This window comes from Ranitomeya imitator, chromosome 9 (genome assembly GCF_032444005.1).
Source record: "Ranitomeya imitator isolate aRanImi1 chromosome 9, aRanImi1.pri, whole genome shotgun sequence".
NCBI classification, from domain to species: domain Eukaryota; kingdom Metazoa; phylum Chordata; class Amphibia; order Anura; family Dendrobatidae; genus Ranitomeya; species Ranitomeya imitator.
Genome location: NC_091290.1, coordinates 8,390,945 through 8,614,548, shown reverse-complemented (window position 1 = coordinate 8,614,548; position 223,604 = coordinate 8,390,945). Strand labels below are relative to the sequence as shown.

General features: G+C 49.2%; 3 protein-coding genes across 6 annotated transcripts; 2 read left to right on the top strand and 1 right to left on the bottom strand.

The window, feature by feature from the left end:
• Positions 1 to 11,120: 11,120 nt before the first annotated feature.
• CSTPP1 (centriolar satellite-associated tubulin polyglutamylase complex regulator 1) lies at positions 11,121 to 180,079 on the top strand. 3 transcript variants are annotated; one of them, XM_069738592.1, is made up of 9 exons: positions 11,121 to 11,310; positions 56,839 to 56,941; positions 102,977 to 103,107; positions 132,254 to 132,338; positions 135,478 to 135,563; positions 135,780 to 135,975; positions 176,484 to 176,596; positions 178,754 to 178,817; positions 179,001 to 180,079. In XM_069738592.1, exons 1-9 carry the CDS (start codon positions 11,268 to 11,270, stop codon positions 179,176 to 179,178), a joined length of 999 nt encoding a protein of 332 aa, XP_069594693.1. In that variant the 5' UTR covers positions 11,121 to 11,267; the 3' UTR covers positions 179,179 to 180,079. The 3 variants fall into 3 exon arrangements, with proteins under 3 accessions (XP_069594693.1, XP_069594694.1, XP_069594695.1); XM_069738593.1 differs by lacking the exon at positions 179,001 to 180,079 and having other exon boundaries at positions 11,182 to 11,310; positions 178,754 to 178,821; XM_069738594.1 differs by lacking the exon at positions 102,977 to 103,107 and having other exon boundaries at positions 11,229 to 11,310; positions 179,001 to 180,077.
• Positions 174,361 to 176,402, bottom strand: LOC138649473 (dentin sialophosphoprotein-like). Its single transcript, XM_069739949.1, has 2 exons — positions 176,340 to 176,402; positions 174,361 to 176,124 (listed from the first exon to the last, which is right to left on the bottom strand). The coding sequence occupies exons 1-2, from the start codon at positions 176,400 to 176,402 to the stop codon at positions 174,361 to 174,363; spliced, it is 1,827 nt and encodes a 608-aa protein (XP_069596050.1).
• Positions 180,080 to 184,400: 4,321 nt separating the features above from the next.
• LOC138649457 (para-nitrobenzyl esterase-like) lies at positions 184,401 to 221,523 on the top strand. Of its 2 annotated transcripts, XM_069739916.1 has the most exons (10): positions 184,446 to 184,550; positions 207,705 to 207,809; positions 208,790 to 209,487; positions 209,615 to 209,722; positions 210,753 to 210,949; positions 211,698 to 211,900; positions 212,272 to 212,330; positions 212,405 to 212,572; positions 219,913 to 220,134; positions 220,212 to 221,235. In XM_069739916.1, exons 1-10 carry the CDS (start codon positions 184,537 to 184,539, stop codon positions 220,352 to 220,354), a joined length of 1,917 nt encoding a protein of 638 aa, XP_069596017.1. In that variant the 5' UTR covers positions 184,446 to 184,536; the 3' UTR covers positions 220,355 to 221,235. The 2 variants fall into 2 exon arrangements, with proteins under 2 accessions (XP_069596018.1, XP_069596017.1); XM_069739917.1 differs by lacking the exon at positions 207,705 to 207,809 and having other exon boundaries at positions 184,401 to 184,550; positions 220,212 to 221,523.
• Positions 221,524 to 223,604: the final 2,081 nt, after the last annotated feature.

Sequence of the window (223,604 nt, the reverse complement as noted above, 5' to 3'; positions counted from 1 at the left end):
AGGTCTCTCCATTCTTTATAGGAGGGAAAACTTGCAAAATCGGCAGTGTATCAAATACTTATTTTCCCCACTGTATATACCCACAAGCACACACAGATATACACACACGGTGATTATGTTCCAGTGGGGGCCGAGCAGCACTTACAGGATACATATATATGCCATATGCGGCCTACGTACACAATATGGGGGGACTGATACCCGCAGCGGGCCGCGCTCCTGGGGGGAATATCCTATCATTCTTTTTCAGCTACTGTGTCTGGCGCCAGTGAGACAAAAAAACATTCATTATTAGAACCGCAGGAAGAAAGTCCAAAAACAGCAGGTTTTAGCCTTAATTCTTAAGAAAATATGATTTCCATGCCAGGGGGCGAAGAAACCCCAGACATTTATCAGGCCGAAATGAGGAGAAGCTGGACTGAGGCTGATAGGATTTTCCGGAGAAGGGGCAGAAGGTAACACAGCTGGAGAGAGGAGCGACGGATTAAATCCTCGCCCTGACATCACCGCTGCTGGGAACGAGGCTGTTTTAACAATTTTACTAATTTAATCACAGACGAGTGTCTTTTACATAGCAGGGGTCTATGGAGAGCAGCTCGGACATTAACACTTTACAGGGAAGGTATTGCTTATAAAAAGATGGGTGGGAATAGAAAATAAAATAGCTTTTTTTCCTTTTTCTAAGAACAGCGCCACTGTTGTACATGGGTTGAGTCTGGTATTGCGGATGAGCTCCATACATGAGAGCGACGCTCTTATGTATTGCTGTCTCCTCCAATTCCATCCCAAACAGGCAGCGGAAAAGAGAACATATATTCATGTTTTTCTTGAAATTTCATTGGAACATATGTGGACATTGTGTCCGGATATCACGATCTGTACTCAGAGCCTGAATGTTGGGGGTGAGATACCGGCCTAAAGTTCTCCTATGCATGTTCTCATATGTTTACGCTGCGGGAAAACCTAATTGAAAAGCTCAGGCTCAGGACTCAATCATCAGAATTATTATTTATCCTTTTTATAAGCTGTCTGCAGCTTGCATCTGCCTGCTATCAATTTTTGGGCCTAAAAAAATGTGGTTTACAAAGTTTATTTTATGTTAAAAAAAATCCCAGAGAGGAGACACAAAGTGCTCTGGTTGCTGTTTTCTTTTAAAGATTAAATGACTCAGATCAGTTGTTCCTTCATTCTGCTGCTCGTTTTTCAGGTCCCTTTTTAAGAATTGTACGTTACCAAAATATTAGACGTGAGTGACAGAGACAGCGCTAGTAAGCCGGATCCCTGCAAGACAAAACGGATACAAGGAGAAACTAATGTATCCGTTCAAAATGGAAACTTTGCTCTTTGAGCACTTTTTTTGTTCTTTTATAATAATAATAATAATAATAATTTTATTTATATAGCGCCAACATATTCCGCAGCGCTTTACAAATTATAGAGGGGACTTGTACAGACAATAGACATTACAGCATAACAGAAATACAGTTCAAAACAGATACCAGGAGGAGTGAGGGCCCTGCTCGCAAGCTTACAAACTATGAGGAAAAGGGGAGACACGAGAGGTGGATGGTAACAATTGCTTTAGTTATTCGGACCGGCCATAGTGTAAGGCTCGGGTGTTCATGTAAAGCTGCATGAACCAGTTACCTGCCTAAGTATGTAGCAGTACAGACACAGAGGGCTAATAACTGCATAAAGTGTATGAGAACATGATGCGAGGAACCTTTTTTTTTATTTTTTTTTTTTATTATAAATAGGCCACACAGGGATCGTTAGGTTAATGCATTGAGGCGGTAGGCCAGTCTGAACAAATGAGTTTTTAGGGCACGCTTAAAACTGTGGGGATTGGGGATTAATCGTATTAACCTAGGTAGTGCATTCCAAAGAATCGGCGCAGCACGTGTAAAGTCTTGGAGACGGGAGTGGGAGGTTCTGATTATTGAGGATGCTAACCTGAGGTCATTAGCGGAGCGGAGGGCACGGGTAGGGTGGTAGACTGATACCAGGGAGGAGATGTAGGGTGGTGCTGAGCCATGGAGTGCTTTGTGGATGAGGGTAGTAGTTTTGTACTGGATTCTGGAGTGGATGGGTAGCCAGTGTAATGACTGGCACAGGGTAGAGGCATCGGTGTAACGGTTGTTTTCTTATCCATATACAGGTGGAGACATATCTTTGGTACAGACTGTGGGGGCCCCAAAGGATAAGCGGACCACTACAACATGTGGGGGGCCACTGCCACCCCAGAGCAGCCAGCAGCTTGTCATAGCAGAATTATTGGACTGCAAATGGCCCAGATACTGTTCTTATGCACAGGCCCCTTCTCTCTGTGTCCCCCTCTGTTCTTGCACAGGGCCCCTTCTTTCTGTGTCCCCCTGTTCTTGTGCACAGGGCCCCTTCTTTCTGTGTCCCCCTGTTCTTGTGCACAGGGCCCCTTCTCTCTGTGTCCCTCTCTGTTCTTGCACAGGGCCCCTTCTCTCTGTGTCCCCCACTGTTCTTGCACAGGGCCCCTTCTCTCTGTGTCCCCCTCTGTTCTTGCACAGGCCCCTTTTCTCTGTGTCCCCCACTGTTCTTGCACAGGGCCCCTTCTCTCTGTGTCCCCCTCTGTTCTTGCACAGGCCCCTTTTCTCTGTGTCCCCCACTGTTCTTGCACAGGCCCCTTCTCTCTGTGTCCCCCTCTGTTCTTGCACAGGGCCCCTCTTCTCTGTGTCCCCCTCTGTTCTTGCACATGGCCCCTCCTCTCTGTGTCCCCCTCTGTTCTTGCACAGGCCCCTTCTCTCTGTGTCCTCCACTGTTCTTGCACAGGCCCCTTCTCTCTGTGTCCCCCTCTGTTCTTGCACAGGGCCCCTCCTCTCTGTGTCCCCCTCTGTTCTTGCACAGGCCCCTTCTCTCTGTGTCCCCCACTGTTCTTGCACAGGCCCCTTCTCTCTGTGTCCCCCTCTGTTCTTGCACAGGGCCCCTCCTCTCTGTGTCCCCCTCTGTTCTTGCACAGGGCCCTTCTCTCTGTGTCCCCCACTGTTCTTACACAGGGCCCCTTCTCTCTGTGTCCCCCTCTGTTCTTGCACAGGGCCCCTCCTCTCTGTGTCCCCCTCTGTTCTTGCACAGGCCCCTTCTCTCTGTGTCCTCCACTGTTCTTGCACAGGCCCCTTCTCTCTGTGTCCCCCTCTGTTCTTGCACAGGGCCCCTTCTCTCTGTGTCCCCCTCTGTTCTTGCACAGGCCCCTTCTCTCTGTGTCCCCCACTGTTCTTGCACAGGCCCCTTCTCTCTGTGTCCCCCACTGTTCTTGCACAGGGCCCCTTCTCTCTGTGTCTCCCACTGTTCTTGCACAGGGCCCCTTCTCTCTGTGTCCCCCTCTGTTCTTGCACAGGCCCCTTCTCTCTGTGTCCCCCTCTGTTCTTGCACAGGGCCCCTTCTCTCTGTGTCCCTCTCTGTTCTTGCACAGGGCCCCTTCTCTCTGTGTCCCCCTCTGTTCTTGCACAGGCCCCTTCTCTCTGTGTCCCCCTCTGTTCTTGCACAGGCCCCTTCTCTCTGTGTCCCCCACTGTTCTTGCACAGGCCCCTTCTCTCTGTGTCCCCCTCTGTTCTTGCACAGGCCCCTTCTCTCTGTGTCCCCCACTGTTCTTGCACAGGGCCCTTCTCTCTGTGTCCCCCACTGTTCTTGCACAGGCCCCTTCTCTCTGTGTCCCCCACTGTTCTTGCACAGGGCCCCTTCTCTCTGTGTCCCCCTCTGTTCTTGCACAGGCCCCTTCTCTCTGTGTCCCCCTCTGTTCTTGCACAGGCCCCTTCTCTCTGTGTCCCCCTCTGTTCTTGCACAGGCCCCTTCTCTCTGTGTCCCCCTCTGTTCTTGCACAGGGCCCCTTCTCTCTGTGTCCCCCTCTGTTCTTGCACAGGCCCCTTCTCTCTGTGTCCCCCACTGTTCTTGCACAGGCCCCTTCTCTCTGTGTCCCCCACTGTTCTTGCACAGGCCCCTTCTCTCTGTGTCCCCCTCTGTTCTTGCACAGGCCCCTTCTCTCTGTGTCCCCCTCTGTTCTTGCACAGGGCCCCTTCTCTCTGTGTCCCCCTCTGTTCTTGCACAGGCCCCTTCTCTCTGTGTCCCCCACTGTTCTTGCACAGGCCCCTTCTCTCTGTGTCCCCCACTGTTCTTGCACAGGGCCCCTTCTCTCTGTGTCCCCCACTGTTCTTGCACAGGGCCCCTTCTCTCTGTGTCCCCCTCTGTTCTTGCACAGGGCCCCTTCTCTCTGTGTCCCCCACTGTTCTTGCACAGGCCCCTTCTCTCTGTGTCCCCCTCTGTTCTTGCACAGGCCCCTTCTCTCTGTGTCCCCCACTGTTCTTGCACAGGCCCCTTCTCTCTGTGTCCCCCTCTGTTCTTGCACAGGGCCCCTTCTCTCTGTGTCCCCCACTGTTCTTGCACAGGCCCCTTCTCTCTGTGTCCCCCTCTGTTCTTGCACAGGCCCCTTCTCTCTGTGTTCCCCACTGTTCTTACACAGGGCCCCTTCTCTCTGTGTCCCCCACTGTTCTTACACAGGGCCCCTTCTCTCTGTGTCCCCCTCTGTTCTTGCACAGGCCCCTTCTCTCTGTGTCCCCCACTGTTCTTGCACAGGCCCCTTCTCTCTGTGTCCCCCACTGTTCTTGCACAGGGCCCCTTCTCTCTGTGTCCCCCTCTGTTCTTGCACAGGCCCCTTCTCTCTGTGTCCCACACTGTTCTTGCACAGGGCCCCTTCTCTCTGTGTCCCCCTCTGTTCTTGCACAGGGCCCCTTCTCTCTGTGTCCCCCTCTGTTCTTACACAGGGCCCCTTCTCTCTGTGTCCCCCTCTGTTCTTGCACAGGCCCCTTCTCTCTGTGTCCCCCACTGTTCTTGCACAGGGCCCCTTCTCTCTGTGTCCCCCTCTGTTCTTGCACAGGGCCCCTTCTCTCTGTGTCCCCCACTGGTCTTACACAGGGCCCCTTCTCTCTGTGTCCCCCACTGTTCTTGCACAGGGGCCCCTTTTTTACGTAATATACTATATACAGTTAGGGCCAGAAATATTTGGACAGTGACACAAGTTTTGTTATTTTAGCTGTTTACAAAAACATGTTCAGAAATACAATTATATATATAATATGGGCTGAAAGTGCACACTCCCAGCTGCAATATGATAGTTTCCACATCCAAATCGGAGAAAGGGTTTAGGAATCATAGCTCTGTAATGCATAGCGTCCTCTTTTTCAAGGGACCAAAAGTAATTGGACAATGGACTCTAAGGGCTGCAATTAACTCTGAAGGCGTCTCCCTCGTTAACCTGTAATCAATGAAGTAGTTAAAAGGTCAGGGGTGGATTCCAGGTGTGTGGTTTTGCATTTGGAAGCTGTTGCTGTGAGCAGACAACATGCGGTCAAAGGAACTCTCAATTGAGGTGAAGCAGAACATCTTGAGGCTGAAAAAAAAGAAAAAATCCATCAGAGAGATAGCAGACATGCTTGGAGTAGCAAAATCAACAGTTGGGTACATTCTGAGAAAAAAGGAATTGACTGGTGAGCTTGGGAACTCAAAAAGGCCTGGGCGTCCACGGATGACAACAGTGGTGGATGATCGCCGCATACTTAATTTGGTGAAGAAGAACCCGTTCACAACATCAACTGAAGTCCAGAACACTCTCAGTGAAGTAGGTGTATCTGTCTCTAAGTCAACAGTAAAGAGAAGACTCCATGACAGTAAATACAAAGGGTTCACATCTAGATGCAAAACATTCATCAATACCAAAAATAGACAGAAAAACACCTCAAGAAGCCAGCTCAGTTCTGGAAAAGTATTCTATGGACAGATGAGACAAAGATCAACCTGTACCAGAATGATGGGAAGAAAAAAGTTTGGAGAAGAAAGGGAACGGCACATGATCCAAGGCACATCACATCCTCTGTAAAACATGGTGGAGGCAACGTGATGGCATGGGCATGCATGGCTTTCAATGGCACTGGGTCACTTGTGTTTATTGATGACATAAGAGCAGACAAGAGTAGCCGGATGAATTCTGAAGTGGACCGGGATATACTTTCAGCCCAGATTCAGCCAAATGCTGCAAAGTTGATTGGACGGCGCTTCATAGTACAGATGGACAATGACCCCAAGCATACAGCCAAAGCTACCCAGGAGTTCATGAGTGCCAAAAAGTGGCACATTCTGCAATGGCCAAGTCAATCTCCAGATCTAAACCCAATTGAGCATGCATTTCACTTGCTCAAATCCAGACTTAAGACGGAAAGACCCACAAACAAGCAAGACCTGAAGGCTGCGGCTGTAAAGGCCTGGCAAAGCATTAAGAAGGAGGAAACCCAGCGTTTGGTGATGTCCATGGGTTCCAGACTTAAGGCAGTGATTGCCTCCAAAGGATTTGCAACAAAATATTGAAAATAAAAATATTTTGTTTGGGTTATGTTTATTTGTCCAATTACTTTTGACCTCCTAAAATGTGGAGTGTTTGTAAAGAAATGTGTACAATTCCTACATTTTCTATCAGATATTTTTGTTCAACCCTTCAAATTAAACGTTACAATCTGCACTTGAATTCTGTTGTAGAGGTTTCATTTCAAATCCAATGTGGTGGCATGCAGAGCCCAACTCGCGAAAATTGTGTCACTGTCCAAATATTTCTGGCCCTAACTGTATATATATATATATATATATATTTTTAATTCTTATTTCCAGCTGTTTTGTTTTACCATTGCGCCCTGAAAACTGCGATCTTTGTCAGGCACAGAACTGACACTGAGACAGATTGCTGAAGTGCAGTGAAATCCAGCCCATGGGGGTCAGGAAAACAAGCTGACAGCAGGCAGCCTCCATAACTTGTGCCAGACCCCTCTACCGCCTCATAGGTGACATGGAGGCTGCCAGACAGAACCTGTCAGAACAGCGGCTGGACACATTCCACTCCTTAGAGATAAATCCTCATCACAGCATTTTTGTGTGGAGGTGTTTGCTTCATTTTTAACATTTCCATACAGTATTTCCTTTTCTTTTACAGAAGCTTAGGAAGGTTTTCCAGCACTGACTAAAGATTCTATGTGGTTCTTCCAGGTGAAGTTTAAAGGGTCGGCACCTTGGGGTCAATTAATTGTTTGCAACTGGGCTTCATTACAAATGTTGCAGTGATTTGCTTTGTTTCCCAGTACATGAAAGAAATATATCTTGGCACCGTGTTAGCCAGTAGATAGAAAAATATTTAGAATTGAGCGTCCTCAGTGGTTGATTATTATTATTATTATACATTTTTATAGCGCCATTTATTCCATGGCGCTTTACATGTGAATACGGGGCAAATATAGACAAATACATTAAACATGAGCAGATAACAAGGCACACGAGTACATAAGGAGGGAGGACCCTGCCCGCGAGGGCTCACAGTCTGCAGGGGGTGGGTGAGGATACACTAGGAGAGGGAAGAGCTGGCTGTACGGCTGTTCAGTAGGTTGAGGATCACTGCAGGCTGTAGGCTTGTCGGAAGAGATGAGTCTTCAGGTTCTTTTTGAAGGTTTCTATGGTAGGCGCAAGTCTGATGTGTTGGGGTAGAGAGTTCCAGAGTATGGGGGAAGCACGGGAGAAGTCTTGGATGCGGTTATGGGAAGAAGAGATGAGAGGGGAGTAGAGAAGGAGGTCTTGGGAGGATCGGAGGTCGCGTGTAGGTAGGTACCGGGAGACCATGTCACAGATGTATGGAGGAGACAGGTTGTGGATGGCTTTGTATGTCAGTGTGAGGGTTTTGAACTGGAGTCTCTGGGCGATAGGAAGCCAGTGAAGGGCTTGACACAGGGGAGAGGCTGGGGAATAGCGGGGGGACAGGTGGATTAGTCGGGCAGCAGAGTGTAGGATGGATTGGAGTGGTGCCAGAGTGCTAGAGGGGAGTCCAGAGAGTAGGAGGTTGCAGTAGTCGAGGCGGGAGATGATAAGGGCATGCACTAGCGTTTTTGCAGTGTTGCGGTCAAGGAAAGCACGGATCCGGGAAATATTTTTGAGTTTGAGACGACAGGAGGAGTCAAGGGCTTGGATATGTGGCTTGAAAGAGAGGGCAGAGTCGAGGATCACCCCGAGGCACCGGGCGTGTGGGACTGGGGATAGTGAGCAGCCATTGACATTGATGGATAGGTCTGGTGGAGGGGTAGAGTGAGATGGGGGAAAGATGATGAATTCTGTTTTGTCCATGTTCAGTTGTAGAAAGCGAGCAGAAAAGAAGGCTGAAATGGCAGACAGACAGTGCGGGATTTTGGTAAGCAAGGAGGAGAGGTCAGGTCCGGAGAGGTAGATCTGCGTGTCGTCAGCGTAGAGATGGTACTGCATACCGTGGGATTCTATGAGCTGTCCCAGGCCGAAAGTGTAGATGGAGAAGAGTAGGGGTCCTAGAACAGAGCCTTGAGTTGATACCTTTTAATGGCTAACTGAAAAGATGGTAACAAATTGCAGCTTTCGAGACTACATACATCTCTTCATCAGGCAAAGACTAAAGCAAATTCTGAAGAATCACATATTTATGCACAGCATAGTATAGAAAAAAAAAAAGAAATAAAAGGGAAAAACCATGGATAAGCCAGGTGACATGAAGCAGAATTACCATGGGTGATAAACAGTTACGTCCATAAATATTGGGCCAGTTCTTAGATAAGGATTGTTTTATTGGGGTCTGGTTCTGTTGTGATGACCCCACATGGTCTGTGGGGCAAGTTCCTTAGTTGATGTAAAAAGACATAAATCCGTGTGACACATTCATTCCTGCAGTTAGAGTGTCAAAGGTCGTCATCAGTTTATATTCCCAGACTCTTCTGTCTCTCTGGGGTTTGAAGCTCCCCTTTAGCACAAGTAATTTCATGTCCATAATGTTATGATTTGGGAGACAGAAATGTATTGCCACAGGTAGATCCATTCTTTTTTCTCTTATTGCATGGCGATGAGAGTTCATCCTTGTTCTCAGTTTCTGCCAAGGCTGAGAACTGAGAACAAGGATGAACTCTCTGTACTCTTCTGGACAGCAGAGAGGTGACATCTGGGCCAGAGAGGTAGATCTGAGTGATTCAAGATTCAAAGATTCAAAGAAGCTTTATTGGCAGGACCAAATACACATCAGTTTTGCCAAAGCAAGTGTATAAAGGCAATAGGGATAGGGACTGTGGGGATGTTGGGTAGGAGCTGTAGGGAAGGTGGATGGGGGCAGATCCATTGTGGGGGCTATAGTCCATGGCATAGAGGAGGTGGATGGGGGCAGATCCATTGTGGGGGCTATAGTCCATGGCATAGGGGAGGTGGATGGGGGCAGATCCAGGGTGGGGGCTATAGTCCATGGCATAGGGGAGGTGGATGGGGCAGGTCCATTGTGGGGGCTATAGTCCATGGCATAGGGGAGGTGGAAGGGGCAGATCCATTGTGGGGGCTATAGTCCATGGCATAGGGGAGTGTCATCAGCATAGAGGTGGTACTGGAATCCATGGGACTTTATGAGTTGTCCCAAGCCAAGTGTATAGATGGAGAAGAGTAGGGGTCCTAGAACAGAGCCTTGGGGGACTCCAACAGAGAGAGGGTGGGATGAGGAGGTAGTGTGGGAGTGGAAGACGCTGAATGTGCGGTTGGTGAGGTATGAGGAGATCCAGGATAGGGCGAGGTCTTTGATGCCAAAGGAGGAGAGGATCTGTAGTAGGAGGCAGTGGTCAACCGTGTCGAAAGCAGAGGACAGGTCTAGAAGGAGGAGTATAGAGAATTGTCTGTTAGCTTTGGCGGTAAGTAGGTCGTTAGTGATTCTGGTCAGGGCAGTCTCAGTTGAGTGATGGGGCAGAAACCAGATTGTAGATTGTCAAAGAGCAAGTTAGATGAGAGGTGGGAGGAAAGTTCAGCGTGGACGTGCTGCTCCAGGAGTTTGGAAGCGAATGGGAGCAGCGATATTGGGCGATAGCTGGACATAGCAGCTGGACCGAGGGTTGGTTTTTTAAGGATAGGCGTGATTGTGGCATGTTTGAAAGCAGAAGGGAAGGTGCCAGAAGTTAGTGATAAGTTGAAGAGGTGGGTTAGGGATGGGATAAGTGTGGTGGTGAGGTTGGGGAGGAGGTGGGATGGGGTCGAGCGCACAGGTGGTGAGGTGGGATTTGGAGAGGAGATCCACAATCCACACCACTCCCGTGTACAGCGTTCCCATCCACACCACCACCATGTACTCCGCCCCCATCAGCACCACTGCCGTGTACACCGCCCCCATCTGCACCACCATGTACTCCACCCCATCTGCACTACTGCCGTGTACACCACCCCCATGTAGACCGCCCCACTGCTGTGTAAGCCGCCTCCATTCGCACCACCGCTATGTACTCCTCACTCATCCGCCGTGTATACTGCCTCCATCTGCACCACTGCCATGTACTGCGCCCTCATACGCACCACCATGTCCTCTGCCCCATCCGAACCACTGCCGTGTACACCGCCTCCATCTGCACCACCGCCATGTACTCCACCCCCATCCGCACCACCACCAGGTACTCCCCCATCCGCACCACTGCCGTGTACAGCGGCCCCCATCCACACTGTTGCCATGGACACTACCCTCATCCACTGTTGTCATGGACAGCACCTCCGTCCACACTGTTGCCATGTACACGGCCCCCATCCACTCTGTTGCCATGGACACCATCCCCATCCACTCTGTTGCCATGTACACCGCCCCCATCCACTCTGTTGCCATGTACACCGCCCCCATCCACACTGTTGCCATGTACACCGCCCCCATCCACACTGTTGCCATGTACACCGCCCCCATCCACACTGTTGCCATGTACACCGCCCCCATCCACACTGTTGCCATGTACACCGCCCCCATCCACACTGTTGCCATGTACACCGCCCCCATCCACACTGTTGCCATGTACACCGCCCCCATCCACACTGTTGCCATGTACACCGCCCCCATCCACACTGTTGCCATGTACACCGCCACTTCGTGTCATCAAAATCTACATCATGTCATTGATAACAGACAGTTCTGCTAGTAGGCTGGCAGCTGCTCTTTCCCTTCCTATTGGTGTCAGTGCAGTCCCTCCTGTATACACTGGGACGTCCAGTGCTGGCGCCATAGTGCTGGAACATTAGTGCGTAGGAACGTAACTGCAGAAAAACAGTTTCCGCCCGGATAGCGCAGGCGCAGCACTGGATCCGACAGTTACTATGGTTACAGGCGACGCGGCCTATTCGCCGGCCCGGAACCTGCGCCGTACATCAATGACGTCACTGACGGGTCTTTCCATTCAGGAGCTGAAAGGATCGGCATGAGCCCGGAGCGGCTGTCACAGTCTGGGCCGGAGTATCTGGGTGAGCGGTGCTCTGTGCGGAACGCTGCGCCGCAGTCATGTGCAACCTGCTAATAGCTCCGGGCAGGCGTTACACCCGAGTGTGCTGTATAATATGTGTCTGTATATCGCTGTGATTGCTGGCTGATAATTACTGGTGTAACACAGCGGCAACCGTGTACGGTCCAAGGCACAGATAGTGCCGCCTCCTGCGCTCTGTAGGTGCGGATAGTGCCTCCTCCTGCGCTCTGTAGGTACAGATAGTGCTGCCTCCTGCGCTCTGTAGGTGCGGATAGTGCCTCCTCCTGCGCTCTGTAGGTACGGATAGTGCCGCCTCCTGCGCTCTGTAGGTTGTAGGTGCGGATAGTGCCGCCTCCTGCGCTCTGTAGGTACGGATAGTGCCTCCTCCTGCGCTCTGTAGGTGCGGATAGTGCCTCCTCCTGCGCTCTGTAGGTGCGGATAGTGCCGCCTCCTGCGCTCTGTAGGTGCGGATAGTGCCGCCTCCTGCGCTCTGTAGGTGCGGATAGTGCCGCCTCCTGCGCTCTGTAGGTGCGGATAGTGCCGCCTCCTGCGCTCTGTAGGTGCGGATATTGCCGCCTCCTGTGCTCTGTAGGTACAGATATTGCCGCCTCCTGCGCTCTGTAGGTGCGGAGAGTGCTGCCTCCTGCGCTCTGTAGGTACGGATAGTGCCTCCTCCTGCACTCTGTAGATTGTTGGTGCAGATAGTGCTGCCTCCTGCGCTCTGTAGGTGCGGATATTGCCGCTTCCCTGTCTTCTGTAGGCGCGGATAGCAATACTGCTTCTGTCATTTTCTGTAAATGATATAGCCGCAGACAGTGCTGCCTCATTGTCTTTCTCAAAAAATTATGTGCACACGTAGTACTGCTTCCCTGTTTCTCCCTGTAATTATGTAGGAGCAGATTGTATGGCTTCCAGGTCTCTGTGTGCAAATTACATAGAAACGGTTCAGTCTCCCCATGTCTCTCTGTAAATGATGTAGGGGCAGCTAGTACTGCCGCTTTGTCCCTCTCTGTAAGTGAGGTGGGTACAGAAAGCACTGCCTCCCTATCTCTCCTTGTAATTCATGTTGGCACAGATAGTACTGCCTCCTTTTCTCTCCTTGTAAATGTAGTAGATACAGATAGTGCTGCCTCCCTGCCTCTTCTTGTAAATTATGTTGGCACAAATAGTGCTGCCTCCCTGTCTCTCCTTGTAATTCATGTTGGCACAGATAGTGCTGCCTCCTTGTCTCTCCTTGTAGTTCATGTTGGCACAGATAGTACTGCCTCCTTTTCTCTCCTTGTAAATGTAGTAGATACAGATAGTGCTGCCTCCCTGTCTCTCCTTGTAATTCATGTTGGCACAGATAGTACTGCCTCCTTTTCTCTCCTTGTAAATGTATTAGATACAGATAATGCTGCCTCCCTGCCTCTTCTTGTAAATTATGTTGGCACAGATAGTGCTGCCTCCCTGTCTCTCCTTGTAATTCATGTTGGCACAGATAGTACTGCCTCCTTTTCTCTCCTTGTAAATGTAGTAGATACAGATAGTGCTGCCTCCCTCTCTCTTCTTGTAATTCATTTTGGCACAGATAGTACAGCCTCCTTTTCTCTCCTTGTAAATGTAGTATATACAGATAGTGCTGCCTCCCTCTCTCTCCTTGTAATTCATGTTGGCACAGATAGTACTGCCTCCCTTTCTCTCCTTGTAAATGTAGTATATACAGATAGTGCTGCCTCCCTGCCTCTTCTTGTAAATCATGTTGGCACAGATACCCTGTTTCTCCTCGTAATTCATGTTGGCACAGATAGTACTGCCTCCTTTTCTCTCCTTGTAAATGTAGTAGATACAGATAGTGCTGCCTCCCTCTCTCTCCTTGTAATTAATGTTGGCACAGATAGTACTGCCTCCTTTTCTCTCCTTGTAAATGTAGTAGATACAGATAGTGCTGCCTCCCTGCCTCTTCTTGTAAATCATGTTGGCACAGATAGTGCTGCCTCCCTGTTTCTCCTTGTAATTCATGTTGGCACAGATAGTACTGCCTCCTTTTCTCTCCTTGTAAATGTAGTAGATACAGATAGTGCTGCCTCCCTCTCTCTCCTTGTAATTCATGTTGGCACAGATAGTACTGCCTCCTTTTCTCTCCTTGTAAATGTAGTAGATACAGATAGTGCTGCCTCCCTGTTTCTCCTTGTAATTCATGTTGGCACAGATATTACTGCCTCCTTTTCTCTCCTTGTAAATGTAGTAGATACAGATAGTGCTGCCTCCCTCTCTCTCCTTGTAATTCATGTTGGCACAGATAGTGCTGCCTCCCTCTCTCTCCTTGTAATTCATGTTGGCACAGATAGTACTGCCTCCTTTTCTCTCCTTGTAAACGTAGTAGATACAGATAGTGCTGCCTCCCTGCCTCTTCTTGTAAATCATGTTGGCACAGATAGTGCTGCCTCCCTGTTTCTCTTTGTAATTCATGATGGCACAGATAGTACTGCCTACTTTTCTCTCCTTGTAAATGTAGATACAGACAGTACTGTCTCCCTTTCTTTCCTTGTAAATTATGTAGGTGCTTTCCCCCTTTTGTAACTTCTTTCTCATACATTTAAATGTAATTATGCAATAACACAAACAAACACAAACAACAACCAAACAAACGCTGGTCCCGATCTCGCCTGCACCATATTCTGGGACATGTGAATCTTCTGGTTTGGAAACTTGTGTTTTTCTGTAATAATTGTAGCTGAAGGCAAGACATGACACGTCGGGCCGCTCCGTCTCTGTGAATAATCACAACCACACGATGAGACGCCTCCAGTTCTGATGCTATTATCGCACTTAGCAGCTAATAATATTATTAAGGGAGTTGGTGTGAAATTCATTTAGCAAGAGAGATTTCATAAACAAATATAATCCGAATTTTACCGAAACCGTTACTAGGGGCAATGGCACATGCCTGATATATCTGTGGGCTGGTTATAAAGGGATTGTGGTGACTATGACACTGTGGTGTCTGTGGCTTCTAGGCGAGCGCAGCGGCCCCTTCTTGGTTTATTCGTCCCAGCGCCCCCTTCTTGGTTTACCCAGCCCAGCGCCCCCTTCTTGGTTTACCCAGCCCAGCGCCCCCTTCTTGGTTGACTCGTCCCAGCGCCCCCTTCTTGGTTTACCCAGCCCAGCGCCCCCTTCTTGGTTGACTCGTCACAGCGCCCCCTTCTTGGTTTACCCAGCCCAGCACCTCCTTCTTGGTTTACTCGTCCCAGCGCCCCCTTCTTGGTTTACTCTTCCCAGCGCCCCCTTCTTGGTTTACCCAGCCCAGCACCTCCTTCTTGGTTGACTCGTCCCAGCGCCCCCTTCTTGGTTTACCCAGCCCAGCACCTCCTTCTTGGTTTACCCAGCCCAGCGCCCCCTTCTTGGTTTACTCTTCCCAGCGCCCCCTTCTTGGTTTACCCAGCCCAGCACCTCCTTCTTGGTTGACTCGTCCCAGCGCCCCCTTCTTGGTTTACCCAGCCCAGCACCTCCTTCTTGGTTGACTCGTCCCAGCGCCCCCTTCTTGGTTTACCCAGCCCAGCACCTCCTTCTTGGTTTACTCGTCCCAGCGCCCCCTTCTTGGTTTACTCTTCCCAGCGCCCCCTTCTTGGTTTACCCAGCCCAGCGCCCACCTCTTGGTTTACTCGTCCCAGCGCCCCCTTCTTGGTTTACCCAGCCCAGCGCCCACCTGTTGGTTTACTCGTCCCAGCGCCCCCTTCTTGGTTTACCCAGCCCAGCGCCCCCCTTTTTGGTATAGCCAGCCCAGCGCCTACCTCTTGGTTTACCCAGCCCAGCGCACCCTTCTTGGTTTACCCAGCCCAGCGCACCCTTCTTGGTTTACCCAGCGCAGCACCGTACATTCACTGCATCCCTTTGCATCAGCTGATCGATGAAGGTGTTATAAGTCTTAATCCCAAAAATCTGATATTGATGACTGTCAGGTGAACAGCCAGGGGATCACACAGATATTGCATCACTGCCACGGTGCCACCAATTTGTCAGGAACCAGACGGGGGATTACACAGGTATCCCCCCAATGTTACCAAGTTGTGAAAAACTAGCACTAGGCTGCCTTCAATTGTCAGGACAATTATGCAACTGACTGATTAGTGATGTACTAGGTTTTGACGGCTTTTGCTACTAAGCTGGATGTTAGGCAGCCCACAGTAAATGTTATAACCCAAGAAAAACTAGCTGCCACCACTAATTGTATATACAGGTCGATTGGACACCTGCTGTAGGTAGCGTATGGCTTCAGAGGTGCGGTTTACAGAGCAAGAGGAACAGAGCTTATTACATTTTATATATTTAATCGAGAAAGATAGGGCAACCTGTGGAAAACAGTAAAAACTGCATGAGCTTGGACCAAAACTGCATTCCCTGTGTGAATGCCACCTAATGCCTACCTGAGGGTGAATCCCTACAGATCCCAAAAATCATGAGATCCCCAATTTTGAGGATATTTGCCCACTTGGATGTCCTAGGTGGGTGATATTATTGCCATATTTGCTATCATTATTTTAGCTTTCCATAGATAGGAAACCTGGCATATGTATGGTCATCAGTCTGTCCAATATTAATTTGTAAGTGATGTGCAGGCCACCCCGTGATGTAAGGGAACGCTTTGTGATCACTACTTCGTCACGACGTCCTATAATTGTAGGACATATTCATAACTGGAATCCGGCAACAAAGTCTGAAATAATTCCACAGCTGATAGATTTGTTGCTTCTCATCCTATTGTATTCACTGAGCCCAGTCTTCATGGCTCTTCTCCAGCAGATAACCTCCTTCAATTAGGCTACTTTCACACTAGCGTTTTTTGCAATACGTCGCAATGCAAAAAACGCTTCCTGCAAAGCTGTTTGCAGGCTGCGTTTTTGCCCCATAGATTAACATTAGCGACACATTGCGACGCATTGCCACACGTCGCAACTGTCGTGCGACGGTTGCGCTGTGTTGTGGCGGACCGCCGGGAGCAAAAAACGTTAAATGTAACGTTTTTTGCTGCCGACGGACCGCTTTTTCCGACGGCGCATGCGCGGCCGGAACTCCGCTCCCACCGCCCCACACCTCACAATGGGGCAGCGGATGCGCTGGAGAAATGCATCCGCTGCACCCATTGTGCGGCGCATCAAACGCTAGTGTCGGAATCTCGGCCCGACTCATTGCGACGGGGAGATTCCGACGCTAGTGAGAAAGTAGCCTTACCTGTTTACAGCAGGAGGTCATAGAGCAACAGGGGTCGGATGAAATGCTGGATCTTTTTTTTTTTTTTTCTATTCCCAAGTTACAATTAAGCCATGCTTCAATGTTCGATATGAGGGTGACACTCCCCATCTGGAGATGGATTTTTAGATTTTACCATTCCATCTGTGACAATGACCTATCCTAAGGGTCCCTTTAACATTAAAGGGGTTTATATCAACATCACAAATGGTTAAAATTACAAAGTTCTTGTAAAAATGACCAACTTTGTTCTTAAAAATCTTTTCTGTTATCAAGAATGTAGGGAGGGAGTTTTCTTAGTTTACGGCTTGCTGACCAGGTTACCGCCACCTCCTCAGCGTTTCAGCGATGGCCGGTCACCTAGGCAAGGAGCGCCGCGCTGGGAAGTTATTGGCTTTAGAGCTTGTTTGCGCTGCTCTGAAGTTGGCCGGATCGCTTGGGGTGGATTTGCTGTAAATGTTCTTGATCAGAAATGTATTCTGGGTCAGCAATTTTTCAGAAGTGCCATACAAATCAATGGGCCGGGTATGAACGGGCCGGGTATGCTCCTCTTGGTTCGTGGGACCTGCAGCTCTCATAAATTGGCGTATTCCCCCAACGTTCTGCAGCATGGTCGGCGCTTCTTCTTTCAGGACTGCAGCATCACGTGTCTTGTGTTGTTTAGAGATGTAACGACGGCTATAAAGAGCATTTATTATTAAATCCAGCATAAAGCAGATCGGCTCCAGAAGCGATGGATTGACTTGTACCAGAGCTCATGTATACGATGCCAGACGGACGAATTGTTAGTAGCTCTTGTTCTAATCATCAGGCCTGGAAAGAATATACATAATCAGTGTGAGGCCCTGTGAATACCATATACATGATGTCACTGTAAAAGGTCACAAAGCCCTCAACTGTGCGTACTGTGCCTTTAAGATGACCTTTCGCTAGCTCTGAAGATACACTGCGTTTTTGTGTTTTAACTTGATTCGAAGGGGGAGGGCGATCGGGATCCGATAAAAATAGTTATTAGAGATGACGATGAAAAATTCCTTGGACTACGAAGACCAGCAGGTCAAGGGATGGCTGCCGACACTTAAAGTGCAAGCGCATGATCAAAACATCTTTTCACATCTCATAGAGACTAAGTTTTGCCAAGTGCCAAGACCACCATTAAACATTAAGGTAACGTTCACACTAGCGTTATGCTAGTGTGCGTCGGGTTAGCGTCGGGCGACGCAGCGGCAACGCACGCGTCATGCGCCCCTATATTTAACATGGGGGGACGCATGCGTTTTTGTTTGTTGCGTTGTGCGACGCATGCGTCTTTTTTGCCGCAAGCGTCGGACCAAGAAAACGCAACAAGTTGCATTTTTCTTGCGTCCGATTTTCGGCAAAAAACGACGCATGCGTCGCAAAACGCAGCATTTTTGCGTGCGTTTTGCCGCATTTTTGCGTGCGTTGTGCGTTGCGTCGCCGACGCAGCGGCGCACAACGCTAGTGTGAACGTAGCCTAACATGAAGGAGCAGAAGCACTCATGGGAGCGACTGATGATGGGCTCCATGTGATACAGGTACAGATAGTACTGCCTCCCTGTCTCTCCTAGGAAATTATCTAGGTACAGATAGTACAGCCTCCCTGTCTCTCCCAGGAAATGATATAGATACAGATAGTACTGCCTTCCTGTCTCTCCCTGTAAATTCTGTAGATACAGATAGTACTGCCTCCCTGTCTCTCCAAGGAAATTATATAGATACAGATAGTACTGCCTCCCTGTCTCTCCCAGGAAATGGTATAGATGCAAATAGTACTGCTTCCCTGTCTCTCTAACAAAATGATCTAGGTACAGATAGTACTGCCTCCCTGTCTCTCTAACAAAATGATCTTGGTACAGATAGTACTGCCTCCCTATCTCTCTAATAAAGTGATCTAGGTACAGATAGTACTACCTCCCTGTCTCTCCCAGGAAATGATCTAGGTACAGATAGTACTGCCTCCCTGACTCTCCTAGGAAATGATCTAGGTACAGATCATGGTCTTCGTGATATCATGATTAAGGGTGCTTTGCCACCTGAAACGCGTAGATAGATAGTGTTCTTATCCTTATTGTGCTGATGTTTTTATCCTCTGCTTCTATATGAAGTGAATAAAGTACCAAGTTTTTACTTTTCACTGTCTCGTTGAGCTGGATATTCTTTTTTTGCTTTTTGGATTCCCCACGCCTTGACACAGCGTTTCCGTGCTCCGAGTGGAACTGTTACTATGGTGAGCTGGATTTTCTTTTTCGTTACTACAGATAGTACTGCCTCCCTGTCTCTCCCTGGAAATTATGTAGGTTCAGATAGTGCTGCCTCCATTATATTCATGAGTTCAGCAAAACAAATTTAGTTGCTGAAATATGAAAAAAAAGTTTGTGCCCCTCCTTTAAATAACTGGCGAATGTTCATCATGCCGGCGCATCGCTTCCAATGACGACTTTCCCGCCTCTCCCGTTCGCTGTTCACAGACTGACTGCAGCTTCTCTTTTCTCCCTTTGCTCTTCTCGTCTCAGTGATGGACTTTTCCCTAGGACAATATAAAGTCGCAAAGCAGTTGATAAAGTAAATGTTTGCATACTTTCCAGGGTTCACTTTCTTTTGGAAATGTTCGCTTGTCAGATCTCTTAGATGTCAGCGCGGTATGAATGCACGAAGCGCGGGGCAATGTTGCTTACTGCGGGATTTATTATTTTAGACATACTATAGTAAAATTCTGGAGACGTGAGTAACGCTTTCCAGATTGTTATCGTTCTTGTGAAGAGGCCAAGGTAAAGTGGTTTCTCCTTTTTGCTAAATGAGTTTTGTGCGTGCGGTTTGGACGCGCTGTGCATTCTTGGTATCTTCCCGCATCTGTCTTTCTATTGGAAATATTCGGTGGCTGAGACTTCGCTATCCTTTTAGAGCCAGAACCGAAACCATCGTAAAGCCATCGTTAAGTCGGGGTCGTTAGGTCAATTCCAGAAATTGTGGTTTGTGATGGATGGTAAAAAGAATGTAAATGTTAGGACATTTATGGGAAAAGCTTTGTAGGCTTCACACTAGTACCCATTACCGAAAGCCGCTATAAAATATATCCTCTAATCTCGTCCTCCTTTGCCTTCTCATACACTGGACGGAGCTTGTGCCATATTGGAGGAGAAGTGGTCTTAGTGGTCAGTGCGGCACATTCCCGCACAGCCTTACCTGGACAGGGTAATGTTAGATCCACAGAATACCACGACGCTCCTGGGCCCAGTAGTGCAACTCAGCCCTATTGATTTAGACAATGGGTGTATCTTGAACTTTTCATCTAGAGGTCCCTTTGTCATTGAATCTTTTCATAGCATTATGTCAGAAGTTTGGATCTATGGTGATCCGGGTGCCAAGACCCCATCAATCATTAAAATAAAGAAAAGTGCCGCTCTCCTGAATCTAAAGACGGACTTCATAGACTTTTTGGTAAGCCAATGTTCGGTGAGAGCGGCTCATATTAGCATTCGATTTAGTGCCCAGACCTCCACCAAACTAAGCTTGTGACATGTCTCTTTTGATGGTTACACTTTTAAGATGGCAACTCAATGACCTAGCGTCACACACATACACTTGATTTGGGCTAAAAAAGCCTGGTTCTTGTTTACCCCAACACCTGTCATTGGGAGAAGTCGGTGACCTTACACACTGAATAATTGGCAGGTCTTGCTGAAATAAGGAGTTCGGGCAACATTTGTCATTTATGGGCGTCCTAATTCCCAGTATAGATCCCACTGCAAAATCAAGAAGAAAACACATCACTGCGACACGTGGTCATGGTTGGTGCTTTCCACTGGCCAAAAGGCTGACGGAGTAGAGTAAGGCTCCTCCAGGTTCTTCTTCAGCTCTTGTATGGTCAGTCAAGTGGATGAAATCTTATAATGGATTCCTTTTAAAGTTGCACAATGTCGCACACCAGATGAGAGAAGAGATTGGCATGACCTGGCCCTCATCGAAACCACGTCCTGCTCATTACAACCCCTCAAGCCCCAGTGATTCAGACAACTTGGGACAGGACACTGGAGTCAATGTTGGTATCTCTTCCTATATAGAAATCATTGCCAATAGGTGAAGAAACAAAACCACAGACTCCAGAGAGGTGGCAAGAAGCAAAATCATGGACTCTACAGAGAAGACATTGCAAGGTTTTTGATTTTCTTTGCATGAAGGTCCTGAGCAATTAAAATATTTTTACCATTGTCTACCTCTTATTAGAGAGAAACCTAAGCAGATGAAAGGCAGATGATTCCAGATGTTGTAGGAGATCACATATCTCATCATATTAACCTTTAATCAGGGAGAGCTGACAAATCCTCGGGGTTTGCCTGGAGTACCAAAATTGTGATGCTGATTAGAGATGAGTGGATCGCTTTGGTCTATGGACCAGGTCGGTTCTCTTCGGCCTTGGACAGGACCTTACTCCAGGATCCAAGAATTTGGCTTAAGATTTGCCAGAGTGCCGAGACATCAAAAGTGCGCCTCAAAGATGACGTCTTGCCAAACCGGCACATCAAATAACCCAGAAACTCAAGAAATTTGCGTAGTTCCTGTCCCCGGCCAAAGAGTACCGAGCTGGACCGTGGTTGCACAAATTGATCTGCTCATCTCTAATACTGATCCATTTTTGGCTTTGGATCAATGTTAAACTCATTTTGCCTCAGCAAAACCACAGTCAGATATGACATACAAAATTGTATGGTGGCAATTCAGGTAAAGGACGAATACATGGAAGTCTTGTGGCTCCTTGGACGAATACATGGAAGTCTTGTGGCTCCTCGGCTGGTCCATGGTGTAGACCAGTAGACCGTTCATGGCACTCACAGGCTCTCTCGCTCCTGTAAACGCTCTTATCTGCGCCCTTCTTCGCCTTTGTTCTCCCGGTGAACATGTCTCAGGCAGGCCCTCTTCTCTGAAGTTTTCCCAGGTTATGCCTCTATCATTTCAGCCTCTTTGAGCTCAGCCCCATTTGTCATCATTAAATGACTTTATTATCATAACACACAGTTTAGCCCGATCCCTGTCATCAACGCTTGCAAATCTCCCAGTAAAAGTTTACTTTGCAAGAACACTACAGAAAAAAAAATCCTGTTTGCCAAGAGATTTTTTTTAAATTATTTTTATTTTCATTCTTGTAGTCTTTTAAGCTTTTATTTTTCTTCAAAGCGTGCTTCTTTCCCCAAGTGCTAGGAGCCTGTCCCCAGCTGTCCCATTGTGCGGAGTGAGCTCTTGTTAACACCATTATCTGGCAGGGAGATTACAGGTAATTGTAATAAAGCTACAATACTCGGTCTCTGCAGTCACATTCAGAAGGCTCCAGGCCGCCCCGGGCGATCCTATCAGATGTACAGTCTTTCAGAACCTGAGTTTGCTCTTCTCTCTGATCTTAAAAGCTACACCTGGGGCTTTGGGTTTAGATGTAAAACAAGGCAGGTATGTAAGGATGGGGGGCCACCATCGACATGACTGTGATGAGTTTGTGTGCCTATGTTACAGATATACAATGAGTCAATTACCAAATATCGGGGACCTTTTACACCCTGTGGTTTGTTTTTGCCCCCCCCATCCCGTCTCACTTACAACTGAAGAATAAGATACGGCACATAAAAGCTCTGGTCTTGGACATTCGAGAAGATCTGAGTCATGAACGGTACTAATCTTGTTATTCACATGATACTTTTCTGTCCCAAAGCCGTAAGAACATAAAACAAACCGATTTATCTGTGTTTGGAGAGTCTCAAGTACAGGCAACTCTTTGACGATGAAAGTCATTGAAAATTTATCGGTGTTTTTCCGCAGGGCAGACCTTACGTCACAGAGCCGGCTATTGATATCAGGTTTTGAGCCAAAAGGCCCCTGTAAATGTTGGATTAAAATGTGAATGAAAGCAAGGGTTTTGGCAGCTCTGGCCACCCACCTAATCTGTATAGTGGGTTACTAACTCTTCCCTGGAATTATCTGGAGGGGCCGGGGAGCGTGGGAGGGAGGGGCTGATGAGCGTGGGAGGGAGGGGCCGGGGTGTGTGGGAGGGAGGGGCGTGTGGGATGGAAGGGGCTTGGATGTGTGGGATGGAGGGGACGAGGAGCGTGGGAGGAAGGTGCGTGTGGGATGGAAGGGGCTTGGATGTGTGGGAGGGAGGGGCCGAGGAGCGTGGGAGGAAGGGTCGTGTGGGATGGAAGGGGCTTGGATGTGTGGGATGGAAGGGGCTGGGGAGTGTGGGAGGGAGGGGATGGGGAGTGTGGGAGGGAGGGGCTTGGATGTGTGGGATGGAAGGGGCTGGGGAGTGTGGGAGGGAGGGGCTGGGGAGCGTGGGAGGGAGGGGCCGAGGAGCGTGGGAGGGAGGGGCCGAGGAGCGTGGGAGGAAGGTGCCGAGGAGCGTGGGAGGAAGGTGCATGTGGGATGGAAGGGGCTTGGATGTGTGGGATGAAAGGGGCCGGGGAGCGTGGGAGGAAGGGGCCAGGAAGCATGGAAGGAAGGGGCCGGGGAGCGTGGGAGGAAGGGGCCGGGGAGCGTGGGAGGAAGGGGCCGGGGAGCGTGGGAGGAAGGGGCCGAGGAGACTGGAAGAAACTGGAGGACAGAGGTGTTCTGATGAGGGGGAACAGTTTCCTGGAAAGTGGATTGGTCATCGTGGGCCAGTTGAATGGCCACCAAGGTCTCCCGATCCGACCCCCTTAGACTTTTATCTTTGGGGTCATCTGAAGGCAATTGTCTATTTTTCCTTTAAGATGCGAGATGTGCAGCATCTGAAACAACGGATACTGGAATCCTGTGCTCGCATTTCTTCTGCGGTGTTGCTATCAGTGTGTCAACAGTGGGAGAAGAGGATTGCATTGACAATCCAACACAAGGGGCAGCACTTTAAACACATTTTATAGGTGGTCATAAACTTGTAAATAACTCATGAAAGAATAAAGTTATGTTAAAACCAAGCACACCATTGTTTTTCTTGTGAAATTCTCAATAAGTTTGATGTGTCACATGACCCTCTTCCCATTGGAAAAAATAAAGTTGGATCCAAAATGGCCGACTTCAAAATTGGCCGCCATGGTCACCACCCATCTTGAAAAGTTTTCCCCCTCCCATATACTAATGTGCCACAAACAGGAAGTTGATATCACCAACCATTCCCATTTTATTTAGGTGTATCCATATAAATGGCCCACCCTGTATATGTCGATAAGTCTTGACAGGTTATTCCCTTTAATTAAACCTAACTAGAGCCCGACTCATCGTGAATGTATTTCTGTGCGTTCTTTATCGTAACGGAATTATTCCAGTTATCCGCCCTCCTCTGGTCCCTTCACAATGGAGGTGAACAACTTATTTTCGCATTGTTCTGGCCGCTTTGAATCTTGCCCCTCGCGAGGGCCAGGCCTATTTCCTGCCAGCTCTGCCCATGTGAGCACGCACCATTAGAATCAAAGCACTCGCGAGCGAGACTTGTACACTTGTAAAGTCCAGCGATATACAGCGCCAGCGCTATTAAAGCTTTTCAACGGAGAACTGAAAAGGGTCCCTGAGTTAGGATTGTGAGGCGACAGAGCGTCTCGGTACTTGGCAGGCAAAAAAGACCCTCATTCTTCCGAGGCTGAAATAAAATGAACTCCTACAGAGTAGCTGTACCAGCAAAAGGGGGGCTCCCTAAACTGCCCCAGAGGAAAATAGTCCTCTGGCCGTGGTCCTTCTCCCTAATAACACATGCTCATCACGGCCTCTCTGAAGGCTTCTCCTGACACTTTTTTGTGGTGGTAGTAATTAGTCTTCACCGGCCTCCACTGGCCCAGCCCAGGCCCCATTCACATCGGCTTGTATCACACTGCAGTTCTTTGGGAACACGGTGTCCAAAGATGTTTCTCTCTGGCTCCTTTTTTCTTCTGCGGTAGCGAGTGTTTTATTGCTCAAACCTCGTATGGCACTTGTGACAAAGCCATGAAAATTCAATGATTTTCCGGGATACCTCTTCTGTGTTCACTTTCCTTATTAGTTTTCTCACGACGAGGGCCACTCGTCGTTGTACTTACCCGACCACCCTTCTGTCCGGGTGCAATTATTAACAACTATAGTGAAAAAAAATCCTTCACATTTTGGAGATGGTAAGCAGATGGGAAGATAGATTAGGTAAGTGGTCAGATTGGTAGACATCTCACGTACCTCCGTATTCTGGAAGACCTTTTCCTATCCACTATCCTCCCTATCAAAACAAACCATCGGTGGCCTACTTTACACATCGTAGCCCATACGTAACACACATATTTAATCCAGTTTCCCCCCCTTTACCTTTTTAATGATTTATTTCTTCGCCCCCGGTTGAGCTTGATGGTCAAATCAATTTTTTTTTCAAACATATTCACAATATTATATTTCTTGCCCCAATTAATGTCACTTAGTCCCAAGTACAGTTTCAAGACAAACAGCGTCATTTTGGGTGACTCTTAAGAATAAGCTGTCCTGCGTGTACTTGAAGAATAACACTATTTCACAAGTTTCCCCTTTACAAGCTTTATTTATAACTTTCCGTTGCCTCTGAGCTGGTGGGTAGAAACTAACTACTATAATGTCTCCCACACCAACACAACCGAGGATCCTGCTGACTTTTCTCTATATAGTACTGAGCAGTAAAGCTGTGAATCCAGCACTAAGGTGATATATAAATACTTGAGAAGCATTGAGCACCTTATTCAACAATGTTGAGCTGTGTACCTGTGAATCCAGCACTGGTGGATTATAAAATGCTTAGTAGAAAGCAGCATTAGGGAGGACATCATACAGCAGTACTGAGCAGTGTAGCTGTACCTGCAGCTCAGGTGTTAAAACAGTCACAAGAGAGCAACAGTAGCACCATATGTGTGTCAACCTCTTTTTTTGCTCTGCTCTTCCTACCTTGGGCTGTAAACTGATCTCTCAGTGAGCTAGTGGTCCAGTCTTGCCTGGAGCAGGACGGATCTTAGAAGTTTTTCAAAGTGAATGATGAGTTTGGGAGGCAGGATGAAGGGAGTAAGTAGCTTATAGGTGGAAAAACAGGCAGACTAGTCTGATTTTCTGGAATATTACCCCCAACAAGAACAACCCTTTTTTAAGAGATGCAGTTTGATTTTACAAAAGCCAAAATTAGGTTCTGAAGGAATGGACCGAAAGAACTGTATAAAAAAAGTGGCTGACGGCAAACTCCAGCACTATCTGCGCTGGTCGTCCGCCTCCATGTCCCTTATATCTGTGTTATTTTTATTCCGTTGTCTGTAAACTTCCATCCCGATGTTTCTATGGGAAGCGAGAACCGTCCTAAGTCTTCCAGTTCGCGGAGAGTCCAGCCGTGATACAGGGTTGTCGGCCATTTAAACCAGTGCTCTGATTTTGGCTGACTTTTTTTTCTTTTATTACGTTTTAGCTTTCAGTTTTCTAACTTGATTGTGCCGCAACTCATGGCAAAAATACGTCTGTTCATCATATGACCCTGCACGTGTGACTTTGGTGCCATCTATCCGGCCTTTCCTGGAAAGATGGCATATCTAAACTTCTTATAGGAGCAGCGATCTGCTGGCTTGGACTTGCGTTTCCCTGGATGAGCTGGCACTGGGCATCCTTGTTCGCGGCATGATCGATTTCCAGGTTGAACTGCATTAGTAACATAGTAACATAGTAACATAGTTAGTAAGGCCAAAAAAAGACATTTGTCCATCCAGTTCAGCCTATATTCCATCATAATAAATCCCCAGATCTACGTCCTTCTACAGAACCTAATAATTGTATGATACAATATTGTTCTGCTCCAGGAAGACATCCAGGCCTCTCTTGAACCCCTCGACTGAGTTCGCCATCACCACCTCCTCAGGCAAGCAATTCCAGATTCTCACTGCCCTAACAGTAAAGAATCCTCTTCTATGTTGGTGGAAAAACCTTCTCTCCTCCAGACGCAAAGAATGCCCCCTTGTGCCCGTCACCTTCCTTGGTATAAACAGATCCTCAGCGAGATATTTGTATTGTCCCCTTATATACTTATACATGGTTATTAGATCGCCCCTCAGTCGTCTTTTTTCTAGACTAAATAATCCTAATTTCGCTAATCTATCTGGGTATTGTAGTTCTCCCATCCCCTTTATTAATTTTGTTGCCCTCCTTTGTACTCTCTCTAGTTCCATTATATCCTTCCTGAGCACCGGTGCCCAAAACTGGACACAGTACTCCATGTGCTGTCTAACTAGGGATTTGTACAGAGGCAGTATAATGCTCTCATCATGTGTATCCAGACCTCTTTTAATGCACCCCATGATCCTGTTTGCCTTGGCAGCTGCTGCCTGGCACTGGCTGCTCCAGGTAAGTTTATTATTAACTAGGATCCCCAAGTCCTTCTCCCTGTCAGATTTACCCAGTGGTTTCCCGTTCAGTGTGTAATGGTGATATTGATTCCCTCTTCCCATGTGTATAACCTTACATTTATCATTGTTAAACCTCATCTGCCACCTTTCAGCCCAAGTTTCCAACTTATCCAGATCCATCTGTAGCAGAATACTATCTTCTCTTGTATTAACTGCTTTACATAGTTTTGTATCATCTGCAAATATCAATATTTTACTGTGTAAACCTTCTACCAGATCATTAATGAATATGTTGAAGAGAACAGGTCCCAATACTGACCCCTGCGGTCCCCACTGGTCACAGCGACCCAGTTAGAGACTATACCATTTATAACCACCCTCTGCTTTCTATCACTAAGCCAGTTACTAACCCATTTACACACATTTTCCCCCAGACCAAGCATTCTCATTTTGTGTACCAACCTCTTGTGCGGCACGGTATCAAACGCTTTGGAAAAATCGAGATATACCACGTCCAATGACTCACCGTGGTCCAGTCTATAGCTTACCTCTTCATAAAAACTGATTAGATTGGTTTGACAGGAGCGATTTCTCATAAACCCATGCTGATATGGAGTTAAACAGTTATTCTCATTGAGATAATCCAGAATAACATCCCTCAGAAACCCTTCAAATATTTTACCAACAACAGAGGTTAGACTTACTGGCCTATAATTTCCAGGTTCACTTTTAGAGCCCTTTTTGAATATTGGCACCACATTTGCTATGCGCCAATCCTGCGGAACAGACCCTGTCGCTATAGAGTCACTAAAAATAAGAAATAATGGTTTATCTATTACATTACTTAGTTCTCTTAGTACTCGTGGGTGTATGCCATCCGGACCCGGAGATTTATCTATTTTAATCTTATTTAGCCGGTTTCGCACCTCTTCTTGGGTTAGATTGGTGACTCTTAATATAGGGTTTTCATTGTTTCTTGGGATTTCACCTAGCATTTCATTTTCCACCGTGAATACCGTGGAGAAGAAGGTGTTTAATATGTTAGCTTTTTCCTCGTTATCTACAACCATTCTTTCCTCACTATTTTTTAAGGGGCCTACATTTTCAGTTTTTATTCTTTTACTATTGATATAGTTGAAGAACAGTTTGGGATTAGTTTTACTCTCCTTAGCAATGTGCTTCTCTGTTTCCTTTTTGGCAGCTTTAATTAGTTTTTTAGATAAAGTATTTTTCTCCCTATAGTTTTTTAGAGCTTCAATGGTGCTATCCTGCTTTAGTAGTGCAAATGCTTTCTTTTTACTGTTAATTGCCTGTCTTACTTCTTTGTTTAGCCACATTGGGTTTTTCCTATTTCTAGTCCTTTTATTCCCACAAGGTATAAACCGCTTACACTGCCTATTTAGGATGTTCTTAAACATTTCCCATTTATTATCTGTATTCTCATTTCTGAGGATATTGTCCCAGTCTACCAGATTAAGGGCATCTCTAAGCTGTTCAAACTTTGCCTTCCTAAAGTTCAATGTTTTTGTGACTCCCTGACAAGTCCCCCTAGTGAAAGACAGGTGAAACTGCACAATATTGTGGTCGCTATTTCCTAAATGCCCGACCACCTGCAGATTTGTTATTCTGTCAGGTCTATTAGATAGTATTAGGTCTAAAAGTGCTGCTCCTCTGGTTGGATTCTGCACCAATTGTGAAAGATAATTTTTCTTGGTTATTAGCAGAAACCTGTTGCCTTTATGGGTTTCACAGGTTTCTGTTTCCCAGTTAATATCCGGGTAGTTAAAGTCCCCCATAACCAGGACCTCATTATGGGTTGCAGCTTCATCTATCTGCTTTAGAAGTAGACTTTCCATGCTTTCTGTTATATTTGGGGGTTTGTAACAGACCCCAATGAGAATTTTGTTACCATTTTTCCCTCCATGAATTTCAACCCATATGGACTCGACATCCTCATTCCCTTCGCTAATATCCTCCCTTAAAGTGGACTTTAGACAAGACTTTACATAGAGACAAACCCCTCCTCCTCTCCGATTTTTACGATCCTTTCTAAACAGACTGTAACCCTGTAAGTTAACTGCCCAGTCATAGCTTTCATCTAACCATGTCTCGGTTATTCCCACTATGTCAAAGTTACCTGTAGATATTTCTGCTTCTAGTTCTTCCATCTTGTTTGTCAGGCTTCTGGCGTTTGCGAGCATGCAGTTTAGAGGATTTTGTTTTGTTCCAATCTCCTCACTGTGGATTGTTTTAGAAATGTTCTTACCTCCCTTCTGAGTATGTTTTCCTGGGTCGTCTTTGTTCGAGTCTAATGTTTTTCTTCCCGTCCCCTCTTCTTCTAGTTTAACGCCCTCCTGATGAGTGTAGCGAGTCTTCTGGCGAATGTGTGTTTCCCAGGTTTGTTGAGGTGTAGTCCGTCTCTGGCGAGGAGTCCATCATACCAGTAATTCACACCGTGGTCCAGGAATCCAAATCCTTGTTGTCTGCACCATCGTCTTAGCCAGTTGTTTGCATCAAGGATCCTGTTCCATCTCCTGGTGCCATGCCCATCTACTGGAAGGATAGAAGAAAAAACTACCTGTGCATCCAGTTCCTTTACTTTCTTCCCCAACTCTTCAAAGTCCTTGCAGATTGTCGGTAGGTCCTTCCTTGCCGTGTCATTGGTGCCAACATGTATCAGAAGAAATGGGTGGACGTCCTTGGAGCTGAAGAGCTTTGGTATCCTATCGGTCACATCCTTGATCATCGCACCTGGAAGGCAGCATACTTCTCTTGCAGTTATGTCAGTTATATTACTGCACTAGAAATATGAAAAAATGAGAACGTTTAGCGCATAAAATGGCCAATTTACGTGTACCTGGTAGCCACATTAGGGCATTTCTCGTATACCAGGTCCTACACTTTCCTTTTTTCGCTGAGAATAAACGTCTTCATCTGAATGGGTACCTGTGAATCCTCTTCTTAGACTAAAACCCATTCAGATGAAGACGTTTATTCTCAGCGAGGAAAGGAAAGTGTAGGACCTGGTATACGAGAGATGCCCTTATGTGGCTACCAGGTACACATAAATTGGCCATTTTATGCGCTAAACGCTCTCATTTTTTCATATTTCTAGTGCAGTAATGCAGTTCAATTTTCATGTTTCATGTTTGCATGTTTTAGCGCCGCAGTGTGCTGCCTTATTTATTTGACTATTTCCAGGTTGGATATGTCAATCACCGCGTCTACGGACCGGACAGACGTATGACAGCCTATCTGGCGGATGGGATGGTCAGCCAGTGTGGCCACCATAAAAGCCGCTGATAACATCCATGTAAGTGGCTCTAATGATGGAGGTTATCGTCCAGGATCAGAAGAACATGAGGACGTGCTCTCAGCGTGATGGAGGAGCATTCATGCCGCTCTGCGAACCTGCAGCTTTTATCTCCCGGCGGTTCCTATTTCAGATACAGAACAGGTGTGTGTTTGTGTCGGAGGCAAGTCTGTGCAGCGAGCCCTCCCCGGAGATGGCTTCTAAGACCCTGCGCTGGTCTCCTGGTCTCGTTAGTAGCCCCCATCGCTGTCTCCGCTCTGTCTGCGGCTTCTGGTTCAGATAACAAGCGATAGAATTGAAAGCTATAAGGAGACAGAGGATCATTGTCGCAGTGAGGCTACAGGCGCGTCTCATGTCTGTGTGATGGGCGCTGTCACCATCATCTATGGAATACGTCACATCATTGACATTAAAGGGAGGAATGGTGGTGGGGATGGAAAGAAGTGCACAAAAATGGCGTCAAACTTCAAACCCTAGTATTCTAGGACATGATAAATGTTGTACTACGTTCTGCGCCAATTATACTATTCACTGCAGTGGCTTCAGATGATCAATCACATCAGCATTATGTAATGTCTCTTGTAGGATCCACAGCTCCATACATTCTGTAGTGACCAGTTCGGATCACATTGACGTCAATAGGAGCTGAGCTGTAGTACCTTGAACGGCCACCATACAGTATACGGAGCTGTGTGGTCCGGCCCATGCTCACTGTGTACAAGCCGCTGATATGGGACCTGCTGACAGCTGATCAGCCGAGGTGTCGGGTGTAGGATCCTCACTGATCAGGTATTGATGACAAATTCAACAATTTGGTGCAGATTTTTTTCCCATAGAACTCTATTGGAAAGTCCAAATTCATAAAAAAACAAACCGCTATTTCTAAAAGTAGGAAAAGTCGTCATATCCACAAATAAATAGCTGCCGCGATCACACAGTGTGAGACGTCATAACAGGAGGCTGCATTGTGCGGAGACTGTCAAGGATCCAGGCAAGGATGCCACCGGAGACCTGCAGCAAACTGGTGAAACCTGAGAAAACCTGTGCTGAAAATAGTCACTTTTTGGTGAGATTTTTTCTTGCAAATTATTGTGTATTTTCAGTAGCAATTTAATCTAAATGTAAATATAAAGACACAAAAGAGCATAGTAGAACCAAAACCACTGTTTCAAAAAATCACAGTAATCTGCAAGTGCTAGTAAAAAGATGTAAAAAACAGGGTATTTGGTTGATACGTTTTTTGCAAAAAATGTATACTAAGCTGCTCCACCAAACGTCAAGGTATACCCATATCAGAGCAGTCCTAATTGATCTAAATGCAAATATAGCCTTAGTATGCGGACACCTTCCTAAATATTAAAGAGATAGTTCCACAATCAAAAGTTAACGTCTACTCATAGGCTTCTGTGGAGACACGTGGGTCGGTGGGTGCTTTAGTCCGCTGGCTTAAAACCGCATGGATCAGGGATCATCCCACTGAAAGCCCCCTCTCCGTTTATCGTGGGCATAACACTACTCAGACAACACAGGGTGAGGGTAACACGGTGTGGCAATAATTTATTCAACTACAAAACAGGCAAATAACATATAGAACAGTCCCAGCAAAATACCCAAGATGGTGCAAATGACTTGCCGCCATAAGACCAGCTGTGACTTCAGAGCTTCCAGGGCTGACTACCCCCGGTTTTTGGCGGGCACCCACAGAGAAGAGGTAACGACAAGCTTAGGAAGTTAACCGAGTGCAATGAGGTACGTGGTCACGAGACCTTAATATCCCAACCTGGATTCTTCAAGACGTCTCTGAGGGTTTAGCGATGGTCAATGGAACAGATCTATGTTCTTCCAGCTGGGGCCTTGGTCCCCTAAGCGGCCATCCTGGAAAGTCACTTGGAACAGTTCACAACTGTCCTTCAAGCCATCATTCACAGGGAAAAGGGGTAATGAGGTAGCCCGCATTGATTATGTATAGTTTATCCCACAATGTTTGCAAGTCAACAAACTGTATGGCCCAGTATAATGTGTAATCAACATATTAGCAAAAATCATTGTTCAATTACCTTGCGTCCCTATTTTGCAAAGATAACAGTACAATAAACTGCAGGAGCTGTTAGAGGTACAGTAAATAACCATTTATCAATTTGGAAATATTACGGTAATTCAACCTACAAGAAGAGCAATAATTCAGACAATCTATGATTCTGTGCCTACGGAATTTCCGTCTGGCATAAATAAGAAGAAATACTGTGTTGTCACAGCTTATAATAACTTCTAGACTGTTGGTGGTACCACCACGGAGACTCCCACTGATCACCAGAAAATGAAGAACTTTTGTCCATGCATCAATAAATTTATAACTCGCCATTACCTGTTCCTATATAGTGTGACAATATCAGTTCAGATGGTCCTTGGTCAGTGCGCGCTCATGGTCCATGGATGGGTGTTGTGAATTCTGTGGCAGAGCTCCCTCCTGTGGTCACAAGTGGTACTTCGGCTGATTCTCTCTGTGAGCTTCTGTTGGTGGAGGGAAGTGGTACTGCGGCTTCTGAGTTTCCTCCCTCAGGTGATCTGGTGAGGTCGTTAGGTGCTTCTCTACTTAACTCCACCTAATGCTTTGATCCTGGCTTCCTGTCAATGTTCCAGTGTTGGACTTGCTTTTCCCTGGATCATTCCTGTGGCCTGCTGCTCTGCATAGCTAAGTTCTTCTTTGCTATTTGTTTGCTATTTTTTCTGTCCAGGTTGTCTAATTTGTTGCTGGAAGCTCTGGGACGCAAAGTGTGTACCTCCGTGCCGTTAGTTCGGTACGGAGGGTCTTTTTGCCCCCTTTGCGTGGTTTTCTTTAGGGTTTTGTGTAGACCGCAAAGTTACCTTTTCTATCCTCGATCTGTTAAGAAAGTCGGGCCTCACTTTGCTGAATCTATTTAATCTCTACGTTTGTCTTTTCATCTTAACTCAGTCATTATATGTGGGGGGCTGCCTTTTCCTTTGGGGTATTTCTCTGAGGCAAGGTAGGCTTATTTTCTATCTTCAGGCTAGTTAGTTTCTCAGGCTGTGCCGAGTTGCCTAGGCAGAGTTAGGCGCAATCCACGGCTGCCTCTAGTGTTGTTTGGAGAGGATTAGGGATTGCGGTCTGCAGAGTTCCCACGTCTCAGAGCTCGTTCTATGATTTTGGGTTATTGTCAGATCACTGTATGTGCTCTGACCGCTATGTCCATTGTAGTAGTGAATTGCCTTTCATAACAGTACAGGAAGCCAAAAGTACTAATGATTCTCAATAGAGGGAAAAAAGAAGTTCTGAGACCATTTTTTTTTCTTTGCACTGTGTTTTGCCTTTTTTTTCCCCTAGACATTTGGGTGGTTCAGTACACAGGTGTAGCGATGGACATTAGAAGTCTGTCTTCATTTGTGGATCAGCTCTCGGCAAGAGTACAAAAGATTCAAGACACTATTGATCAGAAAGCTATGTTGGAACCAAGAATTCCTATTCCTGATTTGTTTTTTGGAGATAGAACTAAGTTTCTGAGTTTCAAAAATAATTGTAAATTATTTCTGGCCTTGAAACCTCGCTCCTCTGGTGATCCAGTTCAACAAGTTTTGATTGTTGTTTCTTTTTTGCGCGGCGACCCTCAGGACTGGGCATTTTCTCTTGCGCCAGGAGATCCTGCATTGAGTAATATCGATGCGTTTTTCCTGGCGCTCGGATTGCTGTACGATGAACCTAATTCAGTGGATCAGGCAGAGAAAAATTTGCTGGCTCTTTGTCAGGGTCAGGATGAGATAGAGGTATATTGTCAGAAATTTAGAAAGTGGTCCGTGCTCACTCAATGGAATGAATCTGCGCTGGCAGCTATGTTCAGAAAGGGTCTCTCTGAAGCCCTTAAGGATGTCATGGTGGGATTTCCTATGCCTGCTGGTTTGAATGAGTCTATGTCTTTGGCCATTCAGATCGGTCGACGCTTGCGTGAGCGTAAATCTGTGCACCATTTGGCGGTATTACCTGAGCTTAAACCTGAGCCTATGCAGTGCGATAGGACTTTGACCAGATATAAACGGCAAGAACACAGACGTCTGAATGGGCTGTGTTTCTACTGTGGTGATTCCGCTCATGCTATCTCTGATTGTCCTAAGCGCACTAAGCGGTTCGCTAGGTCTGCCACCATTGGTACGGTACAGTCAAAATTTCTTCTGTCCGTTACCTTGATCTGCTCTTTGTCATCGTATTCTGTCATGGCATTTGTGGATTCATGCGCTGCCCTGAATTTGATGGACTTGGAGTATGCTAAGCGTTGTGGGTTTCTCTTAGAGCCCTTGCAGTATCCTATTCCATTGAGAGGAATAGATGCTACGCCTTTGGACAAGAATAAGCCTCAATACTGGACCCAGCTGACCATGTGCATGGCTTCTGCACATCAGGAGGTTATTCGCTTTCTGGTGTTGCATAATCTGCATGATGTGGTCGTGTTGGGGTTGCCATGGCTACAAGCCCATAATCCAGTATTAGATTGGAAATCCATGTCGGTGTCCAGCTGGGGTTGTCAGGGGGTACATGGTGATGTTCCATTTCTGTCAATTTCGTCATCCACCCCTTCTGAGGTTCCAGAGTTCTTGTCTGATTACCGGGATGTATTTGATGAGCCCAAGTCCGATGCCCTACCTCCGCATAGGGATTGTGATTGTGCTATCAATTTGATTCCTGGTAGTAAATTCCCAAAAGGTCGACTGTTTAATTTATCCGTGCCTGAGCACGCCGCTATGCGCAGTTATGTGAAGGAATCCCTGGAGAGGGGGCATATTCGCCCGTCATCGTCACCATTAGGAGCAGGGTTCTTTTTTGTAGCCAAGAAGGATGGTTCGCTGAGACCTTGTATAGATTACCGCCTTCTAAATAAGATCACGGTTAAATTTCAGTACCCCTTGCCATTGTTATCTGATTTGTTTGCTCAGATTAAGGGGGCTAGTTGGTTCACCAAGATAGATCTTCGTGGTGCGTATAATCTGGTGCGTATAAAGCGAGGCGATGAGTGGAAAACTGCATTTAATACGCCCGAGGGTCATTTTGAGTATCTAGTGATGCCATTCGGACTTGCCAATGCTCCATCAGTGTTTCAGTCCTTTATGCATGACATCTTCCGAGAGTACCTGGATAAATTCCTGATTGTGTACTTGGATGACATTTTGATCTTCTCGGATGATTGGGAGTCTCATGTGAAGCAGGTCAGAACAGTTTTTCAGGTCCTGCGTGCTAATTCTTTGTTTGTGAAGGGATCAAAGTGTCTCTTTGGTGTTCAGAAGGTTTCATTTTTGGGGTTCATCTTTTCCCCTTCTACTATCGAGATGGATCCTGTTAAGGTCCAAGCCATCCATGATTGGACTCAGCCGACATCTCTGAAAAGTCTGCAAAAGTTCCTGGGCTTTGCTAATTTTTATCGTCGCTTCATCTGCAATTTTTCTAGTATTGCCAAACCATTGACCGATTTGACCAAGAAGGGTGCTGATGTGGTCAATTGGTCTTCTGCTGCTGTGGAAGCCTTTCAAGACTTGAAGCGTCGTTTTTCTTCTGCCCCTGTGTTGTGTCAACCAGATGTTTCTCTTCCGTTCCAGGTCGAGGTTGATGCTTCTGAGATTGGAGCAGGGGCTGTTTTGTCGCAGAGAGGTTCTGATTGCTCAGTGATGAAACCATGCGCTTTTTTTTCCAGGAAGTTTTCGCCTGCTGAGCGAAATTATGATGTGGGCAACCGAGAGTTGCTGGCCATGAAGTGGGCATTCGAGGAGTGGCGTCATTGGCTTGAAGGAGCTAAGCATCGCGTGGTGGTATTGACTGATCATAAGAACTTGACTTATCTTGAGTCTGCTAAGCGTTTGAATCCTAGACAGGCTCGTTGGTCGCTGTTTTTTGCCCGTTTTGACTTTGTGATTTCGTACCTTCCGGGCTCTAAAAATGTGAAGGCGGATGCTCTGTCTAGGAGTTTTGTGCCCGACTCTCCGGGTTTGTCTGAGCCGGCGGGTATCCTCAAGGAAGGAGTAATTGTGTCTGCCATCTCCCCTGATTTGCGGCGGGTGCTGCAAAAATTTCAGGCTAATAAACCTGATCGTTGTCCAGCGGAGAGACTGTTTGTCCCTGATAGGTGGACCAATAAAGTTATCTCTGAGGTTCATTGTTCGGTGTTGGCTGGTCATCCTGGAATCTTTGGTACCAGAGAGTTGGTGGCTAGATCCTTTTGGTGGCCGTCTCTGTCGCGGGATGTGCGTGTTTTTGTGCAGTCCTGTGGGATTTGTGCTCGGGCTAAGCCCTGCTGTTCTCGTGCCAGTGGGTTGCTTTTGCCCTTGCCGGTCCCGAAGAGGCCTTGGACACATATCTCTATGGATTTTATTTCTGATCTTCCCGTTTCTCAAAAGATGTCAGTCATTTGGGTGGTCTGTGATCGCTTTTCTAAGATGGTCCATCTGGTACCCTTGTCTAAATTGCCTTCCTCCTCTGATTTGGTGCCTTTGTTCTTCCAGCATGTGGTTCGTTTACATGGCATTCCAGAGAATATCGTTTCTGACAGAGGTTCCCAGTTTGTTTCAAGGTTTTGGCGAGCCTTTTGTGGTAGGATGGGCATTGACTTGTCTTTTTCCTCGGCTTTCCATCCTCAGACTAATGGCCAGACCGAACGAACCAATCAGACCTTGGAAACATATCTGAGATGCTTTGTTTCTGCCGATCAGGATGACTGGGTGTCCTTTTTGCCTTTGGCTGAGTTCGCCCTTAATAATCGGGCCAGCTCGGCTACCTTGGTTTCGCCATTTTTCTGCAATTCTGGGTTCCATCCTCGTTTCTCTTCAGGACAGGTGGAGTCTTCGGACTGTCCTGGTGTGGATACTGTGGTGGACAGGTTGCAGCAGATTTGGACTCATGTAGTGGACAATTTGACCTTGTCCCAGGAGAAGGCTCAACGTTTCGCTAATCGCAGACGCCGTGTGGGTCCCCGACTTCGTGTTGGGGATCTGGTTTGGTTATCTTCTCGTCATATTCCTATGAAGGTTTCCTCTCCTAAGTTTAAACCTCGTTTCATTGGTCCGTATAGGATTTCTGAGGTTCTTAATCCTGTGTCTTTTCGTCTGACCCTTCCAGATTCTTTTTCCATACATAACGTATTCCATAGGTCATTGTTGCGGAGATACGTGGCACCTATGGTTCCATCTGTTGATCCTCCTGCCCCGGTTTTGGTGGAGGGGGAATTGGAGTATATTGTGGAGAAGATTTTGGATTCTCGTGTTTCTAGACGGAAACTCCAGTATCTGGTTAAATGGAAGGGTTATGCTCGGGAAGATAATTCCTGGGTTTTTGCCTCTGATGTCCATGCTCCCGATCTTGTTCGTGCCTTTCATGTGGCTCATCCTGGTCGGCCTGGGGGCTCTGGTGAGGGTTCGGTGACCCCTCCTCAAGGGGGGGTGGTACTGTTGTGAATTCTGTGGCAGAGATCCCTCCTGTGGTCACAAGTGGTACTTCGGCTGATTCTCTCTGTGAGCTTCTGTTGGTGGAAGGAAGTGGTACTGCGGCTTCTGAGTTTCCTCCCTCAGGTGATCTGGTGAGGTCGTTAGGTGCTTCTCTACTTAACTCCACCTAATGCTTTGATCCTGGCTTCCTGTCAATGTTCCAGTGTTGGACTTGCTTTTCCCTGGAACATTCCTGTGGCCTGCTGCTCTGCATAGCTAAGTTCTTCTTTGCTATTTGCTATTTTTTCTGTCCAGCTTGTCTAATTTGTTGCTGGAAGCTCTGGGACGCAAAGGGTGTACCTCCGTGCCGTTAGTTCGGTACGGAGGGTCTTTTTGCCCCCTTTGCGTGGTTTTCTTTAGGGTTTTGTGTAGACCGCAAAGTTACCTTTTCTATCCTCGATCTGTTAAGAAAGTCGGGCCTCACTTTGCTGAATCTATTTCATCTCTACGTTTGTCTTTTCATCTTAACTCAGTCATTATATGTGGGGGGCTGCCTTTTCCTTTGGGGTATTTTTCTGAGGCAAGGTAGGCTTATTTTCTATCTTCAGGATAGTTAGTTTCTCAGGCTGTGCCGAGTTGCCTAGGCAGAGTTAGGCGCAATCCACGGCTGCCTCTAGTGTTTGGAGAGGATTAGGGATTGCGGTCTGCAGAGTTCCCACGTCTCAGAGCTCGTTCTATGATTTTGGGTTATTGTCAGATCACTGTATGTGCTCTGACCGCTATGTCCATTGTAGTACTGAATTGCCTTTCATAACAGATGGGGCACGCTCATGGTCCATGGTCGGTGCGCGCTCATGGTCCATGGTCGGTGCGCACTCATGGTCCATGGATGGAGCGCACTCATGGTCAGTGCACACTCATGGTCCAGGGTCGGTGCGCGCTCATGGTCAGTGGTTGGTGCGCACTCATGGTCCGTGGTTGGTGCGCGCTCATGGTCCGTGGTCGGTGCGCGCTCATGGTCCGTGGTCGGTGCGCGCTCATGGTCAGTGTTCGGTGAGAGCTCATGGTCCGTGGTCGGTGCGCGCTCATGGTCCTTGGTCGGTGCGCGCTCATGGTCCGTGGTCTGTGCGCGCTCATGGTCCAGTGTCTGTGTGAACGGATGTGCCCCATGGAGACTCCCACTGATCACCAGAAAATGAAGAACTTTTGTCCATGCATCAATAAATTTATAACTGGCCATTACCTGTTCCTATATAGTGTGACAATATCAGTTCAGATGGTCCTTGGTCATTGCGTGCTCATGGTCCATGGATGGGGCGCGCTCATGGTCCGTGGTCGGTGCGTGCTCATGGTCCATGGATGGGGCGCGCTCATGGTCCGTGGTCGGTGCGTGCTCATGGTCCATGGATGGGGCGCGCTCATGGTCCGTGGTCGGTGCGCGCTCATGGTCCGTGGTCGGTGTGCACTCATGGTCCGTGGTCGGTGCGCGCTCATGGTCCGTGGTCGGTGCGCGCTCATGGTCCATGGTCAGTGCGCGCTCATGGCCCATGGTCGGCGCTCGCTTAATGTCCGTTGTCGGCGCTCGCTCATGGTCCGTTGTCGGTGCGCGCTCATGGTCCGTGTTCGGTGCGAGCTCATGGTCCGTGGTTGGTGCGCGCTCATGGTCCGTGGTTGGTGCACGCTCATGGTCCGTGTTCGGTGCGAGCTCATGGTCCGTGTTCGGTGCGAGCTCATGGTCCGTGTTCGGTGCGAACTCATGGTCCGTGGTTGGTGCACGCTCACGGTCCGTGTTCGGTGCACGCTCACGGTCCGTGTTCGGTGCGAGCTCACGGTCCGTGTTCGGTGCGAGCTCACGGTCCGTGTTCGGTGCGAACTCATGGTCCGTGGTTGGTGCGCGCTCATGGTCCATGGTCGGTGCGCGCTCATGGTCCGTGTTCGGTGCGAACTCATGGTCCTTGGTTGGTGCGCGCTCATGGTCCGTGGTCGGTGCGCGCTCATGGTCCGTGGTTGGTGTGCGCTCATGGTCCAGTGTCTGTGTGAACGGATGTGCCCCAGTTATCTGGTAAACGGTAACCCTAATTTATGAAGACATTTCCAATACGAATAACTGAGGAACCGACAAATGCCTAATTAACATAGTAACATAGTAACATAGTTAGTAAGGCCGAAAAAATACATTTGTCCATCCAGTTCAGCCTATATTCCATCATAATAAATCCCCAGATCTACGTCCTTCTACAGAACCTAATTGTATGATACAATATTGTTCTGCTCCAGGAAGACATCCAGGCCTCTCTTGAACCCCTCGACTGAGTTCGCCATCACCACCTCCTCAGGCAAGCAATTCCAGATTCTCACTGCCCTAACAGTAAAGAATCCTCTTCTATGTTGGTGGAAAAACCTTCTCTCCTCCAGACGCAAAGAATGCCCCCTTGTGCCCGTCACCTTCCTTGGTATAAACAGATCCTCAGCGAGATATTTGTATTGTCCCCTTATATACTTATACATGGTTATTAGATCGCCCCTCAGTCGTCTTTTTTCTAGACTAAATAATCCTAATTTCGCTAATCTATCTGGGTATTGTAGTTCTCCCATCCCCTTTATTAATTTTGTTGCCCTCCTTTGTACTCTCTCTAGTTCCATTATATCCTTCCTGAGCACCGGTGCCCAAAACTGGACACAGTACTCCATGTGCGGTCTAACTAGGGATTTGTACAGAGGCAGTATAATGCTCTCATCATGTGTATCCAGACCTCTTTTAATGCACCCCATGATCCTGTTTGCCTTGGCAGCTGCTGCCTGGCACTGGCTGCTCCAGGTAAGTTTATCATTAACTAGGATCCCCAAGTCCTTCTCCCTGTCAGATTTACCCAGTGGTTTCCCATTCAGTGTGTAATGGTGACATTGATTCCTTCTTCCCATGTGTATAACCTTACATTTATCATTGTTAAACCTCATCTGCCACCTTTCAGCCCAAGTTTCCAACTTATCCAGATCCATCTGTAGCAGAATACTATCTTCTCTTGTATTAACTGCTTTACATAGTTTTGTATCATCTGCAAATATCGATATTTTACTGTGTAAACCTTCTACCAGATCATTAATGAATATGTTGAAGAGAACAGGTCCCAATACTGACCCCTGCGGTACCCCACTGGTCACAGCGACCCAGTTAGAGACTATACCATTTATAACCACCCTCTGCTTTCTATCACTAAGCCAGTTACTAACCCATTTACACACATTTTCCCCCAGACCAAGCATTCTCATTTTGTGTACCAACCTCTTGTGCGGCACGGTATCAAACGCTTTGGAAAAATCGAGATATACCACGTCCAATGACTCACCGTGGTCCAGCCTATAGCTTACCTCTTCATAAAAACTGATTAGATTGGTTTGACAGGAGCGATTTCTCATAAACCCATGCTGATATGGAGTTAAACAGTTATTCTCATTGAGATAATCCAGAATAACATCCCTCAGAAACCCTTCAAATATTTTACCAACAATAGAGGTTAGACTTACTGGCCTATAATTTCCAGGTTCACTTTTAGAGCCCTTTTTGAATATTGGCACCACATTTGCTATGCGCCAATCCTGCGGAACAGACCCTGTCGCTATAGAGTCCCTAAAAATAAGAAATAATGGTTTATCTATTACATTACTTAGTTCTCTTAGTACTCGTGGGTGTATGCCATCCGGACCCGGAGATTTATCTATTTTAATCTTATTTAGCCGGTTTCGCACCTCTTCTTGGATTAGATTGGTGACCCTTAATATAGGGTTTTCATTGTTTCTTGGGATTTCACCTAGCATTTCATTTTCCACCGTGAATACCGTGGAGAAGAAGGTGTTTAATATGTTAGCTTTTTCCTCGTCATCTACAACCATTCTTTCCTCACTATTTTTTAAGGGGCCTACATTTTCAGTTTTTATTCTTCTACTATTGATATAGTTGAAGAACAGTTTGGGATTAGTTTTACTCTCCTTAGCAATGTGCTTCTCTGTTTCCTTTTTGGCAGCTTTAATTAGTTTTTTAGATAAAGTATTTTTCTCCCTATAGTTTTTTAGAGCTTCAATTGTGCCATCCTGCTTTAGTAGTGCAAATGCTTTCTTTTTACTGTTAATTGCCTGTCTTACTTCTTTGTTTAACCACATTGGGTTTTTCCTATTTCTAGTCCTTTTATTCCCACAAGGTATAAACCGCTTACACTGCCTATTTAGGATGTTCTTAAACATTTCCCATTTATTATCTGTATTCTTATTTCTGAGGATATTGTCCCAGTCTACCAGATTAAGGGCATCTCTAAGCTGGTCAAACTTTGCCTTCCTAAAGTTCAATGTTTTTGTGACTCCCTGACAAGTCCCCCTAGTGAAAGACAGGTGAAACTGCACAATATTGTGGTCGCTATTTCCTAAATGCCCAACCACCTGCAGATTTGTTATTCTGTCAGGTCTATTAGATAGTATTAGGTCTAAAAGTGCTGCTCCTCTGGTTGGATTCTGCACCAATTGTGAAAGATAATTTTTCTTGGTTATTAGCAGAAACCTGTTGCCTTTATGGGTTTCACAGGTTTCTGTTTCCCAGTTAATATCCGGGTAGTTAAAGTCCCCCATAACCAGGACCTCATTATGGGTTGCAGCTTCATCTATCTGCTTTAGAAGTAGACTTTCCATGGTTTCTGTTATATTTGGGGGTTTGTAACAGACCCCAATGAGAATTTTGTTACCATTTTTCCCTCCATGAATTTCGACCCATATGGACTCGACATCCTCATTCCCTTCGCTAATATCCTCCCTTAAAGTGGACTTTAGACAAGACTTTACATAGAGACAAACCCCTCCTCCTCTCCGATTTTTACGATCCTTTCTAAACAGACTGTAACCCTGTAAGTTAACTGCCCAGTCATAGCTTTCATCTAACCATGTCTCGGTTATTCCCACTATGTCAAAGTTACCTGTAGATATTTCTGCTTCTAGTTCATCCATCTTGTTTGTCAGGCTTCTAGCGTTTGCGAGCATGCAGTTTAGAGGATTTTGATTTGTTCCAATCTCCTCGCTGTGGATTGTTTTAGAAATGTTCTTACCTCCCTTCTGAGTATGTTTTCCTGGGTCGTCTTTGTTCGAGTCTAATGTTTTTCTTCCCGTCCCCTCTTCTTCTAGTTTAACGCCCTCCTGATGAGTGTAGCGAGTCTTCTGGCGAATGTGTGTTTCCCAGGTTTGTTGAGGTGTAGTCCGTCTCTGGCGAGGAGTCCATCGTACAAGTAATTCACACCGTGGTCCAGGAATCCGAATCCTTGTTGTCTGCACCATCGTCTTAGCCAGTTGTTTGCATCAAGGATCCTGTTCCATCTCCTGGTGCCATGCCCGTCTACTGGAAGGATAGAAGAAAAAACTACCTGTGCATCCAGTTCCTTTACTTTCTTCCTCAACTCTTCAAAGTCCTTGCAGATTGTCGGTAGGTCCTTCCTTGCCGTGTCATTGGTGCCAACATGTATCAGAAGAAATGGGTGGACGTCCTTGGAGTTGAAGAGCTTTGGTATCCTATCGGTCACATCCTTGATCATCGCACCTGGAAGGCAGCATACTTCTCTTACAGTTATGTCCGGTCTGCAGATGGCTGCTTCTGTGCCTCTCAGTAGTGAGTCTCCCACCACCACCACTCTTCGTTGCTTCTTGGCTGTACTTTTTGCTGTCACTTGTTGCTGTGTGCCCTTTTCTTTTTTGCTTGCTGGTATTGCTTCATCCTTAGGTGTGCCATCTTCATCCTCTACAAAGATTTGATATCGGTTCTTCAGTTGTGTGGTTGGTGATTTCTCCATGGTCTTCTTGCTTCTTTTGGTCACATGCTTCCACTCATGCTTCCACTCATTTCCGAATACAGACTTGTCCTGAGAGCTAATGGGTCCTATCTGCAGGGGTAACTAGGTGTGAATGTGCGGTGTGAGCTGTGTTTTATGTTTGCTACAGTGAAAATAACGCCTGTATATCTCATCCAGAGCAATCCGACCCCCTATGATGTGCGGCCCGAGGGTCAGGTCTGATAGCTTGCTAATGCCCAAATATCCAGCATGGAGGGGGTCAGCAGCCCCCCGATGCATGTCTTGCCCGATCAGCAGTGTTTGTATTCCCCTTTTAGACTGTTTATTTCCAGGTCGTGTGTGATCTGAAATAGCCCTGTGTCAGCCGTGCATTCCTCACATCACAGGTCAGCAACCACAGCCTGGGCCTCCCATGGACCAGCAAAGCCAGCCGAGGCCCAGCTGGAGGATGTGATGGTTCTGGTTCTTAGTCCTTGGCTTTTCTGTAAGAGGAGGGGTGTATGGGAAAGTCAGGTAAGAGCTGCCGACCGATATGTCACCTGTCTAGTGTGTATGGCGGCCTTGTGCTGCACAGACTGTAGCTTCTGGTCCGGTTACGCCACATTATGGGGACCCTCCAGCTGGCCCGGTCTTTTTCTGTAATTACATGGGCCATTATCACGATTTAGGAGGGGAGACAATACCTCTTTTTTTTCTCTCTGTGAAGACTCCCACATCTTTTCTCAACTATCACCGGCTGCCGGAAAATGTTCTGAGAATGTGCCGGACATCTCGGATGGGGAGGTGACCACACACAGTCATTCTGGGGGGCTTCTGGGTCAGGTTTCAACCATCCTCTGACAATCACAGGCTAGAAGATCACACCAGGTTTCATGTTCACAGACTGGGTCAGTGAATTAATGTTTCCGGAGAGTCGTGATCTTATACGGGGGTAACAAAAGTACGGGGTAAAACAAAGACCGATTAAATATTAGGCCTCGCTCACACCGCAGTTTTTCACGTACGAGTTCTGTCCACGTGATTCACGGAACGATGTCCGTGTATGTTTGTGAACCGAGTGCCCGAACCAAACCATAGGCGCCCAGTCTACGATCCCGCTCCGGTGCCAGTCTGAGTCAGTGAAGACTCGGCAGCACAAGCTGACATCCTCGCTGCATCCGTGAGCTGCCAATTGTTACGTTCCTTTGATTAAAAAAAAAAAGGAAAAACTTCTCCTATGCAAAAAAAATAAACTGATGGTAAAAACCGACACATTGCCGAAACACTGATGAAAATTGAACTCCCATCGATCAATTGATCTGATGTTAATCTACCTGTAGATTGCAGCCACTTAATATCGATATGCAGTAAATCCGCTCATTTTAGGCAGGGCCTACGTGACGGCGGTGGCAGCAGGACGCTGGTTTCAGTGGATTTTGGAAAGGGATCTGAGCTCGGTCTAACACTGAACAGGCCACTAAGCTTTACTTCCTCAAATAATGTTTCAGGTCCTCAGCTGTCAAGAGGTGGGAACCTTCCCTAAAGATGGAAATACAGAGAAAATACAGAAGGGAAATGTGAGAAGGTAAATCATGGCTCAAAGGCATCGCTTCCCCCGGCCCATGTGCAGGAAGCATGGAGCTATGTGATGGCGGAGGATTGCATTTCACAGGAAGGTCACAGCTGAAGCTCAGGCCTGGATCAGACCCAGTCCTATAAATCACCGCCATCCTGGGGGAGTGATGGCTCCTACCCTGCTGTCACACAGATCGTAGTCCAGCAGCAATGTGGAGGTCCTGGAGTCTATCAGCCATGCTGTGCTCTACTGACAGTGGCCGAAGGCACCAGGACATGGTCAGATCAGCGGCCCAACCGGCACAGATATTCCGGCACTGTCAGGATATGGCCAGATCAGCGGCCCAACCGGCACAGATATTCCGGCACTGTCATTACATGGTCAGATCAGCGGCCCAACCGGCACAGATATTCCGGCACTGTCAGGACATGGTCAGATCAGCGGCCCAACCGGCACAGATATTCCGGCACTGTCAGGATATGGCCAGATCAGCGGCCCAACCAGCACAGATATTCCGGCACTGTCATTACATGGCCAGGTCAGCGGCCCAACCGGCACAGATATTCCGGCACTGTCAGGACATGGTCAGATCAGCGGCCCAACCGGCACAGATATTCCGGCACTGTCAGGATATGGTCAGATCAGCGGCCCAACCGGCACAGATATTCCGGCACTGTCATTACATGGCCAGATCAGCGGCCCAACCGGCACAGATATTCCGGCACTGTCATTACATGGCCAGGTCAACGGCCCAATCGGCACAGATATTCCGGCACTGTCAGGACATGGTCAGATCAGCGGCCCAACCGGCACAGATATTCCGGCACTGTCATTACATGGCCAGATCAGCGGCCCAACCGGCACAGATATTCCGGCACTGTCATTACATGGTCAGATCAGCGGCCCAACCGGCACAGATATTCCGGCACTGTCATTACATGGTCAGATCAGCGGCCCAACCGGCACAGATATTCCGGCACTGTCAGGATATGGTCAGATCAGCGGCCCAACCGGCACAGATATTCCGGCACTGTCATTACATGGCCAGATCAGCGGCCCAACCGGCACAGATATTCCGGCACTGTCAGGACATGGTCAAATCAGCGGCCCAACCGGCACAGATATTCCGGCACTGTCAGGATATGGTCAGATCAGCGGCCCAACCGGCACAGATATTCCGGCACTGTCATTACATGGCCAGATCAGCGGCCCAACCGGCACAGATATTCCGGCACTGTCAGGACATGGTCAAATCAGCGGCCCAACCGGCACAGATATTCCGGCACTGTCAGGATATGGTCAGATCAGCGGCCCAACCGGCACAGATATTCCAGCACTGTCAGGATATGGTCAGATCAGCGGCCCAACCGGCACAGATATTCCGGCACTGTCATTACATGGCCAGATCAGCGGCCCAACCGGCACAGATATTCCGGCACTGTCAGGACATGGTCAGATCAGCGGCCCAACCGGCACAGATATTCCGACACTGTTAGGACATGGTCAGATCAGCGGCCCAACCGGCACAGATATTCCGGCACTGTTAGGACATGGTCAGATCAGCGGCCCAACCGGCACAGATATTCCGGCACTGTTAGGACATGGTCAGATCAGCGGCCCAACCGGCACAGATATTCCGGCACTGTCAGGACATGGTCAGATCAGTGGCCAAACCGGTACAGATATTCCAGCATTGTTAGGACATGGTCAGATCAGTGGCCAAACCGATACAGATATTCCGGCACTGTCACGATATGGTCAGATCAGCGGCCCAACCGGCACAGATATTCCGGCACTGTCAGGACATGGTCAGATCAGCGGCCCAACCGGCACAGATATTCTGGCACTGTGTGGTCTGGTAGCCCAATGGAAAATCCTTCTTATATCAAAAGCCTCACGATCAACATTAGAGCCTTTTCCAACTCTGTCGTACAAATGACCGTCCTCCAAGGGGTCCAGTACCATCCGTGAATTCGGCCACAGAATCTAGAGGGGTTGGGTTGGCCTTTGTGGGTAAAGGACATTATCCACACTGGCACTGTATGCGCCAGCCTAAAAAAAAGATAATTGAGAATAATGCATCAACTTTATTAAAAGGCACACACAACTTAATGAATTTGGCGCAGTTGTAGAAGCATAGACCTCCCAAGAAGAGGTGCAGATTTCTGCCAAAATTTGCATTTTTTTTTTTCTAAAATAAAACTTAATAAATCTGTTTTAAGTCATTGAAAAATGTATGGCTCCAACTTTTTTTAACTTTTGATGAGCGCACCTCAAAAATTTAGGACAATTTGTCACTTTTACATGGGGATTTTTTTTGGAGGGTTGGTGAAATATTTGCAAGTTTTTAGGCAGATTGCAATTTTTTTGGATTTATTTTATACCGAAAACTGTCTTGAACTACCTGATAAATGTAGGCCATACTTACAAATATGGTTAAAACATTAGAAAAGGTTGTGTCGTTCTCCAGCCACAATATGGTGGATACGACGAGATGTCCGTTCCCGGCCCCGATAAATCTCCCTGCATTTGTGTTGTCGTCCTGACTTTCTCTGACCTGCACATGTGCTAGTTACTTGATTCTTTAGGATCTGCACATGTTCTAGTTTTTTCCTTTTATTTTACCTGCACGTAGTTTTCTGACCTGCATACATGCCAGCATCCCAGCCGAGACCAGTGATTGGCAGCAGCGGTCTCTAGTGTGATCGACATTGTTGATCACTGAATGAAGGGATCGGAGACCAGCAGGGACCTCTGGATCTGCTTTAAAAAGTTGAACTAAAAGTCAGAGGTCAGTCCCGGGCTTTATTAGGTTTTCCAGACGTTTCCTCTACAGTCTGATTGTGCACAATGGGCTGTAGATGGGATTTTTCTTTTTTCGGACACTCATGGATTATTCATGGGGTTTGGTTAGAACAGTTGTTCCTGAGGACATTTCCGATGTAATGGTGATCACAGCCGGTGAGGAGACGTTTCCTCCTTGTTGCGATGGAATGCCATTTTGCTTTGGTACGGCTGTGATGAGCCGAACAGTGGGGATTAAAGACAATACACGATAATTGGTCCGTTTATTTATGGGCCCTAAAGGGGCATTCACCGGGAAGACATTGATGACCTATCCATGTGCAAACGTGCTGCCGATCTGACAAGGGCCCAACACACTCATTCATACCGGTATGGAAGCATTGTTCTCAGCAGCACATTACCCCTTGTACATAGATGTGCTGCCGACAATATCCATGCTCTATGGGGACAGAATGATTTTGCACTTTCAGATAACTAGTTCCCAAACTATTTTATACTTCTGAAACAACAAGCACAGGTGACACTCGCCCTCCTCTGATCTACGGCCGCGCTCTGCCGCTGGTCCAGTACCTTACATAGTAACATAGTTAGTAAGGCCGAAAAAAGACATTTGTCCATCCAGTTCAGCCTATATTCCATCATAATAAATACCCAGATCTACGTCCTTCTACAGAACCTAATAATTGTATGATACAATATTGTTCTGCTCCAGGAAGACATCCAGGCCTCTCTTGAACCCCTCGACTGAGTTCGCCATCACCACCTCCTCAGGCAAGCAATTCCAGATTCTCACTGCCCTAACAGTAAAGAATCCTCTTCTATGTTGGTGGAAAAACCTTCTCTCCTCCAGACGCAAAGAATGCCCCCTTGTGCCCGTCACCTTCCTTGGTATAAACAGATCCTCAGCGAGATATTTGTATTGTCCCCTTATATACTTATACATGGTTATTAGATCGCCCCTCAGTCGTCTTTTTTCTAGACTAAATAATCCTAATTTCGCTAATCTATCTGGGTATTGTAGTTCTCCCATCCCCTTTATTAATTTTGTTGCCCTTCTTTGTACTCTCTCTAGTTCCATTATATCCTTCCTGAGCACCGGTGCCCAAAACTGGACACAGTACTCCATGTGCGGTCTAACTAGGGATTTGTACAGAGGCAGTATAATGCTCTCATCATGTGTATCCAGACCTCTTTTAATGCACCCCATGATCCTGTTTGCCTTGGCAGCTGCTGCCTGGCACTGGCTGCTCCAGGTAAGTTTATCATTAACTAGGATCCCCAAGTCCTTCTCCCTGTCAGATTTACCCAGTGGTTTCCCATTCAGTGTGTAATGGTGATATTGATTCCCTCTTCCCATGTGTATAACCTTACATTTATCATTGTTAAACCTCATCTGCCACCTTTCAGCCCAAGTTTCCAACTTATCCAGATCCATCTGTAGCAGAATACTATCTTCTCTTGTATTAACTGCTTTACATAGTTTTGCATCATCTGCAAATATCGATATTTTACTGTGTAAACCTTCTACCAGATCATTAATGAATATGTTGAAGAGAACAGGTCCCAATACCGACCCCTGCGGTACCCCACTGGTCACAGCGACCCAGTTAGAGACTATACCATTTATAACCACCCTCTGCTTTCTATCACTAAGCCAGTTACTAACCCATTTACACACATTTTCCCCCAGACCAAGCATTCTCATTTTATGTACCAACTTCTTGTGCGGCACGGTATCAAATGCTTTGGAAAAATCGAGATATACCACGTCCAATGACTCACCGTGGTCCAGTCTATAGCTTACCTCTTCATAAAAACTGATTAGATTGGTTTGACAGGAGCGATTTCTCATAAACCCATGCTGATATGGAGTTAAACAGTTATTCTCATTGAGATAATCCAGAATAACATCCCTCAGAAACCCTTCAAATATTTTACCAACAATAGAGGTTAGACTTACTGGCCTATAATTTCCAGGTTCACTTTTAGAGCCCTTTTTGAATATTGGCACCACATTTGCTATGCGCCAGTCCTGCGGAACAGACCCTGTCGCTATAGAGTCACTAAAAATAAGAAATAATGGTTTATCTATTACATTACTTAGTTCTCTTAGTACTCGTGGGTGTATGCCATCCGGACCCGGAGATTTATCTATTTTAATCTTATTTAGCCGGTTTCGCACCTCTTCTTGGGTTAGATTGGTGACCCTTAATATAGGGTTTTCATTGTTTCTTGGGATTTCACCTAGCATTTCATTTTCCACCGTGAATACCGTGGAGAAGAAGGTGTTTAATATGTTAGCTTTTTCCTCGTCATCTACAACCATTCTTTCCTCACTATTTTTTAAGGGGCCTACATTTTCAGTTTTTATTCTTTTACTATTGATATAGTTGAAGAACAGTTTGGGATTAGTTTTACTCTCCTTAGCAATGTGCTTCTCTGTTTCCTTTTTGGCAGCTTTAATTAGTTTTTTAGATAAAGTATTTTTCTCCCTATAGTTTTTTAGAGCTTCAATGGTGCCATCCTGCTTTAGTAGTGCAAATGCTTTCTTTTTACTGTTAATTGCCTGTCTTACTTCTTTGTTTAGCCACATTGGGTTTTTCCTATTTCTAGTCCTTTTATTCCCACAAGGTATAAACCGCTTACACTGCCTATTTAGGATGTTCTTAAACATTTCCCATTTATTATCTGTATTATTAGTTCTGAGGATATTGTCCCAGTCTACCAGATTAAGGGCATCTCTAAGCTGTTCAAACTTTGCCTTCCTAAAGTTCAATGTTTTTGTGACTCCCTGACAAGTCCCCCTAGTGAAAGACAGGTGAAACTGCACAATATTGTGGTCGCTATTTCCTAAATGCCTGACCACCTTGCAGTAGATAAGTCCCGGGCAGCACTCTGTTGTCCGTGCACACATGATGTAGCAATACGGAGAAATCCAGGGCAACAATCGTCCTCCTTTTGTATCTTCATTGGTACAGAAAAATCGCAACGTTTTGGCCACGCAGTGCCTTTACCAAGCCATAGAAATGCATCTCTTTTTTTTTATAGCTTGATAAAGGTCCTGAGCAGCCGAAACATTGATTTTTCTGTCTGAGGACGTCTGGTGCCCTGGTTCCTGGACTTCACTGATCCAGTATCTGTTTTGGCTGCAGCAGTGACATCATGATGACTACCTCGCACATCACCACTGCAGCCAATCTCTGAGCTTGGTGGCTAGTGTCAGTTGTATAAGCAGGACTGCAAAGTTCGGTAATTGACTGCAGCGGTTATGTACTCACGATGTCACCACTGTAGACAAAACACACGAACCATAGTAGCGGCAGAGAGTCGGCGCTGGGCCCGGGGAGGGTGAGTACGATTTGTGTTAGTGGTTTTACAAGTATGAAGTCCTTTGGGCACCACTGTCCCCATACAGTCCCCATATAGTCACCCTATGCCAAAGGGGCATTAAGTTAGTAGGGGTTATGCCGAGCGTTCTGATGGCAGATTATCACACACAATCTCTGTCTCCCGAATCGTCATAGGTGACCTCTCATTCTCTATTCTGTCCAATCACCCTTCGGCTTGCGGTAATGCTTCTTAAGGGATCGTTCCACCTATGTGATCTCCTTAAAATCCAGAATCCCATTGATTGCGAGCCGTCTGCTAAGCCATGTGCAGTACATGAGTATGGCTTATGGCAAGGATTGGCCATAAATGTTAGAAGGTCTGAGCTTTGCGACCAGCTGTGGCCGTGAGCATGGAAGGAGCTGCACAGGGGGTCTCATCATTTCAAGGGATTGTCCATGTACATAAAATATACTTAAAATAGCAAAGTATACAACTAACTAATAGAGTTCAGTCATTAAAGGGGTCCTGATCAGAAGATATCCGCACAGTGCCGGATCCCGGCTGCTCCTCTTCAGGTGTGTGCTCTACGCAGGGGAGCGTTTCATGTCATCAGCGCTTCATGAAGGGGGCTGGTTGAATACTCACGCCAAAGCTCAAACAACCCCCTTATGTCTGTGTCTCAGCTGCGAGAGAGAAATGGGGTTGACTTAGCCAGCCCCCTCCACACACACAATGCTGATGATGTGTTCAGCACAATCCGAGCATGGTGCTGCCAGGACCCTGAATCACCTTTGATAGTTCAGCTGTATCAACCGAATGTATAAATTCACTATTTGAAGCATATTTAATCTTTTTTTCCAACTAGACACCCCTATTAACTACTTCTTCAAGTTCATTATTTCAAGGATAATTGGACCCCACCAATGAGAAAACTTTAACATCTCCTAGCAATATGTTGTCCTATTATATTGTGATAAAACCCTTTTAAAGGGGAACCTGTCACTCACCATAAATAAGTAATTTTTGTACCTTATGTAAACGCCGCTGTTCTCCTGAATCCGGCGATGTTTTTCTTTTGTTCCTGTGTTTCTCCGTTCCTGAGATACGGCCTCCCTTTCCCAGTATACAAATTTAGTCTTGTTACTAAGTGGGTGTGGTCCCTATAAACATGCCCACAGGAAGCCACTCCCAGTTGGCTGATAAGATGTGTATAATGGGAAGAGAGGGCCGTATCTCAGGAACGGAGAGGCGCAGGAAGAAAATAAAAACATCACCGGATTCAGGAGAACGGCGGGATTTACACCAGGTAAAGCGATTACGTATTTATGGCAATTGACAGGTCGTGTTTACACCACCTCTTTCTCTTCACTTTGTCTTATTAACCCTATATTGTGCACAGAATTGTAAACCTCTCAAGTCATGGGAAATGCGTTCAGCACTCAGGATTGTGACGGCCCTGATTCTGAGCAGATCACGGGCTCCACATCAACAATTTATGAGACGTTACAGGGTTAACACCATGTAATTACAGCTTTAAAGGGCCAGGCGCTCCAAAAGGAAAGTGTCAATATTATTTTTTCCTCTAAGTGGCTGCTTGCGATTTAATGGCCCAGGTTGGCTATGGGGGATTTGTGTGTGTCTGTGATTTATTACATGGCAGGAGGGTTTGCAGGTCATACAAGTATGTAGGTCAGGTAGCTCAGTAAGTGATACTTGACATTAGATTGTGGCCCACGTGGAATGAATCTCCAGGGGGCAACGACTGGAGAACAAGAAATGTGATGAATATTGGCCGAGAAGCAGAATATTCATAAAAGATTTATTTTCTCACCTTTTTCATAAAGTTTTATAGATGGCTCCACATTGTTTTCTCCTGTGACCCCAGCGATCGATGTGCGAGATCTCCCACTCACTAGGACATCATTGCTTTGTCTAACATTCGCCCCATGCTGCGTATTCGGGGGGTAGCGCTCTGTGCCCCCGCTTCAGTGACCTGGTGGTTGGACTTTAGGGGCAATGCTTGTAGCTGAGTGTTTCCATCCATAGAGCAGCAATGGAGGTCGCATCGGTGAGTACTAAGGTTCTGCTCTATCCATGCAGCAATGGTATGAAGACCCCGGAAAGTGTTAAAGGGGCAGTCTCCATATTGATACATGATAATCGTTAGATCGCATCCCCATCACTAACCATTACCATGAACCTTTTATCGCCTCTCACCTGGTGAGGTGGATCCACAAAGTCTCTGGCCTGGATGATCAGGTCTCAAGCAGTGTGACCAGATGATACCGGAGCAGCAGAGGAGTTGTGGATAGAGTTGTATCGCCGATGGAGTTGAGCTGGTGAAGTCAAGCTGGACAGACGTAGCAGAGCTGAGGAGCTGAGCTGAGGTTGTGGAGAGCAGGATGTAGCAGAGCTAAGTAGTGGTACTGGAGGTTTGAATGTAGCAGAGCTGAACTGTGTTGCTGGCGTACTGGGGACTTGGGTGCAGCAGAGCTGAGCTGTGTTGCTGGAGTACTGGGTGTAGCAGAGCTGATCAGTGGTATTGGCGTAGTGGGGACTTGGGTGTAGCAGAGCTGAGCAGTGGTATTGGCGTAGTGGGGACTTGGGTGTAGCAGAGCTGAGCAGTGGTATTGGCGTAGTGGGGACTTGGGTGTAGCAGAGCTGAGCAGTGGTATTGGCGTAGTGGGGACTTGGGTGTAGCAGAGCTCAGCAGTGGTATTGGCGTAGTGGGGACTTGGGTGCTGAGGAGAGCTGAGCAGTGGTATTGGCGTAGTGGGGACTTGGGTGTAGCAGAGCTCAGCAGTGGTATTGGCGTAGTGGGGACTTGGGTGCTGAGGAGAGCTGAGCAGTGGTACTGGGGACTTCGGTGTAGCAGAGCTGAGCTGTGTTGCTGGAGTACTGGGGACTTGGGTGTAGCTGAGCTGATCAGTGGTATTGGCGTAGTGGGGACTTGGGTGTAGCAGAGCTGACCTGTGTTACTGGAGTAGTAGAGACTTAGGTGTAGTAGAGCTGAGCAGTGGTACTGGGGACTTGGGTGTAGCGGAGCTGAGCAGTGGTACTGGAGACTTGGGTGTAGCAGAGCTGAGCAGTGGTACTGGAGACTTGGGTGTAGCAGAGCTGAGCAGTGGTACTGGAGACTTGGGTGTAGTAGAGCTGAGCAGTGGTACTGGGGACTTGGGTGTAGCGGAGCTGAGCAGTGGTACTGGAGACTTGGGTGTAGCAGAGCTGAGCAGTGGTACTGGAGACTTGGGTGTAGCAGAGCTGAGCAGTGGTACTGGAGACTTAGGTGTAGTAGAGCTGAGCAGTGGTACTGGGGACTTGGGTGTAGCGGAGCTGAGCAGTGGTACTGGAGACTTGGGTGTAGCAGAGCTGAGCAGTGGTACTGGGGACTTGGGTGTAGCAGAGCTGAGCAGTGGCACTGGGGACTTGGGTGTAGCGGAGCTGAGCAGTGGTACTGGAGACTTGGGTGTAGCAGAGCTGAGCAGTGGTACTGGAGACTTGGGTGTAGCAGAGCTGAGCAGTGGTACTGGAGACTTGGGTGTAGCAGAACTGAGCAGTGGTACTGGAGACTTGGGTGTAGCAGAACTGAGCAGTGGTACTGGAGACTTGGGTGTAGCAGAGCTGACCTGTGTTACTGGAGTAGTAGAGACTTAGGTGTAGCAGAGCTGAGCAGTGGTACTGGGGACTTGGGTGTAGCAGAGCTGAGCAGTGGTACTGGAGACTTGGGTGTAGCAGAGCTGAGCAGTGGTACTGGGGACTTGGGTGTAGCAGAGCTGAGCAGTGGTACTGGAGACTTGGGTGTAGCAGAGCTGAGCAGTGGTACTGGAGACTTGGGTGTAGCAGAGCTGAGCAGTGGTACTGGAGACTTGGGTGTAGCAGAGCTGAGCAGTGGTACTGGGGACTTGGGTGTAGCAGAGCTGAGCAGTGGTACTGGAGACTTGGGTGTAGCAGAGCTGAGCAGTGGTACTGGGGACTTGGGTGTAGCAGAGCTGAGCAGTGGTACTGGAGACTTGGGTGTAGCAGAGCTGAGCAGTGGTACTGGAGACTTGGGTGTAGCAGAGCTGAGCAGTGGTACTGGAGACTTGGGTGTAGCAGAGCTGAGCAGTGGTACTGGAGACTTGGGTGTAGCAGAGCTGAGCAGTGGTACTGGAGACTTGGGTGTAGCAGAGCTGAGCAGTGGTACTGGAGACTTGGGTGTAGCAGAGCTGAGCAGTGGTACTGGGGACTTGGGTGTAGCAGAGCTGAGCAGTGGTACTGGGGACTTGGGTGTAGCAGAGCTGAGCAGTGGTACTGGAGACTTGGGTGTAGCAGAGCTGAGCAGTGGTACTGGGGACTTGGGTGTAGCAGAGCTGAGCAGTGGTACTGGAGACTTGGGTGTAGCAGAGCTGAGCAGTGGTACTGGAGACTTGGGTGTAGCAGAGCTGAGCAGTGGTACTGGAGACTTGGGTGTAGCAGAACTGAGCAGTGGTACTGGAGACTTGGGTGTAGCAGAACTGAGCAGTGGTACTGGAGACTTGGGTGTAGCAGAGCTGAGCAGTGGTACTGGAGACTTGGGTGTAGCAGAGCTGAGCAGTGGTACTGGAGACTTGGGTGTAGCAGAGCTGAGCAGTGGTACTGGAGACTTGGGTGTAGCAGAGCTGAGCAGTGGTACTGGAGACTTGGGTGTAGCAGAGCTGAGCAGTGGTACTGGGGACTTGGGTGTAGCAGAGCTGAGCAGTGGTACTGGGGACTTGGGTGTAGCAGAGCTGAGCAGTGGTACTGGAGACTTGGGTGTAGCAGAGCTGAGCAGTGGTACTGGAGACTTGGGTGTAGCAGAGCTGAGCAGTGGTACTGGAGACTTGGGTGTAGCAGAACTGAGCAGTGGTACTGGAGACTTGGGTGTAGCAGAACTGAGCAGTGGTACTGGAGACTTGGGTGTAGCAGAGCTGAGCAGTGGTACTGGAGACTTGGGTGTAGCAGAGCTGAGCAGTGGTACTGGAGACTTGGGTGTAGCAGAGCTGAGCAGTGGTACTGGAGACTTGGGTGTAGCAGAGCTGAGCAGTGGTACTGGAGACTTGGGTGTAGCAGAGCTGAGCAGTGGTACTGGGGACTTGGGTGTAGCAGAGCTGAGCAGTGGTACTGGAGACTTGGGTGTAGCAGAGCTGAGCAGTGGTACTGGAGACTTGGGTGTAGCAGAGCTGAGCAGTGGTACTGGAGACTTGGGTGTAGCAGAGCTGAGCAGTGGTACTGGAGACTTGGGTGTAGCAGAGCTGAGCAGTGGTACTGGGGACTTGGGTGTAGCAGAGCTGAGCAGTGGTACTGGAGACTTGGGTGTAGCAGAGCTGAGATGATGGATTGCAGATACGTTTGTCAAGCATTTGACTGTGTTCATCCGTGCCATAGACTTGGAATGGGGGGCCGCTTGCACCACTTTTTTTCCTGTCAGTGGAGACACAAGACCCCATCCTAGCGATTGGTGGCGATCCCAGCGCTGATCTGACCATTTATCACCTATTCAGTAGATGGTTTCTGTGGACGTTCCCCTACAGAGGCAGATTATCGGGTGTAATGTGCGGCCGCGCTGGGCCCTCCATGGTCGCTCCTGGTAGTCGCAGCACTCAGACCCTGAGCTCAGGACATGGAATGTAATTGACTCTGGACTTGTGGGATTTTGTGTTCTGGGCTATGGAAATAATAGCACATAATTAATTCCGTCCTCTCCGCTCTGTATTTTCTGCAGCTCAGAGACACGTCCTGACCTACATGGAGGATGCCCTCACCCAGCTCCTGGAGCATAAAGATGAGGTTGAGCCCAGCAGCATCGCCAAGTTCTTCTCCGAGTAGTGAGTATTCCTTCTTTACTCCGTATATAACACACTGTGTCCTCCGTCCTCGGGACGCCTCTGATGCATCACCATAAGGCTGAGCAATGACTCAAAAACCGTAACCAAATCATGTTTAGAATATATAAAATACGGCCGAGCAAAGAATATGGCTGAAGCCACAAATCTTCATCAAGACCATGAGAGTCCAGATAACCGGCACATGGCTCCTACCAGAACTCTGCTAGACTCGAGGAGCATGTGACGGCCAGGAATGGACAGGCCGGGGTCATAGGACCTATGGTCTCCTATGGTCCTGGAAGCAAGGTGCAGCCCATCTCGTTAAGCGGGCTAGGAGCATTGACTGGCAGTGGTGGGCTTTACACATCAGCCATATCATCACCCAACTGGGAAGAAATCTGAAGACCTTAAAGGGTGAGTCCCATCCATCTCCGCGCTGAGCTCGGCTGTCCTCAGAAGTCCCATAGACAGTGAATAGAGTCCTCTCTATCTTGGACATCCCAGTAGCTCGGACCCCACTATATTGCATTGGGTGGGATACGTTGCTCCCAATACTGAAAGTAATCACCTATCCACACAGTAGTGGTAACTTTCTGTTCTGTTGGGGTCCATATTAAGGCCAAAGTCCTCCGTTGGGTTGATGGGAGCCCTGATATGAATTTCTGGTCCTTTTCCGCTAAGTGATGGCCATTATGGTGGTCTGAACAGGGAGCACAATGCAGGTACATATCCGACCACTCCTGCCATGTCCTGTAGATATTTCCGCCTTTTGTCTCTGCCATTATTTCCCGTCCCAGCCCTCTCCGTACTTGGATATGTTCTTCATGTTTGGCGCCATCGTTGGCTCGTTCGTTATATGCTCCTGTATCCCTCCTCTCATCTCTGCGCTGAGCGACATGATCCTGGCTTCCGTATCCCCCCTGGGGCTCGCACGTCCCCTCTTCTGCTATGACGGCTGGATTCCAGGTCAATTGTTTGATGTTTGCTCTCTCCAGCTTTCACCTCCAGGGCATTGGAAGCATTTAATGATCTGCCGTTTACACGTTACATCAGGAGAATAAGCGCCTTTTGTTCTAGTCAGTTCTTGAACTTGGGAAGGCATTGAAGTAGCTGGTCTTTTCAGAACTTTGGGCAAGTCCCCAGCTTTTTTTTTTAAATTTAGGTTGCTTATAGAACGCCAACAGTTTCTGCAGCGTTGTTCAGATTGTCGCCATTCTCAGCAGTGTTTGTCACAGCGGCACATACTAATCTATCAATATGTTCTGCCGTGTGGGAAGAAAGCGGAGAATCCAGAGGAAACATGCTCAAACTAGAGAAGAACATCGCCCGGCAGACGTTCAACCGTAATGGACTGCCAGACGTTCCAGCGTTCTCTGCAGATTTGTTTTTACAGCTCGTTGCCTAACGGATTGGCCAGCTCTGTGGTTTAGCAGTGATGGCATAATATACGCAGCGCTCTTTCCAGTAGAGCTTGGAATGAAATTGGTCAGGATCATTGGAGCACTCCTGATGTGGCCAACTTCAGCGCCCCTGATGTGGCCAGCCTCAGTGCCACTGCGCTCCTGATGTGGTTAGCCTCAGTGCCACTGCCTTCCTGATGTGGATAGCCTCAGTGCCACTGCGCTCCTGATGTGGTTAGCCTCAGTGCCACTGCCTTCCTGATGTGGATAGCCTCAGTGCCACTGCGCTCCTGATGTGGTTAGCCTCAGTGCCACTGCCTTCCTGATGTGGATAGCCTCAGTGCCACTGCGCTCCTGATGTGGTTAGCCTCAGTGCCACTGCCTTCCTGATGTGGATAGCCTCAGTGCCACTGCGCTCCTGATGTGGATAGCCTCAGTGCCACTGCCTTCCCGATGTGGCTAGCCTCAGTGCCACTGCGCTCCTGATGTGGTTAGCCTCAGTGCCACTGCCTTCCCGATGTGGCTAGCCTCAGTGCCACTGCACTCCTGATGTGGCTAGCCTCAGTGCCACTGCCCTCCCAATGTGGCTAGCCTCAGTGCCACTGCCTTCCTGATGTGGCTAGCCTCAGTGCCACTTCGCTCCCGATGTGGCTAGCCTCAGTGCCACTGCACTCCTGATGTGACCAGCCTCAGTGCCACTGCGCTCCTGATGTGGTTAGCCTCAATGCCACTGCCCTCCCGAAGTGGCTAGCCTCAGTGCCACTGCACTCCTGATGTGGCTAGCCTCCGTGCCACTGCCCTCCCGATGTGGCTAGCCTCAGTGCCACTGCCCTCCCGATGTGGCCAGCCTCAATAGTGCCACTGCCCTCCCGATGTGGCCAGCCTCAATAGTGCCACTGCCCTCCTGATGTGGCCAGCCTCAATAGTGCCACTGCCTTCCTGATGTGGCCAGCCTCAGTGCCACTGCCTTCCCGATGTGGCTAGCCTCAGTGCCACTGCGCTCCTGATGTGGCTAGCCTCAGTGCCACTGCACTCCTGATGTGACCAGCCTCAATAGTGCCACTGCCCTCCCGATGTGGCCAGCCTCAGTAGTGCCACTGCGCTCCTGATGTGGCCAGCCTCAGTAGTGCCACTGCGCTCCTGATGTGGCCAGCCTCAGTAGTGCCACTGCGCTCCTGATGTGGCCAGCCTCAGTAGTGCCACTGCCCTCCAGATGTGGCCAGCCTCAGTAGTGCCACTGCCCTCCAGATGTGGCCAGCCTCAGTAGTGCCACTGCGCTCCTGATGTGGCCAGCCTCAGTAGTGCCACTGCGCTCCTGATGTGGCCAGCCTCAGTAGTGCCACTGCCCTCCTGATGTGGCCAGCCTCAGTAGTGCCACTGCCCTCCAGATGTGGCCAGCCTCAGTAGTGCCACTGCCCTCCAGATGCTGCAAAAGCATGGCTGCCTTATACAACATCATCAAGAGCGCACATGTCACCACGGGTTTACAGCTACAGAAAGGAGCCACAAGACCGCAGCGTCTGATTTCTCCTACTCCTGCACTGATTAGAAGCACTTCACCTTCATATTAAATGGTGTAAGTTTCTTTCTAGCAGTGCAGGGGTTAATCTGCTCAGCTGAGAGCTCCTGGAAGCTTTCCTGCATTTAGTCTCTCAGCTGTGCCCTGTTAGCCCCTCCCATCTCCTATATAATCTGGGCCCTGGCTAGCACTCATTGTCAGAGTAGTTTATTTATTATTTATTATTATACATTTTGATAGCGCCATTTATTCCATGGCACTTTATATGTGAAAAAGTGGGCAAATATAGACAAACACATTAAACATGAGCAAATAACAAGGCACACGGGTACATATGGAGGGAGGACCCTGCCCGCGAGGGCTCACAGTCAGCAGGGGATGGGTGATGAAACACTAGGAGAAACACTAGGAGAGAGAGCTTATGCTGGAGGTTGTTGGTGGTTAATATTGGAGAAGGCGTTTGGTAGATTTATCTGTCACTGTTGCTAGGTTTTGGATTTGTGATAATTCCCTTCTTTCTACTTTGGTTTAACCCCATCCTCCACTCCCCGTTGCATACCTCAGTTTGTGTGAGTATATTTGTATGATTGGTATTTTTCATTACCCCTGTTCTTATTACCTTGTTGGTGTATTATGGTACACTACTACTCCCATCTTCCCTGGGTGGGGGAAAGGTACAGAACTATGGAGGATCCAGGAGGTAAGACGAGGTATGTGGTCCCGGCGTCTTCACCATCAGAAGTAATCCGGGGAACAGGGTGAGCTAGCGCGCTCCTAGTGTTAGGGACAGGGAAGGAGCCCCTGGTCTTGGGACTCCTGACAACAGTTGTGACAGCACAGAACTGGGCAGCGGTGCAATGACACTGCTGATCTGAACGGTCAATTACTCAGGATCGCACCACTCCTGACCAAGCAGGAAGTCGGGGGCAGAGAAGCAGTGCACTTCTGACATAAGACAGAAATAACTGTTCAACCTTGACCGCAGAGATGAGAAAATTCTGGGCTAGCAGCAGTGGCATTGGGAAGAAGTAGTCCCAAGTGCATTTCCACGCCCCTAGTGCACTTTCAGCCTGATTTGCATATGGCAAGACTGTCACATCAGATGTCTAAAAAATGGGTGTCTCTTTATTGGGGGCCAAGCATCTGTACAGTGGTACCACTGCTGACACATGTTGGAGCAGGGGAGACATCTCCGCAGTACCGTGCACCATGAGCAGATGAGTCCTGAAGAAGACAACAGTCAGGATTTTGTGTTTACACTTGGTTATTTCAAAGGCTCTTGGTAATTAAGAGGTTAATAAGATTGACCCTTCCCTCTCCATGTTACAAGCAATATCTGGTAAACTATTCAACAGGCGACCCCCTGGGAAGCCCCCCAGAGCCAGAGTCAGCCGAGCTGGGAACAGACATCTCATGTCTTCCTCTCCTAAGCTCCCAAAGAGCCGCAGGGTGAAGATTGCATCACGTATTACTGTGACTACTAAATTTTTTTCCAGTCTTGAAGACGTACTCAGTTGGGATTAGTACAGACCAAGGCGTCAAAGTGTTGCAAATTTTGACTCTTGTAATTTTTGCACTACAATTTGTGACTTGCTGCTGCTTTCCACCACTTACGCCTTTTTTAAAAATCTTGATCAATTAGTTCACGAATTGCGACTTTTTCAAAAAGTTCCAAAAATGTCCCATTTCTTACTCCCATAAGGAGGATGGCGAATCGGGAGAAAAAACTCTTTAGACAGAAGTGTTATTTCTAAAGGTAAGACGCCGCGTTTCTTCCTGATCTCGCCCTCTAGTCATGGATCTGTAAGTAGATGCACTTAAAGGGGTTGTCCATTACTTCGCTATTGAGCACCTATCTTTAAGAGACCCGACGCCCGCACCGATCAGCTGTTATCAGATCTGTCAGCGATCGGAAGTAATGATTGTATGGAGCCGGATCAGTACAGCTCCATACTCCATGTTGTGGCCGTTCCCGGTACTGCAGCTCTGCTCCAGTTGATGGGATTCGGTGCTGAGCTTTAGTAACCGAGAACGGCCGCTCTGTGCTCTTCTTACATCCGGCCACTTGGGTTAGGGTGATGTGGACGACATGAGCCGCTGAGCTGAATGATTGGCTGCAGCGGTGATGTCACAGCCTATGCACTGAGATCAGAGCAGATGGACCTGGGGAGGGTGAGAACTTTCTGATTTAGTTATTTTACATTACAGGAAGTATTTGGAATCCACTTTACTAAGAGTGAACAACCCCTGTAACGATCGATTGTTCCCTGTACACAGTTTGCATCGGCCTTTTGTCGAGCGCTGATCGACCTCTTTAGCAGAGTTATTTTGGGTGGAGACGGGTTTCTGTTACTTTGTGCCGATCATGAGATCTGATGTTACATTCTGACCGGATCCGGTTACATTGTGGCAGGAAATATGTCTGCATTGCGCAAACCAGGTATTCTCTGACTTTGATGAAGTCACGGAACCATTGCTGAGTAGACGTGATCCCGTGTAAACCTGCGTTGTATATTGTCTTATGCCATTCTGGCTACTAAAGATCAGTAAGATCGACTTCTGTCATTTAGGATCGGTTCGTGGAATCCGCTGTTACAATGAAAGATGCTGAGTGGCTCTATAACTGATCGCAATCGCTGGTCGTTCAGCCCCCGGATTCATTCTAAAGTCATTTAAAGGGAAGCTTTCAGGGCTTTATAGATCCGAGCACAACAATACAAATAATATCTATCTTCTGGTGATCTGATGAGCCAGTGCGGAGATATCACATGCAAATTAGCCAGGAGGTGCACTGGGGGCGTTTCAATACACTGACACGCCCACAATGCACTTTGACGCTGATTTGCATGGGGATTTAAAGCTCGATTTCTGAGCGCTGGCTCGTCCGATCACCACAGGACGGGTGTCAGCTTTATTGCCGTTCTACGTCCCATGTAACCAGAAAACTAATTTTGTGAGAAAAGTCATCCTGACGAAGCAATGATTTACAGGAATCCTTTTGTCAAGTGATCATGTAGTTCTGTTATTGGAGCCAAAAAGAAAACCTTTCCTGCCCTTCATCCTTTCCAGGACTTTCTGCTCACGGATAAGCGGCGCCTGTGGTGTCCATCAGCTGCTTATCTGCCGGTCGCTGACCGTGGCGCTGTCGTGTCTGATTGTCAGGAAATGTTAGAAAATCAAAAAGCAAGCAGTGCTGCTCTGTAACTGAGAAATCTTCTCGTCATTCCGCTGCTCCTCCTTTCCTCACATCCTCACGTCTTACAGCTTGAAGGTCTTGGATCTGATGAAGCAGATTGTGCAGATGCCACAGGGCCGAAGTGACAGCTGGGGTCTAATTCTCAGCATTCTGCTCCTTAAATCCTTTTAGGAGATTCTGTCCGTCTCGTCTGGCTGATAACAGCGAGAGCCGGATGTCTTGTAATATCCAAAGCTTCAGCATGGAGCCCCTGATGGATTTTGGGGTCCGTGACTGTGGTCCGAGGTTGTGCTCGTTCATGTGTCGCCTCCTATACGAGCCCCCTCTTTTCTTACCAGACATTTAGGAGGGTTTTCCCATTCCATTGACAGATGTCGGAGGAGGGGCGCGCGCCGTACCCTTCAGATTTCCCTCCTGGACATGCATGACGTGTGTAAAATGCCTTCATACTAGCGGGATCAACACTCCCCTTCTTAACAACGGGGATCAGAAAATATTATGTCTCATACCCATTCTCTGGGTCCTTAAAGGGATTGTGTCCTTTAAATGAGTTATCTAGCCAAATTACAAATGAAAAAAAATACCGTAACACTCAGAATGGTGTAAAATGATACAAGACTCTCCCGTTACATCTTAGGTTCTCTGCCAGTCTTTGTACTTCCTGCTCTGTCCGGGCATAGATGTGAACGCTGCAGCCAATCACTGGTTGCTGCAAGGACGTGTTGGACATCGCTGAGGTCAATGATTGACTGCAGTGGTCACCTGATGTTTTTTTTAGTTTCTTCTTCCCCTGGGTGGACATATGACCTCTGCAGCCAATCCCCGACTGCTCAGTCCAGCGAGGAGCTCGGCAATCATCAGAACAGGAGCGCACAGGTCGGACGGGCGGCGTCATCCAAACTGTCATCCATCAGGAGCGCAGCGTCCCCCGATCAAGCAGGGAAGCTGGGGAGTAGTGCGCTCCTGCTCATGAAGATGAGAACACAAGCAGTGGCCCCTCCATGCCTTGCAGAGTCCTTCAGGAGGACGGACACCCTTTACTCCGTCCTTGGGAGAGTGACTGACCACCGTAAAAATGGAGGTTATAATCTTTTATAACCATTTGTGTGTTTTTCTGGCATCTCTGGTGCTTGGACGCCGCAGGTTCCCGATGATTGCACGCATGCACGTGAGCGTGTCCTGCATCCAGCAGGTGCGCGGCTTCTCGCTCCTCTCCCCCTGCCTTGTCTGATCATGCGATCCGGTGGTTTTCCCCATACACCTGCCCTCCGGTGACCCGCATGCAACCTCGCTCCTTCGGCTGCAGTATCTGCACAGACACATCCCCTTGGCTTAGTGTTCAGAGCGTATCGGAGAGGGCAGGGGAGGGCGGGCGGCCGTTTCAGCAGGTGCCTCTGTATAGATCACAATCCATGTAGAATTCTATCCCCAGGGCTATTTAAACAGTATTTGTTACAACCGGGGCTATAAAATAATTACATTGTTTCCTTTTAACTCCGCCGCCGCATTCCTGAGAAACGTTGTATCATTTCTTCTAGTGGCGTATTAATGGCGTCTGTTCGACTTCACCGGCCCGTGACCACATCAGTCAGCGGACCCCACCGATCCCCGGCCACGCAGGATCAATGATGCGCCCCCTTCGCCACATTAAAAGCTGAATTTACACCACATCGATTGATTTTTCTCCGTCGATCACAGCAAGAGAATTTGATTCTGAAAATCTCAGTAATTTACTGCAAGTTCTGCAAACTTGATGAGCTATTACATTGCAAGTTTTACAGAATTGTTGCAGATTTTCCTCCTTGACCTCAAGAGGGAAGAACGTATCTATAATAACTTATTATTCCTGCTAATTTCCTGCAGATTTTCAAGTGAATGGAAATTCCTTTATTTTTAATCTTCTTCTTGATTCTTTTGTCGCGGTGTTCTGCAGATTTCTAGGGGGATCTTTCACTGAGATGATCTGCAGCGAAGCCGACGTGTGTGAACTTGCCCTAATTCTACTCTCATTCCCAAAGTTCTACTTTTTTTTTCTAAACTTTTTAAAATGCACAAACTCAACAGTCGCAGAGAAAGGACAGGATTTGTTTGTCTTTTAAAGGGTTTGTCCCAAGTTTATACGCAATCCCCCTGTCCTTTAAGATTGGGGATAACTTATTGATTATTGAGATCACCTCAAATCCTGAGAAGCCCCATCTGGATGGCATAGGCCTCCATTTCTAGTCTATGGGTCTGCTGCAGATAGGCGAGTGCTGTACTCTGCTTTCTCTGACAGTCCTAGAGACAGTGTCATACCGAGGTCCACATGCTCGCCGTCCGCTCGGCAAAGCCCCGCTTTTAGTTTTGATGGGTGCATGAGATAATTTATACACTTGGTACAAGCCCTTTAACTTGAAACTTCATGACAACGTAGACCTGGACGCATGTTGTGCGGCCGATGATCACATTATCTTATTCCTACAGCACCCCATAGTGAAAGTACCGTAATTGTGACCCCAAAATTACCTGCATGGCAACATGTAAGTCTCGGAGATCCGGCAGGTCTGGACTTGTGATTACCCGTGTGTCCTGATAGCTCGTAGACCGCAGCGCACGTTCGCTTTCATAGAGCGGCGGCGGCACTTAATTTCCATCTTTCATTCCTGTTCCCAGTGGTCGGAGTCGACCCCCAAGTTATCACCTATTAGGGGATACATTTAATGATGGGAATAAGCAATATGTGACTGTCATTGGGCAGCGCACGTGATGGAGAAGGCTCAGGAATGTTTAACCATTTCATAAGAAGATCAATGCATGGCTGTGTCAGGAGGAACAATGTCTCCCCGATGACAGGCGGAGTTGTACAAATACCTGTGATCGCAGGATGAACGTTTCTCTCCGAGGCCGAGCTTGTGTAACTCGGTGTATGATGAGTAAGGTGGATTGTATGGGTCAGCGCCAGGCTACTGTCCCTTATTACCGGTACGTTCTTCGTGTTCGGACGTTTCCAGCAAGACTCGGCATGGATCCTCCGGACAGGATGTGCCGGCCAAACCAGTAACCGGAGGAGCCCCAACACCCCCAATAACCTCCGCCAACATCCAACCTGACCTCTCTTCTCTTTCTATCCCTTTCGGCTGTTTCCTACTACGTCCTTTCTTTATGGAGAGTGACTCTGAGGAGGGGACAGCGCCGGGTGTCTCGCACACTTCAATAGGAGTCGCCTTGATCAAAGAGACGTTCCCTCTTTATTTGCTGGCTAAGTTCAGCTATCTGACAGCAGACCCTGTAGGCAGATGAGCAAAATGCCTCTTCAGGCCAAACAGACTGGAGAAAGGGAGGATAAAGAGCTTTAAATGACCCCTTTGTCACCGAAAGGGTCATGGCGGCATGGGGGAATCGTACATTGTCAGCCACAGAGGGGTTAAGCTTTTCCAAGCTATTGTCCAGCTCGATGTATTTGTGCTTGTCAGCGCAAACTACGCGCATACACTGTCATGGCTTCTTCTGAAAGCCCGGAGCATTGTAAGGTTTGTATGGTCATTTTATTTGGGATAAATATTTGGGGATTGTCCAGGGTGATCCAAAAGTACTAAAAGGTCTCAGACTGGGTAAAAGAAATAAAAGAAAAAAAACTCGTCATTACCGATCCCACGCAGAACCGGGTCCAAGATGCACCCGATTCCAATAGAGCTCTACTTCATGGTTCATCTCATTGCACCAGAAATGACCACTCTGCCAATCTACGGCTGAGCAGGTCACTGAGCCAGTAATACTGGCACTACCCGACTCCCCACACCTCGACTTCCGGAAACTTACAACCCCAATTCCAAAAAAGTAGGGTCACTGTAAAATGTAAAGAAAAGATGAAAGCCGTGCATTTTTCAGCAGGTCGACACTAGACCCCACACTGCATCCATCACACGGCACGGCGCCACAGAAAGAGCTCAGCGATGAACCGGCCGCCTGCAGTCCGGACTTATCAGCAATAGAAAACATTTGGTGCATTATGAGACCAAGACCCCGAACTGTGGAACAGCGAGTTTCCAACATCAGACAAGAAGGAGACAGCGGTCCTCTTCAAAAACTCCAGCAATTGTAAATGTTGGGGAGGTGAGGAGGCAGACTATTGTTAAAAACAGAGAATATGTTACACAATGGTAGATATGGCTCTGGGGCAATAGGGGAGATGGCCCGCGGACAACGCCCCGAGGTATTGGTGGACACAGCCCACAATAGGAAAAACGGCCCGCGGACAAGGCCCCGAGGCATTGGTGTACACTGACCAGGGACAATAGGGGAGACAGCCCGCGGACAAGGCCCCTAGGCATTGGTGTACACTGCTCAGGGACAATAGGGGACACAGCCAGCGGACAAGGCCCCGAGGCATTGGTGTACACTGCTCAGGGACAATAGGGGACACAGCCAGCGGACAAGGCCCCGAGGCATTGGTGTACACTGCCCAGGGACAATAGGGAAGACGGCCAGCGGACAAGGCCCCGAGGCATTGGTGTACACTGCCCAGGGACAATAGGGGAGACAGCCCACGGACAAGGCCCCGAGGCATTGGTGTACACTGACCAGGGGCAATAGGGAAGACAGCCCGCGGACAAGGCCCCGAGGCATTGGTGTACACTGCCCAGGGACAATAGGGGAGACAGCCCACGGACAAGGCCCCGAGGCATTGGTGTACACTGACCAGGGACAATAGGGAAGACGGCCAGCGGACAAGGCCCCGAGGCATTGGTGTACACTGCCCAGGGACAATAGGGGAGACAGCCCACGGACAAGGCCCCGAGGCATTGGTGTACACTGCCCAGGGACAATAGGGGAGACAGCCCACGGACAAGGCCCCGAGGCATTGGTGTACACTGCCCAGGGACAATAGGGGAGACAGCCCACGGACAAGGCCCCGAGGCATTGGTGTACACTGACCAGGGACAATAGGGAAGACGGCCAGCGGACAAGGCCCCGAGGCATTGGTGTACACTGCCCAGGGACAATAGGGGAGACAGCCCACGGACAAGGCCCCGAGGCATTGGTGTACACTGACCAGGGACAATAGGGAAGACGGCCAGCGGACAAGGCCCCGAGGCATTGGTGTACACTGACCAGGGGCAATAGGGAAGACAGCCCGCGGACAAGGCCCCTAGGCATTGGTGTACACTGACCAGGGGCAATAGGGAAGACGGCCAGCGGACAAGGCCCCGAGGCATTGGTGTACACTGCCCAGGGACAATAGGGAAGACAGCCCGCGGACAAGGCCCCGAGGCATTGGTGTACACTGACCAGGGACAATAGGGAAGACGGCCAGCGGACAAGGCCCCGAGGCATTGGTGTACACTGACCAGGGACAATAGGGAAGACAGCCCGCGGACAAGGCCCCTAGGCATTGGTGTACACTGACCAGGGGCAATAGGGAAGACGGCCAGCGGACAAGGCCCCGAGGCATTGGTGTACACTGACCAGGGGCAATAGGGGAGACAGCCCGCAGACAAGGCCCCGAGGCATTGGTGTACACTGACCAGGGACAATAAGGAAGACGGCCCGTGAACAAGGCCCCGAGGCATTGGTGTGCACTGCTCAGGGGCAATAGGGAAGACAGCCCGCGGACAAGACCCCGAGGCATTGGTGTACACTGCTCAGGGATAATAGGGGAGACAGCCCGCGGACAAGGCCCCGAGGCATTGGTGTACACTGACCAGGGACAATAGGGAAGACGGCCAGCGGACAAGGCCCTGAGGCATTGGTGTACACTGCTCAGGGACAATAGGGAAGACGGCCCGCGGACAAGGCCCCTAGGCATTGGTGTACACTGCTCAGGTGCAATAGGGGAGACACCCTGTGGACAAGGCCCCGAGGCATTGGTGTACAGTGACCAGGGACAATAGGGGAGACAGCCCGCGGACAAGGCCCCGAGGCATTGGTGTACACTGACCAGGTGCAATAGGGGAGACAGCCTGCGGACAAGGCCCCGAGGCATTGGTGTACTCTGACCAAGGACAATAGGGAAGACGGCCCGCGGACAAGGCCCCTAGGCATTGGTGTGCACTGCTCAGGGACAATAGGGGAGAAAGCCAGCGGACAAGGCCCCGAGGCATTGGTGTACACTGCTCAGGGACAATAGGGAAGACAGCCCGCGGCCAAGGCCCCGAGGCATTGGTGTACACTGCTCAAGGACAATAGGGGAGACAGCCAGCGGACAAGGCCCCGAGGCATTGGTGTGCACTGCTCAGGGACAATGGGGAGACAGCCCGCGGACAAGGCCCCGAGGCATTGGTGTACACTGCCCAGAGACAATAGGGGAGACAGCCCGCGGACAAGGCCCCGAGGCATTGGTGTACACTGCTCAGGGACAATAGGGGAGACAGCCCGCGGACAAGGCCCCGAGGCATTGGTGTACACTGCCCAGGGACAATAGGGGAGACAGCCCGTGTACAAGGCCCCTTTACATTGGAGGACACAACCAAGGCACAATAGGGAAAACGGCCTGGGGACAAGGCCCTGGGCCATTGGTGAACACAGCCCATGCACAATAGGGAAAACGGCCTAGGGACAAGGCCTCGGGGCATTGGTGGACACAGCCCAGGCACTATAGAGAAAACGGCCTGGGGACAAGGCCTCGGGGCAATGGTGGACACAGCCCAGGCACTATAGAGAAAACGGCCTGGGGACAAGGCCTCGGGGCATTGGTGGACACAGCCCATGCACAATAGGGAAAACGGCCTGGGGACAAGGCCTCGGGGCATTGGTGGACACAGCCCATGCACAATAGGGAAAATGGCCTGGGGGCAAGGCCTCGGGGCATTGGTGGACACAGCCCAGGCACTATAGGCAAAACTGCCTGGGGACAAGGCCCCGGTGCAATGGTGGACACATCCCAGGCACTATAGGGAAAACTGCCTGGGGACAAGGCCTCGGGGCAATGGTGGACACAGCCCACGCACTATAGGGAAAATGGCCTGGGGACAAGGCCTTGGGGCATTGGTGGACACAGCCCACGCACTATAGGGAAAACGGCCTGCGAACAAGGCCCCAGGGCAATGGTGGACACAGCCCACGCACTATAGGGAAAACGGCCTGAGGACAAGGCCCCGGTGCAATGGTGGACACAGCCCACGCACTATAGGGAAAACGGCCTGGGGACAAGGCCCCGGTGCAATGGTGGACACAGCCTTGGTACAATAGTGGAAACGGCCTGGGAACAAAGCGCCTGGTCATTGGAGGGCACAGCCCGGAGATAATGGTGGACGTTGCCCAGGCACAATGGTGGACGCGACCCGGCGCAATGATAGACATTGATCCGGCACATTGATGACCAAGGCACGGTCACAATGGTGGACACGACCCTGGTACAATGGTGGACACGACCCTGGTACAATGGTGGACATGACCCGGCAACAATCATGGACACATCCTTGGCACATTGATGGACATGACCTGGGCACAATGGTGGACACTGCCCGGGAACAGCCGTTCTGAGATGTCACTGCCATAAATTTGTAGATTTAGTACATTTTTTTAAATAAAATGGAAAAATGTCCGAGGGTCACCTTCTGATCTGTTCTGTGTGATAATGAACGGAGGTAAGAGATTTCCAAATCATCGCATTCTTCTTTACACTTTAAAGAGCGGCCCAACTTTTTTGTTATTTGGGTTGTACCTTCTTGGTTCCACATTGATACTCTGAAAATCTCTGCCCTAATCCTTGACCGGGTGGCTCTGCTGTAGCTAAGATCATAAGACATTTCCATTGTGTTGAGACGGTATCTGGATACGGTGGGAACCAGATCAGCGAGGGCGAGTATTTCTCCTTAGTCCTGACTCGACAAAGCAAGAAGGTATGGAAATGCCAATGACTGGCTCAGGAGAGTCACCGCTGCAGCTAATGACTGGCTCAGGAGAGTCACCGCTGCAGCTAATGACTGGCTCAGGAGAGTGATCGCTGCAGCTAATGACTGGCTCAGGAGAGTGATCGCTGCAGCTAATGACTGGCTCAGGAGAGTCACCGCTGCAGCTAATGACTGGCTCAGGAGAGTCACCGCTGCAGCTAATGACTGGCTCAGGAGAGTGATCGCTGCAGCTAATGACTGGCTCAGGAGAGTGATCGCTGCAGCTAATGACTGGCTCAGGAGAGTGATCGCTGCAGCTAATGACTGGCTCAGGAGAGTCACCGCTGCAGCTAATGACTGGCTCAGGAGAGTCACCGCTGCAGCTAATGACTGGCTCAGGAGAGTCACCGCTGCAGCTAATGACTGGCTCAGGAGAGTCACCGCTGCAGCTAATGACTGGCTCAGGAGAGTCACCGCTGCAGCTAATGACTGGCTCAGGAGAGTCACCGCTGCAGCTAATGACTGGCTCAGGAGAGTCACCGCTGCAGCTAATGACTGGCTCAGGAGAGTCACCGCTGCAGCTAATGACTGGCTCAGGAGAGTCACCGCTGCAGCTAATCACTGGCTCAGGAGAGTCACCGCTGCAGCTAATCACTGGCTCAGGAGAGTCACCACTGCAGCCAATGATTGAATGGGTGTGATGACAAGACCAAGAAGTGGAAACCAGTGAGAACTGGACCAGAGCTGAGGGGGATTGGCGAAGGTGAGCACTACTGCTTTAATTGTTTTAACCAGTCTGACCCCTTTTAACGATATTTTTAGTCCTTGGATGATCCCTTTAATTCGGTAAGAAAATAAGTTCACAGAACTCATTGCCTCTGATACTTTAAAAGTTTACTTTGCAAGTTGTCTTATTTTCAGATACTTTTCAAGGGCAAAAACAAGGCAGAGAATGTGATCCAGGCGCACGTAGCATCGAGGCAGCGCGTGCGGCTTCTATGGAGCCCTTGGTAAGGGAGGGTCCAATACATATTGGTTGTGTCCCGATTTTAATGGCTGGTGGGAGACTTACGCAGATGTGGGGTCCACGGGTCACCTGGACACAAAGTGGTGATGAGCCCATGTCCTGAAAATGTGCTTGTTTGTCTTTGCTGTGGTTCCCTCTCGTCTGTTCTTATTCACTACTTCTGTCACGTCTCCGTGGATTTCAGCCGATCACTGTTGGTCCCAGTGATTAAAGCCTGGGGTTGTCTACTGTGGATTCTTTTAGCGAAAAAAATAAATCTACATGTACAAAGTGGAATTTTTTTTTAGTTTAGCTAAACCAACCAACCAACCGGGCAAGAAGCCATCATTGAAGAGTTGGTGACCTTCATGGGGAGAAGATTTTGGCAGCGACCTTGCAGTAGGACCAGCTCTCAACTCAAGTGTCATCCTCTATTTTGCCCGGGTTGTATTTAGTTGTCTAAATGTCGGTACTCCAGTGACCAAAATACCAAAAATTCCCTTTACCGAGTTTGGAAACTCCAGGACATCGTTCCCGACCTTTGTGTTCTGTCGCGGCGCTCGGATGTAGCCGGTGATTCATCCATGTGCGTTTCACGTCCTCGTGTCTCATTCTTGTTGGGTTTTCTTATTTTTCTTTTCATCTTGTGAGAATTTGCAATGTTGTTTTGTTTGTTTTTTTTAATACTACTTTTTCGTTAGTCCTTGAGGGAAATCTCTGAGTAGGACGCCGCCTTTCTTCTAACAGAGTCAGTCAAGACTTGTTAACTTGGCACAGGACTATGAAAGGGGTTTGAGTCGGGGTGGTACCTGGCATCTCATGACCTTTTATGTTACTTGTCTACAGGTTTTTGTGATTGCTTAAACGTTTCTCCTGCTCTGGCACGGTGCCCGTACCTAATTTTGAAACAGCCGGAGACAATGATGCTCATTGAAATGTGTCTCTCGGTTTGGAGCTTCACAGGCCACGCTGTACATGTAGTGCTCGTGTTTCCTGTCCCTGGATCCCAATGTTCCATACATCCCGTGTACTCGGCAATGCTGGTGTCTAGTCACCCTAATGGGTGAGAACATCTAAAATAAAAGAGATCTGACATTGCAAACCTGAGTACTGGGCAGGGACAGATTAACCACTACCTAATTACTGTGCTTTAGTGCTGCTCCCTGGCGCTATTCCCACCAGTATTTTGCCCAAGCAAAAGATCACTTTGTGAATGTGAATAATCATTACGCCAATGGATTATATTTCTGGCCTAAAGACGTGGTCTCAAAAGCTGCGTGTGATAAATGAAAAACTCTTAAAGGGGTTTTCGAAAGTTACATTTTTGTTTCTAAAGGCTATGGACACCTTCACACTGTTTAAGTTGCCTAGTGGCAGAAAAACTAAGTAAAATTGTCTTTACATAGCTGGACTCCAAAATCTGACATACATCATTGGACCTCTGCTCTTGACTATGACCGCTCTTAGTCAGCGGCATATCAAAAGGAAATCTCTCCAGGAATGAAGCTGTGCTGATACCTGAGTGCTAGTGAAGACAATAGTATCCTGGACACAGCGACCTCTCATCCAGCCTGTATTACAGAGAGGCTATACAGACCTCAGATCCAGCCTGTATTATTGGGAGGACACGCTGACCTAGCATCCAGCCTGAATTGCTGGGAGGACAAGCAGACCTCACATTCAGCCAGTATTTCCAGGAGGAGACACAGGCCCCAAATCCTGCCTGCATTACTGAGAGGAGAACACAGACCGCATATCCATCCTGTATTACTGGGAGGACACACATATCTCACATCCAGCCTATATTACTGGGAGGAACACACAGTCCTTACATCCAGCCTATATTACTGGAAGGACACTTATCTTGCCTTTATTACTGGGAGGACACACAGATCTCTTATCCAGTCTGTATTACTGTGAGGACACACAGACTTCACATCCAGCCTGTATTACTGGGAGGACACACAGACCTCACATCCAGCCTGTATTACTGGGAGGATACACAGACCTCACCTCCAGCCTGTATTACTGGGAGGACACACAGATCTCTTATCCATCCTGTATTACTGGGAGGACACACAGATCTCTTATCCAGCCTGTATTACTGGGAGGACACACAGAGCTCACATCCAGCCTGTATTACTGGGAGGACACACAGATCTCTTATCCAGCCTGTATTACTGGGAGGATACACAGACCTCACATCCAGCCTGTATTACTGGGCAAATACACAGACCTCACCTCCAGCCTGTATTACTAGGAGGACACACAGATCTCACATCCAGCCTGTATTACTGGGAGGACACACAGAGCTCACATCCAGCCTGTATTACTGGGAGGACACACAGATCTCACATCCAGTCTGTATTACTGGGAGGACACACAGAGCTCACATCCAGCCTGTATTACTGGGAGGACACACAGACCTCACATCCAGCCTGTATTACTGGGAGGATACACAGACCTCGCCTCCAGCCTGTATTACTGGGAGGACACACAGATCTCTTATCCAGCCTGTATTACTGGGAGGAAACACAGACCTCACATCCAGCCTGTGTTGTGGCAGACCGCCGGGAGCAAAAAACATTAAATGTAACGTTTTTTGCTCCTGACGGACCGCTTTTTCCCCGCACCTCACAATGGGGCAGCGGATGCGCCGGAGAAATGCATCCGCTGCATCCGTTGTGCAATGCGTCAAGCGCTAGCGTCGGAATCTCTTCCCGACGCATTGCGACGGGGAGATTCCGACGCTAGTGTGAAAGTAGCCTAAGAAGTATAAAGCCAAGGCTCCTGTCCCTTTTGTGTTCTTTCCGGATCCCAGTTATGGGCTGCAATGTGTCTTATTTGCAGCCGTTTGCCACGACTGTGTGAATGGTGTTATACAGAATGGTGTTTCTGCTGGTTGTGGTTCCGTGCATTTTGTTCCCATGTTTTTCACGATTTGTCGGGTGAATCATACTTATTTGTGGATGTTTTCTAGCGAGTCCAGGCAATTGCTCCTCGGCTCAGATTATATGTATGTGTAATTTTCCTTCCATTTCTGGGCACGGTTTACTTCTATATGTTTTTCTTGAATGTCATAACAACCTGTTTAGTTGGTGAACGCTTCCAGATGCTCCGAGATTCCTGTAAACACGTCTCGCATCCAAACTCTGTCTTCACTAATCTGGTTCTCCGGTAGTGTCTGTCCGAGCACCGGGAGCAATGGCCGGTTATCGCCGGGTGAAATGCATCTCTCGCTACATGATGGGTCTTCTGGGGTTATGAAGGCAACGTGGGACCCACTTGTAGCTCTGCGCTGTTAGAATTTTCTTTAAAGGAACATTGTTGGAGCTTTAGAGTCCTAAAACAAATTTCTGCCCTGATTTGAAAATTCTGAGGAAATGAAAGTTATGCAAATGAGACTGCAAGGGCGGGACAGGTCTTATTTGCGTTATTTGCTACCTAGCCCCACCTCCTTGTTTGATTGAGGTCTTTTTAGTAGTGCAATGTCATGGCACCATGTTGTCCCAGCGCCCGCACAGTCATCTCTTTCTATTGGCTAAGGCAAAACTGTTGTAATACACATTATAGGTAACAGCATTCACGGTGTTCTCTTTAGGCCATGGAGAAAGCTCACCTCCTCCCCCTCTCTGCACAATTCCCCCTGCACAGATCCTAGAGCATACCCAAATTACTATTCCATCTTAATAATAATAGGCATCACCTGTGTATAAATAACATAGGATCCACCATACTCAGTAGGTGATGGTCATTGCTCACCTCCTCCCCTCTCTGCATTATTCCCCCCCCTGCACAGGTCACAGAGCATGCCCATTTTACTATTCCATCTTAATAATAATAGGCATCACCTGTGTATGAATAACATGGGATCCGTCATACTCAGTATATGATGGTCATTGCTCACCTCCTCCCCCTCTCTGCATGATCCCCCCTGCACAGGTCACAGAGCATGCCCATTTTACTATTCCATCTTAATAATAATAGGCATCACCTGTGTATGAATAACATGGGATCCGTCATACTCAGTATATGATGGTCATTGCTCACCTCCTCCCCCTCTCTGCATGATCCCCCCTGCACAGGTCACAGAGCATGGCCAAATTACTATTCCATCTTAATAATAGGCATCACCTGTGTATCAATAACATAGGATCTGCCATACTCAGTATATGATGTCATTGCTCACCTCCTCCCCTCTCTGCATGATCCCCCCTGCATAGGTCACAGAGCATGCCCAAATTACTATTCCATCTTAATAATAATAGGCATCACCTGTGTATAAATAACATAGGATCTGCCATACTCAGTATATGATGGTCATTGCTCACCTCCTCCCCTCTCTGCATGATCCCCCCCCCCCTGCACAGGTCACAGAGCATGGCCAAATTACTATTCCATCTTAATAATAGGCATCACCTGTGTATCAATAACATAGGATCTGCCATACTCAGTATATGATGTAATTGCTCACCTTCTTCCATCTCTGCATGATCCCCCCCTGCATAGGTCACAGAGCATGCCCATATTACTATCCCATCTTAATAATAATAGGCATCACCTGTGTATAAATAACATAGGATCCACCATACTTGGTAGGTGATGGTCATTGCTCACCTCCTCCCCCTCTCTGCACGATACCCCCTGCACAGGTCACAGAGCATGCCCAAATTACTTTCCCATCTCAATAATAGGTATCACCTGTGTATAAATAATATGGGATCCGCTGCTCTCAGTAGGTGATGTCATTGCTCACCCCCTTTCCCCCTTCCCTTTCAGTGGCAGGTAATATGGCCTAGATGCCTAAGCTGCTGGAATCCACAGTGATCACCTGTGATCTGTAGATGAAGTTGGCACCAAGTGTATTCAGTCCCCCTACAGCTCCACCACAGGGGAATGAAAGCGTTACATGGTGCCCTGTGTAATGCACACACAGGCCTGATTCTCTGCAGAGGTCGAGGCAGTCTTTGTAGTGGTGCTGCAGAATACAAGGGGCCTGATCCTCCACAGAGAGCGAGGCAGTCATAGTAGTGGCGCTGCAGAATACAAGGGGCCTGATTGTCCGCAGAGGGCGAGGCAGTCTTTGTAGTGGCGCTGCAGAATACAAGGGGCCTGATTGTCCGCAGAGGGCGAGGCAGTCTTTGTAGTGGCGCTGCAGAATACAAGGGGCCTGATCCTCCGCAGAGGGCGAGTTACAACTAAAGACTTTAAGGTGTACTCCACCCTAAACACGTAGTGGGACGTCTAGTGATCACCATCAGGCAGTCATAGTAGTGGCGCTGCATAATACAAGGGGCCTGATCCTCCGCAGAGGGTGAGGCAGTCATAGTAGTGGCGCTGCAGAATACAACGTGCCTGATCCTCCGCAGAGGGCGAGGCAGTCATAGTAGTGGCGCTGCAGAATACAACGTGCCTGATCCTCCGCAGAGGGCGAGGCAGTCATAGTAGTGGCGCTGCAGAATACAACGTGCCTGATCCTCCGCAGAGGGCGAGGCAGTCATAGTAGTGGCGCTGCAGAATACAACGTGCCTGATCCTCCGCAGAGGGCGAGGCAGTCATAGTAGTGGCGCTGCAGAATACAACGTGCCTGATCCTCCGCAGAGGGCGAGGCAGTCTTTGTAGTGGCACTGCAGAATACAAGGGGCCTGATCCTCCGCAGAGGGCGAGGCAGTCATAGTAGTGGCGCTGCAGAATACAACGTGCCTGATCCTCTGCAGAGGGCGAGGCAGTCTTAGTAGTGGCGCTGCAGAATACAATGGGCCTGATCCTCCGCAGAGGGCGAGGCAGTCTTTGTAGTGGCGCTGCAGAATACAAGGGGCCTGATCCTCCGCAGAGGGCGAGGCAGTCATAGTAGTGGCGCTGCAGAATACAACGTGCCTGATCCTCCGCAGAGGGCGAGGCAGTCTTAGTAGTGGCGCTGCAGAATACAATGGGCCTGATCCTCTGCAGAGGGCGAGGCAGTCTTAGTAGTGGCGCTGCAGAATACAGTGGCACTGCAGAATACAAGGGGCCTGATCCTCCGCAGAGAGCGAGGCAGTCTTGGTAGTGGCGCTGCAGAATACAAGGGGCCTGATCCTCCGCAGAGGGCGAGGCAGTCTTTGTAGTGGCGCTGCAGAATACAAGGGGCCTGATCCTCCGCAGAGGGCGAGGCAGTCATAGTAGTGGCGCTGCAGAATACAACGTGCCTGATCCTCCGCAGAGGGCGAGGCAGTCTTAGTAGTGGCGCTGCAGAATACAATGGGCCTGATCCTCCGCAGAGGGCGAGGCAGTCTTTGTAGTGGCGCTGCAGAATACAAGGGGCCTGATCCTCCGCAGAGGGCGAGGCAGTCATAGTAGTGGCGCTGCAGAATACAACGTGCCTGATCCTCCGCAGAGGGTGAGGCAGCCTTTATAGTGGCGCTGCAAAATTCAACGGGCCTGATCCTCCGCAGAGGGCGAGGCAGTCTTAGTAGTGGTGCTGCAGAATACAAGGGGCCTGATTCTCCGCAGAGGGCGAGGCAGTCTTTGTAGTGGCGCTGCAGAATACAAGGGGCCTGATCCTCCGCAGAGAGCGAGGCAGTCTTAGTAGTGGCGCTGCAGAATACAAGGGGCCTGATCCTCCGCAGAGAGTGAGGCAGTCTTTGTAGTGGCGCTGTAGAATACAAGGGGCCTGATCCTCCGCAGAGAGCGAGGCAGTCTTAGTAGTGGTGCTGCAGAATACAAGGAGCCTGATCCTCCTCAGAGGGCGAGGCAGTCTTAGTAGTGGTGCTGCAGAATACAAGGAGCCTGATCCTCCGCAGAGGGCGAGGCAGTCTTAGTAGTGGCGCTGCAGAATACAATGGGCCTGATCCTCCGCAGAGGGCGAGGCAGTCTTAGTAGTGGCGCTGCAGAATACAGTGGCGTTGCAGAATACAAGGGGCCTGATCCTCCGCAGAGAGCGAGGCAGTCTTAGTAGTGGCGCTGCAGAATACAAGGGGCCTGATCCTCCGCAGAGAGCGAGGCAATCTTTGTAGTGGCGCTGTAGAATACAAGGGGCCTGATCCTCCGCAGAGAGCGAGGCAGTCTTAGTAGTGGTGCTGCAGAATACAATGGGCCTGATCCTCTGCAGAGGGCGAGGCAGTCTTAGTAGTGGCGCTTCAGAATACAACGTGCCTGATCCTCCTCAGAGGGTGAGGCAGTCTTAGTAGTGGCGCTGCAGAATACAAGGGGCCTGATCCTCCTCAGAGGGCGAAGCAGTCTTAGTAGTGGCGCTGCAGAATACAACGTGCCTGATCCTCCTCAGAGGGTGAGGCAGCCTTTATAGTGGCGCTGTAAAATTCAATGGGCCTGATCCTCCGCAGAGGGCGAGGCAGTCTTAGTAGTGGCGCTGTAGAATACAAGGGGCCTGATCCTCCTCAGAGGGTGAGGCAGCCTTTATAGTGGCGCTGCAGAATACAAGGGGCCTGATCCTCCGCAGAGAGCGAGGCAGTCTTAGTAGTGGCGCTGCAAAATTCAATGGGCCTGATCCTCCGCAGAGGGCGAGGCAGTCTTAGTAGTGGTGCTGCAGAATACAAGGGGCCTGATTCTCCGCAGAGGGCGAGGCAGTCTTAGTAGTGGTGCTGCAGAATACAAGGAGCCTGATCCTCCGCAGAGAGCGAGGCAGTCTTAGTAGTGGCGCTGCAGAATACAAGGGGCCTGATCCTCCTCAGAAGGTGAGGCAGTCTTTATAGTGGTGCTGCAGAATACAAGGAGCCTGATCCTCCTCAGAGGGTGAGGCAGCCTTAGTAGTGGCGCTGCAGAATACAATGGGCCTGATCCTCCGCAGAGGGCGAGGCAGTCTTTGTAGTGGTGCTGCAGAATACAAGGGGCCTGATTCTCCGCAGAGGGCGAGGCAGTCTTAGTAGTGGTGCTGCAGAATACAAGGAGCCTGATCCTCCGCAGAGAGCGAGGCAGTCTTAGTAGTGGCGCTGCAGAATACAAGGGGCCTGATCCTCCTCAGAAGGTGAGGCAGTCTTTATAGTGGTGCTGCAGAATACAAGGAGCCTGATCCTCCTCAGAGGGTGAGGCAGTCTTTGTAGTGGCGCTGCAGAATACGAGGGGCCTGATCCTCCGCAGAGGGTGGGGCAGCCTTAGTAGTGGCGCTGCAGAATACAAGGGGCCTGATCCTCCACAGAGGGTGATGCAGTCTTAGTAGTGGTGCTGTAGAATACGAGGGGCCTGATCCTCCTCAGAGGGCGAGGCAGTCTTAGTAGTGGTGCTGCAGAATACAAGGGGCCAGATCCTCCTCAGAGGGCGAGGCAGTCTTAGTAGTGGTGCTGCAGAATACGAGGGGCCTGATCCTCCTCAGAGGGTGAGGCAGTCTTAGTAGTGGTGCTGCAGAATACAAGGGGCCTGATCCTCCACAGAGGGTGAGGCAGTCATAGTAGTGGCGCTGCAGAATACAAGGGGCCTGATTGTCCGCAGAGGGCGAGGCAGTCTTTGTAGTGGCGCTGCAGAATACAAGGGGCCTGATTGTCCGCAGAGGGCGAGGCAGTCTTTGTAGTGGCGCTGCAGAATACAAGGGGCCTGATCCTCCGCAGAGGGCGAGTTACAACTAAAGACTTTAAGGTGTACTCCACCCTAAACACGTAGTGGGACGTCTAGTGATCACCATCAGGCAGTCATAGTAGTGGCGCTGCATAATACAAGGGGCCTGATCCTCCGCAGAGGGTGAGGCAGTCATAGTAGTGGCGCTGCAGAATACAACGTGCCTGATCCTCCGCAGAGGGCGAGGCAGTCATAGTAGTGGCGCTGCAGAATACAACGTGCCTGATCCTCCGCAGAGGGCGAGGCAGTCATAGTAGTGGCGCTGCAGAATACAACGTGCCTGATCCTCCGCAGAGGGCGAGGCAGTCATAGTAGTGGCGCTGCAGAATACAACGTGCCTGATCCTCCGCAGAGGGCGAGGCAGTCATAGTAGTGGCGCTGCAGAATACAACGTGCCTGATCCTCCGCAGAGGGCGAGGCAGTCTTTGTAGTGGCACTGCAGAATACAAGGGGCCTGATCCTCCGCAGAGGGCGAGGCAGTCATAGTAGTGGCGCTGCAGAATACAACGTGCCTGATCCTCTGCAGAGGGCGAGGCAGTCTTAGTAGTGGCGCTGCAGAATACAATGGGCCTGATCCTCCGCAGAGGGCGAGGCAGTCTTTGTAGTGGCGCTGCAGAATACAAGGGGCCTGATCCTCCGCAGAGGGCGAGGCAGTCATAGTAGTGGCGCTGCAGAATACAACGTGCCTGATCCTCCGCAGAGGGCGAGGCAGTCTTAGTAGTGGCGCTGCAGAATACAATGGGCCTGATCCTCTGCAGAGGGCGAGGCAGTCTTAGTAGTGGCGCTGCAGAATACAGTGGCACTGCAGAATACAAGGGGCCTGATCCTCCGCAGAGAGCGAGGCAGTCTTGGTAGTGGCGCTGCAGAATACAAGGGGCCTGATCCTCCGCAGAGGGCGAGGCAGTCTTTGTAGTGGCGCTGCAGAATACAACGTGCCTGATCCTCCGCAGAGGGCGAGGCAGTCTTAGTAGTGGCGCTGCAGAATACAATGGGCCTGATCCTCCGCAGAGGGCGAGGCAGTCTTTGTAGTGGCGCTGCAGAATACAAGGGGCCTGATCCTCCGCAGAGGGCGAGGCAGTCATAGTAGTGGCGCTGCAGAATACAACGTGCCTGATCCTCCGCAGAGGGTGAGGCAGCCTTTATAGTGGCGCTGCAAAATTCAACGGGCCTGATCCTCCGCAGAGGGCGAGGCAGTCTTAGTAGTGGTGCTGCAGAATACAAGGGGCCTGATTCTCCGCAGAGGGCGAGGCAGTCTTTGTAGTGGCGCTGCAGAATACAAGGGGCCTGATCCTCCGCAGAGAGTGAGGCAGTCTTTGTAGTGGCGCTGTAGAATACAAGGGGCCTGATCCTCCGCAGAGAGCGAGGCAGTCTTAGTAGTGGTGCTGCAGAATACAAGGAGCCTGATCCTCCTCAGAGGGCGAGGCAGTCTTAGTAGTGGTGCTGCAGAATACAAGGAGCCTGATCCTCCGCAGAGGGCGAGGCAGTCTTAGTAGTGGCGCTGCAGAATACAATGGGCCTGATCCTCCGCAGAGGGCGAGGCAGTCTTAGTAGTGGCGCTGCAGAATACAGTGGCGTTGCAGAATACAAGGGGCCTGATCCTCCGCAGAGAGCGAGGCAGTCTTAGTAGTGGCGCTGCAGAATACAAGGGGCCTGATCCTCCGCAGAGAGCGAGGCAATCTTTGTAGTGGCGCTGTAGAATACAAGGGGCCTGATCCTCCGCAGAGAGCGAGGCAGTCTTAGTAGTGGTGCTGCAGAATACAATGGGCCTGATCCTCTGCAGAGGGCGAGGCTGTCTTAGTAGTGGCGCTGCAGAATACAACGTGCCTGATCCTCCTCAGAGGGTGAGGCAGTCTTAGTAGTGGCGCTGCAGAATACAAGGGGCCTGATCCTCCTCAGAGGGCGAAGCAGTCTTAGTAGTGGCGCTGCAGAATACAACGTGCCTGATCCTCCTCAGAGGGTGAGGCAGCCTTTATAGTGGCGCTGTAAAATTCAATGGGCCTGATCCTCCGCAGAGGGCGAGGCAGTCTTAGTAGTGGCGCTGTAGAATACAAGGGGCCTGATCCTCCTCAGAGGGTGAGGCAGCCTTTATAGTGGCGCTGCAGAATACAAGGGGCCTGATCCTCCGCAGAGAGCGAGGCAGTCTTAGTAGTGGCGCTGCAAAATTCAATGGGCCTGATCCTCCGCAGAGGGCGAGGCAGTCTTAGTAGTGGTGCTGCAGAATACAAGGGGCCTGATTCTCCGCAGAGGGCGAGGCAGTCTTAGTAGTGGTGCTGCAGAATACAAGGAGCCTGATCCTCCGCAGAGAGCGAGGCAGTCTTAGTAGTGGCGCTGCAGAATACAAGGGGCCTGATCCTCCTCAGAAGGTGAGGCAGTCTTTATAGTGGTGCTGCAGAATACAAGGAGCCTGATCCTCCTCAGAGGGTGAGGCAGCCTTAGTAGTGGCGCTGCAGAATACAATGGGCCTGATCCTCCGCAGAGGGCGAGGCAGTCTTTGTAGTGGTGCTGCAGAATACAAGGGGCCTGATTCTCCGCAGAGGGCGAGGCAGTCTTAGTAGTGGTGCTGCAGAATACAAGGAGCCTGATCCTCCGCAGAGAGCGAGGCAGTCTTAGTAGTGGCGCTGCAGAATACAAGGGGCCTGATCCTCCTCAGAAGGTGAGGCAGTCTTTATAGTGGTGCTGCAGAATACAAGGAGCCTGATCCTCCTCAGAGGGTGAGGCAGTCTTTGTAGTGGCGCTGCAGAATACGAGGGGCCTGATCCTCCGCAGAGGGTGGGGCAGCCTTAGTAGTGGCGCTGCAGAATACAAGGGGCCTGATCCTCCACAGAGGGTGATGCAGTCTTAGTAGTGGTGCTGTAGAATACGAGGGGCCTGATCCTCCTCAGAGGGCGAGGCAGTCTTAGTAGTGGTGCTGCAGAATACAAGGGGCCAGATCCTCCTCAGAGGGCGAGGCAGTCTTAGTAGTGGTGCTGCAGAATACGAGGGGCCTGATCCTCCTCAGAGGGTGAGGCAGTCTTAGTAGGGGTGCTGCAGAATACAAGGGGCCTGATCCTCCACAGAGGGTGAGGCAGTCTTAGTAGTGGTGCTGCAGAATACAAGGAGCCTGATCCTCCACAGAGGGTGAGGCAGTTTTAGTAGTGGTGCTGCAGAATGCGAGGGGCCTGATCCTCCTCAGAGGGCGAGGCAGTCTTAGTAGTGGTGCTGCAGAATACAAGGGGCCTGATCCTCCACAGAGGGTGAGGCAGTCTTGGTAGTGGTGCTGCAGAATACAAGGAGCCTGATCCTCCTCAGAGGGCGAAGCAGTCTTAGTAGTGGTGCTGCAGAATACAAGGAGCCTGATCCTCCGCAGAGAGAGAGGCAGTCTTAGTAGTGGCGCTGCAGAATACAAGGGGCCTGATCCTCCGCAGAGAACGAGGCAGTCTTTGTAGTGGCGCTGCAGAATACAAGGGGCCTGATCCTCCTCAGAGGGTGAGGCGGTCTTAGTAGTGGTGCTGCAGAATACGAGGGGCCTGATCCTCCTCAGAGGGTGAGGCAGTCTTTGTAGTGGCGCTGCAGAATACAAGGGGCCTGATCCTCCACAGAGGGCGAGGCAGTTTTAGTAGTGGCGCTGCAGAATATGAGGGGCCTGATCCTCCACAGAGGGCGAGGCAGTCTTAGTAGTGGCGCTGCAGAATACAATGGGCCTGATCCTCCACAGAGGGCGAGGCAGTCTTAGTAGTGGCGCTGCAGAATACAGTGGCGTTGCAGAATACAAGGGGCCTGATCCTCCGCAGAGAGCGAGGCAGTCTTGGTAGTGGCGCTGCAGAATACAAGGGGCCTGATCCTCCGCAGAGAGCGAGGCAATCTTTGTAGTGGCGCTGTAGAATACAAGGGGCCTGATCCTCCGCAGAGAGCGAGGCAGTCTTAGTAGTGGTGCTGCAGAATACAATGGGCCTGATCCTCTGCAGAGGGCGAGGCAGTCTTAGTAGTGGCGCTGCAGAATATAACGTGCCTGATCCTCCTCAGAGGGTGAGGCAGTCTTAGTAGTGGTGCTCCAGAATACAAGGGGCCTGATCCTCCTCAGAGGGCGAAGCAGTCTTAGTAGTGGCGCTGCAGAATACAACGTGCCTGATCCTCCTCAGAGGGTGAGGCAGCCTTTATAGTGGCGCTGTAAAATTCAATGGGCCTGATCCTCCGCAGAGGGCGAGGCAGTCTTAGTAGTGGCGCTGTAGAATACAAGGGGCCTGATCCTCCTCAGAGGGTGAGGCAGCCTTTATAGTGGCGCTGCAGAATACAAGGGGCCTGATCCTCCTCAGAGGGCGAAGCAGTCTTAGTAGTGGCGCTGCAGAATACAACGTGCCTGATCCTCCTCAGAGGGTGAGGCAGCCTTTATAGTGGCGCTGTAAAATTCAATGGGCCTGATCCTCCGCAGAGGGCGAGGCAGTCTTAGTAGTGGCGCTGTAGAATACAAGGGGCCTGATCCTCCTCAGAGGGTGAGGCAGCCTTTATAGTGGCGCTGCAGAATACAAGGGGCCTGATCCTCCGCAGAGAGCGAGGCAGTCTTAGTAGTGGCGCTGCAAAATTCAATGGGCCTGATCCTCCGCAGAGGGCGAGGCAGTCTTAGTAGTGGTGCTGCAGAATACAAGGGGCCTGATTCTCCGCAGAGGGCGAGGCAGTCTTAGTAGTGGTGCTGCAGAATACAAGGAGCCTGATCCTCCGCAGAGAGCGAGGCAGTCTTGGTAGTGGCGCTGCAGAATACAAGGGGCCTGATCCTCCTCAGAAGGTGAGGCAGTCTTTATAGTGGTGCTGCAGAATACAAGGAGCCTGATCCTCCTCAGAGGGTGAGGCAGCCTTAGTAGTGGCGCTGCAGAATACAATGGGCCTGATCCTCCGCAGAGGGCGAGGCAGTCTTTGTAGTGGTGCTGCAGAATACAAGGGGCCTGATTCTCCGCAGAGGGCGAGGCAGTCTTAGTAGTGGTGCTGCAGAATACAAGGAGCCTGATCCTCCGCAGAGAGCGAGGCAGTCTTAGTAGTGGCGCTGCAGAATACAAGGGGCCTGATCCTCCTCAGAAGGTGAGGCAGTCTTTATAGTGGTGCTGCAGAATACAAGGAGCCTGATCCTCCTCAGAGGGTGAGGCAGTCTTTGTAGTGGCGCTGCAGAATACGAGGGGCCTGATCCTCCGCAGAGGGTGGGGCAGCCTTAGTAGTGGCGCTGCAGAATACAAGGGGCCTGATCCTCCACAGAGGGTGATGCAGTCTTAGTAGTGGTGCTGTAGAATACGAGGGGCCTGATCCTCCTCAGAGGGCGAGGCAGTCTTAGTAGTGGTGCTGCAGAATACAAGGGGCCAGATCCTCCTCAGAGGGCGAGGCAGTCTTAGTAGTGGTGCTGCAGAATACGAGGGGCCTGATCCTCCTCAGAGGGTGAGGCAGTCTTAGTAGTGGTGCTGCAGAATACAAGGGGCCTGATCCTCCACAGAGGGTGAGGCAGTCTTAGTAGTGGTGCTGCAGAATACAAGGAGCCTGATCCTCCACAGAGGGTGAGGCAGTTTTAGTAGTGGTGCTGCAGAATACGAGGGGCCTGATCCTCCTCAGAGGGCGAGGCAGTCTTAGTAGTGGTGCTGCAGAATACAAGGGGCCTGATCCTCCACAGAGGGTGAGGCAGTCTTAGTAGTGGTGCTGCAGAATACAAGGAGCCTGATCCTCCTCAGAGGGCGAAGCAGTCTTAGTAGTGGTGCTGCAGAATACAAGGAGCCTGATCTTCCGCAGAGAGAGAGGCAGTCTTAGTAGTGGCGCTGCAGAATACAAGGGGCCTGATCCTCCGCAGAGAACGAGGCAGTCTTTGTAGTGGCGCTGCAGAATACAAGGGGCCTGATCCTCCTCAGAGGGTGAGGCGGTCTTAGTAGTGGTGCTGCAGAATACGAGGGGCCTGATCCTCCTCAGAGGGTGAGGCAGTCTTTGTAGTGGCGCTGCAGAATACAAGGGGCCTGATCCTCCACAGAGGGCGAGGCAGTTTTAGTAGTGGCGCTGCAGAATATGAGGGGCCTGATCCTCCACAGAGGGCGAGGCAGTCTTAGTAGTGGCGCTGCAGAATACAATGGGCCTGATCCTCCACAGAGGGCGAGGCAGTCTTAGTAGTGGCGCTGCAGAATACAGTGGCGTTGCAGAATACAAGGGGCCTGATCCTCCGCAGAGAGCGAGGCAGTCTTGGTAGTGGCGCTGCAGAATACAAGGGGCCTGATCCTCCGCAGAGAGCGAGGCAATCTTTGTAGTGGCGCTGTAGAATACAAGGGGCCTGATCCTCCGCAGAGAGCGAGGCAGTCTTAGTAGTGGTGCTGCAGAATACAATGGGCCTGATCCTCTGCAGAGGGCGAGGCAGTCTTAGTAGTGGCGCTGCAGAATACAACGTGCCTGATCCTCCTCAGAGGGTGAGGCAGTCTTAGTAGTGGCGCTGCAGAATACGAGGGGCCTGATCCTCCACAGAGGGTGAGGCAGTCTTTGTAGTGGCGCTGCAGAATACGAGGGGCCTGATCCTCCGCAGAGGGTGAGGCAGCCTTAGTAGTGGCACTGCAGAATACAAGGGGCCTGATCCTCCACAGAGGGTGAGGCGGTCTTAGTAGTGGTGCTGCAGAATACAAGGGGCCTGATCCTCCGCAGAGAGCGAGGCAGTCTTAGTAGTGGCGCTGCAGAATACAAGGGGCCTGATCCTCCGCAGAGAACGAGGCAGTCTTAGTAGTGGTGCTGCAGAATACGAGGGGCCTGATCCTCCTCAGAGGGTGAGGCAGTCTTTGTAGTGGCGCTGCAGAATACAAGGGGCCTGATCCTCCACAGAGGGCGAGGCAGTTTTAGTAGTGGCGCTGCAGAATATGAGGGGCCTGATCCTCCACAGAGGGCGAGGCAGTCTTAGTAGTGGCGCTGCAGAATACAATGGGCCTGATCCTCCACAGAGGGCGAGGCAGTCTTAGTAGTGGCGCTGCAGAATACAGTGGCGTTGCAGAATACAAGGGGCCTGATCCTCCGCAGAGAGCGAGGCAGTCTTGGTAGTGGCGCTGCAGAATACAAGGGGCCTGATCCTCCGCAGAGAGCGAGGCAATCTTTGTAGTGGCGCTGTAGAATACAAGGGGCCTGATCCTCCGCAGAGAGCGAGGCAGTCTTAGTAGTGGTGCTGCAGAATACAATGGGCCTGATCCTCTGCAGAGGGCGAGGCAGTCTTAGTAGTGGCGCTGCAGAATACAACGTGCCTGATCCTCCTCAGAGGGTGAGGCAGTCTTAGTAGTGGCGCTGCAGAATACAAGGGGCCTGATCCTCCTCAGAGGGCGAAGCAGTCTTAGTAGTGGCGCTGCAGAATACAACGTGCCTGATCCTCCTCAGAGGGTGAGGCAGCCTTTATAGTGGCGCTGTAAAATTCAATGGGCCTGATCCTCCGCAGAGGGCGAGGCAGTCTTAGTAGTGGCGCTGTAGAATACAAGGGGCCTGATCCTCCTCAGAGGGTGAGGCAACCTTTATAGTGGCGCTGCAGAATACAAGGGGCCTGATCCTCCGCAGAGAGTGAGGCAGTCTTTGTAGTGGCGCTGTAGAATACAAGGGGCCTGATCCTCCGCAGAGGGCGAGGCAGTCTTAGTAGTGGTGCTGCAGAATACAAGGGGCCTGATTCTCCGCAGAGGGCGAGGCAGTCTTAGTAGTGGTGCTGCAGAATACAAGGAGCCTGATCCTCCGCAGAGAGCGAGGCAGTCTTAGTAGTGGCGCTGCAGAATACAAGGGGCCTGATCCTTCTCAGAAGGTGAGGCAGTCTTTATAGTGGTGCTGCAGAATACAAGGAGCCTGATCCTCCTCAGAGGGTGAGGCAGTCTTTGTAGTGGTGCTGCAGAATACAAGGGGCCTGATTCTCCGCAGAGGGCGAGGCAGTCTTAGTAGTGGTGCTGCAGAATACAAGGAGCCTGATCCTCCGCAGAGAGCGAGGCAGTCTTAGTAGTGGCGCTGCAGAATACAAGGGGCCTGATCCTCCTCAGAAGGTGAGGCAGTCTTTATAGTGGTGCTGCAGAATACAAGGAGCCTGATCCTCCTCAGAGGGTGAGGCAGTCTTTGTAGTGGCGCTGCAGAATACGAGGGGCCTGATCCTCCGCAGAGGGTGAGGCAGCCTTAGTAGTGGCGCTGCAGAATACAAGGGGCCTGATCCTCCACAGAGGGTGATGCAGTCTTAGTAGTGGTGCTGCAGAATACGAGGGGCCTGATCCTCCTCAGAGGGCGAGGCAGTCTTAGTAGTGGTGCTGCAGAATACAAGGGGCCAGATCCTCCTCAGAGGGCGAGGCAGTCTTAGTAGTGGTGCTGCAGAATACGAGGGGCCTGATCCTCCTCAGAGGGTGAGGCAGTCTTAGTAGTGGTGCTGCAGAATACAAGGGGCCTGATCCTCCACAGAGGGTGAGGCAGTCTTAGTAGTGGTGCTGCAGAATACAAGGAGCCTGATCCTCCACAGAGGGTGAGGCAGTTTTAGTAGTGGTGCTGCAGAATACGAGGGGCCTGATCCTCCTCAGAGGGCGAGGCAGTCTTAGTAGTGGTGCTGCAGAATACAAGGGGCCTGATCCTCCACAGAGGGTGAGGCAGTCTTAGTAGTGGTGCTGCAGAATACAAGGAGCCTGATCCTCCTCAGAGGGCGAAGCAGTCTTAGTAGTGGTGCTGCAGAATACAAGGAGCCTGATCCTCCACAGAGGGTGAGGCAGTCTTAGTAGTGGTGCTGCAGAATACAAGGGGCCTGATTCTCCGCAGAGGGCGAGGCAGTCTTTGTAGTGGCGCTGCAGAATACAAGGGGCCTGATCCTCCGCAGAGAGCGAGGCAGTCTTAGTAGTGGCGCTGCAGAATACAAGGGGCCTGATCCTCCGCAGAGAGTGAGGCAGTCTTTGTAGTGGCGCTGTAGAATACAAGGGGCCTGATCCTCCGCAGAGAGCGAGGCAGTCTTAGTAGTGGTGCTGCAGAATACAAGGAGCCTGATCCTCCTCAGAGGGCGAGGCAGTCTTAGTAGTGGTGCTGCAGAATACAAGGAGCCTGATCCTCCGCAGAGGGCGAGGCAGTCTTAGTAGTGGCGCTGCAGAATACAATGGGCCTGATCCTCCGCAGAGGGCGAGGCAGTCTTAGTAGTGGCGCTGCAGAATACAGTGGCGTTGCAGAATACAAGGGGCCTGATCCTCCGCAGAGAGCGAGGCAGTCTTAGTAGTGGCGCTGCAGAATACAAGGGGCCTGATCCTCCGCAGAGAGCGAGGCAATCTTTGTAGTGGCGCTGTAGAATACAAGGGGCCTGATCCTCCGCAGAGAGCGAGGCAGTCTTAGTAGTGGTGCTGCAGAATACAATGGGCCTGATCCTCTGCAGAGGGCGAGGCAGTCTTAGTAGTGGCGCTTCAGAATACAACGTGCCTGATCCTCCTCAGAGGGTGAGGCAGTCTTAGTAGTGGCGCTGCAGAATACAAGGGGCCTGATCCTCCTCAGAGGGCGAAGCAGTCTTAGTAGTGGCGCTGCAGAATACAACGTGCCTGATCCTCCTCAGAGGGTGAGGCAGCCTTTATAGTGGCGCTGTAAAATTCAATGGGCCTGATCCTCCGCAGAGGGCGAGGCAGTCTTAGTAGTGGCGCTGTAGAATACAAGGGGCCTGATCCTCCTCAGAGGGTGAGGCAGCCTTTATAGTGGCGCTGCAGAATACAAGGGGCCTGATCCTCCGCAGAGAGCGAGGCAGTCTTAGTAGTGGCGCTGCAAAATTCAATGGGCCTGATCCTCCGCAGAGGGCGAGGCAGTCTTAGTAGTGGTGCTGCAGAATACAAGGGGCCTGATTCTCCGCAGAGGGCGAGGCAGTCTTAGTAGTGGTGCTGCAGAATACAAGGAGCCTGATCCTCCGCAGAGAGCGAGGCAGTCTTAGTAGTGGCGCTGCAGAATACAAGGGGCCTGATCCTCCTCAGAAGGTGAGGCAGTCTTTATAGTGGTGCTGCAGAATACAAGGAGCCTGATCCTCCTCAGAGGGTGAGGCAGCCTTAGTAGTGGCGCTGCAGAATACAATGGGCCTGATCCTCCGCAGAGGGCGAGGCAGTCTTTGTAGTGGTGCTGCAGAATACAAGGGGCCTGATTCTCCGCAGAGGGCGAGGCAGTCTTAGTAGTGGTGCTGCAGAATACAAGGAGCCTGATCCTCCGCAGAGAGCGAGGCAGTCTTAGTAGTGGCGCTGCAGAATACAAGGGGCCTGATCCTCCTCAGAAGGTGAGGCAGTCTTTATAGTGGTGCTGCAGAATACAAGGAGCCTGATCCTCCTCAGAGGGTGAGGCAGTCTTTGTAGTGGCGCTGCAGAATACGAGGGGCCTGATCCTCCGCAGAGGGTGGGGCAGCCTTAGTAGTGGCGCTGCAGAATACAAGGGGCCTGATCCTCCACAGAGGGTGATGCAGTCTTAGTAGTGGTGCTGTAGAATACGAGGGGCCTGATCCTCCTCAGAGGGCGAGGCAGTCTTAGTAGTGGTGCTGCAGAATACAAGGGGCCAGATCCTCCTCAGAGGGCGAGGCAGTCTTAGTAGTGGTGCTGCAGAATACGAGGGGCCTGATCCTCCTCAGAGGGTGAGGCAGTCTTAGTAGTGGTGCTGCAGAATACAAGGGGCCTGATCCTCCACAGAGGGTGAGGCAGTCATAGTAGTGGCGCTGCAGAATACAAGGGGCCTGATTGTCCGCAGAGGGCGAGGCAGTCTTTGTAGTGGCGCTGCAGAATACAAGGGGCCTGATTGTCCGCAGAGGGCGAGGCAGTCTTTGTAGTGGCGCTGCAGAATACAAGGGGCCTGATCCTCCGCAGAGGGCGAGTTACAACTAAAGACTTTAAGGTGTACTCCACCCTAAACACGTAGTGGGACGTCTAGTGATCACCATCAGGCAGTCATAGTAGTGGCGCTGCATAATACAAGGGGCCTGATCCTCCGCAGAGGGTGAGGCAGTCATAGTAGTGGCGCTGCAGAATACAACGTGCCTGATCCTCCGCAGAGGGCGAGGCAGTCATAGTAGTGGCGCTGCAGAATACAACGTGCCTGATCCTCCGCAGAGGGCGAGGCAGTCATAGTAGTGGCGCTGCAGAATACAACGTGCCTGATCCTCCGCAGAGGGCGAGGCAGTCATAGTAGTGGCGCTGCAGAATACAACGTGCCTGATCCTCCGCAGAGGGCGAGGCAGTCATAGTAGTGGCGCTGCAGAATACAACGTGCCTGATCCTCCGCAGAGGGCGAGGCAGTCTTTGTAGTGGCACTGCAGAATACAAGGGGCCTGATCCTCCGCAGAGGGCGAGGCAGTCATAGTAGTGGCGCTGCAGAATACAACGTGCCTGATCCTCTGCAGAGGGCGAGGCAGTCTTAGTAGTGGCGCTGCAGAATACAATGGGCCTGATCCTCCGCAGAGGGCGAGGCAGTCTTTGTAGTGGCGCTGCAGAATACAAGGGGCCTGATCCTCCGCAGAGGGCGAGGCAGTCATAGTAGTGGCGCTGCAGAATACAACGTGCCTGATCCTCCGCAGAGGGCGAGGCAGTCTTAGTAGTGGCGCTGCAGAATACAATGGGCCTGATCCTCTGCAGAGGGCGAGGCAGTCTTAGTAGTGGCGCTGCAGAATACAGTGGCACTGCAGAATACAAGGGGCCTGATCCTCCGCAGAGAGCGAGGCAGTCTTGGTAGTGGCGCTGCAGAATACAAGGGGCCTGATCCTCCGCAGAGGGCGAGGCAGTCTTTGTAGTGGCGCTGCAGAATACAACGTGCCTGATCCTCCGCAGAGGGCGAGGCAGTCTTAGTAGTGGCGCTGCAGAATACAATGGGCCTGATCCTCCGCAGAGGGCGAGGCAGTCTTTGTAGTGGCGCTGCAGAATACAAGGGGCCTGATCCTCCGCAGAGGGCGAGGCAGTCATAGTAGTGGCGCTGCAGAATACAACGTGCCTGATCCTCCGCAGAGGGTGAGGCAGCCTTTATAGTGGCGCTGCAAAATTCAACGGGCCTGATCCTCCGCAGAGGGCGAGGCAGTCTTAGTAGTGGTGCTGCAGAATACAAGGGGCCTGATTCTCCGCAGAGGGCGAGGCAGTCTTTGTAGTGGCGCTGCAGAATACAAGGGGCCTGATCCTCCGCAGAGAGTGAGGCAGTCTTTGTAGTGGCGCTGTAGAATACAAGGGGCCTGATCCTCCGCAGAGAGCGAGGCAGTCTTAGTAGTGGTGCTGCAGAATACAAGGAGCCTGATCCTCCTCAGAGGGCGAGGCAGTCTTAGTAGTGGTGCTGCAGAATACAAGGAGCCTGATCCTCCGCAGAGGGCGAGGCAGTCTTAGTAGTGGCGCTGCAGAATACAATGGGCCTGATCCTCCGCAGAGGGCGAGGCAGTCTTAGTAGTGGCGCTGCAGAATACAGTGGCGTTGCAGAATACAAGGGGCCTGATCCTCCGCAGAGAGCGAGGCAGTCTTAGTAGTGGCGCTGCAGAATACAAGGGGCCTGATCCTCCGCAGAGAGCGAGGCAATCTTTGTAGTGGCGCTGTAGAATACAAGGGGCCTGATCCTCCGCAGAGAGCGAGGCAGTCTTAGTAGTGGTGCTGCAGAATACAATGGGCCTGATCCTCTGCAGAGGGCGAGGCTGTCTTAGTAGTGGCGCTGCAGAATACAACGTGCCTGATCCTCCTCAGAGGGTGAGGCAGTCTTAGTAGTGGCGCTGCAGAATACAAGGGGCCTGATCCTCCTCAGAGGGCGAAGCAGTCTTAGTAGTGGCGCTGCAGAATACAACGTGCCTGATCCTCCTCAGAGGGTGAGGCAGCCTTTATAGTGGCGCTGTAAAATTCAATGGGCCTGATCCTCCGCAGAGGGCGAGGCAGTCTTAGTAGTGGCGCTGTAGAATACAAGGGGCCTGATCCTCCTCAGAGGGTGAGGCAGCCTTTATAGTGGCGCTGCAGAATACAAGGGGCCTGATCCTCCGCAGAGAGCGAGGCAGTCTTAGTAGTGGCGCTGCAAAATTCAATGGGCCTGATCCTCCGCAGAGGGCGAGGCAGTCTTAGTAGTGGTGCTGCAGAATACAAGGGGCCTGATTCTCCGCAGAGGGCGAGGCAGTCTTAGTAGTGGTGCTGCAGAATACAAGGAGCCTGATCCTCCGCAGAGAGCGAGGCAGTCTTAGTAGTGGCGCTGCAGAATACAAGGGGCCTGATCCTCCTCAGAAGGTGAGGCAGTCTTTATAGTGGTGCTGCAGAATACAAGGAGCCTGATCCTCCTCAGAGGGTGAGGCAGCCTTAGTAGTGGCGCTGCAGAATACAATGGGCCTGATCCTCCGCAGAGGGCGAGGCAGTCTTTGTAGTGGTGCTGCAGAATACAAGGGGCCTGATTCTCCGCAGAGGGCGAGGCAGTCTTAGTAGTGGTGCTGCAGAATACAAGGAGCCTGATCCTCCGCAGAGAGCGAGGCAGTCTTAGTAGTGGCGCTGCAGAATACAAGGGGCCTGATCCTCCTCAGAAGGTGAGGCAGTCTTTATAGTGGTGCTGCAGAATACAAGGAGCCTGATCCTCCTCAGAGGGTGAGGCAGTCTTTGTAGTGGCGCTGCAGAATACGAGGGGCCTGATCCTCCGCAGAGGGTGGGGCAGCCTTAGTAGTGGCGCTGCAGAATACAAGGGGCCTGATCCTCCACAGAGGGTGATGCAGTCTTAGTAGTGGTGCTGTAGAATACGAGGGGCCTGATCCTCCTCAGAGGGCGAGGCAGTCTTAGTAGTGGTGCTGCAGAATACAAGGGGCCAGATCCTCCTCAGAGGGCGAGGCAGTCTTAGTAGTGGTGCTGCAGAATACGAGGGGCCTGATCCTCCTCAGAGGGTGAGGCAGTCTTAGTAGTGGTGCTGCAGAATACAAGGGGCCTGATCCTCCACAGAGGGTGAGGCAGTCTTAGTAGTGGTGCTGCAGAATACAAGGAGCCTGATCCTCCACAGAGGGTGAGGCAGTTTTAGTAGTGGTGCTGCAGAATGCGAGGGGCCTGATCCTCCTCAGAGGGCGAGGCAGTTTTAGTAGTGGTGCTGCAGAATACAAGGGGCCTGATCCTCCACAGAGGGTGAGGCAGTCTTGGTAGTGGTGCTGCAGAATACAAGGAGCCTGATCCTCCTCAGAGGGCGAAGCAGTCTTAGTAGTGGTGCTGCAGAATACAAGGAGCCTGATCCTCCGCAGAGAGAGAGGCAGTCTTAGTAGTGGCGCTGCAGAATACAAGGGGCCTGATCCTCCGCAGAGAACGAGGCAGTCTTTGTAGTGGCGCTGCAGAATACAAGGGGCCTGATCCTCCTCAGAGGGTGAGGCGGTCTTAGTAGTGGTGCTGCAGAATACGAGGGGCCTGATCCTCCTCAGAGGGTGAGGCAGTCTTTGTAGTGGCGCTGCAGAATACAAGGGGCCTGATCCTCCACAGAGGGCGAGGCAGTTTTAGTAGTGGCGCTGCAGAATATGAGGGGCCTGATCCTCCACAGAGGGCGAGGCAGTCTTAGTAGTGGCGCTGCAGAATACAATGGGCCTGATCCTCCACAGAGGGCGAGGCAGTCTTAGTAGTGGCGCTGCAGAATACAGTGGCGTTGCAGAATACAAGGGGCCTGATCCTCCGCAGAGAGCGAGGCAGTCTTGGTAGTGGCGCTGCAGAATACAAGGGGCCTGATCCTCCGCAGAGAGCGAGGCAATCTTTGTAGTGGCGCTGTAGAATACAAGGGGCCTGATCCTCCGCAGAGAGCGAGGCAGTCTTAGTAGTGGTGCTGCAGAATACAATGGGCCTGATCCTCTGCAGAGGGCGAGGCAGTCTTAGTAGTGGCGCTGCAGAATACAACGTGCCTGATCCTCCTCAGAGGGTGAGGCAGTCTTAGTAGTGGCGCTCCAGAATACAAGGGGCCTGATCCTCCTCAGAGGGCGAAGCAGTCTTAGTAGTGGCGCTGCAGAATACAACGTGCCTGATCCTCCTCAGAGGGTGAGGCAGCCTTTATAGTGGCGCTGTAAAATTCAATGGGCCTGATCCTCCGCAGAGGGCGAGGCAGTCTTAGTAGTGGCACTGTAGAATACAAGGGGCCTGATCCTCCTCAGAGGGTGAGGCAGCCTTTATAGTGGCGCTGCAGAATACAAGGGGCCTGATCCTCCTCAGAGGGCGAAGCAGTCTTAGTAGTGGCGCTGCAGAATACAACGTGCCTGATCCTCCTCAGAGGGTGAGGCAGCCTTTATAGTGGCGCTGTAAAATTCAATGGGCCTGATCCTCCGCAGAGGGCGAGGCAGTCTTAGTAGTGGCGCTGTAGAATACAAGGGGCCTGATCCTCCTCAGAGGGTGAGGCAGCCTTTATAGTGGCGCTGCAGAATACAAGGGGCCTGATCCTCCGCAGAGAGCGAGGCAGTCTTAGTAGTGGCGCTGCAAAATTCAATGGGCCTGATCCTCCGCAGAGGGCGAGGCAGTCTTAGTAGTGGTGCTGCAGAATACAAGGGGCCTGATTCTCCGCAGAGGGCGAGGCAGTCTTAGTAGTGGTGCTGCAGAATACAAGGAGCCTGATCCTCCGCAGAGAGCGAGGCAGTCTTGGTAGTGGCGCTGCAGAATACAAGGGGCCTGATCCTCCTCAGAAGGTGAGGCAGTCTTTATAGTGGTGCTGCAGAATACAAGGAGCCTGATCCTCCTCAGAGGGTGAGGCAGCCTTAGTAGTGGCGCTGCAGAATACAATGGGCCTGATCCTCCGCAGAGGGCGAGGCAGTCTTTGTAGTGGTGCTGCAGAATACAAGGGGCCTGATTCTCCGCAGAGGGCGAGGCAGTCTTAGTAGTGGTGCTGCAGAATACAAGGAGCCTGATCCTCCGCAGAGAGCGAGGCAGTCTTAGTAGTGGCGCTGCAGAATACAAGGGGCCTGATCCTCCTCAGAAGGTGAGGCAGTCTTTATAGTGGTGCTGCAGAATACAAGGAGCCTGATCCTCCTCAGAGGGTGAGGCAGTCTTTGTAGTGGCGCTGCAGAATACGAGGGGCCTGATCCTCCGCAGAGGGTGGGGCAGCCTTAGTAGTGGCGCTGCAGAATACAAGGGGCCTGATCCTCCACAGAGGGTGATGCAGTCTTAGTAGTGGTGCTGTAGAATACGAGGGGCCTGATCCTCCTCAGAGGGCGAGGCAGTCTTAGTAGTGGTGCTGCAGAATACAAGGGGCCAGATCCTCCTCAGAGGGCGAGGCAGTCTTAGTAGTGGTGCTGCAGAATACGAGGGGCCTGATCCTCCTCAGAGGGTGAGGCAGTCTTAGTAGTGGTGCTGCAGAATACAAGGGGCCTGATCCTCCACAGAGGGTGAGGCAGTCTTAGTAGTGGTGCTGCAGAATACAAGGAGCCTGATCCTCCACAGAGGGTGAGGCAGTTTTAGTAGTGGTGCTGCAGAATACGAGGGGCCTGATCCTCCTCAGAGGGCGAGGCAGTCTTAGTAGTGGTGCTGCAGAATACAAGGGGCCTGATCCTCCACAGAGGGTGAGGCAGTCTTAGTAGTGGTGCTGCAGAATACAAGGAGCCTGATCCTCCTCAGAGGGCGAAGCAGTCTTAGTAGTGGTGCTGCAGAATACAAGGAGCCTGATCTTCCGCAGAGAGAGAGGCAGTCTTAGTAGTGGCGCTGCAGAATACAAGGGGCCTGATCCTCCGCAGAGAACGAGGCAGTCTTTGTAGTGGCGCTGCAGAATACAAGGGGCCTGATCCTCCTCAGAGGGTGAGGCGGTCTTAGTAGTGGTGCTGCAGAATACGAGGGGCCTGATCCTCCTCAGAGGGTGAGGCAGTCTTTGTAGTGGCGCTGCAGAATACAAGGGGCCTGATCCTCCACAGAGGGCGAGGCAGTTTTAGTAGTGGCGCTGCAGAATATGAGGGGCCTGATCCTCCACAGAGGGCGAGGCAGTCTTAGTAGTGGCGCTGCAGAATACAATGGGCCTGATCCTCCACAGAGGGCGAGGCAGTCTTAGTAGTGGCGCTGCAGAATACAGTGGCGTTGCAGAATACAAGGGGCCTGATCCTCCGCAGAGAGCGAGGCAGTCTTGGTAGTGGCGCTGCAGAATACAAGGGGCCTGATCCTCCGCAGAGAGCGAGGCAATCTTTGTAGTGGCGCTGTAGAATACAAGGGGCCTGATCCTCCGCAGAGAGCGAGGCAGTCTTAGTAGTGGTGCTGCAGAATACAATGGGCCTGATCCTCTGCAGAGGGCGAGGCAGTCTTAGTAGTGGCGCTGCAGAATACAACGTGCCTGATCCTCCTCAGAGGGTGAGGCAGTCTTAGTAGTGGCGCTGCAGAATACGAGGGGCCTGATCCTCCACAGAGGGTGAGGCAGTCTTTGTAGTGGCGCTGCAGAATACGAGGGGCCTGATCCTCCGCAGAGGGTGAGGCAGCCTTAGTAGTGGCACTGCAGAATACAAGGGGCCTGATCCTCCACAGAGGGTGAGGCGGTCTTAGTAGTGGTGCTGCAGAATACAAGGGGCCTGATCCTCCGCAGAGAGCGAGGCAGTCTTAGTAGTGGCGCTGCAGAATACAAGGGGCCTGATCCTCCGCAGAGAACGAGGCAGTCTTAGTAGTGGTGCTGCAGAATACGAGGGGCCTGATCCTCCTCAGAGGGTGAGGCAGTCTTTGTAGTGGCGCTGCAGAATACAAGGGGCCTGATCCTCCACAGAGGGCGAGGCAGTTTTAGTAGTGGCGCTGCAGAATATGAGGGGCCTGATCCTCCACAGAGGGCGAGGCAGTCTTAGTAGTGGCGCTGCAGAATACAATGGGCCTGATCCTCCACAGAGGGCGAGGCAGTCTTAGTAGTGGCGCTGCAGAATACAGTGGCGTTGCAGAATACAAGGGGCCTGATCCTCCGCAGAGAGCGAGGCAGTCTTGGTAGTGGCGCTGCAGAATACAAGGGGCCTGATCCTCCGCAGAGAGCGAGGCAATCTTTGTAGTGGCGCTGTAGAATACAAGGGGCCTGATCCTCCGCAGAGAGCGAGGCAGTCTTAGTAGTGGTGCTGCAGAATACAATGGGCCTGATCCTCTGCAGAGGGCGAGGCAGTCTTAGTAGTGGCGCTGCAGAATACAACGTGCCTGATCCTCCTCAGAGGGTGAGGCAGTCTTAGTAGTGGCGCTGCAGAATACAAGGGGCCTGATCCTCCTCAGAGGGCGAAGCAGTCTTAGTAGTGGCGCTGCAGAATACAACGTGCCTGATCCTCCTCAGAGGGTGAGGCAGCCTTTATAGTGGCGCTGTAAAATTCAATGGGCCTGATCCTCCGCAGAGGGCGAGGCAGTCTTAGTAGTGGCGCTGTAGAATACAAGGGGCCTGATCCTCCTCAGAGGGTGAGGCAACCTTTATAGTGGCGCTGCAGAATACAAGGGGCCTGATCCTCCGCAGAGAGTGAGGCAGTCTTTGTAGTGGCGCTGTAGAATACAAGGGGCCTGATCCTCCGCAGAGGGCGAGGCAGTCTTAGTAGTGGTGCTGCAGAATACAAGGGGCCTGATTCTCCGCAGAGGGCGAGGCAGTCTTAGTAGTGGTGCTGCAGAATACAAGGAGCCTGATCCTCCGCAGAGAGCGAGGCAGTCTTAGTAGTGGCGCTGCAGAATACAAGGGGCCTGATCCTTCTCAGAAGGTGAGGCAGTCTTTATAGTGGTGCTGCAGAATACAAGGAGCCTGATCCTCCTCAGAGGGTGAGGCAGTCTTTGTAGTGGTGCTGCAGAATACAAGGGGCCTGATTCTCCGCAGAGGGCGAGGCAGTCTTAGTAGTGGTGCTGCAGAATACAAGGAGCCTGATCCTCCGCAGAGAGCGAGGCAGTCTTAGTAGTGGCGCTGCAGAATACAAGGGGCCTGATCCTCCTCAGAAGGTGAGGCAGTCTTTATAGTGGTGCTGCAGAATACAAGGAGCCTGATCCTCCTCAGAGGGTGAGGCAGTCTTTGTAGTGGCGCTGCAGAATACGAGGGGCCTGATCCTCCGCAGAGGGTGAGGCAGCCTTAGTAGTGGCGCTGCAGAATACAAGGGGCCTGATCCTCCACAGAGGGTGATGCAGTCTTAGTAGTGGTGCTGCAGAATACGAGGGGCCTGATCCTCCTCAGAGGGCGAGGCAGTCTTAGTAGTGGTGCTGCAGAATACAAGGGGCCAGATCCTCCTCAGAGGGCGAGGCAGTCTTAGTAGTGGTGCTGCAGAATACGAGGGGCCTGATCCTCCTCAGAGGGTGAGGCAGTCTTAGTAGTGGTGCTGCAGAATACAAGGGGCCTGATCCTCCACAGAGGGTGAGGCAGTCTTAGTAGTGGTGTTGCAGAATACAAGGAGCCTGATCCTCCACAGAGGGTGAGGCAGTTTTAGTAGTGGTGCTGCAGAATACGAGGGGCCTGATCCTCCTCAGAGGGCGAGGCAGTCTTAGTAGTGGTGCTGCAGAATACAAGGGGCCTGATCCTCCACAGAGGGTGAGGCAGTCTTAGTAGTGGTGCTGCAGAATACAAGGAGCCTGATCCTCCTCAGAGGGCGAAGCAGTCTTAGTAGTGGTGCTGCAGAATACAAGGAGCCTGATCCTCCACAGAGGGTGAGGCAGTCTTAGTAGTGGTGCTGCAGAATACAAGGAGCCTGATCCTCCGCAGAGAGCGAGGCAGTCTTAGTAGTGGCGCTGCAGAATACAAGGGGCCTGATCCTCCGCAGAGAACGAGGCAGTCTTTGTAGTGGCGCTGCAGAATACAAGGGGCCTGATCCTCCTCAGAGGGTGAGGCGGTCTTAGTAGTGGTGCTGCAGAATACAAGGAGCCTGATCCTCCACAGAGGGTGAGGCAGTCTTAGTAGTGGTGCTGCAGAATACAAGGAGCCTGATCCTCCGCAGAGAGCGAGGCAGTCTTAGTAGTGACGCTGCAGAATACAAGGGGCCTGATCCTCCGCAGAGAACGAGGCAGTCTTTGTAGTGGTGCTGCAGAATACAAGGGGCCTGATCCTCCACAGAGGGCGAGGCAGTCTTAGTAGTGGTGCTGCAGAATACAAGGAGCCTGATCCTCCGCAGAGAGCGAGGCAGTCTTAGTAGTGGCGCTGCAGAATACAAGGGGCCTGATCCTCCGCAGAGAACGAGGCGGTCTTAGTAGTGGTGCTGCAGAATACAAGGAGCCTGATCCTCCTCAGAGAGCGAGGCAGTCTTTGTAGTGGTGCTGCAGAATACAAGGGGCCTGATCCTCCTCAGAGGGTGAGGCGGTCTTAGTAGTGGTGCTGCAGAATACGAGGGGCCTGATCCTCCTCAGAGGGTGAGGCAGTCTTTGTAGTGGCGCTGCAGAATACGAGGGGCCTGATCCTCCACAGAGGGTGAGGCAGTCTTTGTAGTGGCGCTGCAGAATACGAGGGGCCTGATCCTCCGCAGAGGGTGAGGCAGCCTTAGTAGTGGCACTGCAGAATACAAGGGGCCTGATCCTCCACAGAGGGTGAGGCGGTCTTAGTAGTGGTGCTGCAGAATACAAGGGGCCTGATCCTCCGCAGAGAGCGAGGCAGTCTTAGTAGTGGCGCTGCAGAATACAAGGGGCCTGATCCTCCGCAGAGAACGAGGCAGTCTTTGTAGTGGTGCTGCAGAATACGAGGGGCCTGATCCTCCTCAGAGGGTGAGGCAGTCTTTGTAGTGGCGCTGCAGAATACAAGGGGCCTGATCCTCCACAGAGGGTGAGGCGGTCTTAGTAGTGGTGCTGCAGAATACAAGGGGCCTGATCCTCCGCAGAGAGCGAGGCAGTCTTAGTAGTGGCGCTGCAGAATACAAGGGGCCTGATCCTCCGCAGAGAACGAGGCAGTCTTAGTAGTGGTGCTGCAGAATACGAGGGGCCTGATCCTCCTCAGAGGGTGAGGCAGTCTTTGTAGTGGCGCTGCAGAATACAAGGGGCCTGATCCTCCACAGAGGGCGAGGCAGTCTTAGTAGTGGCGCTGCAGAATACAAGGGGCCTGATCCTCCTCAGAAGGTGAGGCAGTCTTTATAGTGGTGCTGCAGAATACAAGGAGCCTGATCCTCCTCAGAGGGTGAGGCAGCCTTAGTAGTGGCGCTGCAGAATACAATGGGCCTGATCCTCCGCAGAGGGCGAGGCAGTCTTTGTAGTGGTGCTGCAGAATACAAGGGGCCTGATTCTCCGCAGAGGGCGAGGCAGTCTTAGTAGTGGTGCTGCAGAATACGAGGGGCCTGATCCTCCTCAGAGGGTGAGGCGGTCTTAGTAGTGGCGCTGCAGAATACAAGGGGCCTGATCCTCCACAGAGGGCGAGGCAGTTTTAGTAGTGGCGCTGCAGAATATGAGGGGCCTGATCCTCCACAGAGGGCGAGGCAGTCTTTGTAGTGGTGCTGCAGAATACGAGGGGCCTGATCCTCCTCAGAGGGTGAGGCGGTCTTAGTAGTGGTGCTGCAGAATACAAGGAGCCTGATCCTCCTCAGAGAGCGAGGCAGTCTTAGTAGTGGTGCTGCAGAATACAAGGGGCCTGATCCTCCACAGAGGGCGAGGCAGTCTTTGTAGTGGCGTTGCAGAATACAAGGGGCCTGATCCTCCGCAGAGAGTGAGGCAGTCTTTGTAGTGGCGCTGTAGAATACAAGGGGCCTGATCCTCCTCAGAGGGTGAGGCGGTCTTAGTAGTGGCGCTGCAGAATACAAGGGGCCTGATCCTCCACAGAGGGCGAGGCAGTTTTAGTAGTGGCGCTGCAGAATATGAGGGGCCTGATCCTCCACAGAGGGCGAGGCAGTCTTTGTAGTGGCGTTGCAGAATACAAGGTGTCGTGAATGTGGGGATTTCATGTTCGTCCATATACAGAAAACCTTAATTCCAAAACGAGTCCTTAAGTCGTACTTGAAACATTTATTTTTTATCCCACATGGTGAACGGCATAAAAAAAGTCCAGAATTGTAGTTTTTTGATTACTTTTGCCTACCCCATCAATCGGGGAAAAAGCCTAAAAAGAAGTATTATGTACCCCAAAATAATGCTAATAATTGATCTCCACCTGCTGAATGAGCAAACAGTTACACAGCGGCACCCACGAAGAAATAGAAAAAGGTTTTCGGGTCTCCGACTCTGGCGTCACAAACAATCCTAATTTATTTTTGTAATTTTTTGAAAAATTCCATAAAACTGCCCAAACTTAGTGTCCTGTAGACGCTCTGAATGGATAAAATAATGATTTTTTTTTTATTTTTTTCCTGGTGCAGCCACAGGTTGGTGGCATTTTAATCTAGAATAATAAAGATTTTTTTCTGGGTTTACATGATTCCTAACTTAATAGAAGCCCATTTTCATATATTTATTTGAGAAAATGGAGAATAAGGTCATTTTACCGCACAGGGAAGAACGTAAAGCGTAAACCCCAACGGTACTTTTTTTTTTTTCACTCTATTTTTTCTTCATCCAGTTGAAACTACATCTCGGAAAAACAAGACGTCATATGGAAATGTTAGCGGACGGGTATATAAAGAAACCCCGCCATGCTGAAAAAGACGGGGACGGAAAGGGATTCATTAGGAGGGATTGCTATTTTTGATTTTGGCCAATAATATGCTCAGAATTGTTATGTCCCGTGGGCAGGGTCTTACCCCGCAGGGGCCGCCTGTGTTTTTTGGGGTCATTTTTCAGGTGGTCATTATTAATATTCTGATGTGGCTGTCTTCTCTCCATCCGTAGTTTCTCCAGCGCTTCTCGGGGGACCCACGTCCTGTTCAGAGACTTCGCCTTTGTCCAGTGCACCCCACACAACCGAGCGTCTTTTCTCCGTCTCTTCTGGAGATGCTTCAGGACCATTGCAAAGAACGGAGGTAAGGGCGAGCGGACGGGGGGGCTGCCGTCTTTTTTTTTTTTTTTTTGCATTGCTTTGATGTGGGTGCCATCTGCATTGAGAATCCCGCAGTGGGGGGCCGGGTAATCTGCGGCTTTGTCAGCTTAAGAAGGATTTTATGAATTTTTCATCCTCTAATGAGACAATATGGACATACGGTAGATTATAAGGGAGGAATGTAAATGTCTTGTTTTCTTCTGGTCGGTGAGCGCCCACCGACGCCGCTGATAAAAAGACTGATGAGTGATGAGTTATTAAAGGCAACCTGCCCCTCCATTTCTGGTGCCGAAACCTCGGTCCGTGTGAATCCAGATCCCGGCGGCACCAGACAGCTTCTCCCCCAGCCCTCGAAGTGACGGACAGGTCTCTAAACGTGCACGCCTGTCAATCAGCTGGAGTAGTGCAGGAAGACGCCGTCTGGGGGCTGATGGGGGTCCCAGTGGTCAGTAAGATCATTCATTACTCGACACCGCGGACTCTGCCGACCGGCCTCGTCTCTGGATATTCTAACTATACATTCACTGAAATGTTCCATCGTACGTCCGGCTCTGATTCATGCTGCCCGCGATTTTGAGTAATTTATGCCCTATCCCATAACTTGCTGATCGCTGGGACCCCATCAGTCCTGATATGTTGGAATTGTGGAATCTGTCGCCAATCTGAGAATAAAGTGTCAGAGATCACGGCCCCAAATATCCCAGTGCCTGCTGCAGCCCATAGTGGCAGGTGATTGGCCGCATGAGCGACTGAAGACCCTATAATGATCACCTGATGCCACGGTTTCTCCTGCTGACTGTTTCCTTATACACGTTATGGGATATGGAAGGTCGTTTACCGTAAAGTCACATTCTTCATGGCTGTAACAGCAGAGTTGTATCCCGCGCCGCCGTCCCAACATGCCATCTTTCTTTTTTTTCCTCTTCGCCGGTGGCGTCCTTCTCGGCATGCGTAACGCTCTCCTCCCCTCCTTCATCCGAACATCTTCAGTTGTACAAATAAAACCGTTTTGCAGTTTATATTGCAAAAAATTCCGCTGTTATTAGGATGCTGAGCCGCCGAGCTGGGACTTGTAGCTGAGAACATGGCGTGGACGGTATGCAGAAGGGCAGGCGAGCACGAATCAAGGAGACCCCATGGTGTACCTACTGTTCATTGTACCAAGGTATATAGTATATACTGCTGTCTGGAGGGGCAGAACTCCAGCATGTCAGTCTACACAGGGTCATATGGTCCAGGTAGGACCTTTCATTCTGGAGAACCTGATCTGTCTTTCATCTCCCAGACAGCCTGTTCATTTTAATGGGGTCTGTGTAATACTTCATTTTCCCTGTGGGGTTCTGCAGGAAAATAGAACACTTTTTAACAGATTTTTTCCCCCCACAGATTGTAGTTGATTGCATTTTAACATTTTTTTGGGGGGAGACGGTACCCCCAATATCAGATCCCACACTCAGCTTCCATTTACTTCTGTAGAAGCTGAGCTGCAGTACCGAGAACGGCCACGACGCAGTGTATGGCGCTGTGGTGTTCCGGCCTGATACACCGCGTACATCCGACCACCGCGGGACCGACCTGTACAGCTGATTTTGGGGTGACTAAGGCGAGGTCATCAATGGTTAAATAGTGGACAATCCCTTCAATTGCAGTTATATTCGGAATCTTCTTTAAATTGTTTTCTTTTTTAAACTAGACAACCCCTTTAACTGCATCAATAAATCTGTAGCACTGCGTGTTTTCCACTCTGTACTATGAATACAACATCTGTCGTGGTCCCGATGTGACACATCCTCCTCTGATGGCGTTCCCTCCTACTTGGTGTAAAGAAAGCACCTTGACCCCGATCTCTCCTCTCCTGATCCATCTTCTAAGCTAATTTATGATCAGACTCCTGTATTTATTTCATGGTCTTCCCAGCAGAGTATCGTTCACACTATTGGGATCCGATGCTTCCGGCGGTCGTCATTTGCAGCAAGTCAGCCGCGTCTTGCAATGTTTTATTCAGAGATGGGGCTGACACTTTGTTACGTCACCACATCTGCAAAAATCGCAGCATACAGAAGGTATGGAACCGACACACGGACCCGAATCCTGACAGTGCGTATATTACACCGCTGCAAGCAAGGCTTCAGGGGTTAAGAATAACAAATGTGTCAGAGTCATCCATTCTCCTTGGATTTCTGGGACTGTAATATTAATGACCTCTGTCAATCTGACACTGCAGTACCTGGCACAGCCACAACCACATGTGGTGCCAGAGAGAAGACGCGGTGCTGTCATTCAGCTGATGGGGAGATTACTGGATGAATCGGCATTATAGTCTCACAAAATCTATTTGAAGCACTGGCCGAGACCTGTAAACTCGCCAGCTGTTGCAAAACTACAACTCCCAGCATGCCTCTCTACCCTGGATCACTAAAACGCAGCAGAAAAGTGTTCATCAAGAGCAGAAGTTCTGGCAGATTTCTGCCACCGTGAGACCGGCATTTCTTGAGGCTGCATATCTTGGTCCATCTGAATTAGAGGCGTCTGTGCCGGAGTTTCCTTCCTCGCAGGGTTTGTGGTTCAATTCAAAGCAAACAGCAGAAATAGCGCAGCGCGGACCGGCTGACCCCGGACAATCCAAGCCTGTTATTAAATGTTCACTTCTGGGAAGCTCCGAGCTCGGCGTGACGTTCACGATAAATGGTCATTACCGAAATGCTCAATATGGTGACGTCCACTATAAGGCTGCAGAGTCTCTGTCCAGTTTGTGGATCCACAACACTGGTAATGTAGCATGCACCGCTCCATCCAAGGGGGCAGTGACACCGCTCCATCCAAGGGGGCAGTGACACCGCTCCATCCAAGGGGACAGTGACACCGCTCCATCCAAGGGGGCAATGACACCGCTCCTTCCAAGGGGGCAATGACACCGCTCCTTCCAAGGGGGCAGTGACACCGCTCCATCCAAGGGGGCAATGACACCGCTCCATCCAAGGGGGCAATGACACCGCTCCATCCAAGGGGGCAATGACACCGCTCCTTCCAAGGGGGCAATGACACCGCTCCTTCCAAGGGGGCAATGACACCGCTCCTTCCAAGGGGGCAATGACACCGCTCCATCCAAGGGGGCAGTGACACCGCTCCATCCAAGGGGGCAGTGACAGCGCTCCATCCAAGGGGGCAATGACACCGCTCCATCCAAGGGGGCAGTGGCAGCGCTCCATCCAAGGGGACAGTGACACCGCTCCATCCAAGGGGGCAATGACACCGCTCCTTCCAAGGGGGCAGTGACACCGCTCCATCCAAGGGGGCAGTGACACCGCTCCATCCAAGGGGGCAGTGACACCGCTCCATCCAAGGGGGCAGTGACACCGCTCCATCCAAGGGGACAGTGACACCGCTCCATCCAAGGGGGCAATGACACCGCTCCTTCCAAGGGGGCAGTGACACCGCTCCATCCAAGGGGGCAGTGACACCGCTCCATCCAAGGGGGCAATGACACCGCTCCATCCAAGGGGGCAATGACACCGCTCCATCCAAGGGGGCAATGACACCGCTCCTTCCAAGGGGGCAATGACACCGCTCCTTCCAAGGGGGCAATGACACCTGTTATGGCTGGCAATCAGGCAACACAGCGTGCAGTAATCAGCGCACATACAGAGATCTGGCAATAACCAAAAACAATAGGACGAGCTCTGAGACGTGGAATCTCTGTAGACTGCAGTACCTGATCTATCCTCACACAACTATAAGCAGCAGTGGATTGCGCCTATCAACTACCTATGCAACTCGGCACTGCCTGAGGAGCTGACTAGCCTGAAGATAGAAATACAAGCCTGACTTACCTCAGAGAAATACCCCAAAGGAATAGGCAGCCCCCCACATATAATGACTGTTAGCAAGATGAAAAGACAAACGTAGGAATGAAATAGATTCAGCAAAGTGAGGCCCGATATTCTAGACAGAGCGAGGATAGCAAAGAGAACTATGCAGTCTACAAAAAACCCTAAAACGAAAACCACGCAAAGGGGCAAAAAGACCCCTTACAGCACGGCGGTGCACCCCTTTGCTTCTCAGAGCTTCCAGCAAAAGTTAATAGCAAGCTGGACAGAAAAAACAGAAAACAAACTAGAAGCACTTATCTAGCAGAGCAGCAGGCCCAAGGAAAGATGCAGTAGCTCAGATCCAACACTGGAACATTGACAAGGAGCAAGGAAGACAGACTCAGGTGGAGCTAAATAGCAAGGCAGCCAACGAGCTCACCAAAACACCTGAGGGAGGAAGCCCAGAGACTGCAATACCACTTGTGACCACAGAAGTGAACTCAGCCACAGAATTCACAACAGTACCCCCCCCTTGAGGAGGGGTCACCGAACCCTCACCAGAACCCCCAGGCCGACCAGGATGAGCCACATGAAAGGCACGAACAAGATCTGGGGCATGGACATCAGAGGCAAAAACCCAGGAATTATCTTCCTGAGCATAACCCTTCCATTTGACCAGATACTGGAGTTTCCGTCTAGAGACACGAGAATCCAAAATCTTCTCCACAATATACTCCAATTCCCCCTCCACCAAAACAGGGGCAGGAGGCTCCACAGATGGAACCATAGGTGCCACGTATCTCCTCAACAACGACCTATGGAATACATTATGTATGGAAAAGGAGTCTGGGAGGGTCAGACGAAAAGACACCGGATTGAGAATCTCAGAAATCCTATACGGACCAATAAAACGAGGTTTAAATTTAGGAGAGGAAACCTTCATAGGAATATGACGAGAAGATAACCAAACCAGATCCCCAACACGAAGTCGGGGTCCCACACGGCGTCTGCGATTAGCGAAAAGCTGAGCCTTCTCCTGGGACAAGGTCAAATTGTCCACTACCTGAGTCCAGATCTGCTGCAACCTGTCCACCACATAATCCACACCAGGACAGTCCGAAGACTCAACCTGTCCTGAAGAGAAACGAGGATGGAACCCAGAATTGCAGAAAAATGGAGAGACCAAGGTAGCCGAGCTGGCCCGATTATTAAGGGCGAACTCAGCCAACGGCAAAAATGACACCCAATCATCCTGGTCAGCGGAAACAAAACATCTCAGATATGTTTCCAAGGTCTGATTGGTTCGTTCGGTCTGGCCATTAGTCTGAGGATGGAAGGCCGAGGAAAAAGATAGGTCAATGCCCATCCTACCACAAAAGGCTCGCCAGAACCTCGAGACAAACTGGGAACCTCTGTCAGAAACAATATTCTCAGGAATGCCATGTAAACGAACCACATGCTGGAAGAACAAAGGCACCAAATCAGAGGAGGAAGGCAATTTAACCAAGGGCACCAGATGGACCATTTTAGAAAAGCGATCACAGACCACCCAAATGACCGACATTTTTTGAGAAACGGGAAGGTCAGAAATGAAATCCATCGAAATATGTGTCCAAGGCCTCTTCGGGACCGGCAAGGGCAAAAGCAACCCACTGGCACGTGAACAGCAGGGCTTAGCCCTAGCACAAATTCCACAGGACTGCACAAAAGCACGCACATCCCGTGACAGAGATGGCCACCAGAAGGATCTAGCAACCAACTCCCTGGTACCAAAGATTCCTGGATGACCGGCCAGCACCGAACAATGAAGTTCAGAGATAACTTTACTAGTCCACCTATCAGGGACGAACAGTTTCTCGGCCGGACAACGATCAGGTTTATTAGCCTGAAATTTCTGCAACACTCTCCGCAAATCAGGGGAGATGGCAGACACAATGACTCCTTCCTTGAGGATACTCGCCGGCTCAGATAACCCCGGAGAGTCGGGCACAAAACTCCTAGACAGAGCATCCGCCTTCACATTTTTAGAGCCCGGAAGGTATGAAATCACAAAATCAAAACGAGCAAAAAATAACGACCAACGGGCCTGTCTAGGATTCAAGCGCTTGGCAGACTCAAGATAAGTAAGGTTCCTATGATCAGTCAAAACCACCACGCGATGCTTAGCACCCTCAAGCCAATGACGCCACTCCTCGAATGCCCACTTCATGGCCAGCAACTCTCGGTTGCCCACATCATAATTACGCTCAGCAGCAGAAAATTTCCTGGAAAAGAAAGCACATGGTTTGAACACTGAGCAACCAGAACCTCTCTGTGACAAAACCGCCCCTGCACCAATCTCAGAAGCATCAACCTCGACCTGGAACGGAAGAGAAACATCAGGTTGACACAACACAGGGGCACAGCAAAAACGACGCTTCAACTCCTGAAAAGCTTCCACGGCAGCAGAAGACCAATTAACCAAATCAGCACCCTTCTTGGTCAAATCGGTCAATGGTCTGGCAATGCTAGAAAAATTACAGATGAAGCGACGATAAAAATTAGCAAAGCCCAGGAATTTCTGCAGACTTTTTAGAGTTGTCGGCTGAGTCCAATCCTGGATGGCCTGAACCTTAACCGGATCCATCTTGATAGTAGAAGGGGAAAAGATGAACCCCAAAAATGAAACTTTCTGCACACCGAAGAGACACTTTGATCCCTTCACGAACAAGGAATTAGCACGCAGTACCTGGAAAACCATTCTGACTTGCTTCACATGAGACTCCCAATCATCTGAGAAGATCAAAATGTCATCCAAGTAAACAATCAAGAATTTATCCAGATACTCACGGAAAATGTCATGCATAAAAGACTGAAAAACAGATGGAGCATTGGCAAGTCCGAACGGCATCACCAGATACTCAAAATGACCCTCGGGCGTATTAAATGCCGTTTTCCATTCATCTCCCTGCCTGATTCTCACCAGATTATACGCACCACGAAGATCAATCTTAGTAAACCAACTAGCCCCCTTAATCCGAGCAAACAAGTCAGAAATCAATGGCAAGGGATACTGAAACTTAACAGTGATCTTATTAAGAAGGCGGTAATCAATACACGGTCTTAGCGAACCATCCTTCTTGGCTACAAAAAAGAACCCTGCTCCCAATGGTGACGACGATGGGCGAATATGTCCCTTCTCCAGGGACTCCTTCACATAACTGCGCATAGCGGTGTGTTCAGGTACGGACAAATTAAATAAACGACCCTTAGGGAATTTACTACCAGGAATCAAATCGATAGCACAATCACAATTCCTATGCGGAGGTAGGGCATCAGACTTGGACTCTTCAAATACATCCTGAAAGTCCGACAAGAACTCTGGGATGTCAGAAGGAATGGATGACGAAATAGACAAAAATGGAACATCACCATGTACTCCCTGACAACCCCAGCTGGTTACCGACATAGAGTTCCAATCCAATACTGGATTATGGGTTTGTAGCCATGGCAACCCCAACACGACCACATCATGCAAATTATGCAGTACCAAAAAGCGAATAACTTCCTGATGTGCAGGAGCCATGCACATGGTCAGCTGGGCCCAGTACTGAGGCTTATTCTTGGCCAAAGGTGTAGCATCAATTCCTCTCAACGGAATAGGACACCGCAAAGGCTCCAAGAAAAATCCACAACGTTTAGCATAATCCAAATCCATCAGATTCAGGGCAGCGCCTGAATCCACAAACGCCATGACAGAATATGATGACAAAGAGCACATTAAGGTAATGGACAAAAGGAATTTGGACTGTACAGTACCAATAACGGCAGAGCTATCGAACCGCCTAGTGCGTTTAGGACAATTAGAAATAGCATGAGTAGAATCACCACAATAGAAACACAGTCTGTTCAGACGTCTGTGTTCGTGCCGTTCTACTTTAGTCATAGTCCTGTCGCACTGCATAGGCTCAGGCTTACTCTCAGACAATACCGCCAGATGGTGCACAGATTTACGCTCGCGCAAGCGACGACCGATCTGAATGGCCAAGGACATAGACTCATTCAAACCAGCAGGCATAGGAAATCCCACCATTACATCCTTAAGAGCTTCAGAGAGACCCTTTCTGAACAAAGCCGCTAGTGCAGATTCATTCCACAGAGTGAGTACTGACCATTTCCTAAATTTCTGACAATATACTTCTACATCATCCTGACCCTGGCATAAAGCCAGCAGATTTTTCTCAGCTTGATCCACTGAATTAGGCTCATCGTAAAGCAATCCCAGCGCCTGGAAAAATGCATCAACATTACTCAATGCAGAATCTCCTGGTGCAAGAGAAAACGCCCAGTCCTGTGGGTCGCCGCGCAAAAAAGAAATAATAATCAAAACCTGTGGAATAGGATTACCAGAAGAATGAGGTTTCAAGGCCAAAAATAGCTTACAATTATTTCTGAAGCTCAGGAACTTAGTTCTGTCACCAAAAAACAAATCAGGAATCGGAATTCTTGGTTCTAGCATCGATTTCTGATCAATAGTATCTTGAATCTTTTGTACATTTACAACGAGATTATCCATTGAGGAGCACAGAGCCTGAATATCCATGTCCACAGCTGTGTCCTGAAGCACTCTAATGTCTAGGGGAAAAAAAAGACTGAAGACAGAGCTAAGAAAAAAAAATGATGTCAGGATTTCTTTTTTCCCTCTATTGGAAATCATTGGAGGGCTCCTTGTACTGTTATGGCTGGCAATCAGGCAACACAGCGTGCAGTAATCAGCGCACATACAGAGATCTGGCAATAACCAAAAACAATAGGACGAGCTCTGAGACGTGGAATCTCTGTAGACTGCAGTACCTGATCTATCCTCACACAACTATAAGCAGCAGTGGATTGCGCCTATCAACTACCTATGCAACTCGGCACTGCCTGAGGAGCTGACTAGCCTGAAGATAGAAATACAAGCCTGACTTACCTCAGAGAAATACCCCAAAGGAATAGGCAGCCCCCCACATATAATGACTGTTAGCAAGATGAAAAGACAAACGTAGGAATGAAATAGATTCAGCAAAGTGAGGCCCGATATTCTAGACAGAGCGTTGATAGCAAAGAGAACTATGCAGTCTACAAAAAACCCTAAAACGAAAACCACGCAAAGGGGCAAAAAGACCCACCGTGCCGAACTAACAGCACGGCGGTGCACCCCTTTGCTTCTCAGAGCTTCCAGCAAAAGTTAATAGCAAGCTGGACAGAAAAAACAGAAAACAAACTAGAAGCACTTATCTAGCAGAGCAGCAGGCCCAAGGAAAGATGCAGTAGCTCAGATCCAACACTGGAACATTGACAAGGAGCAAGGAAGACAGACTCAGGTGGAGCTAAATAGCAAGGCAGCCAACGAGCTCACCAAAACACCTGAGGGAGGAAGCCCAGAGACTGCAATACCACTTGTGACCACAGAAGTGAACTCAGCCACAGAATTCACAACAGACACCGCTCCATCCAAGGGGGCAATGACACCGCTCCATCCAAGGGGGCAGTGACAGCGCTCCATCCAAGGGGGCAATGACACCGCTCCATCCAAGGGGGCAGTGGCAGCGCTCCATCCAAGGGGACAGTGACACCGCTCCATCCAAGGGGGCAATGACACCGCTCCTTCCAAGGGGGCAGTGACACCGCTCCATCCAAGGGGGCAGTGACACCGCTCCATCCAAGGGGACAGTGACACCGCTCCATCCAAGGGGGCAATGACACCGCTCCTTCCAAGGGGGCAATGACACCGCTCCTTCCAAGGGGGCAATGACACCGCTCCATCCAAGGGGGCAATGACACCGCTCCTTCCAAGGGGGCAATGACACCGCTCCATCCAAGGGGGCAATGACACCGCTCCTTCCAAGGGGGCAATGACACCGCTCCATCCAGGGGGCAATGACACCGCTCCGTCCAAGGGGGCAATGACACCGCTCCGTCCAAGGGGGCAATGACACCGCTCCGTCCAAGGGGGCAATGACACCGCTCCGTCCAAGGGATCAATGACACTGCTCCATCCAAAGGGATTTATGACACTGCTCCATTCAAGGGGGCAATGACACCGCTCCATCCATGGGGACAGTGACACCGCTCCATCCAAAGGATCAATGACACCGCTCCGTCCAGGGGGCAATGACACCGCTCCATCCAAAGGATCAATGACACCGCTCCTTCCAGGGGGCAATGACACCGCTCCATCCAAGGGATCAATGACACTGCTCCATCCAAGGGGGCAATGAGACCGCTCCATCCAATGGATCAATGACACCGCTCCATCCAAGGGATCAATGACATCGCTCCATCCAAGGGATCAATGACACCGCTCCGTCCAAGGGGGCAATGACTCCGCTTCGTCCAAGGGGGCAATGACACCGCTTCATTCTAGGGGGCAATGACACCGCTCCATCCAAGGGGGCAATGACACCACTCCATCCAAGGCTTGTGACACCGCCGAGTGCTTGGTCATGATGGTCACTTCCCTAGAGACTGAACCTAGTGGCAGAACTCACGTGTGATCCACCCCTACACTCAACCTTAAAAAGTGGGACATAAATTCTCCGTTCTGTACAGGTCCAAGCAGTAGGATCCACACTGACCACTGCAGCATAGCCTTTCCAGGGCATAGGGGATTTTTGTAGACTGACATACCCCTTCATAGAGGACCGTGCCTGTTATGAGCACAGTAATCCGAGTCCATCACATACAGGAGACTCTAGAAATGCAGATGATCCCGATGGAGATGGGATGTTATCTAGAGACCTCTGCGGTGCTGACATCTGCTCCTGACAGTCGGCTAACATTGCGTTACTGAGACCCTACAAAATCTTATTCTGCATGTAGGTCCGATCCGCCGGGGGCTTCTGTGCCCCCAGAATGTCTCCGTCTTATTACATGTGTGTATCCTGCACCTCCGGTTTCCTGCTTCTGATATTTCCATCTCTGCCTCGTTCTAGAATCATCCATCTCATCGCAGCTCCGAGCAGTTTTGGCCAACAGAAGATGCAGACGTCGATTTCTCAGCAGCTGCCGACGAGGAAGTCGTGAGCAGGAGACCCCCACTAACGTCTGTGTGCCCCTAATAGGCGACAGCATGATTACTATGGGGGCTGTGGTGATTCTCATCTTGCTTCAGGATGAGACAGGCACTTAAAGGGTTAATCTCAATATGAAACCGTATCGTCAATTAAAAAAGGTTAGGTGGTAACTTACAGATTGGTGGGGGTATGTGTTCTGGGACCCTCAAAAATGTTGAGATTTAGATCCTAAAATGCCCGTTGGCAGCATCCGCAGCCACTGAGACATTCACTCCCTGTGAAACTGCTGGAAAAGCACCATGCTCGGGTATTTTAGACGGTCCTTAAAGAATGAATTTCTGACCTCCATTCTCCGCATTGGTGGAGGTCCCAGAGATCAGACCCCAACTAATTGTGTGCTTATAACCCATCGTGTTGCATTATAACACATGTTTTCGCAGTGGACTCGTTTCGTGGGGGCCTGCCATGGTGGTCCGCAGTGTTTAGTTGCACCAGGTGGGAATGGCACTGCCGGTTGATCGTCCTGGCCGCTGATGGTCATACACTGGGGAGTTTACATGACGATACTGGTTTGTTAAACATTCGTGTTTTCGGAGTCACGCCATCATCCATCCACTGGGACCGCAGCGTGGACTCCAGCCGCCCGGCAGATGCCGCGGTGCCCTGCGCTGGTCTCGCTCACACATGGCGGCACATCCATGCGTGGTGTCGTGTTCTGGGAGGTATGGAGCAGGCCGGGAACAGATGGGCACAGCGGGCCTGTGGTGGTAAGAACAGCTGGCTCCAGTTTAGCTCTGTCATTTTCTGCTTCCTTCTGGGAAGATCAGAGCTCCGCGGGCAGTCTGTGCGCCGGCTCCACCGTGGGGGAATTAAAGGCTTGGGCTTCGCTTTCTGTACAGATGACTGTCCCCTTTGGCCTCCAACTTGTTTATTTTCCTTCTATTCCTGCACGCTGGAACAGCAAATTAGCAAACGAGTGAGTGCATAGTTTATTTTCATGAGCCAGAACCTGGTCATGGAGTGACCGAGGCCTCCTCTGATCTGCAAACAGTATAAATATCTCCAAAGCCACATGGGGGCTTCACTGACCAGCGGTCCACACACATGAAAGAGGAGGATGTAGCCCTGGGCGTCCTGGACCGGTGCTCTGCATCTTGCCAGTCTTCGGGATGTGGTACATCTTCCCTACAGGTCACGGATCTCATCCGCTAACAGGAGGTCCGGTAGGAAGAACCGGAAATAGGCTGCTATGGCTTGTCCTCGGCGGAGGATGGACACTGGATGCTTTCATTAATTACTTGTACCCGATGATCGCCAAGAGCCGAAGATAAAAATGGTGACACTCTGGTCAAAACACGTCCGCTGGGGTCTGACTGCCCGGACCAGCATCGGTCCAGAGAGCAGGGCTCCTGTGTGAATAGAGCTGTAGTGGCTGTGCTCCAGAGAGCGGGGCTCCTGTGTGAATAGAGCTGTTGTGGCCGGGCTCCAGAGAATGGGGCTCCTGTGCGAATAGAGCTGTAGTGGCCATGCTCCAGAGAGCGGGGCTCCTGTGTGAATAGAGCTGTAGTGGCCGTGCTCCTGAGAGCGGGGTTCCTGTGTGAATAGAGCTGTAGTGGCCGTGCTCCAGAGAGCGGGGCTCCTGTGTGAATAGAGCTGTAGTGGCCGTGCTCCAGAGAGCAGGGCTCCTGTGTGAATAGAGCTGTTGTGGCCGGGCTCCAGAGAATGGGGCTCCTGTGCGAATAGAGCTGTAGTGGCCATGCTCCAGAGAGCGGGGCTCCTGTGTGAATAGAGCTGTAGTGGCCGTGCTCCAGAGAATGGGGCTCCTGTGTGAATAGAGCTGTTGTGGCCGGGCTCCAGAGAATGGGGCTCCTGTGCGAATAGAGCTGTAGTGGCCGTGCTCCTGAGAGCGGGGCTCCTGTGTGAATAGAGCTGTAGTGGCCGTGCTCCAGAGAATGGGGCTCCTGTGTGAATAGAGCTGTAGTGGCCGTGCTCCAGAGAGTGGGGCTCCTGTGTGAATAGAGCTGTAGTGGCCGTGCTCCTGAGAGCGGGGCTCCTGTGTGAATAGAGCTGTAGTGGCCGTGCTCCAGAGAGTGGGGCTCCTGTGTGAATAGAGCTGTAGTGGCCGTGCTCCAGAGAGCTGGGCTCCTGTGCGAATAGAGCTGTAGTGGCCGTGCTCCTGAGAGCGGGGCTCCTGTGTGAATAGAGCTGTAGTGGCCATGCTCCAGAGAATGGGGCTCCTGTGTGAATAGAGCTGTAGTGGCCGTGCTCCAGAGAGCGGGGCTCCTGTGTGAATAGAGCTGTAGTGGCCGTGCTCCAGAGAGCGGGGCTCCTGTGTGAATAGAGCTGTAGTGGCCATGCTCCTGAGAGCGGGGCTCCTGTGTGAATAGAGCTGTAGTGGCTGTGCTCCTGAGAGCGGGGCTCCTGTGTGAATAGAGCTGTAGTGGCCGTGCTCCTGAGAGCAGGGCTCCTGTGTGAATAGAGCTGTAGTGGCCGTGCTCCTGAGAGCAGGGCTCCTGTGTGAATAGAGCTGTTGTGGCCGGGCTCCAGAGAATGGGGCTCCTGTGCGAATAGAGCTGTAGTGGCCATGCTCCAGAGAGCGGGGCTCCTTTGTGAATAGAGCTGTAGTGGCCGTGCTCCAGAGAATGGGGCTCCTGTGTGAATAGAGCTGTTGTGCCCGGGCTCCAGAGAATGGGGCTCCTGTGCGAATAGCGCTGTAGTGGCCGTGCTCCTGAGAGCGGGGCTCCTGTGTGAATAGAGCTGTAGTGGCTGTGCTCCAGAGAGCGGGGCTCCTGTGTGAATAGAGCTGTAGTGGCCGTGCTCCAGAGAATGGGGCTCCTGTGCGAATAGAGCTGTAGTGGCTGTGCTCCTGAGAGCGGGGCTCCTGTGTGAATAGAGCTGTAGTGGCCGGGCTCCTGAGAGCGGGGCTCCTGTGTGAATAGAGCTGTAGTGGCCGTGCTCCTGAGAGCGGGGCTCCTGTGTGAATAGAGCTGTAGTGGCCGTGCTCCTGAGAGCGGGGCTCCTGTGTGAATAGAGCTGTAGTGGCCGTGCTCCTGAGAGCGGGGCTCCTGTGTGAATAGAGCTGTAGTGGCCGTGCTCCTGAGAGCGGGGCTCCTGTGTGAATAGAGCTGTAGTGGCTGTGCTCCTGAGAGCGGGGCTCCTGTGTGAATAGAGCTGTAGTGGCCGAGCTTCTCTGCCCGTCCATTCACATCTGTTGTTCTCTGGATTGGTGAGGAGGGGTATGAATGGAGCGGCGTTGGTCGAGCCTGATCGCTGCCGATCCATCCACACAGGTGGAACCTACAGAGTCTGATCACTGCCATAGGGCCCCGACTCCCAAGCCCTTCATCCTCCATATTGCACGATTGCAGAAAGCGTTTGAAAGGATCGGGAGTGATCGACCGTGATCACTGGCAATCCGTGTGAAGTCGGCGAGCGCTGGACGTGCGGTCTCCGTGAAAACTGTAGACTTGGCAGTGGAAAGGAAAAACGTGGCCTTGGTGAGCGCTGCCAGGAAGATGAGGATCCACAGGAGAGTATAAAGGTATGTGTCCACGCTCAGGATTGCTTCAGGATTTTATGCAGGTAAAATCCTGACCAGATCTGCACCTGAGGTCACTGGCAGGTCACCGGCGGTGTTCTTGCGTGTTTTGCTCATTGTAATGACATGCTGTGTTCTGAAAAAATGTGCCGCATGTGCGTTTTCGCGGCTGTGCCGCATGCGTTTTTTCCTGCATAGTGGAGACGGGATTTCATTAAATCCCCTCCACTATGCTGTAACATCTGGACGCTGCGTTTTTGACGCTGCGGCTCAACGCAGCGTTTCCTGAACGTGGAAACATACCCTAAAAGCCTTTTTGTTCAGACCACGCGTTTCGGAGCCGATGTGGCCCCTTCCTCAGGTTCAGTCTTATAGACCGAGACTTCAGACTCGGGTCACAGGCAATAAAAGACAATAAAACCCTCCCGTGTCCGACACAAGATGGAAGAGGAGCCGGCAGGACCCTGGACGGAGCTGATTGCTGAAGATTAGGCACCTTCAGATATATTGGGGAGTAGCTGCTCTGCCCCTTTAAGCTTGTCTTATAGGTCACTGTGCCTTTTCTTTTAGCAATGAACCCTCTTGGCAGGTCAGAAGGAAAGCCAGTCCCTATGATGCCCTCGGAGTGCCCGTCCACCTGTCTCCAGATCGTACACGTGCTTCCAAAAGGGAGAGAGGAATAAGCTGCTCCCAAACGCCCCTGGCAGCTGCTTAGCTTCTGTGGGAACAAGGGATCCTACATGCTCGACCCTTCTTTTTTTTCTGGTGAGGCTTCGTTCTCCCGCTATACAGTAGATAGATTTCTTGCAACCCGCCAGCGGGATCGGCCGATTATGAGGCAGGGAGAAAGGTGATGTCTCACGTGTCAGACTTGTTGGGTGGCTTTCTGAGATCTGGAGAGCCAGCAAAATAATCCTCCTCGCCTACTGTCCAAACCAATGCAAGACCTTCAAGACTCCATTCATTCAAGCCCCCTGGAAATCTGCTCTCCCTGCTGAGCACAACCCCAATATCTGACTGGACCCCTTGCTGTTATATTCACCCAGTCTCCCATAACAAGGGGAGACCTTCCTTACCCCCCAAAAGGTTTGGCGGATCTCCAGCATGGTGCAGAAGCCCCCAGTGCTTTACAGCCAGTGGCTGCTTTGCCCGGGTACATTTGCCCGTTATTCCAGAGCAGTTTCCAGGGATTGTTTTGATTGCTGCTCCGCGCCTTCATTCTGCAGCACTTTACGCTGCGGTTTGCAGGATGCTGCGGTATTTGCTGCTGACGCGCCCCCTGCTGGTGTGATGCAGGATCACTATTCCCTATACATTGCCCTATGGGCCGAAATTATGTACATTTCTCGCAATTCACCAAATTGTGATGTTGTTATTCGTCCTGTTCACACCGCTCTGTTATAATGAACGCAAAATTGTCGGGTTACTTAAGTTATATTTTTACATTCTCAAATTTTGCCTCCTTTACGCTTTAGATTACTTATAGTCTAGAGCTGCATTAACATTTCTGCAGGCTTCAGAGCTGAGGACTCCCAGCGTTCACTGCTGCTGCTTCTTCTGGTGATTTGTATTTTCACAATGTCATTACATCTTGAAATCTAATGATCAACTGCATTATAGGAGCTCAGCAAAGCGGCCAGCGGGAAGTCTGATGTAACTGTGCCAGCAGAATAGTGAGTGCAGCTCTGGAGGATAATACAGTAGGTAACTCAGGATCAGTAATGTAATGTATGTACACAGTAACTGCACCAGCAGAATAGTGAGTGCAGCTCTGGAGGATAATACAGTAGGTAACTCAGGATCAGTAATGTAATGTATGTACACAGTAACTGCACCAACAGAATAGTGAGTGCAGCTCTGGGGTATAATACAGGATGTAACTCAGGATCAGTAATGTATGTACACAGTGACTGCACCAGCAGAATAGTGAGTGCAGCTCTGGGGTATAATACAGGATGTAACTCAGGATCAGTAATGTAATGTATGTACACAGTGACTGCACCAGCAGAATAGTGAGTGCAGCTCTGGAGTATAATACAGGATGTAACTCAGGATCAGTAATGTAATGTATGTACACAGTGACTGCACCAGCAGAATAGTGAGTGCAGCTCTGGAGTATAATACAGGATGTAACTCAGGATCAGTAATGTATGTACACAGTGACTGCACCAGCAGAATAGTGAGTGCAGTTCTGGAGTATAATACAGGATGTAACTCAGGATCAGTAATGTATGTACACAGTGACTGCACCAGCAGAATAGTGAGTGCAGCTCTGGGGTATAATACAGGATGTAACTCAGGATCAGTAATGTAATGTATGTACACAGTGACTGCACCAGCAGAATAGTGAGTGCAGCTCTGGAGTATAATACAGGATGTAACTCAGGATCAGTAATGTAATGTATGTACACAGTGACTGCACCAGCAGAATAGTGAGTGCAGCTCTGGAGTATATAATACAGGAGGTAACTCAGGATCAGTAATGTATGTACACAGTGACTGCACCAGCAGAATAGTGAGTGCAGCTCTGGAGTATAATACAGGAGGTAACTCAGGATCAGTAATGTAATGTATGTACACAGTGACTGCACCAGCAGAATAGTGAGTGCAGCTCTGGAGTATATAATACAGGAGGTAACTCAGGATCAGTAATGTAATGTATGTACACAGTAACTGCACCAACAGAATAGTGAGTGCAGCTCTGGGGTATAATACAGGATGTAACTCAGGATCAGTAATGTAATGTATGTACACAGTGACTGCACCAGTAGAATAGTGAGTGCAGCTCTGGAGTATAATACAGGATGTAACTCAGGATCAGTAATGTATGTACACAGTGACTGCACCAGCAGAATAGTGAGTGCAGCTCTGGAGTATAATACAGGAGGTAACTCAGGATCAGTAATGTAATGTATGTACACAGTGACTGCACCAGCAGAATAGTGAGTGCAGCTCTGGAGTATAATACAGGAGGTAACTCAGGATCAGTAATGTAATGTATGTACACAGTGACTGCACCAGCAGAATAGTGAGTGCAGCTCTGGAGTATAATACAGGATGTAACTCAGGATCAGTAATGTAATGTATGTACACAGTGACTGCACCAGCAGAATAGTGAGTGCAGCTCTGGAGTATAATATAGGCTGTAACTCAGGATCAGTAATGTAATGTATGTACACAGTGACTGCACCAGCAGAATAGTGAGTGCAGCTCTGGAGTATAATACAGTAGGTAACTCAGGATCAGTAATGTAATGTATGTACACAGTGACTGCACCAGCAGAATAGTGAGTGCAGCTCTGGGGTATAATACAGGAGGTAACTCAGGATCAGTAATGTAATGTATGTACACAGTGACTGCACCAGCAGAATAGTGAGTGCAGCTCTGGAGTATAATACAGGAGGTAACTCAGGATCAGTAATGTATGTACACAGTGACTGCACCAGCAGAATAGTGAGTGCAGCTCTGGAGTATAATACAGGATGTAACTCAGGATCAGTAATGTAATGTGTGTACACAGTGACTGCACCAGCAGAATAGCGAGTGCAGCTCTGGAGTATAATACAGGATGTAACTCAGGATCAGTAATGTAATGTGTGTACACAGTGACTGCACCAGCAGAATAGTGAGTGCAGCTCTGGAGTATAATACAGGATGTAACTCAGGATCAGTAATGTAATGTATGTACACAGTGACTGCACCAGCAGAATAGTCAGTGCAGCTCTGGGATATAATACAGGATGTAACTCAGGATCAGTAATGTAATGTATGTACACAGTGACTGCACCAGCAGAATAGTGAGTGCAGCTCTGGGGTATAATACAGGATGTAACTCAGGATCAGTAATGTAATGCATGTACACAGTGACTGCACCAGCAGAATAGTGAGTGCAGCTCTGGGGTATAATACAGGAGGTAACTCAGGATCAGTTATGTAATGTATGTACACAGTGACTGCACCAGCAGAATAGTGAGTGCAGCTCTGGGATATAATACAGGATATAACTCAGGATCAGTAATGTAATGTATGTACACAGTGACTGCACCAGGAGAATAGTGAGCGCAGCTCTGGAGTAAAATACAGGATGTAACTCAGGATCAGTAATGTAATGCATGTACACAGTGACTGCACCAGCAGAATAGTGAGTGCAGCTCTGGGGTATAATACAGGATGTAACTCAGGATCAGTAATGTAATGTATGTACACAGTGACTGCACCAGCAGAATAGTGAGTGCAGCTCTGGGGTATAATACAGGAGGTAACTCAGGATCAGTAATGTAATGTATGTACACAGTGACTGCACCAGCAGAATAGTGAGTGCAGCTCTGGGATATAATACAGGATATAACTCAGGATCAGTAATGTAATGTATGTACACAGTGACTGCACCAGCAGAATAGTGAGTGCAGCTCTGGGGTATAATACAGGATGTAACTCAGGATCAGTAATGTAATGTATGTACACAGTGACTGCACCAGCAGAATAGTGAGCGCAACTCTGGAGTAAAATACAGGATGTAACTCAGGATCAGTAATGTAATGTATGTACACAGTGACTGCACCAGCAGAATAGTGAGTGCAGCTCTGGGGTATAATACAGGAGGTAACTCAGGATCAGTAATGTAATGTATGTACACAGTGACTGCACCAGCAGAATAGTGATTGCAGCTCTGGAGGATAATACAGGAGGTACGTATGGAGGTATGTACAGTGACTCGGATATCTTTTGCTAGATATACAGAACTGTTTAGTGCAGATGTTTCTTTTGGAGGTAATTTTGTAAGAGTTAACCCCTGCTGCACAAGTCGTTCACATACAATACTCCGGTCCTCGGCTTGGCTCGTCCTCATCGCCATCCACAGATTACCAGAGTTTCTAGTTCTCCTTGGTTTCCTCTTCCCCTTCTTTGGTTTTGGTCTGGTTCTGCTGGCGGCTCCTGAGCACTTCCCGGAGCCGGGACGCTATAGTGCATGCGTTGTTTCCATTATGGAGGGCAGTGCTGCCCCGGTGGTTGTTCTCTGCCCCGTGTTCGTTCTTTATCCGATGCCAAGACTTCCATGAGCCGCTCCCAAGAGCTTTGTGGCAGAAGGAGAAGATTTTTAGGGAGGGAAACCACCGTGCAAATTATACCGTGCTGCCGATATTTATACACTGAGTAAACACCAGCGAGGTCCTGTCAGCCCCTCTTTACCTTCATAGGAGACGTCCTGACCACCCGGGTCCCTGCACAGTCATTATTCACAGGACTGCAGAGGAAGACTCACTTAAAGGGGAAGTAACTCAACTTCCAAAAAGGTCTACCCCGATTAGAGCAAAGTTGTAGATACTGTGAATATTTGCTGCAATGTTTCTTTCCTGCATCATCCTGCGAGGGATATTCTGGGTTATGAAGCTTATAAAATTGCTTCTGTATATTCCCTGTGTTGGGCCATTACAGGGGCTGCCCCTGTCGTAAGGACTGACCTCCTCGATTGAGAATTCAATGCCGTAACTGCAGTAAAAACTGACAAAGAAGTCAAGGGAACATGCAGCGCTCTGCCATCGCAGGACACGCCGTATCTGCGCCCCTTTCCTGATGAGAGGCCTGGTGGCCAAACTCAGAAAACTTCTTCCCTTAGGCTGAGTTTGGATGTGCGACCTTCACCTGTATCTTGCTTTGTACAGTGGTATGTAAAAATTTGGGCACCCCTGGTCAAAATTATGTTTTTTGTGAACAGTTAAGTAAGTTGAAGATAAAATGATCTCTAAAAGGCCTAAAGCTAAAGATGACACATTTACCTTTTTATTTTAGGCAAAAAAAAAAATCGCATTTTAAAAATTATGAAAAGGAAAATGGGTCAATGCAAAAGTTTGAGCACCCTTGGCGATTTGTGTGCACATATAAATTTGACCAAGGCTTCAGACCTTAGTTAGCCTGTGGGAGGCCCTCAAAGTAGGAAAAGGACTGTAAGAAGAGTGTTTTCAAGTTGCCCTTTCCTCACTTCAAAATGTTATTAAGAATTGTCAGTTACCAGTAACAGTGGAGGTCAATATAAGATCTGGAAGACCAAGCAAAATTTCAATGAGAGATGCTTGTAGGATTGCTAGAGAGGCAAATCAGAACCCCCGCTTGACTTCAAAACACCTTCAGAAAGATCTAGCAGACTCTGGAGTTGTGGTACATTGTTTTGCTGTTCAGAGAAACCTGCACAAATACGGCCTTCATGGAAGAGTCATTAGAAGAAAACCTCTCCTGCGTCCTCACCATAAAATTCAACGTCAGAAGTATGCAAGAGACCATCTAAACAAACCTTATGCATTTTGGAAACAAGTCCTGTAGACAGGTGAGGTTAAAATAGAACTCTGTGTCCACAATGATGAAAGGTATGTGTGGAGAAAAAAGGAGAAATAATTTCAGGAAAAGAACATCTCGCCAACAATTGAGCATGGGGGGTGGATCAATCATTCTTTGGGGTTGTGTTGCAGCCAATGGCACGGGGAACATTTCACGGGTAGAGGGAAGAATGGATTCAATGAAATTTCAACAAATTCTTGATGCAAACATAACACCATCTGTAAAAAAGCTGAAGGTGAAAAGAGGAAGAGGATGATTTCTACAAATGGAGAAAGGTCCTATACACACAACACAATCCACAATAGACAACTTCAAAAGGAGCAAGATGAAGTGTTATGAAAGGCAATTCAGTACTACAATGGACATAGCGGTCAGAGCACATACAGTGATCTGACAATAACCCAAAAACATAGAACGAGCTCTGAGACGTGGGAACTCTGCAGACCGCAATCCCTAATCCTCTCCAAACAACACTAGAGGCAGCCGTGGATTGCGCCTAACTCTGCCTATGCAACTCGGCACAGCCTGAGAAACTAACTAGCCTGAAGATAGAAAATAAGCCTACCTTGCCTCAGAGAAATACCCCAAAGGAAAAGGCAGCCCCCCACATATAATGACTGTGAGTTAAGATGAAAAGACAAATGTAGAGATGAAATAGATTCAGCAAAGTGAGGCCCGACTTTCTTAACAGATCGAGGATAGAAAAGGTAACTTTGCGGTCTACACAAAACCCTAAAGAAAACCACGCAAAGGGGGCAAAAAGACCCTCCGTACCGAACTAACGGCACGGAGGTACACCCTTTGCGTCCCAGAGCTTCCAGCAACAAATTAGACAAGCTGGACAGAAAAAATAGCAAACAAATAGCAAAGAAGAACTTAGCTATGCAGAGCAGCAGGCCACAGGAATGATCCAGGGAAAAGCAAGTCCAACACTGGAACATTGACAGGAAGCCAGGATCAAAGCATTAGGTGGAGTTAAGTAGAGAAGCACCTAACGACCTCACCAGATCACCTGAGGGAGGAAACTCAGAAGCCGCAGTACCACTTCCCTCCACCAACAGAAGCTCACAGAGAGAATCAGCCGAAGTACCACTTGTGACCACAGGAGGGAGCTCTGCCACAGAATTCACAACAGTACCCCCCCCTTGAGGAGGGGTCACCGAACCCTCACCAGAGCCCCCAGGCCGACCAGGATGAGCCACATGAAAGGCACGAACAAGATCGGGAGCATGGACATCAGAGGCAAAAACCCAGGAATTATCTTCCTGAGCATAACCCTTCCATTTTACCAGATACTGGAGTTTCCGTCTAGAAACACGAGAATCCAAAATCTTCTCCAGAATATACTCCAATTCCCCCTCCACCAAAACCGGGGCAGGAGGATCAACAGATGGAACCATAGGTGCCACGTATCTCCGCAACAATGACCTATGGAATACGTTATGTATGGAAAAAGAATCTGGAAGGGTCAGACGAAAAGACACAGGATTAAGAACCTCAGAAATCCTATACGGACCAATGAAACGAGGTTTAAACTTAGGAGAGGAAACCTTCATAGGAATATGACGAGAAGATAACCAAACCAGATCCCCAACACGAAGTCGGGGACCCACACGGCGTCTGCGATTAGCGAAACGTTGAGCCTTCTCCTGGGACAAGGTCAAATTGTCCACTACATGAGTCCAAATCTGCTGCAACCTGTCCACCACAGTATCCACACCAGGACAGTCCGAAGACTCCACCTGTCCTGAAGAGAAACGAGGATGGAACCCAGAATTGCAGAAAAATGGCGAAACCAAGGTAGCCGAGCTGGCCCGATTATTAAGGGCGAACTCAGCCAAAGGCAAAAAGGACACCCAGTCATCCTGATCGGCAGAAACAAAGCATCTCAGATATGTTTCCAAGGTCTGATTGGTTCGTTCGGTCTGGCCATTAGTCTGAGGATGGAAAGCCGAGGAAAAAGACAAGTCAATGCCCATCCTACCACAAAAGGCTCGCCAAAACCTTGAAACAAACTGGGAACCTCTGTCAGAAACGATATTCTCTGGAATGCCATGTAAACGAACCACATGCTGGAAGAACAATGGCACCAAATCAGAGGAGGAAGGCAATTTAGACAAGGGTACCAGATGGACCATCTTAGAAAAGCGATCACAGACCACCCAAATGACTGACATCTTTTGAGAAACGGGAAGATCAGAAATTAAATCCATAGAGATATGTGTCCAAGGCCTCTTCGGGACCGGCAAGGGCAAAAGCAACCCACTGGCACGAGAAAAGCAGGGCTTAGCCCGAGCACAAATCCCACAGGACTGCACAAAAACACGCACATCCCGCGACAGAGACGGCCACCAAAAGGATCTAGCCACCAACTCTCTGGTACCAAAGATTCCAGGATGACCAGCCAACACCGAACAATGAACCTCAGAGATAACTTTATTGGTCCACCTATCAGGGACAAACAGTCTCTCCGCTGGACAACTATCAGGTTTATTAGCCTGAAATTTTTGCAGCACCCGCCGCAAATCAGGGGAGATGGCAGACACAATTACTCCTTCCTTGAGGATACCCGCCGGCTCAGACAAACCCGGAGAGTCGGGCACAAAACTCCTAGACAGAGCATCCGCCTTCACATTTTTAGAGCCCGGAAGGTACGAAATCACAAAGTCAAAACGGGCAAAAAACAGCGAGCAACGAGCCTGTCTAGGATTCAACCGCTTAGCAGACTCAAGATAAGTCAAGTTCTTATGATCAGTCAATACCACCACGCGATGCTTAGCTCCTTCAAGCCAATGACGCCACTCCTCGAATGCCCACTTCATGGCCAGCAACTCTCGGTTGCCCACATCATAATTTCGCTCAGCAGGCGAAAACTTCCTGGAAAAAAAAGCGCATGGTTTCATCACTGAGCAATCAGAACCTCTCTGCGACAAAACAGCCCCTGCTCCAATCTCAGAAGCATCAACCTCGACCTGGAACGGAAGAGAAACATCTGGTTGACACAACACAGGGGCAGAAGAAAAACGACGCTTCAACTCTTGAAAAGCTTCCACAGCAGCAGAAGACCAATTGACCAAATCAGCACCCTTCTTGGTCAAATCGGTCAATGGTTTGGCAATACTAGAAAAATTGCAGATGAAGCGACGATAAAAATTAGCAAAGCCCAGGAACTTTTGCAGACTTTTCAGAGATGTCGGCTGAGTACAATCATGGATGGCTTGGACCTTAACAGGATCCATCTCGATAGTAGAAGGGGAAAAGATGAACCCCAAAAATGAAACCTTCTGCACACCAAAGAGACACTTTGATCCCTTCACAAACAAAGAATTAGCACGCAGGACCTGAAAAACTGTTCTGACCTGCTTCACATGAGACTCCCAATCATCCGAGAAGATCAAAATGTCATCCAAGTACACAATCAGGAATTTATCCAGGTACTCTCGGAAGATGTCATGCATAAAGGACTGAAACACTGATGGAGCATTGGCAAGTCCGAATGGCATCACTAGATACTCAAAATGACCCTCGGGCGTATTAAATGCAGTTTTCCATTCATCTCCTCGCCTGATTCGCACCAGATTATACGCACCACGAAGATCTATCTTGGTGAACCAACTAGCCCGCTTAATCCGAGCAAACAAATCAGATAACAATGGCAAGGGGTACTGAAATTTAACCGTGATCTTATTTAGAAGGCGGTAATCTATACAAGGTCTCAGCGAACCATCCTTCTTGGCTACAAAAAAGAACCCTGCTCCTAATGGTGACGATGACGGGCGAATATGCCCCTTCTCCAGGGATTCCTTCACATAACTGCGCATAGCGGCGTGCTCAGGCACGGATAAATTAAACAGTCGACCTTTTGGGAATTTACTACCAGGAATCAAATTGATAGCACAATCACAATCCCTATGCGGAGGTAGGGCATCGGACTTGGGCTCATCAAATACATCCCGGTAATCAGACAAGAACTATGGAACCTCAGAAGGGGTGGATGACGAAATTGACAGAAATGGAACATCACCATGTACCCCCTGACAACCCCAGCTGGACACCGACATGGATTTCCAATCTAATACTGGATTATGGGCTTGTAGCCATGGCAACCCCAACACGACCACATCATGCAGATTATGCAACACCAGAAAGCGAATAACCTCCTGATGTGCAGGAGCCATGCACATGGTCAGCTGGGCCCAGTATTGAGGCTTATTCTTGGCCAAAGGTGTAGCATCAATTCCTCTCAATGGAATAGGACACTGCAAGGGCTCTAAGAGAAACCCACAACGCTTAGCATACTCCAAGTCCATCAAATTCAGGGCAGCGCCTGAATCCACAAACGCCATGACAGAATACGATGACAAAGAGCAGATCAAGGTAACGGACAGAAGAAATTTAGACTGTACCATACCAATGGTGGCAGACCTAGCGAACCGCTTAGAGCGCTTAGGACAATCAGAGATGGCATGAGTGGAATCACCACAGTAGAAACACAGCCCATTCAGACGTCTGTGTTCTTGCCGTTTAAATCTGGTCAAAGTCCTATCGCACTGCATAGGCTCAGGTTTAAGCTCAGGTAATACCGCCAAATGGTGCACAGATTTACGCTCACGCAAGCGTCGACCGATCTGAATGGCCAAAGACATAGACTCATTCAAACCAGCAGGCATAGGAAATCCCACCATGACATCCTTAAGGGCTTCAGAGAGACCCTTTCTGAACATAGCTGCCAGCGCAGATTCATTCCATTGAGTGAGCACGGACCACTTTCTAAATTTGTGACAATATACCTCTATCTCATCCTGACCCTGACAAAGAGCCAGCAAATTTTTCTCTGCCTGATCCACTGAATTAGGTTCATCGTACAGCAATCCGAGCGCCAGGAAAAACGCATCGATATTACTCAATGCAGGATCTCCTGGCACAAGAGAAAATGCCCAGTCCTGAGGGTCGCCGCGCAAAAAAACAAAACCTGTTGAACTGGATCACCAGAGGAGCGAGGTTTCAAGGCCAGAAATAATTTACAATTATTTTTGAAACTCAGAAACTTAGTTCTATCTCCAAAAAACAAATCAGGAATAGGAATTCTTGGTTCCAACATAGATTTCTGATCAATAGTGTCTTGAATCTTTTGTACTCTTGCCGAGAGCTGATCCACACATGAAGACAGACTTCTAATGTCCATCGCTACACCTGTGTACTGAACCACCCAAATGTCTAGGGGAAAAAAAAGGCAAAACACAGTGCAAAGAAAAAAAAATGGTCTCAGAACTTCTTTTTTCCCTCTATTGAGAATCATTAGTACTTTGGGCTTCCTGTACTGTTATGAAAGGCAATTCAGTACTACAATGGACATAGCGGTCAGAGCACATACAGTGATCTGACAATAACCCAAAAACATAGAACGAGCTCTGAGACGTGGGAACTCTGCAGACCGCAATCCCTAATCCTCTCCAAACAACACTAGAGGCAGCCGTGGATTGCGCCTAACTCTGCCTATGCAACTCGGCACAGCCTGAGAAACTAGCTAGCCTGAAGATAGAAAATAAGCCTACCTTGCCTCAGAGAAATACCCCAAAGGAAAAGGCAGCCCCCCACATATAATGACTGTGAGTTAAGATGAAAAGACAAACGTAGAGATGAAATAGATTCAGCAAAGTGAGGCCCGACTTTCTTAACAGATCGAGGATAGAAAAGGTAACTTTGCGGTCTACACAAAACCCTAAAGAAAACCACGCAAAGGGGGCAAAAAGACCCTCCGTACCGAACTAACGGCTCGGAGGTACACCCTTTGCGTCCCAGAGCTTCCAGCAACAAATTAGACAAGCTGGACAGAAAAAATAGCAAACAAATAGCAAAGAAGAACTTAGCTATGCAGAGCAGCAGGCCACAGGAATGATCCAGGGAAAAGCAAGTCCAACACTGGAACATTGACAGGAAGCCAGGATCAAAGCATTAGGTGGAGTTAAGTAGAGAAGCACCCAACGACCTCACCAGATCACCTGAGGGAGGAAACTCAGAAGCCGCAGTACCACTTCCCTCCACCAACAGAAGCTCACAGAGAGAATCAGCCGAAGTACCACTTGTGACCACAGGAGGGAGCTCTGCCACAGAATTCACAACAATGAAGGTTTTACAATGGCCCTCACAGTCCCCTGATCTCAACATCATTGAAAATCTGTGGCTAGACCTCAAAATATCAGAGGAAGCAAGATGACCCAGAAATATCACAGAACTGGAAGAATTGTACAAGTAAGACTGGATGAAAATCACTCCAACGAGGCTTGAAAGTCTCTTGTCTGGCTGCAAAAAGTGTTTACAAGCGGTGATACTTGCAAAAGGGGACACTACTAGGTACTAACCATGGAGGTTGCACAAACGTTTATAACGTCACATTTCCTTTTTGAAATTATTAAAATTTAACAGATGAAAAAATATATATTTTTTTTGCCTAAAATACATAGGAAATGTGTCATCTGTAACTTTAGATATCTTAGAGATCATTTAATCTTCGACTTGCTTAACTGTTCACAATAACAGTAATTTTAACCAGGGGTGCCCAAGCTTTTACATGCCACTGTATGTACTACAATCACATCCCCATGTCTGTTTGTAAAAGGCCCAATTCTGTTTCCTTTGTCATTTTTGCAATGAATTTGTGAAACACTGATGCCATGCAGAATGTATCAATAAGGTCCGTGTTAAAGGCAATGTGTTTGCTATTTAATCTGAGAGCAGCATGATATAGTCCAAGAGATCCTGATTCCAGGGATGTGTCACTTATTGGGCTGTGTGTTGTAGTTTCAATATAATCAGTGGTTTATCAGCAGGAGATTATCACTGCCGGACTAGGTCTAAGGGTACCGTCACACAGTGCAATTTTGATCGCTACGACGGCACGATTCGTGACGTTTGAGCGATATATTTACGATATCGCAGTGTCTGACACGCTCCTGCGATCAGGGACCCCGCTGAGAATCGTACGTCGTAGCAGATCGTTTGAAACTTTCTTTCGTCGTCTAGTGTCCCGCTGTGGCGGCACGATCGCATGGTGTAACATATATCGTATACGATGTGCGCATAGTAACCAACGGCTTCTACATCGCACATACGTCATGAAATTATCGCTCCAGCGTCGTACATTGCAAAGTATGACCGCAGTCTACGACGCTGGAGCCATATTGTTACGATGCTGGAGCGTCACGAATCGTGCCGTCGTAGCGATCAAAATGCCACTGTGTGACGGTACCCTAACGTGCAGACCAGTCCAGCTAATCTGTTTAACCCAGCCCCTGCCACTGATTGGCAGCTTGCTGACACTGCACAGAGGGAGCTGCCAATCAGTGGTGTGGGCGGGGTTATACCCGGCTCCGCCTTTGAGCACGGCTAAATCTACAGCACAGAAAACCGAGATTCTATCAAAACTACAGCAAGCAGCCCTGTAAGTGACACATCTCTGGAATCATTCAACCAGCGGTGGACGCCGCGTTGATGTTCCCCTTTGGTCCACGTCCTTCCGGAGCTGCCTGTCTATTGCTACACTTATTGGATTTTCCTGGATACTTTATATAATAGATATTTCTTCAAAGTAATTCTGCTCCCTTTTGCTATTGTGCGTCTCAATTGAGTTTTCCTGGATACTTTATATATTAGATACTTCTTCAGAGTAATTTAGCTCCCATTTGTTATTGTGCGTCTCTATTGAGACCTCCCTACTTTTGTTATCTGGACGTTAACTTGTCCTACATATGCGACACGTCTTCTGGAGCCATAGTTATTCGAACTCCTTATCTACAGCTCCCCTTTTATCCATTTCCTGTGGGCCATAACGGATATTCCTTTGCTCGGCTATTTGCCATTACCATTAAGGTCCACGGGGTCCTTTATAGGACCATCCAGACACATACATACCAAATACCGTCTAGACTTACACACTACAGCAGTCGGTCTACTGAAGAAGGTCTTAAAGTCTGACCGAAACGTCTAATATATTGCTGGACTGCTACCCTAAGTAATACATTTTGTTTTTCTGAACTACCACTATTCACGAAGTTGAGTGCCAAGTTATTTCTTTACTAAGATTTTCTGGTGTGGGAAACCTCACTTGAGCACCGACACAGCTGTGCCACGCTATACTTTACTACATCTCTGGAATCAGGCTCCCTGCCCCTACATCATGCTGCTCTCACATTACAAAAGCCTGCTGATAGATTCATGAGTTCAATGAGCGAGTGTCCTTTGCAGATCACACTTGATGATGCATTCTGCAAATTTTGTCTGAAGTGCGCCGTTCCCGTACATCGGTCTGAGTGTCATCCGTCGTGCACCCGGCCAGAGCAAAGACTGATCCTGTCCAATGGTAGGTCGCACAGCCATAGGCAAGCATTCATAATGCATATTTCTGCCCCTTAGATCTCCTGGCGATGAAGGAATATCAGTGCCTCCTCCAGATGCTTTGCCCAGACTTCCCTATGGATATGACACAGAAAGCAGCCAGGTGAGTGTGCGCGGGCCCGACGGATCCTGCAGAGGCAGCTGGTGAATTACCATCCCTGCCTTCCTGATCAGTAGCAGCGCTGCTTCCCCCATCCTAGTTATTACCTGGTGGGGAGAGGGAGCTGCAGCCGCTGGTCCTTAGCAGGCCGAGATCAGCTCAGCAGGGCAATCTGGAGACTGACTGTGTCTCCTGTAACTGGGGCTAAAAGCTATCCACGGTTACAGGAGAAATCAGAAACTTCCAAAAATATCTGCTTAATTTTGAAATGCCCCCCAAAATCGAAAATTTGCCCAGTCGTGAAGATAGTTTAAGACTGGGATATTATTCCATCTGAAAAAGTTTTGTCATTTCACAGTCTGCCAAGCATAGAAGTTGCAGAAATAGCAGACAGGTTGTGGCGATTATGGGGCACACGGCGCAGGGGTGTACATAGCGGGCGCCTCTAGCAGATTAATAGATGCTGCCCCCCCTGCTGGTGCTGAAGGACCACCGGAGATGCCACAGGAGGCTCGTCCGTTCTGGCCCGTCGATCACATCCAGCATCTTTATACTCGTGCATTTTCTTAGCACAGCGGTCACAAGACGCGCAGGGAGCACAAGGCCGGACTGGCGGTATACAGAGGGAGTGTTATAGGCCATCAGTTCAGCGCCCAGCTGGCGATCACGCGCCCCAGGGACACCCACACAGAGCAGCAGAGGCTTCATGCCGTTCCCCAGCGCCCGCGGAGTCACTTCTCACAGTCGGTGACTTCTCTACAGTTCTATATTTGGGGGTCCGAGGGGGATAACAGATTTTTTACACTTCAAACAGATCTACAAACAGCTTTGGAAAAACACATGAAAGAGACGCCAGGAGACGCGATGTGCAGGGACTGTGAGGATTTGGCAGTTGTGCGCGTGATGGGAACATAAAGCGGTGCCCCGATCGTCCCACCGCTCCAAATTATTACAGTGGACTATATCATCACCAGAAGCTTTAGACTGTGTTATTTGTGTCCCGTCAATTTCCAAATGGACACCCTCCATTAAAGGGGAACTCCAGCAGTAATAAGTGATCGGACCGATCTCCATGCTCTGCAGCCCATGGCATTCAATTCCACAAGAACCTCGATTATCAGACATAGTGCACAATATTGCTCCCCACCCATACAAATTAAAGGGCTTTTCTCCAGGTCCTTCTTCAGGAGGGCACCGCTCCCCTACCTCCAGAGTTCATGCTTGCCAGGATAGGTCCTCTCTGGATGATTGACAGTTCAGGCCGCTGACCCAGCCTGCAGTTTCCAGTGCTTCTAGCAGATGCAGCTTTGCCTTGCTGTCAGGACACACAGATCATCACAGCTGTGATAGAAAGGTGTCAGGACACGCAGAGCATCACAGCTGTGATAGAAAGGTGTCAGGACACGTAGAGCATCGCAGCTATGATAGAACAGTGTCAGGACACACAGAGCATCACAGCTGTGATAGAAAGGTGTCAGGACACGTAGAGCATCGCAGCTATGATAGAACAGTGTCAGGACACACAGAGCACAGAAAAGAGAAAGAGCCACTCCAAAACACTGCAGGGGCTTTTCTCCCCTACCTCCAGAGTTCATGCTTGCCAGGATAGGTCCTCTCTGGATGATTGACAGTTCAGGCCGCTGACCCAGCCTGCAGTTTCCAGTGCTTCTAGCAGATGCAGCTTTGCCTTGCTGTCAGGACACACAGAGCATCACAGCTGTGATAGAAAGGTGTCAGGACACGTAGAGCATTGCAGCTGTGATAGAAAGGTGTCAGGACATGCAAAGCATCACAGCTATGGTAGAACAGTGTCAGGACACACAGATCATCACAGCTGTGATAGAAAGGTGTCAGGACACATAGAGCATTGCAGCTGTGATAGAAAGGTTTCAGGACACGCAGAGCATCGCAGCCGTGATAGAAAGGTGTCCGGACACGCAGAGCATCACAGCCGTGATAGAAAGGGGTCAGGACACGTAGAGCATCACAGCTGTGATAGAAAGGTTTCAGGACACATAGAGCATTGCAGCCGTGATAGAAAGGGGTCAGGACACGCAGAGCATCACAGCTGTGATAGAAAGGGGTCAGGACACGCAGAGCATCGCAGCCGTGATAGAAAGGTGTCAGGACACGCAGAGCATCACAGCTGTGATAGAAAGGGGTCAGGACACGCAGAGCATCGCAGCTGTGATAGAAAGGTGTCAGGACACGCAGAGCATCGCAGCCGTGATAGAAAGGTGTCGGGACATGCAGAGCATCGCAGCCGTGATAGAAAGGTGTCAGGACACGCAGAGCATCGCAGCCGTGATAGAAAGGTGTCCGGACACGCAGAGCAATGCAGATGTGATAGAAAGGTGTCAGGACACGCAGAGCATCACAGCTGTGATAGAAAGGTGACAGGACACACAGAACATCGCAGCTGTGATAGAAAGGTGTCAGGACACGCATCGCAACCGTGATAGAAAGGTGTCAGGACACGCAGAGCATCACAGCTGTGATAGAAAGGTGTCAGGACACGCATCGCAACCGTGATAGAAAGGTGTCCGGACACACAGAGCATCACAGCTGTGATAGAAAGGTGTCAGGACATGCAGAGCATCACAGCTGTGATAGAAAGGTGTCCTGACACACAGAGCATCACAGCTGTGATAGAAAGGGGTCAGGACATGCAGAGCATCACAGCTGTGATAGAAAGGTGTCAGGACACGCAGAGCATCACAGCTGTGATAGAAAGGTTTCAGGACACACAGAGCATCGCAGCCGTGATAGAAAGGGGTCAGGACACGCAGAGCATCACAGCTGTGATAGAAAGGGGTCAGGACACGCAGAGCATCGCAGCCGTGATAGAAAGGTGTCAGGACACGCAGAGCATCGCAGCCGTGATAGAAAGGTGTCGGGACACGCAGAGCATCGCAGCTGTGATAGAAAGGTGTCAGGATACGCAGAGCATCACAGCTGTGATAGAAAGGTGTCGGGACATGCAGAGCATCGCAGCTGTGATAGAAATGGGCCAGGACACGCAGAGCATCTCAGCCATGATAGAAAGGGGTCAGGACATGCAGAGCATCGCAGCTGTGATCTTCCTCAGCCCGCAGTGATTGTACCCCCTCATCAGTGTTTGTTTTCTCATTGCTCTCTCCAGGATTGTACTGATGGATGATGCTATGGACTGCCTCATGTCATTCTCCGATTTCCTCTACGCCTTCCAGATCCAGTTTTATTTCTCTGGTGAGGATCACACAAGTCCCTCGGGGCTGTCACAAGCTGATTATGTACGGTCTGTATAGCGATGTCTTCCTCATGCCTCCGACCCTTTACAGGAAGTCTCGTCTCCTGGTTTTCGGGGATGGACTCACGGGTTTATGTCCAGCGATGTGACACATGTTGCACAGTTTGGCGGTGTGTGACGTACACGTTACTGTCTGTTGTGCTTTACATATGTAGAGTTTCTGGAGAACGCTGCCGCCATCTACCAGGACCTGCTCACCGGCAAGAGCATAAACACGGTTATTGTGCCGACGTCCCGCTCTGCAACACCCTGCCAGCGGCAGCCATACAGTGACAGTGTATCCCCTGATGGCGTGGACGCCCCACACTTCTATCAGTGCCTGGAGAACCTCAGTGAGCGGGAGCGGCACAGGTAACTGCAGCCATGTAGAAAGCCCAGACCAGGGGGTGTGACGTCTGTCCAGGGGGTGTGACATCTGTCCTGAAGGTGTGACGCCTGTCCAGGGGGACTGACGCCTGTCCAGGGGGAGTGACGCATGTCCAGGGGGAGTGACGTCTGTCCAGGGGGAGTCTATAAAGGCACGGATGATTGACGTCGTGGAGACCAAAACATCCAACACCGCGGGGACACCATCACGTGTTTCTCAACGCAGTGATCCAGAACACTGCCCCCAAATATGCAAATGCATGTAGAGGAGCTGCGGAGACACCATCACGTGTTTCTCAACGCAGGCAGTGAATAGCCAGGCCTTTCCCCGGGAAGGAACAACCAAGGGAAGGGCAGCATCCAATAAAGGAAAACATCCAATAAAGGAAAACCACCTATGCCAAGCATGGTATCCATCCACAGACAGCTGTTTCGGGGTTTTTGCCCCTCATCAGTGTGGAGTAGGAAACTGGCTATCAGGAGCAGTGCCTAGTAGAAAGTCTATAAAGGTACGGATGATTGACCTCGTGGAGAGGATGGATGGATACCATGCTTGGCATAGGTGGTTTTCCTTTATTGGATGTTTTCCTTTATTGGATGCTGCCCTTCCCTTGGTTGTTCCTTCCCGGGGAAAGGCCTGGCTATTCACTGCCTGCGTTGAGAAACACGTGATGGTGTCTCCGCAGCTCCTCTACATGTCCAGGGGGAGTGACGTCTGTCCTGAAGGTGTGACGTCTGTCCAGGGGAAGTGACGCATGTCCAGGGGGAGTGACGCATGTCCAGGGGGAGTGAAGTCTGTCCAGGGGGGTGTGACGTCTGTCCAGAGGGGTGTGACGTCTGTCCAGGGGGGTGTGACGTCTGTCCAGGGGGGTGTGACGTCTGTCCAGGGGGGGTGTGACGTCTGTCCAGGGGGGGGTGTGACGTCTGTCCAGGGGTGTGTGACGTCTGTCCAGGGGTGTGTGACGTCTGTCCAGGGGTGTGTGACGTCTGTCCAGGGGGTTGTGACGTCTGTCCAGGGGGTTGTGACGTCTGTCCAGGGGGTTGTGACGTCTGTCCAGGGGGTTGTGACGTCTGCCCAGGGGGGTGTGACGTCTGCCCAGGGGGGTGTGACGTCTGCCCAGGGGGGTGTGACGTCTGCCCAGGGGGGTGTGACGTCTGCCCAGGGGGGTGTGACGTCTGCCCAGGGGGGGGGGTGACGTCTGTCCAGGGGGGGGTGACGTCTGCCCAGGGGGATGTGACGTCTGTCCAGGGTGGGGTGACGTCTGCCCAGGGGGGTGTGACGTCTGTCCAGGGGGGTGTGACGTCTGTCTAGGGGGGTGTGACGTCTGCCCAGGGGGGTGTGACGTCTGTCCAGGGGGGTGTGACGTCTGTCCAGGGGGGTGTGACGTCTGTCCAGGGGGAGTGACTTCTGTCCAGGGGGGTGTGACGTCTATCCAGGGGGGTGTGACGTCTGTCCAGGGGGTGTGACGTCTGTCCAGGGAGGTGTGACGTCTGAAACTGAAATAAGTGAATAAAGCTGTAAAAGGCTACAGGGCAAGTTAGAAGTAGATGGATTCCCTTTTAAAAGGGTTGTCCAAGTCTTGGAAGTCGATGACCTATCCTTAGTATCAGATTGGTTGGAGTTAGACACTTGGGACCCCCACGGTGGTCAGAAATATGCATTGCACAGAGGTGGGACAGGACCCCCTCATACACCGTGTAGTGGTCGCTCTTGTTACTGCAGCTCAGCTCCTATAGAAATGAATATGATGGGAGTTGCAGTACTGAGAACGACCACTACACGGAGTACGGCGCTGTGCTGTCCCAGCCCTGTACATTACGAACATCCGTCCGCGCAGGGAGCTGCAAGCAGCTGATCAGAGGGGGAGTCTGACCCACATGGGGGGTCTCAAAATATGGAAATGAAGTTGAGGTCCAAATGCAAAACCAACACCCAATTACGGTAAATTTTATGGGAGTCCGGCGCAGGAAAATCTACTTTGCAAAACAGCCCCAACATCCACCTGAATGAATGCAGGATTTGCAGGAATTGTTGTGGTTCCATGTGTTGGTCTGGGGGCCGCGCACATTCTTCCTATGGGTGTGCCCGGCTCGGTAAATACCTGGGTCACATAGCTGTGGCCGCCCTGTCATTGTAAGCCCTGCACCTGGAGGGTGGGGTGAGACCGAGAAGAAAGGGCCTGCTTCATTCACAAGAGGGCTGAGCACTTTGTGGAACTCTCCGACCACTTCTAGTCACTTATCACATACATGAGAGAGGATGAGGAGGCCTGAGGGGCGGCGAGGAGGAGCGGGGGGCCAGGGCTCGAAGGGTCCATTATATGTGATAGTGACAGAACCAAGCAATGAGACGCCGCTCCTATAGATGTGATAAGAAGAGTCTGACAATACATTACTGATATAGCACCAACACATGCTGCAGCGCGGTACAGAGATTGCGCCAGTCACCTCCCCAGCAATGATCACATTGTCATTATTCCCAGGCACGCGACCGCTAGGAGCAAGTATAACTACACTGTATGGAAAAAAGTCCTGGGCCACCCTCCATATATAACCATCGGCCCCCCACATACCGTCTGCCATTACTGGTGGTGCGGAGCTCACCGATACCAGGTCCACCATAGGACCACCGGGGGAACACGTCCATCCATGACATTTCTTCCTCCTGAATCTTCTCCATCACCTGTGAGTGATATTATTGAGAAATGGAAGGAACCGCAGCAACTCAGCCACGAAGGGGAGACCCCGTAATGTTACACGGCGGGGGGGCCGAGATTATGAGCCCGGCCTCACCCAACATCAGGGTCTGACCCCCCCACTAGTGCTCTTCTGAAAGAAGGGTCCAAAATTCCCTCAGACGCCTCCAAATCTTGTAGAAATCCTTCCCAGAAGAGCGGAACCGTTATATCTGCAGAGGAGCAACGCCGTATTAATGTCTATGGATGGAGGGTGGTGAGAGAAGCCCCCGGAGGTGGATGTGGGGGGCACATACTTTCTCCATATTAATGTCTATGGATATAGATGAGGACAGAGAAGCCCCCAGAGGAGGATGTGGGGGGCACATACTGTCTCCATATTAATGTCTATGGATGTAGATGAGGACAGAGAAGCCCCCGGAGGAGGATGTGGGGGGCACATACTTTCTCCATATTAATGTCTATGGATGTAGATGAGGACAGAGAAGCCCCCGGAGGTGGATGTGGGGGGCACATACTTTCTCCATATTAATGTCTATAGATGTAGATGAGGATAGTGAAGCCCCCGGAGGAGGATGTGGGGGGCACATACTTTCTCCATATTAATGTCTATAGATGTAGATGAGGATAGTGAAGCCCCCGGAGGTGGATGTGGGGGGCACATACTTTCTCCATATTAATGTCTATAGATGTAGATGAGGACAGAGAAGCCCCCGGAGGAGGATGTGGGGGGCACATACTTACTCCATATTAATGTCTATGGATATAGATGAGGGCAGAGAAGCCCCCGGAGGAGGATGTGGGGGGCACATACTTTCTCCATATTAATGTCTATGGATGTAGATGAGGATAGTGAAGCCCCCGGAGGTGGATGTGGGGGGCACATACTTTCTCCATATTAATGTCTATAGATGTAGATGAGGACAGAGAAGCCCCCGGAGGAGGATGTGGGGGGCACATACTTACTCCATATTAATGTCTATGGATATAGATGAGGGCAGAGAAGCCCCCGGAGGAGGATGTGGGGGGCACATACTTTCTACATATTAATGTCTATGGATGTAGATGAGGACAGAGAAGCCCCCGGAGGTGGATGTGGGGGGCACATACTTACTCCATATTAATGTCTATGGATGTAGATGAGGACAGAGAAGCCCCCGGAGGTGGATGTGGGGGGCACATACTTACTCCATATTAATGTCTATGGATGTAGATGAGGACAGAGAAGCCCCCGGAGGTGGATGTGGGGGGCACATACTTTCTCCATATTAATGTCTATGGATGTAGATGAGGACAGAGAAGCCCCCGGAGGTGGATGTGGGGGGCACATACTGTCTCCATATTAATGTCTATGGATGTAGATGAGGACAGAGAAGCCCCCGGAGGTGGATGTGGGGGGCACATACTTTCTCCATATTAATGTCTATGGATGTAGATGAGGGCAGAGAAGCCCCCGGAGGAGGATGTGGGGGGCACATACTTACTCCATATTAATGTCTATGGATATAGATGAGGACAGAGAAGCCCCCGGAGGAGGATGTGGGGGGCACATACTTTCTCCATATTAATGTCTATGGATATAGATGAGGACAGAGAAGCCCCCGGAGAAGGATGTGGGGGGCACATACTTACTCCATATTAATGTCTATGGATATAGATGAGGACAGAGAAGCCCCCGGAGGAGGATGTGGGGGGCACATACTTTCTCCATATTAATGTCTATGGATGTAGATGAGGATAGTGAAGCCCCCGGAGGTGGATGTGGGGGGCACATACTTTCTCCATATTAATGTCTATGGATGTAGATGAGGATAGAGAAGCCCCCGGAGGAGGATGTGGGGGGCACATACTGTCTCCATATTAATGTCTATGGATGTAGATGAGGACAGAGAAGCCCCCGGAGGATGATGTGGGGGGCACATACTTTTCTCCATATTAATGTCTATGGATGTAGATGAGGACAGAGAAGCCCCCGGAGGTGGATGTGGGGGGCACATACTTTCTCCATATTAATGTCTATGGATGTAGATGAGGACAGAGAAGCCCCCGGAGGTGGATGTGGGGGGCACATACTTTCTCCATATTAATGTCTATGGATGTAGATGAGGATAGTGAAGCCCCCGGAGGTGGATGTGGGGGGCACATACTTTTCTCCATATTAATGTCTATGGATGTAGATGAGGACAGAGAAGCCCCCGGAGGTGGATGTGGGGGGCACATACTTTCTCCATATTAATGTCTATGGATGTAGATGAGGATAGTGAAGCCCCCGGAGGTGGATGTGGGGGGCACATACTTTCTCCATATTAATGTCTATGGATGTAGATGAGGACAGAGAAGCCCCCGGAGGATGATGTGGGGGGCACATACTTTTCTCCATATTAATGTCTATGGATATAGATGAGGACAGAGAAGCCCCCGGAGGAGGATGTGGGGGGCACATACTTTCTCCATATTAATGTCTATGGATGTAGATGAGGATAGTGAAGCCCCCGGAGGTGGATGTGGGGGGCACATACTTTCTCCATATTAATGTCTATGGATGTAGATGAGGATAGAGAAGCCCCCGGAGGAGGATGTGGGGGGCACATACTGTCTCCATATTAATGTCTATGGATGTAGATGAGGACAGAGAAGCCCCCGGAGGATGATGTGGGGGGCACATACTTTTCTCCATATTAATGTCTATGGATGTAGATGAGGACAGAGAAGCCCCCGGAGGTGGATGTGGGGGGCACATACTTACTCCATATTAATGTCTATGGATGTAGATGAGGACAGAGAAGCCCCCGGAGGTGGATGTGGGGGGCACATACTTACTCCATATTAATGTCTATGGATGTAGATGAGGACAGAGAAGCCCCCGGAGGATGATGTGGGGGGCACATACTTTCTCCATATTAATGTCTATGGATGTAGATGAGGACAGAGAAGCCCCCGGAGGTGGATGTGGGGGGCACATACTTACTCCATATTAATGTCTATGGATATAGATGAGGACAGAGAAGCCCCCGGAGGTGGATGTGGGGGGCACATACTGTCTCCATATTAATGTCTATGGATGTAGATGAGGACAGTGAAGCCCCCGGAGGAGGATGTGGGGGGCACATACTGTCTCCATATTAATGTCTATGGATGTAGATGAGTACAGTGAAGCCCCCGGAGGAGGATGTGGGGGGCACATACTTTCTCCATATTAATGTCTATGGATGTAGATGAGGACAGAGAAGCCCCCGGAGGTGGATGTGGGGGGCACATACTTTCTCCATATTAATGTCTATGGATATAGATGAGGACAGAGAAGCCCCCGGAGGAGGATGTGGGGGGCACATACTTACTCCATATTAATGTCTATGGATATAGATGAGGACAGAGAAGCCCCCGGAGGAGGATGTGGGGGGCACATACTTACTCCATATTAATGTCTATGGATATAGATGAGGACAGAGAAGCCCCCGGAGGAGGATGTGGGGGGCACACACTTTCTCCATATTAATGTCTATGGATGTAGATGAGGATAGTGAAGCCCCCGGAGGAGGATGTGGGGGGCACATACTGTCTCCATATTAATGTCTATGGATGTAGATGAGGACAGAGAAGCCCCCGGAGGTGGATGTGGGGGGCACATACTTTCTTCATATTAATGTCTATGGATGTAGATGAGGACAGAGAAGCCCCCGGAGGAGGATGTGGGGGGCACATACTGTCTCCATATTAATGTCTATGGATGTAGATGAGGACAGAAAAGCCCCCGGAGGAGGATGTGGGGGGCACATACTTTCTCCATATTAATATCTATGGATGTAGATGAGGACAGTGAAGCCCCCGGAGGTGGATGTGGGGGGCACATACTGTCTCCATATTAATGTCTATGGATGTAGATGAGGACAGAGAAGCCCCAAGAGGAGGATGTGGGGGGCACATACTTTCTCCATATTAATGTCTATGGATGTAGATGAGGACAGAGAAGCCCCCGGAGGACGATGTGGGGGGCACATACTTTTCTCCATATTAATATCTATGGATGTAGATGAGGACTGTGAAGCCCCCGGAGGAGGATGTGGGGGGCACATACTTTCTCCATATTAATGTCTATGGATGTAGATGAGGACTGTGAAGCCCCCGGAGGAGGATGTGGGGGGCACATATTTTCTCCATATTAATGTCTATGGATGTAGATGAGGACAGAGAAGCCCCCGGAGAAGGATGTGGGGGGCACATACTTTCTCCATATTAATGTCTATGGATGTAGATGAGGACTGTGAAGCCCCCGGAGGAGGATGTGGGGGGCACACACTTTCTCCATATTAATGTCTATGGATGTAGATGAGGACAGAGAAGCCCCCGGAGGTGGATATGGGGGGCACATACTTTCTCCATATTAATGTCTATGGATGTAGATGAGGACAGAGAAGCCCCCGGAGGTGGATATGGGGGGCACATACTTTCTCCATATTAATGTCTATGGATGTAGATGAGGACAGAGAAGCCCCCGGAGGAGGATGTGGGGGACACATACTTTCTCCATATTAATGTCTATGGATGTAGATGAGGACAGAGAAGCCCCCGGAGGAGGATGTGGGGGGCACATACTTTCTCCATATTAATGTCTATGGATGTAGATGAGGACAGAGAAGCCCCCGGAGGTGGATATGGGGGGCACATACTTTCTCCATATTAATGTCTATGGATGTAGATGAGGACAGAGAAGCCCCCGGAGGTGGATATGGGGGGCACATACTTTCTCCATATTAATGTCTATGGATGTAGATGAGGACAGAGAAGCCCCCGGAGGAGGATGTGGGGGGCACATACTTTCTCCATATTAATGTCTATGGATGTAGATGAGGACAGAGAAGCCCCCGGAGGAGGATGTGGGGGGCACATACTTTCTCCATATTAATGTCTATGGATGTAGATGAGGACACAGAAGCCCCCGGAGGTGGATGTGGGGGGCACATACTTTCTCCATATTAATGTCTATGGATGTAGGTGAGGACAGAGAAGCCCCCGGAGGAGGATGTGGGGGGCACATACTTTCTCCATATTAATGTCTATGGATGTAGATGAGGACAGTGAAGCCCCAGGAGGAGGATGTGGGGGGCACATACTTTCTCCATATTAATGTCTATGGATGTAGATGAGGACAGTGAAGCCCCCGGAGGAGGATGTGGGGGGCACACACTTTCTCCATATTAATGTCTATGGATGTAGATGAGGACAGAGAAGCCCCCGGAGGAGGATGTGGGGGGCACATACTTTCTCCATATTAATGTCTATGGATGTAGATGAGGACAGAGAAGCCCCCGGAGGTGGATGTGGGGGGCACATACTTTCTCCATATTAATGTCTATGGATGTAGATGAGGACAGAGAAGCCCCCGGAGGAGGATGTGGGGGGCACATACTTTCTCCATATTAATGTCTATGGATGTAGATGAGGACAGAGAAGCCCCCGGAGGAGGATGTGGGGGGCACATACTTTCTCCATATTAATGTCTATAGATGTAGATGAGGACAGAGAAGCCCCCGGAGGAGGATGTGGGGGGCACATACTTTTCTCCATATTAATGTCTATGGATGTAGAGGAGGAGAGAAGCCCCCGGAGGAGGATGTGGGGGGCACATACTTTCTCCATATTAATGTCTATGGATGTAGATGAGGACAGAGAAGCCCCCGGAGGTGGATGTGGGGGGCACATACTTTCTCCATATTGATGTCTATGGATGTAGGAGGTGGATGTGGGGGGCACATACTTTCTCCATATTAATGTCTATGGATGTAGATGAGGACAGAGAAGCCCCCGGAGGTGGATGTGGGGGGCACATACTGTCTCCATATTAATGTCTATGGATGTAGATGAGGACAGAGAAGCCCCCGGAGGTGGATGTGGGGGGCACATACTTTCTCCATATTAATGTCTATGGATGTAGATGAGGACAGAGAAGCCCCCGGAGGAGGATGTGGGGGGCACATACTTTCTCCATATTAATGTCTATAGATGTAGATGAGGACAGAGAAGCCCCCGGAGGAGGATGTGGGGGGCACATACTTTTCTCCATATTAATGTCTATGGATGTAGATGAGGACAGTGCCCCCGGAGGAGGATGTGGGGGGCACATACTTTCTCCATATTAATGTCTATAGATGTAGATGAGGACAGAGAAGCCCCCGGAGGAGGATGTGGGGGGCACATACTTTTCTCCATATTAATGTCTATGGATGTAGATGAGGACAGAGAAGCCCCCTAGGAGGATGTGGGGGGCACATACTTTCTCCATATTAATGTCTATAGATGTAGATGAGGACAGAGAAGCCCCCGGAGGAGGATGTGGGGGGCACATACTTTTCTCCATATTAATGTCTATGGATGTAGATGAGGACAGTGAAGCCCCCGGAGGAGGATGTGGGGGGCACATACTTTCTCCATATTAATGTCTATGGATGTAGATGAGGACAGAGAAGCCCTCGGAGGTGGATGTGGGGGGCACATACTTTTCTCCATATTAATGTCTATGGATGTAGATGAGGACAGAGAAGTCCCCGGAGGTGGATGTGGGGGGCACATACTTTCTCCATATTAATGTCTATAGATGTAGATGAGGACAGAGAAGCCCCCGGAGGTGGATGTGGGGGGCACATACTTTCTCCATATTAATGTCTATGGATGTAGATGAGGACAGAGAAGCCCCCGGAGGTGGATGTGGGGGGCACATACTTTCTCCATATTAATGTCTATAGATGTAGATGAGGACAGAGAAGCCCCCGGAGGTGGATGTGGGGGGCACATACTTTCTCCATATTAATGTCTATGGATGTAGATGAGGACAGAGAAGCCCCCGGAGGAGGATGTGGGGGGCACATACTTTCTCCATATTAATGTCTATGGATGTAGATGAGGACAGTGAAGCCCCCGGAGGTGGATGTGGGGGACACATACTTTCTCCATATTAATGTCTATGGATGTAGATGAGGACAGAGAAGCCCCCGGAGGTGGATGTGGGGGGCACATACTTTCTCCATATTAATGTCTATAGATGTAGATGAGGACAGAGAAGCCCCCGGAGGTGGATGTGGGGGGCACATACTTTCTCCATATTAATGTCTATGGATGTAGATGAGGACAGTGAAGCCCCCGGAGGTGGATGTGGGGGACACATACTTTCTCCATATTAATGTCTATGGATGTAGATGAGGATAGTGAAGCCCCCGGAGGAGGATGTGGGGGGCACACACTTTCTCCATATTAATGTCTATGGATGTAGATGAGGACAGAGAAGCCCCCGGAGGAGGATGTGGGGGGCACATACTTTTCTCCATATTAATGTCTATGGATGTAGATGAGGATAGTGAAGCCCCCGGAGGAGGATGTGGGGGGCACACACTTTCTCCATATTAATGTCTATAGATGTAGATGAGGACAGAGAAGCCCGCGGAGGAGGATGTGGGGGGCACATACTTTTCTCCATATTAATGTCTATGGATGTAGATGAGGATAGTGAAGCCCCCGGAGGAGGATGTGGGGGGCACACACTTTCTCCATATTAATGTCTATGGATGTAGATGAGGACAGAGAAGCCCCCGGAGGAGGATGTGGGGGGCACATACTTTTCTCCATATTAATGTCTATGGATGTAGATGAGGACAGAGAAGCCCCCTAGGAGGATGTGGGGGGCATATACTTTCTCCATATTAATGTCTATAGATGTAGATGAGGACAGAGAAGCCCCCGGAGGAGGATGTGGGGGGCACATACTTTTCTCCATATTAATGTCTATGGATGTAGATGAGGACAGAGAAGCCCCCTAGGAGGATGTGGGGGGCACATACTTTCTCCATATTAATGTCTATAGATGTAGATGAGGACAGTGAAGCCCCCGGAGGAGGATGTGGGGGGCACATACTTTCTTCATATTAATGTCTATGGATGTAGATGAGGACAGAGAAGCCCCCGGAGGAGGATGTGGGGGGCACATACTGTCTCCATATTAATGTCTATGGATGTAGATGAGGACAGAAAAGCCCCCGGAGGAGGATGTGGGGGGCACATACTTTCTCCATATTAATATCTATGGATGTAGATGAGGACAGTGAAGCCCCCGGAGGTGGATGTGGGGGGCACATACTGTCTCCATATTAATGTCTATGGATGTAGATGAGGACAGAGAAGCCCCAAGAGGAGGATGTGGGGGGCACATACTTTCTCCATATTAATGTCTATGGATGTAGATGAGGACAGAGAAGCCCCCGGAGGACGATGTGGGGGGCACATACTTTTCTCCATATTAATATCTATGGATGTAGATGAGGACTGTGAAGCCCCCGGAGGAGGATGTGGGGGGCACATACTTTCTCCATATTAATGTCTATGGATGTAGATGAGGACTGTGAAGCCCCCGGAGGAGGATGTGGGGGGCACATATTTTCTCCATATTAATGTCTATGGATGTAGATGAGGACAGAGAAGCCCCCGGAGAAGGATGTGGGGGGCACATACTTTCTCCATATTAATGTCTATGGATGTAGATGAGGACTGTGAAGCCCCCGGAGGAGGATGTGGGGGGCACACACTTTCTCCATATTAATGTCTATGGATGTAGATGAGGACAGAGAAGCCCCCGGAGGTGGATATGGGGGGCACATACTTTCTCCATATTAATGTCTATGGATGTAGATGAGGACAGAGAAGCCCCCGGAGGTGGATATGGGGGGCACATACTTTCTCCATATTAATGTCTATGGATGTAGATGAGGACAGAGAAGCCCCCGGAGGAGGATGTGGGGGACACATACTTTCTCCATATTAATGTCTATGGATGTAGATGAGGACAGAGAAGCCCCCGGAGGAGGATGTGGGGGGCACATACTTTCTCCATATTAATGTCTATGGATGTAGATGAGGACAGAGAAGCCCCCGGAGGTGGATATGGGGGGCACATACTTTCTCCATATTAATGTCTATGGATGTAGATGAGGACAGAGAAGCCCCCGGAGGTGGATATGGGGGGCACATACTTTCTCCATATTAATGTCTATGGATGTAGATGAGGACAGAGAAGCCCCCGGAGGAGGATGTGGGGGGCACATACTTTCTCCATATTAATGTCTATGGATGTAGATGAGGACAGAGAAGCCCCCGGAGGAGGATGTGGGGGGCACATACTTTCTCCATATTAATGTCTATGGATGTAGATGAGGACACAGAAGCCCCCGGAGGTGGATGTGGGGGGCACATACTTTCTCCATATTAATGTCTATGGATGTAGGTGAGGACAGAGAAGCCCCCGGAGGAGGATGTGGGGGGCACATACTTTCTCCATATTAATGTCTATGGATGTAGATGAGGACAGTGAAGCCCCAGGAGGAGGATGTGGGGGGCACATACTTTCTCCATATTAATGTCTATGGATGTAGATGAGGACAGTGAAGCCCCCGGAGGAGGATGTGGGGGGCACACACTTTCTCCATATTAATGTCTATGGATGTAGATGAGGACAGAGAAGCCCCCGGAGGAGGATGTGGGGGGCACATACTTTCTCCATATTAATGTCTATGGATGTAGATGAGGACAGAGAAGCCCCCGGAGGTGGATGTGGGGGGCACATACTTTCTCCATATTAATGTCTATGGATGTAGATGAGGACAGAGAAGCCCCCGGAGGAGGATGTGGGGGGCACATACTTTCTCCATATTAATGTCTATGGATGTAGATGAGGACAGAGAAGCCCCCGGAGGAGGATGTGGGGGGCACATACTTTCTCCATATTAATGTCTATAGATGTAGATGAGGACAGAGAAGCCCCCGGAGGAGGATGTGGGGGGCACATACTTTTCTCCATATTAATGTCTATGGATGTAGAGGAGGAGAGAAGCCCCCGGAGGAGGATGTGGGGGGCACATACTTTCTCCATATTAATGTCTATGGATGTAGATGAGGACAGAGAAGCCCCCGGAGGTGGATGTGGGGGGCACATACTTTCTCCATATTGATGTCTATGGATGTAGGAGGTGGATGTGGGGGGCACATACTTTCTCCATATTAATGTCTATGGATGTAGATGAGGACAGAGAAGCCCCCGGAGGTGGATGTGGGGGGCACATACTGTCTCCATATTAATGTCTATGGATGTAGATGAGGACAGAGAAGCCCCCGGAGGTGGATGTGGGGGGCACATACTTTCTCCATATTAATGTCTATGGATGTAGATGAGGACAGAGAAGCCCCCGGAGGAGGATGTGGGGGGCACATACTTTCTCCATATTAATGTCTATAGATGTAGATGAGGACAGAGAAGCCCCCGGAGGAGGATGTGGGGGGCACATACTTTTCTCCATATTAATGTCTATGGATGTAGATGAGGACAGTGCCCCCGGAGGAGGATGTGGGGGGCACATACTTTCTCCATATTAATGTCTATAGATGTAGATGAGGACAGAGAAGCCCCCGGAGGAGGATGTGGGGGGCACATACTTTTCTCCATATTAATGTCTATGGATGTAGATGAGGACAGAGAAGCCCCCTAGGAGGATGTGGGGGGCACATACTTTCTCCATATTAATGTCTATAGATGTAGATGAGGACAGAGAAGCCCCCGGAGGAGGATGTGGGGGGCACATACTTTTCTCCATATTAATGTCTATGGATGTAGATGAGGACAGTGAAGCCCCCGGAGGAGGATGTGGGGGGCACATACTTTCTCCATATTAATGTCTATGGATGTAGATGAGGACAGAGAAGCCCTCGGAGGTGGATGTGGGGGGCACATACTTTTCTCCATATTAATGTCTATGGATGTAGATGAGGACAGAGAAGTCCCCGGAGGTGGATGTGGGGGGCACATACTTTCTCCATATTAATGTCTATAGATGTAGATGAGGACAGAGAAGCCCCCGGAGGTGGATGTGGGGGGCACATACTTTCTCCATATTAATGTCTATGGATGTAGATGAGGACAGAGAAGCCCCCGGAGGTGGATGTGGGGGGCACATACTTTCTCCATATTAATGTCTATAGATGTAGATGAGGACAGAGAAGCCCCCGGAGGTGGATGTGGGGGGCACATACTTTCTCCATATTAATGTCTATGGATGTAGATGAGGACAGAGAAGCCCCCGGAGGAGGATGTGGGGGGCACATACTTTCTCCATATTAATGTCTATGGATGTAGATGAGGACAGTGAAGCCCCCGGAGGTGGATGTGGGGGACACATACTTTCTCCATATTAATGTCTATGGATGTAGATGAGGACAGAGAAGCCCCCGGAGGTGGATGTGGGGGGCACATACTTTCTCCATATTAATGTCTATAGATGTAGATGAGGACAGAGAAGCCCCCGGAGGTGGATGTGGGGGGCACATACTTTCTCCATATTAATGTCTATGGATGTAGATGAGGACAGTGAAGCCCCCGGAGGTGGATGTGGGGGACACATACTTTCTCCATATTAATGTCTATGGATGTAGATGAGGATAGTGAAGCCCCCGGAGGAGGATGTGGGGGGCACACACTTTCTCCATATTAATGTCTATGGATGTAGATGAGGACAGAGAAGCCCCCGGAGGAGGATGTGGGGGGCACATACTTTTCTCCATATTAATGTCTATGGATGTAGATGAGGATAGTGAAGCCCCCGGAGGAGGATGTGGGGGGCACACACTTTCTCCATATTAATGTCTATAGATGTAGATGAGGACAGAGAAGCCCGCGGAGGAGGATGTGGGGGGCACATACTTTTCTCCATATTAATGTCTATGGATGTAGATGAGGATAGTGAAGCCCCCGGAGGAGGATGTGGGGGGCACACACTTTCTCCATATTAATGTCTATGGATGTAGATGAGGACAGAGAAGCCCCCGGAGGAGGATGTGGGGGGCACATACTTTTCTCCATATTAATGTCTATGGATGTAGATGAGGACAGAGAAGCCCCCTAGGAGGATGTGGGGGGCACATACTTTCTCCATATTAATGTCTATAGATGTAGATGAGGACAGAGAAGCCCCCGGAGGAGGATGTGGGGGGCACATACTTTTCTCCATATTAATGTCTATGGATGTAGATGAGGACAGAGAAGCCCCCTAGGAGGATGTGGGGGGCACATACTTTCTCCATATTAATGTCTATAGATGTAGATGAGGACAGAGAAGCCCCCTAGGAGGATGTGGGGGGCACATACTTTCTCCATATTAATGTCTATAGATGTAGATGAGGACAGAGAAGCCCCCGGAGGTGGATGTGGGGGGCACATACTTTTCTCCATATTAATGTCTATAGATGTAGATGAGGACAGTGAAGCCCCCGGAGGAGGATGTGGGGGGCACATACTTTTCTCCATATTAATGTCTATAGATGTAGATGAGGACAGTGAAGCCCCCGGAGGAGGATGTGGGGGGCACATACTTTCTCCATATTAATGTCTATAGATGTAGATGAGGACAGTGAAGCCCCCGGAGGAGGATGTGGGGGGCACATACTTTTCTCCATATTAATGTCTATGGATGTAGATGAGGACAGAGAAGCCCCCTAGGAGGATGTGGGGGGCACATACTTTCTCCATATTAATGTCTATAGATGTAGATGAGGACAGAGAAGCCCCCGGAGGAGGATGTGGGGGGCACATACTTTCTCCATATTAATGTCTATAGATGTAGATGAGGACAGTGAAGCCCCCGGAGGAGGATGTGGGGGGCACATACTTTCTCCATATTAATGTCTATGGATGTAGATGAGGACAGAGAAGCCCCCGGAGGTGGATGTGGGGGGCACATACTTTTCTCCATATTAATGTCTATGGATGTAGATGAGGATAGTGAAGCCCCCGGAGGAGGATGTGGGGGGCACATACTTTCTCCATATTAATGTCTATAGATGTAGATGAGGACAGTGAAGCCCCCGGAGGAGGATGTGGGGGGCACATACTTTCTCCATATTAATGTCTATGGATGTAGATGAGGACAGAGAAGCCCCCGGAGGTGGATGTGGGGGGCACATACTTTTCTCCATATTAATGTCTATGGATGTAGATGAGGACAGTGAAGCCCCCGGAGGTGGATGTGGGGGGCACATACTTTCTCCATATTAATGTCTATGGATGTAGATGAGGACAGTGAAGCCCCCGGAGGTGGATGTGGGGGGCACATACTTTCTCCATATTAATGTCTATGGATGTAGATGAGGACAGAGAAGCCCCCGGAGGTGGATGTGGGGGGCACATACTTTTCTCCATATTAATGTCTATGGATGTAGATGAGGATAGTGAAGCCCCCGGAGGAGGATGTGGGGGGCACACACTTTCTCCATATTAATGTCTATGGATGTAGATGAGGACAGAGAAGCCCCCGGAGGTGGATGTGGGGGGCACATACTTTTCTCCATATTAATGTTTATGGATGTAGATGAGGACAGAGAAGCCCCCGGAGGAGGATGTGGGGGGCACATACTTTCTCCATATTAATGTCTATGGATGTAGATGGAGGACAGAGAAGCCCCCGGAGGAGGATGTGGGGGGCACATACTTTTCTCCATATTAATGTCTATGGATGTAGATGAGGACAGAGAAGCCCCCTAGGAGGATGTGGGGGGCACATACTTTCTCCATATTAATGTCTATAGATGTAGATGAGGACAGAGAAGCCCCCGGAGGTGGATGTGGGGGGCACATACTTTTCTCCATATTAATGTCTATAGATGTAGATGAGGACAGTGAAGCCCCCGGAGGAGGATGTGGGGGGCACATACTTTCTCCATATTAATGTCTATAGATGTAGATGAGGACAGTGAAGCCCCCGGAGGAGGATGTGGGGGGCACATACTTTTCTCCATATTAATGTCTATGGATGTAGATGAGGACAGTGAAGCCCCCTAGGAGGATGTGGGGGGCACATACTTTTCTCCATATTAATGTCTATAGATGTAGATGAGGACAGTGAAGCCCCCGGAGGAGGATGTGGGGGGCACATACTTTCTCCATATTAATGTCTATAGATGTAGATGAGGACAGTGAAGCCCCCGGAGGAGGATGTGGGGGGCACATACTTTCTCCATATTAATGTCTATGGATGTAGATGAGGACAGAGAAGCCCCCGGAGGAGGATGTGGGGGGCACATACTTTCTCCATATTAATGTCTATAGATGTAGATGAGGACAGAGAAGCCCCCGGAGGTGGATGTGGGGGGCACATACTTTCTCCATATTAATGTCTATAGATGTAGATGAGGACAGAGAAGCCCCCGGAGGTGGATGTGGGGGGCACATACTTTCTCCATATTAATGTCTATAGATGTAGATGAGGACAGAGAAGCCCCCGGAGGTGGATGTGGGGGGCACATACTGTCTCCATATTAATGTCTATAGATGTAGATGAGGACAGAGAAGCCCCCGGAGGTGGATGTGGGGGACACATACTTTCTCCATATTGATGTCTATGGATGTAGGAGGTGGATGTGGGGGGCACATACTTTATCCATATTAATGTCTATGGATGTAGATGAGGACAGAGAAGCCCCCGGAGGAGGATGTGGGGGGCACATACTTTCTCCATATTAATGTCTATAGATGTAGATGAGGACAGAGAAGCCCCCGGAGGAGGATGTGGGGGGCACATACTTTCTCCATATTAATGTCTATGGATGTAGATGAGGACAGTGAAGCCCCCGGAGGAGGATGTGGGGGGCACATACTTTCTCCATATTAATGTCTATAGATGTAGATGAGGACAGTGAAGCCCCCGGAGGAGGATGTGGGGGGCACATACTTTCTCCATATTAATGTCTATGGATGTAGATGAGGACAGCGTAGCCCCCGGAGGAGGATGTGGGGGGCACATACTTTCTCCATATTAATGTCTATAGATGTAGATGAGGACAGAGAAGCCCCCGGAGGTGGATGTGGGGGGCACATACTTTTCTCCATATTAATGTCTATGGATGTAGATGAGGACAGTGAAGCCCCCGGAGGTGGATGTGGGGGGCACATACTTTCTCCATATTAATGTCTATGGATGTAGATGAGGACAGTGAAGCCCCCGGAGGAGGATGTGGGGGGCACATACTTTCTCCATATTAATGTCTATGGATGTAGATGAGGACAGAGATGCCCCCGGAGGAGGATGTGGGGGGCACATACTTTTCTCCATATTAATGTCTATGGATGTAGATGAGGACAGAGAAGCCCCCGGAGGAGGATGTGGGGGGCACATACTTTCTCCATATTAATGTCTATAGATGTAGATGAGGACAGAGAAGCCCCCGGAGGAGGATGTGGGGGGCACATACTTTTCTCCATATTAATGTCTATGGATGTAGATGAGGACAGTGAAGCCCCCGGAGGTGGATGTGGGGGGCACATACTTTCTCCATATTAATGTCTATGGATGTAGATGAGGACAGTGAAGCCCCCGGAGGAGGATGTGGGGGGCACATACTTTCTCCATATTAATGTCTATGGATGTAGATGAGGACAGAGATGCCCCCGGAGGAGGATGTGGGGGGCACATACTTTTCTCCATATTAATGTCTATGGATGTAGATGAGGACAGAGAAGCCCCCGGAGGTGGATGTGGGGGGCACATACTTTCTCCATATTAATGTCTATAGATGTAGATGAGGACAGAGAAGCCCCCGGAGGTGGATGTGGGGGGCACATACTTTCTCCATATTAATGTCTATGGATGTAGATGAGGACAGTGAAGCCCCCGGAGGAGGATGTGGGGGGCACACACTTTCTCCATATTAATGTCTATGGATGTAGATGAGGACAGAGAAGCCCCCGGAGGAGGATGTGGGGGGCACATACTTTCTCCATATTAATGTCTATGGATGTAGATGAGGACAGAGAAGCCCCCGGAGGTGGATGTGGGGGGCACATACTTTCTCCATATTAATGTCTATGGATGTAGATGAGGACAGAGAAGCCCCCGGAGGAGGATGTGGGGGGCACATACTTTCTCCATATTAATGTCTATGGATGTAGATGAGGACAGAGAAGCCCCCGGAGGAGGATGTGGGGGGCACATACTTTCTCCATATTAATGTCTATAGATGTAGATGAGGACAGAGAAGCCCCCGGAGGAGGATGTGGGGGGCACATACTTTTCTCCATATTAATGTCTATGGATGTAGAGGAGGAGAGAAGCCCCCGGAGGAGGATGTGGGGGGCACATACTTTCTCCATATTAATGTCTATGGATGTAGATGAGGACAGAGAAGCCCCCGGAGGTGGATGTGGGGGGCACATACTTTCTCCATATTGATGTCTATGGATGTAGGAGGTGGATGTGGGGGGCACATACTTTCTCCATATTAATGTCTATGGATGTAGATGAGGACAGAGAAGCCCCCGGAGGTGGATGTGGGGGGCACATACTGTCTCCATATTAATGTCTATGGATGTAGATGAGGACAGAGAAGCCCCCGGAGGTGGATGTGGGGGGCACATACTTTCTCCATATTAATGTCTATGGATGTAGATGAGGACAGAGAAGCCCCCGGAGGAGGATGTGGGGGGCACATACTTTCTCCATATTAATGTCTATGGATGTAGATGAGGACAGAGAAGCCCCCGGAGGAGGATGTGGGGGGCACATACTTTCTCCATATTAATGTCTATAGATGTAGATGAGGACAGAGAAGCCCCCGGAGGAGGATGTGGGGGGCACATACTTTTCTCCATATTAATGTCTATGGATGTAGATGAGGACAGTGCCCCCGGAGGAGGATGTGGGGGGCACATACTTTCTCCATATTAATGTCTATAGATGTAGATGAGGACAGAGAAGCCCCCGGAGGAGGATGTGGGGGGCACATACTTTTCTCCATATTAATGTCTATGGATGTAGATGAGGACAGAGAAGCCCCCTAGGAGGATGTGGGGGGCACATACTTTCTCCATATTAATGTCTATAGATGTAGATGAGGACAGAGAAGCCCCCGGAGGAGGATGTGGGGGGCACATACTTTTCTCCATATTAATGTCTATGGATGTAGATGAGGACAGTGAAGCCCCCGGAGGAGGATGTGGGGGGCACATACTTTCTCCATATTAATGTCTATGGATGTAGATGAGGACAGAGAAGCCCTCGGAGGTGGATGTGGGGGGCACATACTTTTCTCCATATTAATGTCTATGGATGTAGATGAGGACAGAGAAGTCCCCGGAGGTGGATGTGGGGGGCACATACTTTCTCCATATTAATGTCTATAGATGTAGATGAGGACAGAGAAGCCCCCGGAGGTGGATGTGGGGGGCACATACTTTCTCCATATTAATGTCTATGGATGTAGATGAGGACAGAGAAGCCCCCGGAGGTGGATGTGGGGGGCACATACTTTCTCCATATTAATGTCTATAGATGTAGATGAGGACAGAGAAGCCCCCGGAGGTGGATGTGGGGGGCACATACTTTCTCCATATTAATGTCTATGGATGTAGATGAGGACAGAGAAGCCCCCGGAGGTGGATGTGGGGGGCACATACTTTCTCCATATTAATGTCTATGGATGTAGATGAGGACAGTGAAGCCCCCGGAGGTGGATGTGGGGGACACATACTTTCTCCATATTAATGTCTATGGATGTAGATGAGGACAGAGAAGCCCCCGGAGGTGGATGTGGGGGGCACATACTTTCTCCATATTAATGTCTATAGATGTAGATGAGGACAGAGAAGCCCCCGGAGGTGGATGTGGGGGGCACATACTTTCTCCATATTAATGTCTATGGATGTAGATGAGGACAGTGAAGCCCCCGGAGGTGGATGTGGGGGACACATACTTTCTCCATATTAATGTCTATGGATGTAGATGAGGACAGAGAAGCCCGCGGAGGAGGATGTGGGGGGCACATACTTTTCTCCATATTAATGTCTATGGATGTAGATGAGGATAGTGAAGCCCCCGGAGGAGGATGTGGGGGGCACACACTTTCTCCATATTAATGTCTATGGATGTAGATGAGGACAGAGAAGCCCCCGGAGGAGGATGTGGGGGGCACATACTTTTCTCCATATTAATGTCTATGGATGTAGATGAGGACAGAGAAGCCCCCTAGGAGGATGTGGGGAGCACATACTTTCTCCATATTAATGTCTATAGATGTAGATGAGGACAGAGAAGCCCCCGGAGGTGGATGTGGGGGGCACATACTTTCTCCATATTAATGTCTATAGATGTAGATGAGGACAGAGAAGCCCCCGGAGGTGGATGTGGGGGGCACATACTTTTCTCCATATTAATGTCTATAGATGTAGATGAGGACAGTGAAGCCCCCGGAGGAGGATGTGGGGGGCACATACTTTTCTCCATATTAATGTCTATAGATGTAGATGAGGACAGTGAAGCCCCCGGAGGAGGATGTGGGGGGCACATACTTTCTCCATATTAATGTCTATAGATGTAGATGAGGACAGTGAAGCCCCCGGAGGAGGATGTGGGGGGCACATACTTTTCTCCATATTAATGTCTATGGATGTAGATGAGGACAGAGAAGCCCCCTAGGAGGATGTGGGGGGCACATACTTTCTCCATATTAATGTCTATAGATGTAGATGAGGACAGAGAAGCCCCCGGAGGAGGATGTGGGGGGCACATACTTTCTCCATATTAATGTCTATAGATGTAGATGAGGACAGTGAAGCCCCCGGAGGAGAATGTGGGGGGCACATACTTTCTCCATATTAATGTCTATGGATGTAGATGAGGACAGAGAAGCCCCCGGAGGTGGATGTGGGGGGCACATACTTTTCTCCATATTAATGTCTATGGATGTAGATGAGGATAGTGAAGCCCCCGGAGGAGGATGTGGGGGGCACATACTTTCTCCATATTAATGTCTATAGATGTAGATGAGGACAGTGAAGCCCCCGGAGGAGGATGTGGGGGGCACATACTTTCTCCATATTAATGTCTATGGATGTAGATGAGGACAGAGAAGCCCCCGGAGGTGGATGTGGGGGGCACATACTTTTCTCCATATTAATGTCTATGGATGTAGATGAGGACAGTGAAGCCCCCGGAGGTGGATGTGGGGGGCACATACTTTCTCCATATTAATGTCTATGGATGTAGATGAGGACAGTGAAGCCCCCGGAGGTGGATGTGGGGGGCACATACTTTCTCCATATTAATGTCTATGGATGTAGATGAGGACAGAGAAGCCCCCGGAGGTGGATGTGGGGGGCACATACTTTTCTCCATATTAATGTCTATGGATGTAGATGAGGATAGTGAAGCCCCCGGAGGAGGATGTGGGGGGCACACACTTTCTCCATATTAATGTCTATGGATGTAGATGAGGACAGAGAAGCCCCCGGAGGTGGATGTGGGGGGCACATACTTTTCTCCATATTAATGTTTATGGATGTAGATGAGGACAGAGAAGCCCCCGGAGGAGGATGTGGGGGGCACATACTTTCTCCATATTAATGTCTATGGATGTAGATGGAGGACAGAGAAGCCCCCGGAGGAGGATGTGGGGGGCACATACTTTTCTCCATATTAATGTCTATGGATGTAGATGAGGACAGAGAAGCCCCCTAGGAGGATGTGGGGGGCACATACTTTCTCCATATTAATGTCTATAGATGTAGATGAGGACAGAGAAGCCCCCGGAGGTGGATGTGGGGGGCACATACTTTTCTCCATATTAATGTCTATAGATGTAGATGAGGACAGTGAAGCCCCCGGAGGAGGATGTGGGGGGCACATACTTTCTCCATATTAATGTCTATAGATGTAGATGAGGACAGTGAAGCCCCCGGAGGTGGATGTGGGGGGCACATACTTTCTCCATATTAATGTCTATGGATGTAGATGAGGACAGTGAAGCCCCCGGAGGTGGATGTGGGGGGCACATACTGTCTCCATATTAATGTCTATAGATGTAGATGAGGACAGTGAAGCCCCCGGAGGTGGATGTGGGGGGCACATACTGTCTCCATATTAATGTCTATAGATGTAGATGAGGACAGTGAAGCCCCCGGAGGTGGATGTGGGGGGCACATACTTTTCTCCATATTAATGTCTATAGATGTAGATGAGGACAGTGAAGCCCCCGGAGGAGGATGTGGGGGGCACATACTTTCTCCATATTAATGTCTATAGATGTAGATGAGGACAGTGAAGCCCCCGGAGGAGGATGTGGGGGGCACATACTTTTCTCCATATTAATGTCTATGGATGTAGATGAGGACAGAGAAGCCCCCTAGGAGGATGTGGGGGGCACATACTTTTCTCCATATTAATGTCTATAGATGTAGATGAGGACAGTGAAGCCCCCGGAGGAGGATGTGGGGGGCACATACTTTCTCCATATTAATGTCTATAGATGTAGATGAGGACAGTGAAGCCCCCGGAGGAGGATGTGGGGGGCACATACTTTCTCCATATTAATGTCTATGGATGTAGATGAGGACAGCGTAGCCCCCAGAGGAGGATGTGGGGGGCACATACTTTCTCCATATTAATGTCTATAGATGTAGATGAGGACAGAGAAGCCCCCGGAGGTGGATGTGGGGGGCACATACTTTCTCCATATTAATGTCTATAGATGTAGATGAGGACAGAGAAGCCCCCGGAGGTGGATGTGGGGGGCACATACTGTCTCCATATTAATGTCTATAGATGTAGATGAGGACAGAGAAGCCCCCGGAGGTGGATGTGGGGGACACATACTTTCTCCATATTGATGTCTATGGATGTAGGAGGTGGATGTGGGGGGCACATACTTTATCCATATTAATGTCTATGGATGTAGATGAGGACAGAGAAGCCCCCGGAGGAGGATGTGGGGGGCACATACTTTCTCCATATTAATGTCTATAGATGTAGATGAGGACAGAGAAGCCCCCGGAGGAGGATGTGGGGGGCACATACTTTTCTCCATATTAATGTCTATGGATGTAGATGAGGACAGTGAAGCCCCCGGAGGTGGATGTGGGGGGCACATACTTTCTCCATATTAATGTCTATGGATGTAGATGAGGACAGTGAAGCCCCCGGAGGAGGATGTGGGGGGCACATACTTTCTCCATATTAATGTCTATGGATGTAGATGAGGACAGAGATGCCCCCGGAGGAGGATGTGGGGGGCACATACTTTTCTCCATATTAATGTCTATGGATGTAGATGAGGACAGAGAAGCCCCCGGAGGTGGATGTGGGGGGCACATACTTTCTCCATATTAATGTCTATAGATGTAGATGAGGACAGAGAAGCCCCCGGAGGTGGATGTGGGGGGCACATACTTTCTCCATATTAATGTCTATGGATGTAGATGAGGACAGTGAAGCCCCCGGAGGAGGATGTGGGGGACACATACTTTCTCCATATTAATGTCTATGGATGTAGATGAGGACAGAGAAGCCCGCGGAGGTGGATGTGGGGGGCACACACTTTCTCCATATTAATGTCTATGGATGTAGATGAGGACAGAGAAGCCCCCGGAGGAGGATGTGGGGGGCACATACTTTTCTCCATATTAATGTCTATGGATGTAGATGAGGACAGAGAAGCCCCCTAGGAGGATGTGGGGGGCACATACTTTCTCCATATTAATGTCTATAGATGTAGATGAGGACAGAGAAGCCCCCGGAGGTGGATGTGGGGGGCACATACTTTTCTCCATATTAATGTCTATAGATGTAGATGAGGACAGTGAAGCCCCCGGAGGAGGATGTGGGGGGCACATACTTTCTCCATATTAATGTCTATGGATGTAGATGAGGACACAGAAGCCCCCGGAGGAGGATGTGGGGGGCACATACTTTTCTCCATATTAATGTCTATAGATGTAGATGAGGACAGTGAAGCCCCCGGAGGAGGATGTGGGGGGCACATACTTTCTCCATATTAATGTCTATAGATGTAGATGAGGACAGTGAAGCCCCCGGAGGAGGATGTGGGGGGCACATACTTTTCTCCATATTAATGTCTATGGATGTAGATGAGGACAGAGAAGCCCCCTAGGAGGATGTGGGGGGCACATACTTTCTCCATATTAATGTCTATAGATGTAGATGAGGACATTGAAGCCCCCGGAGGAGGATGTGGGGGGCACATACTTTCTCCATATTAATGTCTATGGATGTAGATGAGGACACAGAAGCCCCCGGAGGAGGATGTGGGGGGCACATACTTTTCTCCATATTAATGTCTATAGATGTAGATGAGGACAGTGAAGCCCCCGGAGGAGGATGTGGGGGGCACATACTTTCTCCATATTAATGTCTATGGATGTAGATGAGGACACAGAAGCCCCCGGAGGAGGATGTGGGGGGCACATACTTTCTCCATATTAATGTCTATAGATGTAGATGAGGACAGTGAAGCCCCCGGAGGAGGATGTGGGGGGCACATACTTTTCTCCATATTAATGTCTATGGATGTAGATGAGGACAGTGAAGCCCCCGGAGGAGGATGTGGGGGGCACATACTTTCTCCATATTAATGTCTATGGATGTAGATGAGGACAGAGAGGCCCCCGGAGGTGGATGTGGGGGGCACATACTTTCTCCATATTAATGTCTATGGATGTAGATGAGGACAGAGAAACCCCCGGAGGAGGATGTGGGGGGCACATACTTTCTCCATATTAATGTCTATATATGTAGATGAGGACAGAGAAGCCCCCGGAGGTGGATGTGGGGGGCACACACTTTCTCCATATTAATGTCTATGGATGTAGATGAGGACAGTGAAGCCCCCGGAGGTGGATGTGGGGGGCACATACTTTCTCCATATTAATGTCTATGGATGTAGATGAGGACAGAGAAGCCCCCGGAGGAGGATGTGGGGGGCACATACTTTCTCCATATTAATGTCTATATATGTAGATGAGGACAGAGAAGCCCCCGGAGGTGGATGTGGGGGGCACACACTTTCTCCATATTAATGTCTATGGATGTAGATGAGGACAGAGAAGCCCCCGGAGGTGGATGTGGGAGGCACATACTTTCTCCATATTAATGTCTATGGATGTAGATGAGGACAGAGAAGCCCCCTAGGAGGATGTGGGGGGCACATACTTTCTCCATATTAATGTCTATAGATGTAGATGAGGACAGAGAAGCCCCCGGAGGTGGATGTGGGGGGTACATACTTTTCTCCATATTAATGTCTGTAGATGTAGATGAGGACAGTGAAGCCCCCGGAGGAGGATGTGGGGGGCACATACTTTCTCCATATTAATGTCTATAGATGTAGATGAGGACAGAGAAGCCCCCGGAGGTGGATGTGGGGGGCACACACTTTCTCCATATTAATGTCTATGGATGTAGATGAGGACAGAGAAGCCCGCGGAGGTGGATGTGGGGGGCACATACTTTCTCCATATTAATGTCTATGGATGTAGATGAGGACAGTGAAGCCCCCGGAGGAGGATGTGGGGGGCACATACTTTCTCCATATTAATGTCTATGGATGTAGATGAGGACAGAGAAGCCCCCGGAGGAGGATGTGGGGGGCATATACTTTCTCCATATTAATGTCTATGGATGTAGATGAGGACAGAGAAGCCCCCTAGGAGGATGTGGGGGGCACATACTTTCTCCATATTAATGTCTATAGATGTAGATGAGGACAGTGAAGCCCCCGGAGGAGGATGTGGGGGGCACATACTTTCTCCATATTAATGTCTATGGATGTAGATGAGGACACAGAAGCCCCCGGAGGAGGATGTGGGGGGCACATACTTTTCTCCATATTAATGTCTATAGATGTAGATGAGGACAGTGAAGCCCCCGGAATAGGATGTGGGGGGCACATACTTTCTCCATATTAATGTCTATAGATGTAGATGAGGACAGTGAAGCCCCCGGAGGAGGATGTGGGGGGCACATACTTTTCTCCATATTAATGTCTATGGATGTAGATGAGGACAGTGAAGCCCCCGGAGGAGGATGTGGGGGGCACATACTTTCTCCATATTAATGTCTATGGATGTAGATGAGGACAGAGAAGCCCCCTAGGAGGATGTGGGGGGCACATACTTTCTCCATATTAATGTCTATAGATGTAGATGAGGACAGAGAAGCCCCCGGAGGTGGATGTGGGGGGCACATACTTTCTCCATATTAATGTCTATGGATGTAGATGAGGACAGTGAAGCTCCCGGAGGAGGATGTGGGGGGCACATACTTTCTCCATATTAATGTCTATGGATGTAGATGAGGACAGAGAAGCCCCCGGAGGTGGATGTGGGGGGCACATACTTTTCTCCATATTAATGTCTATAGATGTAGATGAGGACAGAGAAGCCCCCGGAGGTGGATGTGGGGGGCACATACTTTCTCCATATTAATGTCTATGGATGTAGATGAGGACACAGAAGCCCCCGGAGGAGGATGTGGGGGGCACATACTTTTCTCCATATTAATGTCTATAGATGTAGATGAGGACAGTGAAGCCCCCGGAGGAGGATGTGGGGGGCACATACTTTCTCCATATTAATGTCTATAGATGTAGATGAGGACAGTGAAGCCCCCTAGGAGGATGTGGGGGGCACATACTTTCTCCATATTAATGTCTATAGATGTAGATGAGGACAGTGAAGCCCCCGGAGGAGGATGTGGGGGGCACATACTTTCTCCATATTAATGTCTATGGATGTAGATGAGGACACAGAAGCCCCCGGAGGAGGATGTGGGGGGCACATACTTTTCTCCATATTAATGTCTATAGATGTAGATGAGGACAGTGAAGCCCCCGGAATAGGATGTGGGGGGCACATACTTTCTCCATATTAATGTCTATAGATGTAGATGAGGACAGTGAAGCCCCCGGAGGAGGATGTGGGGGGCACATACTTTTCTCCATATTAATGTCTATGGATGTAGATGAGGACAGTGAAGCCCCCGGAGGAGGATGTGGGGGGCACATACTTTCTCCATATTAATGTCTATGGATGTAGATGAGGACAGAGAAGCCCCCGGAGGAGGATGTGGGGGGCACATACTTTCTCCATATTAATGTCTATGGATGTAGATGAGGACAGAGAAGCCCCCGGAGGAGGATGTGGGGGGCACATACTTTCTCCATATTAATGTCTATGGATGTAGATGAGGACAGAGAAGCCCCCGGAGGAGGATGTGGGGGGCACATACTTTCTCCATATTAATGTCTATAGATGTAGATGAGGACAGAGAAGCCCCCGGAGGTGGATGTGGGGGGCACACACTTTCTCCATATTAATGTCTATGGATGTAGATGAGGACAGAGAAGCCCCCGGAGGTGGATGTGGGGGGCACATACTTTCTCCATATTAATGTCTATGGATGTAGATGAGGACAGTGAAGCCCCCGGAGGAGGATGTGGGGGGCACATACTTTCTCCATATTAATGTCTATGGATGTAGATGAGGACAGAGAAGCCCCCGGAGGAGGATGTGGGGGGCACATACTTTCTCCATATTAATGTCTATGGATGTAGATGAGGACAGAGAAGCCCCCGGAGGTGGATGTGGGGGGCACATACTTTCTCCATATTAATGTCTATAGATGTAGATGAGGACAGTGAAGCCCCCGGAGGAGGATGTGGGGGGCACATACTTTTCTCCATATTAATGTCTATGGATGTAGATGAGGACAGAGAAGCCCCCGGAGGAGGATGTGGGGGGCACATACTTTCTCCATATTAATGTCTATAGATGTAGATGAGGACAGTGAAGCCCCCGGAGGAGGATGTGGGGGGCACATACTTTCTCCATATTAATGTCTATGGATGTAGATGAGGACAGAGAAGCCCCCGGAGGAGTATGTGGGGGGCACATACTTTCTCCATATTAATGTCTATGGATGTAGATGAGGACAGAGAAGCCCCCGGAGGAGGATGTGGGGGGCACATACTTTCTCCATATTAATGTCTATGGATGTAGATGAGGACAGAGAAGCCCCCGGAGGTGGATGTGGGGGGCACATACTTTCTCCATATTAATGTCTATGGATGTAGATGAGGACAGTGAAGCCCCCGGAGGAGGATGTGGGGGGCACATACTTTCTCCATATTAATGTCTATAGATGTAGATGAGGACAGAGAAGCCCCCGGAGGTGGATGTGGGGGGCACATACTTTCTCCATATTAATGTCTATGGATGTAGATGAGGACAGAGAAGCCCCCGGAGGTGGATGTGGGGGGCACATACTTTCTCCATATTAATGTCTATGGATGTAGATGAGGACAGTGAAGCCCCCGGAGGAGGATGTGGGGGGCACATACTTTCTCCATATTAATGTCTATAGATGTAGATGAGGACAGAGAAGCCCCCGGAGGTGGATGTGGGGGGCACATACTTTTCTCCATATTAATGTCTATGGATGTAGATGAGGAGAGAAACCCCCGGAGGAGGATGTGGGGGGCACATACTGTCTCCATATTAATGTCTATGGATGTAGATGAGGACAGAGAAGCCCCCGGAGGAGGATGTGGGGGGCACATACTTTCTCCATATTAATGTCTATAGATGTAGATGAGGACAGAGAAGCCCCCGGAGGTGGATGTGGGGGGCACATACTTTCTCCATATTAATGTCTATGGATGTAGATGAGGACAGAGAAGCCCCCGGAGGTGGATGTGGGGGGCACATACTTTCTCCATATTAATGTCTATGGATGTAGATGAGGACAGTGAAGCCCCCGGAGGAGGATGTGGGGGGCACATACTTTCTCCATATTAATGTCTATGGATGTAGATGAGGACAGAGAAGCCCCCGGAGGAGGATGTGGGGGGCACATACTTTCTCCAAAATAATGTCTATGGATGTAAATGAGGATAGAGAAGCCCCCGGAGGTGGATGTGGGGGGCACATACTTTCTCCATATTAATGTCTATGGATGTAGATGAGGACAGTGAAGCCCCCGGAGGTGGATGTGGGGGGCACATACTTTCTCCATATTAATGTCTATGGATGTAGATGAGGACAGAGAAGCCCCCGGAGGTGGATGTGGGGGGCACATACTTTCTCCATATTTATGTCTATGGATGTAGATGAGGATAGAGAAGCCCCCGGAGGAGGATGTGGGGGGCACATACTTTCTCCATAATAATGTCTATGGATGTAGATGAGGACAGTGAAGCCCCCGGAGGAGGATGTGGGGGGCACATACTTTCTCCAAATTAATGTCTATGGATGTAGATGAGGATAGAGAAGCCCCCGGAGGAGGATGTGGGGGGCACATACTTTCTCCATATTAATGTCTATGGATGTAGATGAGGACAGAGAAGCCCCCGGAGGTGGATGTGGGGGGCACATACTTTCTCCATATTAATGTCTATGGATGTAGGCGGAGGATGTGGGGGGCACATACTTTCTCCATATTAATGTCTATGGATGTAGATGAGGACAGAGAAGCCCCCGGAGGAGGATGTGGGGGGCACATACTTTCTCCATATTAATGTCTATGGATGTAGATGAGGACAGAGAAGCCCCCGGAGGAGGATGTGGGGGGCACATACTTTCTCCATATTAATGTCTATGGATGTAGATGAGGACAGAGAAGCCCCCGGAGGATGATGTGGGGGGCACATACTTTCTCCATATTAATGTCTATGGATGTAGATGAGGACAGAGAAGCCCCCGGAGGTGGATGTGGGGGGCACATACTTTCTCCATATTAATGTCTATGGATGTAGATGAGGACAGAGAAGCCCCCGGAGGAGGATGTGGGGGGCACATACTTTCTCCATATTAATGTCTATGGATGTAGATGAGGACAGAGAAGCCCCCGGAGGTGGATGTGGGGGGCACATACTTTCTCCATATTAATGTCTATGGATGTAGATGAGGACAGAGAAGCCCCCGGAGGAGGATGTGGGGGGCACATACTTTCTCCATATTAATGTCTATGGATGTAGGTGAGGACAGAGAAGCCCCCGGAGGAGGATGTGGGGGGCACATACTTTCTCCATATTAATGTCTATGGATGTAGATGAGGACAGTGAAGCCCCCGGAGGTGGATGCGGGGGGCACATACTTTCTCCATATTAATGTCTATGGATGTAGATGAGGACAGAGAAGCCCCCGGAGGAGGATGTGGGGGGCACATACTTTCTCCATATTAATGTCTATGGATGTAGATGAGGATAGAGAAGCCCCCGGAGGTGGATGTGGGGGGCACATACTTTCTCCATATTAATGTCTATGGATGTAGATGAGGACAGAGAAGCCCCCGGAGGTGGATGTGGGGGGCACATACTTTCTCCATATTTATGTCTATGGATGTAGATGAGGATAGAGAAGCCCCCGGAGGAGGATGTGGGGGGCACATACTTTCTCCATATTAATGTCTATGGATGTAGATGAGGACAGAGAAGCCCCCGGAGGAGGATGTGGGGGGCACATACTTTCTCCATATTAATGTCTATGGATGTAGATGAGGACAGAGAAGCCCCCGGAGGAGGATGTGGGGGGCACATACTTTCTCCATATTAATGTCTATGGATGTAGATGAGGATAGTGAAGCCCCCGGAGGAGGATGTGGGGGGCACATACTTTCTCCATATTAATGTCTATGGATGTAGATGAGGACAGAGAAGCCCCCGGAGGTGGATGTGGGGGGCACATACTTTCTCCATATTAATGTCTATGGATGTAGATGAGGACAGTGAAGCCCCCGGAGGTGGATGTGGGGGGCACATACTTTCTCCATATTTATGTCTATGGATGTAGATGAGGATAGAGAAGCCCCCGGAGGAGGATGTGGGGGGCACATACTTTCTCCATATTAATGTCTATGGATGTAGATGAGGACAGAGAAGCCCCCGGAGGAGGATGTGGGGGGCACATACTTTCTCCATATTAATGTCTATGGATGTAGATGAGGACAGAGAAGCCCCCGGAGGAGGATGTGGGGGGCACATACTTTCTCCATATTAATGTCTATGGATGTAGATGAGGACAGAGAAGCCCCCGGAGGAGGATGTGGGGGGCACATACTTTCTCCATATTAATGTCTATGGATGTAGATGAGGATAGTGAAGCCCCCGGAGGAGGATGTGGGGGGCACATACTTTCTCCATATTAATGTCTATGGATGTAGATGAGGACAGAGAAGCCCCCGGAGGTGGATGTGGGGGGCACATACTTTCTCCATATTAATGTCTATGGATGTAGATGAGGACAGTGAAGCCCCCGGAGGTGGATGTGGGGGGCACATACTTTCTCCATATTTATGTCTATGGATGTAGATGAGGATAGAGAAGCCCCCGGAGGAGGATGTGGGGGGCACATACTTTCTCCATATTAATGTCTATGGATGTAGATGAGGACAGAGAAGCCCCCGGAGGAGGATGTGGGGGGCACATACTTTCTCCATATTAATGTCTATGGATGTAGATGAGGACAGAGAAGCCCCCGGAGGAGGATGTGGGGGGCACATACTGTCTCCATATTAATGTCTATGGATGTAGATGAGGACAGAGAAGCCCCCGGAGGAGGATGTGGGGGGCACATACTTTCTCCATATTAATGTCTATGGATGTAGATGAGGACAGAGAAGCCCCCGGAGGTGGATGTGGGGGGCACATACTTTCTCCATATTAATGTCTATGGATGTAGGCGGAGGATGTGGGGGGCACATACTGTCTCCCTATTAATGTCTATGGATGTAGATAGTACAGAGAAGCCCCCGGAGGAGGAATGTGCGTGGAGGGGGCACATATTTTCTCCATATAGTCTATTTTCGGTTTTAGATGAATCAGTTGACGAGATCTCTGCTTGCTGTCGTCCTTGGGGTCCTGGTGATGGCGGCCCCTCTGGCTGTTGTTGTTGTGTTTCTGTACAGATGGTCTTGCATCTGGGTGGATAATTGTGGGGGGCACAATCTGCTGGAGGACGCGGATCCGTCGAGCCAAGAGATTGTGACTGATAGCAAAAAACTGATGTGTGAAACGGGCCTAATACATGACCCGTGATTCATACTTGCGGCCGCCCCCTGTGACATGGTGGACACCGCGTTGTCTTTGTACGTGTCAGGTTTTTCACTTGCTTCGTTTCTTCTCCCGTAAATCGTTTTGCTTGACTACACCGAGAATGCGCATTTGTTTTGACGTCTTGTTGCCGTGGTAACATGGTGGGATTGTTACTTGTGTTATCGGAGATCATTTCTGCTTCTGTTCCTGACATTCTATATTCTCCGTCTCGTGTGATTGGTGGTTACACCGCTCTCCGCTCTTTCTGCTTCAGCTGCTTTTACTTTTCTGTTGCTTGTCGTGTTTGTGCCTTGGCCTCTTCCGTAGAGCGCCGGTCCATATGTGTCCTGTTCTGCCCGTACTTGCTGGTCTGTATATGTCCTGTCCTGCCCGTACTTGCCGGTCCATATGTGTCCTGCCCTGCCCGTACTTGTCGGTCCATATGTGTCCTGTCCTGCCCGTACTTGCTGGTCTGTATCTGTCCTGCCCATATTTTCCAGTCTATATGTGTCCTGTCCTGCCCATACTTGCCGGTCCATATTTGTCCTGTCCTGCCAGTACTTGCCGGTCCGTATGTGTCCTGTCCTGCCCGTACTTGCCGGTCCGTATGTGTGCTGTCCTGCTTGTACTTGCTGGTCCATATGTGTCCTGTCCTGCCCATACTTGCCAGTCCGTATGTGTCCTGTCCTGCCCATACTTGCCGGTCCGTATGTGTCCTGTCCTGCCCGTACTTGCCGGTCCGTATGTGTCCTGTCCTGCCTGTACTTGCCGGTCCGTATGTGTCCTGTCCTGCCAGTACTTGCCGGGCCGTATGTGTCCTGTCCTGCCCGTACTTGCCGGTCCGTATGTGTCCTGTCCTGCCCGTACTTGCCGGGCCGTATGTGTCCTGTCCTGCCCGTACTTGGCGGTCCGTATGTGTCCTGTCCTGCCCGTACTTGCCGGGCCGTATGTGTCCTGTCCTGCCCGTACTTGCCGGGCCGTATGTGTCCTGTCCTGCCCGTACTTGCCGGGCCGTATGTGTCCTGTCCTGCCCGTACTTGCCGGTCCGTATGTGTCCTGTCCTGCCCGTACTTGCCGGTCCGTATGTGTCCTGTCCTGCCTGTACTTGCCGGTCCGTATGTGTCCTGTCCTGCCCGTACTTGCCGGGCCGTATGTGTCCTATCCTGCCCGTACTTGCCGGTCCGTATGTGTCCTGTCCTGCCCGTACTTGCCGGGCCGTATGTGTCCTGTCCTGCCCGTACTTGCCGGTCCGTATGTGTCCTGTCCTGCCCGTACTTGCCGGGCCGTATGTGTCCTGTCCTGCCCGTACTTGCCGGGCCGTATGTGTCCTGTCCTGCCCTGCCCGTACTTGCCGGGCCGTATGTGTCCTGTCCTGCCCGTACTTGCCGGTCCGTATGTGTCCTGTCCTGCCCGTACTTGCCGGTCCGTATGTGTCCTGTCCTGCCTGTACTTGCCGGTCCGTATGTGTCCTGTCCTGCCCGTACTTGCCGGGCCGTATGTGTCCTGTCCTGCCCGTATTTGCCGGTCCGTATCTGTCCTGTCCTGCCCGTGCATGCTCACCATACTGATACAAGTGCCGTACGGAAACCTGCAGATCTCTATATCTCCAACTTCTGTTTACGGGAGAATTATGTTTCTCTCTAAGATTTGTCGGTAGTTACAAAATTTTACAGAAATTTTCACATTTTACAAATGTATAGAATTTATATTTCACATTATGATTAGTGATGAGCGAGTGTACTCGCTCGGGTTTTCCAGAGCATGCTCGGGTGATCTCCGAGTATTTTTTAGTGTTCGGAGATTAAGTTTTCCTTGCCTCAGCTGAATGATTTACAGCTACTAGCCAGGCTGAGTACATGTGGGGGTTGCCTGGTTGCTAGGGAATCCCCACATGTAATCAAGCTGGCTAGTAGCTGTAAATCATTCAGCTGCGGCAATGAAAACTAAATCTCCGAACACTAACAAATACTCGGAGACCACCCGAGCATGCTCTGGAAAACCCAAGCAATGAGTATATTCGCTCATCACTAGTTATGATTTACTTGCCCTAATTACTGGTCATGAAAGAATATTCTCTCCTTCTACAATCCATATTGACTGTGCCGGGCTCATCTTTCTACCCAACCATCTTCCCCTCATCTCCGTCTACCAGCGTACCTGTCCTTTCCACAGTGATGTATTGCCCTACATCTCCTCCTCATCTCTGTCTACCACCCTATCTGTCCTTTCCATAGTGCTGCACCAACAAACATCTCCTCGTCAGTTCTGTCTACCACCTACCCATCCTCTCCACTGTGCTGCACAACCCTACATCTCCTCATCATCTCGATTTACCACCCTGCCCATCCTCTCCACACTGCTGCACCAGCCTACATCTCCTTCTCATCTCTGTCTACCACCTACCTGTCCTGTCCATAGTGCTGCACCACCCTACATCTCCTCATCTCTGTCTACCACCTACCCATCCTGTCCACAGTACTGCACCGCCCTACATCGCCTTCTCACCTCTCTACCACCTACCCGTCCTGTCCACAGTATTGCACCACCCCACATCTCCTTCTCACCTGTCTACCACCCTGTCCACAGTACTGCACCGCCCTACATCTCCTTCTCACCTGTCTACCACCTACCCGTCCTGTCCATGTCCAAAGTACTGCACCGCCCTACATCTCCTTCTCACCTGCCTACCACCTACCCGTCCTGTCCACAGTACTGCACCGCCCTACATCTCCTTCTCACCTGTCTACCACCTACCCGTCCTGTCCACAGTACTGCACCGCCCTACATCTCCTTCTCACCGGTCTACCACCTACCCGTCCTGTCCACAGTGCTGCACCGCCCTACATCTCACCTGTCTACCACCTACCCATCCTGTCCACAGTACTGCACCACCCTACATCTCATCTGTTTACCACCTACCTGTCCTCTCCACAGTGCTGTACCGCCCTACAACTCCTACTCTTCTGTCTACGAGCTACCTGTCCTCTCCACAATGCTGCACCGCCCTACATCTCCTCCTCATCTCTGTCTACCACCTACCCATCCTGTCCACAGTGCTGCACCGCCCTACATCTCCTTCTCACCTGTCTACCACCTACCTGTCCTCTTCACAGTTCTGCACCGCCCTACATCTCATCTGTCTACCACCTACCAGTCCTGTCCACAGTTCTGTCCATAGGAAGGTGACGGGCACAAGGGGGCATTCTTTGCGTCTGGAGGAGAAAAGGTTTTTCCACCAACATAGAAGAGGATTCTTTACTGTTAGGGCAGTGAGAATCTGGAATTGCTTGCCTGAGGAGGTGGTGATGGCGAACTCAGTCGAGGGGTTCAAGAGAGGCCTGGATGTCTTCCTGGAGCAGAACAATATTGTATCATACAATTATTAGGTTCTGTAGAAGGACGTAAATCTGGGGATTTATTATGGTGGAATATAGGCTGAACTGGATGGACAAATGTCTTTTTTCGGCCTTACTAACCATGTTACTATGTTACTGCTCCACCCTACATCCACCTGTCTACCACCTACCCATCCTGTCCACAGTACTGCAACACCCTACATCTCATCTGTCTACCACCTACCTGTCCTCTCCACAGTGCTGCACCGCCCTACATCTCCTCCTCATCTCTGTCTACCACCTACTTGTTCTCTCCACAATGCTGCACCTCCCTACATCTCCTCAATTCTGTCTACCATCTACCCATCCTGTCCACAGTGCTGCACAGCCCTACATCTCCTTCTCACCTGTCTACCACCTACCTGTCCTCTTCACAGTGCTGCACCAACCTACATTTCCTCATCTGTCTACCACTTACCTGTCCTCTCCACAGTGCGGTACCGCCCTACATCTCCTTCTCACCTGTCTGCCACCTACCTGTCCTCTCCACAGTGCTGCACAGCCCTACATCTCCTCCTCATCTGTCTACCGCCTACCCGTCCTGTCCACAGTGCGGTACCGCCCTACATCTCCTTCTCACCTGTCTACCACCTACCTGTCCTCTCCACAGTGCTGCACAGCCCTACATCTCCTCCTCATCTGTCTACCACCTACCTGTCCTCTCCACAGTGCTGCACAGCCCTACATCTCCTCCTCATCTCTGTCTACCACCTACCTGTCCTCTCCACAGCTCTTCACCGCCCTACATCTCCTCCTCATCTGTCTACCACCTACCCGTCCTCTCCACAGTGCTGCACAGCCCTACATCTCCTCCTCATCTCTGTCTACCACCCTTCAAGATTTTTTTCTTGTGCTGCACCAGTTTTCTGAGATGCACTACCCGAGCCCAGTCTACCAAGCTTTAAGCATGCCTCGAAAACACAGTTTATTTAGGTAGGCCTATGAATATCTCTGATCTCCATATTCTTTTTCTTTTTTTTTTTTTTACATTTTTTTTTTCCTGGTCTCTCCTTTCAGCAGTACATACAAGCACAGTGAGGAACGTCTTCACATTCTCCTGTTTGTGCAGTGAAACATTACCCAGTCCATCTAATGAAACGTGTGAGGGTTGGTGACGTGGAATTCAGCCATGTCCATAAAATGGCCTTAAAGGGAGTTTTCCAACTACTTAAAACTTCCTCCAGCTCTATTTATACAAACAAGCAAAAAAATAAAACGCACAAACGTTGATCAGCACGATTGGCACCCGATCCACTGATCATAGGTGTTCAGGTCTCCTGCAGCGCCACCACATGGAGAAAGGAAACATTACATGATACTCATGGAGGTCAGTCGACCTTCCCTGTCGTGTTCACGCTGGTCCTCCGGAGCGAGGCGCGATCCTTGTGGGCTGCTGGCGCTTGTAGTGACTGCGTGTAGCAGAACAGAATTCCATATAAAGTCAAGTTGTTGTTCCATGACAGATTTCGGTTGAAGTCCTCCGATTTTTCCAAATTCTGCTCCACTGGCTGACATCTAAGTCTTTAATGTTGGGGTGGATTCCTCATGTGAAATTGTGTGAAAAGCTCAGTCTGGTTTCCAGTCCATTTTGCTTCATGTATTTGGCATCGCGTTTCGCAGCAGCGCAGCCTTATGTAATATTACCGTCGGTGGCTTTCTTATAATCGGGGCTGCGTTATGTCGCTGGGCGTTTCAGTGTATCGGTGCAGAAGTGACGCCATGCCGGAGTGCTGGATATGGCAGCACGCAAAATCCCATTATCTGCACCCAACAACGGAAAAGACAGCGGGCGATATAACAGAACGTTATCTGATTATCGCAGGACGATGGCGCCCAGCGGGGGATGGGATATACTGCACTGGACTTTGGGAAATATCTGAGCGATTGGCGAGGGCCAGATTGTGATGTGTGGATACAAACTTCAAAAAACTGACCGTCACATCCAAACAGAGACTAAGTGTGAACAGGTGCTGAACCTAGAGTGACCAACTCACATACTCTCAAACAAAAAGGCAGCACACTGTAGCGCCATAGCATGCAAACATGGAAATTAAATTGCATTACTGCATTAGAAATATGAAAAATGAAATATGAAAAATTGAGAAAGTTTAGCGCATAAATTGGCCAATTCATGTGTACCTGGAAGCCACGATAAGGCATTTCTCGTTTCCAGGGCCTAAACGAGAAGCACATTAGGTTCCCACTCAGGTGAAGACTTTATTCTCAGAGAGGAATGGTATCGTTTAGGCCCTGGAAACGGGAAACGCCTTATCGTGGCTTCCAGGTACACATGAATTGGCCAATTTATGCGCTAAACTTTTCTCAATTTTTCATATTTCATTTTTCATGTTTCATATTTCTAATGCAGTAATGCAATTTAATTTTCATATTTGCATGCTATGGCGCTGCCTTTTTGTTTGAGTGTGATGTGTGGATGACGGGGTCAGAGCATCTCCAAACCGGGTGTTCCCTGTATACGGCTGGTGCTGTGCTGTGAAGTGGGAATCACTACTCTCATCAGAATCACTACTCTCATCAGAAACACTACTCTCATCAGAATCACTACTCTCATCAGAATCGCTACTCTCATCAGAATCCCTACTCTCATCATAATCGCTACTCTCATCAGAATCGCTACTCTCATCAGAATCGCTACTCTCATCAGAATCACTACTCTCATCAGAATCACTACTCTCATCAGAATCACTACTCTCATCAGAATCGCTACTCTCATCAGAATCACTACTCTCATCAGAATCGCTACTCTCATCAGAATCGCTACTCTCATCAGAATCACTACTCTCATCAGAATCACTACTCTCATCAGAATCACTACTCTCATCAGAATCACTACTCTCATCAAAATCACTACTCTCATCAGAATCACTATCATCAGAATCACTACTCTTATCAGAATCACTACTCTCATCAGAATCCCTACTCTCATCAGAATCGCTACTCTCATCAGAATCACTACTCTCATCAGAATCACTACTCTCATCAGAATCGCTACTCTCATCAGAATCACTACTCTCATCAGAATCGCTACTCTCATCAGAATCACTACTCTCATCAGAATCACTACTCTCATCAGAATCACTACTCTCATCAGAATCACTACTCTCATCAGAATCACTACTCTCATCAAAATCACTACTCTCATCAGAATCACTATCATCAGAATCACTACTCTTATCAGAATCACTACTCTCATCAGAATCCCTACTGTCATCAGAATCACTACTCTCATCAGAATCACTACTCTCATCAGAATCACTACTCTCATCAGAATCGCTACTCTCATCAGAATCGCTACTCTCATCAGAATCACTACTGTCATCAGAATCACTACTGTCATCAGAATCACTACTGTCATCAGAATCACTACTCTCATCAGAATCACTACTCTCATCAGAATCACTACTCTCATCAGAATCACTACTCTCATCAGAATCACTACTCTCATCAGAATCGCTACTCTCATCAGAATCACTACTCTCATCAGAATCACTACTCTCATCAGAATCGCTACTCTTATCAGAATCACTATCATCAGAATCACTACTCTTATCAGAATCACTACTCTTATCAGAATCACTACTCTCATCAGAATCACTACTCTCATCAGAATCACTACTCTCATCAGAATCACTATCATCAGAATCACTACTCTTATCAGAATCACTACTCTCATCAGAATCGCTACTCTCATCAGAATCACTACTCTCATCAGAATCACTACTCTCATCAGAATCGCTACTCTCATCAGAATCGCTACTCTCATCAGAATCACTATCATCAGAATCACTATCATCAGAATCACTATCATCAGAATCACTACTCTTATCAGAATCACTACTCTCATCAGAATCGCTACTCTCATCAGAATCGCTACTCTCATCAGAATCGCTACTCTCATCAGAATCGCTACTCTCATCAGAATCGCTACTCTCATCAGAATCGCTACTCTCATCAGAATCGCTACTCTCATCAGAATCACTACTCTCATCAGAATCACTACTCTCATCAGAATCACTACTCTCATCAGAATCACTACTCTCATCAGAATCGCTACTCTCATCAGAATCGCTACTCTCATCAGAATCACTACTCTCATCAGAATCACTACTCTCATCAGATTCACTACTCTCATCAGAATCGCTACTCTCATCAGAATCCCTACTCTCATCAGAATCACTACTCTCATCAGAATCACTACTCTCATCAGAATCACTACTCTCATCAGAATCACTACTCTCATCAGATTCACTACTCTCATCAGAATCGCTACTCTCATCAGAATCACTACTCTCATCAGAATCACTACTCTCATCAGAATCACTACTCTCATCAGAATCACTACTCTCATCAGAATCACTACTCTCATCAGAATCACTACTCTCATCAGATTCACTACTCTCATCATCCCTCGGTCTAATATTGTGACTGTACTGTGGAATTACATGAGGATGTGTTGCATCTCAGTCGTCTCCTTCCTTCTCTCCAGCACCAGTCCTCCGCTGACATTAGTTGCAGAGATCCTGAGCGCTGCTCCCCGGATCACCTTCTATGGATTCCTGATGGCGCTGTCAAAAAATGCCGGAATTAACCAGAGCATCGGTGAGTGGCTGCACGTACAGTGGGGACCGCGGCGTCGTGCCGGAATCAGGGGCTGGATAGGTTGGTGCTCAGGACATCATGAGTAGTGACCCTGCAGTGAGGGAGAACGGGACGATGGGGCACAACAAGCACCAGCTAGTGCAGAATGGGGACAACTGGTTTCCATTGTAACTTTGTTTTTATGTTTTGTTTTTGTTTTTTTAAATGGTTGAAAAACGCAGCAAAAACACTGAAAATAATTTATATACTGACTTCAAAAAATGCCCCGCAGCTCAGAAAGCATAAGGGAAAAAAAATCAGCGTGCGGATAAAATCAGCGTGTGGACGACCTTTCAGAAATCTCATTTACTTTGCTGGTACTGTAAAATGCAGCATTTCCTTCCGCACAAGAAAACGTAGAGAAAAAAACCAAACAAGATGTCCCGTGTGAATATGCCATAAGGGGATGTGCACGGAATCTTTTTGCTGAGTTTTTGGAGTAGAAACTGAGCGCAGATTTCACGTTTTGGAGGAGTTTTGCAGTTTTGAGGAGGATTTGGAAAGTTTTCACTCTGCCTCTGCTCCAAAAACGGGGAGGCATCCACGTTAATGGGGTACTCAGAGTATGCCGTGAAGATGGGGGTCCCTCTGGTGGGACTTATAGAAGAGCGCTGTGTTGTGCACTGCCAGGAGCGGCGCGGTGGCTCCGAACGTCTGGCTCTCTCCATTCATTTCTATGGGAGCGCTTCCATACACCGCCACTCCGCATAGCGCACCTCAAAAGTGGTTCTACCACTGTGGACATTAATAAGGTGATAAATGTGATCGCTGGGGGTCCCACCGTTCCTCCGTGCACGGACTCGTGCTCCATGGCGCTATATCAAAGTCTATGGGACTGAGGAAGACCGCTGAGCCCCATAGACGTGACCCCCGCTCCATCCAGACTCCTCATCACTGCCGTCATTCAGGAGCTTTGCACATTGGCGCTAACGATCGGTGCGTACAAGCGGTGTCGCCCTGTAAGACGACTTTGCTGGAGTAAAAGGCGACCATTGTGGTCTAGGTCTCTGCATACGTCGATCCCATTGCCTTTACCAGCACCAGGAAATCACTCCGAGCGGTCTGCAGGCGACTCCGGGGTCTGCGGCGGCCCCTCTAAGTCTCACCCACTTTTTCTTAATATGACAATAGTGATGAAATAACGGAAAAAGCTGCGAACGCCTGAGCAAAACAGACAGGCGCCAACATGGGCATCTTTGTTTTTCTCTTGGGGCCGGTAATTTAATGAATGCCCCCCATAAACTCCACGCAGATGGTTCATTGGTCGATTTGGGCACGGAGCTGCGAGGATGTAACATTAGCCGCCATGTTACTTTAGGGTATTTTTAGCCTTGAGCCGTCTCTCTAACTATTTGGGGGTCTTCACATGGAGCGGTCTCACGTTTTATCACCTCTTTCTTGCTTTTACCCTTATAGCACCTGTTCGGCAAAACTAAACCCCCACCAAGGACCCGAGCGAGACATCGCACAGCCGTTCATCTGCAGGACAAAACTGTACTGTTCAAGACCCGGCTCCTTTCCTTTAGATCTATGTAACTTTTTAGCTCTTTTTGTTTTAAAAATTTTTTTTTCAGTTTTAAACTTTGCAGTTTGAAGAAAAAAAGCATCAAATCATCTTAAAATGGAAACCATCAGCAAGCTGCTGTTATCTGGGGAAAGAATGATCGGGCGTGTTGATTTTGAACATGTTCAATCCTTTAAACGGCTAGTAGATGTCTAGTTGGACATTTTTGGCCAGCTGACAATAGGATCAGCGAACGCTTTTATGCCCACCTTCAGGGTGCAGCTGAATCTTTGCGGATTTTTTGCCCCCTCTGGGGAAGTTTTGCACCTTTGGTCTCTGCACGTGGCTGTGGCTTGGCCATGTATTCTGTGTCTGGACTCGCCCTTCGCTAGGAGACTAACACATAACTCTGCCCTGCACTGATCAGAGGGGTCCGTATAGAAGTGTCGCCCTCCGTCATGTCCTATGTGCCGCCATCTCTGCAGCTGCCGATCCATCCCGCACATTTCAGTGATGTCCACAGTCCGGCGGCCGCTCTCCTCCATGCAGGATATTCTTTATGCCCATGACACATAATATTACCGCCATCTTTACCGTATTGATTGTCTCCTCAGGGGCTTTACCTGACAAAGCTGATTTGCTGGTTGATGAAGTCCTGGACAAGGAGCTGGACAAAATGTGAGTGCACGAGACCCTTCCTGGCGCCACACTTGTCTCTAGGCGATATCGGGTATTACAATTCGTCGACCTGCAGTACCTGACACCGTCCAAGGAGAAGAGTGGCGCTGTTTGCTAAAAAAAAAAAACGAAAAAAAAAACAAACTAATTCTGGAAATGAGTCTCCCGCTTTGTCTTCCGCAGTGTCGCTCAGTTATCTGCCTGCTCCATTTCGCACCCCGCCACCACCGCAAATCTTCTTCCTCCCTCCCGGGATATCATTCGTGTGGCTTCTCCTAAGAAGACGCTGCCGACCCGCCGACGGCCAGAGCTGGAGAGCGACGGTTCCACCGAAGAGACGGAGGATTCCTCTGACAACTAGGAGAGAACCCAACACATACTGAACCTCCCGTCCTGTGTGCTGTGGGTGATCACATACAATGGCGGGGATCCTTCCCAATGGTGGGGATCATACCCAATGGTGGGGATCATTCCCAATGGTGGGGATCATTCCCAATGGTGGGGATCATTCCCAATGTAGGGGATCATTCCCAATGTAGGGGATCATTCCCAATGGTGGGGATCATATTTAATGGTGGGGATCATTCCCATTGGTGGGGATCATACCCAATGGTGGGGATCATATCTAATGGTGGGGATCATATCCAATGGTGGGGCTCGTACACCGTGGCGGGAATCATACACCGTGAGGGGGATTGTTTTTTTTTTTTTTCGTTTTATATGTTTTGTATTTTGTGATTTTTTTTTTTATTTTTTTTTTTAGTTTCTCCCTTCCTGGTGTTTAGGTTTGTTGGCAAATTGGTTTTCCAGCCGAACACATTTATACCTGTAGGATCTATATGCCTCGGATTTCTGACCTATGAGGGTCCCACCATATCAGGAAAGCCAGGGTCCCCTTTTTTGAAAATGGGGCATCTACCAGCCGCCATACCAAGGAGGATATAGATTGTATAGGAGACTGTGCAGCCCCCTCACCCTATGGACTACTGGGTTCGGAGACCCCCGTTCTGTTGAGTGTGAACCTCTGTATACTGCACATTTTGACGTACCCCGTAGCAATGCCCCTTTAATAAACCAGCATGTAACTGGGGTGCTGTATTTGCTCATTACCCACAGGTCATACTGCATGGTGTAAACAGACCCTCAGTACATATCTATTGTTACATAATACCAAGCTAATGTATTGACTTATTTTATTAGTTTTATTGTTAAGTTGTTTTTTATTTTTTTTTAAATACTGATTAAATCTGTTGGGAAGTCAGAAAAGACTGTTGTTATTTTATACTTTTCCGGGTGATTGTGTTTTATCCTGATGTGTGTTTGCAGCCTCCACATGACAGCCGGTGCCTGCGTCCTACACCCCATAGAATTGTGTCCTGCAATCTCACTAGTTTTCCCCTCTGCAGTCTCTTTCTCTAGTTTTCAGCTGTCTCTGAGCTAGTTAGTAGAGACCGGCTGCTATGATGTCTCCCATACACAGCACACAGAGACAGGGATTTCTGCTCCTTTGTTTCTACATAGCACATGTGTTAAGATGCAGCATGTAGGAGGACATTATACAGCAATACTGAGCAGTGTAGATGTGAATCCAGGTTCAGTGTGGCATAAGCCATTTGCAAGAAAGAAGAAGCGTGCGTAGGAGAATTGGAAAGCTGTGAAATTCCAAAGGAGGTTAGAGATAAAAGACGAGTGTCAAATGAGGGTGGAGGTTCACCAGTGGGGATGTTAAAGTCCCACATGATGATAGTGGGGAATGTTACAGGATATAAAATTTGAAAGTCAGGTGGCAAAGTGATACAGGAACTGACGGGAGGAGCCCGGAGGGCGATACACAACTGCCACTCGCAGGGAAAAGTGCTGGTAGGGTCCGACAGTGTGGACCTCAAAAGTAGGGAAGATTAGTGATGGTACTTGAGGGATAACTTGAAAAGTCCATTTTGTTGAAAGCAGCAGACCAACACGTCCACCTGATCTGTTGTCAGGTCTTGGAATATGAGAATAATGAAGGCCACCATATGAGAGAGCGGCGGTGGTGTCTGACTGTTGGATCAACGTTTCAGTTTACAGCCAGAAAGTTAAGGAAATTTGAAAAGAAAGAGTCAAGGATGTAGAGGACACGCTTACCAGGAGTTCCAGAGGGCACAATTAAAAGACCAAATGCATGCAAGAAATATCAATGAGATTTGCAAGGATTTCTGAGTGTAGCCGGGAAAGAATTAATCTTATTACAAAAAGGGCCAGGGTTAGGAGAGTGATCTCCTGCTACTAGGAGATGGAAAATACAAAGAGTGAGCACATGGTTGAGTGATTTGTGAGAGTGTTTCTTGTGTTCTATGATAGGAGTGAATGGATCTGTGCAGTTTGATTGTGAAGAGAGCATGAGAGAAGAGAGGGGCTGATATGGATGGAGTGCGCCGAGTGTGTGAAAGGACGGAAGATGTGAGTGATTGCAGCAGCCAAAACATAAGTGGCACAAATACATTTGATGAATACTTTTTGCATTTCATGGTGACCTGGGAAGAAGTTTGCTTGAATGTCTTACCTGTCTCCTGCCCTGTCTGACTTCCCTGGTACTTTGTTAAAATCTGCACAAGTGCTTCCACTTTGCTTTGCCCAGAAGTATAATAAATTTGTGTTTAGATCTAATACAAATTTAACTCGTTAACAATCAATCAACTGGCTTAAGACGGCAGGAGACAAAAAAAAGCAAACAAAGAAACAAGCTTGCAGACTAACATGGATCATGAACTCTTTGAGCACGAGAGATAACCTGACAGCATCTGGGTACAAACTCGATAAGATGAATGGAATGTATACCATTAATACATGCCTGCAAAGATTGAAATGAGGGTTCAGGCTTTAAAGAGATGAATGGAATATATACCTGTATGAAGAGAAGGGAGATGAGTGAGTCATGTTTAACTGCCCTGGCACTTAGTCTGCACTAGTGCCCCCTGCACAAAGGCATGGAGGATGTTATACAGAAGTATCAAGCAGTGTAGCTATGAATCCAGCACTGAGGACAGATAAAGTACTTACTGGAAAGCATCAATTTGGATATCATTATTAATGAATACTGGGCAGTGTAGCTGTGAATCTAGCTCAAGAGTGAGATGAAACACTTACCGTACTTTCTTTCATGCTGCCACTATCAAATATCAGCAGGGAAGGCCTTATAAAGTAGCTCCAAGCACTGGGGTGAGATTAAATATTTCCTGGAAGTGGCAGCATAGAGGAAATTGTATAGCAATACTGAGCAGTATAGCTGTGAATCCAGTATGGGATTGAATGAAAACACTAGAAAACAGCAACAACATGGATTATGCTGCAGTACTGAGCAGTGTATCTGTGAATCCAGATTGGGAGTGAATGAAAACACTAGAAAGCAGCAGCAACATGGATTATACTGCAGTACTGAGCAGTATAGCTGTGAATCCAGTTTGGTAGTGAATGAAAACACTAGAAAGCAGCAGCAACATGGATTATACTGCAGTACTGAGCAGTATAGCTGTGAATCCAGTTTGGAAGTGAATGAAAACACTAGAAAGCAGCTGCAACATGGATTATACTGCAGTACTGAGCAGTATAGCTGTGAATCCAGTTTGGGAGTGAATGAAAACACTAGAAAGCAGCAGCAACATGGATTATACTGCAGTACTGAGCAGTATATCTGTGAATCCAGTTTGGGAGTGAATGAAAACACTAGAAAGCAGCAGCAACATGGATTATACTGCAGTACTGAGCAGTATAGCTGTGAATCCAGTTTGGAAGTGAATGAAAACACTAGAAAGCAGCTGCAACATGAATTATACTGCAGTACTGAGCAGTATAGCTGTGATTCCAGTATGGGAGTGAATGAAAACACCAGAAAGCAGTAGCTCACTCTTTCTATCTCCCTGCCTGTTTGTTGAGAGAAAAAGTGACTCATAAGTGGAAAAAAAAGATTTCTCTGACAAGATATGTTTCTTATATTCACTTGTTCTTCTGATTTATATAAAATTTATTGAAATGACAGGGAATATTTATCTCCTTATAATGTTGCTGCTCGCACAGCATCACAATTGGAGTAGTGCACACATAGGGGAATCCATACGTGGATTGTTCACATGCAAGTGCCCTGTAGAGCCATCGATAAACGTCAAGTCTGCAAACCTCACTAGATCGCTCATGGACCCCTTCATGTAGTATTCTGGATGAAAGTGTATGTGGAGCCCCTGTATCCAGTGGATAATGACAGTACCCAGTCATCAGTAGTGATACTGAAAAGTAAGTGACCCCCATTACAGCTCTGCATTAAAATGAGCAAGGCCTGCCACCTGCTGGACACAATGTGGATGTGCGCTTCAGAAATGGTAAGTTTTGTCTCAGAAATCCTCTTGTAGAGAATGTCCTTACTGTAATATTGTTTCTATTTTCTGTTTGTAGCTATGAGGTGTACTCTATTATTACATACATAAAGGGCACATGCACCCAACATGATACACCTTGTGTAGACTACAGGAGCTGTGCTACGTTAGATTCCTGGGTGGATCTCTGAGATCTCGGTGATCAGTAAGTAAAGTTGATATAAACTGCACAAACCCTTTAGGGCTAAGTTCACATGTTGCATATTTAGTAAAGATTTTTCTGCAGCGTTTTTGCATTTTCTCTGCAGCAAAGGATGAATTTCTCTCTCTTATTCTGCCTGTAGATTTTAGTCTCGATATTTTCAGCAGCGTGTAGGTGAGGTTTTTTTTTTTTTTTTATTCTCCGGATTTTTTTGCCCAGAAATCCAATCCAATTCTACAATGTTTGGATCGACTCTGGCGGCTTGTTCACATCTAGCATTTTTCATCATTTCTTTTTCTTGGTTTTTTTTTTTGTGCATAATTTTTCATTAACTGCAAAATGAATACGATTTATTCAATCGTACTTCTAAAATCTCATTCACATTGCGTTAAAAGAGTAACGAAACTTTTACCGTGGATTTCATATTTGGTCGGCACTTAAATTGCCAGCAGATCGGTGGGCTCCGGATCCTGAGACCCCCCACTGATTGCTCTATGGACCCCCTAACGGCTCGGGAGAGGGCAGTGCTCAGAGATGGGGACAGAAACGTAGCTGTGCGCCCAGAGCTGAGCACTGTTCGGGGGTCTATTGAGCCATCACTGGGGGTCTCGGGGCTATTAGTGTCAAATGTGAAAAATCTGCTGTGAAAGTTTAGTTGCTGTTTCAGAGTTTTTACTGCAGATTTCTCCCCATCGACAACAAACGTGGCTTCGCGCCAAATCGCGTCTCATTTCTGTTTTCTTGCCGTAGCCTGTGCGATTCGTGCGGAGAAAAACACGCAAACTGAAAACCTCCGTGTGAACGCGACCTAAGAAGACGTCGATGATGTGACCTTGGAAATCTCCTTTACTTTACGGCTTCTATTGTGAATGTAGTTTGGCAAGTTTGCTCGGGCGAAACAAGAACTCAGCCGCGCTCCTCGAGATTTCTGCAAACAGTAAGTGTGTGATTAATGTATACAGTTTACGTAGCGATAATTATGTATTTAGCTGTGCCTGTCGCCCTGCAGCAGCAAGTGTCGGTGGCAGTCCCATGTAACACGTGACGACGGCTCGTACCCAGCAGTCGCTCAGCTGGTCGGACCGCGCAGGGAAATGGAGACCAAAGGTTGAGTCTCGCCCCGATGCCTACAGCAACATAGGGAGGAGCGAAGCCGCGCTGTCACAGCATCATGGCGGGGAGCAAGTAAGTCGTCTACTCCGAGAGGGGAGGAAGGGGAACATGGGATCAGGTGGACGAGGCAGGCGCCAAGGGGTTAACCTCTTCACTACGGGCGGGGGCTACACATGAGCCTCGGTAGGTCCCGATCCTGCGCCATGTCTGTAGGCAGGTTTATATTCTGGGCTCGGAGTCCTGAGGATGGAGAACGTATTGGGGGGGGGGATACGTAGAACATGATCCCAATCTGGGACCGAGGTTCCGGCATCTCGTCCATACGACACTTCTGACGCTTTCCAGTCCTGGCTCCGATCTGATGGAGAACGTGCTGCACCCGCACTTGGCACCGTCAGTCGTCACTTGTCAACCCCTGACGTCGCATTAAGTTTGTCCTTTTGAGCCTTCGTTTTTCGTTGCCTTTTTTTTTTTTTTTTAGCAGAATACGTTTTTATTTTCTTTTTTTCTAACCGTCCATCTGGTGTATTGCACAACGATGAGATGCTTAGGTCGGAATAACTAAGAAAAGGTCACAATGTGGGATTAACGGGGGTGTCGTAGACCTGTGCAAAGAGGGTGACCGGAGGGGAAGAAGGAAAAGAAGCCGCATTTATCTTTCCAATCCCCCCTCCACTCTCATTCTAAGACTGCTCGGACCCCCGCCATTCTCTACCTCCTGCAGCAATGATTACTGTAGCCAATCACTTTCTATGGTGGGCTCCCCCTTAAGTCCCCACCCAAAAAGTGTCTCCAAAACAAAATATATCTGGCCTCAAGTAAAAGACAAACCTCAAAAGCTGTTGTCACATCAGCATCACAGAAAATAAAACTTGGGGGGGGGGGGGGTTGGGGACCTGGACCTTAAAGTGTTAATGAATAATCCGTATTCAGTCATCTCCAAGGCATGGGACCCCCAATATTTCTTACCTTCTTGCTTTATGTTGTTCACGAGCCAAATTATATGTAAAGAAATTGGCAAAGCCCCTCGTATGACCCTCTGAAGGTTATAATTCCTTGAATGACCCCTTATAATATCATATTCCCCACTCATAATGTCATAGTACCCCCTTATAATGTCATATTGACCCCTTATAATGTCATAGTGACCCCTTATAATATCACAGTGACCCCTTATAATGTCATATTGCTCCCCTTATGTCAGTGACCCCGTATAATGTCATAGTCCCCCTTATAATGTCATATTGACCACTTATAATGTCATAGTACCCCCCTATAATGTCAGTGACCCCTTATAATGTCATAGGACCCCCCTTATAATGTCATAGTGACCCCTTATAATGTCATAGTGACCCCTTATAATGTCATAGTCCCCCCTTATGTCATAGTCCCCCTTATGTCATAGTGCCCCCTATAATGTCCTAGTCCCCCCTTATGTCATAGTGACCCCTTATGTCATAGTGACCCCTTATGTCATAGTGACCCCTTATGTCATAGTCCGCCCTTATAATGTCAGTGACCCCTTATAATTTCATAGTACCCCCTTATAATGTCATAGTGCCCCTTATAATGTCATATTGACCCCTTATAATGTTCTAGTGCCCCCTTATAATGTCATAGTACCCCCTTATGTCATACTGCCCCCTATGTCCCCCCTTATAATGTAATAGTGCCCCCTGAGTGCTCCTTTTAACAATATTAAAGTGTCTGCCTTTAACAATTATTAGTGTACCCCAAGAATGTAATGGTGCCCCAGGATGAAAACAAATTAAACCTATACTTGTCTACACACAAGACCCCTACAAGCTCCGCGGCGGAGTGGTCCGCTTCTATTAGCACCACGTGTTGGTGGAGTGATGCGCAATCTCATGGTGCCGTCTGCCCTGGGACGCCGGCGTCATATTCCTGCCCCTGAGGGTCACGAGCGGAGGTGACTGCGTTCTTGTGCCATCTCAGGGGCAGCCATAGCCAAAAACGACACAGACGGCGTCCACTCTGGTTGTGCTGAATGTCTCCTTTGGGGGCGTCAGAATCTCAATTTTTCAGGGATTTTGACAGAAGCCATAAAATCCTCGCTGAACTCCCGGCGCATGCCTGGACTCAGACAGCCGTATACTGGGGTCCGTATATGGGCCACAATGCCCGCAGTGACCGCACATCTCCCCACCCAAACTTGCAGGTAACTTTTGACCGTTTCAGGTTTCTCCCCTTTTCCATGTGACAACAACAGAAAGAAGGAATAGATGGGGGTGCGGGGGCGCGTGTTCAGGGGGAGGCACCGCCTAGATCCGCTGCAGACAATCTCTACTTGTAGTCGGATCTCTTCTGTATGGGGAGCGGGATGGAGGAAGGGTCTTAAGATTCACTGACACAAGGGGTCCAAGAAATCAGACACATGGCCCGATTCATCATTTGCACTTTTTTCTTTTTTATCTTGTTGCATTTGTTACTATTGTTTTGTACCAAATTCTTCAAAATGGCGCGCTGATTATTGTGTGACACAGATGTGCCATTTTGATGATAAATCATGCGGTTTTTGGCCACATGGACGCGATTTGGTCACCTGCATTCAGCGGAGCGGTAGTGAGTGTGTGCGACCACCTCCTATGGACAGTGAATAGAGCGGTAGTGAGCGTGTGCGACCACCTCCTATGGACAGTGAATAGAGCGGTAGTGAGCACGGGCGACCACCTCCTATAGACAGTGAATGGAGCGGTAGTGAGTGTGTGCGACCACCTCCTATAGACGGTGAATGGAGCGGTAGTGGGTGTGTGCGACCACCTCCTATAGACAGTGAATGGAGCGGTAGTGAGTGTGTGTGACCACCTCCTATAGACGGTGAATGGAGCGGTAGTGAGCGTGTGCGACCACCTCCTATAGACGGTGAATGGAGCGGTAGAGAGCGTGTGCGACCACCTCCTATAGACGGTGAATGGAGTGGTAGTGAGCGTGTGCGACCACCTCCTATAGACGGTGAATGGAGCGGTAGTGAGCGTGTGCGACCACCTCCTATAGACAGTGAATGGAGCGGTAGTGAGCGTGTATGACCACCACCTATAGACCGTGAATGGAGCGGTAGTGAGCGTGTGCGACCACCTCCTATAGACAGTGAATGGAGCTGTAGTGAGCGCGTGCGACCACCTCCTATGCATGGTGAATGGAGGGTAGTGAGAGTGTGTGACCACCTCCTATAGAAGGTAAATGGAGCGGTAGTGAGCGTGTGCGACCACCTCCTATAGACGGTGAATGGAGCGGTAATGAGCGTGTGCGACCACCTCCTATAGACAGTGAATGGAGCGGTAGTGAGCGTGTGTGACCACCTCCTATAGATGGTGAATGGAGCGGTAGTGAGCGTGTGTGACCACCTCCTATAGACGGTGAATGGAGCGGTAGTGAGCGTGTGCGACCACCTCCTATAGACGGTGAATGGAGCGGTAGTGAGCGTGTGCGACCACCTCCTATAGACGGTGAATGGAGCGGTAGTGAGCGTGTGCGACCACCTCCTATAGACGGTGAATGGAGCGGTAGTGAGCGTGTGCGACCACCTCCTATAGACGGTGAATGGAGCGGTAGTGAGCGTGTGCGACCACCTCCTATAGACGGTGAATGGAGCGGTAGTGAGCGTGTGCGACCACTGTTGTGAATTCTGCTCTTGGGTTCCCTCCAGTGGTTGTAGGTGGGAATGCAGTTGTCTCTGAGTCGCAGTCCTGGCCAGGTGTATCTGCTGATTACAATTCTGACTGGGATATTTAGGTGTGCAGGATTCATTAGCCCTTGCCAGTAGTCAATGTTCCCTGTGAAGTGATGGTTCACTTTCTGGCTTCTCCTGCTTGCTGCCAAATTCAGCAAAGATAAGTGTTTGGTTTTTGTGTCTGTGGCACACTGCTGTGTGCTAGTTTTTGTTTATATTCCTGCTCTGATTGTAGGATTTGCTGGAGTTGCAGATTTACGCTCCACATCTTTAGTTAGATGTAGGAAGTTTTTGTATATTCTGCTGTGGATATTTTTGAAGGGTTTTAATACTGACCGCACAGAACTCTGTCCTATCCTGTCCTATTTAGCTAGAGTGGCCTCCTGTCCTAAATCCTGTTTTTCTGCCTGTGTATGTTTTTTCCTCTCCGACTCACCGCCAATATTTGTGGGGGGCTGTCTATCCTTTGGGGATCTGCTCTGAGGCAAGATAGTATTCCTATTTCCATCTTTAGGGGTATTTAGTCCTCCGGCTGTGACGAGGTGTCTAGGTGCGTTAGGTACACCCCACGGCTACTTCTATTTGCGGTGTTAGATCAGGGTTTGCGTTCAGTACAGTGGCCACCTTCTCCAGTGAAAGTTCTCATGCTGCTCCAAGGTCACCAGATCATAACAGTACAACTGGCCAACAATGAGTTAAATGCATCTCAAAAGAAGGGAAGAAAGCTCTTGAGCCATTTTTTTTTTCTTCAGTCTGTTTTGTCTTCTCTTCCCTCTTTATCTCTGGAGGAGTCTTGTGCAAGCATGACTGTTCAGGAATTAGCTTCTCGTGTAGACCAGCTTGCTGCTAGGGTGCAGGGTATTTCTGATTATATTGTTCAGACTCCTGCTTTAGAACCGAAGATTCCTACTCCTGATTTGTTTTCTGGTGACAGGTCCAAATTTTTGAGTTTTAAAAACAACTGTAAACTATTTCTTGCTCTGAGACCTCGGTCCTCTGGTGATTCCATTCAGCAGGTAAAAATCGTAATCTCCCTGCTGCGTGGCGACCCGCAGGATTGGGCGTTTTCCCTGGAATCTGGGAATCCGGCTTTGCTTAATATTGACTCCTTTTTTCAGGCTTTGGGATTATTATATGATGAACCTAATTCTGTGGATCAAGCTGAGAAGACCTTGTTGGCCCTGTCTCAGGGTCAAGAGGCGGCAGAATTGTATTGTCAGAAATTCAGAAAATGGTCTGTGTTGACTAAATGGAATAATGATGCTTTGGCGGCAATTTTCAGAAGGGGGCTTTCTGAATCCGTTAAAGATGTTATGGTGGGGTTTCCTACGCCTTCAGGTCTGAGTGAATCTATGTCTCTGGCCATTCAGATTGACCGGCGCTTGCGGGAGCGCAGAACTGTGCGCGCTGTGGCGTTATCCTCAATGCAAATTTCTGAGCCTATGCAATGTGATAGATTTCTGTCTAGAACGGAACGACAAGGTTTCAGACGTCAAAATAGGTTGTGTTATTATTGTGGCGACGCTTCTCATGTCATTTCTGCTGCCCTAAGCGGACAAAGAGGATCGCCAGTTCAATTACCATCAGTACTGTACAACCTAAATTTTTGTTATCTGTGTCCTTGATTTGCTCATTGTCATCATTTTCTGTCATGGCATTTGTGGATTCAGACGCCGCCTTGAACTTAATGGACTTTGAGTTTGCCAGGCGTGTGGTTTTCCCTTGCAGCCTTTGCAGAACCCTATTCCTTTAAGGGGCATTGATGCTACACCCTTGGCTAAAAATAAGCCCCAGTTTTGGACACAGGTGACCATGGGCATGGCGCCAGCCCATCAGGAAGATTGTCGATTTCTGGTGTTGCATAATTTGCATGATGCTATCGTGCTGGGTTTTCCGTGGTTGCAGGTACATAATCCTGTGTTGGATTGGAAGTCCATGTCTGTGACTAGTTGGGGTTGTCAGGGGGTTCATAATGATGTTCCTTTGATGTCAATCTCCTCTTCTTCCTCTTCTGAAATTCCAGAGTTTTTGTCTGATTTTCAGGATGTATTCGATGAGCCCAAGTCCAGTTTCCTTCCACCGCACAGGGACTGCGATTGTGCTATTGACTTGATTCCAGGCTGTAAGTTTCCTAAGGGTCAACTTTTCAACCTGTCTGTGCCTGAACATACCGCCATGCGGAGCTATATTAAGGAGTCTTTGGAGAAAGGGCATATTCGGCCATCTTCTTCACCGTTGGGAGCGGGGTTCTTTTTTGTTGCTAAAAAAGATGGTTCCTTGAGACCCTGTATAGATTATCGCCTCTTGAATAAAATCACAGTCAAGTTTCAATACCCTTTACCTTTGCTTTCCGATTTGTTTGCTAGGATTAAGGGAGCTAGTTGGTTTACTAAGATTGACCTTCGGGGGGCTTATAATCTTGTTCGTATTAAGCAGGGTGATGAATGGAAAACTGCGTTTAACATGCCCGAAGGCCATTTTGAATACCTTGTGATGCCATTCGGACTCTCTAATGCTCCATCTGTTTTTCAGTCCTTCATGCATGATATCTTCCGGACTTATCTTGATAAATTCTTGATTGTATATTTGGACAATATTTTGATTTTTTCCGATGATTGGGAGTCTCATGTGAAACAGGTCAGGATGGTATTTCAGATCCTTCGTGACAATGCTTTGTTTGTGAAAGGGTCTAAGTGTCTCTTTGGGGTGCAGAAGGTTTCTTTTTTGGGCTTTATTTTTTTCTCCCTCGTCTATAGAGATGGATCCGGTTAAGGTTCAGGCCATTCATGATTGGATTCAGCCCACATCCGTGAAGAGCCTTCAGAAATTTTTGGGTTTTGCAAATTTTTATCGCCGGTTCATTGCTAATTTCTCCAGCGTGGTTAATCCGGTGTCTTTTTGACTGGCGCTTCCGGCCTCTTTTGCTATCCATAATGTCTTCCATAGATCTTTGTTGCGGAAATATGTGGAGCCCGTTGTTCCCTCTGTTGATCCTCCGGCCCCTCTGTTGGTTGATGGGGAGTTGGAATATGTTGTTGAGAAGATTTTGGATTCCCGTTTTTCGAGGCGGAAGCTTCAGTACCTGGTCAAATGGAAGGGTTATGGCCAGGAGGATAATTCTTGGGTTTTTGCCTCTGATGTCCATGCTGCTGATTTGGTCCGTGCCTTTCATCTGGCTCGTCCTGATCGTCCTGGGGGCCCTGGTGATGGTTCGGTGACCCCTCCTCAAGGGGGGGTACTGTTGTGAATTCTGCTCTTGGGTTCCCTCCAGTGGTTGTAGGTGGGAATGCAGTTGTCTCTGAGTCGCAGTCCTGGCCAGGTGTATCTGCTGATTACAATTCTGACTGGGATATTTAGGTGTGCAGGATTCATTAGCCCTTGCCAGTTGTCAATGTTCCTTGTGAAGTGTTGGATCACTTTCTGGCTTCTCCTGCTTGCTGCCAAATTCAGCAAAGATAAGTGTTTGGTTTTTGTGTCTGTGGCACACTGCTGTGTGCTAGTTTTTGTTTATATTCCTGCTCTGATTGTAGGATTCGCTGGAGTTGCAGATATACGCTCCACATCTTTAGTTAGATGTAGGAAGTTTTTGTATATTCTGCTGTGGATATTTTTGAAGGGTTTTAATACTGACCGCACAGAACTCTGTCCTATCCTGTCCTATTTAGCTAGAGTGGCCTCCTGTCCTAAATCCTGTTTTTCTGCCTGTGTATGTTTTTTCCTCTCCGACTCACCGCCAATATTTGTGGGGGGCTGTCTATCCTTTGGGGATCTGCTCTGAGGCAAGATAGTATTCCTATTTCCAGCTTTAGGGGTATTTAGTCCTCCGGCTGTGACGAGATGTCTAGGTGTGTTAGGTACACTCCACGGCTACTTCTAGTTGCGGTGTTAAGTTCAGGATTGCGGTCAGTATAGTGGCCACCTTCTCCACTGAAAGTTATTATGCTGCTCCAAGGTCACCGAATCATAATAGACCACCTCCTATAGATGGTGAATGGAGCGGTAGTGAGCGTGTACGACCACCTCCTGTAGACTGTGAATGGAGCGGTAGTGAGCGTGTGTGACCACCTCCTATAGACGGTGAATGGAGCGGTAGTGAGCGTGTGCGACCACCTCCTATAGACGGTGAATGGAGCGGTAGTGAGCGCGTGCGACCACCTTCTATAGACGGTGAATGGAGCGGTAGTGAGCGCGTGCGACCACCTCCTATAGATGGTGAATGGAGCGGTAGTGAGCGCGTGCGACCACCTCCTATAGACGGTGAATGGAGCGGTAGTGAGCGCGTGCGACCACCTCCTATAGACGGTGAATGGAGCGGTAGCGAGCGCGTGCGACCACCTCCTATAGACGGTCAATGGAGCGGTAGCGAGCGTGTGCGACCACCTCCTATAGATGGTGAATGGAGCGGTAGTGAGCGTGTGCGACCACCTCCTATAGACGGTGAATGGAGTGTTAGTGAGCGTGTGCGACCACCTCCTACAGATGGTGAATGGAGCGGTAGTGAGCGTGTGCGACCACCTCCTATAGATGGTGAATGGAGCGGTAGTGAGCGTGTGCGACCACCTCCTATAGATGGTGAATGGAGCAGTAGTGAGCGTGTGCGACCACCTCCTATAGACGGTGAATGGAGCGGTAGTGAGCGTGTGCGACCACCTCCTATAGACGGTGAATGGAGCGGTAGTGAGCGTGTGCAACCACCTCCTATAGACTGTGAATGGAGCGGTAGTGAGCGTGTGCGACCACCTCCTATAGACGGTGAATGGAGTGGTAGTGAGCGTGTGCGACCACCTCCTATAGATGGTGAATGGAGCGGTAGTGAGCGTGTGCGACCACCTCCTATAGATGGTGAATGGAGCGGTAGTGAGCGTGTGCGACCACCTCCTATAGATGGTGAATGGAGCGGTAGTGAGCGTGTGCGACCACCTCCTATACATGGTGAATAAAGCGGTAGTGAGCGTGTGCGACCACCTCCTATAGGCGGTGAATGGAGCGGTAGTGAGCGTGTGCGACCACCTCCTATACATGGTGAATAAAGCCGTAGTGAGCGTGTGCGACCACCTCCTATAGATGGTGAATGGAGCGGTAGTGAGCGTGTGCGACCACCTCCTATAGACGGTGAATGGAGCGGTAGTGAGCGTGTGCGACCACCTCCTATACATGGTGAATGAAGTGGTAGTGAGCGTGTGCGACCACCTCCTATAGATGGTAAATGGAGCAGTAATGTGTACACTCCGCTCCGACCCTGGCAGTCTGCCAGACAGCGGTCTCTCCTCCTGTAGGTGAAGGGTGGGTACAATCCTTTTATTTGGTCACGTTTTGGCCGTTGTACAATAGTAAACCCCAAGTTGATGTCCAGCGTCTCCCAGGTGATGCCTCATGTATGATGGCGGCGGCGGTGCTGGCAGCGAGTTATTCCTCACCGATGGTTCTGTAACGCGGCGGATTCCCGGCTTTATTGCTTTGTGATGATTTTTCTTAGTTCCTGTCTTTCTTTTGTCCGTTCGTTTTTTCTATTCAGCGATTTGGAGCCTCCAATGTTGTCAGGACTTTATTTCGGGAGCGCTGACAGACGCAGTGGACAGATTGGTGACCATCAAGTAGATACAATCGTATCCAGTCTGGACAATGCTCTGTGACTGATACATTGTAACAAACTAGCAGAGACGTCTTTAACCCACAGAGCATTGTCTACACTGGGTACGACTCCGATGAGGACAGGACAATAGGAGTTGTGCAGGACCCCATCATTAGTTCATGCTTCGCTCCCAGCCGTTCCGCATACTGCGAGATTGTCTTGATTTTGACGTTGTGCCCCGCAGTCCCGCACGGGACTCTACTTCTCCCGCACAGCACGCAGGAGAAGCAGCCGACACGCACCCTTGTATTAGGCCAAGCCCCCTCCGTAGCTTCTTCTCCGGTGGTTCAGAGAGGGAGAGAGGACATACTGAGGAGTGTGGTTTGCAAATGGCCCTGCTCTGCTTACAGTACAACGCCTTACAGTACAATGCCAGGAGTAATGGCAGCAGTTAGAGCAATCCAGTGCAGCCTGTCAGTTATAGGCACACTATACATATATATATATCCTTTATATACTGCAGCAGTTATGGAGTGGAGCCAGTAGATAGTGGTGTTCTCTGAGTGCACGCAGAATTCGCAGAGCAGGGCTACATTGCAATGTGCAGGATCTGTGAGGCAGCAGTGTGGGCAGCAACAGGTGGTGAAATCTTTGCCTGCATTGTAAGCAGAGCTGCTGGGACTCATCTACAGCCCCGACTGTACACTGGCATCGTTATGTGTGGCCATTATACAGTATGGAGCACTGTGTGGCCATTATACTGTACGCAGCTTTATGTGAGGCCATTATACAGTACAGAGCATCATGTGTGGGCATTATACAGTATTGAGCATCATGTGTGGCCATTATACAGTACAGAGCATTATGTGTGGCCATTATACAGTACAGAGCATCATGTGTGGCCATTATACAGTATGGAGCATTGTGTGGCCATTATACTGTACGCAGCTTCATGTGGGGCCATTATACAGTACAGAGCATTATGTGTGGCCATTACACTGTGCGCAGCATCATGTGTGGCCATTATACAGTATGGAGCATTGTGTGGCCATTACACTGTGCGCAGCATCATGCGGGGCCATTATACAGTATTGAGCATCATGATGGGACATTATACAGTATGGAGCACTGTGGGGCCATTATACAGTATGCAGCATCATATGGGGCCATTATACAGTACGCGGCATCATGTGTGGCCGTTATACAGAATGGAGCATCATATGGGGCCGTTGTACAATATAGAGCATCATGTGGGGCCATTATACAGTATGCAGCATCATGTGTGGCCATTAGACAGTATTGAGCATCATGTGGGGCCATTAGACAGGATATAGCATCATGTGTGGCCATTATACAGGATATAGCATGTGGGGCCATTATACAGGATATAGCATCATGTGTGGCCATTATACAGGATATAGCATGTGGGGCCATTATACAGGATATAGCATCATGTGTGGCCATTGTACAGTATGCAGCATCATGTGGGGCCATTATACAGTATGCAGCATCATGTGTGGCCATTATACAGTATGCAGCATCATGTGTGGCCATTAGACAGTATGCAGCATCATGTGTGGCCATTAGACAGTATTGAGCATCATGTGGGGCCATTAGACAGGATATAGCATCATTTGGGGCCATTATACAGTATGGAGCATCATGTGTGGCCATTGTACAGTATGGAGCATCATGTGGGGCCATTATGCAGTATGAAGCACGGTGTGGCCATTATACAGTATGGAGCATCATGTGTGGCCATTATACAGGATATAGCATCATTTGGGGCCATTATACAGTATGGAGCATCATGTGTGGCCATTGTACAGTATGGAGCATCATGTGGGGCCATTATGCAGTATGGAGCACGGTGTGGCCATTATACAGTATGGAGCATCATGTGTGGCCATTGTACAGTATGGAGCATCATGTGGGGCCATTATGCAGTATGGAGCACGGTGTGGCCATTATACAGTATGGAGCATCATGTGTGGCCATTGTACAGTATGGAGCATCATGTGGGGCCATTATGCAGTATGAAGCACGGTGTGGCCATTATACAGTATGGAGCATCATGTGTGGCCATTATACAGGATATAGCATCATTTGGGGCCATTATACAGTATGGAGCATCATGTGTGGCCATTGTACAGTATGGAGCATCATGTGGGGCCATTATGCAGTATGGAGCACGGTGTGGCCATTATACAGTATGGAGCATCATGTGTGGCCATTATACAGTATGGAGCACTGTGTGGCCATTATACAGTATGGAGCATCATGTGGGGCCATTATACAGTATGGAGCACTGTGTATCCATATTTTTTCTGTTTATAATTATTATTTATGAAAGTGTGATCAGCAGTGCTAAATGGGTGTGGTTGGGGCGTGGATATGGGTGTGACATTGTGAAATGGGTGTGGTAAGGGGCATGGCCTAAAATTTGCTGCAGCGCTCTGTGTGCACTGCTGCCTTTGTCCCTCTTTGCCTCCTTCAAAAGTTGGGAGGTATGGTTATGGCCACAGGACCAGAACCCTGCGGACCCCCTACTACCAGCTGCATGCCCAGCGCCTCTTCTGATTAATAGGACCCCACCATGCTATTACATCGCGGAGTGCCGCACGTGTGATCGATGGCGGAATGAACGATGTGGTCCAGCACACGATGCTTATTTTTTCCTTGCAGATTTTAATCGTTATTACGTTATTTTTCCCAATCTTCAGCGTCGCTTCTTTCAGTATTTTTCACCCATTCAAATTAATTTGAATTAAAAAAACAAAACAAATAAAATGCGACTCCAAGACGTGTATTTTACGCTGCGTTTTTCCTGCCATCTAGAAAATTCTGCTGCAATTACTCAACTTGTGCACATTCCCTCAGTTACCTGCAGAACATCGTCACCGCGCTCCGTCCCACAATATAAAGTGATCACCACTAAACAAAACAAAATATAAGCAAGATACATAAATGAATAAAATCTTCTGCTCCATCAACCGTAAAATAAAAAAATAAAAGTGACGGCTCCCGGAATACGGCGACAGAAAACAGATTATTCATGTGTTTTGATTGTGCAAATGTAGGAAAATATAAATTGTAAAAAAAAAATACAAAACGCATATAAATGAGGAATCGCCGCCTGGATCGGACTTGTAAAGTTTCCGGGTCATTTCTGTTGCAGAGTGAACTATGAAAAATAAATACGGCTTCTCTTCCCCAATAGAAAAGCTCTCCGCTCCCACCCCGGCCCTCACAATGGGGGCGTCATTAGCACATGCAGGTGTGTGGAAATATTCCCGAACCACAGAGCTGAATCTCATTACAGGTAGATCCAGTGACAACTGTGAATTGTTGTGTATCAGTTACATCCCGGGGACATCCACACCCACGATGCGATGCCAGCACCACCTATTAAGCTATACCGGGATGACCTACGTATATAAAGCTGCTATGCGGCCAGTGCTTTGTCCTCTCATGATCCCGGCTGCAGACTAACAGTAGGTTGTTCTTGCCATTTGATGTCTTCTGTTTGGCATAACCTTTTATTTCCCAGTTTGAGCCTTCAAACTATTCTGCTGGTTTTACTTCACATATTTATGGTGGCATAGAAGTAAGGAGAGGATGGCATCCTTGTGGCAAAATAGTGAGGGGAGAAACGGTCCTGGTGACAAAGGAGTGAGGGATGGATGGTGTCCTGGTCGCACAGGAGTGAGGGATGGATGGTGTCCTGGTTGCACAGGAGTGAGGGGGGGATGGTGTCCTGGTGGCACAGGAGTGAGGGGATGATGGTGTCCTGGTGGCACAGGAGTGAGGGGCTGATTGTGTCCTGGTGGCACAGGAGTGAGGGGCTGATGGTGTCCTGGTGGCACAGGAGTGAGGGGGTGATGGTGTCCTGGTGGCACAGGAGTAAGGGAGTGATGGTGTCCTGGTGGCACAGGAGTGAGGGGATGATGGTGTCCTGGTGGCACAGGAGTGAGGGGATGATGGTGTCCTGGTGGCACAGGAGTGAGGGGATGATGGTGTCCTGGTGGCACAGGAGTGAGGGGATGGTGGTGTCCTGGTGGAACAGGAGAGAGGGGATGATGGTGTCCTGATGGCACAGGAGTGAGGGGATGATGGTGTCCTGGTGGCACAGGAGTGAGGAGATGATGGTGTCCTGGTGGCACAGGAGTGAGGGGATGATGGTGTCCTGGTGGCACAGGAGTGAGGGGATGATGGTGTCCTGGTGGCACAGGAGTGAGGGGCTGATGGTGTCCTGGTGGCACAGGAGTGTACGGCTGATGGTGTCCTGGTGGCACAGGAGAGAGGGGGTGCTGGTGTTCTGGTGGCACAGGAGAGAGGGGGTGCTGGTGTTCTGGTGGCACAGGAGAGAGGGGGTGCTGGTGTCCTGGTGGCACAGGAGTGAGGGGATGATGGTGTCCTGGTGGCACAGGAGTGAGGGGATGATGGTGTCCTGGTGGCACAGGAGAGAGGGGGTGCTGGTGTCCTGGTGGCACAGGAGTGAGGGGCTGATGGTGTCCTGGTGGCACAGGAGAGAGGGGGTGCTGGTGTTCTGGTGGCACAGGGGGAGGTAGCGCTTGTATGGATGTGCCATAGTGCAAATAAGATGTATTCATCCAGCTGTGCATGTAATAGACTCCTTCTGTGGGGATTCCAAATAATATGGAGAAATCACCAACCACACAACTGAAGAACCGATATCAAATCTTTGTAGAGGATGAAGATGGCACACCTAAGAATGAAGCAATACCAGGAAGCAAAAAAGAAAAGGGCACACAGCAACAAGTGACAGCAAAAAGTACAGCCAAGAAGCAACGAAGAGTGGTGGTGGTGGGAGACTCACTACTGAGAGGCACAGAAGCAGCCATCTGCAGACCGGACATAACTGCAAGAGAAGTATGCTGCCTTCCAGGTGCGATGATCAAGGATGTGACCGATAGGATACCAAAGCTCTTCAGCTCCAAGGACGTCCACCCATTTCTTCTGATACATGTTGGCACCAATGACACGGCAAGGAAGGACCTACCGACAATCTGCAAGGACTTTGAAGAGTTGGGGAAGAAAGTAAAAGAACTGGATGCACAGGTAGTTTTTTCTTCTATCCTTCCAGTAGATGGGCATGGCACCAGGAGATGGAACAGGATCCTTGATGCAAACAACTGGCTAAGACGATGGTGCAGACAACAAGGATTTGGATTCCTGGACCACGGTGTGAATTACTGGTATGATGGACTCCTCGCCAGAGACGGACTACACCTCAACAAACCTGGGAAACACACATTTGCCAGAAGACTCGCTACACTCATCAGGAGGGCATTAAACTAGAAGAAGAGGGGACGGGAAGAAAAACATTAGACTCGAACAAAGACGACCCAGGAAAACATACTCAGAAGGGAGGTAAGAACATTTCTAAAACAATCCACAGTGAGGAGATTGGAACAAAACAAAATCCTCTAAACTGCATGCTCGCAAACGCCAGAAGCCTGACAAACAAGATGGAAGAACTAGAAGCAGAAATATCTACAGGTAACTTTGACATAGTGGGAATAACCGAGACATGGTTAGATGAAAGCTATGACTGGGCAGTTAACTTACAGGGTTACAGTCTGTTTAGAAAGGATCGTAAAAATCGGAGAGGAGGAGGGGTTTGTCTCTATGTAAAGTCTTGTCTAAAGTCCACTTTAAGGGAGGATATTAGCGAAGGGAATGAGGATGTCGAGTCCATATGGGTTGAAATTCATGGAGGGAAAAATGGTAACAAAATTCTCATTGGGGTCTGTTACAAACCCCCAAATATAACAGAAAGCATGGAAAGTCTACTTCTAAAGCAGATAGATGAAGCTGCAACCCATAATGAGGTCCTGGTTATGGGGGACTTTAACTACCCGGATATTAACTGGGAAACAGAAACCTGTGAAACCCATAAAGGCAACAGGTTTCTGCTAATAACCAAGAAAAATTATCTTTCACAATTGGTGCAGAATCCAACCAGAGGAGCAGCACTTTTAGACCTAATACTCTCTAATGACCTACTAACAGCTAAATCTAATGGTCACTACTCCATGCTAATTCTCTTGGATCTCTCTGCAGCATTCGACACTGTGGATCATCAGCTCCTCCTCACTATGCTCCGCTCCATCGGCCTCAAGGACACCGTTCTCTCCTGGTTCTCCTCCTATCTCTCTGACCGATCCTTCACTGTATGTTTTGCTGGTTCCTCCTCCTCTCACCTTCCCCTTACTGTTGGGGTTCCTCAAGGATCAGTCCTAGGCCCCCTACTCTTCTCGTTGTATACTGCCCCTATTGGACAAACAATCAGTAGATTTGGTTTCCAGTACCATCTCTATGCTGACGACACCCAATTATACACTTCTGCTCCCGATATCACACCGACCTTTTTAGAAAACACCAGTGATTGTCTTACCGCTGTCTCTAACATCATGTCCTCCCTCTATCTGAAACTAAACCTGTCAAAAACTGAACTCCTCGTGTTCTCTCGCTCTACTAACCTACCTTTGCCTGACATTGCCATCTCCATATGCGGTTCCACCATTACTCCAAAGCAACATGCCCGCTGCCTTGGGGTCATCCTTGATTCTGACCTTTCATTCACCCCCTACATCCGATCACTGGCTCGCTCTTCTTACCTGCATCTCAAAAACATTTCTAGAATTCGCCCTTTTCTTAATTTCGACTCTGCAAAAACTCTGACTGTTTCACTTATTCATTCTCGTCTGGACTATTGTAACTCTCTACTAATCGGTCTCCCTCTTGCAAAACTCTCCCCGCTCCAATCTGTCCTGAATGCTGCAGCCAGGATCATATTCCTCACCAACCGTTACACCGATGCCTCTACCCTGTGCCAGTCATTACACTGGCTACCCATCCACTCCAGAATCCAGTACAAAACTACTACCCTCATCCACAAAGCACTCCATGGCTCAGCACCACCCTACATCTCCTCCCTGGTATCAGTCTACCACCCTACCCGTGCCCTCCGCTCCGCTAATGACCTCAGGTTAGCATCCTCAATAATCAGAACCTCCCACTCCCGTCTCCAAGACTTTACACGTGCTGCGCCGATTCTTTGGAATGCACTACCTAGGTTAATACGATTAATCCCCAATCCCCACAGTTTTAAGCGTGCCCTAAAAACTCATTTGTTCAGACTGGCCTACCGCCTCAATGCATTAACCTAACGATCCCTGTGTGGCCTATTTATAATAAAAAAAAAAAAAAAGGTTCCTCGCATCATGTTCTCATACACTTTATGCAGTATTAGCCCTCTGTGTCTGTACTGCTACATACTTAGGCAGGTAACTGGTTCATGCAGCTTTACATGAACACCTGAGCCTTACACTATAGCTGGTCCGAATAACTAAAGCAATTGTTACCATCCACCTCTCGTGTCTCCCCTTTTCCCCATAGTTTGTAAGCTTGCGAGCAGGGCCCTCACTCCTCCTGGTATCTGTTTTGAACTGTATTTCTGTTATGCTGTAATGTCTATTGTCTGTACAAGTCCCCTCTATAATTTGTAAAGCGCTGCGGAATATGTTGGCGCTATATAAATAAAATTATTATTATTATATTATTATAATACTATCTAATAGACCTGACAGAATAACAAATCTGCAGGTGGTTGGGAATTTAGGAAATAGCGACCACAATATTGTGCAGTTTCACCTGTCTTTCACTAGGGGGACTTGTCAGGGAGTCACAAAAACACTGAACTTTAGGAAGGCAAAGTTTGACCAGCTTAGAGATGCCCTTAATCTGGTAGACTGGGACAATATCCTCAGAACTAATAATACAGATAATAAATGGGAAATGTTTAAGAACATCCTAAATAGGCAGTGTAAGCGGTTTATACCTTGTGGGAATAAAAGGACTAGAAATAGGAAAAACCCAATGTGGCTAAACAAAGAAGTAAGACAGGCAATTAACAGTAAAAAGAAAGCATTTGCACTACTAAAGCAGGATGGCACCATTGAAGCTCTAAAAAACTATAGGGAGAAAAATACTTTATCTAAAAAACTAATTAAAGCTGCCAAAAAGGAAACAGAGAAGCACATTGCTAAGGAGAGTAAAACTAATCCCAAACTGTTCTTCAACTATATCAATAGTAAAAGAATAAAAACTGAAAATGTAGGCCCCTTAAAAAATAGTGAGGAAAGAATGGTTGTAGATGACGAGGAAAAAGCTAACATATTAAACACCTTCTTCTCCACGGTATTCACGGTGGAAAATGAAATGCTAGGTGAAATCCCAAGAAACAATGAAAACCCTATATTAAGGGTCACCAATCTAACCCAAGAAGAGGTGCGAAACCGGCTAAATAAGATTAAAATAGATAAATCTCCGGGTCCGGATGGCATACACCCACGAGTACTAAGAGAACTAAGTAATGTAATAGATAAACCATTATTTCTTATTTTTAGGGACTCTATAGCGACAGGGTCTGTTCCGCAGGACTGGCGCATAGCAAATGTGGTGCCAATATTCAAAAAGGGCTCTAAAAGTGAACCTGGAAGTTATAGGCCAGTAAGTCTAACCTCTATTGTTGGTAAAATATTTGAAGGGTTTCTGAGGGATGTTATTCTGGATTATCTCAATGAGAATAACTGTTTAACTCCATATCAGCATGGGTTTATGAGAAATCGCTCCTGTCAAACCAATCTAATCAGTTTTTATGAAGAGGTAAGCTATAGGCTGGACCACGGTGAGTCATTGGACGTGGTATATCTCGATTTTTCCAAAGCGTTTGATACCGTGCCGCACAAGAGGTTGGTACACAAAATGAGAATGCTTGGTCTGGGGGAAAATGTGTGTAAATGGGTTAGTAACTGGCTTAGTGATAGAAAGCAGAGGGTGGTTATAAATGGTATAGTCTCTAACTGGGTCGCTGTGACCAGTGGGGTACCGCAGGGGTCAGTATTGGGACCTGTTCTCTTCAACATATTCATTAATGATCTGGTAGAAGGTTTACACAGTAAAATATCGATATTTGCAGATGATACAAAACTATGTAAAGCAGTTAATACAAGAAAAGATAGTATTCTGCTACAGATGGATCTGGATAAGTTGGAAACTTGGGCTGAAAGGTGGCAGATGAGGTTTAACAATGATAAATGTAAGGTTATACACATGGGAAGAGGGAATCAATATCACCATTACACACTGAACGGGAAACCACTGGGTAAATCTGACAGGGAGAAGGACTTGGGGATCCTAGTTAATGATAAACTTACCTGGAGCAGCCAGTGCCAGGCAGCAGCTGCCAAGGCAAACAGGATCATGGGGTGCATTAAAAGAGGTCTGGATACACATGATGAGAGCATTATACTGCCTCTGTACAAATCCCTAGTTAGACCGCACATGGAGTACTGTGTCCAGTTTTGGGCACCGGTGCTCAGGAAGGATATAATGGAACTAGAGAGAGTACAAAGGAGGGCAACAAAATTAATAAAGGGGATGGGAGAACTACAATACCCAGATAGATTAGCGAAATTAGGATTATTTAGTCTAGAAAAAAGACGACTGAGGGGCGATCTAATAACCATGTATAAGTATATAAGGGGACAATACAAATATCTCGCTGAGGATCTGTTTATACCAAGGAAGGTGACGGGCACAAGGGGGCATTCTTTGCGTCTGGAGGAGAGAAGGTTTTTCCACCAACATAGAAGAGGATTCTTTACTGTTAGGGCAGTGAGAATCTGGAATTGCTTGCCTGAGGAGGTGGTGATGGCGAACTCAGTCGAGGGGTTCAAGAGAGGCCTGGATGTCTTCCTGGAGCAGAACAATATTGTATCATACAATTATTAGGTTCTGTAGAAGGACGTAGATCTGGGGATTTATTATGATGGAATATAGGCTGAACTGGATGGACAAATGTCTTTTTTCGGCCTTACTAACTATGTTACTATGTTACTATGTTACTATGTTTCCATCCAACAAGATGATTCTTGAGTTGTATCTGAGTATTAGCGCAGACATGATAGCACTGTCGCCTGCTGCACAAGTTACAGGGACTAAATCTGCTGTAATTGCACCATAAATAATATACCAGCACTCGAGAGAGGTTGTACGGAGATGGACAGAAGAGATACATTACCTGCATGGCAGAAATTTACAGTGGTTTGCAAAAGTATTCAACCCCACATCAAAACTGCCAGTGGATTAAGGTTTGGGCAGTGACTCGGCCACTGCAGAACATTTCCACGTTTCCCCTTAAACCACTCGAGTATTGCTCTAGCAGTATGCTTTGGGTCATTGTCTTGTTGGAAGTTGAACCTCCGTCCCAGTCTCAAACCGACTGAAACAGGTTTTGCTCTAGAATATCCCTGTATTTCTCACTATCCATCTTCCCCTCAAGTGAACCATTTTCTCTGTCCCTGCTGCCGAAAAACCTCCCCACAGCATGATGCTGCCATCACCATGTTTCACTGTGGGGATGGTGTTCTTTGGGGGGATGAGCTGTATTGATTTGGCCCCAGATATAGCATTTACCTTGGTGGCCAAAAATTTCCACTTTTTGTCTCATCTGACCACGGCTCCTTCCTCCATACATTTGGGGGGTCTCCTACATGTCTTTAGGCAAACTCAAAACGCCCTTATAATTATTGTGTGTAAGTAAAGGCTTTTTTCTGCCCACTCTTCCATAAAGGCCACCTCTATGGCGTGTACGGCTTATTGTGGTCATATAGACCAGAGGTGTCAAATTGCATTCCTCGAGGGCTGCAAACAGGTCATGTTTTCAGGATTTCCTTGTTTTGCACAACATAATTTAATCACCTACACACATAATGATTGCAGCACCTTGTGCAATGCTAAGGAAATCTTGAAAACACGCATGGTTTGCGGCCCTCGAGGAATGCAGTTTGACACCCCTGATATAGACAGATACTCCTGTCTCTGCTTGGGAACTCTGCAGCTCCTTCAGGGTTTCCTTTGGTCCCTGTGCTGCCTCTCCGATTAATGCTCTTTGCCCTCTCTTGAGAGGTTTGTTGTGGTACCATGTTCTTTCCACCTGATAATGGACATGGTGGTCCAGGGGATCATCAGAGATTGGGAGATTTTTTTTTTGTTATTATAACCCAGCCCTGACTTGTACTTCTCAACAACTTTGTGCCTGACTTGTCTGGAGATCTTCTTGGTCTTCATGGCAGTGTTTGGTGATCTCCTTGGTCTTCATGGGGGTGTTTGGAGATCTCCTTGGTCTTCATGGGGGTGTTTGGAGATCTCCTTGGTCTTCATGGGGGTGTTTGGAGATCTCCTGTCATGATCCCAATGGCAGGGGATCACAAAAGGACAAGCACAAAAACAAAACAAGCTCTAGGGTGATGGAACCTGAGCTGACCGCGATCCTGAACCTAAACACACAACTAGCAGTAGCCGGGGAACGTGCCTACGATGATTCCTAGACGTCTCGCGCCAGCCGAAGAATTAACTTCCCCTATTAGAAGAAACACAGACCCCACTTGCCTCCAGAGAAACACCCCACAGAAATAGCAGCCCCCCACATGTAATAACGGTGAAATGAGAGGAAAGCACATACGTAGTTATGAAAACAGAATCAGCAAAAATGAGGCCCGCTAAAGCTAGATAGCAGAGGATACAAAAGTGAACTGCGCGGTCAGCGAAAAACCCTTCAAAAAACCATCCTGAAATTACTTGAACTCATGTGCCAACTCATGGAACATGAGGAGTAATTTCAGCCCACTAGAGCAACCAGCAGCAAGGAATCACATATCTGCAAGCTGGACTAAGACAAAAATTAAGCAAAACGTGGAACAGGAAAATCAAAACTTAGCTTGTCCTGAAGATTACAGACGCAGGTAGCAGAGGTAAAAAGACACACTGATTACATTGATAGCCGGCCAGGAAATGACAAGAAAGCCAGGTTAAATAGGAAACTCCCATAACCTGATGGAACAGGTGGACACCAGAGACCGCAGAGAACAAAAGTCACCCAGTACCATCAGTAACCACCAGAGGGAGCCCAAAAACAGAACTCACAACAATCTCCTTGGTCTTTACGGTGTTGTTTGGAGATTTACATGGTCTTCACGGTATTGTTTTGAGATCTCCTTGATTTTTATGGAGGTGTTTGGTGATCTCCTTGGCCTTCATGGCAGGGTTTGGAGATCTCCTTGGTCTTCATGGTGTTGTTTGGTGATCTCCTTGGCCTTCATGGCAGTGTTTGGAGATCTCCTTGGTCTTCATGGTGTTGTTTGGTGATCTCCTTGGCCTTCATACAAAAAAACCCTGTTTGGGAGAGAAGAACAGACAAATCGCGGCGCCCTAAGTGCGTAAACACAATATTATAGTCTTTAAAGGGTGCACAATTTTATGCACTCACCTGATAAAAGACTAAAATGGCTTTAGATCGTGTATCCTCCAAATTCCCTCTGAGATACTTTTCAATATACAGGGCTTGCAGCTTGCCTCGGGTGGATCCAAGTGAGAGAGCCAGAGTAAGACTCACACAGGATGAGTAGTTCAAGAAAAGCACATCCAGCCCATGAATGGCAGCGCTTCCCAGGACTCACATTCAAAGATGATATTTCATATTTTTTTATTTCATAACTTAAAATAGAAGAGATACAACGCGTTTCGGATACAGTATATATCCTTCTTCAGGTATCATAAAAACACCGTACAAATCCTCGGGGATTTGAGTCCTGGGAAGCGCTGCCATTCATGGGCTGGATGTGCTTTTCTTGAACTCCTTGGCCTTCATGGCAGTGTTTGGAGATCTCCTTGGTCTTCATGGTGGTGTTTGGAGATCTCCTTGGTCTTCATGGTGGTGTTTGGAGATTTCCTGTCACTAAGCATGGGACTTATGGAAGGAATTGCTTGCACCAGAAATGTTTTCATAGAAAAAGGGGTGAATACATCTGCACATGCCACTTTTTAGTTATTTGATCCCATAAGTGTAATTTATGCCTATATTTTTCTCACATAGATTATTAAGTGCCAAAATGCATCACACACAAATCAGATTACAAAAATATTTACACACAAGTTGTAATGTAACAAAATAGGTAAAAACAACAACAAAGGGGTGAATACTTTTGCAAGCCACTGTATTTTTTTTTTTGCACTATGATCGTGATGAACGTGTGCCGTGGACTGGTGGCACCCCCGCCGGGCACCATTATGACTAGAAACGCAATGATGGCACCTGCCAAATTGATTGATCCTTTGGAACCTGGTTAAGGATCTTTCAAAATAAAACGTCAAGATATGGAAAATGTGCTGCGGATTATGGCACATTATGGAGACTTGAGATTTTCTGGAATTTCATCCGTGCACCGCAGAGAAAATCGTCTGCGCTCACTGACTGTTGCAGTAGGATTGCGAGCTGCAGAATGTCGATTTCTGCTGCCTATTTTTATGCGACACATACGGCATTTCTACTGAAAGTCTGCACATTTTGCCACTGCGTATGTTCTGCTGTGGAATTTCTACAATAGAAGTGTCCTCTGTGGAAACAACCTTCCTGAGAGGGCGCAGTAATTCCTGAAGATGAAGGTTTGTCTATCTTCTCCATGTCTCCCCCATACGAGTCCGGAGCTTGGGGTCACTGACGATTTGCCCATTATTTTGCTTTTTCGTTGATGGGTTTGGAAAAAATGTTTAATCGTTGGCTCCTTGACCTTGTGATGAATTGATAATCGTGGTCACTTGGTGCAGCGGCCGGGCACAGGGACGGGTGGCTTAATTGCCGGAATTGATTGCCTTTACACACAAAGATTTGTGAATCCTCAAACATCTGAGATCATAATTTCCACCCTCGATAATGGCCGCCCGCAAGCGTGAACATATTGATAAGCAACAATCGTAATTCATGAAATCGCTCACTTTATGGAAGCACGCAAAGGCCGAAGTGAGGAGGCCATAAAGTGCCAAAAACTGGGTGATAAAGAGGTGACATCATGGTTCTTTCTTTTCATGTTGTAAGGGAGCCCAAACTGATCAAAAGTTCCTATGACCCCGAAGGTGGGACTGGGGGTCTCTACGCAAAGGGGGAGCAGATGGCTGTAAAGACCCAAGCACGGCTCAGAAGGTAGGAAAACGTATTTGTAGGGCTTGGGTGGCCATACATGTTAGATAGTGGTCAGCCGACCAACAGTTGTATCTCCCGCGCCCCAGTACCTGCAGAAATAGTACTGGTTCCCACATTCTAAACATCAAATTACATTTGGAGCCCACAGCAATCTAATCTGTCTAGGAATTGTCTCGATTCTCATACTTTGCATACCCGCTTTTTAAATTGGCAGTTTCTCTTCATTGGCATTCTGGGGGCACAATAGGTACTGGAACTTCTTTTCCCTCACTTACTAGTATACATTTTGCATGCTGCTGGCTAGTGACTTAACTGCCCCTGAATGAAATCCTGTGTTTCTGTTATGTCTATATGCAATTTGGCAAACTATAGTGTAGGACCCCAGAGGTTTGTGCTGTCCCACCTACTTCCCGTAAACCATCTCAACTTCTTTGCTTCTAGAGATGGATTTCACTTAACAACAGGCAAGTTACACAGAAGGGAGAAGCCCAATGATCGGCAATTGAGGGATTTGGGGTTAGGAAGCCATAGCAAATGGTAATTTGCAGATTTTATTTAGTATTTGATCCAGTAGGGACACTGGCATCTCCGCTGTCGTCACACCCCGGTGCCCTCTGACTGCTGCTTGGTATAGATTGCATCTGGCGGACTTGGCACAGATACCAGCGCCCTGCAATCATTAACATGCCTTGGTATAGTGATGGCACCGTGCCCCAGTCCACCCATTGGAGTTATTGGTGGAGCCACAGGAGGGCGTATAGGGGTCTCACAATGTCACCATGCTTCAATTGTGGGTAATTCAGGTGTATTGGCAGAATTCCCAGATGGGGGATTAATGGGGTGCGGATAAATAAGCCGTGGGCATCTCTTTGCTTCGGGGAATAAAAGGTGGCATAACCATGGGCTGCTCCTCAGATGAAGGGGTGTATTGTGCCGCACCTTGGAGGTCCTCTGTTAATCCATCTCTCTTCTATCGGCAGACAGGTGAACACGCGGGGAGAGGCTGGATCGCAATCTGAATTTAAACATCTGGTCGACGATGACGAGGAAGAAGACGACGAAGGTGTGAAAGCCTTTCTGGACTCTGATCAATCAGACGCTTCCTGCAGCTCCCTGTCCTACAAGACTCTGGCCGTAATGTTCGGGGGCGTTGTGCTACTGGGCTTAGTGGTGGTCGGTTTGGCGTATCTGTCTGGAAACTCGGCCTGCACCTTGGTAGATGTGATCATCTCATGTGGTAAAGTACGAGGTCAACACTGCGATAAGGTTTATATGTTTAAAGGGATTCCATATGCCAGTCCTCCGAGTGGATCATTACGGTGGAGACCACCCAAGGAGCCCACCTGCTGGAACGACACCCTGGATGCTACCGAGTTCAGTTCTATGTGTGCCCAGGTGCGTCCTCTGAGTGAAAAGGGAGAAGTGATGGGATCAGAAGATTGCCTGTATGTCAATGTATGGACGCCCTCCCTGGATCCCGACGCCAACCTGCCTGTTATGGTCTGGATTCATGGAGGTTATCTGCTCATCGGTAGTGGGTTTGAGCCCGGGTATTGTCCTAATGACGACCTGGCCCAGTGGAGTCAGATCGTCCACGTCAGCTTCAACTACCGTCTGAACGCGTTTGGATTCATGACTCTGGAGACGCTGAGAGAAGGATCCGCCACCAACAGCTCCGGTAACTACGCTCCCGACGCTCATTACTAGGAGCACAATAGATAAAGCTGATCCTGCATAACCAGAGATACTTCAGTGACCCCATACCACTGTGTAATAACCTCTCTCCGCACATTACTGCCCTACAGGCAACTATGGTTTCATGGATCAGATCGCTGCGCTAAAGTGGGTGCAGAAAAACATCCAATCATTTGGTGGAGATCCAAACAAAGTGACCATCTATGGCCAGAGCTCCGGTAAGACCGATCACTAATCTGCATGTCCTCACCCAGATGTCCTTGTATTATTCTAGTTACACAATTCTTGCTGGCCGGCAGATATTTAAGGAATACGCCGCCCTGAGAGTAATCCCACCCTACATCGCAATCTCGCATGTTATGGTGATCTGACTAGTTTTTCTAAAGACCCAACCCCAGCTTGATTCTTTTTCTCCTGTGGTGCCCCTTGTTTTTCTCCTGTGCCTCCCTTGATGCTCCTTGTTTTTTTCCTTTGCCTCCCGTAGTGCCCCTTGTTTTTTTCTTTGTCTCCTGTGGTGCCCCTTGTTTCTTTCCTTTGCTTTTCTTAATGCCCCTTGTTTCTTTACTTTGTCTCCCATGGAGTCGCTAGTTTATTTTTTTAATTTCCCATGGTGCCCATTTGTGCTTTCCATTGCCTCCTATGTTGTCCAATGTTGCTTTTCTTTGGTTCTCGTGGTGCCCCATGTGTCTTTCTTTTCCCTCCCATGGTGCCCTTGTTGCTTTTATTTTTATATACCGTGGTGCCCATTGTTTCTTTCCTTAGCAACAAGGGCACCACGGGAAGCATTTATTTTTTATTTCCTCTGGTGCCCCTTGTTTCTTTGCCTTCTGTGGTGTTTCATTTCTTTGTCTCCTGTGGTGTCCCATGTTGCTTTCCTTTGCCTCCCATGGTGCCCCTTGTTGCCTTTTTTTTTTTTTTAATTTCCCATGGTGCCCCCTTGTTTCTTTCCTTTGCCTCCCATGGTGCCCTTATTGCTTTTATTTTTTATATACCATGGTGCCCATTGTTTCTTTCCTTAGCAATAAGGGCACCGCTGGAAGCATTTTTTTTATTTCCTGTGGTACCCCTTGTTTATTTCCTTTGCCTCCCATGGTGCCCTTGTTGCATTTATTTTGTATTTCTCGTGGTGTCCCTTGTTTCTTTTCTTTGCCTCCCGTGGTGCCCTTGTTGCTTTTATTTTTTTATTGCCGGTGTTGCCCATTGTTTCTATTATTTGCTCACCTCCGCATTATTATTATTTTTTTGCAGGAGGCACCTCTGTATGGACCCTGATGGTGTCACCTCTGGCCAAGGGTCTATTTCACCGTGCCATAGACATAAGCGGTTCGTCTGTTTTTAAAGCCACCATGGAGGAGGCAGAGAAGGACAATCTCCCATTCCTGAAACGCAGTGGCTGCCAGGACGCTCGGTGCTTGAGGAATCTCAGTATCAGTAAAATCCTTCAGGTCGGGCTCTGATAGTAGCAGATTTGCCTCTTTTTGATTTGCATCAGTATTTGTAAGCCAAAAACTAAAAGTGGAAGCAGAAAAGCATTAGGATCCCGTACGGACGCTGCATCGTGTAGAAGGGAACAATCGGCGCATCAGAGGGTTGCAAAGTAAAATTCATTATTGGTTTAACGTGTTTCAGAGACGTCCGGTGACCGAGCTCCAAAATCACCAATAAAGGACGTTTACTTCTATAAACCTCTGGGGCTCCAGTCACTTCCAAGAAGCAGCAACCACAAATCCTTCTGCTTCTCTGCATCCTCGGCCCCGATCCAATAAAAAAATATATATATATATTCACGTTAATTTTTTTTATACCAAGAGACTAGTGCTAGGGAAAAATAATATAATCTGAGTAACTCATCCTCCCTAGGTCGAAGCGGTGCGTCCACTACTGTACGGTCCATATTTACACACTGCAGTGGTGACATCACGACTACAACGCACGTGACCGCTTCATTCAATCACTCGGCTCAGAGGCTTGTGCTGTTTATCTTGGCATGACTGTTGAGCTCAGTGATTGGCTGCAGCGGTCACTTGTCAGTACACTATCACTGGAGGCCGGGGTATACAGAGACTGGTGAGAACCAGAAAAGTGCTGGTACTTGAGAACTGGGGTCTTGTGAGGAAGGGGCGATTGTTTTTTTTTGTAACTTTGGGGTCAGACGCCCCTTCAGCAGCAGAATAACCGCTCTGTTACTCCTAGTCCATCCCTTGGTCTGAATACCCCAACTGGGCTGCCGACGACTTGTGCGACCTGCCACAGAAAGGCAAGTTCATCGGGCCGATGATCGTGGTGGACGGACACGTGGTGCTCGCTCCTCCGCTGGATGTGTGGAAACAGAAAATCCCGGGTTACAGCGACGTGCCCTACCTGGTCGGCACCACCCTGCAAGAAGCAGAGTTTGCGTAAGGAGCCGATTACTTAAACTCCCTGTAATAACGCTGCGAAGCTCCAGATGAACACGCGGCACCATTATTCAATCTTACAGCTAAATCTTCCACAATTTGTACCGTATAGTGCTCCGGAGCTGCATTCACGATTCTGCAGTCTGCAGCGCTCAGAACAGCTATTGAGCTCGCACAGGACTTACAATCTGGGAAGGAAAAGCTGAATGTGTCATTAAAACTTTCCACGTCCAGCCAGCAGAATTGTGAATGCAGCTCTGGAGTACAACTCGGGCAGTAACATAAAACGTCCTGGGCCGTCTGGCAGGAGATTTTCTTGGATCCACACAGTTTCTACAAGTTTAATTTGTATTTGTGATTTTACTTTTCAGCCCGTTTTATTCTAATATTTCCAAGTGGTCTGAGGAGGATTACCGCTGGTTTGTGACCTGTAAGTGACATTTCTGGGGGTCCGTGGTTCTTCATGGAGGTCCCAGCAGCTGCTACATGTCTGTCCTTTCTTAGCTCTTCTCAGGACATTTGGAGGGAACCTGTCGTCTGAAGCTCTGGCGCTCTACCCCACCTCGGAGTTCTGCTCCCAGCCTGAGCGCTGCGTGGAGAAGACGTACATGACTATGGTGTCCGACCTCAGGGCGGCCTGTCCGAGCAACGTGCGAGCCCACCGAGCTGCAGGTACAGTGACCACCCCCTGCCGGAGCCGCCTGCGCAGAGCCGCCTGGGGTCATCGCTCCTCATTATAATAATTATCATCGGCCCCCGAGGATTTACTAACTGTATTCTTAACACAAGGGGAGAAAACCACATAATAGATACTGGACACACAAAATATATACTGTACACACTATATACTGTACATACACTATACTGTACACGTACTATATACACAATATATACTCTATATACTGTACACACTATACTGAACACACTATATACACGCTATATACTGTACGCACTGTACATACTGTAATTACTGTACATACTGTACGCACTGTACGCACTGTACATACTGTACATACTGTACTTAGTGTACATCTGGGACAGTGATGATAATGTGTGCTAAATGTAAAGCGCTGCGGAATATGTTAGCGCTATATAAAAATAAAGATTATTATTATATACTGTACTTACTGTACGCACTGTACATACTGTACGCACTGTACATACTGTACGCACTGTACTTACTGTACGCACTGTACATACTGTACGCACTGTACATACTGTACGCACTGTACATACTGTACTTAGTGTACATACTGTACGCACTGTACATACTGTACTTACTGTACATACTGTACTTACTGTACATACTGTAATTACTGTACATACTGTACGCACTGTACATACTGTACGCACTGTACATACTGTACATACTGTAAGCACTGTACATACTGTACTTACTGTACACACTGTACATACTGTACATACTGTACGCACTGTACTTACTGTACATACTGTAAGCACTGTACATACTGTACTTACTGTACATACTGTACTTACTGTACGCACTGTACTTACTGTACGCACTGTACTTACTGTACGCACTGTACTTACTGTACATACTGTACGCACTGTATATACTGTACGCACTGTATATACTGTACGCACTGTACATACTGTACGCACTGTATATACTGTACGCACTGTATATACTGTACGCACTGTACTTACTGTATATACTGTACGCACTGTATATACTGTACGCACTGTACTTACTGTATATACTGTACGCACTGTATATACTGTACGCACTGTACTTACTGTATATACTGTACGCACTGTATATACTGTACGCACTGTACTTACTGTACTTACTGTATATACTGTACGCACTGTACACAATGTACATACTGTACACACTGTATACAGACACTATATACTGTACATACTATATACACTTTATACTGTACACACTAAACATACTATATACTACACACTATACACATACTATAATACTGGTCACACTATATACTGTACACACTATATACTGTACACACTATATACTCTACTGTACACACTATATACACAATATACTGTACACTATACACAATATATATTGAACACACAATATACTGTATACACTACTACACACACTTTAAACATACTATATACTGCACACACTATATACTGTACACACTATACATAATATATACTGTACACACTACACACAATATATACTGTACACACTATATACACTGTACACTATATACACAATATACACTACACAATATATACTGTACACTATATACACAATATATACTGTACACACTATATACACAATATATACTGTACACACTATATACAAACTATACTGTACACATACTACACAGTATACACACTATATACTGTACACACTATATACTGTACATACTACACAGAATATACACAAACTACTGTACACACTATACACAATACTATATACTGTACACTATATACTGTACACACTATACTGTACATACTACATACAATATACTGTACACTATATACACAATATATACTGTACAGACGCTATAAACATACTATACACTATAGACGCTATAAACATACTATATACTGTACACACACTATAAGCATACTATATACTGTACACACACTATAAACATACTATATACTGTACACACACAAAATAAGGAGATTTGTATAGTCACCATAAAATCTTTTTCTTCGAGCCAATCATTGGGGGACACAGGACCATGGGTGTTATGCTGCTTGCCACTAGGAGGACACTAAGTAAACACAAAGCGTTAACTCCTCCTCTGCAGTATACACCCCTTGACTGGCCAGTAACGACCCAGTTCAGTAGTAAAACAGTAGGAGTATAAAAAAAAAACAAGACAAGTAAACTATGTCAAAAACTGTGGAACAAACCACAACAACAACCAGTCAATATACCAACAGGGTGGGTGCTGTGTCCCCCAATGAGTGGCTTGGAGAAAAAGATTTTACGGTGAGTACACAAATCTCCTTTTCTCCTACGCCTCATTGGGGGACACAGCACCTAAAACAGTCCCTGGGTGGGGAGCAATTGCACTGCTAAAACCCCATGTACCACTGGCTTACTGAGGTACTGCTGTCTGCAGAATGCGCCTGCCAAGGGCAGCGTCTGCCAAAGCCTGGGTATGAATGTGATAGTGCTTCGTAAAAGTATGCAGACTGGACCAAGTCGCAGCCTTACAAAGCTGTTGTGCTGAAGCCTGGTGCCGAATGGCCCAAGAAGCACCGACCGACCGAGTCGAATGTGCCTTAATCCCTGCTGGGACAGAGGCGGTAGGATTCCTGAATAGTGGAGCGAATCCACTTGGCTAGAGTGGCCTTTGAGGCAGGTAGACCTTTCCTATGTCCCTCCGGAAGCACAAACAGGACATCGACTTACGGAAGGGAGCCGTGCGAGATATGTACCGCCGAAGAGCTCTAACCACATCCAGAGTATGGAGAGCTTTCTCGATACGATGGGTTGGTGCCGGACAGAATGACGGCAAGACAATGTCTTCATTTAGATGAAAGGAGGAGACGACTTTAGGTAGGAAAGAGGGAGAAGTTCTCAAGACTACCTTGTTTGGGTGCAAAATCAGAAAAGGGGGTCGGCAAGAGAGGGCCACCAACTCAGAAACTCTCCTGATTGACGTAATCGCCACAAGAAAGACCACCTTCCATGAAAGGAGGGTGAGAGAAATGTCCTGCAATGGTTTGAAAGGGGCCTCCTGAAGAACTCCGAGAACCAAGTTCAGATCCCATGAAGCCAAAGGCATTCTGTAGAGAGGGACCACCCGGGAGACTCCTTGGATGAACTTCTTAACCGGCCGTCTGGAAGCGATCTTTCGTTGGAATAGAACAGACAATGCGGACACTTGTCCCTTGAGAGAGCTTAGGGCAAGGCCTGACTCTAAACCTGATTGGAGAAACTCCAGAATGGACGGAATGGAAAACACCAGAGGAGAAGGTCCATGGGCATTGCACCATGAAAAGAAGATGCGCCAGGTGCGATGATAAATGCACATGGATACGGGTTTCCTAGCGCGAATCATGGTAGAAGAAATCCCTGGAGAGAATCCGGCTCGGGCTAAAATCCAGGATTCAACAGCCACGCCTTCAAAGACAGGGCCCCGGAGTTCTGGTGGCAAATCGGGCCCTGTGAGAGAAGATCCATGCGATCTGGAAGCCGCCAGGGGACATCGGCGACCATTTGGATGAGTTCCGCATACCATGCTCGGCGCGACGAGGATCACCGGTCTTCCCTCTGTCCTGATCTTCTTGATGACTCTCAGGAGCAGAGGAAGAGGCGGAAATATGTATGGCAATTGGAACCAATGCCACGACAGGACCAGAGCATCTGCCCCTATGGCGCAAGGATCACGGGATCGAGCAATGAACTGGGGAACCTGGTTGTTGAGCCTCGAGGCCATGAGATCCACATCCGGTGTCCCCCAGCGAAGACAAATCTGCTGGAAGACTTCCGGATGGAGGGACCACTCGTCCGAGGCAAGACCTTGGCGACTGAGGAAGTCCGCTTCCCAATTCTCCACACCCGATATGTGGATCGCCGAGATGAGCGAGTGATTGGTCTCGGCCCAGCGCAGGATGTGGGAGATTTCGAGCATGGCTGCCCTGCTGCGGGTTCCCCCTTGCTGGTTGATATACGCCACGGCTGTGGCGTTGTAGGATTGGATTCTGATGGGATGGCCTGCGAGAAGATGGTGAAAGTTGCGTAAGGCAAGTGTGATCGCTCGAATCTCCAAGATATTGATTGGAAGATGCGACTCTTGTGGACCAACAACCTTGTGCCGTGTGGTGATTGAAAACTGCGCCCCAGCCCAAAAGACTGGCATCGGTGGTCACCACTACCCACGCACTGGGAGAAAGGACTTCCCTTGGTTCAGGGAGGACTGTAGCATCCACCACCTGAGGGTCTGCCTGACTGTGGGGACAGGCGAAAACGACAGTCGAGGGACAATGCACTCCTGTCCCAGGCTAACAGCAGCGTCTGTTGCAGGGGATGGAGAACTGCGCAAACGGAACGGCTTCCATCGCCGCAACCATTTTCCCGAGTATGCGCATAGCTGAAGGGAGAATAACTAACCCACGGGAAGAGTCCAAAATAATGCCCAGGAAGCAGATTTGCTGAGCTGGCACTGGAGATGATTTTTCAAAGTTGATTTTCTAACCCAGGCGAGAAAGAGAATCCACGGTGATACTTACAGACTCCTCGCAGGCAGAATGGGACGGACCCTTGATTAAAAGGTTGTCCAGATACGGAAGGACTACCACTCCCCGAGTGTGAAGAATGGCCATGACAGCCGCCATGACCTTCGTGAAGACTCTGGGGGCAGTGGCGAGTCCGAAGGACAAGGCCACAAACTGGAAGTGTTCTTCTTGGACTGCGAAGCGCAGGAACTGCTGATGAGAGGGAAAAATTGGAATATGTAGATAAGCATCCTTGATGTCTATGGATGCGAGGAACTCTCCTTTTTCCAGGGACGCGACAACGGAACGGAGCGAGTCCATCCTGAAGTGTCGGACCCGTACGAACTTGTTTAGCAGTTTGAGGTCCAGTATGGGCCGTAAGGTCCCGTCCTTTTTGGAACCATGAATAGGTTGGAGTAAAACCCCTTGAACCTTTGGTCTCGAGGGACCGGAACGATGACACCGTCCCTTTGAAGTGCCTGTATGGCCTGAAGAAGATGTGACGCCCTTGCTTTGGGGGAAGAAGACTGGAAGAAGCGCAGAGGGGGGGGGGATGGAAGAAAACTCGATTTTGTATTATCCGGAAGACACGAGCTCTCTGACCCACTCATCGTGAACGACCGAGAGCCAATTTTGACGGAATGAAAGAAGGTGTCCGCCTACTTTGTCAGTGTCCGCCGGACACTTCGACAAAGTCATTGTGTAGAAGGTTTAAGGGGTGCGGATGGCTTAGGGCCAGAAGGTCTCGGTTTGGGTTTCCAGGAACGGTTTGGTCTGTATGAGACCTGGGGATTTCTGTTTTCCCGCCGTCCCGAACCAGGGGAGGAGGAGGACCAACTGGAGCTGTTACGAAAAGACCGGAATCGAAATTGCTGTTGATTCCAAAAAAGGCCGGGCAGGTTTTTGCTGGGGAAGAAATTTACTCTTCCCTCCTATAGCATCAGAAATTATTTGGTCTAGTTTCTCCCCAAATAAACAACCCGCTTGGTAAGGTAAAGAAGTCAGCGACTTTTTAGAAGCAGAATCTGCTCGCCAATCACGGAGCCATAAGGCCCTCCTGATGGAGATTGTGTTTGCAGCCGCTTGCGCTGCGCAATTAGCCGCATCTATGGAAGCGTTAACTACGAAATCTCCAGCCTGAGCTATCTGGTTAGCTAGTCTGGCCGCCTCCTGGGGAAGATTACTGCCATGGACGGTAGAGGTTAACACCTCTGCCCAGGCAACCATTGCCTTAGCCACCCAGGTAGCGGCAAAGGATGGAAGGAGAGCTGCTCCTGAGGCCTCAAAGACTGAGCGAGCCAGGTAGTCAATTTGAGGGTCAGAAGGAATTTTGACTGGTGAACCGTCGGACAGAAATTCCCGTAGTACGGTACGCCCCTTGTGGTCGGACGGCCCCGCACCAGCGGCAGATTCCGTCGCAGCCGACGGAGGTGAGTTCTGGCTTGAGGACCCTCGGGAAAGAGTCCAATGCCTTGACCAAGGAATCCATAGAGTGTGACAAGGACGTGGCCCACTCAGGAGGGTTAGGCTCGACGGGGTCGGTGGAGACATTGGAGGTGGAGGCAGAAGGCGGATGCGCACAGGCCAGGTCACAGTTCTGGCACAAGGGGGTATTGTGGGCATGTGGCAACGCAGAATTGCAAGTGGCACATGAAGTAAAAAAAAGCGTGCTTTTTATTGCCCCTTTTAGCCTCCTTAGATTGAGCCATAGTGTATGTCTATTCTCCAATAAACTGCGATAGCAGGGCTATGGGTGCAGAGAAGGGGTTAAGCTTTTCCCTATGCAGGGGAGCAGCTTACCCACGGTCCTGTGCTGGTGTCCCCAGGGAGGAAGTGGGAAAATAGCGTTTTCGGCTGAATTTCCCTGCAGAAGTGAAGTCCCAAGATGGCGCCCGAGATTTGCAGGGCTCTTCTCGTTCAGAGCGAGAAGCGCCTGAGTAGTTGGCGGGGCTCCGGCGGTGGGCGGGATTTTTGAATTGTGGCCTAGTCCGGGTGAAGAAGCCAGGGACTAAATTAGTGAAGCGCGCCGGCGGCCACGACTAACGATCGCTGCTGGCATCTAGCCAGCAATACCTCTCCCCAGGGACCCGGACCGCATCTTCCCACGCCGGCAGCGTGAGGAAGAGTAGTACTTACCAAGGAGGAGCCACCTCCAGCTCAATCTATCCTCCCTGTGCCGGGGGATGGAGAGCATCCTGATGTGCGCTTGCCTTGCACTTGCCAAGGTACTTACGGATGTGCCTGCTGCAGGGGGCTTACGGCTACTATGGGGACTACAAGACGCCAAAGTGAGGGCTTGAGTGCAGTGGAGCCCGGGAGATGCACATAAGAGCTATACTCTATGTGGTCGCCATCTTACAGGGGGAAGATTGGGACCGTATGGGAACCGTCGCCCTAGCTTAGATTAGGCGTGCCCCAAACGTCGCAGGAGAGGTACGGGGAGGTATACTCGCCGTGCTCACCTGTTGATGGTTCGGGGGAGAGCGGATCCTGGAAGGAATCAGTCGCCCCCTTCACTCCGTTAATTAAAAAATAAAAATTTACAGGAAAAATAAAAAACGTTGGGGGTCTGAGAACAGACCCAAATGCCTCCTACAGACACTAAGCAAGAACTAGGTCGTTACTGGCCAGTCAAGGAGTGTATACTGCAGAGGAGTTAACTCTGTGTTTACTCCTAGTGGCAGCAGCATAACACCTATGGTCCTGTCCCCCAATGAGGCGTAGGGGAAATATACTCTATATACTGTACACACTATATACAGACACTTTACTGTACACATACTCACAAGGTCCTTCTCTATTGCCGCACGAGTGCCATTGACCTGTGCTTCCAGAGACGCTGCGCAGCCCGGTGTACCGCTATCAGGTGGACTACACTCCGTCCCATCCAGCTCGGATCGGCAGCTTCTTCACGTACGACAGCTGGTTCGCCTTCCACATGGTGGACACACTGGGATTTTTCGGGACTCTGGACACCATTTTAGGAGCGATATCTGAAGATGACCGCACGTTCCAGAGATTGATACGGAAATACTTCATACACTTCGCCAAAGAAGGTAAGAAATGGGGCGGACGGGCGAGGACGGGACCCGACGTCTCCACTCCTTCTCACACCTTCTCTTCTTCTGCGCAGGATCCATGCCGCCAGAGTGGCCCGAATATCCTGACGGGACGGCGGTTTTATCCACGTCGCTGTGCGCAGTGAAGGACTATCGCTCTCGGCAGTGCGCACTCTGGGAGGAGAACGACATGTTCCAATACGCCTGGATCAACTGAACGGCTCAGGATCAATGTATGTTCCCAAAAATGTGGGAAAACCTCAATCGTGGAGCCGCCCAACTCATCCTTAAAGGCAAAAGTCCAGCAGTGCGGCATTTTATTTCGCATTAGTGATGAGCGACCGTGCTCGGATAAGCTGTTATCAGGCTCGGGTGGCGATAGAGTGTCTTTGGCGTGCTCAAATAATACATTTAAGTCCCTGGAGATGCATGCATCGCGTCTGACAGCTGCAACACGTGCGGGGATTGCCTAACAAACAGACCTTCCATGCACGTGGTGCTGCTGCTGAACAACCACGAGACATGCAGCCGCGGGGACTCGAACACGCGGAAGACACTCGGTCGGCACCCGAGCCTGATAACGCCTTATTACACCACATGCGAGCTCGCTCATCACTAGCAGTAAAGTATTGGGCAAATAGAAATCAATTCTCCTGCAGCAGCAGCAGTCACAGGGTTGTTGTGGTCTGTTACCATGGAGACACATACGTCTGTATAGGAGCTGCACACAAAATAAGACATTTTTTAATTTGTGTCCTTTAAAGTCTACGTTCAACTCTGCAGTCAAATTTAGCTTATTTTTTATTTATTTGTTTGTACTAAAATGAGAGGTTCCTCGCCTCCGCTCTCTGCACACAGGGCTCTAGTGCGCCCTTTTCTCCGGCTCTGTCCCACCCCCGGTGATCAGGACGGTCCCTGCACTATGGAGACGGGACAACGTCTCATCTCGGTACAAACCCTTTAACAAGTAATTAACATTGAAATGATTTGTCCTATTTGTCAGGCATTTGCGGGGTCTATGGACAATCTGTGGGGGTCTCGGGCTCCATATCACTGATCTGCAGGAAATTAAAGTGCCTGCCCAATATGAAAAGTCACATTCAAGGTTTAGTTATGCTTTAAAGGGAGTGTGTCCGCACAGACCGACTGCTTAAGCCAAGTCCAGGCGCTCGGGACACCATGGCGCGGCCAGAAGAGTAGGTGGAAGGTTGTAGTTTACGGGCCGCACCGTGAGGCACCGAGCATCGGGACCTGGCTTACAGTCACCGTGCGGACACACTCCCTTTAAGTACATTACCTTTATGACTTTCATTACATCCTGTGTAGTAAGAATGAAAATGTTTATACTGAGCCTCTAAATGCTGTAATTAAAAAAGGTAAAACAAATGTACGACGCGGCTTCTTCCCGGGGCCACAAGAACAGTCACTGAACAATAGTAGAATATTCCCTCTCGGTCCCGACATCGAGCTCAGGAAATCCTGAAGACCCCTACAATTTATATACGGGACCTCTTAAAGGGATTGTCAAGGACTTAGCGTCACTAATCCTGTCCCCAGTGATCTGCTGTGTGATGCGCCGTCCCCTCCGTGGCCAATCATACGTGTGATTCTGCCCGTCTGTCCCGTGTCACCGTCATCATACATAATGTCACCTATAACGCGCACATTGGGGGAATAAAAAGGAAATCACAAGTCACTGGGAGGGGGATGGAACGTCACGTCGCACAAAAGCAAGGACCACGGATCTGTGAGGATAAGAACAATGTATCACGAGGATACAAAGGTATTCATGTTATAAAGACCCTCGTCCTGTGTGTGGGGGGCTCGCAGGCCGTTGCAGCTTGTACCCAAACAATACAGGTGCTACCACATTAACTCTCAGATGCCGGTCGTCCAGTACAGGCAGCACCTTCCTACAAAATGCGTACCTTGGCTTCTCTCCCCAGAAGTATAACAGTAAGTGCCCGGAGCTTCTGGTGCAAATGTTTGACTGAGTGCAATAATATTTAGCTACTGAGCTCGGAGAACATAGCTGACTGTTCAAGGCCATTAGTCACTCCGTGCACCCTTGGGGGGGCCGGGGAGGTCAGTGCACCCCTGGGGTGGCCGAGGAGGTCAGTGCACCCCTGGGGTGGCCGAGGAGGTCAGTGCACCCCTGGGGTGGCCGAGGAGGTCAGTGCACCTCTAGGATGGCCGAGAAGGTCAGTGCACCCCTGGGGTGGCCGAGGTCAGTGCACCCCTAGGATGGCCAAGAAGGTCAGTGCACCCCTAGGATGGCCAAGAAGGTCAGTGAACCCCTAGGATGGCCAAGAAGGTCAGTGAACCCCTAGGATGGCCAAGAAGGTCAGTGAACCCCTGGCGAGGCCGAGGAGGTCAGTGCATTTGCCCACCAATTTGTTTTTCATCCATCTCTGTGGTCCTCTCCCCTGCATAACAAATCCGGCATTATAGGAGCCACAGAAGGGCAGGGATAGATGGAAAGAGGGATTTTTGGTACTCATGGTAAAATCTCATTCTTGGAGCCTTCATTGGGGGGGGACACAGGTGACCATGGGTGTCACTAGGAGACAAACTAGGCAAAAAAGGAAAATAGATCCTCCGCAATGTACACCCCACCGCCTGGCACCAAGCTCATCAGCTTAGAAGGGAACCTTTTGTCCTAAGCAGACCGGAGAGCCCGATAAAGGAAACAGACATGGAACTAGGCAAAAGGTACAGCTTCCATAGTGGCAATCATCCTTCGTAGTACTGTCATGCAGAGTCATGGGGGATGTGGAGCCGGCCGTAAAAGAAAACGGATCCTTAGACAGAGAGAGGAGATCCTTTCTTCTGGAAGAAGGCCCTTGGCACTAGCGGTGTCGAACAGCATGCCCAAGAACACTAGACGGTGAGACGATATAAGGGCAGACTTTCCCTTGTTGGCCATACAGCTGAGACAGGCGAGTGTCCAGAGAAGACTGAACATGATCAGTAGAACAGACCCTTGAACCACAGAACGTTCAGATAATGAATAAGTATCCCCTAGGAACAAGGAAAGGCTCTGACGGATGCCATAACCTTCGTAAGCACTCTGGGGCAGAAGCCAATCCAAAAGGAAGTCTATAAATTGGTAGAGCTCCTGAATCGCGAATCGGAGAGGCCCAATTGTCTGCAAGGTGGGAGCGACCCATCATGTAGAGAAATAAACTGTTGGAAAGAGACCCTGAGGACTTCAAGGATAGACTTTTTGAATGGCAGCGAGGAGCTGCCTTGCAGAACAGTCTTCTCCTCTCCCTGTGGGTAGAAGGTCCTGATGAGAGGAGGGCCCAGTAAGAGAAAAAAGGATGAAAGGAACAAAACTAGAGAGAGCGCCTCCTGGTGAAGGGGCGTCTTGGGTTAGGCTGAGGAAGGAGAGTGCCCTTACAGCTGGTAGCGTTTGAGATTATCTGGACCAACTTGGACCTAAAACAGCTTAAAACTCTGGAAAG

Coding starts and splice junctions, on each gene's coding strand:
- CSTPP1 (XM_069738592.1), top strand. CDS start 11,268: ATGAGCCCGGAGCGGCTGTCACAGTCTGGGCCGGAGTATCTGG. Junction 135,564..135,779: donor GATCCAGTTTTATTTCTCTG/GTGAGGATCACA, acceptor TTACATATGTAG/AGTTTCTGGAGAACGCTGCC. Junction 176,597..178,753: donor CGGAATTAACCAGAGCATCG/GTGAGTGGCTGC, acceptor TTGTCTCCTCAG/GGGCTTTACCTGACAAAGCT.
- LOC138649473 (XM_069739949.1), bottom strand. CDS start 176,402: ATGATGAGAGTAGTGAATCTGATGAGAGTAGTGATTCTGATGAGAGTA. Junction 176,125..176,339: donor GAGTAGTGATTCTGATGAGA/GTAGTGATTCTG, acceptor GATTCTGATGAG/AGTAGTGAATCTGATGAGAG.
- LOC138649457 (XM_069739916.1), top strand. Junction 212,573..219,912: donor GCGAGCCCACCGAGCTGCAG/GTACAGTGACCA, acceptor CTGTGCTTCCAG/AGACGCTGCGCAGCCCGGTG. Junction 220,135..220,211: donor CATACACTTCGCCAAAGAAG/GTAAGAAATGGG, acceptor TCTTCTGCGCAG/GATCCATGCCGCCAGAGTGG.